This window comes from Dasypus novemcinctus, chromosome 31 (genome assembly GCF_030445035.2).
Source record: "Dasypus novemcinctus isolate mDasNov1 chromosome 31, mDasNov1.1.hap2, whole genome shotgun sequence".
Taxonomy (NCBI): domain Eukaryota; kingdom Metazoa; phylum Chordata; class Mammalia; order Cingulata; family Dasypodidae; genus Dasypus; species Dasypus novemcinctus.
The window spans coordinates 31568618-31856975 of NC_080703.1; the positions used below are offsets into that span (position 1 = coordinate 31568618).

At 39.8% G+C, this 288358-nt stretch overlaps 1 pseudogene; it reads left to right on the forward strand.

Annotated features, from left to right (window-relative positions):
• The first annotated feature begins 62330 nt into the window (after positions 1-62330).
• Positions 62331-64115, forward strand: LOC101439976 (E3 ubiquitin-protein ligase makorin-1-like; annotated as a pseudogene).
• Positions 64116-288358: the final 224243 nt, after the last annotated feature.

A 288358-nucleotide genomic window follows, 5' to 3' on the forward strand; every position in this document is an offset into this window, starting at 1 on the left:
CTCAGGGTGCTTTGCAGCTCAGTGGGCAGTGGCTCTTTTAAGGTGGACAGGGTGAATGTGCCATGAGAGAGTATGCGCTTCCTTTCTGTTCAAGGGCACAGAGTGAGTCGCAGCCCTTCAAGGTGAGCAGGGCAAATCTGCCCACACTGCCCACGAGGGTGTGAGCCTCCCCTCCTTCCAGTGGGCATTGGGGCCCAGTGTGAATCTGCCTGCTCTGCCCTGAGAAAACGTTCAAACTGGACCCAATCTCCATTACTGCTGGGTGTGGGCCTAATCAGTGGCTTTCCAAACTGGGTGCCCTGGATCTGATCCCTATCACCCCAAGGGACCAGTGTGTTTATCAGTCACCCCTGCTTCCACTCCTGCCAGGGGTGGAGATGGTACAAATGTTGAAACTCAGCTGTGCTCACAATTGGAATCCAGGTAGTAAAATTTGCCAATCGACAGCTGAGGTTGGTGCCAAGCCATTTCCCCTGCCCTGCTTTTGGGAAAGAGAGCTTCTACTTCCATCTGGGGAGTAGGTCCTGAAGCAGCCCATTCTCCCAGTAGGGACTGGACAATGGCCTCTGCACCATGGAGGAATCTTCACCACAGATGGTCTGTCTCCTCTGCATGTCCTTCCCTGGGTGGTGCACTGTGCTCTTCTGGTCTCCAAAGTCCCCCAAAGAGTTGATCTGGGCAGATCCTGACTGAGTATTTGTTGCCTTGTGGGACAAGCTGATGTTCGAGCATCCTACTCTGCCGCCATCTTGGGTCTTCTCCTTGCCAGGTGGTATTAAAATCCCATGTACTACTGATGACTATGAATTATCTAGTTTTACTAGTCTGCCCTATCCTGTGACCTCCTCCAGCAGCCCTTAGTGGCTCAGAAGACAGGGCACTGGAGAATTCTTTCCTGAGGTGAGGCATTTGCAGACTAATGGTACAAAAAGGCAGAGAGCAAGGGATTTTAATATGGTGGAAAGGACACTGTTGAAATGATTGGCCATGCTGCCCAAGCTGGATAGTTGTGCCCTTTATCCCTCTCAGCCTATGGTCGAGTTTAAAATTCAAAGAGCCATCTGAAGAAAGACCCCCTTAACTGCTTTCACCAGGTTTCGATGGGTTGAATAAATTAATAAATGAAGTCCTATTTTTACCTCTGCTGGGAGTCAACTCTAATCACTAAGCTTAGGTCCCTATTTGGATCTCACCTCACTCTTTCAGGTGCCTTGGGGTAACCCTGAGACATCTGTGTATGTTGGGCCATACAAGGCAATCCAGCACATACCAGTAAGACTCTGAAGACTCTCTCATGCATCTCAAGTCTGCAGTTAGACATTAATAAAGTGTGTGTCAGTCACTTTACATGAATTACCTCATCACCATTTTACAGATGGAACAATTGAATCTCAGAAAGATTAAGTAACCTGTCCAAGGATACATGTGTAGTAAATATCAGATCAAGAGTGATATCCATTCTGCCAAGGAGTATGCATCCCGCCTCCCTAACTGAATGTTTCCAAATACGCTCAGACTCAAATGGACAAGCTCGTTATGTTTCTACTCTCCTGCCACAATGTTTTCATTTCTCATGCTAAGTGAAGTCTTTCTTCTGTATACCAAAGAACACTAATAAAATGATGAACATTTAGTACAGAGCTGCTCCCAGTGTAGTAAAAAGATGACATTTGAATCATCTGGATTTAAGCTGACAATATCAGGTAGAGGCTTCCTGCCCCTACTACCACCCCTGTAGAAATTCAGGTTCAGTATGTGGAAGTAGAGTCTGTTCTTTGCAATTTTAATAAGACGATAGTTTTCTTCTGCACGTTGATGTTAAGCTTTCTTTTACACACTGAAGTTTGCAAAACATTGACCCCAACAAATCTTGCTGAACTGACTTGAAAGAGAATTGCATTTGGGTACGTCTATTAGTAAAGATTAATTTTCTTATTTTTCAAACCACAGGTCTGAGGTCATAAAACACAGACTGATTAAATTGGCTGCCTAAAGGAGTCCAGAGATTAGGAATCGAGGAGGATGCTAACGTATTTGTATATGTGGGATGGCAGAGCAAAACAAGTTTGCCTCTTAGTGACTTTATCTTCTCCTACCCCTGCCCTCACCAGTCATTTCTCTGAGAAGGCAAGATTTAACCACCTGCATACACTGGAAAACTGCTTCTGCAACTTGATGGAAAACCCCCTTAGAAGGTGGAGGTTGGAAATGGCCTCTGCAAATTATTATGATTGCTGTGATTTCATTCTGAGGCCAGATGCCAAGAATCGTGACCAAGAGAGCAACATTCTTAGCCACAGGGGATTCCTCCCACCAGTGCTCTTGTATATTTTCCAAAATGCATCATTATGTCTCCAGTGTAGCCACAAATGCTGAGCCCCGAGGCAGATTCTGCTACAGGGAAAGCTTCTCCCTGGCTGTCACTCACTTTCCTCTCCTGCCCTGACCTTTGCTCCCATCAGGCTACAAAGGTTACTTGGAATTTCTCCATTTACCCAGTCATTTTAAAGCCTCTAGGACAGTCTTTGAAAATGGTTTAAAAATGGTGTGAGGGTATAAAAGGACATGTGGACTCTTGGTACTTGCTACGAAGGGCTAGTGAAGCCCGAAGGTGCAAGAGGAGATACAAATTAAAGCAATCTGGCAAGGCCAGATCTTGTTTTTACAGAGCCCGGGACGGTGTTTGTGCAAACCTGAGCTTGACTAGAATGCCTTGACAAGCTTTTGCGTTTGCATTATCACCCAACAGTTTTGAAGCGGTAGCCCAAAGGGTTGGACCCCCAAATGGGGAGTGATTTAGGCTTGAGCTCTAGATGTAACCTGAGGACTTATCTTGCTCCCTCTTCTTCCCATATGAACTGAAACTCCTAAAGATTGGGAGGACACAGAGAGCTCAAGAGAAGCACTGATCCATATGGATCCTGTCATTCCCAGGCATGACAGGCCTGTGGCCCCAGGGACCTTTAGGTGAAGAGGTGGACAGAGAGCAGCTTTAAGCACACTCCGGCCAGCAGTGCTGCCACTTCTGTTTATGTGCTTCTGTAGCATATTAATTGTGAAAGACCCCAACTTCCACCTGCCTCACAGGGGAAGGTGTCATTCTTGTGGTATGTGGAAGGGTCCTTTGTTATTTGTGTCTTTGCACTTTAAAAGAGTTCATTACCCTGAAGAGCCCAAGTACTGACACCAGGACTCCCCTGCGAGTGTCTTAAAACCAATTCAATTCAATGGATTGTTTAGAATGGCCCAGATACTGGAGATTCTCTGATTCTTAACATATTGGGTGCCTCAGTAAGCCTGGAAGGTTTGTTAAAATACAGCTCGCTGGGCTGTGCTCTCAGAGTTTCTGATTCAGTAGATGTTGAGTGGGACTGGAGAAATGGCATTTCTAACTGGTTTTCAGGGGAGGCTGATGCTACTGGTCTAGACTACTGCCACAGATGGCTAAAATATAGTCAGTAACACAGCCTTGATGATGATGGTGGTGGTGGTGGTGGTGGTGACTGTCATTCCTTTCACCCTACCTTCCACCTCACCTCCTCTCTCAAACAGATCACCTGCATCTAGGTTCTTGTCTCAGAAAACTAGACTAAGATGTGACCTTCACAGTCAACACAAAACATGTCTTAGCTATGATTTCCTTGAATGCGTGTCTGAGATGTCAGGTTGACTTTCAAGAGCAATGGCCTTTGGCTGCAGTGGACTTGCAAAGAGCAGAAGGTGGGTTAACCAGGTCCCCATGAGGCTAACATGTTTACAGCACCGATGGCAAAACAGATTGCTTTCAATGTGAGTGACAAATTTACCTCCATGAAATCGACTTTTGATTTTTATGAATTTTCTGAGAGCTAAACTGATAACCCTCGATGATATCCAAAGTAAGGTTTATGATATAGAAAGTGAGACATAAAAAGAGCTGCATTGTACTTGAGTTGCCAAACTTCTTACCCTTTGCAACAAGGACACTTCTCCATCCATCAAGAAACTCCAGGTCAGGAAGTCAAACTTGTCCTCAGCAGGAGGGTTGATAGCGACAAAAGAGGGTCACAGGAAAGTCCCTCATAGGTGCATCTAGGAGCCGCTCCAAACATCTGATTCAAATTGGAAACCTGAATTTGTGAATTCTATTTGGGCTTCTTCACAAAAGCACATGCATATAACAGCAAGCAAATTTCATAACTCTCTTTCAAGAGAATGATAGCAGAGGCTTTTGAGTGGAGGGAAAATGAATGGCCACCAGCATGAATATTTCATCATTCACTCCCCAGGTGCCAGGAGATCAGGATATACAAATTATATGGGTTTGATGCCAAGAGGAGGCTGCCCAGAACTTTCAAGGTAGGAGGGCCCGGAAAAGCACTTGAAATTCCAACCACCGCAGGATATGATTTGAAGACAGCTGGAAAGCTTGATAAGCACTTGAGGGCTTTAAAAAGCACTCTGAATTTCAGGTGTCTTTGCTTTTTTACCAAAATCACAAAAGATACTGATTGGGGACCACTTTACACACTCTCAAAACTACATTTTGATCAGAATGAATGATCTCAGTGAGGGCTTAAATTCCTCTCTTGTTTTATTAATAGTGGGGGGAAAAAAACATAACCTATTGGTTGGTAGGAACAAATGGTAAGAAATCATAAGGTGAGGGAATACAAATTAGAGATGGATGGAAAAGAAGGTGAGAAGGGACGGTCACAAAACACCTTCCCTTATCCTAAATAAAGAGCTTGATTCTTTCAGTATAAATAATTCACATACCAAGTCGCTCTCAACTTGATATGTGCAGATAGCTTTATCTTTCATAATGGATATCAAACTAATTATTATGTTACATGTACATCACATCGTAATATATCACTTGATCTTTAAAAAACACCCACTAAAATTCGGCAGAAAGATATCTCCATTTCTATTTTGTGAGTAAGGGAACTGTTACAAATAGTTGAGTTGCTTGCTCAAAGCGATAGGGCTGGTTAACAAGCTGGGATCAAATTTCAGGCTTCCTTACTCCCAGTCTAGTGCTTTCTCTACTAAGCTGCCTCTCCCAAGCCAAACAGCAGATGGGCCTTCACTTGGATAGTTTCCCCATCAAGGTGTGCTGATTTATTGGTAGGAATAATGAGGTGCTTCTGAGTGGTTTCTGTAGTCTATTATATGTCTATCTCTCCTCTGAGGATAAGTTTTCAGGTCATACTGTCTGGGTTTGACTTCCAGGTCTCCCATTTACTGCTTGTATGTGTTTAGGAAAGTTACTCAATTTCTCTGAGTCATGCTTTTGCTATTTGTAAACAGGGATATATATAATCCTTTTCCTGAGATGGGAGAGTCAAGTAAAAAATGCAAATAAATCATCTTAACACAGAAGTTGACATTTCTTTGGTGCCCATAAAGTTAGCTGCTATGAAGATGATCACAATGACGATGCCGGTTGTTATTATGAAGGTCAACTGGGCCATCAGCCCAAGACAACATGTGAACTAAGCAAACTTTTCTCAGCACCCCATACCTCCCTTTCCTTATGATCTTTCTCTTCCATTAAGTTTTCACCCACCCCACCCCTATCACATTTTCTTGCCTTCATGATAAACTCCATAACCATGTCCATTTACTTCATCAATTTCTCCCATTGTATTATGGAAAGGTAAGCGTCAGTGGAATTTCAAATGGCATGGAAGTCTACAGTACAAAGAGGAAGGATCTGCTAATGTCAGCAACATTGCTCTGCCTGCATAATACTAGCGTGCCATTTTTCAGAAAATATTTAATAAGAACCTACTATATATGAGAAACTGAGATAGGAACTAAATCAACACTCATTCTGCCAAGTTGGTTTTATCTCAGATACCAAGGATCATTTAATATTAGGATATATAAGCATTATTCATTACTCACCACATTAGACATTAAAAGATGAAAATCAAGTGGTTATCAAAATAGATGAAGTAAAAGCATTTGGGGAAATGTTATAAGAATGCCTTCTAGAATCACTAAGAATGTCCTTTATCACCATTTCTGTCACTATTTTATCTGAAACCCTAGTCAGTAAATAAGAAAAGAGAAGGCATAAGAATTGTACAAGAAAAAATAAAAGTGGAGCTATTCATAGATACTATGACTATTTTTGCACAAAATAATTTAAAATTCTTGAGAATAAGTACTAGAAATAGAAAGGGAGTTTAGCCAAGCACTAGATATACAACAAATATATAAAAGTCAATTACATTTCTATTTGCAAACAGAAAACAATTTAAAACAATTTTAAAGCTTAAAAGGAGCAACAAACATTATAAAGAACCTTTGACTGGGAAGCAGTTGTGGCTCAATCAGTTGGATTCCCGTCTACCATATGGGAGGCCCTGGGTTCACGTCCCGGGACCTCCTTGTGAAGACAAGCTGACCCGCATGCCGCAGAGTGCTCTCTCTCTCGCAGAGAGCTGACTCAGCAAGGCGACACAACAAAAAGGGAGACAAGTAAAAACACAGAAGAGTGCACAGTGAATGAACACAGAGAGCGGACAAACAAACCACAAAGGGGGTGATAAATAAAAAATAAATAAATAAGAACCTATGACTCTGACTAACAAAAATATACACCATCTTTAGGCACAAAATGTTTAAACTTTACTGAAAGACACTAAGGGATATCCAAGTAAATAAATATCATGTTTGCATGTAAGATTTGATCTTCTAAAGGTTTCAGTTATCCCCAAATTCATAACAGACCAATTATGAATGATTAATTTCACCTCCCCAATTTTTTTCAAGAAACCTGAAAACTTCATTAAAAATACATATGGAAATAAAGGGTCAAGTGTAACCAAGATACTTCTAAGACAAAAAATAAATTGGGATGAATTGACCCATCAGATATTAAGGCTCATTATAAATCAGTAGTGTTTAAAGCACTGTGGTGCTGTGGCAAGTCTAGGCAAAATGACCAATAAAACACAGCAGAGAGCCCAGAAATGGACACATCCATACATGGAATTTTGAGGGTGAATATCAGATCCAAGGAAGAAAGAGAAACTAGTCAATAACTGAAGCTAGAAATGCTGATTATCCATTTGAAACAAAATTATATTGGATATTCACCAAAAACAATTCTTTAAAACTTACAGAAGAAAACATGGAAACATGTTTTTACTATGGTATAAGGAGGGATTCCTTAAACAAGACAAAAAAATGTGCTATCCATAAATGAAAAGATCAATACACTCACCTACATTAAAATGAGCAAGTTCAGCTCATTAAAAGACAACTAAAAAAGCAAAAAAAAAAAAAGCAAGCTAAAAAGTAGAAGGGATTTGTGACACATATAAATAACAAATGATTATGACACAGAATATATAAAGAATTTCTACAAATAGATAACCTAAGGAAAACAACACAATAATAAAAACAGGAGAAAGATATGACCAGGTATTTCCAGAAGAAAAAAATAAATGGCCAATAAGAACTAAGAAATTTCATTAGTAATTTCATTAGGAAAATGAAACTCTAGATCACATGGGACACTTCTGAAATCATCAACCGACAAAAATTAAGGAACTTGGCAATAAAAGTGATGGAGATCAAGTGAACAAATTGGATCTCTTACAAATTTCTTATTGGTATATTAATTGGTAAATCAACTTTGGGAAATTATGGCATTATCTTGTAAGGTAGAACATTTATGTGCAAACTGTATATGTCAAGGAGAAACAGCTAAATATATGCACAGGAAATCTATTAAAAAATGTTCAAAGCAGCATTCCAAAATCTAGAAACAATATAAATGCCCAGAAAATGTAGAATAAATAATTTGTGGTAGTATCATTCATTGGAATATTAAACAAAAGTGAAAATGAATGGAATTTGTCAGTAAAGTAGGTCAATGATATCTATTACTTAGAATCAGCTGATTTATTAAGCTTTATGCTTTACATATTTCATGCATATTTATATATTTACATATTATCTTTAAAATACATGTGTGTATTTTCTACTATCAAAGGAGTTACATATTTTATCCATGTTTTGGATGCCTCTTACCAAAATAAATTGACCTTGAGCCTTTATGTAATTCAAATTTTCTCATATTAATAGTTTCTAACATTTTTTTTTAAAAATCTGGGACCATAATGTTGACTGAAAAAAAAACCACAGTATTATGGGGAGCAGATGTGGCTTAAGTGGTTGAGCACCTACTTTCCACATGGGGGGCCCAGGTTTGGTTCTCAGTGCTTCCTAAAAAAAACACAAACAACAAGCAAAACAAAGGAAAAAACCAACTCAGGGGAGCTGACGTTGCTCAGTGGCTGAGAAGCAGCTTTCCACAAATGAGGTACTGGGATCAATCCCAGGCTCCTGTACCTAAAAAAAAAGTGCTAAAATACCACATATGATACGATCTCCTTTTATTTATTAAAAAATATTTATGGAGGCTACATACGTGACAAAATCATGTTGTTGTTTTTTTAATGATGATAAATATAAAATCAACGTAGTGGTTACCTACGGCATGGGAAGAAGAGAGATATTGTGGAGGAGGACCATATAAGTAGATTTTAGTTAGCAATGATTTAGTTTGGGGCTTCTGTGGGAGTTTTGTGACTCTATTATATTTGGAAGTAAATAAATACATAAATAAAATAGGGCTAGCCATCTCTAGTGTTATGAGAGGGAAAGGACTTTCACAGAGTTGAATGGGTCTAAACATTGCTAAAATTTTGCCCACTTAGTAAAAACAATGATAATAATTCTGAGATTCAAAACTCTCATTCCTAAAATTCCAGGGACACTGTGTCTACTCTGTAGTCATCCATGTTTTTAGTTCAGGTCTTCTTAAATTAAGACTTTATAATTTAGACACCCCCCACAGCAACTACAGAGTTAATATTTGTAAAGTGCTTAGACGAGCAACTGACAAATATTAATAGTAAATGCTGTATAAGTGTTTGTTAAATAAATTCTTTTGGAAATTATAACTGTCTTTCCAACAAACTGCTGCTATTCAGTTCTTCAAAAATCTATTATTTATATGCTCTCAGAATAATTTGTCAAGGGAAAATGAGGACAGCCGCAATCCTGCACATTAGTGAACAAGTTACAGCAATGTTCTTCATTAACTCCTGCATTTTCAAGTTCAGTGTGTCTTACCAATGGAAAAGGTTCAATCTTACAAAGTACTAGGCCGCCCAGCAAACTTGGACTCTTTCAGCCCTTGCATTCCAAAATGTTCTTGTTTGACAATTTAGCTGTTAACCATTTCAATGAATGTTTACCACATTTATATGTCATTATTTCACAAAATAACATACATATTTTGCTTTGGAGACAATGTTGGTTATTCCCCCCAGTAACCATTCCACCACCTCCTTGTTTTGTTAAAAGCCATGTGATTTGAAGTGGAATGGACCCAACCCAAGTTCCAGAATGTATCATAGTTGGTCTAATCAAATTATTAATAAAATAATCCCAATCTCTTGCCAGAATGATTGAGTGAGGTGAGGAACAATCAGAAAAAGAGTCAAGATTTTTATACAAATGATTGAAAGAAGTGATACTCTCCCCACCCCTGATATAAAGTTTGAAGCACGTATCTTGAACTGTTGCTAGCAGCCGTCTTGTGACCTTGAAGAAACCAACTTAGGGATGAACCCAATACACAGGGAGGTTAGAGCAAAGTGATTGCAGAGAACCCCAGTTTAACTATACCCAAAGGGTGCTCCACCCCTGGAATTTTCCATTAATGAACCAAAAATCTAATTGGTTTATTAATTTGAACTGAATGCCTTTCAGCATTTAGATTTTGACACCAGCAATGTGGAATTGGCTGAATTGAGGGAAAAAGAAAGACAATGAATGTTTCTATGCATAACTGGGAAATTGATAATATTTTAATTCAGATTCTTCTAATAGTCAATAAATCATAAGGTTTCAATGGATTAAGACATAAAGAGAAATATTGTTCTTATCTCTGGTGATTTCCTTCATCACATCATTAAATAATTCCGACTTACTCAAGTGATAAGGGATAAAATGGAACCTCTCCTCTGACTTCAGTAAAATCTTGCAAATATCTCTGTTTTCCTACTGAAAGGAAATACAAATTTCTTATTATCAGAAGGCTGGGCCTCATTAATTTATTGTGCTAGCTCATTATTTTTTAAAAATTTCACTCCAATACCAAGCTGGTATTCCCACATCATAGAGACCTGAATAGAGATGTTTTTGGCCCTTGCCTCAGTGCAATTATTTCACTGATAAGGACACACTGAAATCCAAAGAGGTGAGTAACTTGTATAAAGCCACCCTGATAGTGACAGAACAGTGATAAAAGATGAAAATTCTGTATTCCTTATCCAGTTGTCCCCTGAGTGCTTCATGCAAATAGATTAGAAAAATGTTGTATGTGTCATCTATTGCTGTATAACAAATCATCCAAAAATTCAGTGACTTAAAACTATTGCTTATCCTCATAAATCTGTAGGTTGGCAGGGGTGGCTCCACTTCAGGCTGCAGATCCATGGGGCTTCTCCACATGCCTCTCATCTTCCTTGAATCCTAGGCTTGTGAAAGCATTTTCTTCTCATGACAATTGCAGAGGTGCAAAAGAGATTTTATGTGTCAAGCCACTCTTGTGTTACTTGTTCTAATGTGTCAAGCCACTCTTGTGTTACTTGTTCTAACATCCCATTGACCAAGAGAAATCAGATGGCTAAGTCCAAAGTCAAGGGAAAGGAGAAGCAAAGTTATAAGCAACGGGCAAAATTTTGGACTCAATATTTCAATCTACTGCAAATGCAAAAGAGTGAGAAGAGTATCAGTTAAAAATAATTTCTTAAAGTAAAGTCAACAAAATATAAATGAGGCTTGTTATGAAGAGAAAAGCACCAAGGGGTTGTCTTATGCAATACCCTGGGTAATGAGTGCAAAGTGAGCCCCTCATCTAAACAAAATTCATTTATCTAGCTTGAGATAAGAATTAATGCCATAAGCACTGTGCCTAGGAGTTCCCTCCTGACAGCCTTCATGTTACTCAAATGTGGCCAGTCTCGAAGCCAAACTCAGCATGTAAATGCAATGCCTTCCCCCAAGCATGGGACATGACATCCAGGGATGAGCCTCCCTGGCACCGAGGGATCACTACCAAGTACCAACTGATGATGCAACTAGAAAATGACCTTGAATTAAAGGTTCAACGCGGACCGGTAGAATATCCCTGTCTACATATAATAACAGGAGTTAAAAATGCTGTTTGACCTAATGTAAGGGGGAAATGGAAAGGAGAAATGAGTTTATATGGCTTTGAGTCTCTAAAAAAGAGTCTGGAGGATGTCAGAAGGATTGCCCTTATGCACACCTGAGCAGAGTCTCAGAGACAGATAAAGTAGATACAACCCCAGGTATTGGTTCTTTTGAGGGCTACAGAGATCCACAGGTTCTATGGTCATGGCAGATGGGGTTCACTGCCATGTCAGTTGGCCCTTCTTTGGAGCTGGTGTTTCTGCATGATGTGGCTGGACACAGATGGGATCTCTTTTCACAAGGCTGTCATGCTACTGTACTGGAAGTGTAGTTGGTGCTGGGGTTTAAGATGTATCTAGGGGATTTGAATCTCTGGACTGACCATATGATAACCAGCCCCTGAGCCTCAACAGACTTCAACTCCTACACTCTGATTTATTGGACTTACCCCACTCAGCTAACATGGAGTTGAAAAATGTCAACCACCACACCATGGAGCCTAGAGTGCCTACAATTGAAAGCAGGAGGATTGCATCCAGTATCCATGTGGAATCTGAGCCTCCTCTTGACATAGATGTGCAATGGACACAACCAATCCAAGGTCCACAGAGAAAATGTGGCATTGGTGTGGGAAAAGTGGCCATGGTGGCTGCCGGGTGCAGGGAATGGGAGGGAGAGATGAGATGTTGAGGCGTTTTTGGGACTTGGAGTTGTCCTGGGTGGTGCTTCAGGGACAATTTCTGGACATTGTAAATCCTCCCAGGGCCCACTGGATGGAACGTGGGAGAGTATGGGCTATGATGTGGACCATTGACCATGAGGTGCAGAGATGCCCAGAGACGTACTTACCAAATGCAATGGATGTGTCATGATGATGGGAGAGAGTGTTGCTGTGGGGGGAGTGGTGGGGTGGGGGTGGTGGGGTTGAATGGGACCTCATATTTTTTTAATGTAATATTTTTACAAAACGAATAAAATTAAAATAAAATTAAAATAAAAAAATAAAAAATAAAAAAATAAAAAAAGAATTAATGCCATAAACTTCCCCTTAAATATTAAATTACAGTTCTCTCATCCAGGCAAATTAGTCTGGACTTTGCTGGGCTTCATTGGAAACTCCTTTCAGTCTTTAATTTGATAGGTGTAGGCTTGAATTCAAACTAATGCATAAATAATGGACTTTACCAAAGACAGACAAGTAAAACATCCCTTTCTCCCATCCTGAAAGCCTTTTCTTTCATTGGAATTGCAACGGGACTTTCAGACTTTGTCAGGGCCACTGTATTTACTTTTTGGACCGGAAATAAAATTGTACTGGTTCTGCCCACATTTTCAAAATGGCAGCCACTTCTGACATCCTTTCCTTGGCTAATGCTCCTGTGGCAAAGGGCTTATAAAATTGCTGTTCAAGGAAGTCGTGATCAAACCCCTAGCAGCTTTGGTAGAGCAAACAGAGTAGGTTTTCAGAAAGCAGGGATGGGATAGCAGCATATACTGAGGACATATGAAATGCTAAAGCCACATCCAACATAGCAATAGACAGAGCAGCAGTAGCAGAGTGGCTATTGGAGGCCAATCTGACTACAGCAGGCTATTCTGAAGATGGTACCTGTAGTCACATGGTAAAGGAAAACCATACCAGGAGTCTATGTAGAAAGAAACAATGAGCATTTATTAGTCTTTCCAGCACAGACAAGTAGACTAGAGTACAATTGTACAGTGAAATAGAATCTGTCATATTGATAAGTCTGATTCCCCACTACTTAACTAGCTGTGAGGATTTGGGCAAACCTCTTTAATTAACCTACAAAAGTTTCAGTCTCCTCATCTGTGAAATGGAGAAATTAATAATACTTCTCTTAAAGTTGTTGGGACAACTAAATTGACAAAATGTATGTTGTGCAATTAGCATAATCCTTTTCAAGTAGCAAAGGTTCATAAATAATAGCTAAAGTCATTTTTATGAGCTACTATATTGTAGGTTTATACCACAATCAGAGCAAGTAATAAATGCTTCTTGACAAATGGATGAAGTGTCTTTGCACATCCATTCTGCTCAGTATTCCAGGGAATTTTTCCAATATGTACCTATCCTTTGAATAATAAATAGCAATTTTATTAAAATACATCTAAGATCATATTCAATAAACAAAATGATTGCACTCCTCATTTGGCAGTCTCAGAATAGATCACTGAAAGTACAGATTCCCAAACATCTGATTTGGTCGCTTTGTGGAATCTGAATTTTTTTTTAACTTTTCTGGGTTGTTCTGAGATAGATGCTCTATAGTTTGAGAAAAAATAAAAATGGAAACCAAATATAAACTATGGTCACCTGAATGAAAGAAAAAGAAAAAATAATTTCCAATACTTTAGTACCTCCCACATATTTCATTTTCCAAAGAGATTAAGATAGGTTTTGTACGGCAGTGGACTTGGCCCAGTGGTTTAGGGCATCTGTCTACACATGGGAGGTCCGCAATTCAAACCCCGGGCCTCCTTGACCCGAGTGGAACTGGCACATGCACAGTGCTGATGCGCACGAGGAGTGCCATGCCACGCAGGGGTGTCCCCCGCATAGGGGAGCCCCACGCGCAAGGAGTGTGCCCCATAAGGAGAGACGCCCAGGGCAAAAGAAGTGCAGCCTGCCTAGGAATGGTGCTGCATACACAGAGAGCTGACACAACAAGATGATGCAACAAAAAGAAACACAGATTCCTGTGCTGCTGACAACAGAAGCAGACAAAGAAGAAGATGCAGCAAATAGACACAGCAAACAGACAAGCGGGGTGGGGGGAAGGGGAGAGAAATAAATAAATAAATAAATCTTAAAAAAAAAAAAGGTTTTCTAAATGAAAATGGATTTGTTTGGGATATACTATTTGTGAGAGAGGAAATTTCGCTTCCTACAGCCGGTACTTTAAGGAACGTGTCATTTTTCTATGTGTAACAGAATAAATGAAGATAATCTGGAGCCAGCAAAATACCTACAAATGAGTCTTCCTGGAAAATGATAACAAATAAGGGATTTCAGAATGTATTTACAGCCCTAGAAAACAACCTGATAGGAAGTGAAACTTTTGTAGCCCTGGGAGAGACCCAGTGATGTCTTCCAGTTCAATGTTCTCATGTTTACATTTGGTGGAACTAAAACTGCTCAGACAGGAAGTGACAGCATAGACTTCCCAGGTTATTATTAATGGGTTGGATCAGAACCACAGTTTTCAACTGGTTCCTTTTTTGTTCTTTCTGCTAAACCTGTGATTTCCAGCCCAGGATCTCCAATTTAGTGTATCAGGAAAATTCAGACTTATTGGTTATTTTCAGCATTTCTACTGATCCAATGGAAACTTACTCATAATAAGACTAGGAAAACAAATTTTAAAATCTACTTTCTTTGCTTTTACCTGGAATGATATAAACTCAGTATAGCAACACTGATGCTTTTATGTGCCCAGAAACTCCAAAAAGATTCCAAAGAAGATTCCCAAAATTATTGCATTATAACAAGCTACTTCACTGAAGAATTTTCTGGGACATGATTACTGGACCCTACTCTGATACAAGAGCTCTAAGACCAGAAGACACCCCTACCCAAACAGAACCTTTTCATTCACATAAAAATGCACAGTGATCTTAAAAAATGAGGTAACCCATAGCAATGAATGGTGTTTACTGCCTGCATATTTACTTAACTTCATTATAATGCATTGAAAGTTAGGCAGAGATTTATGCATATTCATAATATTATTATAAACTTGGATCATTGGTTTAAATCTAGATTCATGTTTAAATATAAAAACAGTAATAACCCAGATGGAACTAATTAAGTAGTATTTAATGAATGCAGTTTAGTAAAAAAAAAATCTTTCAAAACACAAATCCTTGGTAGCATTGAAAAAGAAAAAGTGTCCTTAAATTACTATACTATATCAAGTTAGTTCTTTATAGAAATTCACATTTTAAGTCCCTGAGCTACATTTTTAAGATTCACAAAGTGAGCAGGTCTCCAGGAAAGAAAAGCTACAAGTTAAGGGTCTGTCTGGGCAGAATTTATCTCAACATTCCGAATGAGTAGAAAGTTTTTTTCCCACTGGGCATCAAATTTTGAAGTTAAATATACCCAGCTAATTTTGTTGTATCAAACATGTAAATTCATAAGAGAGTCATTTATGGAAATTCCATATATTTATGGTCTCACATATTATGGTAAACTTAGTTAAGCCATTACATCCAGATTAAAGCATATCACTCCTACTTATTCTCTTAACAGTTTCTCATCTTTCATTCTCATGTTACAAAGCTTCATGAGTCTCCTCTGGGAAGACATTTGGCTTTATCTGATCTTGCTTCATTATAGGATTCATAAAGAAGCATTAGGTAAGAGACACTGTGCCATTAAAAAGAAAGATGTGGTAATTTTGTTAAATATGAACCACATAGGAATTCTGTTAGCTAAATAAATTCAAGGACCAAAGAAGAAATCAAATTGCCTATTTTATGTACTCTGAAACCAAGCATCCCATGGAAAATAGAAGTTTCTATCAGCATATTGAAAATCAGGAGTTATTATCCAGCATATTTGCTCAAGTCTCCCTTTTACCATCCCTGTCCTGTCTTCAGAAAACATATTTGTTTGGCTGCAATTGGACACAAGTTTTGTAGATTTTTTTTTAAATTTTTTTATTCATTTTTTAAAAATATTACATTCAAAAAATATGAGGTCCCATTCAACCCCACTGCCCCCACCCCACCACTCCCCCCACAGCAACACTCTCTCCCATCATCATGACACATCCACCGCATTTGGTAAGTATATCTCTGGGCATCGCTGCACCTCATGGTCAATGGTCCACATCATAGCCCATACTCTCCCATGTTCCATCCAGTGGGGGGATCTACAATGTCCGGTAATTGTCCCTGAAGCACCACCCAGGACAACTCCAAGTCCCAAAAATGCCTCCACATCTCATCTCTTCCTCCCATTCCCCGCACCCGGCAGCCACCATGGCCACTTTTCCCACACCAATGCCACATTTTCTCTGTGGACCTTGGATTGGTTGTGTCCATTGCACATCTATGTCAAGAAGGGGCTTAGATTCCACATGGATACTGGATGCAATCCTCCTGCTTTCAATTGTAGGCACTCTAGGCTCCATGGTGTTGTGGTTGACATTCTTCAACTCCATGTTAGCTGAGTGGGGTAAGTCCAATAAATCAGAGTGTAGGAGTTGAAGTCTGTTGAGGCTCAGGGCCTGGTTATCATATTGTCAGTCCAGAGATTCAAATCCCCTAGATATATCTTAAACCCCAGCACCAACTACAATTTCAGTAAAGTAGCATGAAAGTCTTGTGAAAAGAGATCCCATCTGTGTCCAGCTCCATTACACAGAAACACCAGCTCCAAAGAAGGGCCAACTGACATGGCAGTGAACCCCATCTGCCATGACCATAGAACCTGTGAGTCTCTTTAGCCTCAAAAGAACCAATACCTGGGGTTGTATCTACTTTATCTGTCTCTGAGACTCTACTCAGGTGTGCATAAGGGCAATCCTTCTGACAACCTCCAGACTCTTTTTTAGAGACTCAAAGCCATATAAACTCATTTCTCCTTTCCATTTCCCCCTTACATTAGGTCAAACAGCATTTTAAACTCCTGTTATTATATGTAGACAGGGATATTCTGCTGGTCCGTGTTGAACCTTTAATTCAAGGTCATTTTCTAGTTGCATCATCAGCTGGTACTTGGTAGTGATCCCTTGGTGCCAGGGAGGCTCATCCCCAGATGTCATGTCCCACGCTGGGGGGAATGCATTGCATTTACTTGCTGAGTTTGGCTTCGAGACTGGCTGCATTTGAGTAACATGAAGGCTGTCAGGAGGAAACTCCTAGGCACAATGCTGCTCTAGGCCTTGTTCTTATTTCAGGCATATAGGCTCACAAGCATAGTCATTAGTATCAGGGGCTCACTGTTGGACTCTCATTCCTTCCTGGTCCTTACCGTTGCACCTGGGGGACTGGCGCTGCTCCCCTAGGGACCACGACAGAGCACCCCCAGCCAGGAACCCAGTACCCCCCCAGCTGTTGTTTTTAATTGTTTCCACTATGAATATATCCAAACATTACCATGCACCCTGGACATATGCCCTGTATAAATCCCTGTCAACCATGTATCACCTGCCAATAACATCCTATACCAGTATTCCTCCACTGCCATTGTTGAACCACTCTGTGATCCAAAACTTCCTGAAAAGCGAAGCCCAATATAATGTCAGGATCCCTTACTAGTAAAATGGAATATAGAGATGGGTTTAAAGGTTAGATAGAGAATACATATTGATTTGGAAAAATTCTACATCCTATCTTTTTCTTTTCTTTTTTCCTAATTATTGAGCTTCTCTTCACAAGAGCCCTAGATCACAGTAATTCATATATACAATATACAGTACTCCCACACATCCACCATAAAACCTTTTCCCTTTCACAGCGATTTCTTATAACTTATTCATATCATATTTACTTAAACTGATGTACAGACTCTGAGACAATAGCTTTCAAACAAGGTGACATCTGTGCTTACATTGTGATCCATACTTTAGGATATACAGTTTTCTAAATTTTTAGTTATCCTATGTTTTACATTATGGTTTACATTATTAGTCTGTCGCCCCCTATATGTTTTTGGTGTAATATTACATGTTTTATATCCATCCTTGTGTACTCTCGCAAAACTCCTCTCTTACCCTACATTTACCTTGGTTCCATCCATTCAACATCCATTTTCCCCTCCCCTTGGGGCCCACAGCGACAGCCAATCTCCATTTCCCGAGGAGCCACGTCCAGAGATACTTGCAGCATTGTTCAGGGCCTGACTTGCTCAACTGCCCTAATGCCCTGGGAGCCATCCTTTCTCTCGAGAGATACAGTTCCCTCTTTTTTGATGGCATTAGTCCTCCCCAGGATGTGGGTCCACCCCCACTCTCACTACTTGGGTCTCTATCCAATGGTACAACCCACCCTGGCAAAATGAGCATTCAGACATTCCTCAGGAGTCCGTCCCGTATCAGACCATCCCCTCCGAGCATCCTAAACAGGTAACCCTCTTAATTATATTTTGATACGGTTTTCTCAGCATTTTACTCTCAACCAACACCTGACACTCTCCTATGTTGGTATGTTGCCCCTCCCTCCCCCCAATTTTTTGGGCACTATTACCCATCTGCCCATCCCCAGCCCCCCCTCAAACCCACAAAGCCCCACCCAAAGGCAATCCCTTGCCCCCATTTTATCTCTTCTTTGTGCTCATACTTACCGCCAGCTCATCATAGATTCCACCCCTGCAGACATCGGCTCACATCCTTCCTCCACCCCCCGATTTCCTGTAAGCCTATCTTCCAGTCTCTAGCTCTCTGAGGCAGCTTGCTTATTTCATATCATTGAGGTCATGTAGTATTTGTCCTTCAATGCCTGGGTTGCTTCACTCAGCATAAGGTTCTCAAGATTCATCCATGTTATCACGTGTGTTTGTAGTGTATTTGTTCTTACAGCCGAGTAGTATTCCATTGTGTGTATATACCACATTTTATTGATCCACTCATCTGATGATGGGCATTTGGGTTGATTCCAACTTTTGGCGATAGTGAACAATGCTGCTATGAACATTGGTGTGCATATATCGGTTTGTGTCCTTGTTTTCAGTTCTGCTGGATATATACCAAGCAGTGGTATTGCTGGGTCATATGGCAAATCTATGGTTAGTTTTTTGAGAAACCGCCAAACTGTCCTCCAGAATGGTTGTTGTAGATTTTCTTATGTTTCAAACATTTCAAATGTTTTATATTTTGTAGATTTTCTTATGTTTCAAAACATTTCAATGTTTTATATTTTCAGAATTTTCTGTCCATATTATCCCAATTTCTGATCATTAAAATTAGACCTCCTTCTATATCTGTAGACTTGTATTTAAAGTCCCAAATTCTAAGAATAACAAACAAGGATCCGAAAATTACTCCATCATATTTCCCTTAACATGACTCATTCCAGGGAAGCAGATGTTTCTCAAGCAATTGGGCTCCCATCTACCACATTGGAGGTTAAGCGTTCAGTGTCCAGGGCTACCTGGTGAAGGCAAGCTGGCCTGCATGGAGTGCTGGCCTGCACAGAGTACTGCCCCACACAGGAATGCTGCCCCGCGCAGGAGTCCTGGCACACGTGGAGAGCTGGCACACACAGAAAGCTGGCGCAGCAAGATGATGCAAAAAAAAAGAGACACAGAGAGGAGATAACGGGAGGCACAGCAAATCAGGGAGCTGAGGTGGTGCAAGAGAATGATCACCTCTCTCCACTCTGGAAGAGCCACCTAATGAGAGTACAAGCAGACACAGAAGAATATACAGCAGATGGACACAGAGAGCAGACAATGGGGGGGGGGGGATAAATAAAATAATAAATCTTTAAAAAAAATAACTCATTCCATAAGTATTTAAATACTGCAAAAGAGGAGAATTTACAGTTTAATAGGCACTACCATATTCCACTTTGGCATCTTAGCTAAAATATCTCAGTATATTTTACATGACATTACCGTACCCACTTTACAATAAGAGGGATTGAATAGCCCATCTAATGAAGAGTTAATAGATGGCAGTTGTTGAAACAACCTCCTCTATGAAAAGTGTCTCAGATTTGAATCAATTGCTGTCATTTAATTAGATGCAGAGTTGAACTCATTACTCATATCCAATGTATTAAAGCTATTAGCTTACAAGTTACAGAAACCCAACTTGAAGTAGTTGAAGCAAAATAGAATTCATTGACCCACATAAGCAAAGTCTAAGTGGAAAGAGGCAGGACTAGCTTTAGGAATAAATGATATCATGAACTTGAATAAAGTCAAGGCTCTCTATTTCCTTCTCTCTGCACTGGCACCTCCATATGGTGAAGGGCATGGTCCCAGGAACATTAGTCTCTAATCTTATAGTTTTGGGATATAAGACCCTCTTCCACAGGCTGCCATGAAGAATTCTTGAGGGCAGGTTTCTCAACAGCAATGTTGAACTTGGGACTGGATTTTTTGTGAGGATCTGTCTGGCAATGTAAGATGCTTAGCAGCACCCCTGGCTGCCAATCACTAAATGCCAAAGTCACCCTCCAGTCATGAAAATCACAAATGACTCCGGACATTGCCAAAAGTCTCCCGGGGGGAGGGGGACATGACAAAACCTCCTTTTGTTGAGAATCACTGCTTAAGGGAGAAATATGACTTACCTGGCGTGATTCAAGCATCCACCCTTCCACAAGTCATGCTGGCCAGTAAAGTGGAGTCATTTGAAAAGATGGCAATGCCAGTTCAGAGTGCATCACTGTAGAGTGCTGAGGAAAATTTCGAGAAGAGGGCAGAGCACAGACATGGTCGGTCATTAATCATTAGGAACTGAGGACTACCCTAATTTGCGTCAAATCTATCCAGATTATAGCAGGAAAGTCAAAGCAAATGAGCTGCTTTACCTGACACAAATAGAGCTCAGAGATCTTTTGTGACCAGATGCCCACATTTGCCATTAAATTCAATACAGCTTTCTACATTTCAGTTGCTCTTATGGAAAAGTTACATATGTTCTCTCTTTCCTTTTCCCCAACTGCCATACTCCAAGCTCATTTTAAAAAATGCTATGCAAGTTCACTATCTTCTGTTCAGGGCACAAGATAATCATGGCTAACATTGTTTTGAGTACCTTCTATGTTCCAGGCACTGATCTACACAACTTCAATTTATCTCCTTTAACCCTCACAACAGTCCTATGAAACGGGCACTATTGGCATCCCCATCTTACAGACAAATGAAATCTTAGGCAGCTTAATTGACTTTCCCAAGGTCATCTACTGGTATTTCAACAGATGTCTGTCTTATTCTAAACTTGATGATTTCACCCAAAAACAGACGCTACAAATAGCCTTTGTAGGACTCAAAATCAAAGAGCCAGAGAGGAAGCAGTAGAAATAAATGTGGTTCTTCATTTCCCATTTCTACACCCCAGTCTTCACCACATCACCACCACATCACCCTTTCAGGAGTAGAGGAAAAGCCACTGACACATCTTTCAAAAGTACATTGATACTAAGTCGAGACATTCAATTAATTAAAAAACTAAACCCTGCAAAGGGTAGTTGGAGGTGAATCAGCATTCATTCTTACGCAATTACAGACCAGTTCAGTTGATGCTTATGAAGCAGTAGGGCAAAGGGTAGGATGGATACCTGCTCTGAAATACATTGCCCAGGATGTCAGCACTGTGATAGGCAGAATTCTTTAACAAAGGTAAGAAAAAACTGATGCAAATCATAAGTATTTCAGGGTGTTATAAGGAAATTTCATGGACAGGCAGTTTTGAACCTCAGAATGTTACCGGAGGATTTTCCAGATTAGGGCAAAGGGAGTCCAGCTCATAGTCCAAGTTCTACCCCTAACTCATCTGGTTAATTTGAATTATTCATCTCAGTGTCCTCAACACTAAAATTAGCAGGTTATGCTGTTTAGTCTAAGCCAAATAGATGCTGAGCACTTCACGTGGCTACTCAAATTCAACCTGGTTTGGACAAACATTTTTTTTTGTCTTTATTTTTTTAATGTTACATTTAAAAAATATGAGGTCCCCATATACCCCCACTCCCTTCACTCCACTCCTCCCCCCACAACAACAACCTCCTCCATCATCTTGAGACATTCATTGCATTTGGTGAATACATCTCTGAGCACCGCTGCACCTCATGGTCAATGGTCCACATCATAGCCCACTCTCTCCCACGTTCCACCCAGTGGGCCATGGGAGGACATACAATGTCCGGTAACTGTCCCTGAAGCACCACCCAGGACAACTCCAAGTCCTGAAAATGCCCCCACATCACATCTCTTCCTCCCACTCCCTACCCCCAGCAGCCACCATGGCCACTTTCTCCACACCAATGCCACATTTTCTTCGATTACTAAACACAATAGTTCATGAATACTCAACAATCTATGTGCATAGAAGAGGTTCTGTATCAGCAGTGCCCCCTCTCTACCACTCATCATTCCCTGCTTTGATGTTTCATCCATTTTTCACAAGAACTGTGGTAGCATGACTCTCTCTTAAATCCCCATATTTAATTAGCTATCTTCTTATTCTTCACCCTAGACATGGAACTACTTAGTGAACATTACACCCATCACCATTTTATCAGTTTTGGCACCGTTATTTGTCCTACCTGTCAATCTCTGTCTCCTGTCTAATGGTCCCGACAGGGTCCCCCAAAGCTATTTTATAATAAAATCGTAATCCTCTCTCTTAACAACCTTTCCTGATACTAATTGCTTTGAGTTTGGTTAGCAGCAGTTTTGGAAGGAAGCTCAGCACAAGCATACCCCCAAGAGCACATCTCAGTGTACCCAACAGCAGAACACCTATCTGTTGCCCAACAAACTGGATATTCTCCAAGGCCCCTTCCAGTTCTAGCATTTTATGATGCCAGGGATGCTACAGCAGTGATCGTAAATACATAGCACTGAAAAAGGAATCCATTGTGCATAAGCAGCTGTTAAAGGACTATGACATGAGCCGACTTTCAACAACAGTCCTTTAGCAGGGGAAATAGTTTCAGTGATTCACCTATAAATCACTACATGATACCACTACCAGAAATCAAAAGATTGACAGCAGTATAAAGTGCTAGGCTCTCAGCATGTACAGAAGGACTCAGAGTTCTCACGTGGCATCGGAGTGAAGTTCAGAATGATGGGGACATGCCCAGGATACCAGAGCAGTTTTCTCTCTATTCCCTAAAAATGAGTGGAAGCCTGTATCTCCTTACCTGGTGATGAGTTAATCACCGTGACTAACACTTTACTAAACCTTCTCTTTTTCATCTTTACCACATCACGCTTCAGAAAGAATTCGAAACACCTTAGAAGGAGACTTTACAAATACAACAAGTAGCATAAATTAAAAGTGAAGCAAAAGGATTAAAAGGAAAGTGCATCAGGGAAATAAAAGAGAAAACTGGAATGAGGTGTACAAGGCACATCATGGTGTGAACTTGTGGCCCACATTGTGGCTGGCAGCCAATGGGAAAAGGAAAAGCAGGTCAGCCACAAAATTCACAATATCTGTAAGAAAGGAAGCAAATGAACCTCTCAGGAAGAATCGTCTAATGTACAGGGTTTCCGGTTTCCCACTAGCCCACAGGCAAAGCCAGTCAAGCTTAGCCTCCAAAAATAATTTTAAGCCAGTTCTATGCCCCAGGTGACTGGGTGAATGAGGACCCAAATTCTGCTCCATGAAGAATTACTATGACAGGCGAAGCTTGAAAAATGTTGACGCACATGTAACAAGACACCTGCCTTTATCAAAATAAAATTTCAGGAAAGCATGTCTAACGTTAGTAACACCAATTTCTCCAAGAAAAAAAATACTTTCAAAATGCTCCCTGCTGCTATTTGATTAGACCTCTGTTGCATGGGATTAGTATGTGATGATCAAAACTAAAGGAGTCTTTTATTTTAGAATAGTTGTATTGGGGTTCTCTAGAAAAACAAAACCTATGGGATGGATATACATGTATATGCATACATACATATAATTTAATGGATGGAGTTAAATATAGATTTACCATAGAAATTGGCTCACATGGCCATGGAGATTGGCAAGTCTGAATTCAGTAGGGAAAGCTGCAAGCTGGAATCTTCAAAAGAGGTTATTCTGAAATCTGGTGGACCCAAACTCTACAGGACAGATTGCAAGCTAGAAATTCTAGTGAAGGTGGAGTTGTATTCTCCAGTAGAATCTCACTGGCTGAAAAAAAAGGCAGAAATTGCTCTTTCTGACTTTTGAGATCCTCAGGTCTCACTATCTGACTGGTTGGATGAGGAGACTCTGCTGAGGGCAGTCTCTTTTGTAGATTGAAGATACAGTCAGCCGCTGATGCAATCAACTGACAAATGATGTAAATCCAACTTCAAATACCTTCAGGGTAACAATCAGGTCAGTTCTGGCCTGACCAATCAACAAGGACACAACCTACACAAATTGATACATGAAATTAACCATGAAAATAACTGGTCTGCCTCCTCTTTTAGAAATATGTTTGCCTATTTGATTTTTTTTCAGGATATAATATCTTACCATATTTCTCTGTAGGTATCAGTTATAATCACGTGTCCAAAGAGGTTTTACATAGATTATCTTTGTGTTAATAATGTGTACAGTGTTTGTAATAATACAAAACAACAAAGTACCTAAACATTTTAAAATAAATTAGTGGTTAGATAAGGTGTAGAATATCCTATAATACTTAGGTTGACAGTATAGATTAATTTAAGGATACCTACATCCTTACAATGCTGATTTTTCTCATATGTGGACGGTATTTCTTTTTCTGTATGTATTTTCTCTATACAATGTTACAATTCTATTCACACAGGACTTAGAAACATTTTATTATTTATTCCTAGGTAGTTTATACTTTGGTTGCTATTGTGAATGGAATCTCCTTTCCATTAAAACTTCTCACAAATTCCTGATGGTATATTAGGAAAGCTATTGATTTTGATATATTCATTTTGTAACTGACCACTTTGCTCAGTGCTTTTATATTTTCTAATGGTTTTTCAATTGATTCTACTAGGCTTGCCAGGGAAATGATCTTAGGACAAAGTGCAATGTGTGTACCAGAATTTTGATTTCACTACTGTTTATAATGAAGAAAATAGAAACTAATATGAATCTCCATCAATGAGAAAATAAGAAATAAATTAAATAAGTTATGATGCATCCAGATGATGGACAACTATAAAACATTTGGAAATAAACATCTGTGAAAACTAATCCACATATGAAAGGGGAAAAAAGAAGGATACAAGAACAAACAGTGTAATCCATCTTCTTAATTCTTACAAAAAAATTCTTTGGGTATGCATTTGTGTGAGCATCCAAAAAGAAAAGAAAAAGCTTAAACAGTTACAGAATCAAACATTAAAAACAGTTGTCTCCAAATGGGGTGCTTTTTGTTTTACTTTGTTTTCTAAAAGGTCTGCAATGACAATGTATTACTTTTGTAATAAGAAGGAAATTAGAAAGGTTATTTTCCCATGCATCTTCCTAGTTGCTATCCACAACCACCATTTTCTGAGGCATGCTATGGCCTCCATGTGACTGGCCTCTATCGGCCAGGTTTGGCCAAGCCTTGTGGGGAGATGAGTGAATAAACTAGCTGAGCGATGTTCTTCCATTGGAGCAGGGAACATGAGAGAGAACAGTCATGGAAGATTCTCAGAGACTATCATAAAAGAGAGAAAATGGGCAGAAAGCAGGCCAAGGAGTTAGTCTATGGAGCCTCACCAAGAAGTCACAGCCAGTGTGGCATAGGTCCAGCCTACTGATTAAACAGAGGGCACCCCAAACACTTAAATTGGTCAATCTAACACATGCCAGGTAAGTTTCATAGAAATTATTTGGGCCGTGTCCACACAGCCTGGTATAAGTCTTAAAATTACACATTCATAACAGAAAATAACTAAAGGGTAAGGCTAAGATAGTAGGATCCACAGAAGTTCTTTGCTCTTAGAAACAACCCTTATCACATGGGTAGACATATGCAAAGAAGTACTATTTATACTCTGGTTATTAATATTCATCCTTTGCAAAAATTTTACTAAATAAATAGGGGAAGATCTTAGACAGTTAAACACATGCTTTTATTACTGTTGAGCTAAAAAGATCACAGAAATACAGAATTTCATGATTTACTGGTAATTGAGTGTAGTCAAAAGAAGGTGAGGTAGCATCTTGTCTACAATATCCTCACATTTGCTCAGTTAGAAAAAAATCAAAACTTCTTCTATGGAAGAAAATTAATTTTTCATGATCTGAGGAACATCAACAAGCATGCTGTAGGAAAAAGGAAACATTTGTTGAATGCACTGTTTTAGAGGCTTTTATACGCAACATTTCATTGCATGTTTAGAATAAACCTCTAAGGCATTTATCATTTTCTCTACCTGCAGTAGGAAAAGAAAAATTGACAAGGAAGGATAGAGCCTGGGGAATTTTAAAAATTTGCCCTATTATTTACTCTTTTTGCTGCATCCAGCTGCTATATAGGAGACTAAGATTCCTAAATTCTGCAAAATATGGTTCTAACTTCATTTATTCTTTCACAGCCTACACGTGCGTTTTGAACAAAGAACAGAGCATTTAATTCTTTATCAGTTAGGGTGATGTGGGCTGCAAATAACAAGATCTGACTCAAAATTTCTTAAACAATAAGAAAATATTAATTTATATAACATGAAGGCAGCCTTTGTTTTGGGTTTGATTGCCATATGGACCGCATCTCATCAAGGACCAAAGCTCTTTGCTTCTCTACCAGAGACCATCTCTGCTGCCTCATCTTTTCCCTCATCCTGGCTGTTCTCTTGGTCCAGGATGATTGCAGCTGAGCCAGGCATTACATTCAATTTTGACAACATCTCTTTTTGAAGAAATGAAGGAAGTCTTCCAGAAGTCCCCAGAATACTTCTCACTGACCATAATTGGGTCACATACCCATCTCTCAATCAATTACCAGCAAGAGATATTTGATCTTCTCAATTAGTTTGAGCTAATCAAGATCCAGTCTCCAGATCTACGATTGGGGCAGCTTCTCCTGAAGGCAAGAGATGTGAGCAAATTTGCAGGTATGTTACAAATAAGAGAGATGGTTGAGAGGAAATGGTGCGTAAGCAAAGAACAACTAAATATACAATATAAAGAACCAAGTCCAAAGATCGCTTCTACTAGACCATCCTAATCATGGTTCCCAGAACTTGTCTTCAAGATTTTCATTTCTGTGTCCTGTTGTTATTCAATGCTTTATCTGGAATTCCCCATTTGCCACTTCTCTAGAATCTGAATTCCACCCAACATTTTAGTTTCATTTCAATCTTACCTCCTCTTAAAAGCCATCCTTAGTTACTCTAGTTTATAGTCCCCCACCCCCACCCCCAGAGACACTCCTGTAAGGCTAACCTGTCACCCAAATAAAGATCTTATATCAGACATAAATACCATTGGCTTGCTGACTCCTCCAGGAGCTGACCAGTCATTTGCTCTGGCAATGTGGACCCTCTCTCTTGGTTAGTACCATGCACTTAGGCCAAGTAACCACATGCTGGAATTTCTGGCTTGCTCACTACTCTAGACTTGAATGAAGCATCACATTGCAGATGATTAGGTCTGGCATCCAAGGAAGCCACCAAACAAGCCAAAGGATGCAAGCTAGAAGTATAGGGGAATCAACTTTCCATGAGATGAAATTGAACCAGTGAGAAACAGGGGGTGGGTGGGTGCGGCGAGGATACATTTCCTCTCATTTATCATTCTGGTGGATGTTTTTTACTCACAATTTCTCCAGGATGTCTGTCTGGAGATGTACTATAGACTCAGTGGATGTACTAGCTGAGCAATCTAGAATGTCTCCTCATAGCTCTTTGTCAAGCGACAGCCAGCATGGTAACACAGCACTTCAAATTGCTTCACATCTTCCTTGCCTTTCTCTTTCCCTCACTCTCATGCCCTGGATTGCACCTCTAAAATTATGCATTAGGACTTCCATCCTTGCCTCAGCCTTCGTTTTCTAGGAAACCCGGACTATGATTATGGGATACATGCCTCTCTGAACTACCAAACGTTGCCCAAAATGGAATGTGGAACATGAGTGCCTAAGTTACCCACTGGGAATAGGTAATAATTTCAAGCATTTTGGGGGAGAGGTTCATGTTGTGTGGGGAGTAATAACAGCACAATTTTTTCAACTGGACATAGATGTGTACTTAGAAAAATATAAAGCTATTCTCTAATATGTAAAATCTATAAAGCATATAACATTACTTCATAGTAGAAGAAATGCCCGCACTGCTGGAATGCACATCACTGGCTGACCGATTGACATTTAAACAAATCACAGGGCATGTTAATTCCAATCGTCAGATTTCAGAAGTGGCTTCAATGTCCAGAGTTATTTTTATATCATCCATCAGAACTCAATGACGAAATTTTGGTATCAGATTATGTAGAATTTTATAAGGAACAGGAATCAACTAAAAAAGTAAAATTGGCCATGGATAATGACTAATAATAAAATAATCATAAAAATGACCATAGTCAGCAAGGGTGGAAAATTTAAATCATGTTAGATGAAAATAATTTTTAATTGGCTGGCTTTAGCAGAATGCATTTTATTTCTTTCATTTTTAATGGGCTGGTTTTAGCAGAATACGTTTGCCTGAGGATTTATGCACCTAGATCCAATGCCTTCCCTTTCTTCTGAAGCCCCATTGCCCTGTGACCTGTGCTATTTACTGCCATAAATTGTTGCCATACTTTTTTTCAGGATTTCCCATCTGCCTAGAACACCTTTCCTTCTCAAGTGATCTGAAGCCTACTCACACAGCATAAGAAAACTAGTTCAAGTTCTCTCAACACAAACCAATCCATGTATGGTCCTCAACACTCACCTTGCAGATTTTCATTTGTGTATTCTGTTGTTACTCATTGCTCTATGTGGAATGCCCATTTGCTACTTCAGTTCCAAAGAACTGAAGTTCCTGAATTACCCCCTTCATGGGTCTTTGTGTACCACAAGGCTGGGTTGGCAAAGCCCATAGGCCAAGTCTGGCCCCAGTTTTTTTGGTATATCCATGAGTCAAGAATGGCTTCTAAAGATGAACATGTGCAACTTATTTTCTTATGGAGAACACTAAAGTTGAATCTCAATTAAGCAAAATGTTACCCTCCCTCCCCAAAAAAACAATGGTATTCTCCTCATTAGAAGATTTGTATTGCAAAAAAATGATATTCCGTTATTATTATATTTTGAATTTCCTCAGTAAAAATCTAGAGGCTTTTATTTTCTTTCTTGTTATATGAGGATCTACATACTACCCTCAATTTTGTTTCTTGGCCCTCTAAGGCTAAAATGTTTATTATCTGGCCCTTTCCAGAGAGAATCTACCAACACCTGCACTAGAATCTCGGAGCCCAGAGCATCCAGAAAAAACTTCTCTTCAGCATCCTGATTACACAGATGAGGACACTGATACCCGGAGAAGGAGAGGGTCCTCCATTATCAGCCTCCCATACCATGCATCTCCCCAAGGAGCTCAGCAGATGTTTAAGTGACTGGAAAGAAACAGAATTTCTCAGAGAACATGGAAATCAGACAGCATGCCCCATCTCCATTAAATATACGTTCCCCTCTTGCTTTTTCACTCCTGCTTTAATTTAATGGAAATCCAATGCTTGGATGAGATTCAAACCTCCCTTTCTCATCTTGAGCAAGTGCTTTGAGTATGCTATGTGAGAAGTAGCTGTGAAGCGAGAGTGAAATCGGTTAGATGTGAGCAGAGTTGAAAGCCTGAAAAGAATTACAGCCTAGTGGATTATTTAAAAACCCCTGGCAAGGCTGTACTTGATTGACTGTTGGCTCACACTTCTTGACTTCCTTCCAAAACAGTTCAGTGAAGCCTGCCTGTGTCTGGAGACCCCATCTTCTGCATGTGGAACTTTTTTACCGGGGCTGCAATGTTTACATTGGACCTTGACTCATTATTATGTTTACAAAAAGGTCAGACAGACCCAACAGCCTGCTTGGAGATTTTATTTAAATTTACTGCAGTTGTTGTTTTTTAAGAGGACTTTTTTATAAAAGTATTCAACCTGTGCTTGTAATGAAGCAGCCATTCGATGTTTGTGATTTGTGTTTTAAAGGTCATCAGCTATATGGAACGTGGTCAGGGAGACTGGGATGGAAGGATTTGAGAGCTGACGAATCCTGCAGCAGTTTTCTGTCTGTATTCATGAAGTTTATGCAAAAGCATGTATCTATTATAAATACTTTCAGTGTATCTTCTCCAGCAGTTGTACCTTGGGGGAAATTGGAATTCCAACTCAGGTATATTAATGAAGCAAGTCAAGTCTATGGAAATAAGAAGGAAGGAAGGAAGGAGGGAAGGAAGGAAGGAAGGAAAGAAGGAAGGAAGGGAAGGAGGGAAGGAAGGAAGGGAAGGAGGGAGGGAGAGGCATGCATACATAGGTAGACATAGATAGATAGAGAGATAGATAGATGTAGACAGAGGAGTAGGTAGATAGATTCACTGATACAGTATCGTTATAGGTGAAAAACATGATTCTCCAAGTAATTGCTTAGTGATGCAGATCATGTATTACTCTAAGGCTCAGAGGGACGATATGCAGCCAGGCAGGCTGTGCTTAATTTGTAGGGGAATCTTCAGAAAGAATGTTCGCATTATAGTGGTGATTGAAGGTAGGCATTTTCCCTATATATTCCCAACTGCATTAACATCCCCTGCAGATTATGAATTGTCTACCACAGCAGGATGCTTGTGAGAACCAAGACATTGTGGCCAAGACTGCTAGGCAATTTCTTGAAACAACTTCTTTCTTTCTGCACAAATAAATAAAGCTCTCAAGAGACCAAAAAATATTATTAATGTTCATTTGAAAAATAAAAATAAAAGATCCATGAGTGTTTTGACAGGTTAACAATAAAGGCATCCTAACGTATTGAAAGAAGCTTAAGCTTCAGGAATGCATCAGAAGGGAGAATGAAAACCCTGTATAATTGACATGAGTCTGAAGAGGGGGTGGTAGAGAAGGCTAAAAAGGAGAAATATCTTTTACATTTGCCATTTTCCTACCTTTTTCAGGATACATTTCTTTACATAGTTTAGGCATTAGCACTATCTTGTTTTCAGAATAATATAGTGGGAGGCAGAAAAAATGAGTCAACAGTGAGAACTTTGCCATGAGAAAATACAGACTTGAATCCCAGTTCTGCTACTAAGCAGTTATCTAATGTATCTGAACCTCAGTTTCCTCAAGTATAAAATAATTTATAAAAATAAGGCCTTGTTCCTTTGTTCATTATGAATATTAAATGAGCTTATCTGAGCAAACAGTTCACCAAGTGCCTGGCTGTGATAGAAGCTGTACACATAGTAGCAAGATAGATTGAGCAAAGTGCAAGTTCACCAAGGTCCACTGAGAGCCATCTCTGGGCACTGTCAAGTACTTCCCTATGTGGTACTTAATCTCCACTTAGAATCATGAGGCTGAATGTTAGGAGGGGACTTGGAGGTCTTTTAATCCAGTGGTTCTCAAATTTGGCTGCACATCTGAAACATCTGAGGAATATTCTATTTAAAAGTCTAGATTCTTGGGACCTTCCCCACATCTATTGAATTAGAATCTCTGGGGATGGGTCCCTAACATTAGAAAAAGTAGTTCCCAGGTGATTGTGGCAAACAAGTGTGAGATATTCTGATTAATCACCTTCCATTAAATGAATGAACCCCTTTTTCAATGTCTTTGCTTCAGACTATTCAAGGCACTTCAGTTATAGTATATTAATACTATTTTAGTTGTTAGCATTGCTTGTTTCTTGTACTATGGAATGCCAAAATCTTATTTCTACATACCTATATTAGTTCTTAGTATAGAACAACCCTTTATGTAATAAACTTTCCTGCATTTCAGGCCTGCATCACATCTTTTTCTTTTACCCTGTATGTTTCTTCAAATATCTCTTCTAGGACATGGTTCTCTAGACCAACTCAACATTAGCCTCATCCTCATCTTGATGCTAACTCAATTAAAATATTCTTCCTTAAATGTTCATACTAGAACTCAACAATTCTCCCTGTGTAGCCTAATTAGCACACACAAAAAAGTCACTTTCATGATCTCCTATTAAACAATGTTTTATTAATCTCTGTGTTTCCTCATCTATCTGACATTGTTCAGGTTGCTATCCATCACAACCTAGATAGTCTTCAGAAAATACTGCCAAACCAACTCTTCCTTATTTTGTACACCCATGCTTAACTGTTTTGGAAGCAAATTTAGGATCACATATTCACCAGTCTTAAATTTACTTTTGGAGACCTCAGCAGTTTGAAATTATTTTACGAATCCGCAAAAGTGGAAGGGTATATTTCTGAACTAGTACATTCCTGTAGGTGTGAGACCCTTTCAACTGGAATATGTCAGTGAGGTGTGACTCAGGTTGAGTTTCTGACCTTTTACTGGGTCTGATAAAAAACAGAGACACACACAGGGAGGCACACAGGAAAAGGCAGCCACCATATTTGATCCTGTAATGTGAAAGGAAAGGATTCCAGGTTTGCCCACAGCTGAGGTGCAAGGAAAGCAGCCCCCAAGAAGCTAAAAGAACCGAGGCCCAGGGAAAGATGAGTCAGCACCCGGATAGCTTGCAGCTGAACTCAGAAGTCTGAGCAGCCAAGACTAATAGAGGAGGCCCAAAGAGACAAGCCCTATGCCTGGGTGCTCACAGCTGAGCCCCAACAGCTGGGCTCCAAGAGAGGTGAACCTGGAGAGGAAGGCAGGGGCCTCAGCAGAGATCCGTGGCCATCTTGCTTCACCACCTGATGGGACAACAGGATCAATGGTAGCTGACTTCGGTGAGAAAGCTCCTTTGATGGTGCCTTGATTTGTATATTTCATGGCCTGGCAACTGCAAGCTTTTAACTCCCAAAAATCCCTTTTATAAAAGCCTACCTGTTTCTGCTACTTTGCATCAGCAGCCTTATCTCTCTAAAACAGAGACTTTGGCTCATCATTCTGATTTGTGGAAATGATACATAGAATTTTAATTGTATAAGTGTTGGAGAAAATACGGTGCTTACTGGGACACGGAGACTGATTGACCATAAGCAAAAAATTTATTGAGCTTTCCCAACAGAGGGGGTCTGAAGAACAGACTTCAGCCTCCCCCTTGGAAGGGCGGAACTTGAATTTATACAAAACTTTCCTAGGCAGGCGAATGATAGTCGGTGGGAGGGGGTTGAAGATCTGAGTGAAGTACAGGGGCCAATAGGAAGCCCTAGAGGTGAAAACTTTCCCTGATAGTGACTAGAAGATAGTGGGTTAGGGAGTTACGGTTTCTTGGAATGCTGCAGAAGCAGATGTATCTTTGTTCTGTAGAAATTTTATCTCCCTCTGATATGTAGGTAGGGAAGGTTTCCATTTCCCTTTACTCCATCTCTGTGTGGTTTTTTTATTTAACCTGTGGGGAAGTGTCTTGCCCTTAGGTACGTAGGCTTATGGGGGATGGAGTTAGCCCTTCCCCAATGCATATCAGGTTAAACTGAGCTACAGCATGTTAATTATTTCAAACCTCTAACAATTTGCATTATTCTCCTTGCTTTCAGCCATCTCATTTAGTCATTGGTTAAATACACACACATATACACTATACAGTTTAGGACCAAGGATTGAGCCTTGTAGAACTCTACCAGAGACCTCCATCTGGGTTTACATAGATCCAAACGATCATCTACAAGTCTGATGCCACTGAATACTTTACTGACCTCAAGGATTCTAATTGTAGATTTCCTTGGGTCTACCAACCTCCTAAAGCTATCTGTAAAGGAACTGAGGTTGCCTTCCTCTTAAGGAACACATAATAGTAGTTGTGGATCCTCGCCTTTTCCAAAAGGACACAAACAATTGAATAATCTATTTCAGAATTTTCCAAGGTTGTAAATGTCAAGCTGACCAGTTTATATCAACCAGAAGCTAGCCTTGGTGAGAAAAAGGGAATTAGGTGACTGTCCTCATTTCTCTGGCACTTCACAGGTCCTCAGATATTACTGACAGGGACTCTGAGACTCAGAAATCTTGTCTATGTGTTGTTAACCTTTCAGAGGCATGATTCATTTTAGCCCCAGATATTTGAATTCATTTCATTCTCTAGATCTTCTTTTACTGTTTCTTCATATATCTTAGGCCACAATACCTCCTCATTTTGTTTTCAGTTTTCTTTTCAGTCAGAAAGTCCTTTTCCTTTCTGGACACTGGAAACAAAAATAAGAATCCCTTCTTTCCATCATATTAACACACAAAGCTCTTTCACATGCTGGTTTGATGCATCCTCTAGTAGTAGGTAACTCTGAGTTCTACCTCTTTCTCCAAACAGAGATGAAACCACCTTCTGAGCCTCTATAATTCTGGGAATTTCCTTCCCAGATTGTATCTTACAGCACTGTGCCCTCCTTTCAAATTCAGTCTTGATCATTTACTACTTTACAAACTGTGAATTTATAGACCTGACTCCTGGTTTCTCGACCATGGTACTACTGAAATTTGGAGTCAGATACTTTTGGTTGTGGGAGGCTGTCCCGTGTATGTTGGATGTTTAGCAGCATACCTCGGCTCTGCCTACTAGATGCCAGTAGCATCCTCTTCCTAGTTGTGACAATCAAAAAGGTCTCCCAACATTACCAAGTGCCCCAACATGGAAAAATTGTCCCTGATTGAGACCCTTGTTTTCAGAATTTTTCACAATCATGTATCAGTTTTTGAGATTAAGATGTAGCCTTTCTTGGCCTGTGCTCCTTGATGCCTCTAGCAGGGTTCATACTTACCTTTGCTTTTAATATCTCCATGCACTGGATTGTATCCTCCAGGCACGCAGCCTCCCACATCTATGTGCCTTAGAAATTGTCTCTTGAATCTGATGGTTCCTTTATTTCATTTGCAAATCTGTCTTTTTCATTCCACCAAAGAAAAAGTCCAGTGTACCCCTAGAATTTCTCAGATTGCAAAATTCAGATGAAAGTAGTGAAATCATGAGAAAACACTGTGAGGTTCCCAATGCTTCCAATTCCAATACCCATGTGGATTCTGGGAATGGAAGAAACTAAGCAGTTTGCCTTGGGCTGTTCCTTACATGCCTTTTTTCCAAGAAATGCTGACTGATGCCAGAGGTAACCATTCTCCCATCAACAAAAAATTTTCCCTCTTGGTTTATTCCTAGCTAAAAAATAACCTTTTTTGTAACAAAGTTATTTTTTTCCCTTCTACTAGCACGTCACCAGATGTACTTTTAGTGATGTGTCCTTGTAATAAAGTCAACTGAGCAAAACCCCAGAGGGGAGGATTCTTTCAAATGTCTTTTAGGAAGAAAGAAAACAATCCACAAAAAGAATGGCAACAATGTTCTTTTAGAAATAGCCTGCTGTGGCAGAGAGAAATGCATAGAAAAGGACAATTTTGTGATTCAAAGGAAATGCAAAAGTCAGAAATCCTGCCAACACAGGATGGAGGTGCAAACGCTGGGAGCCTGAGGTTGCCAGGCTCTTGTCCAAGCACAAAGAGCTGCTTGTCTTCTTGCTCAGGGAAGACAAGCTGGGAACGTTTTTGCAGGTCTTTACCACCAAAGTTCAGAGAATCTTCCTTCTCTTCATAGTACCATAATCCCAACTTTGTAAAAGTGACCAATATAAATTCTTTCCCAGAAATGTTCGGGAAGCTACCTGGGCCAACCCCAAAGTATGTTTTACACCTGCCAGGAGCCACTTGGTCAATGGTTTGCAAACTTGAGAGTGCTTGAGAATCATCAGGAAAGCTTATTTAAAATGTAGAATCCTAGGACCTGTCCTCCAGAGAATTTTCATGTGTGGGGTGGGACTCAAGAAATTGCACTTTTAACATGTACAATAGGTAATTCTGATGCAAGCTTGAGAAGCACCATGCCATGTGTTCCAGGAGGAAACTGGGAACATTTTGATTCTTGGTCACAAAATTCATTTAACATGTTGTTCTGCCCCTTTCTGAGGGCAGAACTGGCAGATAAGCAATATAAAATAGTGTTGCTGGAGCTTGTATGCAAACCTTTCAAAAAAGCAAAGAAAGGTATGTAAAATGACCTGGCACTCACCAGAAAATGTATATTTAGCTGTTAGAATATTGGGTCTTAGTTTCTGTATGTTCTAAGATTTCTTTAATTTAAAGAAAGGGACAGGGCTTATTGTGACTCTAGCAATGGAGGAAATTACATCATTGATGTGGAGACAGTGGGCACTGGAGGTGCTGAAGGCAGGGAGAGGGACAAAGAGGTGTCATATGGGGGCAATTTCAGGACTCCGAATTGTCCTGAGTGACATTGCAATGGCAGATATGGGTCATTATATTTATGGCCAAAACCTGCAGAACTGAGTGGGAGAGAGTGTAAACTACAATGTAAACTATACTCCATGATCAGTGGCAATGTTCCAAAATGTGTTCATCAATTGCAATGAATGTACCACACTAACGAAAGAAGTTGTTGAAGTGGGGAAGAGTGGGAGGTGTAGCGAATGGGGCTTGTGGGAATCCCTTATATTTTTTTACATAACATAATCTAAGTATCTTTTAAAAATAAAAAAAAGAAATTTAAAAAAGAGAAAGGGGCAGGCCACAATCATATATTTTGTCTCTCCCAATAAGCCGTAAGATTTGACTGAGTGGATATGTAAATGTCTTGCCAACAGTCTCAAAAAGCCGCTCCCCATCTGTGACTGGTGTGAGACAACCCTCCCCTTGCAGACTTAAGCAGGGAGCTGGGCTGCCTGATCCAACTGTTGGCAGTGTTCACAGCAGAAAGGAAAGAAGAGTCATCTACCTCTTCTGCTTAGCAGTTCTGTGTTGTCTACACAAGAGGAGTTCTAGGTTGCCCCCTCCAGGAGGCAGATGACTTTCACTTTCCTACAAACCTTGTTTCTAAGTCTGCAGACAACCCCACAGGAGCAAGATTTCTCTTTCCCAGGGTCTGTGGGGCACTCGGCACCCAGAGGAGGTTGGGAATAACGTTATTTCCATTCGGAGCCCAAGCTGTTTTGCTTTTATTGTGTTCTACACATCCAAATAAGAGGATTTAAAAAAATTTTTTTTTTTTTAGATTTGATGGATGAATAACATACATAAAGGGCACAGATTTTAAATACAGAGCTGGGTGAATTTTCATGAAGTTGGACACACCTCTCTGAGCAAACTCCAGATCAAGAAACAAAATAGCACCGATATCCCAGAGACTAACTCCTGCATCTTTCAGTCCCAGCACCCCCTGCGGCAAGGGGAGAGGCAATGTTCAGCCAGTTTTTGAACCTCACATAAATGCAATAATGTTGTATGTACTATGTTGTGTCTGGCACCTTTCAAAACATGTAATTTTAATATATAAATGCCCATTTGGTGCCTTCTGCTCTCCCAGGACACTGGGCAGCAAAAAAACATCTGTAAGGACTTCTAAAAAATGTTCAATAGAGCAAACAAGTGATCTACCTTCTGAGAAAAGCCTCTACAGCTTAGCAGCTGCCTAGAGCATGAAATTGGTGTGTCTTCACTACAAAAAGCATTGCTGTCACTCCTCCAGTCAAGAAGTTCACATGAAATGCCTGCTGTGTGCCGAACCCCACAGACTCTCAGCTCTGGATTGGTCATGAGGGATAGAAAAGTCATGGCCATCCCCAGGAACCGCTGGCAAAGTGTGTGGGGAGGTCAGTATGCAAAAGAAGGCAAGCTCAAGACAAGCGTGTCTGTATTTACAATCCTACACCATGTGGACTAGACAAAGAGAGAAAGAACACAATAAGGCATTACTTGAATTACGGACAATAATTGCAAAGTGAGTTACCCAGGAAGGAGCCTGGTGCACATTTGTTGCCAAGGCAAGGCTTCCCAGGAGAGATGGCCATTGGGTCCTGCCTGATGCAGACATCACTGCAAAAAAAAATTGTGTTATTCATTCATGGCCCTGGTGTAGGAGCAGGCAGCTGTGTAGGGAGATCAAGACGAGGAAAATTGGTGATGGGACATAAAAGTAGGTCCCCATTGACAAAAGCAGAGAGAGAGAGAGATGTCGTCAGTAGAGGATGAGGACAGTTGGCCTCGGAGGTGCGTTTTTCCTCAGGGCAACTCAGAACCTCCTTATGGAGTCACTGTACACCTCATCCAAAGACAGAGGTTCCATAACTTTGAACCAAGTGTCTTGATAATAGCACTCAGCTTGCCAGACAAGAGTTGTTACATAGTATCCAAGAGTTCCTTTGTAGTTGGCAGAAGTAGAAGAATAAAACAATAATAAAACAAAATTGACTGGGTGGCAGGAACTCTTCCAAGCACTGTTATGCTCTATTCCTCAGCATTTCCTAAAAGGCAAATACATGAGAACTAAGACTTGGAGAGCTCTCATAACTTTCCCCAGATTGAACCTCAGCAGAGTTGCAACACCTACTCTCCAGTTCGTTGGACTTACCCAGGTCAGCTAACAGGGAGGTGAGGATGGACAACTACCACATCAGGGACTGAGAGAGTCTACAGCTGCAACCAGGAGAATCACAACCCCCTCTCGATTTAGAGGTGGAGTGGACATCCCATCCCAGGGTTCTCAGGATGGAGGAATAAAATATGAATTAGAGTGTACTTATTGTTATTCTATTAAAGAATTATTATGAATCTAGCAATGGAAGAAACTGTATCACTGATGTGGAGACAGTGGCCGTGGGAGTTGCCGAAGGCAGGGAGAGGGAAGAAGAAGTGTGATATGGGGGTAATTTGGGGACTTGGAGTTGTCCTGAATGACATTGCAGGGACAGATGCAGGACATTATATATCTTACTATATCCCCCTGAATGGACTGGGAGAGAGTGTCAACTACAATGTAAACTATAATCCATGCTGTGTAGCAGTGCTCCAAAATTTACTCATCAAATGCAATGAATGCGCCACACTGATGAAAGAGGTTATTTGCGGTCACCCCTCGGGCTGAAGTGTGGTTTGCTGGCCTGGCGGGGGAGCAGCCGCGGCAGGCCAAGCCGCTGCCCCCATAATAGGGTGGCTGGTCGGACTCACCGCCACCCCTGAAGGGAGCTCGGCATGGGCGCAGAGTGCCCTCGGGTATCCCCTTCTTGGCAGCCATGCTTCCGCGGCCGCCCCTCCTCCCGGATGGCGCCCCATGATGCCTGTGGGGCGGCACCCTTCTTCTTCTTTCTCCCTGCGCAGGCGCAGGGCAGAAAAATCCAGTCTGCCCTTTTCCCTCCCCCCCGACAGCAGCAACAGCCAGGCGTGGGCGGGAAACTCAAGTCTGCCCTCTACCCCAGCAACAGCAGCCACCAATCACTAAACCCTGCCCCTTCCCCCAGCAACAGCGACAGCCAATCCCTAATCACCACCCCTCCCCCATCCAGTACCTCCCACCGACCTTTCTCCGGCAACCAATCAGAACAGGGCGTGGCTCCGACCAATCAGCCTTCCCCAGCCCCTATAAAACTGTTGCCTCTCCCTCAATAAAGTTGGACTTGCGTGTTTACCTCGTCTCCGCAGTAGTTCTTCTGCCATGCACCCTCCAGTCCTGAGAGCCCCCGACAAGGGCCTGGCCTCCCTTGTCCCCAGTTCGTCGCCTGCTTCTCCGGGCGACCCCTTCGTCGCCAGCTTTGCTGGGCGACCCCGTCAGCCGAACCGCGCAACCCCTGTGAGACTGACCCCTCGTCTGCTGCCGGACCGACCCCTCGTCCCAAGCGGGACTGATCCCTTGTCCCAAGCGGGACCAACCCCTCGTCCTGAGCTGGACCTACCCCTCGTCCGCAGCCAGACCCCACCTCTACCGACCGAGCAAACCGTCGCAGTTATTGATGTGGGAAAAGTGAGAGATGTGAGGAGTGGGGCATATGGGAACCTGTTATATTTTTTAATGTAACATTTTGTGTGATCTATGTATCTTTAAAAATAAAAGATTAAATAGTTTGTAAAGGGAAGAGCCAGGATTTGCTCCTACCCTCTGGTTTGTTGGACTTACCCTGGCCAGTTGACAGGGAGGTGAAGAGGGTCAACCACCACAACCGGGAGCCAAGAGTGCCTACATCTGCAAGCAGGAGAATTGCATCCATCATCCATGTGGAATCTAAGCCCCCTCTTGATGTGGAGGGGGACTGGACATAACCATCCCAGGGTCACAGGATGGAGGAATAGAGTATGGATTAGAGTGGATTTACTAGTGTTAGGCTGGGGAACTATTGTGATTATAAGGAAAGAAATTGTAGTAATGGTGTGGAGAGCGTGGCCATGGTGGCTACTGATGGTAGGGAGACAGAAGAAGAGACATGGTGTGGGGACATTTTCAGGATTTGGAGTTGTCCTGGGTGGTGCTGCAAGGATGGATGCTGGTTGTTGTGTGTCCTGTCGTGGCCCACTGGGTGGACTGGGGGAGAGTGTGGACTACAATGTGGACCACTTTCCATGTGGTGGAGCAGTGCTCCAGAATGTATTCACCAGGTGCAGTGACTGTGCCACGATAATGGAAGAGGTTGTTAATATGGGAGGGGTGGGGTGGGGGTTATATGGGGACCTCATATTTTTTAATGTAACATTTAAAAGAAAATAAGAAGAAGACAAAATAAAACACACACAAACAAAACCCAAAAACCCTTTTAGATGGGTGCACTGACATTGATCACAATGGTCCAGTATAATCAATAATTAAATGGCATATTCTAGCCTAGAAAGAATTTGTTTTGTATTGCTTTTAACAGTCCCCAAAATAGGTCTATCGCCTTTTGACCCACACAATGACCAGGTTAAGTAAGCAAAACAAGTGTTCCCACATTACAGAGGTCAACCAGCCTGTTTAAGAGGGAGGCCACAGCTGAAGGCCAGGTCTTAGGATGTCACTGGCCAGTACTAGGATAGAAAAGTACTGCTCACCTACTTCTACATCAGCATGGACAATAACTAAAACAAAGTTTCTGAGTCGCAGTCACCCAAGAGTAACTCCTCAGGGAAGTAAAAATCCAGGATGCATTCTCTGATGAAACATCTTTATAATACACTGTTGTAAAACGCCCTTCTTAAAAGAGTACTAAGGGGGTAAGACTCAAGTAGCCTTAACAATTATTTATTTCATCTAAATCCCAATCTGTTTTAGTAGCGTGGACATTTCTACAGAAATGGCATTGTCTGCATCTGTTTGAGAATAAGAGAAGCAGAGGAACGTTAAACATGCAAATGATGCTGCAAAATTCATTGGATGAGTCTGAATCTCCAGCCTACTGCTTTAGGGGGCACCTGGCTACCCAGGATGGAGGAAAGAAAGCATGAAAAGCTGGCAGGTTGTCCCAGTAAATACACCACCCTTGGGTGCCCTGCCTAAAAGAATCAGGCAGCATAGCAAGACTATTTAAATGTGCATTAGCTAACCTCAGCCTTGAGGAACTTTCGGTTGGCAGTCCTCATCAAGAATCTGGGGCTTAGCAAGCAAACCAGGCATCCCATGTCAGGGATGAGCCAAAGAAAAAGTGCTTCTTCCAAGGACAGTTCTGGATGCTACAGCCACACCACTTCAGAGACTGATGAACAATCAGGATGAGTTGTTGTCAAAGTCAAATACATACATGAGGTCAAGAATTGCCATACACCTTCTCCCCAGCTGACTTATGGGTGTTTAAGAGCTCCTTGTTGTGTTTAGACACTCACAGTGCTCCACCCAGCCCCCCTGGGAATCTTTTTACCATGCATGCACATGCCCCTCCTCCTTTTGTTATGCTTTAGATTCCCAAAATGGGCATCTTTTTTCTACTGCCCTCAATCTACTGGGAGAGTCTGAATCACTTGAAAATTCACATGCCCCCTTGCCTAGCCCTTAATCAATAACTCACTGGTGTCAGAGTATGAAAGACCCACCCTCTGTGCCTGCAGCCCCAAACAAGTCTGCTCATGCCTAGAAACCCACCAAGATTTTCTTTAAACAGTTCTTTCAGCCTTCTTCCCTCAGTTTTCTAAACATGGGGTGGAGGGGAAAAAATGTCATCATGCCATACCTACTTCCCTTTGAGAAGTCTCCCTTCAATAAAATCCATCCCACCCACCTTCTTCAGTTACACAAACCAAAAGTCTCCATGCACATCAATGTATGCAAAGATGCTGGGAGGATTCAGGAGATATGATCTATACTTGCAAAATCTAAGACCCAGATTGGCTAGTCAAGTAGCCCTGCTATAGAATAAATGTATGGACAGAGGTGAGATTTAAGGCTGCAGTGACCATCAGTGTTTGAGCATAAAAAGAGGATTGGCAAGCAGATCTCTACCAGGAAGAAGGCCTGAGCAGCTGAAGACAAAAAGAAAAGTGTGACTGAGGCATGAAAGTAGGGTGCAGGGTGGAGGGAGACAGGCCTGTGTCTCCAACAGCAGTGGTTCTTAAAGTGGGGTCCCTGGTCCAACATCATCAGCATCACCTGGGAGCTTGTTAGAAATGCAAATCCTCTGTCTCCATTTGGACCTACCAAATTAGAAATGCTGGGGGTACGGTCAAAAATCTAGTCTAACAAGTCCTCCAGGCAGTTCTGACAGGTACTCTCTAAAATTTGAGAGCCATTCGTCTACAGCAAACTCTACCTATGTCACAACTTTACTGGCAGGATCCAGAGATATATCTTGTAGCAGTTTGATATGGTTATGAATTCCAAAAATAGATACTGGATTATGTTTGTAATCTAATCTGTACCTGGGCCTGACTGAGTTATGATTAGGGCTTTGACTGGGCCACATCATTAGGGCATTAAGTCCCCACCCCTTGGTAAGTGGGGACTCACAGGTAAAAGGCATGGCAAAGGACAGAGTTGAGGGTTCTTCATGTTGGAGTTTTGATGTTGAAGTTTGATGCTGAAGACTTAAGCTGGAGCCCTAGGAAGTGAGCTCCACAGAGGAAAGAGAAGCCGGCCCTAGGAAGAGAGGATGTGCACCAGGAGAAGAAAACAGAGGAATAGAGATGGCTCCTTAGACACAGCAGAAATCCCAGGGAGAGAGACAGAGCCATTCACCTGATAGTCTACAGGTGACCTTGTGGAGAGAGGCAAAGTCTAGAGAGCCTCATAGTCTACAGCTGACCTTGTGGAGAAAACAGAGGAGGTGAGCCCGGAGGAACCCAGGAAGCCTGAACCCTCATAGACAGCAGCAGCCATCTTGCTCCAACATACAAAAATAGACTTTGGTGAGGAAAGTAACTTATGCTTTATGGCCTGGTATCTGTAAGCTCCTCCCCTAAATAAATACCCTTTATAAAAAACAACCAATTTCTGTTTTTTTTGCTTCAGCACCCCTTTGGCTGACTACTAGACACTCAGTTCCAGGAAAATGAAAATTTTAAAATTAAAATAAAAATGGAATAGAGAACTTCTCATGAAAACCCTACCACCATGAAGTATCTGTTGCCATTTCCTAGAAATGAGGTCTCATGGGGGTTGAGCGGTTAAGACTTTGCAAAACTGGTACACCACCTTGTTAAAGCTTCATTTTCACTGTAGCTTTAAGGCCTTAAAGAAAAGAAGTGAAGATACCTACCTCCTAGTGAGTGGGTGAGGGCATGGGGGCCCCAGTCTTGACTCGCCCCCACCCACCCCTCAATATACACACTTTGTTCCACCATCTGGAAAAGTCTTCTAAAGCTCAAATGTTCCTGTTTGGAGGAGAGGATTTTTTAAGCAGCTCCAGCTGCTGTCCTTGTTTGCTGACCTGCTTCTCAGCACTTGTCAAGGGGAAATGGGATCGGGGTGAGGGGGGATGATAGTGGAAGACATATAGTCACGGGCAGTAGCCAGATTCTGCTTCCTGCATTTCTGCTTTTGAGGCTTCCCTCACCCCTGAGTTTCTATACTTTCCGGCCACGTGGTGGGGTTTTTTGTTTGTTTCTTTTGCGTCATTTCCCATAAGTTAGAATATCATGGGACACATCAGACTGATGATTGCAGAAATCAGAAGCCTTTGTTTCACCTTATCCCACCTTTCAGTATCTAGCCCCAGCTTACATTATTGCCCCAAGTTTCATAATTTTACAATCTTTCACTTTTACTTGTTTGCTCTTTTGGTAGAAAAGACCCCTTCCCCCACCCCTCGCTGCTGTCTTCTCCACCTTCTCAGAAACACACAGTTCAGAACGGAGGAAATTGTTAGTCTCCTCTCTCCTCTGCATCATCTGGGATAGTTTTCTCCAGCTGCTTGCATTTCCTATCTTTGCTGTTTTTAACTTAACTTCTTTTTCAGACTCAGTAAATTACAGATCGAAGGGGTGGCAGAGAGGCAAATCAGAGTTGCTCTAGGGTTTGAACTTGAGCAAGGAAATTACAGTGTTGCTGCACCCATCAGCAGTAAAGTGGCCCTTCCTGTTTTTTCCTAACACATATAAAATGTAAACCCCGAATCCTTCAAATTACATCTCTGCTGGGCACTTGCAATAAATCTATCCCTTCCCAAGCCTTCTAGCACACATGTTCCAGTTCAATTTAGGCAGAAAATCATGTCAAGATTAATAATCCTTTAGAAGAGGAATAAATGAACTAAATGGATCTCTCTCAGTGGGAATTTTGACTCTTGTAACTAAATCATGGTCTCAGGAATCTCAGGGCTGGAAAGAAACTTCAAAGGTATCCTAGGTCATCTTCAATCTGGAAAGATTGAACCCAGTTCAATTAAAGAGAACAATCTGATCTCTACTTAAAACAGTCAAGAAAGATTCATTAATCTTTCCAGGTAATGCAAGGCTTATTTTCAGTAGATTAATATATGAAAATTTATATTTTTAAGAGGGAAAGACTAAAAGAAAGACAATACTGACTACCAGATTTTTAATATAACCTAAGCCCTAAAGTAAATATGTACATTAATCCATTGAAACTCTTTTAGAGAACCAGGGACTTAATACCTTAAAAAGGAAAAGCCAAAAGGAAGTATGGCCTCTCTAAAACAGGGACAGGCAGAGGATCCAGAGCACCTAATTCACACTGCCAGAAATAAACGATCATAGCACTGCACATTAACAAAGAAAATTTTAAAATTAATTTATATATTGAGTTACTTGGGAATCTTATTAGCAAGCAGCATACTCCAGCTGATTTAATCAGAAAAGGAATGAATTGAAATTATTATATCAGCTGCTTGCAGAATCACTAGGAACATTGGCACATGTGCAGGAACAAGGGAAAATGGACAATACCCAGAACCAGAGCTGGAATTATGCTGTGGAGTCAACCACAGGACGTATCCAGCAGGCGCCCTGCTGCTGATATCTGAAAACCAGGCCCGACAGTGTGCAAAAACCCCAGCTATTACTACAGTTCCTGCCACCTCTGCTCTTCCTGGAAATGCATGCTTCTACCACTTCTGCAGCCCTCAAATAAATAAGAATGAAATAGCCACTGTTCCGACATCTTTGAATTACTAGCTTCCAGTTTAGGTGGGTTTACTGATGGGTCAACTTAAATCAAGTGTCTGTAAGGAAAGTTGTGAAGGCAACTATCTGGTCTATTATATTTCTATAACATGAAAGAGGTTTTGCCTCACATTAAGACTCAGAGGATAGGTGTAATAGTCAGGATAGGCCAGATTATGCAGCAGTAACAAAGAATTCCAAAATCTTAGTGGCTTAACACAAGGGGTTTTGTTTATGGTTTTGTTTATGCTCTTTGTTCTTCTCAGTCATACTACATATCTATAACAAGTTAGCTGGGGCCTCTGCTCTGTGTCATCTACTCATTCTCATTTGAGGACACAGGCTGACGGAACAGTCTGTATGGAATGCTGCAAGTCATCATGGCAAAAGAGTATGGTGAATCATGCTCCAGTACTTGAAGCTTCTAGTTGAAAGGGACATGTCACTTTTGCTCATACTTTAGTGGCCAAAGCAAGTCACATAACTATACCAAAATTCAAAGGGAAGGGAAGTCAGGGAAGTACAAACCTACCACATATTCAGAAAAAGAACCAAAATATTTAGTGGTCAGCACTAACAAATAGCACATTGGTGAATCCTTAAATATAAAAAAGAGATTCACATTCTAGGCAGTGAAAAATTAACGAAGGTCTGCTACACATTAATGATAGTTAACATTTATTGAGTGATTACCATGTCTTGGCACTGTCATTATTGAATTGCTTTACATGCCTCATCTCATTGAATTGACCCTGCAACCCAGGTTTTGCTGTTAATTTCATTTACTGATGAGGAAACTGAGGCTTAAAGAGGTTACGTGTCTTGCCCAAGCCACAGCAAGTTCAAGCAGGAATGTCTGAAAATGCATGCGAAAGAGACTATATCCACTTCTACTTCTACCTCTCAATTCCCCTTCCTTCTCTTTTTCCTTTTTTTTTTTTTTTTTTTCACTAATTCAATGTGCCTAGCCTGTGTCTCCTTCATGCAGGCTTCGGACATGAATTGATTAGGGAAAGAAGTCTGAACTAAGAGCCAGAAGACCTTATATAAGGTTCTGGGCTATAAGAAAGACCCAGCCACTCAGGAATCAGTCTTCTCAACTGTAAAACGGGAATAAAAATACCTGCTTCACCAAGTTATAGGATTATGGTAGGAAAAAAAAAAGTGAGGTAAGGTATAAGAAAGCACTTTAAAAATAGACCACATTTATGCACATGGAAAGTACTTTTAGTGGAAAGATGATCTGATAAAAAATGTGTACAAAGATAAGGCACATTTGAAAAATGGAAACAGGCTTTACAATCTAAAAGGAGGCACAGCTAAAGAAATGTGAGTGGGGGGGGATTATCTTTTTCAAATCTCTTCTGAAATAACACCAGAAAGACAAAAGTCCACTTGCAAGGATTGTCTTGCTTTCACAGTATCCCCTAGTAAATGAGAGCTTACCAAACTATCTCTTTACCATATTCCTTTCTAAATAAGGCTATTTCCTTAAGCCTCTCCTTGAAGACTGCAATGCATTTCAAAAGCTTTAGGGGACTGGTGGCACCATAAATTCCATTAGTCCTTATTAATTTAGTTGATAATGAACAATAGTCACACACACCTTTTAAACAATGCATTTATGGCATTCTTAAGATGATTCTGTTAATTTTGGGGATGTCACAGTGAAGCTAGGCTTTCTAAATTATTTTATTTTTTATTGGCCTAAATGGGTGGGAGAGGTCAGTGTGTAAATAAAAGTAGAGTGCAGCTGACTAGAGGGACAAGTGATGGCTAATAATTGGAGAAAACATCAGTGCCAACCCAAAGTTTCAATTAAAACATCTCCCATTTCCATTTGTCTTGTGATTGCTGTGACCTTGCATGCCTGGTCATTCCTTCGAGGCTTTTCCATTAATTAAGATATTTTCCCGTGTGTCAATTTGTGTAGAACCAAATGCCTTCCAGCATTCACATCCACAACACGTCTAAATTAGTGGTGTGATACTGTTTTCTCAAACTCTGCTTTGTTCAGGGCCACCCCAGCAGCAAGCAGATGGACATTTTCTGGTGAGGAGATTGCTGTGTATTTATTGTAGAAAAGGGATTCTGTTGCTGGAGAAATTCTGCTGTACTTTATGTTTCCTTTACAAAAAAATAATCATACTCTGCTATGTATTTGAAAATTATCCTAGCTGGCATCAATAATCGAGAATTAGAAAAGGAAAGGCCAACATAGGAAAAGTCTATAGTTTTCAATTATTGTTGGGTAAATTAACCACTTTTGGTTTTCTAGCAGCAATTTTTTAAAGCATCATTAGTTTTCTGAGAGACTGAATATCTTTCTGGATCATGTCATATCTCTTGCAGATTTTACTCATCTCTTAAGCAAAGCACACTGAAGAAGATAAAATTATTGTATCTTGAAAATCAAATGTAAATGATTATTTAGTCCTGGTATTAGGTTGTATTATATTTCTCTACTCCCCAGACATGCATCCTTATTAAATGGTAAAAACTTACTCCTTTGTGAGTTCAACCAGAAATTCTAGTATTCAAAGAGCAGTAATTTTCATTTTGTTCTGCAGAAATTTGGGATCTATTTTACCCTCAATTGATTATAAAAGCTTCTGTCAACGTGTTGATCATAAACTGAAAGCAATTATTTGCTTCTTCTCATTGATAAATTCTGTTGGCAAGAAACTGATGGAATTAATTTCTCCAGACTTCACATAAATATTTGTAAAGGGCACGAAATTATACACAGAGTTGCAAAAACACAACCCAATTTCAGAAGTAAATATTAGCAATAACATGAAAATACTCCAAATTGGACTGTTACTCCAAAGATTGTCTATTAGCATGGGTCCCAGTGGTTGTGCTTCTAGATATGTGTATGCAGTCTGCCTTTTCTGGATATTTCTATAGGGAAAAAAATAGAGAAAATCAATAGAAGGGGTTCTTGGGTTCTTTTGAAATGCTCTCCACTGTCACTTCCTCTTAGTGTCAGGTTTCCTCCCCTAGCTCCTCCTCTACAACTTCTTCCAGTTAGCCAATCAAGCTTTTGCCTGGGAACAATATATTTCTTACTTAGGTATTTAGTTTTCTTACATATTTTCTTTTAAATTTTTCTTACTGTATTAGCCAAAGGGGTGCTGATGCAAAACACCAGAAGTCTGCTGGGCATTATAAAGGGTATTTATTTGGGCTAGGAGCTTACAGTTACCAGGCCATAAAGTGTAAGTTACTTCCCTCGCCAAAGTCTATTTTCACATGCTGGAGCAAGATGGCTGCCAATGTCTGCCAGGGCTCAGTCTTCCTGGGTTCCTCTGGGCTCAGCTCCTCTATTTCCTTCACAAGGTCAGTTGTAGACTCATAGTCTTAGCCTCTCTCCACAAGGTCAGTTGTAGACTACCAGGCGAATGGCTCTGTCTCATTCCCTGGGGCTCCAGCTTAAGACTTCAGCATCAAACTTCAACATCAAGACTCCAATATCAGAAACCCGCAGCTACTCTGTCCTTTGCCATGCCTTTTATCTGTGAGTCCCCACCCACCAAGGGGCAGGGGCTCAATGCCATAATGGCATGGCCCAATGAAAGCCCTAATCATAACTCAGTCAGGCCCAGGTACAGATCAGATTACAAACATAATCCAATATCTACTTTTGGAATTCATAACCATATCAAACTGCTACGCTTACATATTTATGTTTCTAGGTCTTAATTTTGAAATTTAAGATTTCTCTTTTTCCATAAAAAGAAAAAAAGTGTTGCTTTCTTTTACTTCAGATTATTTATTTGAAGGAAGGTAGAAAGGGAGGGAGGGAAGTAAAAAGAAAGAAAGGAGGAAAAAGGAAAGAAAAGGAGAAAGGAAGGGAGGGATGGAGAAAGGAACCTCCCCTTGCTGAAAAGGCTCCCCAGGAGGGAATGCAATCAGCCAATTTAGTGCCTTGAGGGAGAAAATGATCTCAGCAATATCAAACAACCCTTGCTGGGAGAATCTGGGAATTATAAAGATTCGGTTAATTCTAAAGTTAAGAGTTTGCATTTTACTGAATCTATAGAGCTAAGACTTTTTTCTTTCCACATTTTGAATATATGCACATACCTTGAATATTTACAATTCAAAGTTTCGTGTAAAGCTTCTTGTAAACATCGCTAACTCTAAACCCTAATGCAATTTCCCCTTGTGAAGACTGTACAAATGTGTAACTCAGGTTTAAAAGTATCTTTGCTTTGGAGGACAGAAAATAATGAAAATAACTCAACTTCTTACTAAAATGATATGTCTTTTGCATTACAAATAACTTTTAATTATAAGCATCAACTCCAGGCATGACTCATCATTCCCATGAGTTGTAAGACAAGAAAGGAAGGAAGCTGAGGAAGCTGAGGAGAGAAAAGAGCTTTATAACCAGTATTGGGCAATAGTGGATTGGGTCATCCTGCCAGAATCATATAAACCTCTGAAGCTTTCCCAGCATCTCTTTATGCAAGATAATATATTGTCTTTTTTGTCAATATGGGATTCCTGTTACTTGCAGCCAATAGCACCCCAATATATAATACAGTGTTCTGAATTATAGGCAAATGAATCCACTCTGAATTACCTAACCAAAAGGAAATGTATTAGGCTGATATCTGAGGGATCATAGGACTGATTGGAGTCTGGAAGATCAGATATAGAAACTAGCAGCAACCTAGGAAGAAGGTCATGATTTAGAAATCCACAAGACTGTTGCTAGTATTATGGTCTCAATTAAATGATTCCATCCTCATTTTTGGCTCCTTCACTTACAATTCCATATCTGGTTGCCTCTACTTAGGTCACCCTACCATCAAGGTGTTCAGGAAGCTGCAAAGCACAGAAAGATCTGCTTCCTTTGTTTTCAGGCTGGGAAATGAGCAACCTCCCTCCAAAAGGATGTAAAACAGATAACTCGTGACTGAATTGGAATGTTAAGAGAAATGGGCATGGATGCTGGGTAAGTTAAAATAACAAATTATCTAGCAAAAGAGTTTGGGTTTTGAAGTTAGACAGATTCATATTGGAGTCATATCGCTCCATTTATTAGGTATATGATCCTGAGCAAATTACTTCCCCTCTCCAAATTTCAGCTTTTAAATATATAAAATGATGATTATGATGATGAAAATCATATCTGCTTTGTGGAATTCTCCCTAAGATCAAATAAACTGATGTATTAAAAAATTGTTAGCACAGAGACCACACCAAAAAAGGGTATGAATCATCAGTACCACCATCATCAGTAGCATTCTCAATACTTCCAGAAGAGATCAGAGATAGCTGCTTGAGCAACCACTTCCCTAAATGCTCTTTTTTTTTTTCAGGCTTCAAATGTTTTATTGGAAGGCCATACATTGCCTTCATTTATTGTATTTCAAATCACTGTACATTTACATTTGTGAAAACACTGCCTGCATTTTCTAGTACAAAAAAAAAAACCCTAAAAATTGTTTCAAAAATGTAGAGAAATATCCAACTTAAATAGCAAAAAAGTGCACCATAATTACTGCTGCACTGCAGTCATGTCTGCTTCTCCCATGTTTCTTAAACTTAGATTATACAAATGTCACATAAAAAATATAGGAGATTCCCATATGACCCACACCCCACAACTCACACATTCTCCCACATTAACAACAACCTTCATTAGTGTGGTACACCCATTGCAACTGGTGAACACATTGTGGAGCATTACCACTAAATGTGGATTAAAGTTTACATTGTGGTTTACTCTCTCTCCCATACAATTCTGTGGGTTATGACAAGTTTTATAAAAGCCTGTATCTGTCATTGCAATGTCATTAAGGATAATTCCCAAGTTCCAAAAATGCCCCTGTATTAAATCTGTTTTTCCCTCTCTCTGCCCTCAGAACCTCCAGTTGACCACTGCCTTCACATCATTGTTATAATTTCTTCCACTGCTGGAATCACCATAAGTCTATAGCAGAATACCGGTAAGTCTAATTTTAGTCCATAATTTATTACCCTATCCTGGGGATTCTGGGATGGTGCTAATTGAGAGAGGGCTATGATTCTACAGGACTGATGGATGGGACTCTCTTGCTTGCAGTTATAGACTGTCTCAGTCCCTTGGTATGGTGGTTGTCCATCATCATCTCCATGTTAGTTGTCCTGGGTGAATCCAATGAACTGGAGAGAAAGTGCTCAACTCCAGTGAGATTCAGGGCCCAGCTGACATATGGACAGCCCAAAGATTTAAGTTTCTTGGACATACACCTACCAACTCTAGTACTAATTATAGGTTGAAATAGAAGGACAGAAGAACCATGTGTAGGGAAAACACAACTGGGTGCAACTCTGTCACTCTGGGGAGTATAACTTCCATAGTAGGGTCCACTGGCAAGGCACCAAACTCCTGAGCTATCTGCTCTGACTATAGTATCTGGATATCTCCAGAGCCCTCAGGAGCTCCCTGCTGTTTGGAGTAGTATCTACTTTGGCAGTCAAAGAGATCCTGCTGAGACATGCACAAATGTAATCTCTGGAATGACCTCCCAACTCACTTTGATGTCTCTTAGCCATATAAACTTGTCTTTACATTTTCCCCTTTTGGTCAAGGTCTTTTTCCAGTTGCATTGCTAGTTGATGCTTGGTAGTAAAACCTCGGTGCCAGGGAGGCTCATCCCCAGGAGTCATGTCCCATGCTGGGGGTGGGGGTGCCGGAAAGTAATGTTTTTATATGCTAAGTTTGACTCAGAGAGAGGTCACATTTGAGCAACAAGGAGGCTCCCAGAAGACAACTCTTAGGCACCCTATAATACTAGGCTAAGTTTCAATTTCAAGAGTAAAGGTTCATACACACAGTCATCAATATTAAGGGCAAGTCAGTGGACCATCCTCCTTCACTAGTCATTGCCCCTGTACTCAGGGGATTCTTGCTGATCTATTAGAGAATGTGGCAGAGCTCCCCATGATGGGAATTTGATATTCCTTTGGTTATTGTATGAATTTCCACCCACTGTGCCTAATTGCTCTTTAAAAACCCATCACTTTAATAGCATTGTTTTAGAGGATGCTCTGAGCAAATACATCACCAGGACCCTCTGCAAGTCTTAATTCCAGCATCAGGTCGAAGAAGGAAAAACCTCCTTATGCTTTAGAGTCAAGTATCGAACATCCTCTGGGTATCTCCCTACCTAGGTGAAGGCAACGTTACCATAACCTGTTAGCTTTCAGGAAAGGTCAAAATGCTACAAATGAGGCTTGCCAGTGGCTCAGATTCAATAATCATCTCAGTGTATTGCTCCCCTCAAGAGTGGCTCCTAGATTCCTTGGCATGGGTTCTGGGGGTCGTCATAACTGTGAGGATTCTGCTTCCAAGAAAGCAGCTTTCTCAGCTCCTACACCCACGTGGGGCTGCAGTGCAGAGATTCTGGGTTTCCACAGTCACTACAGGATGCTCACTAGTTTGGGGACAGTGTGGCACTCAGAAGGCACTGGGACCAACACTGGAGTTTCTAATGGAAAACATGATATCCTAAGACATTAAAGGTACTGCCTGAGAGTTGCTTTGAGGAATGCCAAGAACTGTTCATAAGCTGCAGGGAAACTCCTAGTGCTTTAGCCTCAAGATCTCATAGTAGTGTAAAGCATAGATTTCAGAGTCAGAAAGACTTGAATGCTGATTTTGTTTCATCCCTCTAGGTGTGACAGACATTGCTAACTTTCCAGCAAAAATCAGTGTCTTAAGTATAAAGCCATCCCTGTGAAGTGGCTCTTGAGTGAATGACCCAAGAAGGAGGAGGGAGTCATGTAATTAAGGCTACAATGCTAGCAGCCCTCTTAAACTTTCTAAACCATGGCCCTCTTAACATCCTAGATTTTTACTGATCTTCAATCAATCTCATACTCCCTCAGACACCTGTCCAATACATTTCCTTTTGGCCAAGGGACCCACCCACCTGGCTTCTAGGTGAGAGGGATCATTTGACTTGTTCTGACCAATGAAATGTGAGAAGCGATGGCCATTATTTCCAGGCCAAGACCTTTCATAGGCAAGTAGCTTTTCTTATTTGCTTCTTCACATCAGCATTGGCTACAGAGCAATCTGGGGCCCTTGTGGTGGCAGTATCTCAAGATGAAAGGAGTTTTGATCACCATCTGGAAAAATGCTTCCTCCAATCAGGAAAAAACCCATGTTGAGCTGTGATGTTTGAGCCGCTGTACCCCTTGAGGCTTGTCACCATTACCTGCTTTACCATAACTAATACACAGACACTCTGTAAACAATTGTGGGATCAATTAACATATTTTTCTCAGTTTGTTTTTTTTCTCTGCATTGTTCTTTTGTTTTGTTTTTTTGAGGGTGTTAATGAAAGTTTTATAAAGTATGCTCATACTACACATAGTTTTCCATACTTTTTAATATGTATATAGCACTTTTTCAATGTTTATATATTCTTGTGAACATAATTCAGGGATTATAAAACCTTATGAGTAGATGTTCCATAATATCATAACCATTTATTTATTGGTGAAAATGTTATACCATTGCTGATCTTTCCCCATTTTAAGTTAGTTATGTAATAAGTAACTATAACCAAAAAGTATCTGAATGTTATATGTCATATAACAATGTTTCAGTGAACCTTCTTCCTTTAACACACAGCCTTATTTTGTTCAATGTCTATGAAAAGAATTTAATATAATCTTCTAAATGTTGAAATAAGCTTAGATTTCATTCCAGACCAAGAACCATTAGATTAAGCCTGGTTTGCTCCTCATACTTTCCCTTCTCTCTAGTGAAGGATACAGCAGCAGCATTCACTCTGCTAAGGATGACTGGTGTGATTATGTTTAAAGTCAGGGATTGCTTTTTATTGTTTTCAGAAGACAGATAGCAGCTGCTCCTGGTCTAGATTCCAACAGTAACCCAATCATCAGTCTTAGGGTATTGTTCCTGACATTAACTGATTTCACAGCAGAGTTTATCTTTTATATCTCAAATTGAAAATAAATAAACTAAAATAGTTCCAGGATGATTGATTTTTGAAAACCACAATAACAATAACAACAACAAAAACCTGTTAAAAGGATTCATTGTGTTATAAGGACCATGTTACATTAGTGGAAAGTACTGATAAACTAAGGCCTTTAAGTAACATTTTAGAAATGTGTTCTCTCTGCCTCTGACCCTTAAATTTGGGATGTATTGAACAAAAGGAAAACAATTAAAATGATTCTGCAAAATCTGGATTTTTGCAAATGGTCCTTGAGGCAATCTTCCAAGCTTCACCGTAAATCTCTCTTATAATTTCTCATAACTTAGTAAAATTGGAAAATTCAGTGGAAAATAAAAACAGATTCTAAAAAATGGAATTACAAAGGTGGTTTTAAGAGTGATGGCTTTACATTTGCAATTCCTAGCTTACTTTGGATGGAAGATAAATATATCTCTTCTGTCTTTTATCACTTCCTTCCAAGCTGAGAGCCCACCAATATGATTATCTCAAAATTTCTTGTAATTTTTACTTATGAATAATACATATTAACTAAAGCATAGCAGGTAGTAGACTTATTTTCACTTTTCTGTATGTGCCACTGGCAATAATCTTGCTCTTTCTTGTTAAACTTATTGTCTGAAGAATTTCTTTTACCTGGTCTGAGAGGCAGTAACCAGTTGATTGGGAAACTGAAAAAAGAAAAGAGCTAATTGAAGATCAGCCATCTGGGAAGGTCTCAGGGAGGTGGTAACTTAGGAGCTGATACCTACATGGTAAGAAGGAGCGAGCTACGTGTCTGGAATATTCAACTGTTTCAAAGCCCATGCGCATGGAATGTTCAAGGTACAGAAGGAAGACATCTGGCTGGAGCATGGTAAGCAAGAGGCAGGCGACAGGGAATTGCAGAAGTGCAGAGACCTGAGGTGGGAACTCGGTTTTATTCTGTTGCAATTGGCAACTCGTTTGGAGCATTTTAAGCAGGAGAGTGGCATAATCTATTTAACATTTTTTAAAAAATCACTGCTGCATGGGGAACTGATAATGGGGAGATGAGAATGGTCCTAGGGAAACCAGTCGGGCAGTAGTGTAGTGATCAATTGAGGTGAGAGCTAATGTGGTTGGTACTGGGGTGGTAACTGGAGAAATGAAGAGAAGTGGGTGGATTTCAGACAGGCTTTGGAGATAGAGCCAAGAAGAACTGTTTTTGATTGGCTGTGGGTGTGAGAGAAAGTGAGAAACAAGGAATAACTCCTAAGCTTTGGCTTTAGCACACTTAGATAGATGGTGGTACTCCACACCAAGACAGGGGACCAGAGGAGTGGGAGGAGCAAAGAAACTCAGCCAAGACTTCCAATTTAGTCATGCTAAAATTTGGGTTCCTACTGATAAATAAAAGTATCCAAAAGACAGTTGATATATAAACCTGAAACTTAAAGAGAAAGGTTAGACCAGATATATATATATATTTATATTTATATTTATATTTATATTTATATTTATATTTATATTTATATTTATATTTATATTTATATTTATATTTATATAGTTAGGAGACTAGATAGGGTAAGAAGAGATAAAGAAGAGTGGAATAGAAAGCCTATAACTGCTGTGGAGCAGTCCAAAAGAGAATGAGGAGAAGGACACAAAAAAGGAAATTAAATATAGAGGCCAGTGGTGTAGAAAAATAATCAAGGGTATGATATCACAAAAGACAAGAGAACCAAGTGCTTCTGGAAGGGCAGACAGAGTGAACTGTATTCAGCAGCACCACTGAAAGGCTGAGAAAGATGAGGATAGCAAATAACCACTGCATTTGGTTATAAGATGAGGATAGCAAATAACCACTGCATTTGGTTATAGAGGGAATCCATGACCTTCCCAAGAGAAACTTCAGAAAAGTGGTAGGAAAAGATGCTCAGTCAAAGTCAGTTAATGAGGCTGTCATGGGAGGAAAAGGAAACAAGGGTGATATTAACCTCTTTCAATGAGTTCTTCCTTGGAAGAGGGCACAAAGAGGGGTGGCAGATAGGGGAAGCACCATGATGCACCGGTGTTGCTTTTGCTGCTCTCATTTGGAGACGGGAGAACAGGTTTGTATACCTCTAGGAAGAATTCAATAGAGAAGGAATCTTGATATGAAGGGGAGAGAAGGGTATTACTACAGGAGTGACCCTTTGAGAAAGTGAGAGGGATGCAAACCAGAGTACAGTGGAGGAGTTGTCCTTCAGGAGGAGCTGGGGCCCTTCATCTTTATCTTTCCAGAGCCCCAAAGAAGTAATCAGCATGTAGCCTGGAGTGACTCAACCCATGGGGTATGAATACCCTGGGATGTTGTTGTCGGGGCTCAGAGAATTTTATTGCTGGGATTCAGAGGTTCAACTCAGTTTCAAGCAAGACTTGTTTCATCATGACTCATTTCTGATTACTCTAGTCCTTTTTCCTCAAAGATTCCATTTTCTTTCTGCTCTTCCAATTTCTCACCACACTTAGAGTATAAATCAGTATTCCTTTCTCTAAGAAGCCATCTCTACCTGGTTTGGCCAATATGAATTTCTCCTCTGGACTGTGAAGTTCTAGGCGATCTGTATTTACCACCTTATTATGCACTATTTTTGTCTCTAAATGTTTCTTACCTTTGGTCTTGTTTGCACAATGAGAACAGAGTTCCATGAGGCCAGTGAGTACAATTGTTAATATCTGGTCCTTGTGTGTCCTAAATACAGGTGAGGATGCTGTCAGGCCTCAGGAGCTACCTGATTGTTCATGAATTGCAGCAAAATCAAACAGAGATCAGGAGGAGGATTGCGGGATAGCCATCCTACCCAAACCCTGTTTAACTCAGGGTGAACTAAACTCAGTAGAAGTATGTGGCGTAAACAACAGAGTTCCATAGCCATTTCCACTGCTAACTCTTTGAATACATCTGGTGAAAACTAATTTTTAACAGAACACCCCAAAGATGGCAACATTCATTCTCAAATCATCAGTCATTCTGATTGCATTGGGGTCCATCAGCATTATTCAAACTATGTAACAGAGGATAAACTAGCACTGATCTGTTCACATCTGATAGTTACCATATATCCAAGTAAAGGTTTGTGCGAGAAATTGAAACAACTGATTAGATATCATTATCATTTCCATTGAAGAAAATTGAATTTATTTCCCCAGGAACCCCAGCTCTACTGCTGTTAAATTATGAATGTTCTCTTAAATAATTTGCATCCTGATGAGGTTATACTGAATGAACTGAAACTACATTCAGTCTTCTCTGATCTCTACATTACCTTCTATCATTCTTCATGGATATTTTCCAGTTGCATATAAAGCATGTGAATTTCACCTGGATCTGTGATTATGCTGAGGATAATTTGCTAAGTGAAGTCAGGTTATATAGCAATTTGGTGATAGCTTCAGATATCCTTGGCTGGTGGGCATCTCAGTAAGGACAGAATGCTCCAGAAGTCTAGAAGGGGCTAGATTCTCAATAGCCAGCTCCAAATCTATTATCAAACAAACAAAAAAACCTCTCTCACTGGGCCACCAACCAATACATACTACATGTTTCTGGCCCTTCCACAGGATGGGTTGGGACAAGAAAATGGTAGGAAGGGCTGGCATGGGGTACAGAGTGATATGGTAGTCATTTAGAAGTCATTAACTCCAGTATAGAAAAGGCAAAGTTTATCACACGGAACATTCTGCAGACCATTAAGGTGAAAGGGGAAATGCTATTGTTCCTTGTAGTAACTTGTGTTTTACTAAATGATTTCCATCTCGGAGGAGTGTTACTTCATATGAAAGAAATACAATGTTCTTTTAAGCCCTGCTGAGTAAGAGTTATTTAGTGCCCTTGAAATTATCTTAGATGAAAAAGTCTTCTTGGTTTTTGCAAATTCTCACCTCTCCCTTACCTTTCTTCCTACACCCTAACCACATTTCCACATAACCCATCTTGAATCAACTAGGGCAGAAAAATCAGAACTTTCCTTTTCAATGAAATCTACTAAAATTTTCTATCATTTGGAATTTATAACTAATTCATTCTCTGCAAACAGACCAAACGGTCTAAAAAATTTACCTAGGAAATATAATTTCCCTTTCTTTGAATTTCTTTTTGGATGTGAAAATGAGAAAGTTTGCCTTTATTGCAATTTTGGAAGCAGTCATCTCACCAAAGTTGCAGGAGTGCATTTCTAAATTGTCTTAGGATCCTCACAGCTCACCTCTGCTGCAATTCCTTAAAAGCTTCTATTTCCAATTAACATGAGAAAACTTGATAAATAGAAAAGGAACACTTTCCAATGCTGTTCCTTGGCCTGATATGACATTTCTACCATGATCCTTCTTGTTGGGTAGGCTTTACTTGGTCTATCCTGACAGGATCAGGTTTCCTGGGAAACTTCTATGAAGAAATCTCTCCAGACCCACTCATAGAGACCTTTCTTTGGATACACACCTGAATAAGGTGCCCTTACCACCTGTAGTTCCATTATTAACTTGAAGGGACTACCCCACCATTCTATGAACACCTTGGACAGGAATTGTCATTTATCTCTTATCATCGAATCATTGCACATAGCAAGTGTTTAATAAATGTCTGATGAACAAATTATTCTCCACTCCATTATTTACTAGCTATGTGGTGTTGGAAGAGTAAAAGTGGTCTCCGTATGCCTCAGTTTCCTCACCTGTGGCTAATAATACACATTCTACTGGGTTGTGGACAGGATTGAATTAAAAGAGGTTATACAGGGAAATGGACTTGGCTCAACAAATGGAGCATCTGCCTACCACATGGGAGGTCTGTGGTTCAAACCCAGGGGATCTTTGACCCACGTGGAGCTGGCCCACACACAGTGTTGATGTGCACAAGGAGTGCTGTGCCACACAGGGGTGTCTCCTGCGGAGGGGAGTCCCACGCGCAAGGAGTGCACCTTGTAAGGAGAGCCGCCCAGTGCGAAATAAAGTTCAGCCTGCCCAGGAGTGGCGCCGCACACACGGAGAGCTGACGCAGCAAGATGATGCAACAAAAAAGAGACACAGATTCCTGGTGCCACTGACAAGAATAGAAGCGGACACAGAAGAATACACAGGGAATGGACACAGAGAGCAGACAACTAGGGTGGGGGGGGGGGGGAAGGGAAGGGGAGAGAAATAAATAAAAGTAAATCTTTAAAAAAAAAGAGAGAGATTATACAAAATGTTTATCTGCATGCCTGTCTCCTAGAAGGAGCTTGTGGAAGACATTGTTAATTACCTACCCTAAACCCATTGCTCTTGCTAACAGATGGTAAATGTTTACTGGTAGGAGGCAACTGAGTGTTTAGTAAAACCCAGGCTTCACTCCCAGTATCTTACCAATGACTGGTTTAGGGGTGATCATAAGGCTCAGTTCTGGTTAATGAAACTTGAGGGAATTCTGGAGGGGGGTTCTTGGGTTTTCCTCTTGGATGAAAGAAAGACTCAGGAGGAAAAAGACTATTCCCTTTTGCCTCCATCTTGCTACATTGAGAAAAAAGCTAAGAGAGTTATAGATGAACCACCTCAATGAACTTGACATCTTTGAGTAGCTATATTTTAACCAACCCTAAAATCACCTCCCTGTAGATATTTTAGCATGTGAGAAAATTAAATGTCCTGGGAAACAGACTTGGCCCAGTGGTTAGGGCATCCGTTTACCACGTGGGAGGTCCGCAGTTAAAATCCCCGGCCTCCTTGACCCGTGTGGAGCTCGCCCACACGCAGTGCTGATGCATGCAAGGAGTGCTGTGCCACGCAGGGGTGTCCCTGCGTAGGGGAGCCCCATACACAAGGAGTGCGCCCCGTAAGGAGAGCCACCCAGCATGAAAGAAAGCACAGCCTGCTTAAGAATGGCACCACCCACATGGAAAGCTGACACAAGATGAGGCAACAAAAAGAGACACAGATTCCCGTGCCACTGACAACAACAGAAGCGGACAAAGAAACAAGATGCAGCAAACAGACACAGAGAACAGACAACCTGGGGGGGAGGGGAAGGGAGAGAAATAAATCTTTAAAAAAAAAAAAAGAAATTAAATGTCCTTAGTGTTAGGTCACCTTAATTTTCTTATTCTGTTACTTGAAAGAAAAAACAAAAATTCTAAATAATAGAATGCTCAAAGAATGCCAGCTATTTATTATTGTTAATGGTTCCAGCCAAATCTAATGCTCTCTGACAAATCTCTGCTACCATAAGGAAGTTAAGTCTTGCCTGAAATTGCCTAATACTTTGCTGGGTGCTATTCCCAAAAGAATCCCATAAGTCAAGACTTCTAGGCTGTTTAAAAAGTAGGAAAAGAAGATACCAGGTACTCACTGGCCCCACCCACTGCCTTACTGTATCTCTAAAACCCCAAGCAAACATAGTGCAAAAAGATCAATTTGTCTTGCAAAATATTTTAATTCTTAATTGATTTTATGGGACCTAGTACAAAACTGAATCAGGCTGTGCCCTGAATCAATCCCAATGCATAAAATTTGACTTTTATTGAGTCATCGCATTCAATAAACTCTCCTCCAGTCCCTTGTTTGAGTTCCTCACCTCTACCTATCCTGCACCTCATCAACTAAAATCTCATAGTAAACAATTAGTCATTAGCAATAGAAGCAGTAAGTGTGGATTGATGTCTGCCTTTTAGGAGACTATGTTCAATTTCTCATATTTTTCTTCAGATTCATTGACGTTTCCTTTTCTATAACCTTCCAAATAGGTTGTCAAAGTTTAAAAGTTTTTCAAATATTCTCAAATTTTTAGGTATACTATGTTATACTACGTATACTCATCTTTCTTTAATATCTTCAATAGTACATCAAAGGCATCCAACATGAATAACTATATATATATTATTATTATACACATTGGCTGTCTTTATCATGATGCTTAAAAAAAAATGAAGGTATATGGATGGACATGGATATTCTCTTTCCTAAAACTTTTGTGTATAAGGGAATAGTATCTGCCACCACATTTATACCCCATGGATCAATCAGATCCCAAGACAAAACAAAGGGCACACTCAAAATATTATATAAAATGTGATAATATGGGATGGGCTTATAAGAGGCTTGTCGAGGTGAAAAGTAGGGTAATACCAAGGGATAATGTAGTAATGGGAGTAGTAGTAACAGAGTCATTACTACCCTTAGGGTAGAAGGAAGAAGGTAATGGGGAAGAGTTGAATAGCGTAGAGAACACAGCCCTTGGAGGGATGTGGACCTTTAGTGGAAGAACACGGTCAGCCCAAGGCACTATTTCATGGAAGAATCTAATACCTTGACTTCACTCTCCTTCCTTTTTCTGACCTTGGCCAAACCTAATCAGAATCCAAAGAACATGGGAAGCCTATGGATGAAGTCAATCCATATCAGGGAAAGAAAGGTAGAGGATAGATCTGAAGAGGCATACACCAAGTCCAAAACAGAGCTAGTTTGAGAAGAAAAGTATTGGGTCAGAGAAAAGTTCTGGATAGCATCTTCCTTTGTACATATCCTCGTGAGGACTAATGAGGAAGAAGAAAGAAGAGAAAAGAAGAATCAAAGCACATTTACCTTCAACATCAGCCACAACATCAGGAGCAGGAGAGGAGTGGTGGTGATGGGAGAGCCCCATCTCCCCCACTGTGGGGGCAGAGGAGGGGGAGGCAGCAGCAATGGCAGTAGCAGTTGCTGGACCAAACAGGTCACCAGCAGGTATTTTATGCATGGGTTTGTAAGGAAGGAAATAACTGTCGCTACTTGCTGGACCACTCTGACAGTCCATATGGTGTAGTGTGCAAGTATTTTCCATAAGAGAACTGTATTTACAGAGACTGCTGCAGTTATCAACTTAGCAGACCTTTGAAACAGGAAGAAGCAGCTGCTGCAGATCTAACTGCAAAATCAACCCTTGCTGCTTCCTCAAGTCTCTCATCAGTAGTTGGGCATCTTGTTGAAATGAGTGTGGGTGAAGATGAGTCAAGAAATTCAAACTTTGTGACTGTAGAAGCAGGCATAGAAGCCTGGGAGAATGCCATTGAGTTTGTTCCAGGGCAACTCTAGTATGGCCATATCTTGCATTGAAGCACATGAGGACATGGAGCTCTCATTTGCTGTCCAGCACAGGAAGGGCATGGTTTGTGGGTTCTGCATGGAGGTGGTCTGTAATAGTCAGCCAAAGGGGTGCTGATGCAAAATACCCAGAAATCTGTTGGGTTTTATAAAGGGTATTTATTTGGGGTAGAAGCATACAGATAAGTTACTTCCCTCACCAAAGTCTATTTTCACATGTTGTAGCAAGATGGCTGTCGATGTCTGGGAGGGTTCAGGCTTCCTGGGCTCCTCTGGGCTCAGTTCCTCTGTTTTCTCCACAAGGTAAGCTGTAGACTATCAGGCGAATGGCTCTGACTCTCTCCCTGGGCTCCAGCTTCAGCATCAAACTACAACATTAAAAGCCCTCAACTCTGTCCTTTGCCATGCCTTTAATCTGTGAATCCCCACCTACCAAGGAGTGGGGACTCAACTCCCTACTGATGTGGTCCAGTCAAAGTCCTAATCATAACTTAATCATGCCTAGGTACAGACCAGATTACAAACATAATCTAATATTTATTTTTGGAATTCATAACCATATCAAACTGCTACATGGTCTATGAGAAAGCCAACCCCAGTGAAAGCCACTTTGAAATGCTTTCCAACTGCAACTATACCTACTGGGTCAAGTGTATTTGCAAGTGGAGGAGTGCTAAGCAATTTGTTTTTTTGTTTTTTTTTCTTTCTAGAAAAGTTTAATAGTGGTACTCAACAAAATAATTATCCAACATGGCTCTTCCTTGCCTTATTAAGCGACCTCAGAAAGCTTGTCCATACACTCTTCTCAGCCCACACATATATACCTCCTGGATTAAGTAAAACAAAGTTACATATTCAATGGCTAGTAAGTGCTAAGCAATTTGAAAGCAAGATCATAAAGTCCTGCCTAGAATGCCAGAGCACATCTAACTTTGTGATTCCAAGTGAGTACTGGATGGAGGAGAAAGAAGAGAAGCAGAAACTCATTCAGAAATACAAGGAAGTGGTAGTTGCTGAGGGCAGGGAGAGGGAAGAAGAGATGTGATATGAGGGCATTTTGGGGACTTGGAGTTGTCCTCAATGATATTGCAGGGACAGATGCTAGACATCATATATCCTGCCATAACCCATTGAATGGACTGAGGGAGAGTGTAAAATACAATGTAAACTATAATCCATGCGGTGCAGCAGTGCTCCAAAATGTATTCACCAAATGCAATGAATGTGCCACAATGATGAAAGAGGTTGTTGATGTGGGAGGAGTGGGGGGTGTGGTATGTGGGAACCTCTTATGTTTTTTAATGTAATATTTTTCATGATCTATGTATCTTCAAAAAAATACAATAAAAATGCTATTTTTTTTAATAAGAAAAAAATACAAGAAAGAAATAAGCACCAAGTCATGCAGGTATTTTGATGGAGGTTGTGGGAGCTGTCCATTTGGAGAGAACTGTTTTTACAAATAGTTTTTATCCTGATAGTTGTAGAGAGAAGCCACAGAGACAGAAAGTGGGAATCCAACAGATACTGGACACAATGAAGGAACCACTTGTGGAAGCTCAAGGAGGAAAGAGAGAACAGCAGTCTCGTCAAGAACAGTGAAGAAGAGGTTGTCACCTTTGAGCTAGGCAAGATGTTGCTTATGCTTTTGGCTACAGGTGGGCACAATGACCTGACAGGCTCTGAAGATAAGTGGGACTTATTTCAGGAAGAGTTGGAAGAATTTTATGGCTTGGATATACAGCAGCTTCCAGTGGAGCAGGAATTGGTCTGCTGAGTCTCAGACAACAGCTCTAACCCATGGTGATCTGGCAGTGCCCATGTTTCTCTCCTAGTAAGGCCTATCAATTCCAGGTGCTGTTGGAATCATTTTTACCCAGGTCTGTAATCTCAATCTTTCACCCATGCCCATGGAGAGTGTTGCTTTCTCTGTTGAAAAACTTACAAAAAATATATCTTAAGGTTAGTTTTTTGTAATATGAATTTAACTGTCAGAGAGTGTAGGTTTCTTGCATCATCTGTTTTCAACCATATTCACATAGTTCTAAGGTTAGTATTAATGGACTTTCCACACTCATTTTGAGGATCCCAGGTGCAAAGTAAAAGAACTGGACATGCTTTGGGGTCTGAGAATAGGGGTGAAGGCATCTGAACTGGCAAGTAGCCTTTGGTTACAGACTGCAGAGGTACATACTTAAGGCTCCTGGTGAAATCAGCACATTCATGTTTTTATATCTGTTCTCTACCCTATAATCCTCACTTACATGCACTTGTTCTGTGATTTGGGGCTCTTGTTTAATTGCACACAAATAATATACTGGGTAACCAGAACTAGATGTGAATGTGTTGAGATTTTTCCCTCACCCCCTCCTCCCCCCATAACAACAATCTCTTCCATCATCATGAGACATTCATTGCATTTGGTGAATACATCTCTGAGCACTGCTGCACCTAGGCTGGTGGGTTTGTTTCGTTTTATTTGAAGTGAGCTTTTGTCCCTGTGAAGTACAGTTCAGCCAAATAACAGTACCCAGTTTTTGGTCAAGTAAACACTGAGTTAATTGTATAACAAAGTCATTTCACAGACTTTAATCATCAGTGAGTTGATTGCATAAATGGCTGATTATGTCTACAATCAACAAAGAAGATTGCCATCAGCAATGAATGACATCTTATCCAGTCAGTCAAAAGTCTTAAAGGGGGAAAATGATTTCAGCACTCAGAGAGAGAATCTCCTTCTCTACTTCAGACAGATAGCATCTCCTGGGAATTCACCAAGGATCTTCATCAGAACCCCTAGTTTGCAGCCTAGCCTGCAGAATTTGGACTTGTGCATTCTTACAGTCATGTGAGAGAATTTTATAAAATCTCATATTATTTACAGATATCTCTTTTCAATTCTGTTTCCCTAGAGAACATTGATGAATACAGCTCAGTACTGGGAATACCAAGTGGGAGTTGTTCTTGAGAAAAAGAATCTTAAAAATGGAATTTCTGAGTTGGTTCTGGGATTTTTGCAAATTGGCTCTCTACTCTGATTAGATTCAAGGGCATGACTCTCTTTCCAATAATCAAGAGGCCACTGATAATCTATGACATGAGTTGGCAATAGAGATACACAGAATATCATCAGTGGATATGCCTTCCAAGCTTATAAGAGCAAGGATCTGGGTGAGAGTGTTTTTTTAGCACCTTAACAGAGTTTTATGGAGTTAAAGAGTACAACGATGTTGGCTGACTAGATACTGGTACAAAATAAAGGGATGAGCAAAAGGCTTCAAATTTGCAAACTCAGTGCCACATGAATGATGTGAAAGTTTCTCTATGTGCTCTGAAAGAAAATCTTGTTTTGTGTAGCTGAAGAATTGAGATGTCTGAAAATCAGACTCAGAGTCTCATTGTATGAGTAGCAGAGTTACAACTGAAACTAAAATTTCAACATTGCAAGGTGTCTGCTGTTAAAGTGAAGGCATTGATTGGAAAAGAGTAGAACCCTGAGGATTGGGATGGAGACATATGAGTCAATGATGATATCAGTAGGGACTTTGAAATCCTAAATTCTCCTGAGACTTTGCCAGATAAACCTGTAATGGTCTGCCCTGTGGAGACTACACAATGTCAATCTTGTATCACCTGGCCTCCAGCCTGCCTCAGGGAGTCCTGATGTCCTCTCAGCCCTGAGGCAATAACCAGCCAAACTAAAGTCTGCAATTCCCAGCCTCTAGCCTGCCCACAGTGAGTCCAGACTTCCTCCCTGAACTGAGGTGGGTAACAGCCAAACTCAAGCCTGCACTGCTCAATCTCAAGATTACCCCAAGAAGTCTTCACCTACTCCCTGCTCTGAAATAACCATCACTCAGTTTCTATCCTGTCCTAAGGAGGCTGCATTTCAACTTTCACCTGAAAAGACTAATCCTGTCTCAGCAGATGAAAATGCAAAGGAATGCCCTGAGGTCAGTAACTTGCAAAACATTTCTGATCCTTCCCCTTACTCACTCCCACGATCCATCTTCTATTTGAGATATATTGCTAGACTAAAACCACAAGTCCCCAAAGGCAAAATACAAAGTGTGACACATGAGGAAGTACATCATCCTCTAAAAGAACTGTGAGTTTTCCAATTTATATTATATATAGACAGAATATATATAATATAATATATATATTATATATAGACAGAAATCATGGGAATATGTGTGGGAATAGATATAAAGGGTACAGGATTATAGTGCAAGAATATAAAGTTGGATCAGCTGAATTTATTGATATGGGTCTACTAAGCAGAGATTCTGGATTCAACACTATAGATTGAAAGTTAGAAAGGGCTCTGAAAGTTTGGGTGGCCGACTGAAACATGGACCAAAAGATAGCCTAGAATGTCTGAGGTTGAAATGTCCAATTTACCCTGGTGTACTGTAGATGAGAGAAATCCAAAAGCTTAGAAATATTGGAATGCTAGAATGGATTCACCATTTAAGACCTGCCCAACCACTCCAGGAATGTCCAGTAGACAGACCTTTAACCAGGAGTATGAGGAATAAATTTGTAAGACTAACTCCATCTTCCCTGAAGAGTTTTGTGACTGCTCTTCTCTGTAGGCCAGATATTACTGTGGGAATGGCTGTCATGGAACTAGAGTCCTTAAACACTATGTGGATGATTATATCTTGGGCTGGCAGACGTTAAGTAGTAGCACTTCATCACCAAAGACAAGGCATATGAAAAGCAGACTCAAATCAACAATCAAAAGAGTTTGAGTCACATAGAGCTAGTGTTGGCTAATAGATCATTGGGTACCTAGTAGTAAAATAGATGGGCAGTCTACTAAATTTCTACTTGATCTGCATAAGCAGAAGAGTTCTCGGTCAAGTTAACAAAACCTTAACACGAATTATAGAAACAGAGAATCACAGTCCCTTAATCAATTCCCAGGCTTGAGACAATTTACAGACCCAGAGTCCTTTGACTGAAGGGAAGTCCACATACTCTAGCTGTCACACTTCCAAAAATTTATATTGTTAATCTTCCCCCCAGCTTTCCCCAAAGAAACCTACAGCTTTTTACCAGGGTAACTGTTCTTGGGGAAAAGGAAATGATCAGACATTTCGGGGATTATTAGACACTAGCTCAGAAGTGACATTAATTCCAGGAGACACAAAATGTCACTGTGGTCTACCAGTCAGAGAAGGGGCTTATGGATATCAGGTGATCAATGGAGTTTTAGCTCATGTCCCTCTCACAGTGGGTGTATTGGTTCTCTGGACCCATTCTGTGGTTATTTCCCCAGTTCCAGATGTCTAATTGGAATAGACATATGCAGTAACTTACAGAATCCCCACATTGGATCCTTGACTTGTTGAGTGAGGACAATTATGATAGGAAAGGCCAAGTGGAAGCCATTAGAACTGCTCTTACCTAGCAATTTAGTAAATCAAAAGAAATACCAGATTCTTGGAGGGATTATAGAGATCAGTGCCACCATCAAGGATTTGAAGGATGCAGGGGTAATGATTCCCACCACATCCCTGTTCAACTCTATTTGGCCTGTGCAGAAAACAGGTGGATCTAGGAGGTTGGCAGTAGATTATCATAAACTTAATCAGGTGATGACTCCAATTGCAGCTACTGTACCAAATGTGGTATCATCACTTAAATAAATCAACATATCTCCTGGTACCTGGTATGCAGCTATTGATCTGGCAAATGCTTTTTTCTCAGTTGCTATTAGTAAGGACCACCAAAAACAGTTTGCTTTCAGTTGGCAAGGCCAGCAATAAACCCTCACTGTCCTGCCTCAGGGGTATATCAACTCTCTAGCCCACAGGGACCTTCATCATCTCTCCATTCCACAAAACATCATACTGGTCCATTATATTGATGATTGTACTGATTGGACCTAGTGAACAAGAAATAGCAATTACTCTAGACTTATTGGTAAGTCATTGTGTGAGAGAGGATGGAGATAGATCCAACAAAAATACAGGGGTCTTCTACCTCAATGAAATTTCTGTATGTCTAGTGATGTGGGACATGTAGAGATACCCCTTCTAAGGTGAAGGATAGGCTGTTGCATCTGGCCCCTCCTATGACCAGAGAAGAGTTATAATGCTTAGTTGGTCTCTTTGGATTTTGTAGATAATACATTCCTCATTTGGGTGTGCTACTCTGGCCCATGTACCTAGTGGCCAGAAAAGCTGCTAGTTTTGAGTGAGGGCTAGAATAAGAGGAGGCTCTGTAACAGGTCCAGGCTGCTGTTCAAATTGCACTACCACTTGGGCCATATGATCCAGCAGATCAAATGGTTCTGGAAGTGTCAGTGGCAAATAGAGATGCCGTCTGGAGCCTTTGGCAGGCCCCATCAGAGAATCACAATGCAGACCCTTAGGATTTTGGGGCAAAGCTCTGCCATCCTCTGCAGATAACTACTCTTTTTTTGAGAAACAGCTTTTGGCCTGCTACTGGTCTTAGTAGAGACTGAACACTTAATACAGGCCACCAAGCTACCATAAGACCTGAGTTGCCTATCATGAGTTGAGTATTGTCTGACCCACCAAACCATAAAGCTGAGATGCTTTCTGGGGGTAAAGGTAACATAGAACAGGTAGTGAAAGAAGGTAATGATAAATATGAACTTTGACCATGTGACCAGTTACAGAAATGAAGACTGTAATGGTCATGAATGTTCTTCTTTGTTTTGTTATGAGTATATATGGACATAAAATGAATATCATTGTTTCTTCCCTAACCTTTTCCCTTATCATTTGACATAATTGTATTCGTTTCATATTGTAGTATTTAAGGATGTCAAGTTTAAGAGTGAATATTACCCAAGATTTGCACCCTATTCTGGAAGGAATAAGTGCATTGTTTCCAGTTGTACACAGGACAGCTGAAATATATATATATATGTATGTATATGTATGTACATATATATATATTTATGTATATGTACGTATCTGTTACTGTTTTTATGTAGAGACTACCTATAGTTTAAGGTGATGTGTATGGCTGCCAAGTTAACAAGGAATAGACTGTGATGGTTAGGCTAATGTGCCAACTTGGCCAGGTAATAGTGCCCAATTGTTTGGTCAAGGAAGCACTGTGTTAATTGTAATAAAAGGGCATTTCATGGACTTTACTCATCAGCGAGTTGATTGCATAGATGACTGATTACATCTACAATCAACTAAGGAGACTGCTGTCACCAATGAGTGACATCTCATCCAATCAGTTGAAGGCCTTAAAAGGGGAAGTAATTTCAGCATTCAGAGAGAGAATTCCCATCTCTACTTCAGACAGACAGCATCTCCTAGGAACTCATCAAGGACCTTGGAATTTGAACTTGTGCATCCCTGTGGTCACATGAGAAATTTTTACAAAATCTCATTCTATCTGCTGGTTTCTCCTGTTGATTATGTTTCCCTAGACAACCCTAACTAATACAGTACCTGAGTTGTTTAAATATATTTTGTAAATTCTTAATTAACTTTTACTTAGTGAAGTAATAACAGGTTTACTTGCTTTTTTAAAAAAAATTTAGACATGACATATAAGGCTAAAGTCTCTCCATGAACAACTCCAAACCTGTTTCCCTCACCAAACACCTGAATTTGAGGTACAGCTCCTTCCAGATTTTTTTGTTCATGCCTTTGAATATATTATATAGAGACATGCTCCATGGAAATTATGTAGTATTAGATAGTGTTATACTATACATATAATTCTGTAACTTCTTTTTCCCAGTACTATGTATTAGAGATATATTGATATTTCATATAGTTGTAATGCATTCCTTTAATGATTGGCATGAATATACCACAGTTTATTTACTCATCCCCTATTGACAGGTATTTAATTTTATTTGGGAATATAAACAATACAAATACAAAACAAATATTTTTCTACATGTTTTCTAGAGCACATGTGCATTAATATTTTAGGGCAATTAGAAAGACATGGAAATGCTCATCTATAAGTGTGATAAATAGTCTTTGAAGTTGGACACCACCCATCCCTTCCCTCTCTGTAAATTCATGCTGCTTTGTACATCAATAGGTAAACTCTAATTCCCACCCCCTTTGAAATATGCTGGCCTTAGTGACTTGTTTGGCAAAAGAATTTAGTAGAAGTGATGTTCTTGGACTTCTGAAACCAGGTTATAAGTAGCCTTACAGTTTCCATGTGGCCCCTTAGACTACTTGCTCTGTAGAAATCCAGCCGCTGTGCACAACCACTTGAGACCCACATGCTGCGAGGAAGCCCAGTCTATCCACCTAGACAGGGCATGAGGGTAAAGAGAGAGAAACCAGGCAGCATCTGTTCCAGTTATCCCAGCAGAAGCCATTCTATGAATGAAAAAGTCATCTTGGATGTCCAGCTGACTAGTCCTTGGAAAACTTAATCCCTACCTTTCATCTGAGAGACGGTAACCCCAATGGGAACCACCTGGCTGAGACACGTCAATCCATAGAGCCATGAGAAATGACAGTCAATGTTCTTAATTACTTAATTCTGAGATGGTGTGCTATGTAGCAATCAGTAACTGTAAAAATAGGGTATTACAATTTTCACTTTTAATAAGTGCTCAATTGTCTTCCACAATGGCTATACCACTTACTCTCCTACCACCAGTATATGAAGATCCCCATGTCCCTACAACCTACCTTTTTTACACTGAAAAAACTCCTAGGGCCTGTTGTTAGCTGACCTTTTTGTTTTGGTTCTAAAGCCAAAGAAAGTGTTTTTAATTTCCATTTGTTATGAGGAGGTTGTTGTTTCTCTTGTGCTCAACATTCAGACAGACAGGGTCAGACAGACTTTTTTTCCTAGTTAGAAAACTTCCCTTCTATACTCAAAAAAAAAAGTAGACATTTCAGGGTAATTGTATTGTCTGGTTATCTGGGGCCCCAATTGTGCAGACCATGATATACAAAAGCAAGGCTTGAAAAATGACTCCAGATCATTTTCCGGCAGTCAGAAGCTGACCCCAGGGCCACGCATACCAGAAGGGAGCTCATCTCAAGATGAACATGGTTCTAAATTTATAATTCCTCTCCTTTCTTCTCTCCTATCCTATTAAACACTAGCAAATCCAAGCACTATCATCAAATGGCTATGGACAGTTGGGTCAATGATGTCACCCTGTGAGAATTTCTTACAGGCCAGTCAGAGGAACAGTCCAATTATTTGCGGTGATTTGGATGGTGACATAAAGCCTATCCTTCAATGCTATCATTTAACTGCTTGCAGTAGACAGTCCCAGTGCTAAGCCCAGTAGAGTACAGTGTGTTCCCAGGGCAGAGCGAGTGTGCCTCAGTCAGCGATCTGGCCAGGAAAACCTATCCTTTCCATGCTGTCCTTCTTTATGAACCCAGAGAAAGCCATCACTCAATATCTCCAATCCTTTCTATAAAATAACAACCCCAAAAATGATACTATTTTATTTTACATATAATGTATGTTTGTTTTATAAAGGCAAACAATGCACAATTATGCATTCTTAAATTGGTAATTCCTCATAATCTGTACTCTATGCTCCCCCTTTCACAAATGTAAGGCTTCTGAGAGTAGGGGGATTTTATTTTCTTCCAGACATCCTCCTTTGCATTGTTCCATTGCTTTTCCTATGTGTTACTGGATGGTCACATGCAATGCTTTCCTATGAATTGTTATTTCTATGAATTGTTGATCTGGTTGTTGCTTTAAAGACATGAGATCATGCTATTGGTTTCCACTTAACCATTTATCATGGACTCTTGCCATAGATACAAGAGTTTCTACCTCATTTGTCCTTTCATAACAACTGTGGAGAATTACACTGTCTTATAACTTTCTGATGCGAGTTATGGGACATTACTGGAGAAAAGTGAGCTCTTACTCTTTTATTCCAGTGTCTCATTCCAGGATGGGATCAATAAGTGCTGCAAAGCAGAGTGAACCAACAAATCATTTGAAAGTGGTACAAAGAAGCAATGGGAAAACAATCGGGGGATGGAATCCCTAGAATCTTGACAGGTCCCTGAGAATCCTGAAATAGAATTAATGACACTGTCAGAATGTTCTTAATATGCTTAATATGTTTTAGCTAGAGATTAAGAACACTGATATGAACACTTTTATTTTAAGACCATGGCAGGATTGTTATTTAAATGAACGTGGTGGAATCCCATTAAAACACAGGGATTATTATATGTTCTCTTGTATTGAGACACAGTGTTGAATCATGTTTGCCAAAATGGAACTGAATACAACTAAATCATTGCTATTATAAGACCGACCAGTAAGACAGCTGTTAAGCTTTATTGACATCACTGTTACTCAAAATACTAATAATAGTTAAGTCCACCTCTCAACATTATAAAGTCATCAAAAAGGTATTTATTCACCCTCTGAAAGATATTTAGTACAACTGGTATTAAGAAGAACAACAATAAAATATCCCCTTGATTTGGACTGAGAGTTATAGGGCTGAGGATTAAAGACAGATTTCTTATGCTTGTATTTTTTTAGATACCATGAGAAAAGCAATTACAACCACTGATTATTGAAGGTTCCTGTTAGTGAATTGAGACCTACCTAGGAAACAGTAAACCAAAAATAATTTAGTGATGCTGAAAAAAAAAATCTGCCTCTTCAAGTCAAATTAATTAATCCCAATCAAAGGGATGCAGAGGGATGAGGGCTGCAATGTCCTCAGATATATATTTTCTACAAAAACAAAAATAGTGAAAGCTGACTTAATCCCTCGAGTTCTCATCTAGCAACCTCAAATGTCCAAAAGAGAGAGATAGGAACCAGAAAGCAAATGAAAAAACTCTGAGCACCCAAAAGAGTTGTCACAAAATCATTAAATATTGTGCAATTTATTCAGAGGCGTACCCATGCCTTCAAGCAGAAGTACATAGTTTGGAGCCAATTTTTTAAAGCTTGCTTATCTGGTTTCTCAATTCATAACACATTAGAAATGACAATTTAGGAGTGGTAGAAAAGACTCACTGCTAGTAATAGACAAATTTGATACTAAAAAGAATAACAAGACAGAAACAAAGAAACTATAAAGGAAGGTATACTAATTCTAAAATTTAGCAGCTTGGGGCAATTTAGTGCAGGTCTCTTGAAGGTCTCACAGCATGGAGATAAATTTGTTCATTCATTTCTCCTCACTATACTGTGTGTAAAAAGGCAGACAAATGTGGAATACATTTTTGAAACACTTTCATTTAATTTTTTAAACTAAAATATGAAAATGTGTTTGGTGCTCAAGTTCTCATGCAATTTTATTAAGGTGGATCTCTGTACAACATCTCACCAAGTGCTCACTCTCCATATCTGGGCTTATTTGGGGAAGGAAAGATGGATCTCTTTATATACATATTGGGAGGTAACCTAGAGCTTTCTTCTCTTCTCCAGATCATTCTATTTATTAGCTTGATGTATAGAATGTTTGCCCAGGAGCCACAGCATCAACCTGTGTCAACTAAAATAAGGGCATAGCCGACCCACAATTCAAAATGTGTATTGAGGGCTGAGTGGACCTATCGAAGACTCCAGATCAAGGCCTTTCTCGCCAAAGTTAATTGACACAACAAAAAGCTCAGGTAAACTGAAGTGTGTGCTGAATTTCATAGAAGGATAGATCTTGGGAAATGGATTGGATGAGGGTGCAATAGAGATAGCATCCAGTTCGTGAGTTTCCATATTATATACCAAGAAGCCCTTGATTCAGAAAAGGTGCTCTAGGGCACTTTAGGGACTAAGGTGAAAACCAAGCAAATTAGCCAGACTCTAGACCCCCATCCACCCACCTCACCCAAAGCAGCTTTGCTGGTACCTGATTGTCATGTCTGATGGTCTATACAGTTTCACTTAAGGATTCTTCAGCTAAAAGCAAAAGTTTTTAAAATCACTAAATAGAACTAAGTATAATATGGGTCCATCTCAAACGAACAGTGTTGAATGTCTAATAGAGGAAACTAAATGAGATTGATACATAACACCACTATGTACCTGTCACAGTTTGATATAGTTATGAATTCCAAAAATAGATATTATGTTTGTAAACTAGTCCATATCTAGGCATGATTAGATTATGATTAGGGCTTTGATTGAGCCATGTCAGTAGGGTGTTGAGTCCCTGCCCCTTGGTGGGTGGGGACTCACAGATAAAAGGCATGGCAAAGGACAGAGTTGGAGTTCTGGTGCTGAGTTTTTGAGCTGGAGCCCAGGAAGTGAACACATAGGAGAAAAACAGGAATAGAGACAGCTCCTTAGACATGACAGAAGTCCCTGGGAGAAAGTCAGAGCTGTTTGCCTGATAGCCTACTGCTGGCCTTGTGGAGGGAGGCAAAACCTAGAGAGACTCATAGTCTACAGCTGACCGTGTGGGGAAAAGAGAGGAGCTGAGCCCAGAGGAACCCAGGAAGCCTGAACGCTGACAGACATTGGCAGCCACCTTGCTCCAACACGTGGCAAAAACCTTGGTGAGGGAAGTAACTTACGCTTTATGGTCTGATAACTGTAAGCTTCTACCCCAAATAAATACCCTCTGAAAAAGAACAACCAATTTCTGGTATTTTGCATTAGCACCCCTTTGGCTGACTAATATAGTACCTTAAAACATATACTCACAAAATCTACATATTTTATAAGAACAAATGCAAATTTAAGAAAATTGATTAAACACATTAAGGTGCATAACTATTTGAGGGAATACAAAGGAGATGAGGATTGGGGGAAAAGAAAAAATGAAAAGAAATAAGATAAAATTAGAAAAAAAAAGCAGACTATTGAACGGATGTTGATATCTACATGCTGTGAATTGAGGAGTATAATCTCTGAACCTAATATCCAAAGGAAAATAGAATAAAACTACTGATCTAGTTCCAACATCCACACTGTAATGCATCCTTTAAGCAAGTCCAGTTGCCTGATGGTCACACGACCTCTCCCTGAGCATTTTCACCACGGACAGGCTTACCTCCAGGAGTTCTTCTTTTTTTTTTTTTAAAGATTTATTTATTTATTTAATTTCCCCCCCTCCCCTGGTTGTCTGTTCTTGGTGTCTATTTGCTGCGTCTTGTTTCTTTGTCCGCTTCTGTTGTCGTCAGCGGCACGGGAAGTGTGGGCGGCGCCATTACTGGGCAGGCTGCTCTTTCTTTTCACGCTGGGCGGCAGGAGTTCTTCTTTATTGCAATTCCTGGCTCTTGTGCTCATTGGTAAGGATATTGAATTCTGAAGGAATATTTCTAAAAACCTTGTTGCCATAAAGATGTTATTTTAGGCTGAAAACAAAGATCAGTGGCCCCAAATAACCAGCAAGTTCTTAGCAAAATGTTGTGCCTCAGCTTAAAAAAGAAACCAGCTGCATAAACTGATGTGGTACGCCATCGCCGTGCCCATAGTCCACTAATAGTCACTCAGTGACGATACATGTGACTTATGTTAGACAGGCAAAGGCAGGGGTAACCTGTGTGTCAGAAACACTTGAACTATGAAGGCAAGGAAAACTGAGGCTCAAAGGATGTGAAAACTATAAAAGGTATACAGAAGTTTCCAGAAACTTCATAAACACCATGGGATATTCTAGACTTGTTATGTTTGGAGAGAGCAAACATGGAAATGCAGAAAATTATATCAGCCAAATTTTTCCCTAAGCCTAAGTAATCTAGAGCCATCCTTTAAAATATACATATACATACATATAATGTTTATTTATAGTAATATTTATATTATTTATTATATATTATTAAGTGCTGCCTTTGTGCTTTCAGAAACCGTTCTCTAAATTATCAACTGTGTTGTTTAGCTTCCAAGTAAATTACATCAGAAAGAAATAATAATCCTACCTTTAAAAGCCTGTCTTCCTCTGTTTAAAACATTCATTCAGAATTTCAGATATAATGCATTGAAAGGAAATACATTCATTAATTGTTTTGATTCTCATATCTTTTCTCTAGATGATCTTGAATAGAGAGTCTGAGGAATAAACATAATAAAAGTCATCTCATTATGCACAAGAAAATTTTTCATTAAGTCCCAAGGAATTCGTAAATAAATCATCATTGTTGCTTATTTTCTTTCTTCTTTTATTAACAGCATAGTTTTTTTCCTCTTGCCTAATTTCTTGGACCTGAGTTTACTATTAGATTAGCCAAGGGAAACATATTGATCATTTATATCCCTTGTTGAATTTTTGCCTAATCCCTTCCCTTCTGAGATTCCTGCTTTCTCTATGAATTATTTGTTGCAAATGAAAGTATAAAATCTCTCTAACCATGCTCCAACATTTTCTGCCCATGTTCTTGGAGATTTTGATACCATCCCAGGGAGACCTCAATATTTATTCCTTCATTAAGATATTTCCTGTAAGTTTAAATTTAATGTCACCAAAACCTCGGTGACATTTCACAATATAAAATAGAATCTAATAGTAACCATCAAAGACGGGATTTCCATTTTTCTTTGTGAGAGGATTTTTTCAGAGCTGAGACACCCACCCAAATTGAATTCATTCCAATATTTTGGGGACTAGAAATAAAAGCTATCACATTTGCTTTGCTTTTGCTACTTAGTGCATGAACTCTTCAAAGCTGTGATCTAGTTTCCTTTAGTTTTGTATTTTTGCACAATCTGGGTTTACTTTTGTTTGGTAAATCTTATCAAACACATGAAAATTAAAATATAAGAAGATATCATATGTGTTTTTCATTAACATACTGTAACCCTTACTATAGATAGCCAGAGTTGACTTTGAGAGTTTATCTGTGAAATCTGGCTCCACTGCCTCTGCAATTCCTTAAATAATTCCATGGATTACACTGAATAGGCCAGGTAGAGTAGAACTAAATTTCATAAATAATCCATTGAACTGTGCTTATTCCTTGAAGTTCCAGGTTATCATTTATTTGTGAAACAAGTTTATTGAGAAGCAGTTTTGAGAAAGGGGTAGAATGACAGCAGATCATAAGCAGACCAATGGAGAAAATATGGATATCTAGGGTATGTTTAAATGGACACATATGTAAAGCAAAAATGTTGTGAACTCTTAAATTGAAGGTAGAGAGCATAGCTAACTTAGTTTGCACTGTATTCCCCAACCTAGTACAGTGACTGGCACATAATAGGTGTTCAAAATGTTGCATACATCTATGGGCTATGCATACCTATAAAGAGCTTCATCTACATACACCTTCCTTTATAACACTAAATGATTATTAATTAGGTAGAAAATTAGTGGCAAAACGGGATAAATCAAGGGATCAGGAAAAACCATACCAATGGGATAGAGTGCACTTTTTGGAGGAGGAGAACGCTTGCAATGTCTTTCTAGCTCTTTGAAAGAGGGGTGGATGGAGATGGAAAAGCACAGAATGAATGATGAGTAAGGAGGGTGAGGAGGCTAGGACATCAGCCTGGAGAGATATCATAAAAGGTCATGCTGGAGGGTGCTGGAAGCCCGTATTGGAAAGGAAGGCTAGGGCTCTTGCTACAATGTGCAAATTCATGGAGAAAGAAAGCAGATGAGAGAATTCCAGGGGATAGACATGGGGGATGATGAGTTAATGCCTAAGGGGTTTCTGTTTGGAGTGACGGGGAAGTTCTGCTAGTGGATGACGATGTGGGTAACACAACATTGTGAATGTGATCAATACCACTGACTTATATGCTTGGGAGTGGTTGAGATGGGAAAGTTAATCTGTATCTGTGTTTCCACAATTAAAAAATGAGAGAGACAGAATGAAAAAATGGTGACAATTAATACAATATATGATCCTGCACTGGATCTATTAATAATAATGGAAGAGAAAATGTCCAAAAGGACATTATTGAAAAACATGAAAAAATGGAATATACACTGTATGCTTTATATTCATGCTAAATTTCTTGAATTTGATAACTGTATTTAAGATGCTTGTATAAATGACTTTCCTTGGTCATAGTAAACATGCATGGAAGTATTAACTATTCAAGGAATATAACGTTTAGAAAATGAGAGACAGATAGATAGAAAGATGACAGATGTATACAAAGATACGTAGATACGTAGATGTGTGGATCATAGAATGATATGGCAAATATGGCAAATGCTAAAAGTTGGTGGTTCTGGGTCCCTGGATGGGGAGTGTGTTGGAATTCTCTGAATGGGTTTTGCATTACTTTTTCCATTGTTTTGTAAGTTTGAGTGTATTTGAAAATAAAATGTAAAGTAGGATGAGAGATCTTCTGTCAAGAGTTGTTTAAGGAGATTCTATCAAGATTTTAACAAAAAGAACATTGGAGATAATGATTATAAAACTGTGACAGAATTAGAGGGATTTCTTACCACAAACCACAATGGATACAAGATTATCAGGCGGCAGTAGGGGCTTAGCAAGTGTTAGGGAGCATGAAATGTACAATTAGCCACCATTTTCAGCTGCCATTACTTTACTTTTTTAAATTTTTTTATTCTTTTAAGGTACTAGGGATTGAACCCAGGACCTCATACATGGGAAGCAGGTGCTCAACCACTGAGCTACAACTGCTCCCCTAGCTATTATTTTACCATACATCTGGGGAACAGTAAGGAGAAAGGAGATCCTGGAGATGACTTAGGCTTAGAACAACAAAATTTGATAAGCAAGTGCATCAGCTACTCCTTAGAGCAAGAAAATCTGGGTGATCAGAAACAAGCTTTGATGGAACCCACTTTAGATTCCAGGAATAGCTAGGAGCTAGGTAGAGACAGAAAAAAAGCTGAATGACTAGATGATTCAATGAAGAAGTTGAATTTGGCAGAAATTATTACCAAAAACAATTTCCTTTTTCAAGTGGCTACTCAGCCAGGTCCATTTCCTAATCCAACTTGTAGCTATGTGTACCCAGTGACTGAGTTCTGGAAAATGGAATTAAAACAGGTTATATATATATATTTATATATCTAAATATATATATATAATATGTATATATTTTAAAGAAGGTTTAGATTACATAAATACTACATTGAAAATATAGGGGCTTCCCATATACCTTACTTCTCCCCCTCTCACACTTTTCCCCATTAATGTCATCTTTCATTAGTGTGGTACATTTGTTATAATTAATGAACACAAATTGAAGCATTGCTAGTAGTCATGGTCTATAGTTTACATTATGGTTTACACTTGACAACACACAATTTTATAGGTTTTGACAAAATGTATTATGACCTGTTTCTGTCATTACAATGTCATGCAGAACAATTCCAACGTCCCAAAAATGCCCTATGTTACACCTATTCTTTCCTTTCCCTCCCCTCAGAACCTCTGCTGGCCACTGCCTTTATACCAGTGCTACAAGTTCTTCTATTACTAGAATAATAATAAGTCTACTTTAGTCCATTTTTGCATTCCCCCTGATTTTCGTTCATTCCTCTCTCTTAAGGATTTGGGAAGGGTGATAACCACTCAGCTTTTGATTGAGAGGGGGCTTAGAGCCCATGTGACAGGTGAGTTGACCTGTCTTGCTTGTAGCTGTACACACTCTCTGTTTTGTGGGATGGGCATTGTCCATCATCATCCTTTTCTTTGCTTTCTGGGGTGAGTCTGGTGAACTGGAGTGTAGGTGCTGACTGCAACTCTGCCGAGAGTCAGGGAGATCAGGTTTTACATGCCACTTCTGGACTGCGATTGTTCAGATAAGAATGTGCCTCCCCCGTGGTCTCCTTGCCTGTGCATCAAATAAAAAGAAAGGACTCTAGGGATCTAGAGAAGATGGAGCCACAGGATGGAAGAACTCTGGGTCCCAGAATGATCACGCAAAATGTACCAACCAGAAATATATGTGAATAGGTTATGACATGTGTGAAAAGTGAGCTGCTACTGTTATAAGTCACTGAGATTTGGGGCATATGTATTATAGCAGCTAGCATTGCCTTAACCAATATATATTGAGCCACTGGCAATCCATCTGACTACTGGGAGAATCAGCAAATTAGAAATAGAGGTAGAGGAAGGGGGAGCCAGGCTTGAACTGCTGGAGGTAGAGGGATGCCAAGTGTTAACAATGACGAGCAAAAGGGTGAAGAGTTACTGGTGAGAGATCTATTGGCAATTTTCCAGAAGGAACTGTCATATCATACTACTGGACTTTAGAGCCAGAAAAGGGTATGGCATGATGTTGGGTGTCTTACAAAGTAGGAAATCAAGAGTTGAATTTGAGAAACAACAGAACCAAACAAAAGCCTTGTCCAGTGAGGGATCCTGGAGCCATAAGGAGAACTTCTAGCTATACGAAACTGGAGTTTTCTGTATGACTTGCAAGAGAGGTCACAGAATATTTAAGAGCATGTAGTGGGAGCTAAAGATGCTGCTAAACATCCTACAGTGCACAAAGCAGCCCTCCACAGCAAAGAATTACCCTGCTGAGAATGTCAACGGTAACACGATTGAGGAACTTTATTTTAGGATGTTATGTGAGTATAATAAGATTAGCCTTACAATTAGTTTTCATAAAATTGAAAGCCAAATGTCTAAACTAATTTAACTTTGACATTAGCTCGCTATTTTAGTATATTTATTTTTTCAAAATCCTTTTTGTCTAACATGCAATCATATGGAGAAAGACAAGCTTCCTGATAAAATATGTTAATTGAAGAAGGGCCCGGAGAGTTTGGCTTACACTTAAAAAAAAAGTGCACACTATTGAAAATTGAGATTTACCAAGGACAAAAGTCACTGCACAAATCAATAATCTCCTGGGGTAAAAAATGCTCAGCTCTGCATGGATATTCTGTTTTTACCTTAAGATTCATAATCACTTGTCATATTGTTGACCCCTACCGAGAAAGAAAGAACTGGAAAAAAAATCAGTTATGTCAAAAGCAGTTACAGAGTTTTCTGGCTGACTTGAACAATACTAGGACTAAAGGGCTTTCAGAAGTCTATTTTGCAGATGGAAATGGAAGAAGAAGGAAGATTACAAAGGATATGTCATCAGCAATCAAAGACTTAGCTTGGTTAGATTCCATGCTGCTTTCTTGAAAACATCTCCCTGTTCTTAATGCTCCATTATTAATCTCAGCTTGCCAGGGAGGATTTCTTTTCTCTCTTTTCACTTTGTCCTCATTTTTACTTGCAGGTTAAGTCATTGTTTGCTATATTAATTTTGATAGGAGTACATACTTAAATACCACATTGGGGTCTACTTACTATTACATTCATACCATGTATACATGCATATATATATTTATATATATAGGGATGAATATTCTGCCGTATGTTATTAGAAACATATCATTCTTCTCTGTTAACTTCAGAAGAGGGTCTAATATCTATTAAATACTCATGCTCTGATCTGTACTCTATAGATACTTCTTTAAGAACTTAATTATGATTTAATTGCAACCTGCTGAATGCTTGCTTAAGGTAGACATTTTGTTCCTCTAGGTTCCTGCAAAAATGTCACTGCAGTAACATTTAATGGTATAACGTATGTTTTTATAATGTCATTAGAATAACAAATTGTTTGAACAATATTTATGCATCTTTAAAAAATTTATGTCAGGATACTGTCCACTGCATTGCTCAATGTCCTTTACATCAGTATCCATATGATAAACCCATCATTATATTAAGTGTCAAGGTTCATTTATGGATGAATATAATGCATCATTTTGCCCAGGTTATGAATTGTTAACTTTCTTGTTTTCAGTTTCAATAGTGTGTGATTGTGAAACACATATGTAAATAGGTTTTTTTAGGAAAAGAAAAGTAAAAAGAAGAAAACAAAAGGAAAAAAGAAGGCTTTAAAGGATGATTTAGGAGAAAATAGTGTGTTATAAACTATCTCTAATTGCTTGAACCTTAACACAACTCTGAAATTCGGTGAATATTCTAAATAAAGAAATTGTATGGGGAAAACCTAGAAAAATGGTAATTTAGAGAGAACTGTAAATAAATCACAAAAATGTGAGATGAAAAAATATAGATCTCTAGACTACAACTTGATAAGGATCCAGAGAAAGCATTAGCCCAATTTCTATAAAACAATTTTAACTGGGTTAAGACACTCGGTGGAAACTTTTATAATCTAGGCATAAAAATGGGCAGGGGATCTCATTAACGAAGTTGCAAGAGACATCTTACTTGAGTGCATTTTGGAGAAAAAAATTAATGTAAATAAACCAAGAAACAATTTTAGATGTTTAATGTATTTTATTCTCATCTTTTATAGTCAGTCTATTATGTATTAATCATTATATGAAGTTGCATTCTGAAATTATAAATATGTTATTAGGTTTTGTACATAAATGGTCAATATCTTATCATGTCTTCGAATTATTTAAAAAAATAGATTCAATGAAATGATCCAAGCACACATGTAGCAGTTACAACTCAGTATCTTGCCACCATGGTCACTTACTAGTGATCTTAGCTGGATTTTAATAATCAGGTCATGTAAGTTTCTTAAGCTATGAATGACCCATATTTGGGTTTTTTATTTTTTAATCAAAACTTTAAGTCAGAGCTCAAAATATGGATAATGATATGACCCTAAATGGAAGACGACTCTTTTTGTTTTTCTTTACTGACTAGGAAATTTATAGTCAACCTCCATGCCTAATTGAGATAACCATCTCACCCCACGTACTTCTGTTCTTTTTAGTTTTGCTGGGTTTTACTTTTAATTGTCTTATACTTATCTGCACAAGCTGCTTCTTGTACTAAATAAATAAAATATATACTATGCTTGATTTTTCAAGGAAGCAACTGTACTCCGATTAACAACCATAAATGATGAATAATTCAGAAATGATTAGTATTCCCATTCATATTAATGCAAAATTACCCATGCAGATTAATAAGTCCCACAGGCTCAAGATCCAAAATAAATTAGGTTGGACCTAAAATAAATTATACCCTGCGAGTATAGGAATACCGGTAATAATTGAAATCATGACCCAAAGCAATATATTGTAATTCTCTGGGCTCCTTCACTTCCACAGGATACATAACTGGGATATTGATAAATGTGGGGTGACTGGTAAAAAAAAATCATGGACAGGTTAAATTTTCTTTGCGAGACAATGAATTCTAAAATTTATTTGCAAGTTTGTAAATGTTTACACGTAAAAAGAGCTCACAAATTCAAATATATGGTAATAGAAGACGGTATTTCAATTAGCAAAAACATATAAATTGTAAAGATTTTTACATGAATGCCCCCAAATATATATAGTAACTACACCTAGAATAGCAGCAAGCTGTCTTTTAAGAGCCCCCCAGGAGACCTATTTTAATGACTAGGAGAAAAAGCTTTTCAATTAGCATATTCATTATTGGTATGCAAATCAATGATTCTAACAGCTGCTTAAGGGTGTTAAAAAACAATTTGTTCTATTAAGTAGTTTAAATAGTGTCCTTAAAATCTTGTTTACCTGTGTAATTTGCTGAGCAATGCCTCTCCTCAAACTGAGGACTAGGGAAAGGATTCAGGTGGCCTGTGCCTGCTGTCTATGCACTGATGGGATAGGAGGAGTCTACAGTTCAATGTCAATATTTTGGGGTATTTTTAGATTCTTGAATTAAGTGCTGCAGCATTTTTGAGGAGGCAGGGAGGTATTTTACTACAGTAAAGATTCTGCACAGCAACATATCTTTTCTACTTATGGATCCTCTAGTGATGCTCAGGGTAAAAAAAAAAGGTGGACAATAGAAAAGAAAGTAGATTTATTCTCATAAATGATTGACTACGACCTTCACTCTGACACCTGATCAGATTGAGTCTTAAAATGGAGGACCGTGGAAGCACCGAAGGGTTTGCTGTCTGACACACCATTCTTGGTTTCCATTATAAGAGCTTTCTGTTTTATTCTTAAGTAAACAGAAGTCAGAGCCCTGCACGGAAAGGCAAGCTGTAGGGCCCCGGGATTGGCTCCAGTATTTCTCATTCGCTCTCATGCCAGTCTCCCTGCTGGACAACCAGGGCAGACTATTCACTTCAACCAGCAACTCTCAGCCCAGAAAAGCTAGTTTCTGGTCTGGCTTTAGGACACTGATTTCATCCTGTCGCCTCTACCTCATGCCCTCTCTCAGTCCTTTGATCCAGGCTAGAGCTTTTCCTACTTCCTCAGCTCTTGAACCACCTGGGGTTCTTGTTAAAATGCAGATTCTGAGTCAGGAGGCTTGGTGGTGGAGCCTGAGAGTCTCCCAGGAGACGGTGCTGGTTGATGGACCACACTTGAGAAGCAAAGGGGTAGACTCATTCTTAACCTCATGCCCCTAATTTGACCCCTGGTACAGTAATAATAACAATAATAAAAGTAGCAGCTAAACTTATTTTATTCACAGTGTGTGCATGTGTGTGTGTATATATAGCAGTGACCTTATCACTTTTCCCACAGCAGTCTCATTTACCAACCGCAGTAGGGTAGAAATGAATGTTTCTTGGCAACCTCTGCAACTATGCCTTACAAATCTCTACTAATCAGGAGTCCACAATCACAATTTTCTTGGGAAAATTCCCCACCCTAAACTCTATTACAATGTTTGAAGGCCTGAGGACTTGCCCAGGTGCTTTGAATAATGCACTTCTCCGTGAACTTGGCAGAGGAATATACCCTGAATCATCTAGGGCACTTCCTGGTAGCTTTAATGCACTGAATCCCTGATGCCTTTGGGAGTAGAGGAAATGCTATAAATAACTATTTGGGATCTCAGCTAGGCCTCAAATTACATGTGGAAAGAGTGACCAACAGTGAAATCTACTGAAAAATTCAAGAAAATTTATAAATCACCAATATGGGTTATCAGTCTATGAGGATGCTTTTTATAGAAAAATCACATTATTCTAGAAAACAGTCTTACATTATTTTTGTCTTATTAGATGCTGCATACCCAGAAATAGGCCACACAAGAAACATTGACAGAAAACAAGGGTTTCTAGCTAGAAACAGATCCACTCCCCAAATCTTTTTGACTCTGAATCCCTCTGGCAGTTTGAAGTTCTTTTGTGAATCCCAAAAAGAAAAAGATTATGTTTTTGAAGTAATCCATTCCTATGGGTGTGAGACACTTTTGATTGGACTATGTCATGAGGCATGACTGGTTGAATCTCTGCCCTCTTGCTGGGTCTGAAATAAATGGAGACACAGCATTGAAAGGGAGTTCGACCAGTTTTGATCCTGACATGTGAGAGAAGACTCCAGTTTCACCTACAGTTGCAGAAAGACAGGGAGGCCCCAAGAAGCTCAAGGAGCCAAGGCCCAGGGAGAGATGACTGCTTGGCCACAGCTAAGTTCAAGGAGAAAGTACAGCGAGACTCGCCATTTTGCCTGATCACCACATGGCAGCACAGCCAGGATGCCCAGCAGCTGACTTTGGTGAGAAGCATCTCTGATGGTGCTTTGGTCTGGACATTTCACAGCCTCAGAACTGGAAGCTTTTATCCTAACTAAATTTCCCATTTAAAAGCCAGCCCATTTCTGCCACTTTGCTTTGGTAGCCTTTTGGCAGAACTGATATCCTCATTCTGAGCCTTTACACTGAACTGTTCAGTCAGATCTGACAAAATAAGAAATTTGGACTTCATTCCATAGGTATGAGTGAATGAATTTAAAGTAAAGGATAAAATAAGTAATTTTAGTCAATTGTGTAATTTTAGAACTGGGAAGACTTACAGGGGGTAGTGAGAGGGAATGGACACAAGATATGGGACTACTGCAGAGCTGGCTAGTTTGTTTTCAGTCCAAGTCTTTTTCTACCTAGTCCGCTGAAAACTCTTTTTCTTGATTTCAACCTACTTCTAACTAGTTTAAGATGAGGTTGTCAAAGTTTTCTTAGTTGCTAAGGGTATAGGTCTTTTCTGTTTCTCCATTTGCTTTGCCCTGGGGCAAAGAGAAACTGTATGTTTATCAGATGATCCAGTTACCACTGCTACTTAACAAACTACTCCAAAATGTAGTGATTGCAAACAACCAGTTTATTTTAGCTCATGATTCTGTGGGTAAGGGACATGGGCAGGCTTAGCTCAGCTGCTCTTCTGCTCCTCGTGGTGTTGAGTGAGGTCACTCAGTGATACTTGGGTGCCAAATGGGTTGGTCTGGAGAGAAAACATCCTTTCCCTTGTATGTCTGGTCCCTTAGCAGGGATGGCTAGAAGGTTGGGCTCAGCTAGGATTGTTGACGTAAGCATCTGAGATGGCCTTTCCAGCATGGCAGCCCCATGGTAGTCAGACTTGTAGCAGGGTAGTAGCTTCCCCTAGATAATATGTTCCAGGTAGAAGATGCATGACCTTTTGGCCATTTCTGATTTAGAATGAGAAATCATGCTATGTTACTTCTGCCATATTCTGTTGGTTACAAGTGGGTCACAAGGCCAGCTTAGAGTCAAAAGGGTGGGAATTAGAGTGGCATGGTCATATTTTTCAGCATTTAAAATGGGAGTTAGTGTTTGATCATCTTTGGAAAATAACGCTCTATCAAGAGAGGAAAGAGTTGACATCAAATGGACGTGAGTGCAAATGTTGCCTCTTTCCCTTACCAGTTGTGCAATCTTCAGAAAGTTATATAATCTCACAGATTTTTGTCTTATCCTAGTGAAGTGGGTTAAGAAATACTACCTCTCATGGTTGGATGATAAGATTAAATGAGACGATATACCCAAAGCAATTTGCCTCTAGTAAATGCTCAAGATGGTAAATTATTCTCTCTTTCCCCTCTCTGGAACCTGTAGTATTACAAAGCACAGTTGAAAATGCCCTTGATATTGATGATTATGCTTATGAGCCTGCGTGCTTGAAATTTCAACTAGACCTTGAGCTGCAGGGTACCTAAGAGTTACCTCCTGGGAGCCTCCATGTTGCTCAAATGTGGCCACTCTCTAAGCCAAACTCAACATATAAATGCATTACCTTCCCCCCAGCATGGGACATGACTCCCAGAGATGAGCCTCCCTGGTGCCAAGGGATTACTACCAAACATCAGGTGATGATGCAACTAGAAAAAGACCTTGAATAAAAAGGGGAAATGGTAAAGACAAATAAATTTATATGGCTAAGAGACTTCAAAATGAATCAGGAGGTCATCAGAGTGATTGTGCTTATGCACATCTCAGCATGATCTCAGAGAAAGCCAGAGTAGATACAACCCCAGGTAGTGGTGCTCCTGAGGGCTGCAGAGACACAGAGGTCCTATGGTCATGGCGGATGGCTCTGGAGTTCAGTGCCTTGCCAGGGGGTCCTACTTTGGAATTTGTGCTCCTGAGTGTGATGGAGTTGGACTCAGAAGTGACCTTTCTACACATGACTCTTCTGTCACTTTTACTGAACCTGTGGTTGGTGCTGGGGTTGGTGTATGCTCAGAAGACTTGAATCTCTGGACTATCCATGTGCCAGCTGGGTCCTGAGCCTCGGCAGAGTTGCAACACCTACTCTTCATTTTGTTGGACTTACCCATGTCAGCTAACAGGGAGGTGGGGATGGTCAACCACCACACCAGGGAACCAAAACAGTCTACAAACACAAGCAGGAGAATCCCCTCCATCAGCCATGTGGGATCTAAGTCTCCTCTCAATTTGAGGTGGAGTGGGCATTGCCATCCCAGGGTTCTCAGGATTGAGGAATAAAATATGGATTAGAATGGACTTACTGGTATTCTACTATAGAATTATTGTGACTCTAGCAATGGAAGAAATTATTTCATTAATGTGGAGGCAGTGGCCATGGGAATTGCTAAAGGCAGGGAGAGGGAAAAAGAGGTGTGATATGGGGGCACTTTTAGGACTTGGAGTTGCCCTGAATGATATTGCAGGGACAGATGCAGGGCATTACATATCCTTATATAACCCACTGAATAGACTGTAAACTACAATGTTAACTATAATCTATGCTGTATAGCAGTGCTCCAAAATGTATTCATCAAATGCAGTGAATGTACCACGTTAATGAAAGAAGTTGTTGATATGAGAGGAGTGTGGGGTGTGGGAAGTAGGGTATATGGGGGCCTCTTATGTATTTATGTATTTATTTATTTATTTATTACCCCTCCCTGCCCCGGTTGTCTGTTCTCTGTGTCTATTTGCTGCGTCTTCTTTGTCTGTTTCTGTTGTTGTCAGCCAGCAGCACGGGAATTTGTGTTTCTTTTTGTTGTGTCATCTTGTTGTGTCAGCTCTCCATGTGTGTGGCACCATTCCTAGGCAGGCTGCACTTTCTTTCGCACTGGGTGGCTGTCCTTATGAGGCGCACTCCTTGTGTGTGGGGCTCCCCTATGCAGGGGACACCCCTGTGTGATACAGCACTCCTTGCACTCATCAGCACTGAGCATGGGCCAGCTCCACACAGGTCAAGGAGGCCCGAGGTTTGAACCGCGGACCTCCCATGTGATAGACGGATACCCTAACCACTGGGCTAAGTCTCCGCCCATCTTATATTTTTTAATGTAACATTTTGTGTGATCTATGCATCTTTAAAAAAATTAAAAAAACATTTAGAAAACTGAAAAAAAGAAAATGATCCTTACATGACAGAGGTCTCCACTGTTTTCTAATGTCTACTGCTTCCAAATAACAGAATCATTTCTACTCTCCCTTTACTTCTTTGATTTCTCCTTTTTTTCTTCATATCTTTTTCAGTACCCTGTCATCCAGGATACTAATGGATCAATCAGTATGAATCAGCACACACAAACACTTCCATTTCCTCAGAATGGTGCCAGTAATCTTGGGTCTATGGAGAAAATAATATTCAAGGGCATATATACAGAATAGGGAATCTCTTTATCCCTTGGCAGAGAGGTACACTCTAGATTAATCTAAGCCTAACTCTTCACTAATTCTAAACCTGTAGATATATTTCAAAAGCATAGATCGTTATGCTTGTCTTCCAGTATTGGTAAAAGAACAAATTTCCACTTCCAATCCATTTTAAAATTTGCAGACTAAGTTTTTGTATGACATTTCAAATCTATGCCTTAAAAAGCATAGGTAGTAAATTTGTTAGGGTAGGTTTATAAATCTTTAAAGATAGTAGCACCATACTCATTTATTTACTTATTTTGATTGTACATTGACGTAGTCTTTTATCCTTCCTTTCTTTCCCTTCCTTCCTTCTCGTTCTTTCTTGTGATAAGTTGCCTTATTTTGAAAGCTACATTTATTATTCACTCATTCTCTGTAACACATAAAATTGTGATGAAATACGAAATCTGGGCCAGCCCATCATGGAGCCACCCTGGGCTAGTTTTTCTTTTATTTGGTATATAAAGCAAAGAACAGTGGTGGAAGTAAGTTTCCCATACCTTGGCTCTCTAAATATTCTGCAACGTGGTGGCAAGCCTGAGTGCAATGATACAGATCAATAACGCTGTCCTAGGAGAGTGTTGTGATTCTTTCTCTCTGTTACCCATAAAACAAGCTTCTGTTCATTGATGATTCTTTTTGCTGGAGGCACAAAGCTGCACTCAGTTACTTTGAAAAGACTAGAGAAAACTCAAGAGGACAATGGTCCTATATAACTTAGAACCTTATTTTTCACAAAACAGCATGGGCTCTTCCCAGCAATCGGATCCAGAAATGACTTGTCTACTGTGGGTCTCAAGGTCCAAAATGCTTCATACCATCAAGAACATCACTTAACAGTGCCCTCTGGGGTACCTGCCATATTGTGTAAACATATACATTTTCTACTATCTTTGTGTTTTTATTCTAGGAAAGGCAAAGATAACCAGATCCTTCTCAGTGGCTCTTCTGCATCTTGTCCCATTAATGAGAGCTGGCAGTTCTGTTTGATCAGACATGCTGCAGCCTCAGACAGAACAAAAATAATTAGTAGTTAATTTACCATGGAAACCTTAATGATATTTGAAATCACAGATGAGTGCTTTGGGAAGATAAGAGGAGGACTATTCAGAGCAGGCAGAAAGGCACATCACCAGTGACAATCATATTTTTTCTTCATGAGCTGCAACTAGTCCCCAGTAACTCTCCCAATCAAAGTTCCTACGCCCAACTTCTTTCAAAATGGCTGACCCTGGTTTTTAGGTAAGGTCATCTTAATTGTACATACATATGGAAAAGGAATTATGTAACATTCAGCAATAGGCACTGTCTTATTCTCTCTCCCTCTAGTTTACCAAGCTTGGTTGTCAGTCATTTTTGACCCAGAAGTAGGTTCAAATGGCTCTCCTTTCTGCTTTTAAATTCATAGACCCATAGACTTAGAAAGTCCCCAAGAGCTGATCTGATTCAGATAAGAGCTTCTTGAGGCTTAGATATTTTTCTTATCCTGGCATAACAGCACAGCACTGAGGCAGGTCTTGAATTGATCAAGGTCATATTGGTGAGTAGCAGAATGGAAACTAATTCCAAAGCCTCCTCCTTCTTTCCATTCCATGTGGACTTTCCATCATAATGACTCCGCATTAAATCCATTCATTTACAAACCCAGAACCATCTTCAATTGTCTTTTTACCTTGCTTAAGTACATCACAGCATTGGAAAAAGGAAAAATAAAGCCAACATGTGCTGCCTCATCTCACAAATTCTTTTCAGCAGCCTTTCTACAACACTTCCCTCTTCTTTATACTTTCCTTACTTCATGAAAAATTGAATTGGAATCAAGGCTCTCCTCCTTTTAATTCCAGCCCCTCCTTCTTGGATCTGACAGAAGAGGTCTAGATGAATTCCTGAGAGATTTTATGCTGTGTGTGTTCTATTTTTTAAGTAGAAACTACGATGTTCTGAACATACTGTTGATATAGTGGAGACAGTTTGCTCACAATAGCAGTATCACCAAGTATCTCCAAGCTGGAGCTCTGACTTTGGATTGTTAGTAACTGGCAGGTTATGTTGTCTCTCTTGCCTCCGTTTTCTCTCTATAAAATAGGGATAATAACATTGTCTTGTGAGGTTGCTGAGAACATTGAATGAGAATGCTTGTCAAATCTTGTCATAGCGCATGCTACATGATATGTGATCAATAGCTTTTTCATCATGAAGTGGGTGCACGGTGCATTTTATGGGGTGTGACTAATACATGAGTATGATACAAAGGATGTAAAATAGAAAAAAAAATATTCCACAGTTACTAAATACCAAGGAAAGGTATGCTGGGATTGAAAGATCAAGGTTGGAGCTGGCAAGGATGGGGGAAAAAGTGAAATTTCACTTCAAATGATCTTGGTCAGATGTGTCATGGGCCTATTGTCACAAATTACCATTCAGTCAGCGCCCCACGTGTCTCCAGGAAAAGATATGTGACCCAAGGGCACATGGAGACACCACCCCAGAAATGGACAGAAAGCTTCGGCAGGCCAGAATTAAATCCCATAAGGTGCAGATGACCACAAGAAAAGTCCTATCCAATCACGGACTTTCAACAGAGAGAGTAATGCAACTCCTAGTTCCTTTTCCCATCCACAGTAAAGAGAGGGTCTTGCAACCATCAATGGCTACCTGGAAAGGTGGTGAGATTCCACATTTTACTTACTTCCATCCATGTAGCTGCTTTTCCAAATGTGATGTTTGGGGTCATCTGGAGGAGAGAAGGGGGCAAGGTGTTTCTCCCAAATGTATCTAATGGGAGAAAAAAGGAATAAATTTTGCTTTTACATTAAAAATAAAACACACTTATCAAAGACTATCAGGGAAAATTGCTCTGTGTGGTACAATGTTGTGCAATCATATTTAACTTTCTTTGCTACTTCAACTGAATCATAACAAAGAAAGGAAGAAAATAAAAGTAACCCTTAACTTAGCTACCTTGTCTAAGCAACGGATGGGCACAGAAACTCCACATAGAAGTTGCCTTAGCTTTTGCCCATCTATAAACATGTCATTTCATTTCTATTTCTATTCATACACATACATATATACACTTAAAATAAAAATATATTTGCATTCATTTTCCTTCGTATATAGACCAAGACTACCTCATTAAGTCACTCCTACTGGAATACAAGTGCTTAGATGTTTCTAAACGTTAATGCCAGCTATTAACCAGGAAAGAACTAAAAGCAAATCCTTTATTGTGCTCTGTTTACATTTTATTTTCTAAAGCTAACTGTACAAACCTACCAAGCTACCTTTATGAAAGACCTTTTGAATTTGAAAAACTATTGTCTAGTGTTACACCAGAGTTCTGCAAGCCAAGATGATCTCAATTATTTGTAAGTTATAATAATGGCAGACTTCCTAATAATGGTAGACTACACCAAAAATGGCTAATAGAGAACCACACTAAAAATTAAAAATTGTGTTTTTGTTTTCCTGCTGTGGATAGTAATGGTATTTCTTTAGTCATACACAACAATGAGAAAATCGCTAATTTTATTATTCCTTCAACAGAGAGGGAGTGCCAATTATTGGAAGACTCTTGAGCTAAGAATCTTTTGCTTATTTAACTGATGATTGAAAATGGATACTATTTTCTTGATTGCTGATGCTGAGAGTTCTTCTAAAGACCAACCTCTTTCTGCCCTTTAACACCCTTAATGATCTATTGTTTGCTTACCTTTCTAGTCTCAAAGCTTCCCTTTCTGGCCCTGGCATTCATTGCTTTGGACATCGTTGCCTTTTTTTTGGGTTCCGTGGACAAGTCATGCCTCCACCCTACGTGAAACATTGCTCAAAGATCTTATTTGGATGTGGCCATACTGAATCAGGATGGGCCTTAAACTGTACGGCTGAAGGTCTTTTGTTTTTAGATTTATTTATCAATCCCCCCCATCTTGTTATTTTCTGCTCACTGTCTGCTCTCTGTGTCCATTCGCTGTGAGTTCTTCTGTGTTACCTTGTCTTCTCTCTAGGTGACACCAGGAAGCTATCCAGACACCTTCCAGAGTGGGAGAGAGGTATTCAATCTCTTGAGCCATCTTAGCTTCCTGGTCTGCTGCGTCTCTTTTTTTGTTGTTGCATCTTTATGCTGCACCAGCTTTCTGCATGGGCCAGCACGCCATGTGAGTCAGCACTCCACATGGGCCAGCTCTCCGCTCAGGCAAGCTCACCACTCGGGCTAGCTTTCCTTCACCAGGATGCCCCAGGAATCGAACCCCAGACCTCCCATATAGTAGACAGGAGCCCAATCTCTCTTGAGCCACATACGCTTCCCTGAAGATCTTTTAAAGAGGAGAACTTCAGAAGCAGTCAGAGCAGCCAGAAGTCAGTGGAAACCAGAAGAGCAGAGGCAAGGAGAGACGGGGACCACCATGTCACAGAGGACCACCATCACCAGAGCTCTACCAACTCCAGAAGAAAGCATGGCCTTGCTGACTTCTTGATTTTGGATGTCTAGCCTCCAAACTATCAGCCAATAATTTCTTGATTAAACTAACACACTGTGGGGTATTTGTCATCACGTGTCTAGCAAACTAAGACAGATGGAGAGAGAAGAATCAATTTACATATTCCCTGATTCTACGGATTCTGAGAAGTCATAGTGCAAAAGCTAGCAGAGGGTCGCTAGGAGAAGAGTAGCTATTCAGCCTGCAATGATTATCTCTCCAACCCTGTGGCTCCCAAATCCTCTTTGACAACTAGTGAAAGTTTTCAACCTATGATCTATTACTTTTAGTGAACCCACCTCCTCATGAAATAGTAAAATGCATAAAAGCCCTTCATTAACCTCACCCCCCCTATAGACACACACCAATTTTTTTCAAACTGCTTTCAAATAACTGGCAAACTCCTTTGTAGATCTTTTCTCCTACCACAAAATGGAATTAATACACACTAAACTTAAAGGAGCATTACTAAAGTACAATGAATTCAAAGAGTTGAGAAACTGCATATATATATAATTATGGAAACGTCTAAAATGATGAAGGAATTCATTTCAACTTCACAAATCTTTCCAGCTTTCCAACATCATGGAAAAGTTAGCAAAAATAAAACACTTCATGACATTTCTCAGAAAATAAAAGAGAAGAATATAAATGTCTAAGAAAATAAGAAAATGTCACCAAGAAAAATTTGGAGCAAAAAATTTAAAATAGAACTCCTGGAACTGACAAACAAACCTTTTGTATGCCTCACTAACAGTAACAATGATATTCAAAATGATTAATAATAGAGTCAGTTCTCAAAGAATGTGACTACTAAGCATGAAATTCATGGATAATATCATGAATTAGTGGAGCCACAACTGAATCTTTAGTAGAATGCGTCTCTTTTTTAAGAATAAAGCTATATAGGGGAACCAATTTTATGTCTTTCAAGACAATTGTCCTTTCCTCTTTTTTATTCTGAGCTTCATTTTTTGGTAAACAATGAAAAACTGAAGAAGCACACTATTAAATTATGTTTTCATTTTTCATTGTGAAATTTGTTGTCACCTCCTGGTTCAGACCTTCTTATAGACATAATTTTCAAAGTATTCCTTTCCAAATCATAGTTTTGGTTCCTTGGGTGTCTGAATCAAAATTTGGCAACATTCTTAGGAGACTTACTCATGTGTTTGAGATTCTTACCTACCAAAAAATGGGGCCAGCAAACCATGGACTGCCTTCTCACATCTTCCTAATGGAGCAGAATCAGCATCAGTGACTCCTGTCATAGAGACTTCTTCATTTCCTTGAAAAAAGTCATACAACCAAGATCGTTTCCATTTTCTTGTAACAAGATTCACATTGAAATCATCACTCCCAAACCTGAGATATACTTGTCAGTCAGCCTTCTTTGATATGCTTCTTACCTTGTATTTACATTAAGCTTTCTCCCATCTGGTCATAATTAAGTTTTTCCTAAACACTGTGAGATACCTTGGTTTTCACAGTAAAAGCTGGCTTTTCTTCCTGGCTAGATCTTTCTCCACTTGCTGAGAGATTCTTGAGTTTACTCCTCTGTTTGGAGCTCTTGGGAAAAGAGAAGAAAGACCTTAAAAAGATAAGAGAGGAAGTCCTTTAGCCTGAAAAATGATACCAGATGTCAAAATGAAGAGCGTTTTGAAAGGCTAAATATGTAAGTTAATATAAAAGACTCTGTCAACATAATTTTTCACACTTCTTCCCTTAAGTCTTTTAAAAGATATGATTATATAAAGCCATACTTACAAGACTGTGTTGTTAGATTGACAACATATATAGATATGAATATGTGATAATAATAGCACAAAGGAAGGAGAGAGACTAGAGCTACATTGGACAGAAGTCTCTATATTTTACCAAAATTAACTCAGCATTAATCTGCAGGAGCTCATGATAAATCAAGATGAGTTTTATAATTCCTAGAGGCACCACTAAGAAAATAACTAAAAAATTAGGCCATGAGAGGGGTCACACTTACACACGTCTTGGCAGGATCCCAGAGACAGTCAAAGTAGATACCAGGTAGAGGTGCTCCTGATGGCTACAGAAACACCCAGGTCCTATAATCATGGCAGATGGCTCTGGAGTTCAGTGACTTGCCAGTGGGCACTACTTTGAAATTTGTGCTTCTGAGTGTGATGGAATTGGACTCAGATGTGAGCTCTCTATATATGCCTCTTCTGTCATTTTTACTGAACCTGTGGTTGGTGCTGGGGTTGGCGTATGCTCAGGAGACTTGAATCTCTGGACTGTCCATGTGACAGCTGGACTCTGAGCTTCAGCAGAGTTGCAACTCCTACTCTCCATTCGTTGGACTTACCCAGGTCAGTTAACAAGGAGGTGAGGATGGTCAACCACCACCAAGGAACCAAGAGAGTCTACAGCTGCAAGCAGGAGAATCTCATTCATCAGTCATGTGGGATCTAAGCCCCCTCTTGATTTAGAGGTGGAGTAGACATTGCCATCCCAGGGTCCTCAGGATGGAGGAATAAAATATGGATTAGAGTGGACTTACTGGTATTCTACTATAGAACTATTGTGACTCTAGCAATGGAAGAAACTGTATCATTGATGTGGAGACAGTGGCCACAAGGGCTGCTGAGGGCAGAGAGAAGGAAGAAAAGGTGTGATATGGGGGCATTTTCGGGACTTGGAGTTGTCCGGAATGAAATTGCAGGGATAGATGCAGGACATTATATATCCTGCCATAACCCACTGAATGGACTGGGGGAGAGTGTAAATTACAATGTAAACTATAATCCATGCTGTGTAGCAGTGCTCCAAAATGTATTCCTTAAATGCAATGAATGCATCACACCGATGAAAGAGGTTGTTGATATGGGAGGAGTGAAGGAGGTGGGGACTGGGGTTATATGGGAACCTCGTATTTATTAATGTAATATTTTGTGTGATCTAAATATCTTTAAAAGAAAAAAAACAATAAAATATTTTTTAAATAATAAAAAAATTAGTTTAAAAAATTAACAAAGGAATTGAAAGGTAAAATAATGATATTTTAATGTAAAAGAAGGTGGTAAAAAAAAAAGCAGAGGAACAGAAAAATCAACAATTCAGCAGGGAAAGTTAAAGATTTAAATCCCCAAGATTCCATAATTGATAAAATAACAAGATAAAAAATAAGCAAGAATATAGAAGACTTTAACACTACCTTAGTTTGCCAGTTTACTATAACAAATACCACACAATGGGATAACTTAACAACAGGAATTTATTGGCCCATGGTTTAGAAGGCCACGAACCCAAAATCAAGGTGTCAGCAAGGCAATCCTTTCTTCCTGAAGTCTATTGTTTTCTGGCACTAGCACCCTTGGGGTGTCTTGGCTTGCCTCGCTGCCTCCCATCATATGCTATCATCTCTCCCCTGTATCTGCTCTTCTGGTTTCCTTAGACTTCCAGTTCTTCTTGGGATCTTGTCTGACTCATGGCTTCTGTTTTCTTTTCTTTAGAAAGCTCTCAGTAATAAGGATTAAGACTCACTGATTCAGTTGTCCAGAACTTAAATAAAAAGAACTCCAAAAGGTGTCCTATTTATAAATGGGTTCATACCATAGGAATGTGGATTAAGATTAAGAATGTCCTTTGAGAGGGTACATAATTCAAGCTACCACAAACACTATCAACCAACCCAAATTAACTGATTTATATAGAACACTCCATTCAACACATGCAGAAAAATCTTTTCAAGCACACATGGAAAACTACTTAAGATAGACGATATGTTGGGGCATAAAACAAGTGTCAATACATTTAAAAGGATTTAAACCATATAAAAAGTGTTCTTAAACCACAATGAAATTAAATTAGAAATCAACAGCCTAAAGAAATCTGGGAGCTCTTCCAATATTTGGAAATTAAATAACATACTTCTAAATTATTAAAAAACAACAACAATAAAACAAAAAGTTAGTACTATGAAAAGATAAACAAAATTGACAAATCCTTAACTAGACTAGCCAATTAAAAATAGAGCTGATACAAATTATCAAATTCAGATAAAAAATGAAATCACAAGGTAAATTAGAAAACATTTTTAAATGAATGAAAATAAAAACACTGCTTGCCAACATGTTTGTGCTTAGGGACATATTTATAGTTTTAAATGCCTTTTTCAGAAAACAAGAAATCTCAAGTCAATTACCTATGCTTCTACCTTAACAGTAAAAAAAGAAGAGCAAACTAAACTAAAAAAAAAAAAAAAAAAAACAAAACCAAAGAAAGGAAATAAAAGATTGGAGCTGAAGTCAAGAGACTACAAAACAAAAAAACAGTAGGAAAAAAATCAATGAAACTGAAAGTTTATTCTTTCACTTTTTTAAAAAGATTTATTTATTTATTTCTCTCCCCTTCCCCCCCTCATCCACCCCAGTTGTCTGTTCTCTGTGTCTATTTGCTGCATCTTCTTTGTCCGCTTCTGTTGTCAGCAGCAGCACAGGAATCTGTTTCTTTTTGTTGCATCATCTTGTGTCAGCTCTCCGTGTGTGTGGCACCATTCCTGGGCAGGCTGCACTTTCTTTCGTGCTGGGCAGCTCTCCTTATAGGGTGCACTCCTTGCGTGTGGGGCTCTCTTACGCAGGGACACCCCTGCATGGCACCGCATTCCTTGTGCACATCAGCACTGTAGGTGGGTCAGCTCCACACAGATCAAGGAGGCCCGGGGTTTGAACCGAAGACCTCCCATGTGGTAGACGGATGCCCTAATCACTGGGCCAAGTCTGCCGCCTATTCTTTCAAAAGTAAACAAAGTTCACAAATCTTTAGACTAATGTCAAGAGACAAATGAGAAAATACAAGTTACCAAAGTATGCCTCCAGGAATAAAAATGGAGACATTACTACCAATGCTAAAAGAAATCTAAAAGCTTATAAGGTAATTTATAAATAACTTTATGCCAAAAGAGTATACCACTTAGATAGAATGAAAAAAATTCCTACAAACAATGGGAAAAAGATTTTAATGCACAGAAAGTAGATAAATGAATGGTCAAAACACACATGAAAGTATGCTCAGCGTCATTAGTCATTAGGGAAATACAAATGAGATACTATTACATACATACTAGAATGGCTATAATCGAAAGGAATGAGGATTCCTCATTCCTGTTGGAGAAGATGTAGAGAACTAGAATTCTCACTTATTGCTGACAGAAAGTAAAATGCAAATAGTTTGACACCTTCTTATGAGGTTAAACATAATATTACCATATGTCTCAACAATTTTATCTATAGAAAACAATCCATGAGAACTGAAAACATGCTCACACAAAGATTTATAAATGAAAGTTTAGAGCAGTATAATTCCACAATAGCCTGAAATTAGAAACCATCCAAATCTCCCTCAACAGGTGACTGGATAAAATAAAATGTTGTGTAGCCACACACAGGGATACTATTCATAATAAAAAGGATTGACATACAGATACATACTGCAATATGGGTGAACCTTAAAAACATTATACTTTGGTGTGAAAATATCTGTTCAAGTCCCTGTTTTCAGTTCTGCTGGGCGTATACAAAGAAGTGGGATTACTGAGTTACATGGTAATTCTACATTTAAATTTCTGTGGAATTGCCAAACTGTTTTCTCCAATAGCTGCACCAGTTTTCATTCCTAACAACAACGAAAAATGTTCCTATTTTCCACATTCTCTCCAACACTTACTATTTTCTGTTTTTAAAATAGTAGTCATTTTAGTGGGAATGAAATGATATCTCATTTGGTTTTGATCTGGATTTTTCTGATGGCTGATAATATTGAGCATCTTTTCATGTGTTTTTTGGTTATGTGTATATTTTCTTTGGAGAAATGTCTATTCAAGTCTTTGACCCATATTCAGTTGGGTTGTGTGTCTTTTTGTTATCAAATTGTGGGAGTTTGTTAAATAATCTGGATATTAAACCCATATTTTATATATGGGTTACTTCTGCCATTCTGTAAATTGTCTTTTTACTTTGATAAGGTAAGTCCATTGATGTACAAAATTTTTAAATTTTAATGTATCATTCATCAGGTTTTTAAAATTTTGTTGCTTATGCTTTTCGTAAAGTCTAAGAACCCACTGCCTAACCCAAGGCCCTGAAAATATTTGCCTATGTAGTTTTCTAGGATTTATATTTTCCTTAAAAAATGATTTTAAAAATGCTCAAGGAGATGAAGGAAAACACAGAGAAAGATGTAAAGGATATCAGGAAAAGAATGAATGAGCAACACAAGAGTCTATGTATGGAGACATAAATTTTATAAAGGAACCAAGCAAAAATACTCAAGTCAAAGACTGCAATAGCTGAAATGAAAAATGCTCAGAAGAGTTTCATGAATAAAATGTTATTGGCAGAAGAAATAATCATTGGACTTTAAACCTAGACACTTGAGATCAGTCAGGCAGAGAAACACAAAGAGAAAAGAAATATTAAAAGTGAAAATAACCTAAAACACCTTTGGCATGCCATCAAGCACACAAGATGTGCATTTTGGGAGTCCAAGGAGGGGAAGAAAGAAAGAAAGGGGCAGTAGGAATATTCAAAGAAATATGAGAGAGAATTTCCTAAAATTAGTGAAAGATGTGAATATGCACATTTTAGAAGCACAGAGAACACCAAACAGAATGAACATGAAGAAAAATACACCACATCATGTTGATCACATTATTGAATGCAAGCAACAAGGAGAGAATTCCGAAAGCTGCAAGAGAAAAGCAATGTGTTACATACAAGAAAGTCCTAATTAGCCTGAGTGCTGATTTCTCATCAGAAACTATGGAGGTAAGAAGGCAGTGGCTTGAAATACTTAAAATGCTGAAAGAACTTTTAGCCAAGAATTTTATATCTGGTGAGATTCTTTCAAAAGTGATGGAGAGATTGAAACATTCTCACATAAACAAAAGCTGAGGGAGTGGGTCACCTCTAGATCTCTCCTACAAGCAATGCTAAAGGGAGTTTTTCAGATTGAATGGAAAGGACATTAGATTGTGGTCCAAAGCAGCACAAATAAATGAAGACCTGTATTGAAGTTAACCATTTGGGTAATTATAAATGCCAGCATTATTGCATTGTATTGTTTAGTATGTAAATCTAGCTTTCGCTTCCTACAGGTGCTAAAATGCAAATACATAAAAAGTAATGATAAATCTATGTATTGGAACATAAAATATGCAACAATAAAAGTGGCAGAAAGCACAAAAACTGGTGGGGGAATGGAGGGAAATAGGCAAAGTATATGTGTGTGCTATTAAAGGTAAGCTGTATCAAACCATTCATGATTGTTACATATTTAGGATGCTAAATTTTAACACCATGGTATCCACAAGGAAAATACATAAAAAATATATCCTGATAGAAATGAAAAGACACTTAATATGGTACAATACAAAAAAGTAAGCATTAACAGAAGTGAAGAACAAAGAAGGTATAAGAATTACAAAGGCTGAATAGCAAAATGGCAGAAGAAAGTACTGTATTATCAGTAGGGACTTTAAATGTAAATGGATTGAACTCTCCAGGAAAAGGAGAGATCGGCAGAATGTATAAAAAAGCGTGACCCAACTATATGCTGTCTGCAAGAGACTCACCTTTAACTTTAACACACCACTAAATAATGGATAGAATAGTTAACCAGAAGATTAATAAGGAAGTACAGGACTTGAATGATGCACTACATAACTAGACCTAACAGAATATATAGAACACTGCACCCAACAACAACAAAAAAGAGCACACATTCTTCTTGAGTGCACATGAATAATTCTCCAGGATAGACCATATATTGGGTCACAAAATAAGTCTCAGTTAATTGAAAAATATTGAAATCATACAATGTATACAATGTACATTCTCTGACCACAATGGAATGAAGCTAGAAATAAATAGAGGGAGAAGTGGAAAATTCACAAATATGTGGAAATTAAACAACACACTCTTAGCCAATGTGTTAAAGAGAAAATCACAAGCAAAATTAGAAAATATCTTGAGGCAAATGAAAATGAAAATATAGCATACCAAAATCGAAGACTTCAAGACAGAGACCAAACCTCAAGACTGGAAGAACTAGAAAAAGAAGAGCAAACAAAGTCCAAAGCAAGCAGAAGAAAGGAAACAACAAAGATTACCATGAAGATGAATGAAATAGGAAAAAGAAAAACAATAGAGAGAATCACAAAACCAAAAGTTGGTTCTTCAGAAAGATCAATACAATCAATTGACAAACCTTTAGGTAGACTGACAAAGAAGAAGAGAGAGAGGATACAAATAATAAAAATCAGAAATGAAAAAGGAAACATTAATACTGACCCTGCTGAAATAAAAAGATACATAAGTGGATGCTTTGAACAAACTGTATGCCAAAAAAAAATTAGACAAACTATATGAAATGGACAAATTCTTAGAAACATACTAACTTCTTGACTCAAGAAGAAATAGAAGATCTCAACAAATCAATTACTAGGAAAGAGGTTGAATCAGTAATAAACTCCCCACCCCCCCCAAAAAAAACAATTCCAGATGGACTCACAGGGTAATTCTACCAATCACTCCAAGATTTATCTCCAGTTCTGCTCAAACTCTTCCAAAAAGTTGAAAAGGAGGGAAAACTTCCTAACTCATTCTACAAAGCCAATATTACCTTATGCCAAAACCAGGTAAACATATCACAAGAAAGGAAAACTCTAGACCAAGATCTCTTATGAATATAGATGCAAAAATTTTCAACAAAATACTAGCAAACCAAATCTAACAGCATATTAAAAGAATTATACACCATGGTCAAGTATGATATCCCAAGTACACAACATAAGAAAATCAACATAAGAAAATCAATCAATGTAATACACTACATTAGCAGAACAAAAAGGAAAAAATACATAATCGTCTCAATTGTTGCAGAAAAGGCATTTGCCAAAATCTATCACCCATTCTTGACATTTGAAAAATCAAACAAATACTAGAACTCTAGGAATAGAAGGAAACATCCTCAATATGATAAAGGGCATATATGAAAAGCCCACAGTTAGTAGCCTATTTAATTGTGAAAGAATGAAAGCTTTTGATCTAAGATCAGTAACAAGACAAGATGCCCACTGTCACCACATTATACAACATTGGGCTGGAAGCTCTTGCAAGAGCAGTTAGGCAAGAAAAAATAAATAAAAGGCATGAAAATTGGAAAGGAAGAAGTAAAATGTTCACTATTTGCAGATGACATGATCCTATACATAGAGAATCCTGAAAATCAATAACAAAGTTTCTAGAGCTAATCAATGAATTCAGCAAAGTGGCACAGTCCAAGCTCAAAACAAGAAAATCAGTGGAGGTTTTATACACGATTAATGTATAATATGAAGTGGATATTTTTTAAAATCCATTTATAATAGCAACTGAAAAATCAAATATCTAGGGATAAATTTAACCAAAGAGGTAAAGGAATTGTACACATAAAACTATAAAGCATTGCAGGAGAAATAAAAAAAAGATCTAAATAAATGGAAGGAAATTTCATGCTCATGGATTGGAAGACTAAATATCAAGGTGTCAAATCTACCTAAAGCAATGTACAGAGTCAATGCAATTCCAATAAAAATTTCAATAGACTTCCTCACAGAAATGGAAAATGTAGTCATCAAATTCATGTGGAAGGGTCTGCAGCCCAAATCGTCAAAACTATCTTGTAAAAGAACAAAGTTGGAGGACCGTGGTACTTAGGCTAATACATCAACTCAGCTAGGTAAATGTGTCCAGTTGTTTGGTCAAGCAAACACTGGGCTATTTATAATCCAAGGACATTTATGGACTCTAATCATCAGTGAGTTGATTGCATAGGTGGCTGATTACATCTACAATCAACCAAAGAGATTGCCATCAGCAGTAAGTGATATTTTATTCAATCAGTTGAAGACCTTAAAAGGGGAGGTGATTTCAGCATTCAGAGAGAATCTCCATCTCATCTTCAAACAGCCAGTGTCTCCTGGGAATTCATCAAGGACCTTCATTGGAGCCCTTGGTTTTCAGTCTGCCCTGTGGAATTTGGACTTGTGCATCTCCACAGTCATGTGAGAGAACTTTATAAAATCTCATGCTATTTACAGATATCTCCTGTCAGTTCTGTTTCCCTAGAGAACCCTGACTACTACAAGGACTCTCACTTCCTGATTTTAAAACTTATTACAAAGCTAGAGTAATCAAAACATCATGGTACAGAAACAAGGACAGATATATAGACCAATGTATTTGAATTGAGACTTTAGAAATACATCCTCACATATTTGGCCAAGTAATCTTTGACATGGTGCTAGTCCAGTCAGTGGGGGAAGAAGAGTCTTTCAAATAAATGGCACTGGGCAAAATGGATAGTCATATGGAAAAGAATTAAGGTAGACCCCTACCTCACAACACACTAAAAAATTAACTCAGAATGGATCAAAAACTTAAATATAAGAAATTAAACTATATAAATGCTAGAAAACAACATATGCAAATATCTTCAGGACCTTGTGTTAGGCAGTGGGTTCATAGATGTTACAAAATGCATAAGCAACAAAAGAAAAAAAAACCTGATAAATGATACACCAAAATTTTAAAAAGTTTTACAATGTAAAGCCAGTTAGTAAGATAGGAAATCAATAAATGGATCTGGAACTTGGCAAGAAGCCCATGTGGATATTAATAACCCCAAGGTGGCTGCTGGAAGACTCCCCACACACAAGATTCTGCCATACAGAACAGGATTTCCCCTAGAAGCCAGGAGAAGCCCTGGATATTCCCCAAGGACTTTACCATTGGGCCCCCATGGGGGATTGATGGGTGGGGTAATCAATCCAAAAAGCAAAGAGCTGGAACTCCTACCCTGCCATTAGCAAAGGGGTGAAAAAATTAACAGTTCAAAAAGCAGGTACAACACCTGAATTCACTCACTCTCACCTTTGTACCCCTGTTCCTGCCTTCTGTGCCCTGCTCTCACCATTTTTTCTCTGCCATGATGGCCACACAAGTAAAACCTGGGCATTTATAATCTATAATGGAAAATTGAAGTCTGTAAATCAGCCCTTGAAGTCTGTAAACCAGCCTTCTTTATCACTTTTCAGCCCCTTCCTCTTCACTTGGGACCCATGGTCTGTTATTTTCTCCCATTTCTCTTCCCTCTTTACCTGAGTAAAGTACTGGCCTAACTCACCCAACATACTCTTGAAATTCACTTCCACAGCATAGTCAAGAATCTAGACAAAATCCAGTAACATATTTGGTGAGCCAGCCAGGAGCTTATTGGTGCGTGAAACTGTGGCCTATTGCTAGCTTAATGCTTTCCTTTGGTTCTCCATTTTAAATGGGTTCACCTATGAGCCCCCACAACATGTAATCCTGAGAGGGAAGAGGCTGGGACTCTCTGCATCTGTGCCATGTGCCCAAGCTTGTTAGATTGACCCCAATCAGGAGGACTGGGGCACAGGACAGGAGCTCACTGCACTGCTCTTTCAAGCCCTTTTAGCAGCCTTTGGTTCTGCCCTTGGAGCTGGCAGCCATTACCTTCTCCCACCCTCTTCCTTAGGGGTGCATGGCAGCAATGGAAAGCCAGAGAGCTGGGGGCTTCACAGGTTCATGCCTCTGCAGACCCACCCTTCTATCCACCACACCAGTGGTGGGAAGGTGGTGGACAGAACCAAAATGGATGCCATGGGTGTTCCCATCCCCAGGGGTGTCACAGGTCAGGATACTCTTGCATAATTAACCTTTACTCATGTTTTTACCTTCCTACTTCTTGCTACTGAATCTCTCGTTACAGGTTTGTGCTAAAATGCTTTTCAAATGTCTTGGAAACTCTAAAATGGAAAATGCATTTGCTAACCAGGAAGTAATTGCCTCAGGGCTCCAAGGCCTGTTAGCCAGAACAATTGATCTCTAATCACTTGATGACCTTTAGATGCTGGTCTAGCTGGGAAACTCCTAGACAGTAAAGTCATAAAACCAGGACTGTTTCTAAGACTTCTGGAAGGATAGGAGGAAGAAGCTTTCTGCCCCTTCTCCAAAGAGGGAGCAGTATTTGGCTTGAAGGGCATCTGATTTATTTGATCTGTCTTCCAAGTCCAGAACAGTTCCAGAAACACACAGCAGCAGGGTCTTTGTGATTCCTGGGGTAATGGGAATCAGAGAAGCAACTCTGAATGTCCCCCAAGACTTGAAGGCTTGGGCACTTCAATTCAAAGAGCAGCCAAATATTCTCTGAGATTTAACTCAGGAACTTCTGTTTGGCTAACTGTGAAGCCTGTCTCAGATCCTGAAATGTAAGGGATGCCAAGAACCAGAGCAGTAAACTCTGAATGGCCCCCATTCCTTGGGCCCTTCCATTCGGAGGGCAGCCAATTTTCTCCTGAGACTTATCTCAGGCACTTTGAGTTGAGGTAACTGCTTAAAATGTCTCCCACCAACTCAGCTTGGGCACATTGATCTGATCTCCAGAATTATCAGATATCCCCCAAGACCTAGGTCACCCAAAAGGACATCTGTAGGACAAGCAGGCTCTAAAAATTGAAATTCTCAGGACACTGGGAACAGAGGATCAGCTCCAAATTATGTGGAGTGGTGAACATTTTAGTCAGACTAGGACTCTGGGATGCCAGATCAATCAACTAAAGAGTGCTTCTTCATTCTTCCTAGAACAATGGACACAGCCTCTAGCATACCAGTAATTTCTCCAAAGGAGTCTCTTCTCAGGAATCAGGAAATTCTGCCTACTGCTGGTGCACATGGCCACAGTATAGCCAAGAGCTTCCTCTGGATGAAATCCTGAATTCCAATTAAACCAGTGTAAGAAAAGAGGGCAGATAGATCTGAGGCCCAGAAACCTCATGTCATGTCTCCTTAAAGAAATGAGGAAATAAACTTCAAACTTTGAATAACTCTCTTTTAGAAACAGCCTTCTTAGTTTAAATTCAGTTATGCTTATAAAAGATGTGAATAGAAATCAAGATCCAGAACTGTTACTAAACCTCTCCTGGAAAATAAGAAAAATCATATGCCATCAATAAAGATCAAAGAGTTCCTAGAAATGCAAAAGTTATACAATTTTTCTGTTTTAATCTGTGCTTAACTTTGTGTTCAACTTTGAAATCTGTGTTTAATTTGTCAGTTTGCTTGTGCCTAAGAAATCAGATTTGATGTTCACTTGTTACAAATTGGATAATAGTGAAACACACCCTAAAAATGAGTCTTTAAATGCCAAAACTGTCTTGAGAGTGGATTTTTTTTTCTTTTTTAGAATTTGATGGAATTTTCATGAAAAGAAAGCATTATACTTTGTAACTGAGTTCTTTTTTTTCCTGTTTTTTTTACACTTTTTAAATTAAAGTTAATAGATCACAAAGAACATTACATTAAAAAATATAAGAGGTTCCCATATAACCCACTCCCCACCCCCCCACCATCATCATTTTTGTAAATTGTATTTTTTAAGATATATATATCTCAAAAAAAAGTTATATTAAATTAAAAACCTAAGAGGTTCCTATATACCACCCACCCCCCTCACCACACTCCTCCCACACTGACAACCACCCCTATCATTGTAGCACACTCATCACACTCACTGAACACATTATGGAGCACTGCTGCACCACATGGATATTATTTACCTGTAGTTTACACTCTCCCCCAATACATTCAGTGGGTTATGGCAGAATATATAAAGTTGAGCACCTGACCCTGCAATATCACTTAGGACAACTCAAAGTCCAAAAAATGCCCACATCGCATCTCTTCTTCCCTCTCCCTGCCCTCAGCAGCTACTGTGACCACTTTCTCCACCTCAATGCTACAATTTTTTCTATTACTAGTAACAATATTTTTATAGTAGAATATCAGTAAGTCCACTCTAATCCATATTTTATTCCTCCATTCTGTGGACCCTGGGATGGTGATGTCCACTCCACCTCTAGATCAAGAGGGGGCTTAGATTCCACATGGATGATGGATGCAATTCTTCTGCTTCCAGTTGTAGGTATTCTTGTTTCCCTGGTGTGGTGGTTGACCATCCTCAACTCCTTGTTAGCTGACCTGGGTAAGTCTAACAAACCACAGAATAGGAGTTACAACTCTGCTGAGGCTAAGGACCCAGCTGGCACATGGGCAGTCCAGAGATTCAAGTCCCCTGAATATACACCATTCTCAGTGCCAACCACAGGTTCAGTAAAAGTGACAGAAGAGGCATGTGAAGAAAGGTCATATCTGAGTCCAGCTCTATCACACATAGAAGCTCAAATTCCAAAATAGGGCCCTCTGATATGGCACAGACCTCCAAACCCATCTGCCATGACCATATACCCTATGGGTCTCTGTAGCCTTCAGGAGAACCAGTACCTAGGGTTGTATCTACTTTGACTTTTTGGGGGGCCCTGCAGAGGCTTGTGTAAGCACAACCCCTATGATGACCTACTGACTCTTTTTTGAAGACTCTTAGCCGTATAAACTCATTTATCTTTGACATATCCCCCTTTTATTCAAGGTCAAAAAGCAGTTTTTAACCCATGACCCTATATGTAGGCTGAGATATTTGCTGGTCTGAGTTTACCCTTTTATTCAAGGTCTCTTTCTAGTTGCATTACCAGCTGGTGATTGGTAGTAATCCCTCATTGCCAGTGAGGCTCATCCCTGGGAGTCATGTCCTATGCTGGGGGGAAGGTAATGCATTTACATGCTGCATTTGACTTAGAAAGCGGCCACATTTGAGCACCACTTAGATTCTCAGGAGATAGGGAGTGGATTTAATGTATGAATCACAAATAGAGTTAATTCAATGGCTAGAAAGGCAGAGAAATTTCACGTAGTTGTTCAGAAAGTAACATCATAGCAATGAAACCTTTCTGGAAGCCACCTCAATGTGCATATTCAAGTGGTGGTAATGAAAAGTTACCTTGATTCCATTGGGGATCTTCAGTTTACATTTTTTAAAAATAAGTAGTTTTTCCTCTACTACTAAATTAAAATACCTGCTAATTAATATCTTCATGGCAAAAGTGTAAAAGTAAGAAGCATGGTACTAAAAAGTTCATTTAGTATGTTACACATTGCATTGGAAGTGTTTAAAAAGTGTATAAAAATCAAGAGATAGACTTCAGCATTGTCAAACTCTTGAGCATTCAAATCAGGCCTTCAATATACTGCAAGTTGTCTCTCCATTTGAGTTATTGGCTGGGTTGATCACTGACCCCTAAAACAGTAACGGTATCTACTACATCTCTGGTTGTGCTCCTGAAGTCAGTGGAGACTATATTGCAGTTTCAAACTCCTTGCAGCAGCCAGTGATGGCTCGATATAGCCTAAGGTACAAAGGATATTGCCTCCAGACTGGCACTGTTTCATAGTGCCAGAGAGTGCTATGCACCAGGCCAGTGGAATAGTGGAACCTACCTTCTTAGCTTCTCTCTAGGGTCAATGGTGCTGAGGCTTGCTTAGTGTGTGAAGAGTGGAGCAATGATCACCAAAATAATGTGAGTAGAACTTATTGAGTAGTGCATTAATTAGTATTAAGTAATTAGTATTAAGTAAGTTCCTATTCTAGATACATACCTGTTGATTGTGGTGATATCTTTTCTATTCTAAACCATATGCAAAAAAAAAAATTGAACATGTTAGAAGTCTTGGTAAAACTCATTTTTTAAGTAGTTAATGAACATGCTTAGCCCAGGTCTCCCTCCTTAGCCCTTATTCCAGAACCTGTCCCACTCACACCCTTGGGAGGACTGGCAGATCCACATATAATCCTACCAGGGCTAAGCATTTATTACCAGATGGGAAACAGCAAATGAGGTGGCTAAAATCCACTTCAACTTAGGCCCTTTGAGATGGTCTATAAACAACCTTTCCTTACCCAGGACCTGCAAACCAGGTTCTGATCAAAACTTGACAAGAAAACAAGCCTCATTCTCAATTACAGCCAAAATGTAAGGATATTTACTCTATATTTCTGATCACTCCCATAGTTATTAAAGTTAAACACATTTCTAGCTTGGTGCATTAATCCTGAGTGAAGCCAGCTGCCCAAGAAAGTGCCAGGTCACCAGAAGCACCTGGCAAGATGTATGAATGCCAGTCATTGGATGGCCTCAAATACCTCTTCAAGAGAAAAAGTTAAGTAGTGTCTATATCAAAGCCAGCTGTTCCCTTTAACTCTAGCCCAAATGCCTATTTCTAGGGGGATGGCAAAACAGACACCCCTTTAAAAAAATCTTGTCTGTTTTTGTTTCCTGTAACTTAACTAAAAAGACTGATGCCTCTTCCCATTCCTCTCCTCTACCATAGGAACTGGGATTGGTCATTTATACCTAAACTCATTGCCTATTGCAATCTCTCCCTATTATTAACCAACAGCATAAAATAAAGAAAAAAGACTGTTTCCCACCAACTTCAGGAAAATGCAGCCTTGCAGGCACATGGCCTTTTTAACTTTTGTGGTTCAATATCCTCTTAGTGGAACTATATATTCTCAAAATTCTAATCAAGTTTATTTCTTTCAGAATCAACATCTTGTTAGCCATATGGAGACTTCTTCCAGCTTCACACAGGATGCCAGACCCATCTTCCTCCAACCAAGATAGAATAGCAGGAGGGTTTTACACCTTGGCAGGTAGGGCCTACTGCCCCTAACTAGCAGGAAGTTAACTACAGAAGAATGACCATCTCCCTTCAGCACCCCTTTAAGAATAAAGGTGTAAACTCTCTGAGGGGGCAATGGAGCTGGCTAGTAAGAGAGAGAATCAATAGATGGACCTGGAACCTGGCAAGAAGTCCACGTGGGCATCAACAACCTCAAGGTGGCTGCTGGAAGACCCTCCCCAAGATTCTGCCTTTCAGAACAAGACTTCCTCCTGAAGCCAGGAGAAGCCGTGGATATTCCCCAAGCACTTCACTGGGCCCTCAAGGGGGCCAGCAAACAGCTGGAACTCCTCCCCTGCCATTAGCAAAGGGGTGAAATAGTTAACAGTTCAAAAAGCAGGTGCAAGGCCTGAATTCGCTCACTTTCACCTTTGGACCCATTCCTGCCCTCTGCGCTCTGCTCTTGCCATTTTTCCTCTGCCATGATGGCCACACAAGTAAAACCTGGGCATTTATAATCTATAATGGTGAAGTGTAGTCTGTAAATCAGCCCTCTCTATCACTTTTCAGTTCCTTCCTCTTCACCTGGGACCCATGGTCTGTTATTTTCTCCCATTTCTCTTCCCTCCCTACCTGAATAAATTACTGGCCTAACTCACCCAACATGCTCTTGAAATTCATTCCTGCAGCATAGTCAAGAACCTAGACAAAATCCAGTAACAAATGGGCTTACCTTATCAAGAAAGTAAAAAGACAACTTACAGAATGGCAGAAAATATTTGGCAGAAAACCATATATTTGATAACAGTTTAATATCCAGATTATTTAACAAACTCCTACAATTTGAGAACAAAAAGACACACAACCCAATTGAAAATGGGTCAAAAACTTGAACAGACATTTCTCCAAAGAAGATAAACACATGGCCAAGAAATAAATGGAAAGATGCTCAATATTTTCAACCATCAGAAAAATCCAAATCAAAACCAAAATGAGGAAAGATTTCACTCCCACTAAAAAGACTACTATTTTAAAAATGGAAAATAATAAGTGTTGGAGAGAATGTGGAAAACAGAAACACTCATTTGTTGTTGTTAGGAATGTAAAATGATACAGCTGTTGAGGAAAACAGTTTGGCAATTCCTCAGAAAATTAAGTGTAGTTACCATATGATTCAGAAATTCCACTTCTTGGTATATACCCAAAAGAATTTAATGCAGGCATTTGAACAGATAATTTCACAGCAATGTTCATAGTGGCATTATTCACAATTGCCAAAAGATGGAAGCAACCCAAGTGTCCATCAACCAACAAATGAAGAAACCAAATGTATACACAGAGAATCATATGTTATTTGGCCATAAAAAGGAATGAGGTTCTGATACACGTTTCATGGATCAGCCTTGAAATCATCATGTTGCGTGAAATAAGCCAGGCACAAAAGGACAAATATTGTACAAGCTAACTTACAAGAAATAAGCAGAATATGCAATTTTGCGAAGTCAGAAACCAGAATAGAGGTTACCAGAGGCCCAGTGGTTGAAGGGAATGGGGAAATAATGTTTAATTGGTATGGAGTTTCTGTTTGGAGTGATGGAAAAGTTTTGACAATAGATGATGATAGTGGAGTCACAAGTTGGTAAATGTAATTAGTATCATTGAACTATATATTTGAAAGGGGTAAAAAGGGAAATTTTAGGTTGTATATAAGTTACTACATACATACAAAAACCCATAGAACTATACAACACAAAGAGTGAACCCTAATGTAAATAGTAGGCTAACGTTGAGAACATAATTATAATAATATTGTTTAATCAATTATAACAAAATTACCACACTAATGCAGAATGTTAATAATAATGAAAACTGAGTGTGTATGTGTGTTGCATGATTTTTCTGTAAACCTATAACTGCTCTGAAAATAAATAAATAATCCATGAATTCAAAATATTATTTGAGAAAAATGGAAATTTAGAGAGCAATTACTTTAAAATATAAAAATGTGTCTTTGACACCAACTTTTAGAGGAGGGTTAATTTGTTCTTGCTCTAATTGAATTAATGGTAATTCATCATACCTGGGAACAAAGGATTTTGCTTCAATCTAAAGTTGACTTAAGTTCCTTTTCCAACCCCATTACACAGGAAAAATTTTGAGGTCTCTTAAATCTTTTTTATGGGTCATTCTTTCTGGTCCAAGATTTTTCACTTTGGTGTCAGTGTTGTTACTTGTGTAAACCTTAATCACCTTTTTATGTCTCCTTGAAACCTGAGTTGTTGGTTTGTTGTTTGGTTGTTTTTTTTTGTTTGTTTGTTTGTTTTTTGAGTAGGTTAACCATACATCTAAATTCACAATGCCAATAAGCAGAAGAATGCCAAAAAAAAATTAAAATATTAAGAAATCTCACAAGGTAGAAAGAAGAAAAATTAAGTTTGCCATCACTCCAAAGGGCATTTTCTACCACAAAATGTCCCCATCATTTCCTTGGAGTCCACTGTAGACTCCAAGCCACAAATGTAGACAATAGTCCTCTTTGTTTTTCTTTTTAAATACAGCCAAATGCATGTGGGACTCTTTCACTCAACATTAGCATTCTATTAACTCTGTTTAGGATTAAAGATGCAAAGACAAATAAGTGGCATCTCAACTGTCAAGGATCTCAGAGTCCAATAGGGAAGGAAGCCAAACAATTATGAGGAAGTATTATTCGGGCTGTAACAGAAGTGTGTATGAGACAGAGAGCACTTCAAAGAAGAGGATAGTTAACTCTGGAAGGGGGGAGGTTGACTTGACACAAGTGGTAATATGTGAATAAGGTTTTAAAAGATGAGCAGTAATTTGTTAGGTGTTCAATGCAGAAAAGTAGTCCTAGCAAGAAGTAAGGAGCTGTGAATCAGTTATGGCATATTATTGCAAATACCAAGTAATAAATACTGGTGGAAAATTACATAAGGGGCAAGTGCTGCAAAGGCAGGGATGGGAGAGGTGGATTAACTGCTATCATCCTAGTTTCCTCTCACTTACCTATAAAGCTGTGTTACAAATACAGGAGAATTTTATGGGACATGGGGGAAATTCAGATATCTTATTTATAGGTAGCTTGTAGAATGTAAATAAATATACAAACATTCCTTGCAGCATTGTTTGCAGTGGCAAAAGGCTGGAGACAACCTAGATTTTCTTTCATTTGTGGACTGATTAAATAAATCATGATACCTCCACAAAAGGCAATAAAATGCAGTTGTTAAAAAAACTGCACATGTACTAAAATAGACCCTGCTCCAGGATATAACATTTGATGGGGAAGAAAGGACATTGACCATGTGTGAACTGACTTTAATGTGGGAATTTTTTACATAATGTGTACATACACCTAGGTTATGGTCTATTAAGCACACAATGATACCATTATTAAAAACAAAAACAAAACCAGCCAGCTAGAGTACATCTGAAGAACTCAATGATTTTCTTAATTCCCTTTCCTCCATCTGTGAAAATAACCAAGATAAAATTAGTTGACAGTGGAAGGATGTGAGATAAATCAGTTAAGAATAAGAATTCGGAGTGGTGGAAGACCAGTCCTGGCACCCAGAGCAAGTTAAGCCTGGCCCAGGCTGTGTTATTAAGTGAGAGTCAGTTGAAGAAGGTTCAGTGCTCAGTTTACATGGAGATGAAAAGGGAAATTCCAGGAAGATGGTGTCTGAGTAGGCAGGCAGGGCTCAACTCTCTCACAAACACAATGGAGAAAGGGCCAAAAGCTGTCTGAAGGACCTGCTTTGGGGTTCAGCAGACCAGGACAGGGCTGCACAACCTCCAGGAGGGCTAGGAAAAGAGAGACAAAGAACCCGAAATAAGAAACATGAGTTAATACACCCCTGTGACAGCCAGGAAGGGCACCCATCCCCACTCTAAAGACGTTAAACCTGGATAAAACCCCTGGCTCACTGCAGCCAATTGAGAGGGGAGCAAACATCTTCCTGGGATGAGGGAGGGTGCAGTGGAGGGTGGAAAGTGACTTCTCTTCAGTGAATTCATCCAGCAGAGGCTGCTTTGAATTTCCACTCTGGCCAGATCAGAAACAACAGAAAGCAGAGGTTGAACAAAATACGGTGGAAAGGTTGGCTGATGAGCACCACCTGCTGGCTAGTGTGGAAACTACAGGAAGAAAAACTACTTTTAGTTGTCTCTTTAACGCCAACCCCTGAAAGAACATCTACAAACCATTAGTGAATCCCTGGTCCAATTCTGATAACTTAAACTGGGCAATATTAAAGACTCAGAACAAACTGAAACAAAATCAAAGAAGAGTTGTGAAAGAAAAAATAAGACTAGGCAAGAGAGAGAAACTGACCATCAGAGTAAATTCACCAACATATTCAGATGCCTGGACATCAGCAAAAATTTGCAAGCCCTACTAGGAAAAAGGAAGAGATGGCCCAGCCAAAGGAACAAACCAAATATCCTGACAAGATATAGATTTAAGACAACTAACCAATGATAATCACATAAATATCCTAAATCAATTCAAAGAATAGAAGGAATATATGACTAAAGAGACACTGGGTAAATACAAAGAACAATCTGAAAGCCTGTAAAAAAAAGCAACAGTGCTTATGGGAATGAAAGACACAATGGAGGAATTTAAAAATACATTGCAGGCACATAACAGCAGATTTGAATTACATAAAGACAGAATTAGTGGTTTCAAGAACAGAAAATCTGAACTGGAAAAGACAGGAGAAAAGCATGGAAAAAATGCAACAGGGTCTTAAGGAATTGAATGATAATAGGAAATACACAAACATATGTATTATTCGTTTCCTAGAAATAAAAGAGAATGGAAAGTGGGAAGAAAGAATATTTGAAGAAATAATGACCAAAAACTTCTGAACACTTACGAAAGACATAATTATCAATATCCAAGAAGGACAATGTACCCCAAACAGAATAAATCCAAATAAACATACTCTGAGACACCTACTAGTCAGAATAACAAATATTGGAGATAATGAGAGAATTCTGAAAGAAGCAAAAGTAAAGCAAAGCGTGACACAGAAAGGAACCTCAAAAAGACTAAGTGCCAACCTCTCACCAAAAACCATGGAGATGAGAAGTAAGTGGTATGATGTACTAAAAATACTGAATGAGAAAAACTGCCAGCCAAGAATTCTGTGTCCAGCATAACTGTCCTTCAAAACTGAGGGTGAGTTTAAAGTCTTTAAAGACAGGGGAGCAGATGTGGCTCAAGCAGTTGGGTGCCTGCCTCCCACATGGGAGGGCCCGTGTTCAGTTCCCAGTGCCTCCTAAAGAAGATGAGCAGATAAAATGAGCTGACTCAATGAACTGACACAATAAGCAGACACAATAAATAGGGAGCAGATGGGACTCAAGCAATTGGGCACCCATGTCTCACATGGGCGTTCTCAGGTTCAGTTCCTGGTGCCTCCTAAAGAAGACAAGCAGATAATGAGTGGACACAATGAGCAAAAACAATAAACAGAGAAAATGAACAGACAGACGAGGGAGCCATCTCAGGAGTGAGTCTTCATATACAAACAAAAACTGAAAATGTACGTTACCTAAAGACTACAATTACGAGAGACACTAAAGGGAGTGCTACAGTCTGAAATGAAAAAAACAAGGGCAAGAGACTTGGACAAGAGTGCAGAAATGAAGATTATTAGAAAAGGTGAAAAAAACAACAACAACAATAGTAAGATAAGACAAAGAAAAGCCAAAGGATAAAATGGATGAACAAAGTAATGTCTTTACAGTAATAAGACTGAATGTTAATGGCTTGAACTCTCTAATCAAAAGACACCGACTGATAGAATGAATAAAAATATATATGAGACATCTATATGTTGTCTACAAGAGAATCACCTTAGATGTAAGGACATGACCAGGATGAAAGTAAAAGATTAGAAAAAGATATTGCACAGAAAAACAGTAACCAAAAAAGAGGGAATAGCAAAACTAATATCGAACAAAACAGATTTTAAATGCAAAACTGTTATAAGGGAAGAAGGTCATTACGTACTAATAAATGTGACAATTCACCAGGAAAAAATAACTATAATAAATACTTAAGCACCTAACTTGGGTGTCCCAAGGTATATGAGGCACACACTGGCAAATCTGAGGGAGAAATAGATGTTACTACAATATTAGCTGAAGAATTCACTACACCACTCTCAATACTGGGTAGAATATCTGGATGGAGGATAAAGAAACAGAAACCTTGAATAATATGATAAATGAACTAGACCTAACAGACATTTATAGAGCATTATACCCCCAAACAGCAGTTTATAAATTATTTTCAAGTGCTCATGGATCCTTCTCCAGGGTAAATCATATGCTGGGTCACAAGACAAGTCTCAATAAATTTAAAAATAGTTATGCAAAACACTCTGATCACAACAGAGTGAAGCTGGAAGTTAATAATGAACAGAAAACAGGAAAATTCATAAATAGATGGAGATTAAACAACACATCTTAAAATAATCATTGGGTCAAAAAGAAATTGCAAGAGAATTCAGTAAATATCTTCAGACAAATGAAAACTGAAACAAAACATATCAAAATATACGGGACACCACAAAGACAGTGCTGAATGGAAAATTTATAACCTTCAATGTTTACATTAAAAAATAACAAAGAGCTAAAATTAAAGATCTAATTGCACACCTGGAGGAACTAGACAGAGAAGAGCAAACTAATTCCAAACCAAGACAAAGGAAAGAAATAGTAAAGATTAGAGCAGAAATAAATGAAATTGAGAGCAAAATATATATATAGAGAGAGAGACAGAGAATCAACAAAACCAAAGGTTGTTTCTTTGAGAATATCAACAAAATTGACAAATCCATAGCTAGACTGACAAACAAAAAGAGAGAGAAGACACAAATAAATAAATCAGAAATGAGAGGGAGGGAAATTACCATTGACCCCACAGAAATAATAGAGATCATAAGAGGATACTATGAATAACTATACACCAAAATCTAGCCGATGTAGAAGAGATGGACAAATTACTAGAAATACACAAAAACCTACATTGACCTTAGAAGAAAAAGACCTCAACAAACCAATCACAAGTAAAGAGATTGAAACAGTCATCAAAAACCTCCCACCAAATGAAAAGCCCAGGACCAGTAGCTTCACAGGTGAATTCTACCAATCATTCAAAGACTAACATCAAACTTGCTCAAGCTCTTCCAAAAAATTGAACAGGTCACTACCAAACCCATTCTATCAAGCCAATATCACCCTAATACCAAATCCAGGCACAGACACTTAAAAAAACAAAAAGAAAATTACAGACCAATATCTCTAATGAACATATGCAAAAATCTTCAGCAAAATACTTGCAAACTGAATCCAAAAGCACACTAAAAGAATTATACACCAAAAACAAGTGGTCCCACTTATGCATGCATCATCCAACCCAAGAAAATCAATTAGTGTAAGAGCACACATAAATAAATTGAAGAAGAATCACATGATCCTCTTGATTGATGCAGAGAAGGCATTTGACAAACTACAGCATCCTTTCTTGATAAAAACACTCCAAAAACATAGTAATAAAAGGAAGATTTCTCAATATGGTAAAGTGCATATATGAAAAACCTACAGCTAGCATTGTACTTAAAGGTAAAATACTGAAAGTTTTCCCATTTAGATCAGAAACAAGGAAGCCTACTGTCACCTCTGTTATTCAATATTGTGTTAGAAGTTCTACCTAGAACAATTAGGCTAGATAAAGAAATAAAAGACAACCAAATAAGAAAGGAAGGAGTAAACCTTCTACTATTCACTGGTGATATAATTATATATCTAGAAAATCCTGAAAAATTCACAATGTGATTAGAACTAATAGAAAGTTTAGAAAAGTGGCAGGATACAAGATTAATACCAAAAATCAGTAGCATTTCTATATACTACTAATGAGCAACCTAAGGAGGAAATCAGAAAAAAAAGTTCTATTTATAATAGTGACTAAAAGAATCACATATTTAGGAATAAATTTAACTAAGAACATAAAGCACCTGTATTCAGAAACTACAAAATATTGTTAAAACATACTGAAGAAGATTTAAATAAATGGAAGGACATTCCATGTTCATGGACTGGAAGATTAGATATCTTAAGACGTAATTCTATCCAAACTGATTTACAGATTCAACACAATCCTAATAAAAATCCCAACAGATTTTTGCAGAAATGGAAAAGTCAAATATCAAATTTTTGGAAGGTTAAGGGGACCCAAATAGACAAATGTTTAAAAAAGAAGACCGAATTTGGAGGACTCTCACTTCCTGACTTTAAAACATTTTGCTTAGCTATATTGGTAAAATCAGCATGATCCTGGCATAAAGACTGACAGATTGACCAATGGAACCAAGTCATATACTTAGAAATAGATCCTCACATCCATATGTTGTGGTAGGTGATAGTTTCTTAAACCTGTACCCAAAGCATAAGCAATGAAAGAAAAAAATAGATAAATGGGACCTCCTCAAAATTAAACACTTTGTTCTTCAAAAGACTTTGTCAAGAAAGTAAAAATACAGCCTACTCAATGGGAGAAAGCATTTGGAAACAACATAATCGATAAGGGTTTAATATCCATGTTACATAGAGAGACCATACAACTCAATGTTAAAAAGACAAGCAACCCAATTTAAAAATGGGCAAAAGAGCTGAATAGGCATTTCTCCAAAAAGGAAATGCGAATGGCCAAAAATCTCGTGAAAAATTGCTCAACATCATCAGCTCTTAGGAAATGTTCCAAATTACAATGTGATACCATTTTACACCTTATAGAATGGCCATTATTAAAAATAACCCAAACTACATGTTCTGGAAAGGTTGTGGAGAAACAGGAACATTTCTTCACTGTTGTTGGGAATGTAGAATAGTGAAGCCTCTGTGGTACGTAGTTTGGTAGTACCTCAAGAAACTGAACACAGACCTGCCATATGATCCAGCAATCCCATTACTAGGTATATACCCAAAGTACCTGAGAGCAGTGACATGAACAGACATCTACACACTGATGTTCAGAGTGGCATTATTCACGATTGTAAAAAGATGGAAATAACCCAGGTGTCCATCAACAAATGAAGTGACAAACAAATTGTGGTGTATACACACAATGGAATATTATGCAGTGGTAAGAAGAAATGAAGTCATGAAGCATATGACAGCATAGATGAAACTGGAGAACAGTTGTCGAATGAAGCAAGCTAGACACAAAAAGACAAATACTGTGTGATGTGCTATTATGAACTAAATATATTGTGTAATCTCATGGAGTGAATAATTAGAATATTAGTCACCAGAAAATAGAATGCGGGTAGAATGGAAAGCTGAGGATTAATCTGTACAGAATTGATAAAAAAATTGTATGTCTTTGGAAATGAATGGAAATGGTGAAAGCACATCATAGTGCTTGTAAATAGCAAAGCTATTATATGAGTACAGCAGTGGTTGAAAGGGAAAGTCTAAAGACATGTATATTATCAAAAGGAAAGGTGAAAACATGACATGAGACAGTATAACATAGTGAAGCATCATGTGAAATATGAATATGGGCAATACTGCCTATATAAGATTGTTTTTGCAAAATATAAACATAAATAAACTAGAAGACAGTAACAGAATAGCAGCTATGTATGGCAGAGGAAGCATAGAGAGACTGAGAGTTTATGAGAATTTTAGTTGGTTGTCTGGTTTTCTATTATTATTGGAAAAATGAAAATGCTGTAATAATGACTGAAGTGATGAATGCACAACTATGTGATTATATCACATACCATTGATAGTACCCTTTGGGTGAATTTATGCTTTATCAATATGTATCAATAAGATTGATTTGTTTAAAAAAATTTAAGGAGTAAGTTACCTTCGAGAAAGTAGAAGAAATAATCCACAGATTAGAGCAAACTATTTTTCTATTCTTAAAAAGTAGCTAAAATTTTTGATGCTAGCTTACCATCTCAAAAAATGTTAGAGGAAGTGGATGTGGCTCAAGCGATTGGGCTCCCACCTGCCATATGGGAGGTCCAGGGTTCAATTCCTGGGGCCTCCTGGTGAAAGCGAGCTGACCCACATGGCATGCTGGCCCATGTGGAGTGCTGGCCCACACAGAGATCTGGCACAGCAAGTTGACACAAAAAAAGAGATACAGAGAACAGACAATAAGAGACACAGCAGACCAGGGAGCTGAGGCGACTCAAGAGATTGAGCACCTGTCTCTCACTCCAGAAGGTTCCAGGATCAGTTCCCAGTGCCAGCTGAAGAGAAGACAAGTAGGCACAGCAAAACACACAGAAGACAAGCGAACACAGAAAGAACACACAGCGAACAGACACAGAGAGCAGGCAACAAGGTGGGGTTAGGAATAAATAAGTAAATCTTTAAAAAAAACTGCCAAATAATAAAATTTCTTAGTCTCAAAAAAAAAAAATAGGATGGCAATGTAAACACAGGACAAACTACTTTTGTAGGTACCCTAAATGCTTCACCTGGAGGTATTTAAATCCATTTTCTGGAGAAAGTGTATATGAAAGAAAGCTGCACAAACATCTTGCACTACTCTGCATGATATCGTTATTAACTGTTTGAGTTAAGGCTTGTCCTTTTATAACTCAGCTTTGAAGACCTTCATCAGACAGCATTTGGGTTGGTGCATCCAGAGTCCTAAGCAAGTAGGTTATTAATAAATTTGCCACAGTACCAGTGTCTAGAAAAAGAGGTTAATTTCTATCCTACTCCAAAACACAATGATCGGACACTGTCATTTTTTCTGAAAGAAATTGTATTCAAAAACAAAAAGATAAGAATTTTGTATTTAATTCATCTTCGTTGTCATTTCTATGACAAAGTCACATGAACTGTTTTCAGTGGAGGTTGAGGGAAATTGCTGAGTAGAAGAAAAAAGTTACATACGATGTCTTATTTTGAGTAAAGGTACTAGCTATAAGCCTATAAACGACTCTAGCGCTTAAATCACAAGACTTTGCAAATAATAGGCATTACTTAATTATTCATTTGTTTTGAATAGGCTTATTCATTTGTAATGTTCATATGAAGTTTGTAAGCTTTATTTTATTATAGTTTTGATGAAATTTAAAATGGCCTGTATCCATTATTGCAAGATCATGCAGAACAATTCCAGTGCCCTAAAAAATGCCCTATGTTCCATCTATTCTATTCTTCCCTCCCCCTCCCCTCGGAACCTATAGTAACCAGTAAGCTTCAATTTTTGAAGAAAAAGATTCATAGTTACTTGCAATAATATTGAGGTCTTCACATATTGGTTGTTTTCTTTTATCAGGCCCTGCCTATGTTCCCGGGAGACTCTTGTCCCTCTATCTGAGAACACAGCAAGACTCCCCAGGATGGGAGTTTAACATTTTCTTGGTTATTGTGTGGGTCTCCACACACTAAGATAACACTATGACAAGATGAATACTTTCAGATTCCACAGAAGCCTGCCCCAGGTGCACCCTGTCCCATATACACCCCCCACATCGACACCCTACACCAGTAAACCTCCCCTGCCATATCTGCCAAAAGAACATTCTCGACATTGTAGTTTTAACCACAGACCTGCAAATCCTCCTAATTCACCTGCTCCTTCTCCCGGTAGACTCTCTCCCCAGTTTCATGGATAGTCCGACCCCCCCACTCCTAATTCCCCTCACAAACCAACACCACAGAACCCAATCACATCCCTGCACCACTGTCACTTCCATCCACCGCACAACTTCATCCCTCCACCTAATTGTACATTTTTCCCACATTGGCATTGGCTCACCACCCTCTGCTCCCTTTAAGCTTTACTGAACTCTTCGTTAGAAGCGGAATACACCATTATGAAAACAGTATTTAATAACATATTTGCATATTTTAAAATAAAGGTATGTTTATTAGTAGTTCTTATAGAAAAAAAAAGAATAAAAATTCGTAGTCAAGTATAGATTTCCCCACAAAATTACTGTCCACAAAAGCATTGCTTCTAATCCTTCAGGAAGAGTTTCACCATCACACTGTGCTTCTGATCAACTAATAAAATCTCTCCATTCCTTCTTCTGGGATACACCGAGTTACTGCAATGTTTGCCTGACGCTGAGCTGACAAGTCAGGAGATGTGGTGGACAGTCAGGTGGACCTGCAGCTGGTAAGAAGTAAGGGGCACAGGCAGGGGCCCTGTTGAGCTGGAAGTCTGTTTCCCAGAATGTGTCTATTCTGCCTTCTAAATATAAGAGCTGACATCAGGGCAGCAAATAGATTTATTTAACAAGAGCCTGGTGCTAAAGGAAGGCAAAATGAATGGTGTGGATATTTTTATGGACACTGCAAGACACTGGTATACGGTAGATGAGATTGTGTTATGGTTATTTCTGTCTTGGGTGATGTCATATTATATTTTGTGCTAGCACAACCTTTCACTATTTGATATCTGTCATGCCAAAAAGATTGCATACCACCATTTCAAATCATCATCCTACTAACCAACAGTTTCACTTGCAGGCATTTGACCTATCCTAAACGAATCCTGACTGTATCTATGCTTGTCCAAGGAAATAAACAAAGGTGAACCTAAGGGCAGGGGTGAATGTTAGGGCAGAGAGCACGACCCGCTCACTTAATACCCAGGATTAATTTGCAAGTGTAATTCACCAAGGTCAAAATCCATAACACTTTATTCTACTCTGAAAGAACCAAGAAAAGAAATATCCTGAGTCCATCCCACTATACCCCATTTCACAAAACACCTGTTATAAGTGCTATGAAGAGCTAAGGGCCAAATAACCTGGTTGATTTCACCTATGTGCCTCTGGATATGGAGAATCCGGCTCTGTAGACATGGAGAGGAGGTAGAGAGATTGAGTACACTGCCCAGTCTTGGCCCAAGAGCGAACTTCTTAGGTCTAGTTGTCAGGATGCCAGGTGTGTCTGCTTAGTCTTCAGTAGCTGTGGACGAAGTTCATCAGCCTATAGAAATCTTAGGGGCTAATGACTTTGTGATCTTTTGTTAGTCTCCATCATCCATCCCCAGGTTTCAGGGAACACACAAGATGTTTCCTGCTTTGATGCCTTTAAATATCAGTCCTGCCCCAGGGGACACCAGCATCCAGTACACCACCCATTTTTACATTTGTTCTCCCTCCTTCTAATGGATTCCTCATTAGCCACCTTGGTCCACGCTCTAGACTCATTTCTGCTCAACCCCTTAGCTTGAAGTACCAACTGGCTGTCTCTCCTGTTCTCATCTATTCTGAGGTTAGATGTCACTTACCTTAGTTTGTGTGTCTCTACTGCTTTGTGCACTTGAGTTTTGATCATGTAAACAATCCTTTTTGACACAGTTCAGCATTAGAGGCCATATAAGGACATGAAAGACGCTTATGCCCCAAGTTGCTTTGCTCTTTAATCTAGTTTGATCCATTCTCCCTTCACAATTCTGGGCTTCTCATAAATCAACCTGCAAATGTAAAAAGGGGTACTAGGTGATTTTCTCGGTTTAGTTCCCTGGAAAGTAGCATCTAAGACTAAGATTGGCATTCAGGATGTTTATTAGGGAATGCTTTTGGAATCAAACCTATGGAAAGGAAAGGAAGGAAGCAGGATTGGAGGGAGAGAGATTGGGTTGTAATCCAGTTCCAAGGAAGGGCTCAGCCAACTCTGGTGTGCTCTGGAGCTGGGAGAGCCCTTCAGAGTTGTCCTAAATTGGAGCAAGAGTGCTGGGCCTATACCCTTGTGTTGAACAGTCATTAAACGAAGGCTGTCCATCCCCAAAGAGGGTTGACAGCTACAGGACATCTATCAACAGCGCTATCAAAAGCTGGGAGAATAGGGTCTTTTTCCTAAAGTGGGCGCTAAGACTAGTGGTCACTTGGGGTCCTCTGTGTCATCTCCATACCCTCTCCTTTCTATTTCACTTGTTTCTTGAAGCAGATGCTTTTTCTCTCTGGCTACAGACTTCCATATCTTCCTCTGCCCTATTTGCAGTTGACCACTCTATGTCTCTCCCCATCACCACCACCAAGCACACACCCATTGGCTTCTTAGACCTCAGCACCTTGGCACACTTTTAGCTTTTCTCGCCATTTCAATGTCTCCATCCCCTGGCCCTTTTCCTTTCCTGGGACTTCAGAACACCTGCATGCCAGGAGGGAAGTCAGGAAATGCATTGTACAGATCCAAAATGTCAAACCCTTGAAGGTAAAATACTTTCTCCATTGAGGATATAATTCTTTCAGACATCAAAAATGGCCTGCGTCTTTTGCTACACTCAGGAGCTAGATAGAATAAAGACAGCAAATAAAATTCACCTGTGGATACAAAGCTCACACCAAGAGATTATACAATTTTGTGACCCTGAATCGTTAAAGACTCCAAGAGTGAATCAGACATTAGGGACAATCCTGAAAACCTGAAAGATGGATGATTAAAGAGTGGGATGATTAAAGAAGGAGAGAAAATTCACTGAAAGTTCAGGCAAAGCAAATTTCCAAAGATGTATCCCTCCTTTTGAAAGGTTGCCTGATACTCTCTGCTGCAATTTACTGTCAAATTTACCAAGATAGGTTTCAGTGTTTCTGCAAGTGCAATCATTTGGAAAAACCATGGGGCCACCGCTTTAAAGCCAACATGTTACTTGGAAGGGATATAAGCACAATCCTCATGGGTTAAACAGAGCATTAGACTAGAAGTCATAGGTTCACTGCCATTATCAAGCCATACAGTAGAGCCAGGAGATAGAGCTGTTTCTATTAAAACATGATAGATTGGAGGCATGATAGATTATATAAAATCAAACACTTCAAAAGCAACAAGAGTAAATGCAAACACTGAAGATCATGGTGATAATTTTAAATCATCGAAAAAAATTCCACTATTTTCTTTTTTTTCTTTAAAGATTTATTTTTTTTATTTATTTCTCTCTCCTTCCCCCCCACCCAGTTGTCCATTTGCTGTGTGCTCTTCTGTGTCCACTTGCATTTTTGTCAGCAGCACTGGGAATCTTTGTCTCTTTTTGTTGCATCATCTTGCTACATCAGTTCTTCATGTGTGCAGTGCCAATCCTGGGCAGGCTGTGTTTTTTTTCCATGTGGGATGGCTCCTTGCAGGGCACACTCCTTGCACATGGGGCTCCCCTACGCAGGGGACACCCCTGTGTGGCACAGCACTCCTTGAGTGCATCAGCACTACGCATGGGCCAGCTCACCACGCAGGTCGGGAGGTCCTGGGTTTGAACCCTGGACCTCCCAGGTGGTAGGCGGATGTTCTATCAATTGAGCCAAATCCACTTCCCCCACTATTTTCAGTTGTGCTTTTAAACGGAGAATATTTTAACTGAGAGTATTCTTAAAAGATTCCTATTTGGAGGGGTTAAAATAAAATAAAATTTAAAACAAGCTAAGACTCTTAAAGGACAATTAGAAAGTCAAATTACAGAATGAGGCTAGGAAAGAAAGTATTCCTGAGTGTGAGCTGAAATGTGTATGACTTGTTAGGTAGACAGAGGCCCAGTGTCCCCAAAGGAGATTCAGTTGGAAGCCAGAAAGGTCATGGAGCCCAGTCCTACAGCAAGTAAGAGGAAGAGAGCCTACAGGTGACTTCCCAGCCCAGAAATGCTCTGTGCATCACCACCCAGCAGCATCGGCATCTCTCTCAGACTTCGAGCTGGACCACGTGCTGACAAAGGAGAGAAGAACCTGAAGGTTGCTTGCATGGACTGAAGTCAACAGCTGCATTTGGAGCATAAACAAGCACCTTGAGCTATCTGGAATTTGAGTAGAAAAGGGATTAGATGCATCCCCCTACCAACAAACCTATCTTCATGCTTAAATTTGCTTTACTCTCAGATGCTCTTCCCATGCCTTTTGAGTCATTGCTCTACTCCGGGGAAATCTGGAACAAGGAGAATGGCCCTGATGAGTTAGAATTACGTGACTCTGCAAAAGAACTATTTGAAGTTGCTCTAATCTGCACTTCAAATACTAAGAAATAACCTCTCTAGAAGGCATGTCTACACAGGAGGTGACTGGGGGCTGCAAAAGTAGGGAAAGCATTCTCTGCCTACTGCCAGGTCTACCTCCCCCCACTCATCTTGAGTATTTATATTGATTGTCTTCCCACTGCTGCAGCCTCTACTCAGGCTGCCACCATCTATTGCTAGAATTAATGTTCTGCCTCCTAAGTGGTTTCCTGCAAAATTTCTCTAAGATTTCCCCCAGTAAAGAATTCAAAATAAAATACAAACTCATTTACAGGATATGAGAAGCTTTCCTTTGGGTCTGTGTTGTAATTTTTCATTTACTTGTTCATTTTCTTATTTACCTGTGAATTTCTTGGGAACAAAATCTATGCCTTTTTTCTTTCTGTCTTAATGTTTTAGCTCCAGATACACTGAATAGTATAAGAAGAGCCTAAATTAACAGCCATGGAATGAGCATAAAAGCTCTAACTCGAATCCACAGTGAATCTTAGGGCAAGGCACTGACCCTTAGAATTCAATTTGGTAAGTACATTTTAGAATTCAGAGAGATCTGAGAAAGCTGCTTAATGTCACTGGGTTTCAGTTTCCCCATGTGTAAAATGTCAAGGATTTTATCTACCTCGTAGAATTCCTGTGAGAATTTAATGAGATAATGTGCGTAAAAAGACCAGGGTGTCACCTGGCAGCTGGCATTTATTCTGTCAACTTATAATCCATTTGCTTTCCTTTTCTTGGCCTTAGTTTTATCATCTGTAAGTTTAAATAATTAAACTAGATGATTTCTAAGCTCCCTTCCAACTCACGAGAGATTTTAGTATACCATTATTGACAGAAGAAAACAAACAAAAAAATCAGTAAAAATGTGGAGACAGAATTAACAAACGTGACCTGAGGGCACCCAACATGTGCAGAATATACATTCTTTACAAGTGCGTGTGGAAACTCGACTGTGGTTGTTTGGAGCAGTGTGCTACAGAAAAACATGTTCTTAAACTTAATCCATTCCTGTGGGCATGAACTTTTATAAGTAGGACCTTTTGATGAGGCGACTTCAATTAAGAGGTGGCCCATCTGGATCGGGATGGGTCTTTATCCTATTGTTGAGGGCCTTATAGGGAAGGTCACAGAGAGAAAGAGAGTCAGAGGGAGCAGCCAAGAAGTTGAGCATCAATAGAACCCACCCGAGAAGGAGGAAGCCAGTAGAGGTTGTCACATGCACTGTCATGTGACAGAAAAGCCAAGGACCAAGGATGACCAGCGGTCAGCCCCAGAATGCCATAGCCTTCTTGGAGAAAGCACTGCCTTAATGGTGCCTTGAATTGAGAGTTCTAGCCTCAAAACCATAAGACAACAAATTCCCACTGTTTAAGCCAACGCATTGCATGCCACTTGCTCTTGCAGTCAAGAAACTAAAACACGTACCAAAATAGATACTACATTGTTCTGTAAATTGGTATTATATACAGCAACAGAAAATGAATGAACTATGGCCACGCAGAACGATAGAAATGAATTCCATGGACACAAAGTTGAAGGAAAAAAAGCCAGACATTTAAAAGGAGTTAAAAACGGACAGACTTTATTTATGGTACTTGGAATGAGGATAGCAGTTACTCTGGGGGAAGGAAGCATGAAGGATGTTTCCAGGGTTCCATTTTTTAATCTGGGTAGTGGTTAAGTGGGTATGATCACTTTCTGTTAATTCATCAAGATGTACAGCGATAGTGCTTCAATAAAAGGTTTATTAATAACAACAACCAAAAAACGTGGACCAATATGTCCAGCTAGAAAGTGGTGGAATTGGGGTTTGAATGAGATCTGCAGAAACTCAGGGTATTTACCACGACCTCTTCATCTTGGTGGGCAATGGGCTCCCATATTTGTACCTAAGCCCTGTAAAATTTCTGAAAGCTCTTCTCAGCATCTTTGGCTTTCCACAACTGCCTTGGGATTGCCACACCTCTCAAGGGGAAAAGGAAGACATCAGTTTATCTCTCATGTCCCTATGTCTCCTTCAGTTCAAGATTTTGTCTCTATGACTTCTTTAAGGAAAGGCTGACCTGGTCACTGTCTGTACTTTAACTCCCGACAGATTATTTTTTTCAGTACTTTTGTCCAACTAGTTACTCCCAGTTGAAAGTTATGTCTGCAACAAGTCATTCTACAATCACAAGTGGGGATAAAAACGTAATTTACCCTTTTTATCCAGAGTAATCTTGTTGTTTTCTTTTCCAAATTATTCTGCGGTCACCCCTCGGGCTGAAGTGTGGTTTGCTGGCCTGGCGGGGGAGCAGCCGCGGCAGGCCTAATTCCGCTGCCCCCATAATAGGGTGGCTGGTCGGACTCACCGTCACCCCTGAAGGGAGCTCGGCATGGGTGCAGAGTGCCCTCGGGTCTCCCCTTCTCGGCAGCCATGCTTCCGTGGCCGCCCCTCCTCCCGAATGGCGCCACACGATGCCTGTGGGGCGGCACCCTTCTTCTTCTTTCTCCCTGCGCAGGCGCAGGGCAGAAAATTCCAGTCTGCCCTTTTCCCCTCCCCCGACAGCAGCAACAGCCAGGCGTGGGCGGGAAACTCAAGTCTGCCCTCTACCCCAGCAACAGCAGCCACCAATCCCTAAACCCTGCCCCTTCCCCCAGCAACAGCGACAGCCAATCCCTAACCACCACCCCTCCCCCGTCCAGTACCACCCACTGACCTTTCTCTGGCAACCAATCAGAACAGGGTGTGGCTTCGACCAATCAGCCTTCCCCAGCCCCTTTAAAACTGTTGCCTCTCCCTCAATAAAGTGGACTTGCGTGTTTACTTTGTCTCCGCAGTAGTTCTTCTGCAGTGCGCCCTCCAGTCCTGAGAGCCCCCGACAAGGGCCTGGCCTCCCTTGTCCCCAGTTCGTTGCCTGCTTCTCCGGGCGACCCCTTCGTCGCCGGCTTTGCCGGGCGACCCCGTCAGCCAAACCGCGCAACCCCTGTGAGACCGACCCCTCGTCTGCTGCCGGACCGACCGCTCGTCCCAAGTGGGACCGACCCCTCATCCCAAGTGGGACCGACCCCTCGTCCTAAGCTGGACCGACCCCTCATCCGCAGCCAGACCCCACCTCTACCGACCGAGCAAGCCGCTGCATTATTCTACAAATATTAATTGGACAGTTTCTACTTTACAGGCACTATGCTAGGAGAGATTCAGTGGTGAATAAGACCCAAACCTACTGCTCAAATGGTGTTTCCATCTATAAAATGAAAATAATAATTACATCTCCTTCATAGAGAATGTATCAGGCAGCATTCTCCAGAGAAATAGAACTAACAGGATATATATATATGTATGTGTGTATATATAAAATATTAATTATAAGGAATTGGCTAACATGATTGCAGGAGTTGGTAAGTCCAGATTCTGCAGGACAGAGGCAGGAAGTTTCAGTAAGAGTGATGTTGAAACCTTGAATCAAAATTCCTTAGGCTAGAAACTCAAGAAAGAATGAAGGACATAGTCTTGAGGCAGAATTCCTTCTGATCTCTGAAACTCTCATTTCTCCTTCTTAAAACATTCAACTGATGGGATGAGGCCCACCCATGTTATTGAGGGTGATCTCTTTTATTTCAAGTCAGCTGATTGTAGATGCTAACACCATCTACAAAATATCATCTCCACAGCAACAACAAGGGCAGCATTTGACAAAAATGACTGGACACCATAACCTAGCCAAGTTGGCATGTAAAATTAACCATCACAGACATTAAATTAGATAATGAACATAGTACACACAACATAATTCCTGGTACATAGTAAAGGTGAAATGTATTTTAGTCATTATTTGTGCATTCCATAACTTAAATGCAGTAATTAGTATTTCCAGTTCAAGAAGAGAAAATTGGACCCAGTTTTAATATTTTTCCATATACTAGCAAAAAATGAAACTAAAAATAGGGAAGGTACTTTTAATCTGGCAGGATTTGGAATTCATAAATGATCAGTGCACTAAGACACATCACAACTCTACTTCTGACAAATGATCTTCCTAAAAGTCTTTGTTGACCCTTTCCTTACCATCCACAAACCCTGCAGACATTTGCAGAAGGCTGAACTGTGTCTCTGGTTTCATTGGGTGCAGGGCTATTTAATGACTACAAATTAAGAAAACCAGCAGGGTCATTGCTTTGGCCACCTCCAGTAGTGGATTTTAAAGGCACTGCTCTAAAGGAGTAGTGGTCTGGCTAGCCTATATTAGATCACAGCTTTCACTCCTTTATCACCTCAATACTATTTGTACCTTTTTAGCAGGCAGCCTGGATGCAGGGCATCTATGACTTTAGTTAAAAAAGAGATAAAGAACCCAAAACAACAAACCTGATTTATTAAACCCTTGAGGTGGCCAGGAATGGACCCCACCCCCACCCTGCAAACATAAAGCCTGGATAAAAACCCTGACTCACTATAGGAAGATGAAAGGGGGATAGACTTCTTCCTCCAGATCAGCTGCCACAAGAGAAGAGGGAGGGTGCATTGGAGGGCAGAGAGTGGTTTCTTTTTAGTTAATTCAGTCTGCAGAGCCCACTATGAGTCTTGGTTCTGGCCAGACTAGAAACATGGGAAAGCTGAGGATGAAAAAAAAATCTACATAAAAAGGTATGCCCGCGAGTTCCATCTGCTGGCCAGTCAGAAAACTGCAAGGAGAAAAACTGCTTTTAGTTCTCTCTTTAGCCCAACCACTGAGAGTAAATCTGCATGCCATTAATGAGTCCCTGGCCCAATTTTGATAACTTCAGCAACTTTAAAGACTCAAAAGTTGAACCAAAAATCAAAGAAGACCTGTGAAAAAAATAAACTAGGCAAGAGAGAGAAATTGACCATCAGAGTAAATTCACCAACCTATTTCAGTTACCTAGGCAGCTGCAAAAAATGGCAAGTCATACTAGGAAACAGAAAGATGGCCCAACCAAAGGAACAAACCAAATATCCTGACAAGATACAGGATTTAAGACAACTAATCAATCTCTTAAATCAATTCAAAGAATTGAAGGAAAATACGTCTAAAGAGATAAAGGACAGTAAAAAGACACTGGATGAGCATAAAGAACAATTTGAAAGCTTGCAAAGAAAAGTAACAGAGCTTATGGGAATGAAAGACTCAATGGATGAGATTCTTAAATAACATTAGAGTCATATAACAGCATATTTGAATTGCTTTTAGGCAGAATTACTGATTTTGAGGACAGAAGATCTCAACTGGACAAGACAGAAGAACAGAAAGAAAAGAATAGAAAAAAAATGGAAGAGGACCTCAGGGAATTGAATGACAATGTGAAATGCACAAACATATGTCATCAATGTACCAGAAGGAGAAGAGAATGGAAAGTGGGCAAAAAGAACATTTGAGGAAATAATGACCAAACCCTTCCCAATCCTTATAAAGAACATAATCATCAATATCCAAGAAAGACAAGGCACCCTAAACAGAATAAATCCAAATGGACCTACTCTGAAACACCTACTATTCAGAATGACAATATCAGAGATAAAGAGAGTATTCTGAAAGCAGCAAGAGTAAAGCAAAGATCACATATAAGGGAACCTCAGTAAGAGTAAATGCTGACTTCTCATCAGAAACCATGGAGGTGAGAAGAAAGTAGTACGATAGATTTAAGTTACTGAAAGAGAAAAACTGCCAACCAAGAATTCTATATCCAAGAAAACTGTCCTCCAAAACTAAGGGTGAGTTTAAAGTCTTCACAGACAAGGAGGATGGTCTATTGACAGGCCTTTAATATTGATATTGATGACTGTACTTATGCACCTTTACTCTTGAAATGGAAACTTAGCCTAGTGTTGTAGGGTGCCTAAGAGTTGCTTCCTGGGAGCCTCCTTGTTGCTCAAATGTGGCCTCTCTAAGACAAACTCAGCATATAAGCACATTATCTTCCCCCCAACATGGGACATGACTCCTGGGGACGAGCCTCTCTGGCACTGAGGGATTACTACCAGGCACAAACTAGCAATGCAACTAGAAAAAGCCGTTGGCCAAAAGGTTGAAAAGATAAAGACAAATGAGTTTATATGGGTAAGAGACATCAAAGTGAGTTGGAAGGTCATTCCAGAGGTTACACTTATGCATATCACAGGAAGATCTCTTTGACTGCCAAAGTTGATACTACCCCAAATCATGGGGCTTCTCAGGATACTGAAGACATTCAGACACTATAGTCATGGCAAATAGCTCAGGAGTTTGGTGCCTTGGCAATGGGCCCTACTTTGGAATTTATATTCCCCAGAATGGCAGGGTTGGACTCAGTTGTGGTTTCCTTGACCATGGTTCTTCTGTCCTTCTATTTGAACCTATAATTAGTACAAGAATAGGTAGGTTCACCTCCAAGAGACTTAAATCATTGGGCTGTCCATGTGCCAGCTGGGTCTGAATCTCATTGGAGTTGCAACACGTACTCTCCAGTTCATTGGTCTCACCTTGGACAATTAACATGGAGGTGATGATGGACAACTACCATAACAAGGAACTGAGAGAGCCTAAAACTGCAAGCAGGACAGTCCCATCCATTGGACCTATGGATTCACAGCCTCCTCTCAATTAGAGGTGGAGTGGATGTAACCATCCAGAATCCTTAGGATTGGGGGATGAACTATGGACTAAACTGGTATTCTACTATAGACTTATTGTGATTCTAGCAATGGAAGAAATAATATCATTGATGTGGAGGCAGTGGCCACTGAAGTTAATGAGGTCAGAAAGAGGGAAAACAGGAGTAGTTCAGGGACATTTTGGGGACTTGGGAATTGATCTGAATGACATTTTAATGACAGAAACAGGCCATTATAAATCTTGTCATAACCTAAAGAATTGTGTGGGAGAGTGTAAACTACAATGTAAACTTTAATCCATGCTTGTGGCAATGCTTCACAATGTGTTCATCAATGGCAGTGAATGTACCTCACTAATGAAGGATATTGTTTATGTGGGAAAATGTGGGAGGTGTGGGGAGTAGGGCATATGAGAATCCCATATGTATATAAATAAATCTTTAAATATATATATTTATAAATATATATATTTATAAATAAATCTTTTTATTTATCTCCCCCTTTTCCATTTGTACTTGCTGTCTGCCCTCTGTCCATTCACTGTGTGTTCCTCTGTGTCTGTTTATCTTCTTGTCTTCTCTTTAGGAGGCACTGGGAACCAATCCTGGACCTTCTGACATGGGAGAGAGGCACTCCATGCTTGAACCACCTCAGCTCCCTGGTTTGTTGTGTCTCTCATTGTCTTTTCTTCTGTGTCTCTTTTTTGTTGTGTCATCTTGCCACATGGGCCAGCTCTTTGCATGGGCCAATTCTCCACATGGACCAGCTCACCTTCACCAGGAGGACCCAGGAACCAAACTTGGGACCCCCCCCCCATATGTTAGATGGGAACTCAATTGCTTGAGCCACATCCACTTCCCTCCCCTATAGCTTTTTATGTGACATTTGTATAATCTAAATATTCTTTTTTTTTAATTAAATGAAAAGAAAATAAAGTCTCCACAGACAGAGGAAAACAGAGTATGTTACCAAAAGACCAGAATTACACGAGGTACTAAAGGGAGTGCTATAGCCTGAAAGGAAAAACAAGGGCAAGAGACTTGGAAAAGAGTGTAGAAATGAAGACTATTAGAAAGGGTAAATTTAAGGATTAAAAAAAAATGGACAAGAGTAAAATATGGCAAAGGAAAGCTAAAGGATAAAATGAATGAAGTATGTAATGCCTTTATAGTAATAGCATTAAATATTAATAACTTGAACTACCCAATCAAAACATATAGACTGATAGAATGGATTTTTAAAAATGCAAGGTATGTATATGCTTTCTACAAGAGAGTAACTTCGGTCATAAGGACACAACCAGGTTGAAAGTGAAAGGTTGGAAAAAGATACTCCACTACAAATAGTAACAAAAAAGATCTGAAGTAACATATTAATATCAGACAAAATAGACTTTATATGTAAAACTGTTATAATAGAAGAAGAATAAAACGGGTAATTCATCAAGAAGTAACTTTAATAAATATTTATGCACCTCACCTAGGTGCCCCAATAGAAAAATATTCAACATCATTATGATTAGAGAAATGAAAATCAAAACTACAAGATATCATTTCACACCTTCTAGAATGGACACTATTAAAAAGTTGGAAAACTACATGTGTTAGAGAGGATGCAGATAAACAGGAATACTTATTTACTCTTCATGGAAATTAGAACAATACAATTACTGTGGAAGTCAGTTCCTAAGGAAGATGAATATAGACTTGCCATGTAACAGAGCAATACCAATACTAGTTATATAAACTGAAGAAATGAGAGCAATGACATAGACATCTGCACACTGATGTTCATAGTGGCATTATTCATGGTTGCCAAAAGATGGAAACAACTCAGCTGTCCATCAACCAATGAATGGATAAACAAATTGTGGTGAATTCACATGATGGAATATTATTCAGCTCTAAGTAGGAAAGAAGTGACTTCTGGAAAGTTGGCATTACAGTAGATAGGCAGTGCTCAACTCTGACAAAAATAGTGGAGGAAAGGCAAAAATGCTATCCAAGGGCACTGCTTTGGGGATATGCAGATCAGAAGAGTGCTGCATATCATCCAGGAGGGAGAGGGACAGAGAGACAAAGAGGCCAAATGAAACCATTAGTTACCCCTGTGGCTGGGAATGGCCCATATAGCCCATCCTCAAGACAAATAGCCTAGGTAAAACCCCTGGCTCACTGCAGCCAACTGAGGGGGAAAGAATGTTTCCTAGGGTGAAGAGGGGTCTGGAGGAGGGTGGAGAGTGGTTTCTCTTCAGTGAGTTTGGCCAGCTGAGCCCCCTTTGAATCTAAAAAAACTCCCAGCCTGCACTAGAGCAGCCCCAGGGAAAGGGGAGGAGGGATCTGGTCAAGCGGACTGTCACACCAACTGCCTTGGGAGAGAGAGAACTAGGTCAGGGAGAGGGTAGGTGGACACAGGCATTTAATTAGCCAGGGAAAGAAAGAAGCCAGGAGAGATAGCCAGCAAACAGAATCCTAACTCACCTTAGGGAAACTGGGGGGGAGGGGGGGTGAATCAGATAAGATTTCAGAAGCCTACTTAACCTGTGAAATGAGTGTAGCTCTGTAGCTGACATATATAAGGTCCCTGGTTCAATTCCTGGTACCTCCCAAGAGAAGGGATCCAAAGAGTGATCCACAGGTTGTCTGGTACCTTATGGCAGGGAACATAATGAATGATGTTTTTTTATTTTAGGTTTTACAAATTATTTTTTTAATCTTTTAAAATTATATTCTTTATTTTATTTGTTTAAATTGGGTGCTTCACTTGTGGAAAGCAGGCTGCAGGATGATTGATTGATGAGCACTGGCAGCCTGAGACAGTTCCTAGTAGCCTACAAGGGAAACCTGTTTTTCCTGGCTTGAGTTTTTGGTGTTTGTTTACTATATTTTCTTTTTCTTTGTTTCTTTTTTCTTTTCCTTATCTTTTCAATTTAGTTTCTTTATTTCTTTTCTTTCATTTTCCTTCTTTCATTCCACCTTTTCTTGTTTGGTCTTCAATTTTCTTTTCCTCTTTACTTTTTTTCCTTCTCATTTTTCTGGGTTTTTTAAAATTTTTTCTTGTTTCATTTTTATTCCACTTTTTTTATTCTTATTCCTTTATATTTTTACAATTTTTTTACTCTCATTATTTATTTATTATCCTGGCTCTTTTATGGTTCCTTTTCCATTTTTTAAATTGGGTTTACAATTATTATTTTCTCCTTTCTCTTTCTTTTTCTATGTTCTTAATATTTTTTCAAGGAAATACAGACAACTACAAGATATAAAATAAGATGAATCAAGTGTCAAAAGGAACCTTACCACACACAAAACAAAACAATACAAAATAAAATCCTAGAGTAGAAAAAGAAGCTAACCATCCTAATAAACCCACCAAGAAAAACACATGCCTAAACACCAACAAAAAAATTACAAGCCATACTAAGAAACAGGAAGACATGGCCCAGTTTAATGAAAAACTAAAAAACAAGAGGGAACGCAGAATGTGGGACAATTAATCAAGGATGTTCAAACAAATATCATGAATCAACTTAATGAAGTGAGCAAAGAAATACAGGATATTGAGAGGACACTGGGAGAACATACTGAAGAAATCATAAACGTATGTAACAAGATAAGAGATCCAATGGTGATTAATGACAAAATGAGAGAAAGTACACTGGAAACACATAGCAGTAGACAGGAATAGGCAGAGGAAAGAATTAGTGACATAGAGGATAATTATATAAAAAATCAGACAGATAGTAGAACAGATAGCTAAAAAGATAGAAAAAATCCAGCAGGAATCCAGGGAATTGAATGACAACACAAACACACAAATATATGCATACTAGGCATCCAAGAGGTAGAAGACAAGGGGAAGGGAGCAAAAAGAGTGCTGTAGGAAATAATGGCTAAAAACTTTCCAGCTCTTTTAAGGGACATGAACATACATGTCCAGGAAGTGCAGCACACCCCAAACAATATAAATCCTAACAGGCCTACCCCAAGAACATATACTTATCAAATTGTCCAATGCACAAGACAAAGAAAGGATATTGAAAGCAACTTAAGACTAGAGATCCATTACCTACAAGGGAAGCTCAATAAGATTAATCACTGATATCTTATCTGAAACCCTGGAGGTGAGAAAGCAGTGGTATGAATAGTTATGGTGCTAAAAGGAAAAAACTGCCAGCCAAGAATTCTGTATCTAGCAAAGCTGTCATTCAAAAATGAGGAAAAGTTCAAAATATGCACAGATAAACAGAAATTACGAGCGTTTGTCAACAAAAAAACCTGCTCTTCAAGAAATATTAAAGAGAGTTCTGCCAGTTGAAAGGAAAAAGGAAAAAAAAAACAGGGGAGAGATGGTTGGTGGAGAGTGTAGGAAGGAAAATTATTGGTAAGAATAACTAAAAAGCTAAAAGAGAAATAAAACCAAATATGGCATATATGAACCTAAAAAATATGGCTAATGTAAGTAATGTCTTGACAGTAATAACCTTGAATGTTAATGGATTAAATTGTCTAATCAAGAGACATGAATTAGCATAATCAGAATGGATGAGGAAATATGACCCATCTATTGCTGTTTACAAGAAACTAACTTTAGGCTCAGGGATGCAATGAGGTTCTAAATGAATGGTTGAAAAATTATTTTATATGTAAAAAATAACCAAAAAAGAATGGGAGTAACTATACTAATATAGGACAAAATAAACTTTAAATGCAAAACTATTGTAAGAGGCAAAGAATGACACTATATAATAAAAGGAGTAATCTATCAAGAAGAAAGAATGATCATAAACATTTATACACCTAACCAGGGTGCCCCAAAACACATGAGGCAAACATTGGAAAAACTAAGTGGAGAAACAGATGCCTCTACAATTATAGTGGGGACTTTAATACACCATTATCACCATTAGACAGAACATCTCAACAGAGGGTCAATAAAGAAACAGAGACCTTGAATAATATGTTAGAAAATCTAGACCTAATAGTCATATACAGAACATTACACCCAAATACAACAGGATATACATTCTTCTCAGGCACACATGGATCATTCTCCAGGATAAACCACATGCTAGGTCACAGGAAAACTCTCCATGAATTCAGAAAGATTAAAAGTATACAAAGTAATTTCTCTGATCACCATGGAATGAAGCTGGAAATCAATAAGGAGCAGAGAACCAGAATAGGCCCAAAGATATGGAATTTAAGCAACACATTACGAAAAAATTGATAGGTCAAGGAGGAAACTGCAAAAGAAATCAATAACTACCTTGAAACATATGAAAATGAGACCACAATGTATCAAAATCTATGGGATACAGCAAAAGCAGCGCTAAGATGGAAAATTTTAACTATAAATGTCTGTATTAAAAAAGAAAAAAGAGTTAAAAATTAAAAACTTAACTGCACACCTGGAGGAATTAGAAAAAGAACAGCAAACTAATCTCAAAGCAAGCAGAAAGAAGGAAATAACAAAGATTAGAGCAGAAATAAATGAAATTGAGAAAAAGAAAACATAAGAAAAATTAACAAAACCAAAAGTTCATTCTTTGAGAAGTTTAATAAAATTGACAAGCCCTTAGCTAGACTAACAGAAAAAAAGAAAGAAAAAGCAAATACATAAAATAAAAAATGAAGAAGGGGATATCACCACTGATCCCACAGAAATAAAAAGAATCATAAGAGAATACTTTGAAAATTTGTATGCCAAGAAGATGAATAATTTAGCTAAAGTGGACAAATGTCTAGAAACACACAAACATCCTACATTGATAAAGAAATTGTGAGTTCAATAGTCCAATCACAAATAATGAGATTGAATTAGTTATCAAAAACCTCCCAAATAAGAAGAGTACAGGGCCACATGCCTTCACAGGTGAATTCTACAAATCATTCTGGAAAGAACACCAATCCTTCTTAAATTCTTCCAAAAAATAGAAATAATGGGAACATTGCCCAACTCGTTCTATGATGCCAACATCACCCTAATACCAAAGTTACATAAAGACACCATAAGAAAGGAAAACTACAGACCAGTCTCTCTAATGAACCTGAATGCTAAAATCCTCAACAAAGTACTTGCTAATTATATCCAACAGCATATTACATGAACCATACACCATGACCAGTGGGTTTCATCCCTGATAGGCAAGGAAGGTTCAATATAAGAAAATCAACCAAATTTCACTATTTGAAGATGACATGATCCAATACATAGAAAGACCTGAGAAATCTACAACAAAGCTTCTAGAGCTAATTAACGAGTTCAGTAAAGTGGTAGGATATAAGATCAACATACAAAAATCAGTAGCATTTCTGTACACCAATAATGAGCAATTTGAGGAAGAAAAAAAGAAAAAACTCCCTTTAGTTGATATTTCAGCTAAAAGAATCAGATACCTAGGAATAAACTTAACTAAAGGTGTAAAGGACTTGAACACAGAAACTACACAACATTATTAAAGGAAATCAAAGAAGACCTAAATAAATGGAAGAATATTCCCTGTTCATGGATTGAAATACTCAACATTAAGATGTCTGTCCTACCCAAATTGATGTACAGATTTAACACAATCTCAATAAAAATTACAATAGCATTTTTTTTACTGGATTGGAAAAGCTAATTATGACATTTATTTGGAAGAGCAAGGAATGCTGAATGAACAAAGTCATATCAAAAAAGAAAAACAAAATTGGAGGAATCACACTACCTAACTTTAAAGCATACTGCAAAGTTACAGCGGTCAAAACTGCACAGTATTGGCACAAGGATAGACATACTGACCAAAGAAACAGAATTGAGAATTCTGATATAAATCCTAACTTACACAGTCAACTGATACTCAACAAAGCCACCAAGCCCATTTAACTGGGAGACAATGGCTTCTTCAACAAATGGTGCTTCCATATCCAAAAGAATGAGAGAGGATCACCATCTCACAACCTATACAAAAATTAACTCAAGATGGACCAAAGATCTAAATATGAGCCAAGACCCTAAAGCACCTAGAAGATAATGTAGGGAAGTATTTATGAGATCTTGTAGTAGGAAATGGTTTCATAAATTTTATACCCAAAGTGCAAGCATTGAAAGGAAAAAATAGATAAATGGGACCTCCTCAAAATTAAGAACTCTCAAAGAAGTTTGTCAAGAAAGTGAATAGGCAGTCCATTCAATGGGAGAAAATATTTGGTCGCCAACTATCCAATAGGGGCCTAATATCCAGCATGTATAAAGAAATCTTACGTCTCAAAAATAAAAGACAAAAAAACCCATTTAAAAAATAGGGCAAGAGATTTGAATAGACATTTCTCCAAGGAAGAAATACAGATGGCTAAAAAGCACATGAAAAGATACTCAACATTCCTAGCTATTTGGGAATTGCAAGTCAAAACTACAATGAGATATCATCTTACACCTATTAGACAGGAGGCTATTAAAAAAACAGAACTACAAGTGTTGGAGAGGACGTGGAGGAATGGGAACCCTCATCCACTGCTGATGGGAATATAGAATGATGCAGCCTTTGTAGAGGACAGTTTGGTGGTTCCTCAGGAAGCTAACTATAAAACTGCATATGATTCAGCAATCTCATTTCTGGGTATATATATATCCAGAAGAATTAAAAACAGGAGCACAAACAGATACAGGCACACCAATGTTCATAGTGGCATTATTCACTATTCCAAAATTTGGAAGCAACCCAAGTGTCCATCAACAGATGACAAGATAAGCAAATTGTGGTACATGTATACAATGGAATATTACTCAGCTGTAATAAGGAATGCAGTATCAATACATAGGATAACCTGGATGAATCTTGAGGATCTTATGTTGAGTGAAGTAAGTCAGCCACTGAAGGACAAATATTACAGGACCTCACTGATATGACTTAAGCAAACTGAGCAGACCCACAGAGCTAGAGTCTGGAAGACAGGTTAACAGGAGACAGAAAAGGAGTAGAGGGGGCCAATGCTCAATATAGGCAAAATCTATGAAAAGGTGGAAGGGTATGATTGGGCAGTGGATAGGGGTGATGGTGGTGCAGTGATGTGATTGGATTCAATGGTGCAGGAATGTAAGGATGCAGGGGATTGGGTTGGACTATCCATGGAACTAGGAGAAGTGTTGGAGGAAGAAGTAGGTGACCTCTGGGGATTTGCAGGTCTGTGGTCAAAACTATAATGGTGGAAATATTCTTTTGGCAAATATGGCAGGGGAGGGTTACTGGTGTAGGGTGTCGGAGGTGGGGGAATATATAGGATAGCGTGCACCTGGGGCATGCCTATATGGAATATGAAAGTGTTCTCGTCATAGTGTATTATATCAATGGATATAGACCCACATAATAAATGAGAAAATATTAAACTCCCATCCTGGGAAGTCCTGCTATGTTCTTAATTAGAGGGGCAAGAATCTCTCAAGAACATCGACAATGCCTAATAAAGCAGACTAGTATGCCAAGCCCTCAATATTATTGCATGCAACTATGAACCTTATTCTTCAAAAATTGAAACTCAGTGGTTACCATAGGTTCTGAGGGGAAGCGGAGGGAAGAATAGATTAGATGGAACATAGGCCATTGGAATTGTTCTGCATGATCTTGCAATAATGAATACAGGCCATCTTAAATTTTGTCAAAACCTGTGGAAGTGTATGGTGTAAAATGAAAACCATAATGTAAACCAGTGGCCATGGTTAGTAGCAATGCTGCAATATTTACACATCCATTGTAACAAATATATCATACATATATAAAATATTATTAACAGGGGAGAGTGGAAAAGGGCAGGGTGTTGGGTATATGGGAATCCCCTATATTTTCTGTGACTTTTCTGTAATCTAAAGTTTCTTTGAAGATAAAGTGAAAAAATGAGACACTGGGAGAACATATGGGAGAAATTGTCACCATACATAAAAGACAACAGATCTTACCTTACAGTGATGAAAGACATGATGAATAAAAGTTTTTCTTTTTGTATTTATTATTATTATTAATTTTATTTGGTTATTTTTTTGGCTTTGTTTTTGGGGAAGTTTTGGATTGCAGAAGGGTCACAGCTGTAGTAGGTGAGGATCACTGCTGTGGGATGTCATTGATGGAGTGATGTGTGGGGCAAGGTACACCTGGGATAAGCCTCTAAGGCATAGATATATATATCTTTGAGTGCATAGATATATATATATCTTTGAGTGTTAATGTGGCATTGTCTCCATGAGTGGAGACCCAGACACTAATGGAAAGAACATTGAATTCCCATCCTGGGAAGTCTTGCTACATTTTCTAATAGAGTGGCAAGAATCCCTAGAGTACATGGGCAGTGCCTAGTGCAGGAAGACAGACCATTACACCAGGCCCTGGATATTGATGTTTGTACTTATGAACCCTGTTCTTATGAAATTGAAACTTAGCCTAGTATTATATATTGCCTAAGAGTTACCTCCTGAAAGCCTCCTTGTTTCTCAAATGTGGCTCTCTCTAAGCTAAACACAGCATATGAGCATACTACCTTCTCCCCAGTGTGAGACATGACTCTTGGGGATGACCCTCCCTGGCATCAAGAGATTATTACCAAGCACCAACTAGCAATGTATCTGGAAAAAGTCCTTGACCAAAAGGGGAAATATTAAATATAAATGAGTTTTTATGGCTAAGAGATTTCAAAGGGAACCAGGAGGTCATTCCAAAGGTTATACATATGCATGTCCCAGCAGGATCTCATTAACTGCCACAGTAAACAGTACCTCAAACTGTGGGGCTCCTTTAGGCTTTGGAGACATCTAGACACTATAGGCAGGACACATAATTTTAGGAATTCTCCACCTTGTCAGTGGGCCTTACTTTGGAATATATTTTCCCCAATGTAAAAGAGTTAGACTCATTTATAATTTCCCTACACATGGTTCTTCTGCCCCTTTTATTTGAACCTATAATCAGTACTATACTCATTAAATATATGTCCCAGAGACTTAAATCTTCAGACTGTTCATATGCCAGTTGAGCCCTGAATTCCAGCAGAGTTGCAACACCTACTCTCCAGTTCATTGGTCTCACATAGAACAACTAACAAAAGGATGATGATGGACAATGCCCATCCCAAAAAACAGACAGTTATCTACAACTGTAAGCAAGACAATTCCACCCATCTGCCCAATAGGATCTAAGACCCCTCTCAATCAGAATCAGAATGGGCATCACTATCTCAAAATCCTCAAGATGAGGGAATGAACAATGGACTAAATAGCCTTATTATTATTTCATTATCATTCTATTATGGGCTCATTATTATTCTACAGGGTTAGGGCTAGGGTATTATTAATACATATCAATAAAATTCATTTGTTAAAAAAGGATAAGCAACTCAATTAAAAAATGGGCAAAAGAATGGAAATTTTTCCAAGAAGAAATACAATGGCCAAAGAGCACATGAAAGCATGCTCGATATCACTAACTATCAGGGAAATGCAAACCAAAACTACAACGAGATATTTCATGCCTTACAGAATGACCATTATTAAAAAGGTGGCAAACTAAAAGTTCTGGAGAGGATGTGGAAAAATGGGAACACTATTTCACTATTAAGTGGGAATGTACAATGGTTCAAGCCTCTGTGGAAGACAGTTCATCAGTTCCTCAGGAACTACTGTCTGATCTGGCAATCCTGCTACTAGGATAATATTCAGAAGAACTGAAAGCATGGGCACAAACAGGCATTTGCACACCAATGTTCATAGCAGCATTTTTCACAATTGCCAAAAGATAAAAACAACCCAGGTGTCTATCAGCTGATGAATGGATAAACAAATTGTGGTATATGCATATGATAGAATACTGTACTGCTATAAAAAGAAATGAAATTGGGACACATATCACACCTTGGATGAACCTTGAGGACATTATGTTGAGTGAAATAAGCCAGATACAAAAGGACAAATATTGTATGGTCTTACTAACATTGACTAAATATGATGAGAAAACTCATGTAAACTCTAGAGTACAGGTTTCTAAGAGATAGAATTTGGGTTGATATGGGGGAGCTGATGATGAATGTGTGTAGAATGTTTACTGAGGGGGATTGTAAATGTGGGGAAATGGTTACAGTTCACAGTAACTCATTATAGTGAGTATAATCAAAGCTGCTGATTTATAAACATGATTGTGGTTGAAAGGGATAGTCTACAGAAGTTAATTCAATTGAAAGAATGCTAGAAGATAAGCTAGGGAATATATAACAGTGACTTTGGTGGTGGATGATGATTGTGGTTAATAGGACAAATACAAGAATGTTCCTCTATTACAAGGTGTTAGCAATATGGAGATACATGGTGAAAATATAACTAATGTAACATATAGACTACAGTTAACAGGAATATTGTAAAATTTTACAGCAATGGCAAAGAAGGTACTATATCAAATGCTAAGGGTTGATAATAGGGGGCTATAAAGGGATAAAGGACTTTTTCTTTTGGAGTAATGAAAATGTACTGAAATGTATTGAGCTAATGACAGCACAACTCTGTGATGAAACTTAGAGCCACAGAGTGTACACTTTGGGGATCATATAACTCAGTGAACCCCATGGTAATGATGGACTGTGGTTACCAGTACAAATAGGAGAATGTTCTCTCATGAATTTTAACAAATATACAATACTAATGTGTGGTGTTAATAATAGGATGGTTTGGGGTGAAAATACACCAAATATAAGCTATGGACTATAGATGTTCTTTCATCATTTGTAACAAATGAGTCATAAGAATGTAAGATGGTGGTGGGGTCACATATGGGAATTCTTACAGTACGCATGATTGCTATGTTAACTTACAAGTTCTCAAGTTCAAAAATATGAAAAAAAGAGAAAGAACCAGCAAAAAAAAAAAGATGATATATATAACTAACACAGTTATTATCTAATTATACATGAATAAAGCCCTTGGCAAAAAAAATAATGCATAGATGCTGGGAACATTCATGAAATATGTATTAATAAATAGAGCCATTACCCGAAAACAATGTTATTTAAAGGGAAAACTCTGCATATGCAGTGGGATATAAGGGAAGGCTGCTCTTTTTGCAAGACCCTTCTGTCAAACTATAACTTCTCAAATAAAAACTAATTTAAAAAATTATGTACTGTGAAATAAGCAAGGCTTATGCGATGGACAAATACTGTATTGTTTCATTTTTTGAAATTCCTATAGATAGCAAATTCATATAGACATATCAGAGATTACAAGAGGCTGAGGAGAGTGGAGAAGTGGGAGGTTGGTAGGTAGGAGTGTTTATAAACTTGTTAATTTTATAATAAAATTAATTTAATAATTGAAAAAACAAATGTCCAAGCTGGGGTCTGTGGCCATATGGACTCCAAGATCATAAAAGCTAGAATTCAAAAGGGCTGCCGTCGCCCTCCTGTTTGGCATGCTGTCATGTGATAAGAAGGGCTTCCCTTCTATCTGCAACCATGGCGTGTCCCTCTGAGGACATGTGTCAGAGCAGAGGTTCTGCAGGCTAAAAATATACGACCAGGTTTTCAAAACAGCAGCCACAAAGCGTTCCACAGCAACCTTCCTTGTCCATCTGATTCTCCTAGGAAGAAATAATAAACTCCTTAATAAATTCTTTTCCCTGCCCCCTTTTCACATGCCAAAATCCTGTTCTCACGGTCAAATTTCTGAGATCTAAAATATACTACTAGCATAATGATGCTGAAAGGACGCCTTGAGAGGTTACCCAGCTGATTAGCAAGCAGTTTTCCAACTTATATACTACAAATACTCCAAACGGAACACTAATTCACTTCTCCTACATTTGCAGATGGTCTCTTTTCCACTGGCATCCAAAACTCAACACATCATGTATCCCACAAGACAGGATTGTGGTCTGCTGATTTCCCAGAGAAAGTCAACCAACCAACCAGATCAAAAAAAAAAAAGACGAAAAGAAATGATGAACAAGTCTAAGTACCTTCAGCCTGTGCAAAATGTGTACTTGAGAAAACACTCCACTGCCATGACAAGTGACATTTTTGCTATGCTAAAATGATCTGTTTTGGGTGACAAATGTTGCGAGTCATGATCCAATTGATGAGGCAACAGAATGGACCGTGTGTAGAGTGCCAGGGCTAGACAGGGTCCCAGGGTGGATCTGTGGTCCATCAAGTTGACTGAAGTGAGCAGGTGGTGAATACACAGGCACAAAGAGAAGTGGGATCAAGCAGACCCCGAAGTTCCCTTTCAGTAAGGACGGTGCCCTGACCATCACTGCCTCCCAGATGTTAGCACCAGGCTTGGCCCAGGAGGCCCCTAAGGTGTGAATGCTGAATGGAGACACGAGCAGGGGTGACTACTACTAGTCCAAGTAGTAGTACTTGGGAGGTAGACGGATTTTAACATGGGTAGCAGTTTGATATATTTGATGAATTCCAAAAAGAAATATTGGATTATGCTTGTAATCTGATCTGTACCTGGGCCTGATTGAGTTATGATTAGGGCATTGCATCCCCACCCCTTGATGGGTGGGGACTCACAGATAAAAGACATGGCGAAGAACAGAGCTGGAGATTTCTGATGTTAGAGTTTGATGCTGAAGACCCGGGAATTCAGTAGCCAGAGGAAAGAGAAGCCAGCCCCAGGAAGGAAGCAACCTTGAAGCCAGAGAGAAAAGCAAGTCCCAGGAATGCAGGAACCCAGGAAGCCTGAACCCTCACAGATGTCATCAGCCATCTTGCTCCAAATAGACTTTGGTGAGGGAAGGAAATTATGCTTTATGGCCTGGTATCTGCAAGCTCCTACCCCAAATAAATACCCTTTATAAAAACCAACCAGTTTCTGGTATTTTGCATCAGGACCCCTTTGGCTGACTAATACAGCATCCATGACAGGGTTTTACAACCTCAGCAGTATTATCAGTTTGTGCCCAACATCTCTTTCTTTTGGACAGCATCCCTGTCCTTTTTGAGATGTTCAGCAGTTTCCCTGGTTTGTACCCAGTTCTCCCTGTTGTGATGACGAGGAACGTCTCTAGACATTTCCACAGTTGAGAGCCATCGATCTAAACCAGACAGTAAGTGGAGATTCAGGGAAACCCTCAGAATCAAAGAGAACTATTTGTGATTAGTAATCAAAGAAAATGTGGCATTGGTGTGGAGAAAGTGGCCATGGTGGCTGCTGGAGATGGGGAGTGGGAGGAAGTGATGAGATGTAGGGGCATTTTTGGGACTTGGAGTTGTCCTGGGTGGTGCTGCAGGGACAGTTACCAGACATTGTATGTCCTCCCATGGCCCACTGGGTGGACTGTGAGGGAGTGTGGGCTATGATGCGGACCATTGACCATGAGGTGCAGCGGTGCTCAGAGAGGTATTCACCAAATGCAATGACTGTCTCATGATGATGGAGGAGATTGTTGTTATGATGGGAGGAGTGGGGTGAGGGGTGTGGGGGGTATACGGGGACCTCATATTTTTTTAATGTAATATTAAAAAAATAAATAAAGACCAAAAAAAATAAAAGAAGGAGGAGGAGGAATTTCCAACTAAAAAAACAAAGAGATCTGAGCGTAGGATCCCAGGCAGGGCAGCTGAGGTTTAGGCACCAACTCTGGAACCAGCAAAGACTTGCAAAATCTATCAATCAAGAGTCTATTACTTGACAGTGACTAACTCCGAGTGGCTTGAGCGATGAAAGATAATCTGTCAGAAGAGCACTGAAAAGCCCAGAGAGGAGCTAGCATCAGTACGGCAGGATCCAGGAGCTCAGACAATGCCGTTAGGACTTGATTTCCCCTGTCTCAGGATTCTGCTTTCAGCATGATGCCTGCACCTCATGGAGGTGCAGTGTCCATCAGCAACAACTTGTCTATATCCAACTCAGAAACCAACCCTAACAGGAAGCCACATTTTCTTTTTCAATTTTTCCAGGCAAAGAAGTCTCACAATTGAGTCTCTTTGGACGGCCTTGGGTCACACACCCGTCACTGACTAATCAGTTAAGAAACTAATCCATGGTGGAATACACTGACTGGTCAAACTGAGTCATGTGCCCACTGCTGGATATGGGAGCAAGGAATAAAGCATGCCTGCCCCACCCAAAGCACCTGGGCTAATTCTGAGGGATAGAATGGCTTCCCCAAAGGAATGCAGGGTGCAAGTACCAGAATGGGTGGTGGTAGATGCTAGCAGGTTAAACAGCATAAGTGAAGAGCCCAAGCCTAGAAATATCAAACAGGGAACCAAAGCAAGAGTTGTTCCCGAACCAGTATAAATAGATCCAGTAGATGGCCTCAGTTTGGAGAAGCTCCCATGGGAGGCTATTTATAACTGGTTTTTCTGAAACTTTCTTTCCCATTTCAGTGAGTACTTATTAAACATGAAGCGATTTATGCATTCAAATAGCAACATTTAATCTTTCCCCCTGCCTGGTTTATTTGCATACCTTTGCTTTCATTCTGCCCTTTCAGAAGATCCTCTCAGGTAAATTCAGCCTTGGAACAGGTCCTCCCAGCTCAATTACAGATGCTTTCGATTTTTTTGCTACTCAAAGACAGTGACCCAGGGGTCACAGTGTGGGATCTGCTAACTGCTAAGCCAGGTTGAGGGCAGGAAAGGGAAACTTGCAGTATTTTTTCCTGGCAGTGGGAGGAAGAGATTTCTTCCTGATTTGGGCTCAACAGTTCATGTTCGGGAACAGAAGGATTCCCCCTAATAATACTTGTAAATCGTGGTCTCCTTGATGTGACTGTAGGTGCTATTTTCACTGATTTAAATGTTAACCCCTTTTAACTGCCTTACTAAGCTTATCTCTGCAGACTCTGTCTGGTCACATCAGTCTCAAATGACATCTTCTCTGGGATATGAAAGGACTAACCGCATGGCCATCATGAACTTGGAGCTTTTTAATCTTGTTGTGTGACAAACCTGCAGGAGTTTACATGCAAATGCAATGAGTCTGATCTGGACTCATAAGTCTGATGCTGGTACTCATAGAGTAGAAGTTCCCTGAGGACAGACTTTTATCTGAGGTCACTGCAGCCTGAAACAGCAGTTCTTAGTCGGAGTCTGAAGATAGAAAGGCTTTGCCTACTATGGAGATCAGAATCTTGGATCAATGATATTGATAAAGATCTATATCTATGATAATACCTGAAAGAGCTTCTTTAAATTTTGCATTCTTTTTTTTTAAGATTTATTTTTTATTTATTTCTCTCCCCCTTGCCCCATTGTCTGCTCTCTGTGTCCATTTGCTGTTCTTCTGTGTCTGCTTGCACTCTTGCCAGCGGCACCGGGAATCTGTGTCTCTTTTTGTTGCATCATCTTGCTGCGTCAGCTCTCTGTGTGTGTGGCGCCACTCCTGGGCAGGTTGAGTTTTTTTCACGCTGGGCGGCTCTCCTTATGGGTCCTTGTGCGTGGGGCTCCCCTACACAGGGGACACCCCTGCACAGCACGGCACTCCTTGCGCGCATCACCACTGCACGTGGCCCAGCTCACCACATGGGTCAGGAGGCCCTGGGTTTGAACCCCGGACCCTCCAAATGGTAGGCAGATGCTCTATCAGTTGAGCCAAATCTGCTTCCCTGTATGTATTCTTAAATGACAAAAAAATAGTTATTCATTCATGCTATAAGGATATTCAGTGGGTTCTACCACCGGTCCAGATTGTTCCTTATTGGGGATCTGGTAATAACTGTGACCATGTATCTTGGTAATTTTCCAGTCTAGGTTCTCCCCTTCCATTTTCCAAGCCTACTGTCCCTCTTTGACTTATCAAATAAAGCCATGTCCTCTTCTGTTCTAGACTAAGCCATTCCATGACAGTATAATGAAAGATTTTAGATGTGTGGAATCATGCAAACCTATTAATGGATGTGAGTCTTTGTTCTTCCTCTTACAAGTCTGTGACCTTGAACCCATTTCACATCTGTTTCCTCATTTCTGAAATACAGCCACTCCTCGGTGATGGCATCAGACTCAGGTTTACTGAGGAGGCCTAGCAACATGACTATTGTATTGTTTCAGGGTCTTGACTCACTGTCTGAAAACAAACCTTGGTTTCTGCATCTGCAACCACATGACGTTCTTTTTTAGTGTGATCTTTACAGAGGCTTTGCCTCTCCGATGCTCACCGCAAAATGCTGGCCACCTGCTTTAGGGGTTGACCCTGAGAAGACTGGCATCCTTCTGCTTGGTCCTGTAGCCTCTTCTATGTGGCTTCCTGAATTGAGCAACCAGTCTAGCTCCCTGGGTAATGCTACAGAGCATCTCCTAAGATTTTATGCCCAATATGATGTTGCCTGTGTAATTGCTTAATGGAATGATAATGAATGTGTGTGTGTATGTGTCAAGAGGTAGAACAGAACCTTTTCTAAGAAAGGGCAATCTCCCCTAGGAATTGGGCTCTATTTTAAACAAAGCATCCCTCACTACTAAATAAAACATGTATGTGGAGAACTCTTCACCTGCTTCCTTTTATTTTCTTCTTTGTTACTTTCTAGCTCACTTGTTAAGAGAATACCACCATTTTACAGACTGAAATAAATAAGATCAACTTATAAACACAAACTCAGTAAAAGGAACCTAGACAAAGCTATGATCCCTTGGGGACTATTTTTATGCATACACAGAATTTTTTGAATCTGAGTGTGTGGCTTGTTTTCACGGGTGACCAAGATCATCTTTCATGTGTGTAGTCATCTCTAACTTCTGCCTCCAGATTTTATCCTCTGTCATATACTTCATCTTAGCAGATTTCTAAATAATCCATTTATTTATCAAACCTGCATTTAACACTTCCTATGGGTAAAACTCTGTATCAAGAACAGAGGACACATATATAAATAAACCATTGCTAGAACACATCGCAAAATACAATCGCTGCCATAAGAAATGCAGGAGCTATAAGCCATGGATGCATTAAAAATAGCACATCTAATCAGAAACTAAACCCTGCAGTCCCCTCTTCTCTATGCTGAAGCTCCCATTGCCACAGCTGAATAAATGCAGGGGCCGTGATCTCAGATACTGTGCTCCAGACAGAGGCGACCTTACAGGCAAAGGGTTCAACTCCTGGCCAGAGAGCTGGCTAAGGAGATGGGGGAGCAGGTTAACAGGGATTCAGCTACTAAATGAATCTGAAATGACCATCACACAGGGGTCAAAGAGGTGATTACGTATGTCTTCACTCAGCTAAATATTAGTTTCAAGGTTGTCACAAATGATTCTTCATGTGTGAAAGGGATTTATAACCATTGCATACGTGATCACTACTGGATAATTCTCTGACAGGCCCAGGCGAGAAAGGCTGTTGTGAAAATAACCTCACTTTGCCCCTTACCAATCATTCCTTTCCCACCCTTTGATGTCACCACAACTGCCTTTGATATTGTGGCAGTTATTTTTCATTTTGTTGTTGCCTTTTTCTTAAGGACTATGAATTTGTTTCCTTCTTTCTTGTACCAAAACAATAATTCCTTGCAGTATATTTAATGAGTTAAATTAAATTAATGGAGGAATTGGGGGCAAGGTGAAATTTTCAGAAATTACATGCTTAGAAATCCATAGGTGAGCTAAGACTATAAGAAACCCTGAGGCTAGTTCACAGAAAGGCATGATGCCTCAATGGTCCATGGTTGAATCTCTACCAGGGTTGTTTTTATAAACAATATAAATCTCAGATAATGTATTTAAGAGCTAAAAAGCCATTTGTCAATGTGCTTGATGGAGGTTTGCAACCTTCGGGTCCTAATCAGAGCTTGAGAATCCGAGACCAGCAGAATTTATAGAAAGTAACACACCCTCCTGTGTCCCAACGGGGTCCCTCTCTTTTATAACCAGTGTAGCATAGGAATAAATGTAGCATCATTTTGCCTCTATTCAACTCCAGGACACTTTATATGCTTCCTGCCCACCCCAAAGTGTTACTCTGTCAACTCAAGTCCAAAAGGAAAGTTTTAAACATGTCAGTCTGCCATGAAATCTTCGGTGACTCATTGCCTTTGTTTGGGCTCCTCCAGAAACAGACTCTAAGACAAGCATTGAAGTGTGTGAAGTTTCCTCAGGAGCCCAGGGAACTTCAGCAGGAGATGTGAGGCCACCACATGTGGAAAGGAAGAGGGTCAATAGGAATGTGCTAATGAGCCAGCTATGACATTGGGCAATGGGTGCTTAATCCTGTGGAGAAACCCTGGGAAATGGCACAAAACTCATACCTCGGAAATTTCCCACCCTAAGTGAGGGAGCTGGGTTCTTCACATACCATCTTTCTACAGTCTTTGTTGGAGGGCTGCTCCCAGGAGAAGAGTGTTAAGTCCCTGGTACTTCTTGCCTGTCAACCACAGGCAGAGTAGCCTTTCAAGTTTACAAAAAGTCCTCAGGCACACTGATGCAGACACTGGCACTGGAAGTCAGCTGAGGTCACTGAAATGGTCCCAGGGATCTGGGAAGGGCACTGACCCCCTGTTCCACTCCCTCATTGTATGTGAGAGAAATTCTAACTTTCTAGCCTGAAATTCTAGACCTTCCACAACTGGGTCTAAGCCTACATTGCCAAATATATTACCCCATATCCCTCTATTCCATCCCTCTGTACAAACTAACTTTTAAAAACTTCTGTTCACATAGTGATTTATTTCCTATCTTGTTACTTTGGTGTGGTCTATTTTTTTTTTTTTTTCTTTTTTAAGGTCCCCTTCATCCTCCTTTGTTTGTATCCAAATTCTGCCCACACTCTGTTGCCCAAATTAAATGAACTTCTTCAATTAAAGGCTTAAAAGTCTAAACAAATTCCCTCCTCTGAATATTTAAGGTTTCCATACTGGCTACATCCCATACTAGATAATTCTACTGACTGGCATTGTCCATGGTCTTTATAATGTGCATTTTCTCTTCCCAACAACATCGTAAGCTAATCTTGAATGCAGGAATATGTTCTTTGCCTTTACCTCCAGAATGTGCCTTTGCTCAGAGCAGTCACTCAATGGAAAATTGTTCATTGATAACTAATTCTTATGAAAGCACTCTGCGAGTAATAAGGAGTTATTTATTGATTGGATAAACATCATCTATGAAAAGCCATCCCATGTATATACATGATGCCTAGGGCTGAATCACTTCATATTGTAAATGGTAATTCTTTGTTCACCAAACACTTCCTTGAACTTTATAAGGTACTTTTCAGACACTGGGAATACAGCAGTAAACAGAACAGAGGAAGACCTTATTCTCATGGGTCTTATAACCTAGGGGTCACTTGTTTTCAAATGAATGGAAGAGAACTGCTGAGAAGGTCATAAAAATTTCTGCTGCCCACTTTGCTTTAGTATACACCTCTGGCAAAGACTCCAAGCCACTATAGGATTGGTCACAGTTGCCTCTGATACTTAACTTCCAAATATGACTGCCAATAATTTCTTTTCTCTGCACACACACACCACCCTCACATCCTTTCCCCTTGAATCTGGGCCTAAGACCTATTCAAATAACCTCCCAAAGATGTCCTACCCCAACCTCCATACCCTGTGAATATAACTTTGTGATTATTTTTGGCTCCATTGACCTTAAAATGGGGGGGATTATCTGGTGGTCCTGATTTAATCACATGAACCCTTAAAAGCAGAGAACTTTCTCCAGCTGGTAGCAGAAAAAGAAGGCAAGGAGGTCTGAAGCATGAGAAGGACTTGATGTACTCTTGCTGCTTTGAAGATGGAGGCTAGTTGAGAAGGAATGTGAGTAGCAGGGAGTGGCCCCTGGCCGATAGTCAGCGAGGAACAGGGAACTGGATTCTGCCAAAAACCCACATGGGTTTAGACATGGATTCAAGGACAGCCTAGCCAACAACTTGATTTCAGCCTTGTAAGTCCTTAAGGAGAACCCAGGTGAGCTCTACCTACACTTCTTACCTGTAGAACTGTAGGATTAAAAATGGGTGTTGTTTAAGCTACTAAGTATGTCGTTATTGGTTATGCAGAAATTGAAAACTGGTAGACCTGGCTTGACCAAGAGAATGAGGGAGAAATGATCCTATGATAGTTAAGGCCCGAAGACAAAACCAGATGCCGGGCTGCAAGAAAAGGAAAATAAAATGAGGCTTCCGTCTGCTAAAGGACTGATGAGGAGTCATGTGGAGGGGGGTCCTGGAGGAGGAGAGGCCCTTCTAGATGCTGCAAGCTCAGTCATACTCCCAGCTGAAAGTAGCCACATGAGCCACCTCACTCTCTACCATGCAGGACCACTGTCCAGTTGGGTTTAGTCAACCCATAGAATCTGAAAAATAAGAAATCTTTTTTGTTTTAAGCTACTAAGTTTTGGGGTGGTGTATAATGCGCCATCAATATCTGAAGAAAGGACATATGTTTAGAGTTGAAATGCTTAACCAGAGTATCTCATTGTATCCATTATCTCCGATCCCATAACAATCTTGAAAAGTGGGCCCTCTAAAATGATCCCCATTCTACAGCTTTAAAAAAACAAACTGAAGACCAAACCTCTCAGAGGGTCTGTTAATCATCAAAGTCCCTGGTCTTTTTACTCAAACTTCTGCTTTTCACAAGGTCATTGGCAATTTGTGCCATGTAAAGACACTGTGGTGTGGCCACTGACATGGGCTGGGCTTCTTGCCTGCTTTGGAAGAAAAGTGTCATTGGTGCAAGATGTACATAGGCATGTGCCCCCCAAAACATACTGACATTGCCAGGAAAGCAGCGAGGAGCAGATGACCTATGGAGAAGAAAGGGTCCACCTACTACTCACCATATGTCATCATTTGTCTAAAAGGTAAGTGTTCCTACAGTTCTCACCTGGGAGCATATGGCCATTGGGATAGAAGAAAATGCCCCACTAGCATGTCAGGTGTTAATGACCAGTTGCCAAAAAAATATGTATTGTTTATGACAGCTTTTAATTTCTGGAGGAACATGGGGAGGCATTTGTTTTTCCATAGGCAACTTTGTGAACTACTCAGTTAAACTCAATAAGCTGCAACAATTATATTCAGGCAAAATGTCTGACTCTGCAGTAGCAAGATTGTTCCGTGCTCTTCAAAATGTGGGCCCAAAGTATAATCAAAGCTATTAAATATTATCATCCAAACAGAAATAGAGCAAACTGTTTGAACAGGCCCTTTGCAAAAGAGGTTATTCAAGTGGCCGATAAACAAACGAAAAGGTGCTCAACTCCATTAGACATTAGAGAAATGCAAATTGAAACTCCACCAAATTGGCTAACACAAGAAAGACCTACTATATCAATTGTTGTCAAGGATGGGGACTAACTGGAAATCGCAAAAGCTGCTGATTGGAGGAGAGTAAATTCAAATAATCACTTTAGAAAACTGTTTGGCTGTATTTACCAATGCTGAAAATACTCTTACTTTATTACCCAACAATTCCACTCCCAGATATACCCAATAGGAATGTGCACAGATGCCCACCAAAAAGCAAGTTTGTAAAAGAATGTTCATATACACATGGGTAATAATGTGGTCCCTGAACATCAAAACTCCACATGTGAGACTCAGTCAGCAGTTTCCAGCTTCCTATCTTGTTCTAACACATTCTCTGTGTTCCCCAAGAGCTCCAGATATGAGTCAGGTGCATATGGCCTTGAACCAAGTCACTTAAGTTTCAGTTTTTCTGTCCCTAAAATGGAGGTAGGTCATGGCAGTGCCTATTTCATAGGATTGTAAAGAAAGCTTGTTAAGTTAATGCAAGTACCACAGTTAGAAGAACACCTAGCACATAGTAAATGCTTCATAAAAGTGGATACTGGGAAGCAGATATAGCTCAAGTGGTTGAGTACCTGCTTCCCATGCACGAGGTCCTGGGTTTGATTCCTGGTACCTCCTGAGAACAAAAACAAAACAAACAAAGGAAAAAACCATTTTTCATTGGGGAGTGGAGGTGGCTCAGTGACTGAATCTGCTTCCCATATATTGGTTCAATCTCTGGTACCTGCTAAAAAACATATATATATAAGTACCTATCAAGCCATATCTCTCTTCATATTTATATATCCATATGCTCAGATATGTTTCAGGTATACTTAGGTAGGTTTGTCTAGGGAGGATTTCATCAATGGACAGATGAGCATCCAATGATGTGAAAATCAAATCTGTGAATTGATCAATGTTGGCACGAGGAGTAACTTATTAGGATGCATACATTTCTCAACCTATATCTTTTAAAAATTTTTAAATTAAGCTTGCAATGTTGATAATGTGCTTCATAAAAAGTGTGCTATTTTCAACTGAAAATAATATAAAAACATTTTTATTAATTGGGTGCATTTCTGAAGATAATTTAATCAAAGTTTTCATTTATCTTCAGCTATCCTAATTTAATGAAAGGTTTAAAAATTTGAAGGAATGTAATAAATTGTGCATGATAACTTTGAGGTCCTAAAAGAGAGATCAAAATAGATCACAGGGAATGATATAAAAGTCAATGGCCCTGAAGAATGGTAGACAACCCTGACAAAATAGAAGAAAATCCAAGAGATGTACTAAATGTACATGGCTAAGAAGCTATACTGATAAGGAGAAGCATAATGTGGGATTTTTGTTTCAACCATGAGTCCTATGCATTTAGTCTCATTCTTTCTTCTAAAACAATCCTTTAAAGTTCACTTTCTATTCTTTAGCCTTTCCTGTGACCATCAAAAGTGACAGGGACAGATTTTTCACACAAAACATTCTTCGCTTCCAAAGAAGCATTAATATTTTGCTCTCAGTAATAACAGCACTGGTCACAGGACATCCCAAGCACAGTTGTGCAACAACCTAGGGGACAACAAGCCCTGCCTTGTTCTAGGGACGCAGTGCTCAGGAAGGACTTGCTGGAGAAAAACAGAGTTGATACGGTTGCATAATGCCCTGAGTTGAGTAGGGAAGAGCTTTACAGCTCAGTCAGTGACTTGAGTGAAGCAAGGGAGGGGGCAGATTTGGTGACAGTTAAAGAATAAATTAAGCAAGATGAAGCAAGGTGAAGATGTTATTATAACTCTAGATGAAAATATGGGAGAGGTACAAGAAAGGAAATGCAATCATATTGCATTACTTAGATCAGTTGGAGGTAATATGTACATAGACGTGATGATGCAAACACAATATTGATACAACTACCCTATAATGGGAGATTTGGGGTGGGGAAGGAAAGAATGTAAGAGGTGAGAGGAGAGAGAGAATATATGCATATTTAGTCTGGGGTAGAAAAAGTGAGTAAGAAAACTAAATTCTTACTTTCCTTAATAAAAATTCCAAAATCAGCAATATGATTATATCACATGTAGAAATATGAAAGGTAAATACTCAAAGAAAACCTAAAAGAGCTGGTAGCTCCAAGGTGAAAATGGGAAGAGTTGAGGGTATGTGTTTTTCATTATTAGATTACCCGATGATAGTTACCAATATTATTTAATTTTAAAACTATGTACATATATTACTCAGATTTTTAAAATTAATTAAAAAGGGTTTAACCCTTGGACTCATTGAGTCTTGGTTCTGAAAAAGACAAGATGGCTGATAACATGTACAATAAAATATAGCAATACATAAAGCTGTTAATATTTTCTTAATAACCACTTCACTTCACTGGATGGCTTATATTATACTCATTAGAGCATGGTCACCAGACAGACCCCAATTAGTTGAAGCAAAAAGACAGGTACAACTTGCTTGTAAAGTCGTCATTTTAATTTAAGGGGAAATGGCATATTCAAATTTTAAGAATATAATTGGCACTGAAAATTTGACAGGAATTTGAATAATGTCTGTTTACTCAATGGCCATTCTTACTGACAACTTGACTCCACCATAATATCCCATGAAAGGGGCAAACCCCCAGCTCTCTCTCTCCCTACAAACCAAGGACATATAGATCACAATTTCATTTATTGTGGCCCATTGGCACAACTGCTGCCAAGTCCCTGACCAGAAGAGACAGAACCAAGTCCATGAGGACCTGCAGGCTGCTGGGACCACGTATCACACCTCCACCTGCTCCCCACTATTTCTAGGGAGCGTGAGAAAGAACATGACAACTTGCTTTGCTTTTCTCATACCTTGTATTCTCTTTGCTTAGAAGAAAAAGAACCTACTTTCATTTAAAACCAGACTATATTGGCAGTAGTTAGGTCACAGTTTGATTTGAATGAATGAATTCTAGCCAGGATGTTCACCATACTGCCATGCTCCAAATGGCAAGTGATTTAATGAATTAAAATGAAAGAGAAGTTTGATAAGGTACACTACAGCAAAAACATTTTTTTCAGGAAAAAATACTTAAGGGTGTAGGGAAAATATACAAAAGGGAAAGTAAAGTAATTTTGTGCCTAGAGTGTAAACTGTGGTTAGCTCTCCAACCCCAGCTACAGATCAGGATCTGATGGGACAAATCAATCGTGGAAATCGCAGCTTCTTTGTCACAGGTGTTTTTCTGGATAAGCCACTAAGTTATTTTATTATCTTCAGTGAATGATTTGCTGTGGGGTATTCCGTTCTGCAATCTTGCTAAGCAATTATGGAAAATTACATTTCTTGGCAGCCACCTTGTGACCACGAGGGACCATGAAGTCAACCTCAGAAAATAAAGTGAGAGAATCACAAAGAAAGAAAGTAGAACCCTGAATAAACCATGACTGAAACCTGGCTCACTTCTGGACATCTTGGTAATTATAAGCCAAGAAACCGCCTTTATTGTTGAAGCCATTTGACTTTTGCTTTCTTTAACCTGTGACCAATAGCATCCAACTGACAAATTACCTGAGTCGACTTAATGGGTGAAAAAGCCCAAAGGTAATGGAGTTTTGGGCACCAGAACAAAGGCATGAGTGAACCTGAAAACAATTGCATTCTCAGTCCAGAAGACAATTAAAGAAAAAACTCAGCGCTGGAAACTGGAAGATAATTGCCTCATTACGGTTTGGTTAGATGACTTGTAAGGGCGCTTTCACCCCAATGGGAATGCATGAAGAAAGTTATTCATTGTTCCAAGTTCATAAAAGCTGAAATCCCTCTCTTGAGGGTTTTTGTTCTCTGTGATGATTCCATAGTATTCTGTTAACTTGCTTATTTAAAGAAAAAAAGGCATGTTATTCCTAGGAACATTAGAGGAAATGAATAAGGACAACAAGGAGATGAACAGTTGGCATTTAAACTTAAAGTATATATTTTCATACACATTGGGCTATGCCAGAATCTTGTATTTGCAACAACCATTTCAAATGTCAAGGCTTGAACTTCTAGAAAATTCAAAACAACAAAAATTACTGCAGAAATTATCACTCAGTCTTTTTTATTTCCATCTAAATAGAGGTTGAGCCAATCCATGAATTGGGCCTTTAAACTTTTTCCTCCCTCAACCAGATCTCCCCCTCACTTAGCACTGTTAGGATTTCATTTCCTTGCACAGATTAAATTATTCTGAACTAAAAAGACTCTTGATTTGTTTATTGAAATTATACCTACAAGGGTTGCTCTTAATTTTCAATTCAATATTAAATTATCTTATTTCTAATTAGGATTCCTGGGTCAATGACTATATAAAGTATGTAGCTCATGTTCAGAACACATTGACAAGTAAGAATTTACAAAAAAAACAGAGACCAGAGTCTAGAGAGAATAGATGTGATAGTTAATTGTGGTCCTTGGAAGATAAGGAATTTAAGTAATGACTACATTTCATTGAATCTAAGGTGCATCTTTTGTTTCTCATTTCAGATCTCAGAAACCAGGAAGCATCTTACAATTGGCCAGGCTGCAGTTATTATGCAGTTCTGAATGCCAGCCCAGGAGCCAGCTTCATTATAGAGGTTCGTTTGTCCACATTTCAGCAAGTTATGTGATTTGTTGAGCCTTCATGTGTTGAGTTTAAATGCTGTTTGAAAGGTCCTCCTGGTTGCTATCTGAAAGCATTCAGTGGATGTCTTCTGGTAAGATCATGAAACACTATCATCAAAAATTGCAGAATGGGATCTGTGACTAGGGAAAAAATCCAAAACAGTATCAAAGCAATCTTTTAAGAATTACTGCTTCCTCATCACCTTTGATGACAGAAGAGAGGGCAATTGTTTGTGAAAAGTTTTAAGATAACAAAGCATTAGATTGTACTTTGTCAGTTTTTCTTTCTTAATGACCCATAAAATAATGGGGTATCTTACAATCAGTGGCATTTCTGCAGGTTATTTACCTATCTTCTCAGTGTCAAGTCCACCTTTGTGTACTCTGTGATGTTAGAAGTAGGATGAGGAACCCGCAGATCCCAAATTGCCTTCCCCTCATATTCATGTTAGACACTGCAATCGGGGCCCGACAGGGAGACTGGGAGGTGGGAAGAGAGGAAAAAGGTCTTCTTTACTGCTTCTAGAGCATTGTTCCGGTCATTGCATTGCTCCAACAAAAGAGGACAGTTGCAGCCACAGTCTCCAGACTCCTTTGGCAGTCCAGAGCCATCCAGGCGACACGTCCTGCGAGAGATGAGTGCCAACCAGCCTTGCTTCTTTTTTATGTTAAGCATCAGCCACATCGTAGCCCCTTTATAGGTTGGAGAACCAGCCATGCAGGATCGAACTCCAAGGTCTGGCGAACCTACCTTTTTTTTTTTTATTCCCTGTAATAGTAGCCACTTCCTGCAGTTTCCATATCTAGGTAAACGCAGTATACACTTTATTCACTTAAGACTTCCAATACCTGGATATCCAGTTCTTTTATGCCTCTGTTGGAAATACCCAAAAGAATTTACATTTTCCTGCTTAGATCCTGACTAATACAGTGTCCTAGAGTTGGTGAACTTTAGTACCTTTATAATATTTAAGTTCATCTAAATTATCTTCAATTATAAAGTTTCTACAAACCACCTTATGGAGATATTTTGTCACAATTACCCCCTTCTTCATTCTGGAGCTTTAGATTTCTTTTCTGTGGACTATTTTTGGTCTTTACAGTTTCATAATGGCTGATTAATTGACTTTATGTTGGTCTGAGATATCTTCATGACTTCTAACACCAACATCCACTGGCTATTTTATATATAAAAAGTATGAATATATTCACAGGTTCACCTTACCTAAAATGCACCTATATTTTATAACTTTTCTTTGAATAGGAGACTTGGGAGTAGTGGAAGAGATCATCTTGAAAACAATGGGAACATATTCACATGTATAAATTGTCCGGGATAAATTCAAATGCCACCGCGGATGACAGAGCTTCCTCAACGTGATATTTTTCTGCCAGGAAGTTCTTAACCTGTGAACTCTGGCCTTTATTCACCAGAAATCTCCAGATTTTGTGTTTGTAACAAACAAACAGCATTGCCACTATGGACCTCTGTGAACAGTAAGCTGCTTCACTGATCTGGCGTCTGTTGTCTCATCTGAGAAAAACAAGGGGTTGGTCAAAGTCGATGACTCCAACTCACTTCAATATCAAAGTCTCATTTCCTCATTTCTGTCTCATAAATCCCATATTTTAAAAAATTTTATCCACCAAAAAGACCACTTTCAGGTTTGGATTGACCAATATTTATCAAGCATAGACAACTATAATTCACAACTGGATATTTTGAGCGAAAGGAGATTTTTCAATTTTCTTCAGCTTTTTCAAAATGTTGAACATAAGTCAATGGCCCCCATTTTGAGGTCATGAGCCTCCACAGGGGTTCCAGGTTTGGAATTGCTGGTCCCACAAAAGTGCATCTGGCTTTGTAGTCTATTCTGCTAGATGAATTCCACAGTTTATACCAGAAAAACAGCTCCTTAGTCTGAATATTTATCCAAACATATAGCATGGAAACTAAACTATAATGGAACCAAATGGGTTTGTTTCCTTCAAGATCACTTTATTGATCACTCTCATGGAAAGTGAGGCCATTAAGTGCCTGTTTTCGGTCCCACAAGATTCAGTCATGCTTGTAAGGGTAGTCGTAAGATTTCACATATATTCGTATAATCACAGAATTGAAAGTAGTCTCAGCTAATTAGGACAATTAGGTCCCTAAGATAAGATCTTCCTTTACAACAGCTCTGCCTAATGATGGTCCAGACGATGCTTGAAGAAATTAAACTGATGGAAGTGTTTATCCTGGTTTCATAATGCAATATCAAGTGCATTATCAACCTTTGCAGACACCTGTACCTGACATATTTTCCTTTGCCCCAGACTGAATATCTGTATCCTTTTTCATACTCCATTAGTGACACAGAAAAGGTCATCATTAAATAAAATATCTGAAGTTGAAAGCAAGAGCAGATTTACTCAAGGGGCACTGACTGGGTGGATGGTTTGCTTTAGCCCACCTACATAAGGAAACCATCACACCCTGTGTTTATCTGCACAGGCAGAGTAAAGGAGATAGTTAAAGCAATCATCTGGATAATTCAGGTCAATGGGAAATTGCAGTTATTGAAGTAAAAGGGAATTCAGGGCGATTTAAATCATCCAGATTTGCATTTGTTTGGGTTAAATTGAAATAACTGCTCACTTTCTACTTAATTTGTACATACAGCCTCTCCCCCATATGCCACGTCCATTAGAAAGAACATTTATGCTTTCTTTTGCAACTATATTTTTAGAAGGAATTTGTATCACCCATTATTCAAGTAATTATCAGTTTCTAGGAGACTTGTTGATTTTCTTAATTAAACTTAGCTAACAAATCATTAAAAAGAGAAAAGTTGCAACAATTTTTTTCTAGTCCAGTTAATTAACTATTTCTTATTTTATTCTGTTCACCCTAGACTACAAAGTAAATCGTGCATAAAACAACATTTCTAATTTTACTACTGATATCTTAGGCTCATGTTCCAAGTTACACAGAAAAAAATATCTCCAAATACTGTTATTTACTGAGAATAACATAGCCAGCTTGTATCCAAAGGCAGATGAGAAAAGGAAATCATAAAAGAGAAACAACTTTGGAAGTTTCATAAAAGAAAAATAGAGGCTTTCAGGGACATTTCAAATTATTTTCTGGAGGTGAAATTTGCTATAATGAATATAGGGCTTTTTTTAATCTCATCAGGCTGCCTCACTTATTTTGACTTGAAATTGAATACTGTTAAAACAGATCGTCTCTCTCTTCTCAAATATTTTTATATAACCAAAAGCTATTTCATTTCTCATTTTCTTAAACAAATAATTCTTCCTTTTGTAATATTTCCCAAAGAAAACCTACTTTCTTCAATTTCACAGATATCAATTCAACCCAGGCTCTTAATTCCCAACCCATGGATGATTACAATAATCTCCCAACTGGTCTCCCCACCTGCATTTGCCTCTCAGATTTAGTGTAGCAGTGCTGCGGGCCGTGGTTAAACGGGAGGGCCTGGGAGTCATTCTGCTGGGAACAAGTCTCGTCCCCAGCTCAGTGACATGGAGCCTGTTACTTGACCTTTCTGTACCTCAGTTTCCTCTGCTCTAAAATGAGAGTAGTAATAATGGGCACGCAATTGACACTGGGACTGCTTATACTCCACTCTGCTCTGTATCGCAGGGGTGTTTCCACATCAGCTGACTTCCAGCTCTAACTGGCCAATGGGTGGCCCTAAACGGGAAACTGGAGGGTGGAGGGAAAGACAAAGGCAGGGTACCTCTTCCCCTCCTGAGGCAGTTTCTCCTGCTGGGGCTGGGATTCAACTCCAGCTCTACCAGGACAGTCTCATATGGTTGGAACCTTGACCAAGGAAGTCCCTGCCTCTGTCTCCTTTTGTCCTTCCAACCTAGTGATGCCAGCAGCTTCCTGATGCTGCTAATCGAAGGTGCTTTCACAACCCTGATTAGCTTCTCATTGATTTCATCACCTGTGTTAATGATTCCTGCATCAAATCTGCTTTAAATGTTTAAGGTAGGTTTTCCCTGGTCAGACTTGGTTAGACCCAGTGTTATTGTTGGTTGAAATGAATGAATACTTAAAAACATTGAGGACATTAATATCTTGAGAGAGATTAATGTTTATTAAATGTATGGCTCAACTAAGCAACTAGAAATCCCCCCAGGTTTTACTCTTCTGTGGATACCATTGAGTTCACATTAACATGAATACTCAAATTCTACAAGCTTAGTTACTTCATAAGCAACCTGAAAAATATCCCACCCTATTTCTGAGGGTCCACAAAGGTGACTCACATATACTCATAAACAAGTTGACTCCCTTTCTTTGTAAAATTCATAATTTCCCTTAATACCTGACATCCATGATTTGCTTTAGATATCCATCTTACCTGTGTGATGCAAAATTGATTATCATAATAGCCCGAAGCAAATATTGTCAGCATTTGCTGAGGTGAGGTGAGGGAAGTTAAGGGACCTAACCAAAGTAGCATGGTTAGTATGCTGCAGAGACAGAACTTGAATTTAGGATTTCTGGACCCCAGTCCAGTTCCCCCTCAAATTATACCATTTAACCCTTGAACTCTGTGAGAACACTGACCTCAGGACCTTAGTGCTTAAGGAGGTTTAAGTTCCGGGAGTGTTCCTCCAAATCCTATTCTGAACTTCCAGGTTCAATCAAGATGTCTAAAAGGTTAATATATCCTTTACTCATTAATATTTCTGCATAACAAACAATGGCAAACCTCATTTGCAGACAACAGTAGGCATATATTGCTCATGCATCTAGGGCCAGCTGGGTGAGGCAAAGCAGTTATACTTGACTGGGATCACTTGCATTTCTGGGTTTGGCTGATCTAGGCTGGTCTTAGCTAACTCAGCTCACTCCACTTCTCTCCACATTCCTCATCATCCCCCTAGGACCAGTGACATGGCCTGAGTTTGTTTTCATGGTGATGGTAGATGTTCAACAGACACGGGAAGTCCCAGGGGAAAAGTCCATTTCCAGCCTCCCCTGCTTGTATTGACTGCTAACATTCCATTGGCCAAATCAGGTCTCATGACTGCCTCCGGCGTCAAGGAGCCGGGCAAGCCATCCTGCCCACGTTGGAAGGGGACTGCAAAATATGCCCAAAGTCCCGCACAGAGAGAAAAGTGAAGAAGTGGAAGCTTTATTGTAAATGTATGCCTTGACCTTAAGGGTTAACTGCTGAGGCCGTCCCTTCTCCAAGCTGGCTTTCTGTCCCCACGTCCAAGGGGGATTAGCACCAGGATCGCAGAGCACCTTCCAACACCCGAAGTTTATTACCTCTCCTCCTCACCCAATAAATGAGCTTCCTGCACTTCTTCAATAAATTTTTAAGCTTCTTATAACTCTGTGACTGACTTTCACAGAAGGCTTGAGCCTATTCAAAATGAAAGGGTCATAATTTTAGAAATATGGAAGCACTTGTAGAATGGAGAAACATATAAATTTTTTTTTTCTGCAGCAGACAGAATCATTTACATTGAATTGCATTTCTTTCTCTCTCCCCCAGTTCCAATATTCTTCATATTTCAGAAAAAGATTTAATTTTTCATTTTGACATTGTGAGTCTACCTCCTCTGCAATAGCCCATATATAAAGAAAGTGTATTTTAGAACTCTCAAAAGGGCTTTCTCTTTGTTCTTTAACAATACCAGACATTGACAGTGTTCCAGCAAGTACATTCATATGCTGGGCTTTTCTCTGAAAAAACCTTTATTCTAGGTTTCACTCCATTGTATTTAGATTCAAGTTTACTCGTATAAATTCTGGCTTATAGTAGAGTCTCATAAATTTTTGATGACTAAATAAATGAATGAATGAATGAATTTACATATACCTGACCACCCATTAATTCTCAACCTACAATTGCCTGTAGAGGAAAGGATATTGGTCAAGAAATTCTGAAACAAAAATATTTCTCCCTCAGTTGCTGCATCCAGAAGGAATGCATGGTTTAATGCTGTTAAACTGGACTTTTCATTTCATCTACTACTTGGCCCAATAAAAGAGTAAGTTTTCAGTTCTGCTCCCCATCAGGAAGTAGTACTCTCAATCAGAAGAAGCATAATGAATCTTTTCCATTATCACAGTATGGCAAAGAACATATACGTGGACTAGAACCACAACTAATAAGACCAGTAAGGTAAAACAAACAGTCATATTTTTAGAGTACACTGCAGAGTGCAAACTTTCTTATAATACCCATCCGATTAATTAATTAGTTAACAAATATTCTTGATATCTTAATATTTGCCAAGCATTGTGCTAAGTGTGAAATCTAAAAGAAAAAAATGTACAATACAGAGGAAAATACAGGAAAAAGGAAAAAGAGAAAAAAACAGTATTTCTCCTTAAGGAGTTTATCGTCTCGTGTAGGCTATTAAAGACATTAATCAAATAATCATAGAGATAAATAAATAATAAGTCTTTGATATATAGCTACATAGTGTTGTTAAAGTATATAGCAGAGCAGCTTGACCTAGTTAGAGAGTTCTGAAGGATGATTAGGCATTAATCAGGGAAATCAGAAGATGCAAAGGATGTTTTGTAGGAAGAAGCCAAGTGTGTTCTTTAAAAGAACGAAGAGGGGACTATGATAGATCCATTGCAATAAGGACCCTGTGCCAAACTCTTTGGTAGTACCCTCCCGCATGACTCTGGGCTTACTCGTGGTGGCTTGCTTGTTGTGGAAGATCCAATTCCAAGCTTAGACCTGAAGACACTTTGAAGACTACCTAATGTGCTCTCCTGGACCCCTGGGTCCACAATGAGAACAACCCTGATCTAATTTTCAAGGAAGATGAGAAGCTACATGGAGCTGAACTGAAGTCACTCAGCCAAGACTATTCTTGACCAGCCAGCTCCTGGCTTGCCTGACTAGAAATGCCGACTGAGCTGGCCAGGACCAGTGAAGCCAAGCTCAAAGATACAGAACCACCCTGCTGATTCATGGACTGAGGAGAAATAGCTCTTATTTTAAGGCTGAGTTTGGAGATGGTTTGTTATTCAGCAAGAGCTCCCTGATATGAGAACCAAGATGGCTGAATTGTAGAACACAAAGGAGAGTGTTAATAGATGAAGCAGGCTAAATAGGTAGAGAATAGACAATCTAGAGCCTTATATATACATATGATAGAGAACATTTGCCTCCCCAACACATATTCATCTTTTTAAAGCAAAAGTACCAGTTTTCTTTGGATATCTATGCTTCTCCTAGTTTTAGTCCATTTGGTTTGAGTGAAACAGTATTTAAGTAAAGTACATGACCCAGGCCCAAGCAAATCCGCATGTCCAATAGCTTTGGCCTCAGTAATTGGTTCAGGGAAGAAGATGGGACCAAAGCCAGTCCTATCAGAGTGAATCCCAAGGCTTTAGTGAGACTGCCAGGGCGAAGGTTTATCCCCATGGAACATAAAACAGGAGTTGCAGGAAGTTGTGTTATGGCCACAGAGAGAAATACCATCTGAGGGAAAAAAGTCAACTCAGAGGAAGCCAGCTGGTAGAAAAAGGAAGTAGATCTTTATTAAATCTTTAAACTCCTGTATCTATCTGAGTCTTGATTGTTGGATAGAATTACCCAGTAACATTTCCTTTTCTATTTAAGTCAGCTTGAATTAAGTTGCTTGTTACTTACAATCAAAAGGTCTGAACTGATGCACATTTGGTATTTTCGTCTTTATACTGGGAACACTAGGAAGGCCCTGAGGGTTTTCAGGCAGAGGATGGATTAGTAGATTTGTACTTTAAAAAGATCCTTGGGCTGCAGTGAAAGAAATGAATTGGAAAGGCTCCAAGGTGAATGCTGGAAACTAGTTAGGAGAGTTTTGCAAGAGCCCAAGTGAGAGTACATGGTGACTTCGACTAAAGTCAGGTAGAAATAAGTGATTGCTCAAACTTGGCTTTAACAGGAATAAAGAATGTATTAGAGAAAAGGGACTTTCCAGATTTATCCCTTCTGCCTGTGTAGAAACTAAGCCTGGATGCCCACACACAGGCCTAAGGGGCTGTGTCGTTGGCAACGCTTGTCCACACAATTGCATGGATTGTCCCCCTGGCCCTTGCCCCTGGACATCTGCTCACTCCTTGCCTGTTCTCTCCAGCCATCCAGGTTGAATAAAATTCTCTTCCCTAAATTGGGATCATTACCCAGACTTTCTTAATCAATTTTATTGATATATATTAATAACGCATAAATCCATCCAAAGTGTACAATCAATATAATCACATCATGCATTCATTCTTCACTTTTAGAGCATTTTCATTACTAAAAAAATAATACTGTAAAAGGAAAACCAAACAAAACTCATCACCTCTCAATCTCTCTATGCTTCCCCTGCTGTAAATAGATGCTACTCTGTTTTCTTCTCTCTAGTATATTTGTATTTATAGTTTGTAAAAGTAGTCTTATAATCTTGAATTAAAGGGGGAAATGGTAAAGACAAATGAGTTTATATGGCTAAGAGACTTCAAAAAGAGTTGGGATGTCAGCAGAGGGGTGGCGCTTACACACATCTCAGCAGGATCTCAGAGATAGCTAAAGAAGATACAATCCAAGGTAGGGGTGCTCCTGAGGGCTCAGAGACACCCAGGTCCAATGTCATGGCAGATGGCTCTGGAGGTCAGTGCCTTGTCAGTGGGCCCTACTTTGGAATTTGTGCTCCTGAGTGTGACAGAGTTGGATTCAGACGTGACTTCTTCACACGCACCTCTTCTGTCACTTTCACTGAACCTGTGGTTGGCCCTGGGATTGGTGTATGCTCAGGAGACTTGAGTCTCTGGTTAGTCCATGTGCCAGCTGGACCCTGAGCCTCAGCAGAGTTGCAATACCTACTCTCTAGTGCATTGGACTTACCCAGGTTGACTGTTGCCTGTATGGCTTGTGATTTTTTGCTGATGCCTAGACATCTGAGTATGTTGGTAAATTTACTCTGATGGCCAATTTCTCTCTCTTGCCTATATTTTCTTTAGAGCTCTTCTTTGATATTTGTTCAGCTTATTCTGTCTTTAAAATTGCCCAGCTTAAGTTATAAAAATTGGGCTAGGGATTCACTAATGGGACACTGCTTTTCTCCCAGGAGTTTGCGTACAGAAAAAACCAAAAGCAGTTTTTGTCCATGTAATTTTCAAACCAGTCAGCAGATGGTGTTCATCAGCACACCATTCCATGGAGAGGAAATCTGTTTCCCTGTGATTTGGTCTGGCCAGAGCTGAGATTCAAAGCAGGCTCTGCTAGTCAAATTCATTGAAGAGAAGTCCCTGACTGCCCCTCCCTTTTCCCTAATAACAGTGACAGGGAGGAAAATGTGTGTTCCCCCTCAGTTTGAGCCAGGGGTGTTATCCCTGCTTAATATCTTGAGAGTGGGAGAGGGGATCCCTTCCTGTCCACTGTGGGGGTTTGGTAACTCAAATGCGTTGTTTCGAGTTCTTTGTCTCTCTGTTCCTCACTCTCTTGAGCATTATGTAGCACTGTCCTGGTCTGCTGACCCCCAAAGGAGGTACTTTGGACAGTTTTGGCTCTTTCTTCGTTGTTTTTGTGAGAGAGTTGAGTCGTGACTGCCTAGTCCAATGCCATCTTCCCACAATTCCTTCCCAGACTCTCTTTATGCACTTAAATACCTTAGGCATTCTTGGCTCCATTTGCCTCCAAACCCCCTCTAAATTTTGATCCAAGGTCTTTACATCCCTTTACATATTATATACCAAATCTTTATGTCACCATGCTAAGAATGAACCCTAACAAGTAACAAATGTGACTAAAAGCCAGTGTGGCTTATCAGAGCATGACAATAATAGTGAAAACCCATCAGTTAGGAAATGGTTACATAAATAGGGTAATATGGATCCTTTAACAATCTTGATTTTTTAAATTATTTTTATATAAATTTATATAGCCAATATATTTAGATTTAGACAAAAATTTATTTAAAAACTACAAATGAATGTTCAAGAAAATGAAAGGTATATTTTAAGATGCTTGATAATGGTGTTATTTCTTTCACTGATTTAACTTTCTGTGCTGTTGTTTCAATGTTTGTCATTGAGAAGAGGAAAGCAAAGTGTAATCTAAACCTTCAGTTAATCCAATTAGTTAATAATCTATAAAACTTGATGTTTATAAAGATGTACTGAATTAATTTAGAAGTAATATTACTATAGCTTCGAATGTTGTGGTCACTTTATAAATTTGGGACGTAGCATGCAGGAAGAAAAACATGTTAGTAGAAATTTTACTCAGCTCCCCATATCTTTTCTGCAATTCTGAGATCCAAAATGCTATAACAGCCAAAAGCTTTTGTAACTTGTGTGGTGATAAAACTTGATCCAAACTGACGTGAGACTATTTTTACTACTTACTGTTTATCCATTTCACTGAAGAAAGATTAGCGTGTTTACTTACAGGGTATTATTTGAGTCCCTGTTATGATATGTGATATGTGAAATAGATACCATATTTCTTTGTAAAATCCAAAAGTTCTGCTCTACCTCTGGTCCCCATAAAAGATTGATGGGGTTTGTACTACTTCTTCATGAAGCACCTTTATATGATAATAATAATGCTCCTAAACACAATTTGACCATAGACTTCAGAGCCACTATTTCACAAGTTACTATGTGCCAGTTAATTTGTTCATTTATTGCTAGCTCCTCTTTATGTGTGTTATTTCATTTAATCCTCACAACAAGCTTTTATTATCTCAGCTTAATAGCTGAAGGAATTGATGGCTGGAGAGAAGTAATCTGTCCTAGGTCACAGCAGCCAGTGGCGGAGTCAGCATTCATGAGATTTCCCTGGGCTCTGTGATTTGCTTGCCTCTCCATTAATTTTGCTTCTATGATTAACTGCACGTTCATTCTCATGATTCCTTGTTTAGGCAAATACCATTTATATATTTCCTCTCTTTCTCTTAGTCCTAATTTAAGTCAGGCAAGGGACTCTCATAAATTGGTCACTCTTTAGTATTCTAGTCCATTCTGCCTTTTCTGAAAAGAGAGGTATAGTTGAGAAAGCAGCGTCAACATGTCAGATACGCTTTCCATACAGCATCTGCTTCAATCTGCCCCGAGGATCAGGGTAGGTTTGCAAGTTCAGGTTTTAGGTGACCATGCTACAGCTCACAATGAGGGGATCTCAGAGCTGTTCGAAATAACCTCCTCAGTGGGTTGGGGGGTTGGGGGTATACGGGAACCTCTTATATTTTTTAATGTAACATTTTTTGTGTGATGTACATATCTTCAAAAAAATAAAATTTATAAAAATGATGAAGTGGGCGGTGGGAAGTGGGATGTATGGGAACCTCTTGTGCTTTTTATGTTTTTTAATATTTTTTCATGTAACATTCTTTGTGACCTATTAACTTTAATTTTAAAAGTGTAAAAAAATACAAATATTAAGTGGGGAGTGAACAAACAAACAAAAATAACCTCCTGTTTATTGCACAACACCATAGTATGGGGCAGTGTTTATCCAGGTGCAGTTCACTGATGAAGGACATCAGAATCTCGGAGAAACCTAGCCACTACCCAGACCAACCAATTCAACTAATTAAAGCATTTAAGAAAGCTTGCCCTGGAGGATTCTCACACTGCAACGTAAAAACACACACTGGTACAGCAGGATAGGCGTGGACTTTGAAACCAAAAAGCCTAACTTTTAAATCCAGGCCCCATCTCTGAGGAGCTGTGCGGACTGGGCTGAGTGAGTTCCACTCTCTAAGCCCGTTTCCTTATACAGAATGTGAGGTGGTCTCGTGAGTTGTTGTGGAGAGGAAATGAGATACTGCATGTGATTTTTTTTTTTTTAGTATATGGCAAGACAGACTTTCAATAAAGGGGTGTCAAAAATTGAATGGAATCAACAACTAAAATAATGAATTAAAAAAAAAATAATATACCTGACTTGTCTCTGTTTCCTTTAGCCAGCTATGCTACTCTGCCTGGGCCTTTCTATTTTCTAAAATGTTCCCCAATGGCTGTTTATTGACTTAACTTGGAGGCAGCATCCTAGGAGACTAAATATCTCTCCTGTACACTTAATTATCCTTTATTTGAGCTTGGATCTTAGTTCATACAAAAGCATCATCACGCAGGATAAAAGACGATGTTTGCAGGTGCTGATGGTACGAGCTGGCATTTCTACACTTTGCTCCCAGTGATAAAAACACTCTTGAGAAAATCCCAAAGCTAGACCAACTCCATTCTCACCTGTTAATAACATCACTTGGTGTCTAGAAAGGGCATTTGGGCACAAGTGGAATTTTCATAGCACAAGAGGATACTTACGCTGAAGTAGTCCCCATGTTTTATCAGGTTCACGGTCATAAAATGCCAGATAGTGGGTCCCAAGAAAATGTGTTCCCATGCCTTACTTGGAGAGTTTTTTTAAAAGCTTTCTTTGACTCTTTTTAGAATCAAACAACCTATGCTGAAATAACCTACATTCAATTCGTGTAGTAGAGAAATATCATGTCCCGTTCTTTCACCTTTGTCATATACAATGAGTTGGCATTACGATTCTCCTTCTTAGATGGGAGAAGTGAGGTGACATCCTCAGGCCAAGCCCTCCTTGACTCTGAAGGCCTCCTATCCTAAGTTCTGAACTATCTTCACATACATATATGAGTTCGTTTTCCAATCTCAATGCCATTAGTGTCGTTGTTTCTTCCTTTATGTTGTTTTTAACAAAAATCGACAACTTTTTATTTACTTAGAGATTTAGCATACTCATTTTTCAGCCTACAGAACCTGTCAGGAGAAAATTCCATTCATTTTATTATTGAAATGGCAGGTGCCTTTACTTGTTTATTCAGAGGTTGAGGCTAAAAATCCCCTGGACAGACTTGATTCCATGCACAATCCATGACCAGTGAGTCTCAGAAGTTCAGGTCAAAACCATAACAAGAACCTGGTATTTCAGGGAAACGGACTTGGCCCAGTGGTTAGGGCATCCGTCTACCACATGGGAGGTCCACGGTTCAAACCCCGGGCCTCCTTGACCCGTGTGGAGCTGGCCCATGTGCAGTGCTGATGCTCAAGGAGTTCCCTTGCCCTGCCACGCAGGGGTGTCCCCCGCGTAGGGGAGCCCCACGCACAAGGAGTGCGCCCCGTAAGGAGAGCCGCCCAGCACAAAAGAAAGTGCAGCCTGCCCAGGAATGGCGCCGCCCACTCTTCCCCTGCCGCTGACAACAACAGAAGCGGACAAAGAAACAAGACACGGGGGGGGGTTTAAATAAATAAATAAATCTTTAAAAAAAAAAGAGAAATTGGAATTTCAGACCCTCTATCTATGGCATGGCTTTTAGCTCACAGCTCTGAGACCCTACTTCTGTGAGTCTTCTTTTGGACTTGATTGATGCATTATAGATAACAAATATACTAGAATAAAACATGAAAAGCATTTTTAAAAATGGAAGAACCATTTCAGTTATTTTACTTCGAAGACTGTGAAATGTTTAAAATCAACAACAATGAGCTGTGGAGTCCAGGACGCCTGGCTTTGAACACCAGCCCCTCTACTTTTCGTAATAACAGCCTGACATTGAACAGCCTCTGCTCACCCCTCTGTGAAACAAGTATAATCGGTTGACTTCAAAGACTTGCTGGGAATGGAAGAAAGTATATCATTGTTGTGGAGACAGTGGTCACAAGAGCTGCTGAGGGCAGGGAGAGTGTGATATAGGGGCATTTTCAGGGCTTGGAGTTGCACTGAATGATATTGCAGAGGCAGATGCAGGACATTATATATCCTGCCACAACCCACTGAATGGACTGGGAGAGAAGGTAAACTACAACATAAACTACAATCCATGCTGTGTAGCAGTGCTCCAAAATGTGCTCATCAAATGCAATGAATGTGCCACGATGATTAAAGAGGTTGTTGATGTGGGAGGAGTTGGGAGTGGGGGCATATGGGAACCTCTTATATTTTTTAATGTAACATTTTGTGTGATCTATGTATCTTTAAAAAAGATAATAAACTTGTTACTTATAAAAAATAAAATGAAAAACAAGGACGTACTGGGGCAAATAAGTCAAGGCATATGTTGGCACATGATACACACTAAATGCAGTAATTTCATTTCCGAGTCCCTTTTCCTCCTCGGTTGGGAAGCTGATCCTCCTAGCCTATTTACAACTGTGGAATGAATGTACTGGCTGAGAGCCTGGGTTCTGGCCTCAAGTGACTTGAGTTTGCATCCATCTCTGCCATTTCCTTGCTGTGTAACCTTGCCTGTGTTAACTCACCACTCTGTGCTTCAGTTCCCTCACCTGTAAAATGGAAGTAAGAGCAGATACCTGCAAAGGAAGCAGCATGGTACCAGGCACAGAGTAAGTGCTTAGTAAGTATTAGCGCTCATCATCATCAGCATCATCATCATCACCATCACTCTCTTATACTGAACTTTTACACTTTTGGAAATGGTTTATAATTCAATAGGCCACTTTGGCGATACATTATTGCCTCAGTATGCCTTTGCTCCAAAAGTTTTCCCCCAAAACGTCCTAAATGAATTGCAGATTACCTACTAGAAGAAACTTAACTCAACATTTATGAACTCCAAAGCAACCCAGAACATTCTCCACGAATCTGTCCCTCATCCAAATCTCTTATGCCAAAGTATGGACTGTATTTAAAACCACACAAACCCCAAATGAAGGTATTCCCATGGTGGACGTGACCGCTTCGTGGCCTGAAAAGGAAAATATGAAAACGTTCTGTTTGGTTAAGGCCTTCAAGATCAAAGACAATCTGCAGCTTTCTGAATGTTCCTCCCCTAATCTCAAGGCTAATAAAATCACTTTTCTCTGAGGGGATTATGCCTTGAGTGAGGATTTAAAAGGAGCTGGGGCTTTGCTGACTTCGGTCTTGCCAGGTTCACCCTAAGCCCTGCCTTTTAATACCCTCCATTTCAGTTTTGTTAAGCAGGAAAAGGGCTGCAAAGTTCATGTTTTCAAAAGGCCAAACCGGCATCTGAGCCCGAAGCGGTGTCCCCCAGGTGATCCAGTCTGGGGTCTCAGTAGTTCTCTTCCCATCGCCCAATATGTAGGATGCTGTGCATGTGAAAGGAGGGGCAGTGAGCCGGGCTGACCTGTGGGGCGTCCCTTTGATGGCGGGGTCCCAGGGCTGTTATTCAGGGGCTCTTGTCACCGAGGGTCCTGCCCTCTGTTCCTTCTTCCTTAACCCAAAGTCCTGGCACTTTCTTAAATCCCGTGAATGCCCCAAACTGTTTCCAGTCTATTCCTTTTTTTTAAATTTAAGTTAACCAATGTCTATTTCTGTTGCTGGCAACTAATGTCATCTTAGCAAACATATTTATTAAGCACTTATTAGGCATCCCACTATGTGTCATGTGCTTTTACCTCATCTAATCCTCACGGCATAATATTAGTATCATCCCTACTTTGCAGATAAGAAAAACAAGGCAGAGAAAGGTTATGCTACTTTTCTCAAGTCACACAGCCAGGTAGTAGAAAAGCTGAGATTAGAACCAAGCAGGCTAGCTCCATTGTATGTGCAATTAGCCCCCACTCTGAGTCCCCTTTAGGAGTTCCTCTAGGCCAAAGGACGTTATTCCTTTTATTATTCCCAGAGAGAAAGGTAAATTAAAAAAAAAAAAAAAAGAAGGTAGAGCAATATGCCATTTCCTACTAGACAAGACCACAAAGATATTACTCCATTGATCAAAATAACTGGGGTTGGGGGCCCTTGCATTGTAGGCCACAGAAACCAGTTCTGGCAAACTGAGGCAGAAAAAGGGAATCTGTTGACAGGATATGGGTAGCTCCATGCATTGACAGTGGACTGCTCTTAAAATAGGACAAGAACCAAGAAAACAGCGAACGTCAGAAACTACCCAAACATGTATTAGGTTAAACAGGTTCTACCATATTTACCAGGTCTTGCTCAAGATTCACATCCGAGGAGAGTGCTAGCTAGGCTAGAAAGGACAGGTACGAGCTTTACGTCCCACCAACTCAGACCACGTGGAGGAGAGAGAATCCCCCCAAAGGAAACCAAGAGCTGTTTGGAAGGAGGATACGCCAAAGCGAAATCTAGATCCTTGGTATTCCTACATGGCAGAAATAGGATTCAAACCCAAGTCCTCCGCCCCGACAGTAAAGCCAAAGCCCTTTGATGTCTGGGGAAATGGGCAGGAAGGAGTGTCAGGATAGCTAACAAAAGTTTTTAGGGACTCGTCATCTTTAGCTGAAGTGATGAGGAGCAGAGCTGTGCTGGACACAGAGAAGGAGTTTCATAATAACTCATCACATGAATAAGTCAGAAAGCCAGAAAACTGACTTTTTTCTGATTCCCGTCCCTCCTATCTCCCACCCCTGGGGGAGCAGGCATCTGTTTGTCATCCTCACAGCTCATCTGCCTGAACCATACTTTTCTTGAAGGTCTGACAAGAATTAAAACTCCATGTTCTCCTTTACTTTATGAAACCAAGACATTGTCGGCCCCTATGGAACTGGACAACAAGTGGCCTATCCGATCGACGTGGGCCCAGGTAGACAGACACAGAAAAATTCTCCTTTGTGGGGTGAACCAAGGTAAACCACCGCCACACATATTGCCTCGTTGCTTTCAGACGCAAACTGGAAGATTCTTAGAGGAAAGTATTGTGAACCTGGCATCCTCTGTTATCTTCCAAATTTGGAAGCTCAGAGCCTGCGTAAAGAAACAGAAGTAAAGAACATGTTGTTTTGGTGAAAGGAAGAAACAAAATGGATCATCTAAGTGGAGGTTTGAAGGAGAGTGCCATTTTGAAGACAACAGATTTTTCCACTGGAGTTTCCTTGTTTTTAAGACTCAGGGGGGATATTTTCATCTTGAAAGCATTGTGCGGGCTTAATGCAAAAAATAAACACTGTCAACCTCATTGATCCTGTGACCAATGGCAGGCACAGAGTCATACATTATTGGAGTTGGAGCAGTTGGGTTCCAAATGAGACCTCGGTCATGAGATTAAGAGGCTGGGGAAACTGCTAAATTCATTCCTGTCATTTGCAAGGTCAAGCTCTAACAGTGATGTCTCAAACTAGTTCATTGCTGAAACAATGAGGAAAATGCTAGGAAGAAGAGGAGTGAGGGAGACTACCAGAAATCCCCAACCCCTGTCAAAGAAGCTGGATGTTTCCCTCATCGAGAATGGAATTTTAACAAGGACCAACCATGTGCTCCTAAGAAACTCAAAACACAGCTCATAAGAAATACTTTATTTTTATGGTTATTGTTCAGAGCCTAATATATTTTCCTTTGTTTTGTGGTCCTTAGCACAGATCTTTGGAGAAACAATCTGGACTTCCTCTCTCTGGTGAATCCACTGGAAGAAATTATATCACTGATGTGGAGACAGTGGCCATGGCAGTTGCTCAAAGCAGAGAGAAGGAAAAAGAGGTGTGATATTCGGGTATTTTCGGGACTTGGAGTTGTCCTGAATGATTGCAGGGACAGACACAGGACCTTATATATCCTGCCATAACCCACTGAATGGACTAGGAGAGAGTGCAAACTACAACATAAACTCTAATCCATGCTGTGAAGCAGTGCTCCAAAATGTACTCATCAAATGCAGTGAATGTACCACACTAATGAAAGAAGTTGTCAATATGGGAGGAGTGGGGAGTGGGGAATATGGGAGCCTCTTATATAATTTTTTAGAGATTTATTTATTTATTTATTTCTCTCCCCTTCCCCCAACCCCACCCCTGTTGTCTGTTCTCTGTGTCCATTTGCTGCGTGTTCTTCTTTGTCCACTTCTGTTGTTGTCAGCGGCATGGGAATCTGTGTTTCTTTTTGCTGTGTCATCTTGTTGCGTCAGCTCTCCATGTGGGCGGCACCACTCTTGGGCAGGCTGCACTTTCTTTTGCACCGGGCGGTTCTTCTTACAGGGCGCACTCCTTGCACATGGGGCTCCCTTATACGGGGGACACCCCTGCGTGGCAGGGCACTCCTGGTGCGCATCAGCACTGTGCGTGGGCCAGCTCCACATGGGTCAAGGAGGCCCGGGGTTTGAACAGCAGACCTCCCACATGCTAGACGGACGCCCTAACCACCGGGCCAAGTCCGCTGCCTCTTATATTTTTTTAATGTAACATTTTATGTCATCTATGTATCCTTGAAAAAAAAGATAATGAAAAGAAAAATAAAAGAAAAGGAAGTATACAATGACTCCTCACTGAAGTATAGAGATTCATGGTATTCAGCAACCTGGACTTAAGTTCCCTTCAGAGACATCACAAATTCAACAGTTTTTTTTTTTTTTTTTCAAATAATGAGACCTATAGGTAGAGAGGATCTCTAACTTGGATAACCCCAAGATCATTATAACTTTTTTAAAAACCTTTTATTTTTTTAAAGATACTTAGATTACACAAGTGTTATATGAAAAATATACGGGATTCCCACATGCCCCACTCCCCATATCTCCCACACTTTCCCACATTAACAACATCCCTCATTAGTGTGGTATATTCATTGCAATTGATAAGCACATTGTGGAGCATTGCCAGTAAGTGAGGATTATAGTTTACATTGTAGTCTACACTCTCTCCTACCCAATTCTGTAGTTTACGGCAAGATACATAATGACCCGCATCTGTCATTGCAATGTCATTCAGGACAATTTCCAAGTCTCGAAAATGCTCCCATATTATACCTGTTTTCCCTCTCCCTGCCCCCAGAACCTCCAGTAGGCACTGCCTCCACATCAGTGATATAAATTCTTCCATTGCTGGAATCACAGTAAGAATACCAGCAAGTCTATAGTCTATAGTTCATAGTTCATTCCCCAATCCTGAGGACTCTCGGAAGGTGATGTCCACTCCAAACCAACATCACAGCACAAAGGATACGTCTGATATACCAAATGCGATAGACATAATGTTTAAACACCATTATGAATATTCAGTTAGGAACAACAGTGACTCATTTAATAATTTAGGTGACTAATGAAAAAAAATCTAGCTACACAAGATTCATTCATCCTTTTATCCAATAAGCACTGGGTATACACATATTTTGAGCCAGGCCTTCCTCTACCAGGCACTAAGGATATAGTAATTGACAAGATGAACAGTCTCTGCCTTCACGGGCTTGCACTGGGTAGAGGAAGACAGAAAATGGACATGTAACCAACCAATTAATACCATCTTTAATGTCTTGACAAGAGTGCTGATGAAAATAAAATGGATTTATGGGTGAAAGAATAATACCTTTCATTCAGCTTATATTCTTTGATGAAGTAAACCTTGGTTTTTATTTTTCATATTTTTAAAACTGGTTTGCTGCCATATATTTTCTATTCTACTGCTATTTCCCTTTCTTGTCAATTTAGCCATTCATTTTGTTTCTCTGGGCCGAATAAATGTCAACAATGTCTGCATTTCTTCTGGGATAGACTGTTGGAGTTTAAGGTGATCTCAAAGTCCTTCAGTACTTATTATTCTGGAGCTTATGTCTGAGTAAGCTAAGACAAGAGTTTTAGAGTCCATAATTCTATTGGGGGAAGCTTGATTACAAGCTTTACTTTTAGGAATAACCAACACAACTAAAACATCCAATTTCTTTTTTTTAATATAATTTTTGTATATGAGGTCCCCATATACCCCCCCACCCCCCTCACCCCACTCCTCCTACCATAACAACCTCCTCCATTATCATGAGACATTCATCGCATTTGGTGAATACATCTCTGAGCACCGCTGCACCTCATGGTCAACGGTCCACACCATAGCTCACACTCTCCCACAGTCCACCCAGTGGGCCATGGGAGGACATAGAATGTCTGCTAACTGTCCCTGCAGCACCACCCAGGACAACTCCAAGTCCTGAAAACACCCCCACATCTCATCTCTTCCTCCCACTCCTTACCCCCAGCAGCCACCATGGCCACTTTCTCCACACCAATGCCACATTTTCTTTGATTACTAATCACAATAGTTCATGAATAGAATATCAGTAAGTCCACTCTAATCCATACTCTATTCCTCCATCCTGTGGACCTTGGAATGGTTGTGTCCACTCCACATCTATATCAAGAGGGGCTTAGATTCCACATGAATGCTGGATGCAATCCTCCTGCTTTCAGTTGTAGGCACTCTTGGCTCCCTGGTGTGGTGGTTGACCTTCTTCACCTCCTTGTTAGTTGAGTGGAGTAAGTCCAATAAACCAGAGTATAGAGGTTGCAAGTCTGTTGAGGTTTAGGGCCTGGCTATCACATGGTCAGTCCAGAGATTCAGGTCCCCTGGGTATATATTAAACCCCAGCACCAACTACAGTTCCAGTAAAAGTAACAGGAGAGACTTGTGGACAAAGATCACATCTGAGTCCAGCTCCATCACACAGAAACACAAACTCCAAAGTAGGGCCAACTGAGATGGCACTGAACTCCATCTGCCATGACCATACAACCTGTGGGTCTCTGTAGCCCTCTGTACCTGGGATTGTTTCTACTTTATCTGTCTCTGGGGCTCTGCTCAGATGTGCATAAGGGCAACCCCTCTGATAACCTCCCATCTCTTGGAGACTCATAACCATATAAACTCATTTGTCCTTTCCATTTCCCCCTTTTATTCAGGTCAAAAAGCATTTTAACTCCTGGTATTATATGTAGACTGAGATATTCTGCTGGTCCGAGTTGACCCTTTTATTCAAGAAAACATTCATTTGCACTAGGTTACCCAAGAAGATATAAGTATGTTTTTTAATAGTCTGAATATATTTTAGATATAGTTCTTAAAGCACTTGGTAGAAAATGAAAGTGCTAAACAATGGCAGAGAAATTAATTACAATCCTAAATAAAAAATTGATTTAGCTTTGGGCATCTCAAAAGGGAAGGGTGTCTCTGAAGCATAACAGATTTCATTTCTTTCCTGTTTATGACAGTATCAATCTACATTGACAGTTCTTATAATAAACATCTCTTAAACCAGGGGTTTTTAAAAAGGGGTTCGTGAGCTAGAATTGAAATTCAAAAAAAAAAAAAAAAAAAAACATTCTTCTTGTGGGGACATGTTGGTGAGGGTGTGATATATTTATTAAATAATACAGAGCATAGTGTGGACTTAGTAAGGGGTCTGTGGTTTTCACCTGACTGGCAAAGGGGTCCGTGGAGCAAAAAATGTTCATGTCTTATACTGACATAAACACTTTAGATTCCTTAACACAATTTATTTATTAGGGAGTAACTCTTGGTTGTTCTCACCAATGGGAGCAAGGAGATTCTGGGAAAGCGAAGTCCAGATATAATCCACACACTTAAATATACCCTGAGCTTCAATCTCTACCAACTCTGACCAGAGCTGTTAAAGGAAGAAGGAAAGCATTTCCTTTGATATTTACTGTTATGAAAATACTTCAGTTAGTGAAATGGCCTGAAGGCAGACAGATGAGAATAAGAGAAGCAAAGTCTGTGCGAAATCCACTGGCTGAATAAACTAATCTGCAGATTAGAGCTAGTTATATTGTCACAGCATCCAGGACTATTGCTTTGTGAAAAACACTAGAAGGCTCAAAAAAGTGGCCAGCATGTGCTGACAAAAAGAAAACATAACTCCATCATCCTAAAATTCCCATCTCTAAATTAAACCATTTCTGTTATTCCCATAGCATCAGATGATGGCGGGGAGGGGAAGAAGAAGATCAAAGCTAAGAAAAAGCTTCAAAACGCAAAAGGAAAGGTCAAGAAAATGGCTCCTAAAGCCAAGTAGCACTCAGATTCTTCAATTCAACAGAAAGTGATATTCTCCACTAAGATACAAAAAGCTTAAAGAGTTGGAGAAACTGATTATGGAATGTGTATTGAGTGACAGTGGGGAATTACTCCTAATTCTCTTAGGTGTTACCATGGTATAATGGTTATGAGAGATTTTGTCCTTATTTTTGATAGCAGTGTGTTGAAGTAATTAGGAGTGTCATGATTTCTGACACTTAATGTGGCAGTTCGATATTATTTATGAATTTCAAAAAAGATGTAGATTATATTTGTAAACTGGTCTGTTCCTCTGGGTGTGTAACCCTTTGATTGTAATAGATTTGAGTTGAGATATCTGATTAAATTGTGTTAAGATTAGGGCTTTGATTCAACCATGTCATTAGAGTTTTACTCAGCCTTGAGTCCCCGCCCCCTTGGTGGGCTGATAAAACAGATTCTCACATGGAAGTAGAAACACAGAGAAGAACAGAGAGGAAAGAAACAGCTCATTAGACATGGCAGAGGTCCCAGGAAAAGAGATGAGCTTGATAGTCTATAGGGAACAGAGCTGCTAAGCCCGGAAAGAAATGAGCCCTGGGGAGAGAGACAAGCCTTATGCCCGCCTATGGCTGAGATCCTGAGATTGGAAGAAGCTGGTACCACAGAGCCTTAAGAGGAAGAGGAAGGCTGAACCCTCATAGACATCATCTGCCATCTTGCTTCAAAGCATGGCAACAGACTTTGGGTGAAAAATACCTCTTATGGTACCTTGAGTTGGTCTCTTTAGGGCCTTGTGACTGTAAGCTTCTACCCCAAATAAATATCCTTTATAAAAGCCAACAGAATTCTGGTACTTTGCATCAGCACCCCTTTGGCTGACTAATACACTTACCTTTAAGCGGTACAGCAAAAAATACATATACTCACATAAAGCAAATGCGACATGACAACGACTGTGGGAGAAAAATCACGGGCATATGAGTTGCATTCTTTGCTCTCTTCCTTCAACTCTTTTATACATTTGAAAATTCTCATACTAAAAAGTTGGAAAAACACAATCAGGGGAAAGAAAAGAAACAGGGTCTCCAATAGAGTGAGAAGTACAAATATACAGCTAATGGATTGATATCTTGTTTAATGCAAGATAGAAGGGAATGAGTGCCAAAATATAACTTAGTCTCAGTTATCAGAGCCAAAGAAGATGACTAATTCTGACTCAAGGAAAGCAGGAAGACTTCCCAAAGGAAATAGTATTTAAATCCTTGGAAATTGAAAAGATTTAAACAGGCAGAGAAGGTCAAGGTGTGCCCTTGGGGAAGAAGCAACAGGAAAGGCATGATGACATTCAAGTATGTGATACGCTCCAGCCACGAAGCACGTGTCAACAAAAATCTAGCTCGAGTGGAGTTTAGACAATGTGGAAAAGAGGAGATGGAGGTTCATTGAAAAGGTGGGAAGAGGCCAGACTGAATGCCGGTCTCATGGCCCCAGACTCTATATTCCGAATAAAGGGGAAAACTGTTAACAGGTTGTTATCAGCAGAAGAGCGAGACAATCATTTATAATGCTTTCCTCTCACTTTACTTCTTTCATACAGGTTTTTTGGGTTTTTTTTGCATTTTTCCTACAGAAGTTATTGGTTTACAGAAAAATCATGCAGAAAATAGAGTCCCCACATTACCCATATCACCCCACCCCCACTATTAACACATTGCATTAGTATGGTGCATTTGTACAATTATAGACGTATAACTGTACTATTTTCATAGGCATGGTTTACATTAGAGTTCCCTATTTGTGTTGTACTGTCCTATGGTGGTTGTCAGTTTTTGTTTGAACTTTTATTCTAGTAACAGACATACAACCTAAAATATCCCCTTTTAACCACATAGTTAACAATGCTGTTAATTATGTTCACAATGTTGTGTTACCATCGCCACCATCCATTATCAAAATGTTGTGCTACCACCACCACCATCCATCATCAAAATGTTTCCACCACTCCAATAGAAAATCTGCTTTGAAATAGCGATGACATAATAGAGATGTTTCTAGGATAACAGTTATCACCTCCTATGTATGTGAACTCTGTGCAGGGCATTGCTTTAAATGTGATGTCTGTATTACTTCATTCAGTTTTTGCTACTTCACAAGGAGGTACTGTTAGCACAATTCCCATTTTATGGAAGAGGAAACTAAAACACAGGGAGGTCAAGCAACTTGCTTAAAATCACAGAGCAAATAAGTGTCAGAGTGAGGATTAGAACCTGGCCAGACTAGCTCCAAAACTTTAACCATTTAGCCTCTCTTTTTGAGGGAGAAAGTAATTTATCCAGAAATTTCTGTTACTAATAAATACCCTGAGAAACTCATCCAAGAAATGTTATTAAGGCTAATATATATATAAAAATTATATTTAGAGAGAAAGAAACAGCATAGCATACACACACACAACCCTACACTGAGAAACACTTATCTAAGAAATATTATTGAAACTAAACAAAACAATTGTATACATTACATGTGCATGTACACATAATGCATGTGTTTGTATGCATGGAGAGAGGGAGGGATTTTTAAAATAATAGCTTATCTTTGCTATGGAAGCAAAATAAGACTACAGTTTTAATCCATAAAGCGGAGTGGGCAAAAGGGAGCTGAGCCTAAAGGAATAGAATTTGAATCCAACTAGCTGTGAAAACTTAAATAAAATAAGCTGAAATTATCCCCCTGCCCAGCCTTCGCCTCTCCAGTTCAGTCCAGGTAATTGAAAAGGCCAACTCGCTTCTCTGTAATGACACAGCAAGCATCAAAACTCTCTGCAGATGTGAATCTCTACTTCCAAACATTCCCTTCATCCTCAGGAAGACATGGCTCTGGTGGATCAGAGCCAAAAAGTTTCCTGCTGTTACAAAGAACAACGATTTTGTATCATCTATGGGTTGATTATGGGGAAGCCTCTGCTAATAGAGTGATTGTCAGATCCCTCTTTAAAATGATTTATTAACTAAAAATCAATGTTTAATTTTCGTTGTCCCCTTTCCCTTTCCCAAGTCATGCAGGCAGAGGAACGCAAAAGTTGGAAAGCAGAGGTTGTGCAATACACTTCCCAAAGCCCATTGACCAGATTATTCCAGGAGCAACAAGAGAGAAGGAGGAAAGTCACGAAGACTGAGAGGAGCCAGGGAGGCTCTCCAGAGCAGTTAGGTCCAAAGCTCTGTTTCCACAGGTCCCAGAGGATCCTATTTATTTTATTCTCAAAGCTGTAGTCTGTGCCTAGGAAAGCCACAACCCAAGCCCTTAGGTTCCCAAATTGTCAACAATTCCTTTGTCCCCAAAATGTTATGGCAGCAGAACCCCTGGTCCTCAGCGGACCACGAACACAGGAATAAAGCGTCTGAGATGAGGAACAGTGACCTGAGGAGCCTCCCCAGGCTTGGCACCACCTAAGACCTTGGAGCCTTAGAGCCCACAGGGAGGAGAAGTCATTCTCAAGAATGTCTGGGGCTGAATTTTCCACCAACCAGGAGGTGGGGGCTCACAAGCCAAACTGGGTTGACAGATGGTGTAGCAGTCAGCCAAAGGGGTGCTGATGCAAAATACCAGAAATCTGCTGGCTTTTACAAAGGTTATTTATTTGAGGTAGGAGTTTACAATTATAAAGCCATAAAGCCTAAGTTACTTCCTTTCACCAAAGTCTTTAACCACATGTTTGGAGCAAGATGGCTGCCGACGTCTGTGAGAGTTCAGGCTTCCTGGGTTCCTCTGGGCTCAGTGCCTCCATTTTCTCCACAAGGCTACCTGTAGACTATCAGATGAATGACTTTGTCTCTGTCCTCAGGGTTTCTGCCATGTCTAAGGACTCGTCTCTACTCCTCTGTGTTCTTCTCCAGGCTCAGGGTTCCTGTCTTCCTGGGGCTGGCTTCTCTTTCCTCTGTGTGCTTACTTCCCAGGGCTCCAGCTTAAGACTTCAGCGTCAAACTCCTCCAAATTAACACTTCAACATCAAAAACGCTCTAACTCTGTGCTTTGCCATGCCTTTTATCTGTGAGTTCCCACCCACCAAGGGGTGGAGACTCAACGCCCTAATGGCATGGCCCAATCAAGGCCCTAATCATAACTTAATCATGCCCTGGTATAGGCCAGATTACAAACATAATCCAATATCTATTTTTGGAGTTCATAACTATATTAAACTGCTTTAGACAGAAAGGAGAAAATATGATATTTCTTGCCTACTTGAATTTGTGGGCTAAAAATCTTTTTGAATGCAAAACTTTCCAGTCTCGTAAGAGTTTACAAGAAAAGCAGTACTAGGAAACTTTACTATCTTTTATTTTCACACCCCAAAATTCATGGTCAAAAGAGAGAGAGAATAAAAGAAGAAAGAACTGGAAAGACAAATGTTATAGTCAAAGCCGATTTTGTAGCTGTTGCCTAAAGATTGTGATTTGAAGAGGAGCAAGTAGAATCTACAAAGCACGCCCCTATTAGTGCCTAAAATGATTAACAAGTACGCCAGGTCCTTATGCATTACCCCCTCTTTGTGCACTTCTTTTAGTGAGTAAGTACTATTTAAAACTGTCAGGAATCAAAGAATTCTCTTTTCTCTGTGATAGGAGGGTTGAACTTGAATGAAATGAGACACTTGACATTTAGGATTTCGGAAACAGATAAACATGGAGCAGGAAAAGGGACAGAACCAGATAGCTTCAAGACCAAAGGAAAACTGACTACTTTGGGATTCTGCTTAAATCATAGCCTGACTTTATCAGACCACAGGGGCTTCCCCTGGCTTGACTGCCAACTGCTCCCATTGCGGCTGGGGCACCCTGAGAGTGAACAGGGAGGCAGCTGGTTCTCCTCTAGACATAAGCCTGAGATTGATATACACATCTGTATTTTTTGATGTTTAACATTCTCATGTTTATTGCTTTTTTCTTTTTTTTTTAATGTTTCAGATTGATACATATTTTTGAAATCATTTTAAATATCTTACACACTCAGACATGTAAACCCTCACACTTTCTTAGGGGAAGGCTGCAACTTTTATAACCATTGAGGTCCCTGCCAACATGGAAATTACTTTGATTTCAGTTAAGTGGCTTTTGGAATGCTTGATTGCTATTAAGTTGAAGAGGATATTAGGATCCCAAAAACAATGTTGATGGCAGAGTAATCTATCTAAAGGGGTAGTAGTAACTTTTTTTTTTACTTCAGGGAAGTAATTGAAATATTTTTTAAAGGTATCTCCATGGTGGTTCTTTCACTTAGTCAATTCTAATAAAAAACTGGAATAAAGATATATCGAGCAGGCTTGCTTACGGCACAAAGCAGAATGAAATGATCATCTATAGTAATCCAAGCAGAGCATCAATCTGTTTGCTCAAGGCTTTCCCTCTCCCAAAAGTGGTTGGTCCTGCGCATACCCAATCCGGCTATAGCTTGTCTTCATCATGGAAACGTCTCTAATTGCTCCTGCGTCTAATAATTATTTATGCCCGGCAATTGCCCAGGGCTCTGAGGCAATCGTGTAAGCCCATGGCTGAACTTTGCTTGTCCACTGACTAATACATGTGGTCTGCTGCAGCTGGCACTCAGCCCTGCACTAAGTCTTCACTCTACATCTCTGCTGAGGAAGTATGGCTCTTTGGCTCACATAAACCCATGTCAAATTTTAGGAGATGTTCGCACTTGGTTTGGACCTTGCTTGATGTAGCTCCTCAACTGCTGTCTGATCTGTGCATGAACCTCAGTGGAGCTGGATGTGGATTCTGAAAATAAACAGATGAGGCTTTGGAGTTTTTGATAAAAGGGTGAGGATGGGGAAGGGATGTGAATTGTGCCCAGAGAGTGAATTGGGGCAAACTGTAGGCTGCAAACATAGCTGCCTCAATGTTTGGATCCCACATGTTTTCCCATTACCTTGCCACTCCCCAGTGAAGAGGTAAAATCCACCCCCCTCCCCTTGAAACCAGGTGGGCCTTTGTAGCTGCCTTAATAAATGAATACTGTGCACTTGATACTGCGAAATCTACTTACGAAGGTAGTTTTGAAAAGGCAACACAGTTTGCCCCTGTCTCTATCTTGGGACACTCACCCTTGGGACCCAACCAACATGGAGAGGGAATTTGTGTAAGTTTCAGCCAGCTGCCAGCACCACGCTTTCAGATGATTCTAGCCACCACCTGCGACCCAACCCCCGTCCTTGAATCTTCCAGCGCAAGTCCTTGGTATCATGGAGCAGAGAAAACCAGCCCTTTTGTTCCTTGTCTGAATTCCTGACCTACAGAATCAATGAGAATAATAAATGGTTGTCTATACCACTAAATTTTGGGGCAATTGGTTACAGAGCGTCCATAAAGGATGTAAGAGTCCAGTGTCACTTTTAGTCATAACCTTCCCTATTATTCCAACATATATTCTCAAACAAATTTATAATGAATATCAAGAGCAACCTTGAAGGGTGAAAGGTACATCAAATGAGCATCCAGTTGGCATGGGCACATTTCTCAGAGCCACTTCGTAGCCTCTGCCTTCTGTAACATGATATCAGAAGAGGAACCTGTTTCACCCCTTTCCCAAAGATGGGAAAGGCAATTCCAAGACCGCTTCTCACTGTCCAACCTGAGAAATAGCTCTACACTGACACATGTATGGGCTGGAAACTCTGCTCCCCAAAATTCATCCAGAACGTCTTTTCTCACCCGCAACCTTAGGCACCAAGAGATCTTTACAAGCATCCCCAATATATAAGACAAATTATAAACGGCACTGTTAGCCTGTTGAAAATCTGAGTTTGCTTCCTTGGCGTCTATTCCTCCTCTTGATATAACACTCCATTTTACCTTAGGCAAGGACCTTGTGGTAGCATAAATAATTGACCACAATTCTCTACTCCGCCTTGTATCCTTACCCTTTGGCATGTGACTTAGCTATTCATCCTGCTAGAGGCAAGAAATATTTCCCAAACCCAGGGATCCTGGGCTTTGCTATGTAGCTTGCTCTGACAAATTAATGTAGGTGGAAGTAACAGTGTGCCAACTTAGGTCTACCCTAACTGCAACTTTATTTTGAATGGTGTAGCTAATAAGAGAATGTTGGACCTGATTCACCCTGGCAGGGATAGTCTAAAAAGAAAGTTTGTTAGTCCTCTTTCTTGACTCCCAAAAGATACCTGGTTTGTTTTTAATGACTGATTATTCTGCCTCTCATTTCTATTGTGCTCTCTGTAACCTTTCAGTAAATTCCTTTTTGCTAAAGTTACCTAGAATTGATGTCTATTGCTGGCAACCAATGTACCGTAGCTTTTACAATGAAAGGAACATGACCAGGGATGTTTGGAACAAATTTATTGAAAGATATCTATGTCTAATCCTCTTTAAATAAAATAGTCCGGTTCAGAAAGAGGCAGTTGAGGGAAAAAGAAAAGAGAAAACTGTTAAAAATTCAACCTTGTGTTCTCTGGGAGAAACAAAAGGAACAAAATTTTGACCTTAACTAAAAGACACATTGTGCTTAATGTTTATGCAAAAGCCCCTCCAGTCACAAAATGGGATTTGTACCATGGATGGTCAATGAAGAAAAAGAAATTTTCTGTAAATCAGTTGTAGGATTTAGTTTTCTGCTTGCCAACCAAAATAACTGAATGTCTGATCAGCATGCATGTAGGCACATGTGTGTGTATGCACAGATACACACACACAAGACTGCCTAGGAAATGCAGCCCAGAGATCAAATTAATTGGAAATACCTGAGCTGTTTCACACGCCATGACCTGGGTTCAACACAGTGATTATTTCTGGGGGGCTGGTACAGGATATGTTATTTTTACACTAGTTACAACAAGCCTTACTGTTTCCCAAGGAAAATCAATCACGTTTCTTTATTTTCAGGTTTCTTTCTGCTGTTACTGTGGGCATTGGGGCAACAGTGTAGAATTTCATAGCCCAAGTAAACACAGTGAACTGCATGGCATTTCCATCCACTTCTCAATCTTGGCAGGCTTTGGAAAATGAGGTTCAGGGGCTGTAATTCGATCATTCATCCTGTCAGAAAACCACTTTTCCAATGTTGCATTTTTTTTCCTTACTACATAAATCGTCACTTTTATTTTTCTGTACTTTTTAAGACATGAGATTTTACTGAATTTTAATGTTAATACAAAGCACTCAAGTTTGACCTTATACTCTCATTTTTCATTTCATGAAAAATAGAGTAAAAGAAGCAGAAAATGATTTCTTTTTAGGTTCACCTCAAAATACCTCCAGTTCTGGAATCCAGGATTCTAAAACGTGTTGAATATCCAAAGCTATCAGGAAGCAAAAATCCCAACCTTAAAAAATACTTTTTAAGATAGTTATTTAGGACACTGTCCTTAAACCCTTTTCTTCCCCACCAGAAAGTATATTACGAAAGGCAGAACAATCCATTCCTATAATAATAAAGCTGAAAAGGGAAATTTCAAAACTTCATTTCTCTGTATATGGATCCAGGATCCAGGTGAACTAGAAAAAATCACGGAACTAGAAACAATGGGTGTTAAGCATTTCGCTTCTAGCAGAATTCCTACTCAGGAATAAAAGGTGAGGGAGAATTCCCAGGACTAAGGGTGCATCAAAAGGCTTGAGGTAGAGGCGAGGATTGGGGAAGTTTGTATCTATTTTCCTTTATAATGTTGCCAGTCCAGCCATTATTGACTCCTATTTCTTAGGAGTGTACATAGTAGGGCTACCACTGGGTAGTCAATATTTAAATGTATCTACTAAAACATGTCTACTGTGTATAAAGCATTGTTTCAATTTGTAGACGACATTGAGCTTTACAGAGCTGAGCATGATCCAGTCTGTTTTCAAGGAGGCTGTGAGGTCAGAGGGGAAAAGAAATCAATACAGGAATCACCCACATGAAGAGCAGGTCATTGCCACGTAACAAGATAGTGAAGGTAGAAGGAATGACGGGGAGTCAAGAAGCGCCCACCTATGACTGAATTCTGAGCTGCTAATGGAAACCTGCTGGCTAAGCGGAAGTCATACATGGGCTTTGCTCAGGTCACACAGTATTTTAAAAATGTTTTCTCTGAATTTGTTGCCAATGCTTGAACTTTTGCAAATCACTGGTAAAAATTAAATTCTGAAATCATTTGCAGAAACAAGATTTGAACGTTCGGGGTCCATATTCCAGTCTGGCAATAATTACCTAGAATTGAATGGTCATTATCCCTTCAAGCCAGACTCAGCCTCTCCATTTGGATACAGTGTCCACCACTCTCTGTTACACCCCAGCATGTGGCCAACTTCTAGCCCCTTCTGTGGTCTGGCCTGCTCCTGTAGGCATGTGAGTCTGCTTTGGAGGACAGATAGGATGTCAACACTTGGAGTTGGAAAGGGAAGACCAGAGTCGCTGGAGTAGGAAGTGAGCTGAGATAATATAGCATCATGAAAAATATAGGAGGAAAATTTTTCAGAAAGGGAAAGTGGTCCTTATTATGAAATGCTGGGTATAAAATAATATCCCCTTTGCAAAGACCCAATTAATTATTGAATTCAATTTATTTATTCATTTAGTTTAATATGAAAAAACAAAAGATAAACAAATATAAAGTAAGATGTTTTCAGCTTGTGCTACCACGTTCCCATACCTCTTCTATAATCACTTACTACAATGTCTAGTTAATAGCGTTCCATCTGTTCCTAGGTCTTCCTTGCCTTCCCCTTTGCCCCAGGACAAGCTTCCATTCCTATGTTATGGGTGGCGTGCAAAAGGATGTTTTCAACCACTGCCTTGCCCCTAACATGAGCAGAGGCAAATGGGACAGTGCACGGTGCATGATCTCTCGAGAGCCTCCTCACTGCCTTCTTTGATGGTGTTTTGAACTTCCCAGAGAAGCCAGGTTTTTTTGTGGGTATCACTTGCCTCTTCCCAGGCAGCTAAAAAAAAAAAGCAAGTAGTGAGGGTGCAAAGATGCCACAATGCACAAGAAACCTCAATGGGTGAAAAGACACAGAGAAGTCAGGATATACTGCAGAGTGTCCTGACCTCCCTCTCAACACCGTAAATCTGGAATCAAATTCACTTCATGTTTCTCACGATGGCAGAAGCCACCCTTAATCCTAAACTACCCAACTTGTATTCTGGGTGGCAACACGCAGGGTTAGTGATTTGGGTTTAAAAATTAATAAATAAATGATCTCTCTTCTTCATTGAAAAGATGAAATTGCGAATAGATACAGGGAACAATTTCTCAATTCTAGGAACACGTGTCACCCAGATTCTCATTAGGGAAATGGCATTGCCTGGCTATAAATTGCTTTACCTCTTCATGACAGGAGAGCCATGTGGCAACAGAACTTGATCCGGTTGACTTCCGAGCCCCATAGGAGGCTCTGAATAGCCGAATGGGGGGAGTACAGCCTGGACCCCCTTCCGCCTGGGGCAAAAAACGAGCAGGTGAGTGACTCCTGCCAAGGCTGCTTCTGCATTGCATTCCTACCTGTTCTCTCACTCAACCTTTTCCTGCCTCATGGAGTGGGCGGACATTGGTGTGTGGTCATCAGATGTGATGTACATCTTATGATGCTCCTAATTAATATGATAAAAAATAAGACCTGATGTTTATGAAGGATTCACTTCTTATAAATAAGTAGGAGCAGTATGAGGTCATTCGGACATCTTTTCCCTCTGTCTTTTGCTTTCTGACAACCTTCCTTTGGTGAAAAAGATGGAAATGGAGTGAGAACCAGTCCTGCAAGAATTATACGTTGTCTCGAGTAAGAGCCAAAGAAGTGGGGTTGTGAGAATTGTCCTCCGTGGATGTGGGGGCCAAGGGGGAGCAAGAAGTATATGAGAGCTTCCTTTCTATAAATGATCCACCATGATGCCACATGCCTTATCCATTTCCAGCCCACTCTTCCCACTCTTCTTTATTTCCCTTCCCTTTCCTTCATGGGGGGTTTGAGGGAGGGAAGAGGAGGATGGACTTTCTTCCATGCCATTGGCAATGAGTGAAGGAACTACTAGGTCCTACAAGGTAGGCAAACAACCAAAGAATCCATATGCCTGTGGCTTTTTGAGATTCTCAGCCCAAAGGAAATGTTCCACTGGAGAGAAAACCCATGCTCTGTCATCCATGGGTATTTCATGTGTGCGTTAATGAATTATATTTCCACCCTAAGGGAAGGGGAAAAGGTAGGAAAAGGGGAAATGGCACCTTCCTATTACAATAGAGCAGAATTACTCTATTTGCTGTTCAAACCCAACTGCTCTCCCTACCTGGCTGTTTCAGGAGAGAACAGGAAAAGGACTCTAGAATAAAAGCAGCCCTACCTCAACAATAAGACTCATCCTTGTCCATATTCCAGGAATACTACTTATCACCGAAGTCCAGGAGCCAGCTCCCTTACCCACGTTTCCAAGGCAGTACAAAAACGAAAAGTGGTGAGTGCCTTCACCCTTTGCGTAGATCCAGGCCTTTAAAACATCATTCTCACAGCAGCTTCATTGGTTCCAGGCAAGGCTGGGCTGGGGATGTGCAAGTAAGGGTCAGTTATCCAAGAGGAAACATTCACAGAGGGTCTCAATTTCAGATTTTTGACATTTTCTTCAAGGGAGATGTGTTAATCGGCCAAGGGGTGCTGATGCAAAATACAAGAACTCTGTTGGCTTTTTTTTTTTTAAGATTTTATTTATTTATTTATTTCTCTCCCCTTCCCCCCCACCCCGGTTGTCTGTTCTCTGTGTCTATTTGCTGCATCTTCTTTGTCCGCGTCATCTTGTGTCATTTCTCCGTGTGGGCTGCGCCATTCCTGGGCAGGCTGTACTTTCTTTCGCACTGGGTGGCTCTCCTTATGGGGCGCACTCCTTGCGCGTGGGGCTCCCCTACGCAGGGGACACCCCTGCGTGGCAGGGTACTCCTTGTGCGCATCAGCACTGCGCATGGGCCAGCTCCACATGGGTCAAGGGGGCCCGGGGTTTGAACTGCGGACCTCCCATGTGGTAGGCAGATGCCCTAACCACTGGGCCAAGTCCGCTGCCTGTTGGCTTTTATAAAGGGTATTTTTGGGGGGTAGAAGCTTCTAGTTACCAGACCATAAAGCCTCAATTATTCATCTGTCAAATCAGGAAAATAATTAATACTTTAAGTGAGGATTAAAACATGTAATCTCTGAAAAGGTGACCTCTGGTGTGTATATTAGTCAGCCAAAGGCGTGCTAATGCAAAGTACCAGAAGTCTGTTGACTTTTATAAAGGGTATTCATTTGGGGTAGAAGCTTACAGTCACAAGGCCCTAAAGAGTCCAACCCAAGGTACCAAAAGAGATCCTTTCTCACCCAAAGTCTGTTGCCACGTGTTGATGCAGGATGGCAGGTGATGTCCGCGAGGGTTCAGACTTCCTCTTCCTCTTAAGGTGCTGTGGTCCCATCTTCTTCCAATCTCAGTTTAAGGCTCGTCACTCTCCCCAGGACTCATTTCTTTCTCGGCTCAGCTGCTCAGGTCTCTCCAGTAGGTCAGCTGTAGACTATCAGGCTCACCTCTCTTCCCAGGGCTGTGTCTATAGAGCTCTCTCTCTTCAGGCATCTCTGCTTCTGTGTATCTACTTCCGTGTGAGAGTCTGTTTTATCCCCAAGGGGGCTGGGACTCGACGCTGAGTCGCACTCTAATGATGTGGTTGGATCTGAGCCCTAATCTTAACCTAATTTAATCAGACATCTCAGCTGAATCTAATACAATCAAAGGGTTCTCACACCAGAGGAACCGACCAGTTGGCCAACTATAATCTATATTTCTTTTGAGAATTCTTAAATAATATCAAACTGCTACAGGTTTCACATTCAGTGCCAGAATGCACTGCCAGAAATGAAAGACAGTGACATGGTGGCATACTAAGGTGGGCAGGGGGTGGAGGAGAAAGAACCCCCCAGGTGGATAAGCATGTGCGTTGACTGTAAAGAAATGGAAAGCAAGAATAAAACTGACTCAATCTGGCCTGCCTTCTCTTATCACCATGTGCTGGCAGTTCTAACATCAGTGATAAAATACTCCTCCCATGGACTGCTTCACCATACACCCCCTACCTCTTGGTACACCACTGAGAAGACATTCATCTTCCAACTTTAACTCACTCTTCTATGACTGGACCACACAGTACAAAGTGCATTTATTTTTTATATCAATCCCCTGGAAAGAGCAATTTCTTGGTTCTTTTGTTAAAATGTTCATTTGATAAATGCAAGCATTTAAAATACACCGCAATTTCAAAGCCCGTTTGGCATTTCTCTTTCCCCTTTCTCCTCCTCTTCCTCTTCCTTCTTTCTCTTCTTATTTTCTAATATATGAGGTGTCTCAATAAATATCAATGGTACAGGTTTTTCTAGAGCTCAAAATGACCCAGTTTCAGGGATTTATCCGGGCTTACCCTTCCCTTTATTAATATTTGCTCCTCTTCTTTCCCTGACTCCATGCCCCAGCTTCCAATATCCTCTTCTGAAAGACTCCCCTATTTTCCCCACCCGTTCTTGGTCTCATCTCCTGCTGTCTGGGCTCGTGCCTTCCCGTTCTTCTTAGTTCCTGATATGCACTTCATTTAAGTGCTCCCTGTGGCTTTGATTACACGATATCCCACCACCCCCATCTTAGCACTGGTCGACCTCCCAGGTCCCATCGCCCTTCATCACCCCTCAAGGGAAGAAGATTAAGGGCAAAGCTATCTGCTGTCTTTCCACCCCATACAGAGAAGTTCCAGAGTAAATGTGGATGTTGGAGGCCAAGGTCACACCCATGAGAAAAGAAACCTCTCAGTCTACACCTAGAGTAGGAAGTCCCCGCGGTAGATAAGGAGCACCTTTGCTCTAGAGCAAATAATGTCTCTGATTAAAAAAGCTCCGACTCAACCACAAAAGTTGAAAGGGATATCAGGTGGCAGGGCCCACCAGGAAATGTGGATTTCTAAAGTGGAGGCTACGGTGCAACTGCTTCCATTCTAAAGGGGCACCCAGGGCCACAGCAGGCTTGTCCTCCTGGTCTCTCCTAAGCTTCCTCGCCTTTGCACATTGAGTCAGGCTCTCTGACCCTCTCGGCCCCACCAGACTGCTGAAGAGTCCTCCCCTTTCTTTGCCAGGTCAGCAGAATATAATCCTGCACTGCATGGTGGAAATCCTATCTGCTTTACAAGGCTTTCCTATCTTTGGGGCCAATATGCATCACCTTTCTCCTCTGAATCTCGAGTGTTTTTAGACTGCAGTTGTCATCATAGTTCTTAATCTCTCATGCATTGTCTTAGCTGGCCTCCCAAACAGATGGTAAACTCCTTGAGGGCATGAACTCTCCTTGCATGTCTTCATAAGCTCCACAGACCAGCACTGAACCATAACCCACTGTCCTAATAACTACCCACTGAACAGAGGTGATTACACAGAGATATTTGGCAATGGCTAGAGGTGGAGGAAAGTTCAAAGAATTTTCCTGTTTATTTAAAGGAAATATGTGATTACCTCCGGAGTACTTTGCCAATTAAATTTATGCTGCTAATTCTCATGTAACAAGACACACCATTTGAGGACAAAATATTTCCTGTGCCTTCTACTGAATCCAAGAATCTCTTAACATGGAAATGTTTCCCTTTTCCTCTCATCGCTAAAATTACAATAATTTCAACCAGATGCTATTCATCATGACAGATCATCTTTCATTCTAAGTAACCCCGAGATTCACATTCATTCATTCATTCATTCACTTGATCACTATTTAATTCAATGGTGCCTGGCACTGTTCTAGATTCTGAGAGTTCCATGGAGAATCAGATGAAAACCCTGCCCTTATAGAGCTGACATTCTAATGGGAGAAATAGATAAATATGTATGAGTAAGTAATATATTTCATGTAGTGATGAGTGCTGTGGAGAAAAATAAATTAGAACAAGTAGCTAAGAGTGATGAGAGGACAGGGAGATGGACTGATCAGGGGAGCCCAGTCTGAAGAGGTGACATTTGAATGAGAACTTGAATAAAGTGAGAAAGCAATGGTTCCAGAACAAAGCATCTGAATAAAGAACATCCAGGCAAAGGGTAGAGCAGGTGCAAATGTCCTGGGGCAAATCTAGTTTGGAATGTTCAGGAACTAATTAGAAAGCCAATGTGTCTGGAGGAGAATGAGCAAGAGTGAGAGAAGTATGAGATGAGCTTGGCAAGAATGGCAGGGACCAGATTTCTATAACAACAATAAAGCCAAAACAAGGGAACAAATGACTCCCTAAAGTAGCAAGCTATGCCAAGAATGATTCTTTTGGGATTGGCCTCAATAAAATTCAACTCCAAGGGTGTGTTTTTATAGTTTTATTCTGAATGTTGTGTTGGCCTCCCCATAACAGAGAAAGCCTGAAGAGCACTGAAACTTCTGTAATTTAGACTCTTCCCCAAGAGTCAACATAGAAGAATGGATAGCCAACCAGATGTGTCAGGAGCCACAAAAGGAAATCTCGAAGCCTGAAGTTAGCCTTAGTGATTATCAACACCTTTTGACAAAATGATTTCCTGTTTTCTCCTTCTCTTTCTGCTGTGCCATCATAGTTTACTGGAAGCTGCTGAAAGCAACATTCCAGAAATGGGCTGGCTTGTACAATGGGGGTTTATTGGCTTGCAAGCTTACAGTTCCAAGGCTGAGAAAAGTGGCCAAATCAAGGCATCATCAGGGGACGTGCTCTCCCCAAAGACGGCTGCGGGAGAACCTGGACTGCTCCGTACACGGCAGGGTCTACCAGGCTCAGAAGTTATAGGAGTGTGTTCTTTCAGAGGAAACATCAGCAAGAATATATACCTTTCGGAAATATGTTTTGATCTATGTTCACCACGTTTGTTCCTCTGCCTAGGACACTCAAGTCATGTCAATCCTAAGAAGGGAAAATGGGCCAAAATTCTTACGTGAATACGTACGTACAGTTCCTTAGATTGTGGTTTGTATGGGGAGCCCCATCTTTTCGCAATACAAACACAGACAAAAGTCAATCCTAGGGAAGCGGCTGTGGCTCAATCAGTTGGACTCCCGTCTACCATATGGGAGGCCCTGGGTTCACGTCCTGGGGCCTCCTTGTGAAGGCAGGCTGGCCTGTGCCCACGGAGAGCTGATGGCCCATTCGCCATAGAGAACTGGCGCAGCAAGATGACACAACAATGGTAGACAAGCAGGTACAGAAAAAAACATGCAGCGAATGGACACAGAGAAGAGAGAGCAAAGAAAGAAACAAGCCACAAAGGGGGATTAAATAAATAAACTTTTTTTAAAAAAGTCAGTCTTAACTAAGTATCATCATTATATGTTACCAAAATATTTTCTCCACCTGAAACCCAATGGCCTTGTTAGAGATGAGAGATTTAGCAAAAAAAGAGAAATAAATATGTACGTCTTCTTCCCCAAATAAAGATACTAGCTGAGTTTCTCAAGTGGGCTAAAATAAGGCTTCTGAAGCTGAAGTTTACATTGCATAGTTTTACAGATTTTGTGGGGAAAATGTGTTTGTTGTTGAGATTTTCGTTTTGCTATCTTGTTCCACAGTAAGAAAAGTCACACCGCTTGCAAAACTGAGAAACTTATTAGAGTCCTGCTGCGTTGGACTTCTTCAATTTTCACACAGTGGAGCCAACGTGAAATGAAGGGTAGTGCTGCGCACAGGAAATGTGAAACTCTTGCAAAAATTCACAGCTGGAGATGGCACCACCCAGGCAGTGAGGAGAGAGTCTCCCAAACTTAGCATCTTCTCAAAGGTAGTTTCATGTTCATTAATTTCTGGGGGGGGGAGGGAGGGGGAACGTGTCCAGAGGTGAAGTCTTATGGATTGAAACTGCGCAATACGGTTAAGAAACGACACGACAAAGAGAATTTTATATTCATGTAAATTAATCCAGCTTTCTTCAAAGGGGCTTTGAATCATCAGGTGGTTTAAAATGACAGAAAAACTGCTGGGCAATTGGGCTAAAGTGAGAAAAGGCCAAATTAAGAACTAAGTCAATAGATATGTTTGTTTTCTATCCAATTCTTTGTGAAGTGCCTTTACCAATATTCCTAGAAGCATGCTAGGAGAGCCTAGTGCAAAAATCACATCAAAACTAAATTAGGAAATAAGCTTTAGGAATGTAAATTGGAGCCTATGAAAACATCAAAAATTCTCAGAAATATTGGACAAAACTCAGATTCAAGCAAAAGAGAGAAGCCAATGGATAAACAATAAACACAACTGATAATTAAAGGAAACTTATTTACAAAATATCACATTTCCATTTTTGTTTAAAACATGAAAAATTTTCTAGCAAGAGTCTGTCCAAGTGTCTCAGCTAGGACCCCGGCCAGAGGGAATGTCACAATGAACATTCTAATTATTCTAATGAAACCTTATCTGGTCCATTAGGCTACCAATCCTCCACAAGAGGAACATATACCTATGAACAACAAATCCATATTATTTGGCAGAGGAAATCTGTCTTTTCTCCCTCTTTCTCTGATTGGCTATTTCAATGTAAAAATGTAAGACTGGTATAGCTTTCAAAACATCAGCCTGATTCATGTCAGGGGATCTCTGACTTGGCCAACATCTGTCTTAAATAATAGACCCTAATGCCCACATGGCAAATGTGCTTAAAAGCAAAGCTTTGACAAAGCTCATAAGTTCTCACACTCTTTTTTAAATAACAGTAATATTTTAATTCATTCTCTTTGTTAAAATATTAAAATATTATGTAATGGCTGAAGTGTTGTTTGACCATCAGTCCTAACCCTGGCTTTTCCCACGCCCCACCAGTTTCCAGTGGGTTCTCCATACCCTTGTCTCTATAATCTATGCCTCAGAACACATACATTTCGTGATGTTTGTGTTTCATAAATTAGATCATATCATGCACATCTTCTGGAAAATTGGAAATTGAACTCTTCCATGTTGGTACACATAGACCTGAATCATTCTTTCTGATCAGTTGCACAGATTCCTAAGGAATTTTATTATGTATTTTACCATTCTCCATAAATGGAAATTTAGCTTGTTTTTTCAAAATCTTTTCATATTTACAAATACCTCTTCAATGAGCAACTTTTTGCATGCTTCTTTGGGTATTCCTCAAAGTGTTTGTTCAGAGTACAAAGAGACAAGAAAAATGTTTTTAAACTTTTTAAGTCTTGTGCTAAAATAGTAAGGAATAAAGAATGATCTATAACATACCTGTCAGAAAAAAGCAAATAAAGTTAGAGTTTTCCCCAAAAGAACCAGGCGGATCCTTGAAGGTCATAGATTCCTGTGTTCAAATCCCACTCCCAGTTCCAAATTGAAAACAATAAAAGTGTCCATCAATAACAAATGGCAAAATACGTAAGATACCTAGGAATACTCTGGAGCTGATGGAAAAAAAAGAAGGCAGATCTAAATTTTCTAACATAGGAAAGTATAGTTTCACCAAACTTTAAACACATTTACTTAATGTCACCAAGCCTTAGTATAATTATTCATCAAAATATGGAAATAATGATTTTAACATGTACATACAGCATGGTTTGTTGTACAGATTAAATGATAGAACAGTTTAAAGCAGTTAGTCCACCCTTTAACAATAAATAGTAGCATCCATTATAATTTTTTTGCCTGCAAATTCCAAAATATTTATTCTCTAGCTCCTTATAGAAAAAATTTGTCAATCCATGCACAAGAATATAATTCTCAGAGGAAAAGGATTTTAACCTGTTTTGTTTACCATTGTGTACCAAGTGCCTAAATTGGGCATAGATTAGAAGCTCAATAAAAATGTGAATATATTATTTACTTTAGAATTCCTTTAGAATTAGTATCATAGATACATTAGCACAAATCTTTAAGAATTTTCTGAGCAGGGTAAATAAGAATATAGATAAGGAAAGAGTTCTGGAGGTTCTTAAGACTTTCTGGAAATCTGCAAGAATTTATACCAGACTATTAACTGTAGTTACGATCTCAGTTAACAATATGGTTGTCACTGTGACCTTGATTATGGGGATATAATAAATATAAGGCCATGATACCTGGCCTCAAGAAGCTTCCAATAAAATCTGAGGCATATACATCAAAGAAAACTATATGGCCATGAGTTAGTCAATTTGTGTTCTAGGCCTCAATTTATGTATCTGTAAGTGGAGGGAAATAAATGTAATGGTCTTTAAGAGCTCTTCAGCTCTATGCCATTCATTGTAATTACAGAAGATTGCAAAAAAAATTGGGTGGTGCATATTAAGTGCAAAAACAGAAATAAGCATGATGAACCCCAAAGGGATTTTCAAAGTTAAGGCTAACGGGAACAGAAGATGCATGATGAGGAATTGTTGGAAATAAATTTGGTATGTTGAGACAGGATAGTAGAGGATGTTAATGGTTAAGCAAAGGAAGCTAGAGTTGTTTAGATATCAGAATTATTTTAAATTTCTGGGTATAGCAATAATATCAGGAAAGGATTACTTTTATTAATAAAAGGTACTTAATGGCATCCAGAAAGCTTAGAGAAGGAGAAACAAGAGTCAGGTAGACCATCCAGAAGGTTGGAGCAACATTCAGGTACCTGGAATTGTACTGAGTTAATTTTTTCCTTTTTTTTTTTCTTTCATTATTTGAAAGGCTGAATATTTTACAGTGAAGTCTCCAACTTTCATATGGCTTCCAGATCTTCCAGGTAATGAGATAAATAGTGAGGATCTGCAGTAGGATCTTTCAAAGGCTCTTTGTAGGCACAAAAATGACACACGTGCTTCATTCTGGTGAACAGAAGTTAACAATTTAAAAAAAAATAACTTTCAAGATAACATATTAAAAAATATACTTTTTTAATTTTAATTTTTAAAAGATACTTAGATTATATAAATGTTACATAAAAAATATAGGGGACTCCTATATGCCCTGCTCCTTACCCCTCCCACATTTTCCCACATTAACAACATCCTTCAAGAGTGCAGTACATTTGTCACAATAGATGAACATATTTTGGAGCATTGCCACTAAGCATGGATTATAGTTTACATTGTAGTTTACACTATCTCGTGCACAATTTTGTAAGTTATGGCACGATATATAATGACCTGCAAATGTCATTGCAATGTCATTCAGGACAATTCCAATGTCCTGAAAATGCCCCCATATTACACCTACTTTTCTCCTCCCCCCTCCCACACTTCCAGTGTCCACTGTTTGCATATCAATGATATAAGTTCTTCCATTGCTAGAATCACAATAAATCTATAGTAGAATAACAGTAAGTCTACTCAAGCCCGTTATTCATTCGCCAAACCTGCGGATTCTGGGATGGTGATGCCACTCTGCCTCTAATTGAGAGAGGGCTTAAATCTCATGGGACAGATGGATAGGACTATCTTGCTTGCAGTTGCAGACTTGCTCTGTTCCTTGGGATGGTTGTTGCCCATCATCATCTCCTTGTTAGTTGTCCTAGGTGAATCCAATGAACTAGGGTGTTGGTGTTGCAACTCTGTCAAGATTCAGGGCCCAGGTGGCACATGGAAAGACCAAACATTTAAATATCTTGGACAAAATCTATCAACTCTAGTACTAACTATAGGTTCAAATAGAAGGGATAGAAGAACCATGTGTAGGGAAATCACAACTGAATCCAACTCTGCCATACTGGGAAGCATAAATTATAAAGTAGGATGCACTGGCAGAGCACCAAACTCCTGAGCTGTCTGTCTTGCCTAGTATCTGGATGTCTCCAGGGCCTGCAGGAGCCCTGCTATTTGAGGTAATATTTGCTTTGACAGTCAATGAGATCCTGCTGAGATGTGTATAAGTGTAACCTCTGGAATGAACTCCCAACTCACTTTGAAGTCTCTTATGCATATAAACTCATTTGTCTTTACCTTTTCCCCCTCTTGGTCTAGGTCTTTTTCCAGTTGTGTTGCTAGTTGGTGCTTGGTAGTAATCCCTCAGTGCCAGGGAGGCTCATCCCTGGAAGTCATGCCCCACACTGGGGGGAAGGTAATGCATTTATATGCTGAATTTGGTTTAGAGATAGGTCACATTTGAGCAACAAGGAGACTCCCAGGAGGCAACTCTTAGGTACCCTATAATACTAGGCTAAGTTTCAATTTCAGAAGAAAAGTTTCCTAAGCACAGTCATCAGTATCAAAGGGCTATTGACTTTGACCTAAAAAGGAGCATGAGAAAATTCTCTCAAATTTTTCTCTAAAAGTTTTATCGTAATGTTTTGGGCAATCTCTTCAACTGCAGCTATTAACAGAAAGAGAAGGTCCTGGAAGCAAACTAGAAAAAATTCTCCACACTTAGGGAAAACCACAATTCCTCCTCATTTGGAAGACAATGCACAGTATGCTTCTTATGGAAGACATGACACAGCTAAAAGGACAGAGTCTGAGAAAAAATTTTTGGTTCTTTCCATTTTAAAAACTTTATAAAAGACCTAGCAGTACATACTGCAAAATTATATGGTATTTTTGCCTAGGAGAAAAAATACATTTGTTCGCCACATATCATTTTACCTGGGGAGTCATTGTTAACTCTTAAGGCATGAGAAAAGAGAAGATAAGGGGTTACTCGTAACTATGGCTGGCTACTCTACCTACAGAATACTTAAACTTAAGATGAATCAAATTTACAGATATACGTATCTACAAAACATTTTGAGAAACTATGGAGCCATTATTAGAAAAACTACAATGTCGGCAGCATACCCCTAAATAACCTGTTGAGCTTGATATCACAGAGGACCAACAAAGCCAGGCCAAAACATTTTCCTTGGTGACACTACCTGAAAGTGAAAATGGATGAACCACGGGTCTGACTCAGCATGGCAATTCTTATGTTCTTACTGCTAATGATAACGTATTGACTGTAGTTCATGTATGAACATTATTTATTACACCAGGATGAAGATTTTTTTTTTTTTGTCCAAATCACATTTGCTGAGCAAAGAAATCATAACGTTCAGATTTTTTTCCACATGAATAGAGTGCTATATACATGCACCAACAGATCTTGTTTGGACTTTATTACCTGAATCAAATGGAAATTTTTCTGACAGGCCTTCAGACCTTGTTCAAAATTTTTACATTCTTTCTCTGTCCAAACAGATAATTCCTTCCTAGCTGCTTTTACATTAAATCTTAATTTTCTCAATGCTTACTTTGTATCAAAATTGCATTTAACCCAGAAGCGGACTTGGCCCAATGGATAGGGCGTCTGCCTACCACATGGGAGGTCTGCGGTTCAAACCCCAGGCCTCCTTGACCCGTGTGGAGCTGGCCCATGCACAGTGCTGATGTGCGCAAGGAGTGCCTTGCCACACAGGGGTGTCCCCCGCGTAGGGGAGCCCCATGCGCAAGGAGTGTGCCCCATAAGGAGAGTCGCCCAGCGCAAAAGAAAGTGCAGCCTGCCCAGGAATGGTGCCACACACACGGAGAGCTGACACAACAAGATGATGCAACAAAAAGAAAGCAGATTTCCTGTACTGCTGATAAGGATAGAAGCGGTCACAGAAGAATACATAGCGAATGGACAAAGAGAGCAGACAACTGGGGGGAGGGGGAGAGAAATAAATGAAAAAATAAATCTTAAAAAAAATTGCATTTAACCAATATAAATTGCAATAAAGCTTGCTCATTGTCTTTTTTGTCAGGAGGTACCAGGGAATGAAGTCAGGACCTCCTATGTGCAAAGCAGTCGCTCAACCATTGAGCTACCCCTGCTACACTGTTCATTGTCTCTTATGTGAGGTCCTTCAGGAATTGCTTCTACACCTTTCTCATCACCTGTTCTTCTAGATACATCTTTTGGAAATGCAATCACTTTATCTTCTAATAAATACTCAGAGTCCCACAAGAGCTGATCATCACTTTCACCCAGTGCAAAGTTAGATAGTTAGTGGAATGCTACAGAACCAATATCTCAACTCTCAATACTTTTATCAATCAGGATCTTGACAGGAATCCCTCAGCATATTCAAATTAGGACAAATTTTTAAAAGTTATTTATGCTGGTATGGGTGAAGTGTAAGGAAACCATAAGGAATGTACAGTATCCCAGTGCTTGTAACAGCAAGGGAACTTACCACTTTTAGGACTGAAAGGGTGTTTTAGTCTCATAGGCTACTGAAAGCAAATACCATAAGAAATGATTCAGTGGGAATTTATTTACTCACAGTTAGAGTCTAGGGAAATGTCCAAATCAAGTCATCATCCAGATGATGTTTCCCCAAAGACCAGCTACTAGCGATCCTTGACTCCTCTGCACTTGGCAAGGTACATGGTGGCATCTGCTCATCTTTCTCTTTTGGGTTCCATTGCTCTCAACTTCTGGCTTCCATGGCTTTCTCTCTTTGTCTTGCTTCCATTTATAAAGGACTCCAGTAACAGGATTAAGATCCATCCTCAAAGAGGTGGCTCACACCTTAATCAAAGTAGCTTCATGAAAAGGTCCTACATACAATGGATTCACACCCACAGGAATGGATCAATTTTAAGAACATGTTTGTCTAGGGTACATACAGCTTCAAACCACCACAAGGGGCAAGGAGAGGAGGAAGCCATGTAGGAAAGGGAACCTTAAAAAAAGTGCAGTGATCTTTTTGTTCAGGGGACACAGCCACCCTGAGGCAACTTCACAGAGAAGAATCTAGAGGACAAAAATCCCTGATTTCACTCTCTGCATTCCCTCTGCTTTTCTGTCAGAACTTCCCTTTGGGCAAACCCAGTTGGAAACCAGAAGTCAAAGGAGCCCATGGGTGCAATCTGTACCAGCAGCCTCCCCAGAAAGAGGGTTGAAGTGAGAAGGAGAATGGAGGTGAGTTTGGCAGGGCACATGGAAGATATCTGACACAATACACAACCAAGAATGACCTGCAGTTCCTGAGATTCACAACCAATTCCAGGAATTCATCTCCCTCTTTGTCCTCCAGCCACTTGCTTCTCAAAAAGAGATCAAAATACCCTATCTAACCAGCAGTCAAAAATATGAGGTATATCTATTCACTAGTCTTCTCCCAATGACTATCCTTCCCTTCTTTCTCAGTAATAGAACTCCCATGTTTTATTGGAGGATGTGGCCACCCCAGCAAAAGAGAAAATTGACCAGTCTCATCTGCAGTTAGATTTGCAATGTAACTAAGTTCTGGCCAATGGCACATAAGTATAAACGGCATGCCTAACTTCAGGGAAATATTCTTAAAGTCCCTTCTTCCAGCTGACTATGAATTCAGACAAAATAGCTGAAGATCCCAGGAGCTGTCCTGAATCATGTGATGACCTTGAGACAGGAAGCCACATACTTAGAGCACTGAGCAGGAAGGAGACAGAGCCTCTTGACACAGAACGTTATACCAGACCCAGACTGGGGATCTCTAGACTACTTAAATGGGGGGTGGTATACTTTTATATTCTTAAGCCAAGTTTTTTTGAAGGTTTCTATTACTACTAGTTGAACTTAATTATAATTAATATGATCTGTATGCATTAACATGGAAAGATCAGTATATAGGTATCTTAAGTCTTCCGTAACAAATTACCACACACTTGGTGACTTAAAACAACAGAAATGTATTTTCTCATAGTCCTGGATGCTAAAAGTCCAAAATCAAACTGGACCATGCTCTCTCCAGTTGTTTCAGGGAAGAATCCTTCCTTGCCTCTTCCTTGCTTTTGGTAGTGGCCATAAGTCCTTGGTATTCCACTGCTTGCCACTGCACATCTCCAGTCTCTGCCTCTGTCTTTACTTGGCCTTTTCTACTGGGTGCCTCTGTTTTTGTGTCTTTTTTCCTCTTCTTACCAGTCATTTCGGAGTAAGTATTCACCCTACTCCAGTATGACTTCATGTTAACTAATTACAGCTGCAATGATCCTGTTTCCAAATTAGGTCACATTTTGAGGTGCAGGGGATTAGGAGTTGGATCTATCTTATTTGGGGGGTGGGGTACATTTCAACCCATCTCGATCAGCAAAAGCATGTTATTGAATGAAAGAAAAAAGAAAATGTATAGACAAAGGTATGGAAATAATGCACCAAAATAGAATAATGACCATAGTTATAACTGGGGAGATGATATGATGACTAGGGTTGGGGAATTTCATCTTATAGGAAAAAAAATATATTCAAGATTCAACGTGAATTAATATTTTTAAAAATCTATTCACTTCATCTTTGGTTTTGGCAGACCCTTGGGTCAACTGATCTCTTAAATTTGAAACCTGCTTTCACCTATGTTGGAGACAACCAGTGAAAAGAGGGTCTCAGAGTTGGGCAATACAATCAGCTTTTGCTCTGTTTTCTGTAAATGAACTTTGGTAGCCCAGGCTGCCCCCAATTGTGGTAGGGACTAGTGCTTTGACTACACGATCTGCAAAGGTATAAGAGAGCCACCCAGGACTGAGGTTAACAGGGCTGTAAGGTCACAGTCATGTGGATTACATGCTGAATCACCTGGGTTTAAACCCAGAAAGATAGAGAAGCGGCTAGAGATTTGGTAAGACAAAGTACAAACTCGTTAAGAGACCAATAATTTGGCATTGCGCTGTAATTTGATGTTTATTAGATGAGGAACAAAAAGAAGTCTACTGGGAATTTCAGCAGTGATTTTGAATAACAGATCTTGGATTACTCAAGGAGGGACATGTTTGACAAATGCACATAGAAATATTTTGGTCTAGACAGGGAAGTATAAAACAGGCCTCCTTGGAGTGGGTGTATCCCCACATCCATGTTCCCACTGAGGAGAAATTAGAGTGGTCCCTGTGGAAGAAATATCCAGGACTTAGCCCATGGACAACTACCCTGGGCATTGGTGCCTATTACAATAATAACCTAGAGTTATAATTAAAGGAGCCAGTGAATCACAAAGGACCACTGCAGCATGGCAACTCTTGGAACAATGGGATGAAGAAATAGGTCACAGCTCTATCAGGCAGTGGGACAATGTTATTTCTGAATGCAGCACCTGTGCCCAGTTAAATAATTACTCTGGAAAGATGGGATTCAAGGTTCAATGTTTACTGTGGGGAGTTTTAATAATAAGGGATATGATTTTTTACAGCAATTATTAAAGCAATAAAGTAGTACATAGAAAAAAATTAAACAAGAAACATATGGGAAAATCATGAATGGGGATCCTTTATAAAAATAAAAATTTAGGAGGACACTGGTGAAAGATGAGTGGATATGGTGAGGGTGAAATATTGATCAGAAATGAAATCTAGGACAGGGCATATGTCTTGATAAAAGTAATAGGTTTCAGATTACTAAATTACTGAATTTAGGAGAAATTGTTTAAGTGAGCCAGTCCTATTGATGGAAGAGAAACAAAATGGGAAGGAAATGGACATCACTTTAACCTCAAGAGAATAATCAGAGCTAAAGGACTCCGTGTATATTCCATTTCTAGTTGCCATGACAATAGGATTCTCACCTTATGGAAATGGAATTATAATGGAAAAACATGCAAATAAAGAGATTGTTTTACAGGCAGTGTTACCCAGTTAGCTTCCCCTGGGAACAAAGCAGGGGTTTGTGCTCAAAACAAAGAATGATGACAAAATAGAAAATAGCCTGACCTGAGCATAAAAAGGTAAGATTCCTTTGCTCAGGGAACTGGGAAGAGTTTCCAGGTTCTGCATACCTCTTGCTTCTACTGACAAGTTGGAATTAGAATCAAATAATAAATCATATAGGGATGTACTCACATTGTACCACTCGTTCTATACCAGCCTTAAGTTTAGAAAGAAATAGTCAAAATGAAGAGCAAGGTCTAGAAAAGGCAGGTCTCATTCAGTTGGTACCTAAGCCAAGGCTTGAATTATATTCCTGCATTTCCATCACCCTGGAAATCTAGTTCCTCGCAGAGTGGGAGTAGAATGTTGGGTCAATAATGTTTGCACACACTTCTTCAGAGGCTGATCCTACCCAAAATTCCTCCTAGAATCAAGGGTGTTTTTGAGGCAAATCCTCCTCTATCATAATCCACCAATTACCCTGTTCAAGTTTCTTTCATCTTAAACAAGCAAAATATAATCCTTTCTAAACAGGAAACACACATTTAGTTATACATCCTTATTCCAGAGAGGACCACATCCCAAATACTGGAGGTGGCTAGAATACTGTTCTGTAGGCAGTCCAAGGCATAGTATAAGGAATATGGAGACCAAGTTGTAGAGATTATATCCAAGTGGGGCATTCTCATCCTGCTTGGGCAGTAGTACATCATCCAGAAGGAAGTGGGACAGAGAGATGAAGAGATAAAACAAAGCAGTGAGTTTCTCACCTCAGCAGTATAAAATGATGCCTATCCCCCATGCTCAAGGTGAAAAGCCTTGGTAAAACCTGTGGCTGATTGTTGCCTACTGAGAGTGAAGTAGATGTTTTTTTCCCTAGGAAGAGGGAAAGTGTGGTGGAAATCTGAGTATGATTTCTCATCAGCAAGTTTTAAACAGCAAGACCCAGCTTTGAATCCTGGCTCTAACAGCAGGAAGACATAAGCTGGAGGAATTTGTAAGAGATATCTCCATGGAAATGTTCTCCACAGAGCATCATCTGCTGGGAGCCCAGGAAAGTGAAGTAAAAAGAACAAAAAAAAAGTATTTTTGGAGTCTCTTCTTTCCCTATCCTCAGGCCTGATTGGATCTGGTCTGCATCCCATTAGCAGTCCCTGGCTCTGTTTTGATAGCTTAAATAGGGCAATGTTAAAGATTTAGAGTAAGTTGAACCAAAAATCAAAGAAGAGTCATGAAACAAAATCACCCAACAGTAAAATCCTAGGTCACAGAAAGAAATTAGCCATCAGAGTAAACTCACCAACATAATCAGATGCCTAGACATCAGCAAAACTTTACAAGCTATACTAATAAACAATAATATATGGCCCAACCAAAGGAGCAAATTAAAAATTCTGACAAGACATAGGATTTAAACCAACTAATCAACAATGTTCACATAATTCTCCTAAATCAATTCAAGGAGTTGAAATAAAGTAAGGCTAAAGAGATAAAGGATATTAAGAAGACACTAGGTGAACATAAAAAGGAATTTGAAAGCCTGCAAAGAAAATGAACAGATATGGGAATGAAAGACACAATGAATGAAATTTAATATACATTAGAGACGCACAACAGCAGATTGGAAATGGCAGAAGAATAGATAAGCAAATTAGAAGACAGAGCATCTGAACTTAAAAAGACAGAAAAACAAAGAAAAGATTGGAAAAAGTTGAACAGGATCTCGGGGAATTGAAGACAGTGTGAAACACACAAACATATGCATAATGGGTGTCTGGAAAGGAGAAGAGAATGGAAATGGGGCAGAAAGGATATTTGAAGAAATACCAGCCAAAAATTTCCCAACCCTTATGAAAGACATAAATGTTAAGATCCAAGAAGGACAGCATACTTCAAACAAAATAATTCTGAATGGACTTACTTTGAGATACATACCATTCAGAATGTCAAAAGGCAGCAATAAAGAGAGAATTCTGAAAGCAGCAAGAGAAAAACAATTCATCACATACAAGAATGCTCAATAAGACTGGGTGTTGATTTCTCATTAGAAACCATGGAGATAAGAAGGCTGTGGTATGAATACTTTATCTAGAAAACTGTCCTTCAAATGTGAACGCTAGTTTAAAGTCTTCAGTGAGTTTAAAGTTTTCAGCAATATACAGAACCTGAGAGAGTTTGTCACCAAGACAGCTTTATGAGATATGTTAAAGGAAGAGCCACAGCATGAAAGGAAAAGACAGGAGAGAGGGGCTTAGAGAGGTGTGTAGAAATAACTTTATTAGTAAGGGTAACTAAAAGGATAAAAAGACAGAAAATAGTAAGATATGACATAGGAAAACCAAAGGATAATATGGTCAAAGTAAGTAATACCTTGATGGTAATAATATTGAATGTTAATGAATTGAACTCTACAATCAAAAAATGAGAAGGGGCAGAATGGATAAAAAATATAATGAGCCATTTATATGCTGTCAACAAGAGATTCACCTTAGATGCAAGGATATAAATAGTCTGAAAGTGAAAGATTGGAAATATATTCTAAGCAAACAGTAACCAAAAAAGAGCTGGAGTAGCTACACTGATGGAGGACAAAATAAATTTTAAATACAAAACTGTTATAAGAGATGAAGAAGAACATTATATATTAATAAAAGAGGAAATTTAACAAGAAGAAATAACCAAACTAAATATTTATGCACCTAACCAGGTTGGCCTGAAATACACTAGGCAAATATTGGCAAAACTGATGAGAGAAATAGACATCTTCATAATAAGAGTTGGAGACTTCAATACACCATTCTCAGCACTGGATAGAACATCCAAACAGAGTATCAATAAGGAAACAGAGAGGTTGAATAATATAATAAACAAACTAGACCTAACATATTTAGAACAGTGCACCCCAAGTAAATAGGATATACATTATTCTCAAGCGGTCAAGGATTTTTCTTCAGGATAGACCATATGATGGGTCACAAAACAGGTCTCAATAAATCATACAAGACTGAAATTATATAAAGCACTTTCTCTGATCATAAAATGAAGCTGGAAATCAATATCAGTGGAGAATGGGAAATTTCAAAAATGTATGGAGGTTAAACAACACACTCTTAAACAATCAATGGGTCAAAGGGAAAATTACAATAGAAATCAGTAAATATCTCAAGATGAATGAAAACAAGAACACAACATATCAAAACCAAAGGGATGCAGTGAAGTTTGTGCTCAGAGGGAAATCTATAGCCCTAAATGTTTACAATAGACAAGGAGAACTAAAATCAAAGCTCTAACTGCATGCTTGGAGGAACTAGTAAAATAATACCAAACTAATGCCAAAGCAAGCAAAAGGAGAGGAATAACAAAGATCAGAGTCGAATAGGAACTCAAAAAAGCAATCACAAGGAAGTAGATCGAATCACTCATTTAAAAAAATACCAAAAATGAAGCACAAGACCAGATGGCTTCACAGGTGAATTCTAAAAATCATTTCAAGAATTAATACCAATCCTGCTCAAACTCTTCCAAAAACCTGAAGAGGGTGGAAAACTACCCAACTCATTCTACAAAGCTGACATCACCTGGATTCCAAGCTAAATAAAGGAAACTTATGGAGCAATCTCTCTAATGAATATAGATGCAAAAATCCACAAGAAAATATTTGCAAATTGAATCCAACAGCATATTAAAATAATTACACACCATGATCAAGTGGTTTTTATCCCAAGTATGCAATGGTGGCTAAACACAAGAAAATCAATTAATTTATTACCCCACATTAACAAGTCAAAGAAGAAAAATCATATGAGCATCTCTATTGATGCAGAAAAGGCATTTGACGAAATTCAGAAACTTTTCTTCATAAAAACACTTGAAAGATAGGAATAGTAGGAAACTTCCTCACCATGATATAGGGCATATGTGAAAAACCTTCAGTCAACATCATTCTCAATGATGGAAGGCTGAAAGCTTTCACTGTAAGATCAGGAACTAGATAAAGATGCCCTTTATCACCACTGTTATTCAATTCTGACTAAAAGTTCTAGCTAGAACAATTAGGCAAGAAAAAGAAATAATTGGGAACCAAATCAGAGAGGAAGAAGCTAAACTTGCATTATTTGAAAATTACATGGTCCTATATTTAGAGAAATCCCAAAAATTGACAATGAAACTAACAGCTAATAAACTCAGCAGAGTGGTGGGAAATAAGATCAATGTGCAAAACTCAGTAGTGTTTCTATACATTAGAATTGAACTATCCAATAGCAACTAAAAGAATCAAATATATAGGAATAAATTTAACCAGGAATGTGAAAATTCTATACTCAGAACACTTTGAAACTTTGCTATAAGAAGTTGAAGAAGACCTGAAAAATAAGACATTCCATTGTCAAGGACTGGAAGACTAAATATCATTAAATTGACACTTATACCCAAATTGATTTAAGATTCAACACAAGCCAAATAAAAATTCCAGTACCCTAATTTGCAGAAGTGGAAGTCAATTACCAAATTTATTTGGAAGGGAAAGGGACTCTAAAGAGTCAAAAAATATCTTTAAAAAGATAGTCAATGGGCTCACACTACCTGACTCTAAAGTTTATTACAAAGCTACAGTCAAAAAAGCATGGTATTGGCATAAGATAGAAATAGATCAATGGAATCTAATTGAGAGTTCATAGATAGACCCCCACCTCTATGGCCAATTGATTTTTTCTCTTTTTTAAAAATATTTTTTATTAGAGAAGTTGTGAGCTTACCCAAAAAATCATGCATATTGTGCAGAATTCCCATATATCACCCCTCCACCAACACCTTATATTGTTGCAGAACATTTGTTACAGATTATGAAAGAATATGATCAATTGCCATTAACTATGGCCCATAGCATACACTTGGTATATTTTTCCATGCAGCCCCAATTATTAACACAATATATTAATATTGTATATTTGTTATAGTTCATGAGAGAAACTCTCATATTTGTACTATTAACTACAGTCCATCTTCCACCAAATGGTTCGCTGTGTTATACAGTCCTATGCCTTGTATATTCTATCCAAAGTGTACACTCAGTGGCTCTCAATTTCATCACAGAATTTTGCAGTTATTTTTTTTTTAAGATTTATTTATTTCTTTATTTCTCTTCCTTCCCCCCTGGTTTTCTGTTCTGTGTCTATTTGCTGCGTTTTCTTTGTCCGCTTCTGTTGTTGTCAGTGGCATGGGAATCTGTGTCTTTTTTGTTGAGTCATCTTGTGTCAGCTCTCCGTGTGGGCGGCACCATTCTTAGGCAGGCTGCACTTTCTTTCATGCTGGGCAGCTCTCCTTACAGGGCACACTCCTTGCACATGGGGCTCCCCTACACGGGGGACATCCCTGCGTGGCACAGCACTCCTTGTGTGCTTCAGCACTGCACATGGGTCAGCTCCACACAGATCAAGGAGGCCCCAGGGTTTGAACTGTGGACCTCCCATGTGGTAGATGGATGCCCTAACCACTGGGCCAAGTCCGCGTCCCAATTTTGCAGTTATTGACCCAGTAAACCGCTGAACATTTTCCTTAGTCCAAAAGAAAAAATCCCATACATCCCTAGTATTAAAACCTAGCATTGATATAGTACCTACTTTGACATTGATGCAGGAATAATATAACATTGCTGTTAACTATAGTCCATATGTTACATTAATTGTGTTTTTCCCATGTATCATCTTATGCTTACCACCTTGTAATAGTGACATACATTTGTTCTAGTTTATAGAAAGACATTATTGTATTTGTACTATTAACGTCAATCCTCAACCACATCTAGGCTCACTATTTTACTCAGTATGTAGATTATTCTGTAGCTTTCTTTCAATTGGCATTTACATTCCCTAGACTACCCCTTTCAGCACAATCACATTTATAAATTAGACATATCAGTTATACTCATTATAATGTGTTACCATCAACTCTATCCATTTCTACACTTTTACAGTCAAGCTAGTTGAAAATTCTACATACATTAAGCACCAGAACCCCTTCTCAATCCTCACCCTATTTCCTACTAACATATAGTCTAGGTTGTAATCCAATGTGTTTATCCTTCATAGTTAGTTCATATTTGTAAGTTAAAACAATATTTGTCCTTTTGTGTCCTTAGCATAATGTTCTCAAGATTCATCCATGTTATCATATGTGTCCTAATTTAATTTCTTCTTACAGCACCATAGTATTCCATCATATGTATTAACCATTTGTCCATTCATTGGTTGATGGCCACTTAGGTTGTTTCAATCTTTTGGCAATTTTGAATAATGCCCCTATGATCATTAGTGTGCAAATGTCTGTTTGTGTCACTGTTTTCAGTTCTTCTGGGTATATTCCTAGTACAGGGATTGCTGGGTCATACAGAAGTTCTATAATTAGCTTCCTGAAGAACCACCAAACTATCTTCTACTGAAGCTGCAGCATTCTACATTCCCACCAACAGTGGAAGGTGTTCCTAATTCTCCACATCCTCTCTATAGCACTTGTTTCCTATGGGTTTTTTTCAGTAATGGCCATTCTATGAGGAGTAATATATCTCTTTGTGGTTTTAATTTGCATTTCCCTAATAGCTAGTAATAGTGAACATTTTACATATGATGCTTTTCCATTTGTACTTGCTCTTAGGAGAAATGTCTATTTTAAATATTTTGACCATTTTCTAATTGGATTGCTTGCTCTATTATTGTTGAGTTGTATGATCTCTTTATATAGCATGGAAATCAAACCCTTATTGGATATGTGATTTCTAAACATTTTCTCCCTTTGAGTGGGTTGTCTTTTTACCTTCTTGAAAAAGTCCTTTAAAACACAAAAGTGAGGAGGTCCCATTTATCCATTTTTTCTTTCATTCCTCATACTCAGTGTAAGGTTTAAGAACCCCAACTACCACCAGGTCTTCAACATGTTTCCCTACATTTTCTTCTAGGAGTTTTATTGTTCATGCATTTATATTTAGGTCTTTGATCCATTTTGAGTTAATTTTTGTATAAGGTGTGAGGTAGGGGTCCTCTTTCTTTCTTTTGACTAAGGATATCCAGCTCTCCCAGCACTATTTGCTGAATAGACTGTTCTGCCTGAGCTGGATGAGCTTGACAGCCTTGTCAAAAATCACTTGACCGTAGATGTAAGTGTTTGCCACTGAACCATCAATTTGGCCTCATTGGTTTATGTGTCTATCTTTATACAGCTACTATGCTGTTTTTTACCACTGTAGCTAGGTAATATGCCTTAAAGTCTGGAAGTGAGAGTCTTCCAACTTCACTTTTCCTTTTTAAGATGTTTCTGGCTATTCAGGACCCCTTACTTTTCCAAATAAATTTGATAATTGTGTTTTCCATTTGTTCAAAAAATGCTTATGGAATTTTTATCAGGATTGCATTGAATCTATGTATCAATTTGGGTAGAATTGACATCTTAATGATATTTAGTCTTCCAACCCATGAGCATGGAATGGTCTTCCAATTATTTTAGGCCTTTAAATTTCTTTTAACAATGTATTATAGTTTTTTGAATACAAGTGCTTTACATCCTTGGTTAAGTTTATTCCTAAATATTTGATTAAATGTCAATATTGTAAATGGAATTTGTTTCCCTGACTTCTTCCTGAGCTTGCACATTACTAGTGTCTTTTGAAGTCTGTTTCATCTGATATAAGTATAGTCTGGCTTTTTTTCTTAATTTTTAGGTTACTGCAGGTGTGGAATATCTTCTTCCAGATTTTCACTTTCAATCTATTCATATCCTTGGCTCTAAGGTGAATCTCTTGTAGACAGCATATTGATGGCTTATATTTTCTTCTTCATTCCATCAGTCTGTATCTTTTGATAGAGAAATTTTATCCATTAACATTCAATGTTACTGTAAAGGCAGTTCTTATTTCATCCATTTTGACCTTTGAGTTTTATCTGTCATATTTTATTTTCAGCACCCTCCTGACATTTTTAGTTACTTTTACTGATATAAACTTCATTTCTAGACTCTCTTCCAAGTCTCTCTCTCCTGTCTTTTCCTTTCAGACTGGTAGCACACTCTTTAGTATTTCCTGCAAAACTGGTCTCTTTGCTAAAAACTCTCTCAGATTCTGTTTATCTGTGAATATTCTAAACTCACCATCATTTTTTAAAGACAGTCTTGCTGGATATAAGGTTCTTGGCTAGAAGTTTTTCTCTTGCCTTATCTTAAATATATCATACCACTGCTTTCTTGCCTCCATGGTTTCTGATGAGAAACTGGCAATTAATCTTATTGGGTACCTCTTATATATTATGCATTTCTTTTCTCTTGATGCTCTCAGAATTCTTTCTTTGTCTTTGGCATTTAACATTCTGATTAATACGTGTCTTGAAGTTGATCTATTCAGATTTATTTGGATGGGAGTATGTTGTGCTTCCTGGACCCAGAGATCTATGTCCTTTAATAACGTTGGGTAATTTTTCACCATTTATTTCCTCAAATACTCCTTCTGCCCCTTTTCCCTTCTCTTCTACTTCTGGGACACCCATGACTTGTATGTCATGGTGTCATGTTTGCACATCTCCTCCTGTCGTTTAGTTCCCTGAGAGCTTGTTCAATTTTTCCCATTCTTTCCTTCAACTGTTCTTTTATATGTCTCCATTCAGAGACAATGTCTTCAAGCTCACCAATCTTTTCTTCTGCCTCCTCAGATCTGCTGTTACATGACTCCAGTGTATTTTTCATTTCATTTATTGTGACTTTCCTTCTCAAAAGACCTGCTATTTTTCTATGTATGCTTTCAAATTCTTCTTTGTGCCTACCCAATGTCTTCCTGATATCCTTAATCTCTTCAGCCTTTTCTTCAGTTTATTAGGGAGATTTGTTTGAACATCTATGATTGATTGGCTCAATTCCTTTATGTCATCTGAAAGCTTACCTTGTTATCAGTTCCTTAAACTGGGCCATATCTTCCTGTTTTGTGATATGAATTGTAATTTTTTCTTGATGTCTTGGCATCTGGCATACTAGATGTATTTATTTTGGATACAGTTTCTCTCTTTAGTTTAGGGCTTTCTTGCCCTTTCTCCCTTGCTCATTGTATAGTAGGAGCCAAGGATGTAGTTGGTGCTATAAACTGAGGAGGCTGAATCTGCCTGTGTTGCACAGACTGAATAAGTTTCTGTAAGGACCGAACTACAGCCACATGTAATTATCCAAGTCATGCAGGCCAAGATCATCTGTAGTTGCCCAGAGAGACTGATGAAGATTCACATCCCTGCTCTCCTGCCTGGGGCAGGAATGGAGCTGCAGGTGTGGGCAACAATATGCTGTGCAGGTCCAAAATGATGACAGTTGCCCAGGTAGACTGACATAGCACCACCATCCCCTCCCTGACATAAGTGGACATGGACCCTCTGGACTGCACACCAATCTAATGTGTGTGGCCCAAATGGACTTACTCTGCCCTGAGAAGCTGAGGGAGTACTATACTTTCTACCATTTAGGGGTAGGAATGGAACCACAGGTACCCAACAGTTCAGTCCATGTAGGCTGAGAGCATCTGCTGTTTTCTGGAGAGGCTGAGGATACACGAACCCCTCCAAACCTATTGAGTGTTGGGGCTGGGTCCACAGTCCAAGTCGTGTAGGCCAAAAGTACCTGACATTGCCCAGAAAGGCTGAGGAAACACAGCTCCCCTTCTACCTTACTTAGGGGCATGGATGGAGCTAAAGGTGTCTGACTCTTACTCTTCAGTCTGTGTGAACCAAAAGAACCTGCAGTTACCCAGAAAGGCTGAAGAAACACAGCTTCCCTCAACCTACTGGAGGTCTGGGATGGAGCTACAGATACCCGAGTATCCAGTCTATGTGGGCTGAAAGCACCTGCAGTTTCCCAGAAAGGCTGAAGTTACCTCAGCCCCTCCTATCCTATGGGACTGGAGGGGTGGAGATGGAATTGAAGGCACTCAACAAATCAGTTTGTGTGGGCTAAAAGTGCCTGCAGTTGCCCAGGAGGCTGAGGAAACAGTTCCTCCCCTATCCTCTTGGGGTGTGGGGATGGAGTCCCAGGTAGACACCTATTCAGTCTGTGCCAGCCAAATGTACCCAGAGAGGCTGGTGCATGTGCTGTCAGCTTTCTCCCTGCAAGAAGTGGGCCTGGAGCCTAGGCTAGGGCTGCAATCTGATCTGGATGGAAAGAAGCCAGTCCTACAGTCACTGTGATTTCCAGTCAACCCCACTTCCCCTCATGCTGGGGGCAGAGTCAAAATGGTGGCTACCAGCTTCTTTCTGACTTGAACAGGTTCAAATTTTAGCTTTTTAGCTATTCTTAGGGTTATACTGTAGCCAGATGAATTCACTAATCAGTAGCTGAAATCGGTGGCAAACCGTCTCCTCCTCCCCTGTTTTTGGGAAATGGAGCTTCCAATTCCAGCCACAGAATAGCTTCTGGGGGGGCTTATGCTGCCAAAATAGGATGATCACCAGCCTCCATGGCTTTGCCAGTAATTTCCTAGAGAGGCTGGTGCAGCTCCCCCCAGCTTCCTCCCTGCCAGAGGAGGGACTGGGGACAAGGCTAGACCTGCAATCTGACCTTGATGGAAAGAAGTTGGTCCCCACCAGCCTGCCCAATTTACTCATCAGTAGCTGAAACTGGTGCCCAGCCATCTCTTCCTCCCCTGTTTTTGGGAAGTGGAACTTCCAATTCCAGCCACAGAACAGCTCCCGAGGTGGCTTGTGCTTCCACTGTAGGATGGGCACCAGCCTCCAGGGTGTGGAGCCTCTACTCATGAGTCTTCTGTGCAGATGGGCAGTCTCCTCCTTCTGTTCCTTCAAGGATGTGGCAGGATGCTCTTCTAGTCTCCTGGAGCCCCCAAACAGATGCTTCAGAGAGCTCTGGGTGATTACTAACTGCCCTATAGCATAAGCTACAGGAGGTCCTTACTCTGCCACCATCTTGCTGGTTCTGGATTGTCTTTTTTAATTGTTCTAAAATTTACAGTTATTCAAGTGTGAATTTTGTAAATTTTCTGATTTGTTGATTCTCAAAACTTTTAACTTCCAAACACGGAAGCAGAAGTTGTTTTCAAAGATGTTCCTCATGATCTGAGCTGAAGAGTTCCTTATGTGGCAGTTTCTTATTTGTCTCTACCATTGTCTAAGGGATTCCCCACTGTCTGACTATTTTATAAGTAAGTAATTCAGCTGGAGTTTCCCTTCCACCCAAGTAACAGGATTAGGGTTCTACATCCACAGTGCCCAAGGCTTCCTGTTCCACTGTCCACCTCTTTCAGGCATTGTCCAGCTTCCTTATTACCTGCCTCAAGTAGGTATAGACTTATCTGGTCTCCATTTCACAGATGGAGCATCTTGAGAAACAGAGACCCCCAGCTTTACTCAAGTACCCTTAATTCTAATCCCTCACTTTGCTATGGGTCTTATCAAAACTTCATTGAGACCGTGGCATTTTTAAAGCATTCCTTTATCATTGTTTACATCAAAAAGAAAGATGATTTTCCATTTTTGATGATTGGCAGTATTAGAAAAGGGAAAATTTAATTGAAATGTTTTTTAATGGAGGAAATATTAATGTAGAAAACACAAATTTTGGCTTCACATTTTTCATGGGGAAACTATTTCTTGGAGTGTCCAGAGAAAATAGGGAGGTGAGCTAAAAAGCTGCTCAAAGTAAGAGGTAGGGAGAGCTGATGGACTATTAAGCCAAAAGCTCCAAAATTTAGGTTTTAGGTGATTATGAGGTTTTTCAAAATTCTAGGCTTCCCTGGGTTTCACCTTTCTATGTGTCAAATCAGAAAGTAGAGAGGAATTTTTAAAAGGCATCCAGTTTCAGAGACTTCTGTGAAGAAAGGTAAAACTCTATTTTTAAAAAATGCCTAAATTTAACACCGCAAGCTTTCTTTAGTCATACTTCTTAGAGTTAGAAGAAACAATTTTTAGATAAAAAGACCATAAAATAAAGCCTTAGAAACAAAGCTGCTTTAGGTTCAGTTTGACCCTAAGTGTGTGTCTTAAAGTGCTCCTTTTCAGCTGAAAACAGTTTGAAGCAGGACATCATTTTCCAGCCTTTTGGGCTGGAGTAATCTATAAATTAAGGCCTTTCAAATGGATATTACTATAAAGGTTTTTTAAAGCTGTAGTCCTGCTTGCTCTGGTCATAAAGTAAAAAATTGGTCTAAATTAGTTCTCTTTAGTCAACCGTAAAGGATCAACTTTGCATATACTTCCCCTTCTTGATGTAAGACCAGCTCTTTCATAGCACAGGTATAGTTTTCATATTTCAGAAGATATTTCTTACTTGGAAGAAACAAATGTATATCCATTTGTTTTCTGAGCAAAAACACAATCAGTTTACAGACATCAGAGAAACATCAACATCCCAGGAATGCATGAAAGGCTAAAATTTAAGACATGTGTGTCTTCTGTTGAAAAACAACTAGGTCTCTTCTAAAACCCATGAGCTAAGTTATACTGAGGTCTTTCATTCTGCCTTCCTTTCTTTCTTTCAATTCAATAACCATGGAATTAGTCAACAAGACTATGCCTTCTAGGGTGAGATGTGTCATTCCTAACCATTCTGCCCTATTTCCAGGGTATTCACAAGACATTTGAAGATGACTTAAAGAGAATAAGATGTAGGAGGAAAAGCAGATTAGGGCTTCCCACAAGTCCATTGACTAAAGACACTCACTGAAACCTAATATATAGAGAGCATTTTTCTTCCTAATGTGTGGTCATCTTAAATTGGCTTTTCTGGCAAAGTTCTGATCCAACAGAATGGGCCTAGCACTAAAGCTAATTCTCTTTTCCAGGGTGTGGGAGGAGTGAAGAGATTCTGTGTGCAGACAAGGGAAATCGATATTTTAATACTGAACTATACATTCAGCAGGGATGGACATGTAATTTGAAATGAACAACTTGGACAGTCTTTAAATATTTTGACAATTACCCCAGTTGTCTGCTAGATTTTCAGATCCAGATGTTGTTACATGACGGTACCATCTGCCTCAAGTATAAGTGCCTTTTAAATTTCTTTGGCCAGGCCAATTTTCCAGATGTTTCCTCCTCCATAAAAGCTAGCAGAGAAAAAAATTAATGCAGTCAGGCGCAAAGAAGAATGCTGGCCCAGCAGCAGCTGCAGCAGCACTCTGTCCTTCTAGAACAAGGATACTTTTCTCTCTTTCCTGGCCAATAAAGAAGGGGGAATCATGTCACTCAGTGAAAAAAATACAGTGCTGAATCTCATAGATGCCCGGAAGGCTCATACATGAGTCCCATAGATGCATGGGAGAAAGACAAACAATAATCAGATAATCTAATAAATCATGTCAGATAGTAATACATGCTATGAAGAAAATAATTCAGGTAAAGAGACACTGAGGAACAGAGGTGATTGGCTATATTAGATAGAGTGACCAAGAAAATCCTCTTATCGGAGGTGATATTTGAGATGAAATCTGAAAGTAGGAGCCAAAGTACTTTTAACCCTGTAGAATATTTTATAAGCTCTCTTAAATGGGTTTATATACTTACAGTTTTTACTCAATCTATCAGGAAAACATTTCTATTCTTTAGATACTTTCAGCAGCAGAATTGTAACATTGTATTTGAAAAAAATAAACACACCAAGTTTAAAAAAAAAACCCATCACTTAAAAACATAATCCCCTTGCTTAAAAATGAAGGTAACAAAGTTCAAGTTCTTCCTGCTTCTGACCCTCATGGCTGTCCCATCGGAATCACTAGTAACAATGTGGCTGCTGACAGACATACTGTAACACACTCCATACAAAAATTCATATATTTAATTCAAGTATGATGAATAATTTACAAAACCTTAGGAACCCTTGTACTGTTCTTTTGCTGGACAACATATGACTGTGTTTTGTGGAAAAAATACCATTAGGCCTGATGGCTGCAAACCACCAGCAGCTCTTTTTTCAACTGCATAAGTTGAGTTGCAAGTACCACATAGATGATCCTTGAAACACAGGAATGGTGACAAACAATCCACCATGATCATTCCCAAGATCTACCCAGCACCCAGCTAAAGACTTTGTAGACTTTGTAGATGTTACCTTTTTAAATCCTCACAACAACCCTACTCTATAACGTCAATGTCCTCAATGTAGTAGAAGTGAGACTCAGAGATCAAAGAAGTTGTCCTACGTTATATAGTAAAATGGGAAGCAAAGGTTTATACACAAATCTAACCGGCTCAACCAGCTTACCTGACCAGGTAACCCAAACCAGCTTACCACCTGGTAATTTACAGCCATGAGCTAAGAATGGCTTTTACATTTTTATACAGTAGGGGAAAAAAAAGAATAGTCTATTTGATACATAAAACTTACAGGAATTTCAATTCTAAGTATCCAGAAATAAATTTAAATGGAACACAGCCACATTCATTCAGTACATCTGAATGCTTTCTCACTACAATGGCAGAACTGAGTAGTTGAATAGTTGCAACTGAGACCAAGAGGCTTGCAAGGGCTAAAATTTTTAGTAGCTGGCCATTTAGGAAAAAGTTTGCCACTCTTGATAACCAAGTCCCACCCAGGCAGTAAATAAGTGAGAGATGGCCTCATTCTTGGTTCCATAAGCAAAACAGAGCTACTGAAATATTATCGTAACAGAGGATTTATTATGGGAATCAGGGCTTACAGGAATGTGGAAGGTTCTGGAAGAGTGACCATCTGGAGACTGCCATCACAAGATTAGAGAAACAGTCATTAATGACTTCAACTTGAAGCCCTGGAGTAGGTGGAAAAAGCAAAGGTTATGGCAAACCACAGAAAGCCACTGCATCTGGCTGCACAGCCTCAAAAGGCAGTTCCATTGCTGCAATCTAAGTCCTTCAAACCAAGCTCCCACAGTCCGTGCTTCATCTAGATTTTACTAATCCCCCTTGATCACAGTGAATTTTTAAACTCTGACTTCTTCCAGAGTCCTTCCAGGGTGGGGATCAGATATACCATCCTTCCGTTTCTTCTTTTGGAACCCTGGATGGCATACCATTGATCAACCCATCTGGCACACTAGGAGTTCTCAACATGCAGCATAGTTTAGGGGTTCCTCCCGATCTATCCTAACAAGCAGTCTCCTCTCATAACATAGTACAGGGTAAGTTAGTGTGTGCTCTGGCACGAGATTGCCTGTGTTTTAACTGAGACGCTACCACTTACTTGCTATGTGTGACCTAACATTCTTGATGCCTCCGTTTTCTTACCTAAAAAGTAGAGATCATTGTGTATGCCTCCTTGGGTTGTAATGAGAAGTAAATAATTTAAGATATATAAAAAACTCGCAGCAATGTAAGGCACTCAATAAAGGCATGACTGCTGGCTCTTAACGTTATCATCTTTATAAATCAAAGCCATCAAGAAATACTTGTTTTTCAGCATGTAAATGCAATGCCTTCCCCCCAGCGTGGGACATGACACCCGGGGATGAGCCTCCCTGGCAACGAGGGACCACTATCAACTACCAACTGATGATGCAACTGGAAAATGACCTTATACGGAAGGTTCAATGCGGATCAGCAGAATATCCATGTCTACATAAAATACCATGACTTTAAAATGCTGTTTGACCTAAAGTAAGGGGGAAATGGAAAGGAGAAATGAGTTTATATGGCTACGAGTTTCTAAAAAAGAGTCTGGAGGCTGGCAGAAGGTTTGCCCTCATGCACAACTGAGCAGAGTCAGAGAGACAGATAAAGCAGATACAACCCCCAGATATTGGTTCCTTTGAGGGCTAAAGAGACCCATGGGAGTTATGGTCATGGCCGATGGCGTTAATTACCAGGGCAGATGGCCCCTCTTTGGAAATGGTGTTTATGTGGGATGAATCTGGACTCAGATGGGATCTCCCTTCATAAGACTTTCATGCTAATGTGCTGGAGGTGCAGTTAATGTTGGGGTTTAAGATATATTTAGGGGATTTGAATCTCTGGACTGACAATGTAATAGCCAGATCCTGAGCCTCAACAGACTCCAGCACCTACAATCTGATTTATTGGACTTACCACACTCAGCTAAGATGGAGGTGAAGAAGGACAACCACCACACCATGGAGCCTAGAGTGATTACAACTGAAAATGGGAGGATTGCATCCAGCATCCAGGTGGAATCTGAGCCTCCTCTTGACATAAAGGTGCAATGGACACAACCAATCCAGTGTCCACATAGAAGAGGTGGCATTGGATTGGGAAAAGTGGACATAATGGACAAAGGGTATGGGGAAAGGCAGGAAGAGATGAGAGGTGGAGGCGTCTTCGGGACATGGAGCTGCCCTGGATGGTGCTTCAGAGGTAATCACCGGACATTGTAAATCCTCACAGGGCCTACATGATGGAATAGAGGAGAGTATGGGCCATGATGTGAACCAATGTATATGAGGTGCAGAGGTGCCCAAAGATGTACTTACCAAATCCAATGGATGTGTCATGATGATGGGAACGAGTGTTGTTGGGGGGGGGGGAGAGGGGGGTGGGGGGGTGGGGTTGAATGGGACCTCACATATATATTTTTAATGTAATATTATTACAAAGTCAATAAAAAATAAAAAAATTAAAAAAAAAAAAAGAAAGAAATACTTGTTTTAAAAAATGCTGTACAGTACACCTTCTACCCAACCTGGCCAATTTGAACAATTATTTCTGGTATAATGAAACTGTTTCTCAGTATCATGATGGATAAAAATAATTAACAGTAGTTAGCCAGGATGGCGCCTTGTGGTTTTGAAATAGCTTTCTCATTAATCATGAGCATGCACAATCATTTCTGTTCATGAACTAAATCTCCAGTTAATGGATTCTGAACCGGGGCTGTGTCAGAGCAGCCTGAAATTGTGTGGATTTGTGCAGAAGCAGAGAAGGGCTTGGAAAGCTGGTGTTCAATTGCTAATGCGTGCAGGACCCTGAGTGGCTGATCTGCATACTAATTGCCTTGCCAGGTCCAGATTCTGCAGGGCGGACACACAGGCTCCTCTCGCTCCTCCTCTCCCCTCTCTTTCTGTTTTTTGTTCTTTCTCTCTCCATCCCCTAATCTCTCTCTCACCAAAATAGAGACTCTCTCTACCCCATCCCCAGAACGAAGCAAGAAATAAGGAAATAGTGAGTCTCTTATGGACTCTCCATAGCTAGAAAGCAATTGTAAAAATCATGTTTGGGATCCAGGCACACTAGATGGCTTCGAGCATGACAGCGACAGGGTCAGATTTGCATTTTAGAAAGATCAATCTGGTAAGGTGGAAAAACGGCTTGAAGCATGAAAACAAGAAGTACCTGTAACAATAATCCAGGGCAATATGATGATAGCTGGAACAAGGTGGTGTGAAATGGAGAGAAATGGATAGAGTTAAAAGAAATTTAATAATTGGAACTACAGCCTGATTGCTATTGGGGCTGGGGGGAGAAGAGGAGTCAAGGATGACCCTTAGTTCCAGGCATAGGCAACTGTGTCCTCTGGGTCTAGAGATAATTAGACATTCAGCTTAGCACTTGATTAAATGACTTCACACTCCCAATTCATTAACAAATAGGTCAATATATTCACAGACGTTCCAACAAAAGAGAATCATTGGCAGAGGGGACTTAAGAAGCAACCTATGGTAGGCAGGCACCAGGGAAGATAATGAGATGAATAAGACATGTCACAACATTGGCAAGCAAAATTGATACGTATTTTAATAAGATAAAATTAGATTCTATATGGAAATGTACGGGAAGAAGAGATTAATTCAACATGAAAGAATAAAGAGTCACTTCAGAAAGAATATGGAGCTTAAAGAATGAGAAGATGTGAGCAAATCCATCACAGCTTGAAGCAATGGTTTGAACAAACCTCACAGGTGTGTGACTGTGCTTGCCGTATCCCAGGAATGCAGAACAGAACGTTTCCTCCTCTCCAATCTTTGGCATAAGAGGCACTATCATCATAGTCGGAGCTGAAAAGTGTTGCGTAAAGAAATGCATTACTACGTATTGATCAGTTTTGGAAAGCACCTCGTTTTGAGTAAAGTAAAATTAGAAAGTGCATTTTAGAATCAAGGAAAGTGAAGTGAGACATAGGAAGCATCTTGTGCAGGGGAAGTTAAACTGTGGATAAGCCTGGGAGCAGGAGATTATACTTTTATCTTGGAGACAAAGGTGGATCCTTCAAAGGTTTTTGAGGAAAAAAGCACATCCTATTCAGAAACAATGCTGAGTAGCAGGTTATCCCTAGGCCTTCTGAATCTCCAACCAGGGCCTGGGCATCTGCATACTTGAGAAGCTCCCCAAGGGAATCCGACGTTTTCCAGATCTACTCAGTCATTACACAGAGTGCTTTACCATTATAATGGCCCGCAAAAAAAAAAAATAAGTGTTGTTTAGGTGATATCTGAACACAGAAGTAGACGCTTTTTTAAAAGGAGGAATGTATCTTTATTTGCAAAATGCCATTGGGAGAAGCAGGTGAAACCTAAGGGCATGGATATTTGCAGGGTAGAGGGTGGTTGAACTGCTGTTTTGTATGATACAAAAAAAATTGGTTTTGCTCCTGCACGGTTGGTGCAGTGAAGGAGGAAAGGAAAGGAAGGAGAGAAATGATCACATAATGTTCAACTTGAAGTTGTTTGCGTTGCAATTCTGAATCCCAAAGACCATTCCCACTCCCAACTCTTCAGTTAAATCAACTCAGCACATGAACGGCCTAATGGCAAGGAGCTTTTGTGAACATGAAGCGAAGTACAGAGTTTCATGTCTCTGTCAACGTGGTAGAGGACGGAGCACTGGTGGAACCATGCACTTGATCGCAGAGGGTTGGTGGCTTTCGAAACCAGGATTGTTAGAAGAAAGACAGACTCTGGAAATTTCAGGAATCTTTGGGACTGCCCTAGGATGAGATATTTAGAGTCTGAATCAATCTTTGCCAAATCTGAAGGGGAGAAGGCTCCAGTTGATACCTGACAGCTACACACACGCCTAAAGACCCTAGCAGGTAGGAACCAAGGAACCCGTGGAGAAATGCCTCCGCTTGCAGGGATATATTTTGAAGTTGGATTTTGCTGGTTTAAATGAATGATTTTAGATTCCGCCTGCAGGTATATATTTTGAAGTTGGATTTTACTGGTTTAAATGAATGATTTTCAGCCACCTGAAGGACAAGCTACAAAAACATCCATAATAAGCATGCTGGCTACTCTGAAGCGCAAAAATCTCCTGTCTGACTTCTGACTGAATGTCATAAAGTGGGGAAAAGGCAGCAGCCAGGCATCAATTTATAGAGTAGGATTCTAAAAATAAGCACTGGGGTGAAGACTGACAGAGTAACAGAAGAAAGGGGTGGGGAAATAGCCTTTACTATGCCTATGAGTTGAGCCCTTCATTTCCCCAGGACGTTTGACTTTCCTCTTCCTTTTTCTGTCTGTCCTTTGGGCAGCCCTTAGCTAGAGCTATTTTAAACTGACATACATCATTATAGGCTGAGAGCATCACTCCCGATGCGGGCATATCCCTGGTGCCGTTTCTTACTACACTACACCACCTCCAAGCAGTCAGTACGGCAGCTTGACACAAAGGGAGCATGCAGCACAGGGTTTGCGTTAGAGATTTCATATCTTAAACGCGGTGGAATGATGGTTAGGAAAGCAGGCATGCTGATCTATCTTCTTTAATCCATCTGTTTGAAGCTCCCCCAATGTTTAATTATGTGAAAACTTTGCACATGGATCCATATTCCTTCTGTTACTATTCTGAAGTTGGAAAAGAGCCAGGGTAAATCGGTATTAAAAATGGACCAAAAAAAAATCATAAGTGCCTGAAGAGATATGTGCGAACACTGCCCCACCCCCTTCCAGGCCTATGTGAAATCACCGTGTCCTTAAAGTGTCCTATAATCCTCGGGGCAGCACTCGCCATAAATTCCCTTCCCAGGAAACCTCTAGAAACAACAAAAGGACAAAAGACCTTATCACAGGCCTTTAGAAAAGATAAAAATTGCAGCATTGTTTTTCACCGCAAAATCGGAGGTCTTTGCTCAAGGTCAAGCCTTTCTTTCTGCGCTCGAGGAGTTTGCAGTAATTGCAGCTGGCGCCACAAAAGCGGGTTGCCCTCCCAGCCCTGGTGTTTTTCAGCAGGGAGAAGAAAAGAGGCTGAGCCTTCAGGGTTGTGTAAGAGGCCTCTGATTTTAAAACACCTGTAGTTTGTCAAAAAGAGGAACAGATGCAAAAAATACATTTTTTGCCCCCCAAATATTAGCACCACCTGATTCATCATGCCTTGACCAGCTAAAGTGGTTCCACGCACGATACAATGGAACTCAAATGGCATATCTGATATCTGGTTCTCTGACAAGCCAGGGAATAGGAAAATTACACCAAAAATGACCCCCTTCCCTGGATCCTACATCACCACCTTAACTGATTTGAATAAACCATCCTGGCGAGAAACATGGATTACGAAAGAGCACTCTGTCATGCCATGTATTACCAGCTTCCATGTACCATTTGGTAGGCGAAAATTCTTGAGCAGAGGATTTATTAATATCCCTTCATCTCTCAATCTTCCAATTCTACTCCCTGCAATCCCTATTGTAAGAAAGAAATCTTCTTCTGGAAGAAAATAAGGCTCACCCGATTGTGGAGAAGAAAAGAATTTATTCTCGATCTTGCAAGAAGGGGTGCACAACCAGAAAACGTGGCTGGCGCCCCGAACAAAGAAAAATGACACCGTTTATACCCCTAAGCCTAGCACGCAAGCCCTTCCTCTGTTTCTCCATGGATTGGATACTTCAGAGGTTACAGCCTATCCAAGAAGATCTAACCTTCCCGCGCAAAAGTTTGTGATTAACCGCTTCCCCCATCACATTCCAACCATTTTAGTTTTTTACCTGCTCCCTTTTGCCAAATAAGGAATGGAATTTAGTGCTGAATTGGTATTGATTTAGCTCTTTCTTGGGCATCTTTTTCACTGCCTGTAGGACTGGCTTAAGCTGGTTTCCTTTGTTCCTGCTTAACTTGGGAGTGGGAGACTGAGGCAGTAGGCTGCCAGGTTACATTAATTAATATTTTCTTCTTTTATGTGAAAACTGAACTAATCTTCATTTCGTATATGTATGACCTGATTCACCAACTTGGGGTACAATTAGGATATTATTCATTTGCTCAAATAATCACTGAACAAATTACCCTCACCCTCCTTATTATCAGCATATAGATTCCCTTCATGGGGCCTCCATCACCAACCCAAATTACCTAAGACCCCCAAAGGGAATGTTCCCCTTTATAATACCATATACAGAAAAATATAGAAATTGTAATCAATCTATAACCTCTGATACCATGTGTTGTCTCCACATCCTTGCCAGCATTTATTGTTGTCCATCTTCTTAATGATAGCCATCCTAGTGAGTGTGGAGAACAATTATCTCATTGGAGTTTTGATTTGCATTTCCCTAATGACAAATGACATTGAGCATCATTTGTGCATTTATATATTACATATTTTCATGTGCTTATTGGCCATTTGTATTCTTATTTGGGAAAATGTTTAATGAAATCCTTTGTCCAATTTTTAATTGGGTTGTTTGTGTTTTAATTGTTGAGTCATAAGGTTCTTTCTATATTCTGGATACTGGTCCCTTCTAGATACATAATTTGCAAATTTTTTCCCATTTCGTGATTTGTGATTTCATTTTTTTTTTAAAGCGGTGACTTAAAGCAAATGGGCATTTATGGTTTATGATATATTAACAAGAATTTCAGAGGTAATGTCATCAGGGACTCAGGTTCCTTGCATTCCTCTCCTATCAACCTACACATATTGACTTGTATCCTTAGCTTTTCTCTTTCTTGATATGTCCTTTGACGCACAAAAGTATTTAATTTTAATGAAGTCGAATTGAGATATTTTTTCTTTTGTTGTCTATGATTTTGATTTAAGAAAGCATCGCAAAGATCTACACCTATGTTTTCTTCTATAAATTTTATAATTAACTCCTACATTTAAGTCTTTGGTCCATTTTGAGTTTATCTTTGTATATGGTGGTAGATAGAGGTCCAACTTCATTAATTTGCATGTTAAAATTCAGTTGTCATAGGACTATTTATGGAAAAGACTATTGTTTTCCCCCATTTGAATTATCTCTACACAATGGTCAAAAATCAATTGACCATAAATGTAACAGTTTATTTTTGTATTCTCAATTTTATTCAATTGAACTATATATCCTCCTTATGCCGGTACCAACAATCTTCCTTATTACAGGGTTATAATAAATTTTGAAATCAGGAAATATGACTCTTTCAACTTTATTATTTTTCAAGGAGTGTTTCTAGGTTCCTTGCATTTCCATAAGAACTTTCAAATCAGCTTGTCAGTATCTGGGGAAAAAAGGTAGTTTGGATTTTGAAAGGATCTCACTGAGTCCACAGATCAATTTGAAGAACATTTCAATCCTAACAGTATTAAGTCTTCCAGTCCATGAACACAGGATGCCTTTCCTTTTATTTAGATCTTCTTTAATGTCTTAGTGATGTTGTATAGTTTTCAGTATACACCTCTTCCACTTATTTTGTTAAATTTTATTCCTAATCTATAATTAGCTTTGACTTTTCCTTCCTGCAATTCTGTCACTTTTAGCTTTATGTGTATTGGGACTCTGTTGTTAGATTTATATAATTGCTTCATCTTCTTAATAGATTGACCCGTTTACCTTTGTAAACTGTCCTTTGTCTCTAGTAGCAATTTTTATGATAAAGCTTATTTTGTCTGATTAGTATAGCCACTCAAGCTTTCCTTTGAATACTGTTTGTATGGTATATCTTTTCCCACCCTTTCATTTTCAATCTGGTTGTCTCTTTGTATCCAAAGTGTGTCTCTCATAGACAACATATAGTTGGATCATGTTTTTTTTAATCCATTCTGCCAAACTCTTCCCTTTGATTGGATATTTTTTATTTATATTTAATGTAATTACCGATCAGGTAGAATTTATGTTTATCATTTTGTTATTTGTTTTTTATATGTCTTGTGTCACTTTGGGTTATCTCTTCTTCCATTACTGATTTCTGTTGCGTTAAATAGATATTTGCAGGTGTGACCTGTTAACTTACTTGCCATTTCTTTTAATATATATTTTGGTTATTTTCTTACTCATTGCAATCTAGGGGTTGTAATTAATACCTTAACTTACAACAATCTAGTTTGAATTAATAATTTAATTTCAATAATTTATAAAAACTTTGTTCCTTAATAGCTCCATTTACTTTCTCCTCCTTTGTGTTATTTTAGTTATCCAAGTACATTTAATACATTATATGATCATCAACACAGATGATTATTATTGCCTTATGCAGTTGTCTTTTAAATCATATAGGAAGGGGAAAAGGAATTACAAACAAAATATACATTTTTCTGTCCTTTAAATTTAAACTATGTAGTTACCTTTACTGGTGCTCTTTATTTATTCATGTGGATTAGAGTTACTAGCTAGTGTTCTTTCACCTCAGTCTGAAGAATTCCCTTTAGTATTTCTCATAGGGCATGTTTACTAGCAACAGATTCTTTCAATTAGTTTTTATCTGGGAATATCTTAATATCTCCTTTATTTTTGAAGAATAGTTGTGCCAGACATAGAATTCTTGGTTGAGATTCTTTCTTTCAACACATGGAATATATTATCCCACTGCCTTCTGGCCTTCACAGTTTCTGATGAAAAATCAGCTGTTAGAGCCATTTTTCTCTTCCTGACTTCAAGATTCTCTCTTAGTTTTTGTCTCATGACAGTTTGAATATGATATGTCCAGGGGTGAATATCTTTAAAAGTATCCTATTTGTAGCTTGTAGAGCTTCTTGAGTGTTTATACTAAATGTTTATCATTACATATTAGGTAATATGATATCTACATAGAAGATCATGCCATGTATGAAAATATATAGTGTTATTTCTTCCTTTCCAAGTTGAATGGCTTTATTTCTTTTACTTGCTTATTCCCCTAGCTCAAACTATTATATCTTCAAATATTCTTTCTGCTCCTTTCTCTCTCCTATCTCCTTCTGGAATCCCCAGTAGGCAAATGTTAATACATTTGATGATGTCTCACAGGAAGTGTAAGATTCTGTCCATTTTTATTCGATCTTTATTCTTTCTTTTACTCAGACTATACAATCTCAAATAACCTATTTTCAAATTTCTTTATTCTTTATTCTACCAGCCTGAATCTTCTATTTGACATTTTCACTTTGGTTATTGTAATTTTCAACTCCAGAATTTGATTGTTTACAGAAATTCTATCTATTAATATTTTCCGGTTTGTGAGACATCTTTCTTTCTCACACTTCCACTTAATTCTTCAGTTTCCTGTCCTAAATTTTATTCCTAAATATCTTCTTTTATTATATTTAAAACAGCTGGTTTAAAGCCTTTGCTAATATGTTCAATGCCTGAGATTCCTCAAGGGCAGTTAGTTTCTCTTGACTGCTTTTTCCCATGTCTAGATCCTAATATCTTGCTTCTTTGCATGTTTTATAGTTTTTTATCAAATTTGGACATTTTAAATAATATAATGTGGGAACTCAGGAAATCAGATCCTGCGCTCCCAGGATTTGTTTGTTGTTGCTGCTGCTGCTGCTATTAGTTTATTTAGTGATGTTCCTTAACTGATGTTGTAAATTAGTCTTATTCTTTTTGTATTCTCTGATGTGTGTGGAGCTCTCTGCCTGATTTGCTTAACTGTCTTCTCATTGCTGGTCAGAGATTTCCTTAAATGCCTGGAACCAATAAGTCTCTCAGTTTTACTTGTGTGTGTGCTGGGCACGCAGCCAGTCAGAGTAAAGCTCTGTCTTAGTCTTTACTTCCTACTGGCACAGAGTTTCAAGGCCGGCTGTAACTAAGACCTGACACACGTCTCAGGTCTTTCCTGGGCATGTGCACAATCCTACAAATGAGTGTGGCTTTCTATCTCCCTGGGCTAGGTTGGAGTCCTTCAAAGCCCCCTAGGCACATCTTTTTCCCTAGATTTTCCTTTAAAGTTTTCAGCCAGCTTGTTATTTGCCCCAATTGTCATCACAACTTCAGGTAGCTGAGATGTTTAACAATTACCACTGACAAATTTTTTCACAGGAAAGGCTGTTTACATGAGGCAGGTTTGGGGTAGGTATGGGGCAGGTCAAATAAAGATGAGCCTTGATTTTTCAAGAACTGCTCAACTAGTCAAATAATGACAGTTACCTGGGAATTGGACTTTGGAGTTGCTCCAGCCCCATCTTACCCCCTTCAGAGGCTGATGCTGCTAGATTTCACTACTGAGTGTGAGACTACTAGCTTTCAAGATCATCCCAGGATTGGGAAGAGGAGTATAGGAGTAGGGCAAGTTAAAAATGCCTAAAACCTTGCTCTTCTTACCAAGATTCAGACCCTTTTTTCTGAATAAACACTCCCCAGATTATTGAAATACTCTGGTTAATTTCCAGAGTTTTTAAAAAGTTTCTTTCAACAATTTTTGCCAGTGTCCTTGCTGCTTTTATGAAGGAGAGGTTTTTGAAATTTCCTTAATTCATCATTCCTACTGATGTCACTTCCTCCCATAAGTTTTAAGTATCATTTACAGTGAATTTGATATCTGCCTAAATACATACCTGGTTACACACAATTTCTTGTCCTATGACAACTAAAAGTCTATCCAATAAAACTGGAAAGAATAAAAGGCTACATGTGGATCAATACTGGTCATCTCTCTCTACCTTGTATAGACCATGGTAGCTTATCATGCTTTGCTATTAGAGTCACACAGAAGATGACTTCTTCCAGGCCAGGACATCTGGCAAATCCATCAACTCTCTCTTAACTACGTGTTTCGCTTTTAAATATATTTCAATTATCATCAAATTAAAACATGCACAAGGTTAAAACATTAATTATCCATTAAAGGCTAATGATGGAACATATAAGAAGCAACTAGTCTGATGTTCCCACTCCTCATATCGAACCACTTTTAACAATTTGTGCTTTGGGTTTTAAAATTTAAACCCAAAAATTATCTCTTTATACCACTAATTCTTCATTAATCAAATATAGATATTATTTATTTCCTTTCTGTTAATGGTAGATGAAACTTATTTTACTTTTGACCCCAAACCTCAAAAAATGTTGATATTTGTATCATTATTTTATCTATTGATTATCTTTTAAATTTAGATCATTAATACAGTATAGTTCTTTTTACACTAATAGATATGCAAGTTCTTGTCTCCCTACCTTTATAAGATGAAGATCTCAGCAACAGTTTCTGCCACCGTATTTCCTCCCTCTTTCCTATTATTAACTTCAACCAGGAGTACTTTTACTTTTCCATTCCATTGTCAAGGTGAATAATATTTACACTTTGCTCTGGAGAATTTATATCTTTGGCACTTAGTCTATTAGTTAACTGAAGATATTAAAACCAACAGGGGAGCTTATGGGGCTCAGTGGTTGAGCACCGACTTCCCACATAGGAGGTCCAGGGTTCAATCACTGACCCTGTACCTCAAAAAAAACAAAAAAAACAACAGATAATATTTCCATTTTTATTACTCTATTGTTTACAGCATAGGTAGGCAGCAAAACAAACTATGACAAAATTTCCTTCCCTGAGTTATTAGTCAGCCACTGAGGTGCTGATGCAAAACACCAGAAATCAGTTGGTTTTTATAAAAGGTATTTATTTGGGGTAGGCCATACCAGGCCATAAGGCATAAGTTACTTCCCTCACCAAAGTCTATTGCCACCTGTTGGAGCAAGATGGCTGCTGACGTCTGCCAGGGTTCAGGCTTTCTGGGTTCCTCTCTTCCAAGGGCTTGCTTCTTTCTGGGCTCAGCTGCTCTATTATTTCCACGAGGCCAGCTGTGTACTCTTAGAGGAACAGCTGGTTTCTCTTCTCCAGGCCTTCTCTCTTTCCTTACGACCAATCTCCTCTGTGTGCTTACTTCCCAGGGCTCTACCTCAAGACTCCAGCATCAAAACTCCAACATCCCTTCTCTGTGGTGCAGTTTTCCTGTGAGTCCCCACCCACCAAGGGGGCAGGGATGCGACAGCCACTGACGTGACCCAATCAAGGCCTTAATCATTATTTAACCAAGTAAAAGTAAAACCTCTGAATCCAATACACTCTAATGTGCCCAGAGGAAAAGATCAGTTTGCAGACATATCCAATATTTCTTTTTGGAATTCATCAATAATACCAAACTGCTATGCTGAGGTTACAATGTAATTATCACTGTGCCACTCAAAGAGCAGTGTTCCTAAGGATAAGGTCAAGTGAGTTTTCTGTTCTTACTCCTCCCCTCCTCCCACTAGTTGCTCAAATATATTTCAGTTGGCTACTTACAGTGACCATAATTTCTTGTACCTTTTAAAAATCAAGTTTGCCTTTTTTCAAGTTTCTGTTTGCCGTACTTGAGCCAAAAGCCCCATAGTAACTTCGTAAATATTTATTGAAATTAAATTACTTTGAATTGCCAACCTATCCCCACTAATAAATTAAATGTTAAAATATGGCCATTTCCCAAGTATTTTGCAAGTGATTGCTGGTAAAAGAAAGGAAAAATCGTTCAATATGTCCCTTTTGGGTAAATTCCAATCTAATCTTTAATAGTGCTAAGTTTGTTCAAGACATTTGTAGGTTGTGTTGGTCTTATCCCACCCAGCAGGACTGTCAGAACTCACAGTGACTTGGCTGTCCTCAGTGCTAGCTAGCCGGGAGGGAAATAAATATTTTTCCACAATTTTTCTAAAGTTGTTCTACCTATCAAGTTTTAAATTAAAAGTGCCTGGCTCAATTTAAAGAGTTTACCTAAGGTGTTGAGTTCCTGAAGAGTGTGCACATGATGAATAATTACAATAATCAAATCCAGAAAAGGGAAGAAGCGCCCCTGAGCAAAATATTGACAATGATGAAAAGAAACGCCATTGAGAGAAATAGCTGCCCTAATTGTCAAGAGACTGAATGATTACCAGCCTCCTAAGTTAAACTTTATAAAGCCACCCACAGCCTTTCCCATTCAAATATGTACATCTGGAGCTTGAGTCTAATTTGCATCCTCAGACCTGTATTAATTACCTTCAGCACGTTAGTGAAATCCTTATATGGATATTAAGAGGTTTATGTTTGTAATGTTCCTAGTAGAGGGTTTATAGATTTAATTAGATTTGTAAAGTTTTCAAGACCCCAAACAAGGAAGCGGATTTGGCTCAATGGATAGAGTGTCCGCCTACCATATGGGAGGTCCAGGGTTCAAACCCAGGGCCTCCTGACCCATGTGCTGAGCTGGCCCACATGCAGTGCTGCCACACGCAAGGAGTGCCGTGCCACACAGGGATGCCCCCTGCATAGGGGAGCCCCACATGCAAGGAGTGCACCCCTCAAGGAGAGCCACTCCACTTGAAAAAATGTGCAGCCCGCCCACGAGTGGCACCGCACACAAGGAGAGCTGATGCAGCAAGATGACACAACAAAAAGGGACACAGATTCCCGGTGCCACTGACAAGAACACAAGCAGACAGAGAAGAACACACAGCGAATGGACATAGAGAGCAGACAATGGGGGGAGGGGGAAGGGGGGAAGGGGAGAGAAATAAATAAAAAATAAATCTTTATTTAAAAAAAGAAAAGACCCCAAACAAGTTAAGATCATTACCACAGATTAAATAGGCTACTTGGACACTGAGTGTGAACAGGGCAACCTATAGGCAAACACCCATGAGGCTGCTTATTTAGAAGAGCTACCAATTTTGTCACAGCAGCACATGATATGCCTCTCTCTTCTTACTTAGTCGAGCTGCCATACTAGATGTTTCCTTGTCAGTTTTCTGATTTCATGCCTATTAGCGATCACACATAACCTAAAGAAAATTAAAATTGGAGCTGTATCTCCTAAACAATATTTTCATAACTCTTAAGACCATTTGGTAATAGCAAAACATCGGCCAAAAATTTCACTGAAATAACAGACAACGCATGCCAAACCTCTGGTCCACTCTGTTGGGGTCTGGAGGGTGGGAAGACTTTTTTAGACAGAAATATGCATGCTAAATTGTGGATATTAAATTTCATGAAAAAACAGGAACCTGCCCCTCCAGGGAAGTTTTTGAGATCTAGTTGTCTGGAACATATTGGAATATCCCCTCCAAGTGACAGAAACTTGCTGCACTTTGAGCCTCTTACCATTAAGAGGGAGCTGCAAAGAGGGAGTTGCAAGAGGGAGCAGGACATTTTGGTGTACTGTTCCAACCCATTTCTTGTTTATTCCAATGGCTATCCACTTAACTGAGGCCAAGGACAAGTGGAAATTCTCCAGCTGGTCCAGGCTGCAGTACGAGTGGTCCAAATATTTGACACTTACGATAAAACAGATCTGATGGTGCTTTGTGCACCTATGGCAGATAGTGATGCCACTCTACAAAGACTTTGGTAAAATTTGAAGAGCAACCTCTTGGTTTGCAGGACAATCATGCCTTTCTTAGCTAATGTCCTTCCACAAAATATCTCTTGGATTAATATCAGACCAGGGAATACATGATACCTCACGATGGGACACCAGTTGATCATGCATCTCACCCATGTAACTTCATGTATTAAGAGCTATCAAATCAGTGACACCACCATAAACTCAGGCACGTCCAACAAAGCTATTATCAAATGATTTACATATACATTGATGTGTGTATAGATAGATATAGCAAATGATAGGTGAGAGAAAGAGCATGTGTGTATGTGTAGGTGTGTGCAAGAGAGAGAAGCGAGAGAAGGAGGGGATAAGTGGATAGATGACGAGATAGACACATAGATAGATAGATAGATAGATAGATAGATAGATAGATAGATAGATAGATGATAGATAGATAGATAGATAGATAGATGATTGATAGATAGATAGATAGATAGATAGATAGATAGATAGATAGATAGATAGAAAGATAGGTATCCTGGAGCAGATCTAAAACGGTACACGTAATTTGCATTGCTAAGTGGATTACAGTCCCTGAGTACTCACTTTTGTTTCCTTCCACCCCTCCTCCAACCCTCACTTTTGGCCTCCTGGGTAGTTTCCTGCCACCAGAGATCTTTGGAAGGAAGAACAGGAGCTTGGTTTACCTTCAGTTCTTCACAACAGTGCTGGCGCCAACCAGAGGTGACCTTATAACCATAATTTTAACTGGCCAAAAAAGAGAGTAAAGAGAAGAAGTTCTCCCCAGGGGTAAAAGCTTGAACAGGGTATTAATCAGCTTTCACTCAGGAAGCTGTAGCAACAACCCCCAAAACACGAGTGGCTTACAGTAAAGGAATAGTTCTTGCTTGCTCTATGTGTTGGCTCATGATCAGCTGTAACTTTTCTCACATGTTTTGTCAACCTTGGATCCAGGATGAAAGAGCAGCCCCTATCTAGGGCATGCTATTCTGATTGCAGAAGAAAAAGATACAAGTCAAATCTTGTTATGGCCCTCCGTGGTTCTATTTCGACAGACCAGGGGTTATGCCTTGCCACATTCCCCTGGTCAAAGCGTGTCAAAGCCTAATCAGTGGTGTCAGGAGGAGGGACTATTAGTCATACGATAACTAGAGGAAGGGATATGAAGAGTTATGGGAAATAGTAAAATCTACCAGAAGCAGTACATATCCTTGTTCACATTTACCGCAAAGAGAAATTGTTCAAGATATGATTCAAGACAATTCATAGGGATTGGCTGATAGTTTAGCTGGATAAATATTGGAGGACTGGTACAAGCAGGTGTGAAGAAGTGTGTGTATAGACCCTCAGAGCAGATCCAAGGGGTGAGGATGTTGATTAACCAAATGAATCACCAGAGGATCACCAGAGGATCTCCCTGTGGAGGAGACTCTTAATAATCAGATAATCCATCCAGTGGGCATCAGTCAGCCTCTGTATGAAGCAAATTAATTCATGAACTATGGAAACAGGGACAGAGGGATCTCCCCAAAACAGTCAGCTAGTCACTGTCACCAGTGAGTGTTCAAATTGTCAGCAGCAGCAACCAACCCTAAGCCTTGATAAGAAACCCTTTCCTTTGGGTGGGGGCAGGGCTACCAGCCAGCTACCTCAACCCAGGTTGATTACATCGGATCCCTTCTATCAGGCTGAGTACATCAATTTGTCCTCACTGTAATAATCATTTCTAGATTTGGATTTGCAGCATCATAGAGTGATGTGTTATCCTTTACAAACTCTTTCAGCAGGCTTCATTTTGAAGTCTGGTTCTCCCATCTTCCCACAGATTCTACAGACTATACATATCCTTCCAAAAATCCCACTTCCATGCAGAGTCAGTTTCTGCAACATACAACCAAGAATCCAGACTGGAAAATGAAATCTTCGTGATTTCTATTGTCAACTTCCTTATAAAATTAAAGCCCTAAATGCCCCATTTTTCTATAAATGAAGAACGAAGCTTCCTTTTCCTTAGAATCTGGACCTAGCACCCTTGCTATAATTGGATCAATCCAAGAGGAATTTCTTAGACATTCAAGTTTATATTGCCTAAGCAAAACTAGGGCCAAGTAGCACAATCATTTGCTGAATTGTTCAGTGTAGGCAATAAATCTGTGTCACTCACTTTATTGAAAGCTACTTTTTCTCAAAACTATATACATTTTCCTGGATATTCTATCTCCCTTTCCACATACTTCCTAAGTCAAATTAGTCATCTGTATTTAAAATCTAGCAGCTATTTTCCCACAGGCCTCCTTACTGAGAAGATGTACACCTCGATGCTTCTTGGAAACCAAAATAAGAAAGAATTCAGTCAATTTCAAAGTGACGTGTTGGCACCTGAGTTTCCTGAATAGTTTGGGTTTTTTTTTTCCAAATCTGCATGCTGCATACTCCTGCCTGTGCCAAACTTCCACTAGCCTTGGTTCAATACATTTGCCAAGATAGACTCTACTCTGAACCCTGACTTAACATAACTAAGCTTCCTGGCATTGATTTTTCACTCACCTGATGTTTGATATCAGGAAGTTCTTCTCCATCGGGATCCATTGCCCTCACGTCCTCAATCTAACTGCAAGGGAGGCTGGGAAATGTAAAGGGAACATGTGCAATATTTTATGAGCATTAACTCTCTGCGACAGGTGAAAAAACAACCAGGTAGTATTTTAGAGCTTAGAAAGTATTATTTTCTTTAATAGCTAGTATATGCTGGGCACTATATCTGCACTGGCACTATAAACTTGAGCCAAACATAGGGCTTTCATCAAGGAGATTACAATTCAGGATATGAGAGGAAAGGGAGAATGGACAAACAAAACAAGCAATTAACAACATATAATAATAATCACAGTACAAGGATGTGTTAAAGCACAGAGAAGGGGTAACCAGGATAAGTTTTTTCAAGGAAGTTTTTTTTAGGACTTGAGTTTTTTAAGGATCTGGCTCACTGATGGAGGGGAAAAGAACATTCTAGGCAGAGACATAAAAATTGGAAACATTTGGAAAACAGTATTTGGAAAACAGTAACAGCAGGATGATTTTAAAGACTGACAAGCTGGATTAGATGATATAAGAGGGGAAGTCACTAGAGTTGAGTTGAGAGGAGTACTCCACAAAGGGTATTCATCAGAATTATGAGTCCTCTAAAACGTTCCATGACAAAAAGATTCAATGGTTAAGCATGCCTGGGAAACTTAGTAGATTATATTCGTATTTAGCATACTGAATAGCTTAAGAAACCAGCTTGGCCATGTTGGCTAGCATTTACCAAACTCAAAATGAAACCTATTAAACAGCTTATGGAATTGATATTCTAGGAACAGAAATGGGAAATACCTGGGACTAGATATCGAGGTAGGTGTGGGATCCAAAAGAGCCTAATTTAGAATGGTAGCCATGGTGGCTGCTGGGTGTGGGGAACGGGAGGAAGAGATGAGATGTGGAGGCGTTTTCGGGACGTGGAGTTGTCCTGAATAGTGCTTCACGGACAATTACGGGACATTATAGATCCCCCCAGGGCCCACTGGATGGAACGTGAGAGAGTCTGGGCTGTGATGTGGACCATTGACTATGGGGTGCAGTGATGCTCAGAGATGTACTTACCAGGTGCAATGGATGTGTCATGATGATGGGAGAGAGTGTTGCTGTGGGGGGAGTGGGGGGCAGGGGCGGTGGGGTTGAATGGGACCTCATATTTTTCATAATGTAATTTAAAAAAATAAATAAATAAATAATTAAAAAAAAAAAAAAAGAAAACAGGAGAACAATCACAAGACTTAAATAATGCAGTTCTGTAGATTGAAATATTTTGAAGCCAGGAGTGGATGGGGATAAAAAAATAAAAAAAAATAAAAAATAAAAAAACCAAACAAAAGAGCCTAATTTAAAGAGCTTGAATTTTGTCCTGAATTTTATGGGGACTGTGAAGGATTCCAGAGTGAAAACTGGAAGATGCTACTATAGTATGTGTCTTGGATTTTTAAGGCCGCTGTAAAAAAAAAGTACCACAGACTACTTGGCCAAACGATAGAAATCTATTGCCTCACAGCTCTGGAGGATAGAAGTCTGAAATCAAGTTGTCAGCTGGGCCAGACTTCCTCTGAAGTCTACAGGGTTCTGGCGGTAGCCTGCCAGCAGTCCGTGGGACGTTCCTTGGCTTGTGGCATTAACTCAATCTCTGCCTCCGTCACATGCCCCTCTCCCTCTGTCCCTCCTCCCCGTGTGAGGACACAAGTCATATCAGATTAGGTTCTACCCTAATGCCGTTTGACCTCAACTAATAACATCTTCAAAGATCTTATTTTCAAATAGGGTCCCATTTGCAGGACGGGGGGTTAGGGCTAACATAACTTAATGGGGGGGCACAATGCCGTCCGTAACAGTATGCTAGTTTAGGCATGAAGTTATTAGGGCCAAAATGGATGTTTTCTGAATATGTCCCTGAATCAGCTAGACTGTTTATTTGCTCAAAGCCAGGCTTCGCAGTTTCTTCGTCTCTCTATGCCCACACTCCTATTCCATCTTTTATTCATGAATGACGCAAGACCTGCATAGCTGACAGTACGACTAGCCCCAATTTTTCATCTCTTCAGTACCCCTTTTCCTCCATGAGCTTGAAGTATCTCACAGTAAAGAAATGTAAGACATTTTCCTAACCCCTTCACATTGAGTTTGACCAAGTAACTTGCTTGTACTTACAGAATAAGGCAGATGTGCCTGACTGCTAGTTATAAACCAAGGCTTCAAGAGGCCTTGAGTGTTTTCACTCAGATTATCTTGCAATTCTGCCACTGTCAGGAAAAGAACATGCCTAATTTAGTCTGCTCGTCCCTGTGGGGTGAGACACATGTGGAGCTGAGTCACAAGGTCAAGACCAGCCTGGGTCATCTGACCCAGAAAATCCACAGAATCATAAATTACAGAGTTATTTTTTGATGGGTGCTGTTGAGACTTTGTGATTGTTTGTTATACAGCGTTATTGTGCCCAAAGTTAACTGATACAAGCTGTGTTCAGGAAAGGGGCTACGAAACTATTCCTGCTAAAATACTGGTCTTATTTTTTTAAAAACCTGAATCTAGAAGTTAGACCAAATAAAGCAAGAAAAATGTATAGCTACAGTTTCAGAAAATATCAAATAATATGGCCAATTTTCTAAACACAGAAATTCTGATATCTTTTCATTAGTGCCTTGCTAACATACTCAACAAGTAATGGGAAAGAAAACAGATTCCAGTTGTCACTCACCTTAATGAGTTATAGACACAAATGAAGCTATTTAAACGAAAATCCCCTTCTTCACCTAAATGAAATTTTTACTTTTACTAGGGTTTTTGTTGATTTGGTTGATATGCAATCAATAGGGAAAATGTTTTACTTAGGCCTTCTTTTCCCATTATCATGGTTCATAAATTTGATGTTTGGAGAAACTCGTTAGCTCTTTGGGACCATAATTATCTGGAGGCTATGAAAGTGTACAGTGACTCTGATTCCAAAAGCTAAGTAACTTTTACATTAAGTTTGTGAACATGGAGAGGAGTAAAAGTCAGTTGAAGGGAAATTTAGTCCATGAATGTTTCACATATAATGCAAGAAAATTCAACCTTTGGTGGATTGAGTTTTATTGGAAACAAAGACTTCTATCTGAGCTTGCTTGTCTTTAAGTTATTTGAGAGAAATTACTATAGTTGTGGTGTTCCTGTTTTTCTTTCAAAATCTTTATACCACTGCCTTCTTACAAGGATTGGAGGATTTCTTATTGCTCTGCTCAAATTGCAAATCTCCTTCCAAAGACAGTTAAACCATCCTAAAATATTTTATACAGCAAACCAGAGCTATATCATGATGAGCAATACATTTTTTCAGCTTTCTGTAGCACTAATAGTAGAATGTTTTGAAATTCACAATGTTGGGGAAAATGTTTACCACTCAAATCACATGTCAAATTAAACCAGTTTTAACAATGATGTGGAAATACTGCTCCCTTGAAATGCTACTCTGGGCTCTAATTGCTATAATTATCCCTCTGCAGGGGGGTGGTATTGATTTCCCAGCTGCACCAGCTGCATGGCATGCTGGGACTAAGAGGAGGGACAAATTGTGGGGCTCATGGGCTTTCTGGAATAAACAAAAATGCAGCTTCGAGGAAGGAGATGATCCAAAAAGGACCAAGTTTGAACAGAGGCACAACAAAACTAATCTAGATTTACCACTGAGGTTAATTAGGAATGGGATAGGCCGTTTGGGAGTGCAGACTGAAAATCTTGTCAATGCTAGTTGCCAAGTTGGGTCTTTCCAAGAGTTCTAATAAAACAAGACAGATAACAAGAGTGGGTACCAGATTCCCAGTGTGATAGGATATTATGTATAATTAACTCCTGTGTTATACTCTGCACTCCCTTTAGGTGTGATCTTCCCACCTGCTTCAGACCCCCAAGCATGAAGGATTCTCAAATGAGGCCAGATAACAAACACACCCAGTCCGTTGCCTTCAAATGTTTAAAAGCCAAGGAAAGATGGTATAACAGTTATTTCATCTTCTATAAATGACAGAAATCTGACTAATACTAACTTAGAGGCTTTCTCATTCTCATATATCAAGACGTCTGGAGGGGGGCAATTCTTGGGGTGATGCAGTACCTTGAAGATGTCATCAAAGACCCAAGCCCCTTCTGTCCTCCTGCTCCACCACTGTCCTACTTTTCCAGGCTGCTACGGCACATATCACACAATGGGTTGCCTCAAACAACAGGTATTTATTGGCTCATAGTTTTGAAGCTAGAGAAATCCAAAACAGAGATGTCCGGAAGGCGAGCTTCTCCCCGAAGACTAACATTGCGATGCCGGCTGCCAGTGATCTTTGGAGTTCCTTGGCTTGTATCCCTGCTTCACATCACATGGCAATGTCCTCCCCATGCTCTTCATGGTTCTGTTGACATCCAACTTCCCACTTTGGCTCTTCTCATAGCTTTGTTGGACTGTGTCGAATTGCTTCTGTTTACAAAGGACTCCATTAATCCAGATGAATACCCATCATGGTTCAATTCACCACACCTTACCTAAAAATAACATCTTCACAAGGTCCTATTTATCCTGAGTTCACACCCACAGGTACTGTGGACTAAGATTAAGAACCTGTCTAAATTGGGGAACACCATTCAACCTGCCATCCTTGGTCTGTAGTTCTCACCCTCGTGAGCACAAAAACGTTGCAGCACCTCCAAGTATGAGACCTGCATTCAAGGAAGGAAGGAGGAAGGAGGCCAAAGGATGAAACGACAGATGTTTTCTCCTGGTGAGAGGTTTGTTTGGTTTTGTACAGTCATCATCATCATAGTGTTTTTTCTAAGATTCTCCTACTAAAAGCTGATGAAACAATTTAACCAATTTTCATTTTTCTTATAATTTTTGACAGCTTTATTGAGCATAACTAATAACCATAAAATTCACCCTGGTAGAGGGACAAGTCAATAACTTGTACAAGTTTGCAGAATAGTGCAGCCATCACCACAATCCAATTTTAGACCATCCCCATACCCCCAAAATACTTCTCCTGCTTATGTGCAGACACTCTCCTTTCCCACCTCCAATCCCAGACAACCGCTAAGAGATTTTCTGCTTCTATATATTTGCCTTTTCTGGAAATTTCCTATGAATGAGATTGTGGTCTTTTGCATCTGACTTCTTTCGCTTGACACGTTTCAAGGTTGATCCATGCTGTAGTATTGTCCAATGCAAGTGACAAGACCAGCCCATGAAATAGGTTCTCATTAGTGAGAAGTATTGCAGTGACATGGCAAAGTTGTGGGTACAGGGAGGGGAGAAGAACTGGGGCCATAAAAGCAGCCAATCTGGGAAGTGGACTTGGCTCAGTGGATAAGGCCACTGTGTACCCCGTAAGGAGAGCCAACCAGCACAAAAGAAAGTTCAGCCTGCCCAGGAATGGTGCTGCACACACAGAGAGCTGACACAACAAGATGATGCAACAAAAAGAAACACAGATTCCTTTGCCGCTGACAACAACAGCAGCGGACAAAGAAGAACACACAGCAAATGGACACAGAGAGCAGACAACGGGGGGCTGAGGGGGGAAGAGGAGAGAGATAAATAAAAATAAATAAATCTGGGGAAAAAAAGCAGTCAATCTAACACGGAGAACTTTCACTCTGTTGAGCTGGGGAGTCTGTGTCAAGGAATGGCAGTCTAAAGATAAAAACGCTAATGAGACTCATATCACAGTAAGCCAGGTGAGAAGCTGATGTCCTGGACTGAAGTGGAGCTTGCAAAAATGGAGAAAACAGGTCAACTTCAGGCACATTTAGGAGACAGTGACGAGAACTTGGGAATTGATTAAATCATAGGAAAAGATGAGGAGAAGGAGGGGACAAGAAGCAGGAGTAGTCAAATATTTAGTGTAATATTTTCTCTTTCCACTTTTCAGTGAAGTTCTAAATCATCAGGTATTTTTTGTTATCAAAGAGAAGGACAACAGGGAGAAAATAACACTGTCATATAAGGAACAGTGTGACATGTATTTGAATTTACTTATTTCCAAAACAGATCCATTTTTATTTAAGCTTCAGTTTGATTTTATACAACACTCCTGGGAGTGTTGCAAGATGGAATATCTTGTGACACGTGTCCATCACTGAGATCTAGTGTAATGAAGCATTTTATTCTAAATGGTATACCGTGGGCGAGGTGAGAAGAGAAATGTTTTCCCAGAGCCATACGGATATGGCTTTTGGTTGAGTAGGCCTGAAAATTGTCCAAAATAAATTAGTACTTAACAAAAGCAAGAAAGCCAGATGCTGGATTTAATGGAGAGTTACAAAGTAGTATGACAGAGGTGACACAAAAGAGCTGACAGAGTCTGGAAATCAAATGTTGCATATGCTGACAAGGATTTTGTGCATTGGCAGGGCTGCAGATAACTGCTTTTCTGAGACAAAAAATGTGTAAGGATTATAATCATGGAATATGTTATTCCCTGGGATTCATGCAGCTTTCAACTGCAGAAGTTCTTCTACCTTGAAAAGCAAAGCTGGAAGCAGATATTTTGCTGGGTCTTGATGATTGCATTCTCCAGTAGAACTTACAAATTAAGCCCCCTCTCGGTATAGAGTGGAATGGACATCACCATCCCAGGGTCCACAGGATGGAGGAATAGAGTATGGATTAGAATGGACTTACTGGTATTCTACCATAGAACTTTGTGGCTAGTAATGGAAGAAACTTAGCATTGATCTGGAGAAAGTGGCCACGGTAGTTGTTGAGAGCAGAGAGAGGGAAGAAGAGATGTGATGTGGGGGCATTTTCAGGACTTGGAGTTGCCCTAAATGATATTGCAGGGACAGATGCTGGACATTATACATCCTGCCATAACCCACTGAAAATACTGGGGGAGAGTATAAACTACAATGTAAACTATAATTCATGTGGTGCAGCCGTGCTGGAAAATGTATTCACCAAATGCAATCAATGTGCAACAAGGATGAAAGAAGTTGTTGATGTGGGAGGGGTGGGGTTTGTGGGAACCTCTTATATTTTTTAATGTAGCATTTTTTGTGATCTATGTATCTTCAAAAAAAAAAGCAATAAAATAAAATTTTAAATAATAATAATAAATAAATATATATTATAAGAAAAGAATTCCAGTTTCCCATGCCCCTAGCTAACACTTGTTTTAAAGATTAATTTTTATTTATTTATCCTTCCCCCCACCCCTCCCCCGCAGCTTGTTTTGCTGTCTGCCCTCTGTGTCTATTCACTGCACGTTCTTCTGTGTCTGCTTGTCTCCCTTTGTTGCATCATCTTGCTGTGCCTGCTCTCCACGGGCATGGGCCATCAGCTCTCCGCAGGCGCAGGCCAGCTTGCCTTCACAAGAAGGCCCCAGGACGCGAACCCAGGGCCTCCCATATGGTAGACGGGAGCCCAGTGGATTGAGCTACAGCCGCTGCCAATACCCTTTTGATTTCAACAACAGTTTAGTAAGAGATGATAGCACAACCTAGGTCCTCTCTGGGTGGAGGGTCATCAGCACACTGGAGCAACGTGCTGTTCTGGGGAGCCTAAAAGGGTCTTGGGGAGGGGGCAAGGACCCAATTCCCTCTCCAGGGAAACCCACACTCTTCATCATGTGTCCCCAGAAAATAAAGAAGTAGAAGCAGGAGTTTGAATACGATACCAATGACCAAGCCCTACATCCAGGTTACTAGTAGACACTGCCATTTGCTGGCTCATTCACTCTTTCATGCAATAAATTGATATCAAATATTTAACTGTGACGAATGACATTATGGATGGCAGATTCTGCGGAGTGGTATGCGGTAACAAGGGGTAATAAAATGGGGACTCTGTGCTAAGTTAAGGTAAGGATGATAGCAGTCTTCATTGAGTGCTGGCTACATAGCAGGCATTTTGCATATTGGTCTTTTTTACTCCTCTCAACAAGTCCAAAATATAGGGATTATTGCTGTTATTTAATAGAAACTGAGGTGTGGAATAGGTAAGCAATGTATTGCTGCTCATGTCATCTGGAGCAGTTGTCCATTCAGGATTTGGTCTCCTTCTATCCTGACCCCCAAACCCTTGTTCTTAGCTATGCTAACTTAGAGTCCAAAAGGAGAGAGAAAACATGGATAAAAGCAAGTATAAGCAGGGTAGCCATAATTTTATAATGCTTCCTGTGTGTCACCAGCATTGTTCTCAACACTTTTTTAACCCATTTAATCTCAAGGCAATACCATGAGGTAGGGACTTTAAAGATAGGGAAGCTGAGGCATGGAGAGATTATGATTACCTAAAATCATACAGCCAATAGTGACAGAGCTCAAATTTGAACCCAGAGAGGCAGACTGTAGGAGCCCATGCTGTCCACAGCACGCCACGTTGCCTCTCTCAAAGGAAAAGCTCAGATACCAACCAGAGGAGGGAGGGACCCCCTAAGGCTGTGAAGCAGAAAAGTGCAAGAAGATGAGTCAAGTATTGGGGAGAAGAAGAAGCATTTGAATGGGGTTTTGAAGAAGTAAAAGGTAGACATAGAGAGGAAGGGTGAAGTTCAGCTGAAAAAAATTCTGAGTAGATTTCTCTCCACCCCCTTCCTTTATTCTCGATTCTTGTTATTGATATATTCCTAGTTCGTAGTTTGCGATACATACTTCCTATGGATCTCCTTACTTCCTTACAAAAGACCATGAGGTCAGGAATTGAATGTTTCTTCATCTCTGTATGCCCAGGTCATGTCTCATAAAACAATGAGGAAGGTGAGGGAAAGAAATTAGCAATGTTAGGAAATGGAGAAACGACTAAGTTCTGCAGGAATTCAGGAAATATGGCCAAGATTAGTCAAGGAAAGCTTCAAGGAGTAAATGGAATTTGAGCAAGCAACCGTTTTTTAAAACTATCATATCATATTCTAAGACTTTCGTAATTTTACATTTTAACATCTCTGTAACTGAACCCACCTTTTAGTCAATGGGAGCCATTTAATTGGCATCTATTTTTTCTTTCTTGGGTAATATATTAAAATAACAATCCATTTTACAATTTGAAGGTGTCTTAGTTTCAATGAAACAAAACACTGATGCAGAAATGCCTTGTCCAGCTCCTATAAATGAATGCCTGTTAGGAAATGAGGGACTGGACAGAAGCAGGCTGCAGAGCATGTCAGAAGCCAGGCATATTGTAAGACTTGATACGAGAAGCAGAAGGGAGCCATAGTGACTTCTTAAGCATTGAAGTGGTGCTTAAGAAAGATGACTGGAAAATCACTGGAGATGGAGGAGAATGATATCTGCAAGGGCTGTCTCCAGGCAAGGGGGTAGAAAGAATCATGCCCTGGAAATCAAGAGAGGGAATCCCACTCACTCAATGTCACTAATGCTGTGACCTGAAACACGTCAGTTGACCCCTCTGGGTCTTGATTTCTTCATTCATGAAACAATAGGGCCAGAACAGAGAAGCTCACAGGACCCTCTGATTCCAAAACTCAGTGGTTACTTGATATTCCAGGTACAAAGCAACAGGGCCCTGCTGTGGGCTGAAGACAGGGGCATGGAGCATGAAAAATAGGCACAAGAAGTATTTTGAAGGAGGAGCCGTGTGTGCAGGAGTGTGAGGTTGGAGGAAGGATGGAACTGAAACCGAACGCGAGTGGGACAGAGTGTGCAGAAGAGCAGAAGCGCACAGTTTCAGCAGGGCCATAGCGGATACAGGGAAAAGTTTGGACTTTATTCAAGGAACAGTGGGAGCCATTGAAGACTTCATTAAAAATGGGACTGTCATAATCAAATACACATTTAAACAAGGCAGTCATTCCAACCACATTGCAGAGACAAGAGGGAGAAGGGGCATGCCGAGAGTAAGCTGGACAGAAAACACTGCAGGGGTCCATCTGAAAGGAAAATGATAGAGGCTTAAATTAAAGTGGTGACCATAGGGACAGAGAGGACTGGACAGTTCTCAGGATACTCAGAAGGCAGAATTAGCCAAGTGAGGGAGAGAAATAATAGTAACAACAATAACAGCAGTTAACACAGAGTACCCACTATGTGCCAGACACTATTCTTTCTAAGGACTTTGCATCCATGAATTCATTTAATCCTCAGTACAATCCTGTGAGGTAGTTATCACCCCATTCTTCAGATGAGGAAATTGAAGTTCAGGACTGTGTAATTTATCTAAGGTCATGCTGCTTAGCAAAGAGGGGAGCTGGGGTCTAAATCTAGACAATCGTGTCCAGAGCCTGTGCACTTGGCCACTATAATTTCCTATTCAGGGGTCCATCTTGAGCAGTCAGGGGATGGTGATGCTGTTCACAGAGAGAAACCCTGCAGGAGGGGCAGGTGCTGAGGAGAAGTAGGTGACTTCATTTTCAGACTCCATGACTTTATTCCATCCTGCTGTCATTTTCACTTCCTCACATGTAGTTTAGGTATTATCGGTTATGTTGTCGCCATTGTCTCCTTTGTACTGTTCTGAACTAGTATCATTTCTTCCCCCAATTCCCATTTTCTCTACCCCCATGTATCCACCTGCTGCCCTCCCACTAATCTCCTGGGGCTATTAAACCACCACCCTTAGAGTGGACACCAACTCACCCCTCAGTGGGCCCCATTCCCAGCTGTCCAGACTTTCATTACATCTGTTGTTTCCCTTTGCCCTCATTTGAGCTCACCCTCCCTGATCAGCCCAAACAAAGAAATTGTTGTCATGCTACCAGCGCTGTAGCATATAGAGTCCTGCCCTCCACACTCTTCCCCTCGGTATATGCCAACAACCTCCTGCTGAAAATGCCTGGGACTCTGCCTGAGGTGCTGTCCGCGAGTGCCAGGGAATTAATGCCTTGCCAAGTTGGGTTCTCCAGGAAGCAGACTGTCATAAATTTTGTGTGCATGGCGTTTATTAAAGAGCTCTCTCGAGATCAAAATCTGTCCAAAAGAGGGGAAAGAAATAGGATGGGGTAGAGAGAGAAGTCAAGCCATGTTTCAGGCCCAGTAGCATCTTTGGCCAACCTTATGAGGAGTTCTGGAGCTAAATTGAAATTGTTTCAAGTTGGATGGAAAAGGCCAGGTCTTTATACCGCCATCCCAATCAGTTGTTGGATGTGGCTATCAGGGAAGGGTTTGATCTCAGGCAATGAGGCTCTCTGCAGCCGAGGCAATTGCTGGAGGCTGCCCACTCACAGCCCTCCCAAGGAGCAACAAATCCTTCCTTGAAGGGTAGCCTGAGTGGCATATTGGGATGTCCACCACAATGCCCCAGGGAGAAGCTTCCAGCAAACAACTGAAAAGACTTGGAGAATCAATACCTCCACCCAACTTTGTCACCTTGAGATTGAGGGTGGAGATGGGGGAGACATCTTTAAGGTGTGTTTGACACCCAGAATTCCCCCCTGAACTGAGCCCCAGCTGTCTTCCTTCCCTTCCCTTCCCTTCCCTTCCTCACCTCTCCACTCCCTATTTGTGCTTCCCAAATAAACTGTGTGCATTCAAATCCTTATCTCAGGGTCTGCTTCTGGGAGAACTCAACCAAACACCCCCCAAGAGCATCTTCACTCATCTGTTCTACCTGAAAAAAATAAACATTTTCTTAAAGGAATGACCTGCATGTCTAGGTTAAATCACCTCACTTTCATTGCAATTTGCCTGGCTTTTTTTCACACTGAGCCAGTTATTTGAAATAGTTGTGAAATGACCTTGGAACATGCTAATACCTCTAAATTATACACTTTTCATAGAAAGGGCTGGTTCCTACACTATGGTGTTTATTGTTTACCAGAAAATCCCATCCATTCAGCAAGAAAACATCCTTAGCATTTTTCTTTGACTTAATCAAAAAGCAGCTCAGTGACGCATGTTCCCCAATCATAAACCCAGCTGACAATAGAATCAATCTTCCCTGAATGGTTAAGCCTGGCACCTGCTTTCAGCAGCTTGTTGGCTGCTTGAGTGCCCACATCTGTACTCAGCAACAGCTGCCCAGGGACACTGTCTTTATATACCTTAGGAATACCTGCTGTTGGCCTATTTGCATGGATGGATATAACCTGAGAATAGCTCCTCATGGCAATGTATGACAGATGGGCTAAAAACCCCAGCATGTTTGGCTGCAATGCCAGGAGTGGCAATACTGTGTGTAAGGTGATGACAGCAACCTCTTAACCAAGCACTGTCCTTCTTGATCTGGGATACATTCCCAGTTGACAGACACATATAGTGGCATGAACGTTTGTTTTGGTCTTTCTCACTTCCTTTCAACCTGTAGCTTTTACCCATTTGGATTTTCCATTTTTCTTCTCTTTCTTGACATCTGTATTGTCAAGAAAGTAAAGAGAAGAAAAATGGAAAATCCTTGGCTTTTATTGCCTAAAACTAAAACAGTCTAGCTATCCCAGGAAGGCTTCAAAGAATGCATGCCAAGAGAAGTTTTCCCATTCCTGGAAGAGATTTTTTGTCCCTGAGACACAGACTTGGGTATAAACAGTTTATTTGGGACAAGCACAAGTGGGGAAGTTAGACAGGGGGGAGGAAAGCCAAAAACTTGTGCTAACAAGCTGGTTACCAGTGTGTAATTGGGGTTAAATCTTACTGGGGACCCTCTGAAGAACAGTAAAACATCCTTCAGCATCCTTCCACTGGAGGGCAAGCAGCTGTACTCCAAATCTCATCACCTGCTGGCCAACAGTTGCCCACAGAGGTGTCAATATGCCTGTAATTCTGGGTTGTGCCACACAGCTGGGCATGCTCCCATGATGGCAGAAAAAGTCCTCAAGCAGAGGAAGAGAAGAGACAACCATGGGTATTTAGGTGGGGAACTGGTAGAGGCTGAAAGGAGAAACAAAAGGGCAGAATATCCACAGTGTTGGCTACAATGCATTTGAGGGTTGAAGGAAAGGTAAAAAGAGGCAGAGGCAGAAGAGAAGTAAGGCCATGAGATGATCGTGTGGCTCCTTGCAAGGAGGTCCTATCTTCTCCTTCCCACCTAAAATCCAGTGTGAGGAGGAATGATGATTAAACTCCCCCAGATCAGTTTTGAGGCCAAAGGGCAGAAAAAGATCTGTGTTTCAAGTCTCTGGCAGAACCCTTGAAAGCAAGCAGGTTCTTTGATTTCTTCTGCATCTCACTAGCTTGGCATCTTAACGCAGGTAGAACAAAAATGATGTCAGCAAAGGTGATCTCAGGAAATACCTAAAAATTCCCAAGATCACTAGAGAGCTGCATGAGAAAAGGCTCAAGGTCATGACGAGAAGGATTAAAGAGTTCAAGAATGGTAGCCAGAGGTCAATGGGAATGCAGACCTTTCAGCAGAAGCCAGGGTGGAAGGGGAGTGATGGTTGAAAGCAACGTGGACCACTGCAGCAGATGTCAGCAAAAACCAGAAGCCCAAAATTTCCAAATTTCTTCCTGTAAAACATGACACTCCGTAAGCTCCCTGAAATCTTAGCTGTTTCTCTAGGGAGTAGGGGAGAAAAGAAATGCCTGGATTGGCTGAGGTTAAATGTAAAATGACGATGCATCTTTGGGTTTCTCAAAAAGGAGAGCCTGAAATAGGATTTGTGTGCAGGTAGTTTATTGGGGAGGTGATCCTAGAGAGCAGAATCGAGGGACTGGGGAGAGTGATGGCCAAAGAGGACGAGACAATATGAGGTGTGTCATTGAGGTAGCCACTGTGGACAAAGGGAGCTCAATTCCATTGGGATTTCTTGAGTCCACCTGAAGGCTGAGAGACTGCAGTATTTACCCACTGGCTCACGGGCTCAGCAGAACCCTCCAATCAAAAATCAAAGGCTCAGTTCATAGACCTAAGAATAGAGGATGACAGTGGGAAATAATCAAGGCCCATGTGGAATTGTGCACACAGCTAAGGCTTAAATCAGAAATGAGGCAAAGATGATGGACTTGGGGCATAAGAACATTTTCCACATAAAGTTTTTCAGAATTTATTAAGATTGTTGTAGTTCTGCCATCAGATGAAAGAGGAATTCAAAGTAGAAAGTAGGTTGAGTTAAAGAAAAATTTTAAAGCTACATTTTTTGCACACCTGGTTTCTGTGGTCTGGGATATCCATGCCCAGTTCACACATAAAAATATCTTAACAAGCTAGACCCACTTAATCAAAACTTGGCCATCCATGGGTTGCTGCTCAATCACGTCATATCTAATGTGCCTGTAAATTATTTTTCCACGTTAATTTTTCCATTTAACATTTATTGAGTGTATAAACCATTATGCCAGTTGGGAGCACAAAAGGCTGATAAGATGAATTTTCTGCTCTCTAACAGGTTCCCCATGATTTGCCTTCAAAGACAGAAAAAAAAAAAAAAGATTGATTTTTATGAACAATGGCAGCTCTCTGTGATGATGACTTCAGGCGTCATTTGGGTTCACTGTTTCTGGGTGGAGATTGAAAGGAAAAAGAAATACTGACCCAAAAGGTAAAGGCCCCCAAGGTTTACATTAGTTCCATGTTGATACCATTCAAAGGTAAAGTATCTGATCCCAAACTTATAGGCATGCCAACATGTAATTTTTTGAAGAGAAAAATATTTCTTACCATGGCCATTTTGTTCTCTTCATTCTTTGACAATAAAGGAGTCAAACCAAAAATTATTTTTTTTTATTATTTTATGCCCACAAGTAAATAGAGACCATTTCTAAAATGGTCCTCCTGCATGTCCTTCAACCTCATTGACTTTTACCAACCTCTTCTTTTTGCTTTTCCCATTCTTTTCCAAAAGTTAAGAGTGTGGGAAGGGAAAGCAAAAAAATAGGGTCAGTTTTAAGAAAACCATTTCACTTCCTTTTTCCCCCATTTCAAACCCTGAACAAAAGTGGACTCTGACATGGACCCCAATTTATTCCCTTGAACCAAGGGCACTTAGGGTGTGGGCTATGGACTAAGAGAGCCACAAGATTGTCCTGAGAGATCAACAAATGGTCTAAAACTGCAAGTTCTTTGGTCCCTCTAGTGAGTGATACACCTAAAATAAAGTCCATTGCCTTTATCATTTCATCATATTTGTACAATCTGTTAATAAGATATAATAATAACTAGCATTTGTTGAGTGTTTATTATTTTTCAGGCTTTCTAATAAATACTGTACATATATTGGCTTATTTATTCCTCACACCAAACCTAAGAGATAGGTAATTTATCATCCTTATTTACAGATGGGAAAATAAAGACACAAAAAGTCTCAATACATTATTCAAGATCACCTAGTGAATAAGCAGTGGAGATAAAATCTGAACCTGGGGCATTGTGTTTACAGAGCTCTGTGCTATACAGCCTGTACATGAGCTATGGAACAGAATTGAAATTTGGCATTTATAAACTAAAATTAACACTTACTAAAGTTTACTAAGGACTATCATTCATTATTCTAATAAGCTAGCTGTCTGCCATACAGCATCTCAAAACTCCTGCAAGGCCTAATCGTGAGCAGGTATTTGAGATTCCAAAATTGTGAAATCCAATGATCAAGTCTCAATTATACTTTATTTTGATCAACACACTTTCTCTTCTTGGCTTCTAGAATACCAGTCTTTCTTGGAAGGAACATCACTGGCCATTGCTTCTTGGTTGCCTTGGTAATTCTCCTCTTCTGTTAACCTAGTAATACTAGAGAGCCCATGTCACAGATTCTAGTCCTCCTTTCTTACCTAAAATCACATGCACTTTCTTGGTGAGATCATCCATTCTCACAATTTTAAATACCATCTACTTATATGCTGACAACTTCAAATCCTTAACTTTAGCCCCAACTTCTCTCTTCTGAACTCCAAAATCTTACACCAACTGTCTATTTAGAATGTGCATGCAGATATCTAATAGATACCTCAAAACTTAACCAAAAAAGACCTCCTGCTCTTTCCCCAAAATCCATTCCCCACTCAGCCTTCTCCATTCTCAGTTGATGATGGTAACTCCATCCTTCTACACTGGCTGTCCCCTCTCCCTGGAAATCTCTTCTCCAAGATATCCACTTGGGAAATGTGCCTCTTTGAAGTCTTTTCTGAAATGTCACCTTCTCAATGAGCCTGCCCTGATCTCCCTATAATTAAAACTATAAGCCATCTCCTACCAGTATTTCCAAGCACACTTTCTTGGCTCTGAAATTCCTTCTACATAGCAAGTATCCCTTGCTAGCATGCAATATAATTAGTTATTTTAATTATTCTGTATTATCTGAATCTTCCACTCAAATGTAAGTTCTAAAAGAGCAGGAATCTTTGTCATTTTTATTCATAAATATATTCCAAGAACTTATTCTAGGAAAATTGACGCACAGTCATCGCTGAAGCAGATAAGTACAAAATCCCCACAATTTTGCTTTTGTGGTGGGAGATATTTTATGGGTAGGTGATAGGCTGCCTATGAATTTGGATTATCTAATTAGAACATTATTAAGGTAAATGTGACTAAATAACTAAGCTATATTCTATATTTATAGGATACTGTCATATAACATAAAATTATATGTATAGATTAAATTCCTTTCTTATAAATTAAATGTTACTATAATAGAAGCAAGCCAATTCTACTTTTTTATTTTCCTTTTTCTCCAATTCTTTGTTATCAAGGCCTTTCACAATAGGAAAGTGGGTCTAATGGTTAGACCCCTACAGTTTATACCCGGTCTATATAAGCCACAGTAAAAACTGTATGAGATGCACAGATTTTGGAATCACTCAATGCATATTTGGAGGGTATATGACAAGGTAATTAAGAATGTAGGCTCAGAATCAGACATGCTTATATATGAATTCCCAAACCACCAACTACTAGTTACATGAACTTTGGCAAGTGAATTAATCTCTCAGGACCTCAATTTTCTTATCTGGAAAATGGGGATAACATTAACACGTACCTCATTGCTTTTGAGAGAATTAATTGTGATAATGCATGAATTGTACTTATTACAGAACCTACTATAGAATTTTTGTTTAACAAATATTAGCTAGTATTAAAGTATTATTACTTATAACAAGAAATACACAATAGAACCATAGCTCTGACAATGAATTATGTCACCCAAGAGATTTTGGGAATTTGTACAGCTAAGTACCCAGGTTATGCATGAAGGGGAAAACATACACCAAATACTGGTTCCTATAATTTCACATGAAAGGATAAAAAATATTAATACATTCATTTCAACTCCTCCCCACCAAAGAGAAATGTAATTTTCCTTTGGGCTTTACAAATCCCTCCTTTAATTGTCTAAATGTCTGTCATTGAAAGGAGTGAACAGGATATGTAAGTTTACTTCCTCAGCTGACAAAAATAATCGAAGGCACCAAAATTATTTGCTTGTGCATAATATAAAGACCTAATAAATATTCAAAGACATTTCATGCAAACACTCACCAGCCATGAGACATTAAGATATAAATTAATTTCATAAACTGATGGAAAGAAAATTAAATTTCATCTATTCTACTTTTTATAACTTTTTTAGCTTCTGAAGTTAGAATTTTAAATAGCCTACAACAATCAATGGCCAATGTACATTTAATATAGACACATTTCAAATTTAGTATTGCTTAATTTCATGAGTACATGATTTTTTAAGAAATAATTTTAAGTTAACACATTCCATTTATTCTACTACAACCAAATGATGCTACTGAGAACAACTTTAAGCTGAGGAGGCGTTCGCAAATGCTGTAGGAAAAAGAAGGCCACACTTTCTTTGACATTCTTCCATCAAGAGATGGAGCCTATATCCTCTCCTCTTGAAAATGGGTGGGCTCTTTGACTGTTTTCACTGATAGAATATGGCAGAAGTAACACTTCCAACGCTGAGCCTAGGTAATTAGAAACTGACAGCTTCCAACTCTTTCCTCTAGGAAAACTCTCCTCGGCAGAGGGCAAGCACCATATAAGGAGTCCAGCACCTCTAAGACCACCATGAGTTGAGGAAATTCAAGCTGACCACAAGAATAGGCCACAAGGAGAGAGAGAAAGATGTGCAAACACCCTGAATCTCCTTTAACCATCTGAGGGTTCCAGGTGCCAGACATGTGAATGAAGATGACTTCAAATGACTCCATCCTCAGTGACCATCTGACTACAGTCAACTCCACCTGCCAACCCCCAGATATCTGAGGGTTTATATTAAATAATTGATAACTTTAATAGCATGGCATTTCACTTAGTGAGAGAAGTAGTTAACTGAGAACCAAGATAAACTTTCTTTCTGGTCTTGCCTTAAAAGTTATATGTAGAATTAGACCTAGAATGGGGATTCCAATTCTGCAAGCTTTGTTTAAGAGTCTCAATCCAATGTTTTCTAAGTATAAATAATATGTATTGTTTTGAAAATAATTATCACAATTATCTACTCCACTATCCCCTAAGTCTTTTCTATGTAGAAATATTTAAATTTTCCTGTTAGTCCATAAAAATCTGTTTTTACCACCAAAAGATGAAAATCCCAGGACAAGATGGATACACAGGTGAATTTTACCAATCATTCAAAGAGATACTAATACCAGTCTTTCTCAAGGTCTTCCAAAAAATTGAAAACAGGAAAGAACACTACCAAATTCATTCAATAAAGCCAACATCATCTTAATACCAAAACCAGATAAAGGTACTCCAAAAAAAGAAAAGTACAGACCAGTCTTTCTAATAAGTATAGGTGCAAAAATCCTCAACAAAATACTTGCAAACAGAATCCAAAAGCACATTAAAGAATTATATATCACATTCAAGTGGATTTTATTCCAGGTATGCAAGGATGGTTCAACACAAGAAAATCAATTAGTGTAATAAGCCACATTGATAAATTGAAGAAAAAAAATCACATGATCCTCTCAATTGATGCAGAAAAGGCATTTGACAAAATACAGGACCCTTTCTTGGTGAAAACACTCCAAAAGATAGGAATAGAAGGAAGCTTTCTCAATATGGTAAAGTGTATATATGAAAAACCTACAATGAGCATTGTACTCAATGGTGAAAAACTGAACACTTTCCCACTGAGATTAGGATCAAGACAAGGATGCTCACTGTCACTACTGTTATTCAATGTTGTGCTAGAGATTCTAGCTAGAGCAATTTGGCTATATAAAGAAATAAAAGGCACCCAGATGGGAAAAGAAGAAGTAAAATTTCACTATTTGCTAATGATATGATCCTACATCTAGAATCTCCTGAAAAAAACACAACAAAGCTACTAGAACTAAGAGACAAGTTCAGCAAAGTGGCAGAATACAAGATTAATACACAAAAATCATTAGTATTTCTATACACTTACAGATGTGCAATCTCAGGAGGAAATCAGAAAAACATTCCACTTATAATAACAAATAAACCATCAAATATTTAGGAATAAACTTAACCAAGGACATAAAGGACCTGTATTCAGAAAACTACAAAACATTGCTAAAAGAAGCTGAAGAATAATTAAATGGAAGGACATTCTGTGTTCATGGATTGGAAGACTAAATATCATTAAGATGTCAATTCTACCCAAACTGATTTACAGATTCAATGTAATCCCAATAAAAATCCCAAGAGCCCTTTTAGCAGAAGTGATAATTTATTTGGAAGGGTAAGAGACCCTGAATAACCAAAAAGCTCTTATAAAAGAAGAACAAACTTGGAGGACTCTCACTGCCAGACTTTAAAGTGTATTACTTAGCTACAGTGGTAAAACAGCATGGTACTGGCATAAAGGCAAACACATTGACCAATGGAACTGTATTGAGAACTCAGAAATAGTTTTGAGTTATTCAGCAAATGGTCCTGGGAGAAGTGGATATCTATATCCAAAGGAAAGAAAGAAGACCCCTATCTCACATCATATACAAAAATTAACTCAAAATGGATCAAGGCCTAAATATAAAAGTGACCGGAAGCGGACTTGGCCCAGTGGTTAGGGCGTCCGTCTACCACATGGGAGGTCCATGGTTCAAACCCCAGGCCTCCTTGACCCGTGTGGAGCTGGCCCATGCGCAGTGCTGATGCAAGGAGTGCCATGCCACACAGGGGTGTCCCCCGCACAAGGAGTGTGCCCTATAAGGAAAGACGCCCAGCGCGAAAGAAAGTGTAGCCTGCCCAAGAATGGTGCCGCCCACACAGAGAGCTGACACAACACGATGATGCAACAAAAAGAAACACAGATTCCTGTGCCGCTGACAACAACAGAAGCGGACAAAGAAGACACAGCAAACAGACACAGAGAACAGACAACCAGGGTGGGGGCGAGGGGAGAGAAATAAATAAATAAATAAATCTTTAAATACATAAATATAAAAGTTACAGCCATAAAACTCCTAAAAGAAAACATTAAAAAAACATTTTCAAGATCTTGTGGTTAGCAGTAGTTTCTTAAACCTTATACCCAAAGCATGAGCAACAAAATTAAAAATAGATACATAGGATCTCCTCAAAATTAAACACTTTTGCACCTCAAAGGACTTTGTCAAAAGGGTGAAAAGGCAACCGGCTAAATGGGAAAAATATCGGCAATCACATATCCGATAAGGACTTAATATCCATGATATACAAAGAGATCATACAACTCAACAATAAAAAGACAAACGACCCAAGTAAAAAATGGGCAAAAGACTTGAAAAGACATTTGTCCAAAGAAGAAACACAAATGGCAAAGAAACACATGAAAAAATGCTCAACATCACTAATGATTAGGGAAATGCAAATAAAAACTACTGTGAGATATCATTTCACACCTATTAAACTGGCCACTTTTAAAAACTCCAAAACTAAATATTGGAGAGGATGTGGAGAGGTAGGACTGCTTACTCACTGTTGGTGGGAATGTAGAATGGTACAGCCCCTGTGGAGGACTGTTTGGCAGTTCCTAAGGTAGTTGAATATAGACTTGCCATGTGACTTGGCAATACTATTACTAGGTTTATATCTTAAAGAACTGAGAGCAGAGACACAGACAGACATCTGCACACCGATGTTCATAGTGGCATTATTCATGATTGGCAGAAGTTCTAAACAACCCAGGTATCCATCAACTGATGAATAAATAAAACAAAATGTGGTGTATGCACATATGGAATAATATGCAGCAGTAAGAAGACATGAAATTATGAAGCATATAACATGGATAAACCTGGAGGACATTATGTTGAGTAAAGCAAGCCAGGCACAAAAGAACAAATACTGTTTGATTGCACTATTATGAACTAAATATATTGTGTAAATTTATAGAGTTATTAATTAGAATATAGGACACCAGAAAATAGAATGGGGTTAGAGAACAGAAAGCTGAGGTTTAATCTGTGGAGAATTGGTAAAAAGGTTATTTGTAGATCTTTGGAAATGAATAGAAATGGTGAAAGTATAACATGGTATTGTAACCAGCAGTGCTATTGTATGGGTATGACAGTAGTTGAAAGGGAAAGTCTAAGGTCATGTATATTACTAGAAGGAAAGCTAAAGTCTGTAACACGGTACTATATATAAGAGTAGAACCTCATGTAAAACATGAATATGGATGATCTTGCATATATAAGACAGTTTTTACAAAATATAAATACAAATATACTACAGAGAAGGAAAAAGAATAGCAGCTATGTACAGCAGGGGAAGCATAGAGAGACTGAGAGGTGATGAGTTTTGTTTGTGTTTATTATTATTATTGTTGTTGTTGGAATAACGAAAGTGCTCTAAGAATGATTGAAATGATGAATGCACAAATATGTGATTACACCAAAAACCATGGATTGTACACTTTGGATGGATTTCTGCTTTGTTAATATGTACCAATAAAATGTATTTGCTTTTTAAAAATCTGATTTTAATATGCTCTAATGTTCCTTTTAAAGAGTAACTGGAACACACCAAGCATTTTCTAAATTACAGACCCTTTTAGTTTCCTAGGCTTCTCCAGCAAATACCATGCAATGGGTCAGCTTAAACCATGTGATTTTATTTGCTCATGGTTTTGAGGCTAAGAGAAAGTCCATAATCAAAGCAATGCTATATCCCTGAAGTTTGTCCCATTCTGGGGCCAGCTGTGGAGCCCTTAGTCCTTAGCCTTTCACATGGCAAGGCACATGGTGGCGTCTCCTGGCCTCTCCCTTCTCTTCTGATTACCACTGATGTTCAGCTTCTGTTTGCTCCCTCTGTGACTTTCTCTCTATCTGAGTTTCATTCTACTCATATTGGCCACCCATAATAGGATTACAAACCATTCTGGGCCACACCTTCACAGAAGTAACCTCATCAAAATGTCCTACTTAAAATGGGTTCAGGCCAACAGGAAAGACTGAGTTTAAGAACATATTTTTCTACAATATGTACATCTCCAAGCCACCACACAGACTTTTGCCTCTGTATTTTCATATGCAAAACGGGGGGGGGGGCGGGGCCTGGAGCATAAATGATTATCCTCTAGAACAGTGAGTTTACAATACACTGGAATGAAGGTTGGGTGTATTTGTCAACCAAAGGGGTGCTGATGCAAAATACCAGAAATCTGTTGTCTTTTTTAAAAGTGTATTTATTTGGAGTAGAAGTTTACAGTTTCCAGGCCATAAAGTTCAAGTTACTTCCCTTACCAAAGTCTGTTGTCACGTGTTAGAACAAGATCACTGCCATAATCTGCAAGAGTTTAGTCTCCTTCTTCCTTTTAAGGTTCCATGGTCCCAACTTCTGCCAATATCAGCTGTAGGCTGAGATAAGTCTTATCTCTCTCTCAGGGCATGATTCTCTCTTGACTCAAGTGCCCTGTTCTCTCCACAAGGTCAGCTGTAGAATATCAGGCTCTCTCTTCCTGGGACCTCTGCCGTGTCTATGGGGCCATCTCTATTCCTCTGTGTTCTTCTCCTGTGTGTTTACTTTCCAGGGCTCCAGCATCCAAACAACTCCAGCTAACTCCTCTGCCATGTAGCTTTCTCTGTAAGTCCCCACCCAACACTGACGTGGTCCAATCAAAACCTTAATCATTATTTGATCAAGTAAAAGAGAAACCTCTGAATTTAACACAATCTAATAACACCCAGAGGAACAGACCAGCTTACAAACATAATCCAATATCTATTTTTGGAATTCATAAATAATACCAAATTGCTACATTGGGCATCAACAATAAGCTGATTTCTTTAAGAAAACATGAAGTTTTACATTTTAATAAGCATCCTAGCTCAATTCAGTCATGACTAATGAAGAAGATACACATTTTTAATGGCTTTAAACTAGCTCATAATTAAAGCCTGGAAGGACAGCATGTACAATCTATCTTTATTATTTTTATATTTTAAGTGGAAAGTTTCAAATGGATTTTGTTCATTTTTCTCATCCATTACATAAATTAGTAACTTAATGCTTTTTTCAAGCAGTAAGTCATTGATTCATTTGTTCATTCACTCATTCAACAAATTGGATACCAACTATTAATCAGGTACCATGTTAGGTTCTAGTGATACCAAGATAAACAAGACAGACTTGGCTACTACCAATGGAGTTATTTTCTAGCAAAAATAAAAGCAGACATTAAGCCAATAATTATAAAGGGGGAAGTAAACCACGGAGTTATGCAAGCATGTAGGTAGCCACCTAACCCAGTGTCGAAAGTCCAAGAAGGTCCATTGTACCATATGACTTGACCACAGTAAGTAGCATCATTATGTCTCAGCTTCCAAACAATTTGAGAACTAAAATAATGAAATGGCAGAGGGAAACCAAAATTTCATCTTTTATTGATAGAGACTTGGAGGACATGGTAGGTAGCATGAGAGTCAAATAGGCTTACTATTTGGAGCCCAGAAATGGGCAAATGTACCCACCAAGATAAGGTGATGCTAGACTAGTTAAAGCAAGAAGAGTAGAGTGGATCTAGGTGTTTCTCAATTATTTCCAATTTAACCAATCCAGTAAATCACTAGTGAGTAAAAACGTAGAGAGGCGTCAGAAGTGTCCTGTCAGTAGAGTTTCCTCCACTTGGAAGGAGATATCATGAGTGGGAAAGAAGCCATTCCTCTCCTAAAAGGGTGGTCTTCTCAGTCACAAGGTCTTTCTCTACACAAGAGAAAGCCATTACCTCCTGCTCTAACTGATTCATTCTTACCCTGCTGTTCTCTTTATCACTAAAAGGAGAACCATTATGAACCCATCTCCAACGTCCTTATGATCTCTATTAAAAGCAAACACCCATTGCACAAACAGTTAATATTTAAGAAATAACTTTGATATATAAAGTGCTGCTCTTGCTGACTCATCAATAAGAGTGAAAACGCAGTTTGATGAGATCGGACACTTAAAATGCTTTCTCCTATTATTACCATATGCTTTCCTAAGTGCAAAGCTGAAGATCTGTCATACTGTTTAAAATATAGTAATTTCGTGTAATAAATGCTCCCTGAAAAGCTGCCAGCAAAAGTTTCATGCTAATTTTTCTCTACTCTATCATCGGAAGAATGTAAGATTATTAATTATTTTGGAAATCTCAAATGTGTTTTAAATGAAAATTTTGAGAATTTCCAGATGTCTCACATTTTTACTTCCTGCCCGTCACTGAATTCAACCTTTTATTTTGTCTGTCTTCTAGATAAGTACTTTTTCAGGGCCAAAAAAGATGCCAGGGACTCGGCTGAACACAGTATTTTATAGAATGTATGTGAAATAATGTATGTGAAAATGTTTTCTAAACTACAAAACAGTAAATAATGTAAAAGAACTTGTAAGGGTTGCCACTGTGCAAGGGTTATAAGATCCTTTCAGCAAGTTGATGGACAGATTCATATTTCAAAGCATTTCACAAAATAAAGAATGGGGATGATTTTAGTATTGTGAGTTTCCACTATCTTTCTGGATGTCAGCAGAATTATTTTAAAATGGCAAGACAATACTGGGCTGAATAAAGAGGAGGTCCCAAATTTCCTTATGCTCCCCAAAATACTTCCCTTTCCAGCCTCTGCCCTCTATCAGCATGAGCTTGTGTTGTCAGCAGGGACTTTACACTACCTATAGCATCATCACCCCAATACTCACAGCTCACCACCCTTATCTACCTTGGAGACCATCAGAACCAACCCAGTGGGCCCAAATCAGGAAGGCCCAAATCCCAGCTTGTCCCTCATCCATATGGTTCCACACAATCCCTAATCTGACTTACTCACCCCTCCCCAAGCACCAAACCTCTCCCTGTGGGCTCTGGAGCTTATGGTACGCCATCAGCAAAATCCCCATTTCCAAATGCTTCCTCTGGGTGGCATAGTACGGTGCTTATGGACACTAAGATTCTGAGTTCAAATCCCAACTGTGCCACTTACTAACTTGTGTGATCCTGAGCAAAGATGCTCTCAAGAGGCATGAAAATAGTATCTTTCTCAGAGAGCTTGTTTTGAGGACTAAATGGAAACATATAGAAAGTCATCAAGCCTTCCCTAGCACATAGTAAATAAATATCTTTATTTTTCTCTCCTCTTACCTTCAAGCTCTCAGTGAGGCCTGGCTCTCCCCTGATAAGGCTGCTTTCACCACAGCCCTTCAGTTGGTGTCAGTTTCCTCCCTCACACCCCTCACACTAATGAGGCTGAAGGATGGATGGAATCTGGCTCCTCATGTCACCTCTAGCCCATTACCTTTCCTCTTCCTAATTGCTCCCCACCTAACATTGAAGTTCATGCATCAAACTAACACTACCAATTTCCCCTCCTTGTTGCACTCATCCACAGAGCACTAGATCACCCTACCTCATTCCTTGATCATTTTAAATCCTTTCTGCTGTAGTCAGAATTTGGGGAATTTCAATATCCATGTGGAGGATCTCTTCAATTCAATGCCTTCACTTTCCTGACCACTTTATCTTCAATTACTGTCTCCTTCACTCTAACTTAAAACCTCCATCTCTTGCTTATACCCTAGATAGTCCTTGCCATTACCAACAAATTAATCTCCCCCACCACATAAATCATTCTCTGATCACCATCTCGTATCTTTCTCTGCTCACTCCTTCTGCTGCTCCTGACTCTAATAATTCTTTGCCTTCCCAATTCCCTTAGTACATTGATCCTATAACCTGTTCATTCATTCCCTCCCTGTCCAGACTTCCCTGCAAAACTAAATTATAGTGCATTGTTTCTCATTACAGGGTCTTCCTTTTACACATCATCTACTGCCCTGTGCCATCATCTCTCATTATACTCACCTGGAAAAAAACCAAAAACTTTACCACTTTTCACCATCTCCATGCAACAGCTCTGATCTAAACCAACATCATCTCTTGCCTAATTACTGTGTTAGCCTACTAACTTGGGGTTAATCAGTTGAGAATTTCTCCTATACCCAGTATAATACAGCATACTCCCATTTCCCCTTGCTCAGCTTTATTTTGCCTTCTATCACTTATCACCACCTGACAATCTGTATTTACAAATTTGTTTGTTTTCTATCACCTCTAACAAGCGGGTAAATTCTAAAAGAGTAAGGATCTTTGTTTTTGTTTACAGCTGCTTTCCAGTCCCTGGAACAGTGTGTAGCACACAGTGGTCATTCAATAAATATTTGAATGAGTGGTTGGGTAAGTACATAAATAAGCTAAAGTGATTTCACAATGATTTCATGATCAGAATTCTTATGAGTCTTGTACTCTGTGATCTGCCTTAAATCTTCGTAAAATAGGCTTCTTCACATCTTAAGAATGAGTGCAAGCTTGGAAAACTAGTTCTGGGAAGAAAGAACAGAATGTTTTTTAGAGAAAGAAAAGGAAGTATGTTCCAGTTTTGGGTGAGCAGTATTTTAGAGCGGAGACTAATGCAAAAGGTGAGTCTGTGATAGGCCTCCAGATAATAGGTTTGTTTTGGAAGCAGTGAAAGGTAAATTTGGACACGTGAGACTGAGTACCAAAGGGTATTTATCAAGCATTCATTTATTAAATGCCTACTGCATGCACGATATTGTGGTGGGGTCTAAGACTGAGAAAGATTTAACATGGATAAGACAGGCTTCTGTCTCCAGAGATTCATAACCTAAAGTAGCAAATTAAATATATGTTTAATAACTCTAATATAAAGTAAAATTTGAGGTGTCAGAAAGGTAGAGAAAGTAAGAAGAGGCTACAATGGGGCATAGTGACTGTGAAGCAGGTGAAGCCAAATAACTGCTAAAACTAAAGTTCCAGAATAGTTACAATGACAAATAGAAATGAGGAAAATCAGTTTGACAAAGTTATAGGACCAGTTCAAAATTTGAGGAGACCATTGGATGAATCACACTATCCAGGGTCTCCCAAGACTGGCTGTGCTCAGGACAGAATTGCCAGAGGAACTTCCCAAAAATGCTGACTCCTCAAACCCCAACCCACACTACTCTATCAGGATCTATAGGAGCAGTGCATATTGGGATTGTGCATTTTATGTACATATGTATGTGAATGTCTATATGATACAAACACATTTTGTGTGTAGGTACATATGCAGGTTTCTTTGTGGTTCTAATACAGCAGGCCATGGACTGTTATTTAGGAACCACTGTTATTTACAGCTGAAAATATAGGACAGATGAGAATATGAAGGGTCATTGTTGGAGAATGTAGCAGTTTGAGATAGTTATGAATTCCAAAACTAGATATTGGGTTATGTTTGTAAACTAGTCTGTCTGAAGTTTCACATTTACTTAATTAAATTATGATTAGGGCTTTGATTGGGCCCAAGGGGTGGGGACTCACAGATAAAAGACATGACAAAAGAAGAGAGTTGAAGTTTTGATGCTGGAGTCTTGAGCTGGAGCCCCAGAAAGTAAGCACACAGAGGAGCTTGGTTGTGAGGAAAGAGAAGCAAGTCCCAGGAAGAGAGGAACTCTGAGCCCAGAAAGAAGCAAGTCCTGGGAAGAGAAGAACCCTGAGCTTGGAACAAAGCAAGTCCCAGGAAAAGAAGAACCCAAGAAATCTGAACTCTTGGCAGGTGTCGGCAGCCATCTTGCCCCAACATGTGGCAATAGACTTTGTTGAGGGATGTAACTTATGCTTTTTGGCCTCTTAACTGTAAGCTTCTACCCCAAATAAATACCCTTTATAAAAGCTAGCAGGTTTCTGGTCTTTTGCATCAGCACCTCTTTGGCTGACTAATACAGAGAAGTTATAATTCTTTCAAACAATGATGACCTAATCCACATACTGAGGATCGTTGCTTCTGAGAAAGGAAGAAAATATGGATGATTTATAGCTTCACAAGAGTAGAATCAGATTGACAGTCACGGGACAAAAGGAAGGCACAAATAGACATTCTGAAAACAAATTAAAAATAGTTGTTAAAAGAAAAAACAATAAACTACATCAATTCAATAAGAAAGAACATATTTTCTATGCACAATAAAATATGTAGTCATTATCAAGTACAGCCATACCCCATATGCAAATTCCAATTTTTTTTTTACTTTGAAACTTAGCAATGTGGTGTAACAAAATAATTACTCATTTCCTTCTCCAAATATTTTTGAAAAAGAGAATAGCTGTCTTAAAATAATGACTACTGAGCTGAATGTTGCAGAACAGATGCAGTGCCCAAAAAGACAGGTCTTGCTAATTAACTCAGTATTCATTAAAGATGAACAGCTCATGAAGCCAAAACATAATTGTGCTCTGGCTTAAAAAATATAATTAATATGAAAGAGAATGTATTATTAACCATCAAATAAATTGCTAATGCAATAGTTAGACTGTGTCCTACTTGGGAAAAGTATCTATTGTCTTAACTTCTACCATTGATGGTCCTAGTTTTTGTTTGTTTGTTTGCTGGTTTGGGGTTTTTTGTTGTTGTTGTTGTTCTTTGTTTTCTGCTTTTAGGAAATACCAATGATTGAACTTGGGATGTCTACATGTAAGGCAGGCGCTCAGCCTGCTTCTTAACCTAGTTTTTAATTCAAGTGTTTTAGCAATACTTACATAACACTTACTATGTGCCAGGCATTCTTCTGAACACATTACAAATCTTAACTCATTTAATGCTCTTAAACTTTGCAGGAGACTCTGTCATTATCCCCATTTTGCAGATAAATAACTGAGGCACAGTGAGGATAAGAAACGTGTCCAAGGACCACAAAGAGAAAGCAATGGAGTCAGGATAAAAGTTCAGGCTGCCCATCTCCAGAGTCCATGTTAAGGTACAGGAGGTGCCACAATGGCATGAATGCTTTTCTTAATTTTGACTAAATTTAATGTTTATCTGAAAATGGGTAACAGAACTTAGTTTGTTGTATTCCATGGGGGCATCAAATAACCATATTAAAATAAACATATTTGGAGGATGCATTGGACAAAAGTAAGAGTTATCCAAAAATCTGATGCATTTGTGTATATGTGTCTCTTATCTTTGGGTGGGTTCCCCCAAAAGAAGTTGGGTGACCCAGACAGTTTATTTGGAAGGTGGTCCCAGGAACCTCAGAAGGAGAGTTGGTATATGAGACTTTGAGAAAGAAGCCAATAAAGTCCATTACTGAGCAGGGGGGCTGCTGTGGACAGCAGTGGATCAATCCTACTGTGGAATTCTGGGAGGCAAAGTAGAGCATGCATCTCCGTGGTGTGATGCAGCAGGGGTGTTTATCTACCAACTCCTGTTAGTCTTTGGTTGAGATTTGCTTCCAGGGACTGCTGATAACTGACATTTCTCCTGCAGCTGGAGAAGGCCCTCAGGCAAAGAGTAGCAGGTGTTTCAGTTGGAAACTGTGGGGTCAGGAGCCACACCAGTGCTCAGGGGATGTGGACAGGGTCCCAGCAGTATCTCTAACCCATTCCAATATAGTTCTCACTTCAGAAATAAACGGCGAAGATGGCTGTAATTATAAAAAATCGAAATGCTGTAAAGTTAAGATTTTCCTATTTGTTTAAATTATACAACCACAGACATAAAAAAGCTATTTTGAAAAAGTATTTGCATATTAAACCACAAGTTCTTCCAAACGTCGCATTGCGTTTGTAAAATTTTACGAAGGTTATGGTAAAGATGGGGGTAAAGTAAATGTCCCTAAAATATTTCGGTACCCAAATAGTTTTACACGAAGATAAAAGGGAGAGTAACTTTCTAAACCCAGTGCTATTGAGCTATGTGATCTAGGGCAAGTGATTTAACCTCTTGCCACCGGCTTTATGTGGAGAATAGAAATGATACTATTTGCCTCATGGAACTGGCGATGATATATAGTCTTCGTCTTTGAAGTGTTTCTTTCTTTGAAGTCCTCCTTCATTCCCTAAAGTCCCGGGGTGCTGTCCACAATGATGTCTAGTCACACCCCAAGAAAGGGTAGGTGGGGTCAACCAGAATTTTTCCTGGGATTAAAATAAAGACTCTGCAAGAAAGAATGCTTTTCCATTAGTTTGCAAAGGTAACAGAATGAGGGTACGACAGACCAGCAGCCTCTCACCAGGGGAAAGTCCATCTGCAGGGAAAAAAAACAAGTGAAAGGGAAAGAACCAGAGCTCCATCATCCCTGAATCTTCTGGGCATGACTGGAGCGCGTTTTGTACCCTACAATGCCCATTCAATTCCGTTTTCCTTAAGCTTCTCTGAGTTCAGTCTCATCTCTTGATGCTGAAAGAGTCTTGCCCCAGGCTTTTATAAGCATTCAACACAATAATACATAAAAACCTTGTAGCAAAGTAACAGGTACTTGGTGGACACTAGCTCTTCCCTATGCCAGCACAGACAGTGGTTTCCCAATTCCTGTCTCTGACCTGAGATTTTAGAAAGCCCCCCAAATTTAACCTGCTCTTTTTCCTTTGACCTGGGTCAGGCAGTGGACTGCTGCAGGACCATGATTCACTGATAGATCCCATAGCCCAAAATACCATATGTTTGCCTCAAAATGCCTTTTTGCTTAATATTAAGGGGTACAGTTATTTGTTTGTCTGGGTGGTTTTGTTTATTATCACTGCTAGTATTGGAATAATGAAAAGACTCTAATAGTGATTGAATTGATGAATGCACAACTATGGGATTATACCAAATACCAGTGATTGTACATGTTGGATAGATTGTATGCTTTATTAATATGTATCAATAAAACTGATGAAAATTTAAAAAATACTTTATCACTGACACTGACTTCGAAGTTAAGATAGATATTTCTCCTGCAATGCCTAGCAAATTGGTCTGGGGTAGAGGTAGGGGCTTAGGGGGAGTAAAAACTTTCTCCCTAATAATACCTAGTGAAACAACAGGATAAATGTTAATTAATTAATGAGCATTAATTAATTAATAAAAATAAGAAGCAATAAAAGTAATCACCAAGAATGACCAAATAAGGAAAGAGATACAACCTAAGGCAATGAATTTCAGATATGACCAAATAATCCATTAAAATAGAATACACTGGAACAGAACACATCTCAGCTTTTGACATCACCCTTAACATCCTCAAAGCCTGATTGCTTGGTCAACAATCTTGAAAATTTTCTTGAATATTCCAACTGGGAGAGAAGCAGCAAACAGAATCAATAGCCTTGGCTTTTTCCCCTTCTGAACAAGTAGAAGTAGAAACTGCTCTTGGAGAAAACAGAGAAATAGAACAAATGAACAAAGTAAAGGTTCTAGGTCTTCCCTGAGCTGAAGAAATAACCCAACTCACAAAGAAAGATGTATACCCCCAAATAGGTGGACTAAATCCTGCATTTAATAAACACCCCTTATTAGAATTTAAGGTTTGAATTCTGACGAAGAATCAATATGCCCATATTCTAATTGCTTGCAAAATGATTAAATTAATTTAAAATAAAGGGTATATATATGTAGTAGAGGAAGGAGGGGGGGAGGGACCAATCCTCATCTTTCAATTAAATTTGGACACTGCCTAAATAAATATATATACTATTACATTAATATTATATACTATTATACTAATATTATATAGAGAGAGACTGAAAGTGGTTGTCTTTGGAGAAAGGGAAATAGGGAAGAGGGGTCATTAAAAAAAACATCTTAAGCTGCTAAACTAAAGGAGAAATATGGAAAGAATATTGCTGCATACCAGGCTAGAGGAAAGCCTGATGGGGCGAAAAAGGGAGATGTCATGGATGAACAAAACGAGAAAAAGAAGGAAGAGGAGGATGGTGAAAATGATGACGATGAATAAAGTGGTTCTATCGCTGTTTTTTTTCCTTGCCTATAAAGTATTTAATCCCCCTGTTGTACTCAGCTCACCCCTTTTAAAGAAAAAAATGTAAATGTAAGGCTGTGTAAGATTTGTTTTAAACTGTACAGTATCTTTTTTTAATAGTTAACACACCATTGAATATGTCTTTTAAAAAACTGTCTTAATATTGTATAACCAGCTGACTCTCTAATTTATGTGCATATATAACTGATAAAAATAAAAATATATAATATTAAAATAGAATTTAAAAGGTTACCAGTAAACTCACTTTCGAGCTATTTTAATAGTTTGGTATTTAAGTCACGTTCACTACCTAGGAAACATACTTTCACTCCCTTTCCTACTCACCAATAGCGTCATTCCAATGCATGTGTGTACTTGGTATAAGTAGTTGTGGAAGCAGGCATTGTTTCTACACTAAACTTCATTGAGCTATGAATCCCCATTACTGGTCTGTGAGCAACGAAAAGGATCACAAAAGAGATCAACAGCCCACAAAATGACTAAAATTCACTTACCGGAAAACATATTTTCTCTTATGTAGTTTTTTCTCTAACATGTGTTATAACTAAACATTATCATAGTATTGTAGATAGCTGGTATCTGAACATCACTTTGTTAAATGGTGTCATAATAGGAAAGATTACAATGAACATTTGACTCATAAATGTTGGAATCAATAATAAAGCAAGAGCCTGAATCACTGAGTCAACATACAAGTCCAAACTGCAATCATGCTGAGTAATATCCATCTAAAATTACGTCTTTTTAAATGGCAGCGTAGATGCTGCAAGGACAGTGAGGTGGTACAATACACATTCACCTCTATTCATGGCAAACAGATCTTAGTAGAATTCAACAAACAGGTACATACCAAGTGTCTCTGGTGTGCAAAACACAGGCTGCACACTATTTCTGATTCACTACCATCCTATCAGTCCGTTTGGAGGGAGAAGTTGAGCCATTAAATATATCTTCAGTACAAAGCTCTGTTGAGGCTATTGTCCTCCCAATCAAGATATTGATGGATAATTCCCTTATATGCTTAAAAATTTTAAGAAATGTCATTTAAAAAATAACAAAGGCCTCACCAGTCTTGATGACATGATAGAGTTAAGCTGTCTTTTTAATAGGCAAATTATTAAGGCAAAATTCCCCATCAACCTAATTACCAGAATAAGTCCCTTCAAAGTGTCCACAGCCATTGCTGAGAATTTTCCTGCTGGTTAGATATGTGCACACCACAACTTCACCATGGGTTTGCTCCACTATGGCCTCCCCATCTTGTCGCCACAGCTGACGGAGCATGGCTGATACTGGTGTTCTGGATGAGACCACTGCCCTGCAGGGCACCTCTGACTCCACTGATGACCAGTGTTGAAAGTCCCATTTGGGAAGCGGACTTGGCCCAATGGATAGGGCGTCCGCCTACCACATGGGAGGTCCAAGGTTCAAACCCGGGGCCTCCCTGACCCATGTGCAGCTGGTCCATGCACAGTGCTGACACACGCAAGGAGTGCCCTGCCACACAGGGGTGTCCCCCACATAGGGGAGCCCCATGTGCAAGGAGTGTGCCCCGTAAGGAGAGCCACCCAGCGCAAAAAAGTACAGCCTGCCCAGGAGTGGCACCGCACACACGGAGAGCTGACACAGCAAGATGACGCAACAAAAAGAGATACAGATTCCAGGTGCCGCTGATAAGGATAGTAGTGGTCACAGAACACACAGTGAATAGACACAGAGAGCAGACAACTGGTGGGGGTGGGGGAGAGAGAAATAAATAAAAAATAAATCTTAAAAAAAAAAAAGAAAGTCCCATTTGGCCCTTGGGGAAAGAGGTTTTGCTCTTCTCTCAGCAAATCTTTCCTTCCAGATATTCCCAAGAGGGGCTTCTCTTGGAGCTCGTGGGCCGGAAGCTCATCTGCAAGCCCTTCCCCACCCCGCTGGCAGCATCCATGTAACTGAGGTCAACGCCCTGCCCCTTTTTAACCTGCCACTCTCTCGCATACGCTGCCATGGGCCTCAGAATCCTCCATGCATTGGAGAACTGAACTGCCTTTCTGGCGGCAGAGAGAGAGCAAGTCCACACCCATGCCCCACACACACACTCCTACGATAGGGAGAAAGCTGCCTTTTAGCTCCATGATAAAATGACTCACCACGGTGGTACAGGCTGCCCCATGGCAAACCCCAGTCTCTACCCTAGAATTTCTTGGGTATTTTCCATGACCATTTCTCTATATTAAAAATGAACACAATTTTTAAAAATAATAATAACTTTAAGGTTTCATCTCTGCCAGTCATCTGCTTCAGTTTAAGAAGGTGTATGTAATAAAAGTACTCATAATAACATAGCAAGAAAGTGATGACAGCTGAATCGGGTACCAATGCCCTCTGGTTTCTAGAGAGGACAAGCCAACGGGAGACAGAAAGAGGGAATCAGAGGGTGGGAGAAGAATGAAGGTGGAGCATTCAGTTTTTGGCTCATTCCCTGGCTGTGGGTTGGCAGTGGAGCATTTCTCTACCGGAAACCACAGCTCCTATCTCGCAGCCTTTTCCTACAGGCACTGCCCTCCCCAGAGTTGGGTAATTATTGCCCCTTTAGGCAAGGGGTGGGAAATGAACTGAAAAAGTTAATGAAGCTTCAGGTTCAAGGTCCTTCACTGGTAAAGGCTCCCTCCAAGTACCCGGGAGAGGGCCCCGCCATATGTTCATATGGTCAAGCATCATTTTGTGTCCATAATTTTTAAAATTCCTCTTCCAAAAGAGAGCCTCCAAATTACGTAAGCTTCAGGCTCTGGTTGTCAGCCCTGCTCCAGCCACTGCTATCGTCAGTCCTGGGGTGTTTATGTCCCGCGCCCTTGCTGTCCCCCTTTACCCTGATGTTGTAAAGGATCCTTTCAACAAACTGTCCTCAGTTTTCCCTTGGTAGGGTGATACGTACCTCCTGCAGGATCCCCAATGATGTCGCCGAGCAATCTCTGACCTGTCTCTTTTTATTTGCATTCCTTCTATCCAAAACTTGCCATTTCTCCACCTGGACAGAGAAGCCAGAAAGTATTAGATATTTGGGAAGCACTATTTCCCTGAATGTTGGCTAACCTACAGGAAAAAGAGAAGCATGATCTTAAGTTTTCATAGGCTTGCCTCACAAATAACCTGTAAAGATGTAAAGCATCACAGAGGCAGCACAGCTTAGTAGGAAAAGCACTAGATTGGAAGGCAGGAGACTTGGCTCCTACTGCTAATTCTGTCACTGAGAATCTTGGTGATTTCAGATAAGTCTCTTGAATACTCTGGTACTCATTTAGCTGGTATATTAAAAGGGAATATGCATAAATGGATTAAATAAGTTCTTAAGCTCCCTTCAAGCCAGAACAGTGCAAAATTATTTTAAATTTTTTCCCCTATTTCAGTGAAAGAATCTTGCTCTCAGATAACAAAAATATAAAAAAAACACTTACGTGTTCTAATAATAACACTAATATTAACAGCTTGTCACAACAGCTCTGCAAAGGAGATCTGGCTTCTAGAAGAGAGAAGGGTTTCTCTCTTCCAGTCCACCATCCGTTTCCATCCCACCTCTTCTCAAAGGGTCAGAATCAAGTGAAAAATGGCATCACAAGAAAAAGGAGTGTCAGCCTTAATCTGCTGAAGCATTGATTGTTAGACTTTCTAGATGGTTCAAATGAGAATACAAGTTGCAACATGGCTCATGATCTCTCTGCTCTCCTCTTCTGCTTCTTAGTCTTCCATTCAAACAGCTAAAGCAGTCAGCAAACTGGGGTTTCCTTAGATTCAGCGCTGCCATTTCTTCTTTCATTGGACCTTCTCTCAAACAAGTGCTGGGGATTGTGGCTTAGTAAACTCAACTCAAGGTTTGGGAGGCAAATTGCTCTCTCCTGCCAACCATCTCTCTGATCTCATGTTCCCTGCTATTGGCATTATGGTATTTTGGCCTATAGGAGCAGTAAATACTGATATTTGGGGTCGGGTTAAGAGAGAATGGGGCTACTGACGTTTCAGGATACAAGCTAGCAGAAGACAGGTCTTGGATTTAAATTCATGCCTTCTTGACTACAGAGTTCTGTGGTTCCCATTATACTCCACTCCCACCCAAGAGTACTAAGGGAATATGTTTAATCCAGATGGTTATACGATTACACAAAGTTAGTACTGAACGTGGATTAGTCATTGGACTAGGTGGATACACCTGTCTGTATCTAACATAGCATTAACAAGGAATTTCATAATAAATGCGGTGTCTTAGTTGGAAACCACAGCAATAACCTTTCAATATTTCACTGAAGTAAAAGTAAGTTTGGTTTTAACACATTTAATAATGACTCCAAATGGTAAAATTATGTTTAAAAAGCATGAAAAATAGATGTGCTATTGCTTGAATGACTAATATTTTTGAGTGAATAATATTTTTATGAGAATAAAGGAGTTTTTTTTTTTTGGTTTAGAATGAGGGGGATTTTTTTTGGCTAATTTACTTCTAAATAGTGCATAGAAATAAAATATGATAAAGACATTTCTATACACACAGTGTAATATTTTATACAGAACCGCTGCTGCAGAAATAGGTGTTGACATGAATAATTCATATGAATAAATTGCATATTACTTCCTAAACATTCATCTACAATTGCTGTCACCCTCACTCAGGTGCTAAAACTCCTCAAAATGAGTGCAGGATGACAATATGGCGGCAGCAGCACGGCCAGTGATACAGGTATCAAAGAATATGTGTTTTGTTCTAAGAAATTCAAAATGATTTTAGGGAGCCAAGACTTTGTTAAAATTATTCACGACTGTCTCAGCTGCATTCAAGTAACTATCATTTAAATGGATGGCGATCACTTTGATCATAGTCCAATCCACCTACCAAATAGCAGCAGTGCGTATTCAACCACAGAAAAATCTTCCTGTCAAGTTAAAAACAAAGCTTGAGAAATTCACTGATTTTAGCTGCCGTTAGCATACTCAAGGTGCATGAAGAGGATTGGACAATAACTAATTGAGATGTTGGATTCTCACTTTTTACCTCATCAAACTCAAGATTTGTAGCAACCATGATGAGATCTTTAATATATCTTTTAAATTAAAAATAAAAAGAGAAACCTGTAACTAATTTAAGACATGTTATTACCATAATAATAAACACCCAACAAGCCATTCCTCCAATGAAAAAGTAGGAAGAGTTTAATAGGATTAATGCTGATTAATTCAAACATCTCCAGAGCAGTGACATATGTGAGTACATTTTTTTTTTTTTTTGAAGTCAAGTCCTTAAAGAACATCATGATTGCAAAACTTGACTTTACATGAGCAATTAAAGAGCATACTGTGCTGGAGCCAGGAGAGTCAAATCTGAGGGCAAAGGAATTGCTTAGAGCTTCTTTTCAGTATGTTCACAGGTGGGTCTTCGGGATCATAAGTTGGCAACACAAACCAAGTTGAATGCCTTGACTTTGTACAGCATTGATTCCATGATTAATTATTACTTGCTGACAGTGTATTTGTAAACAATGGGCACTCTTTAATTTTTAGGTTATAAGACATGAGAGAACTCTTCCTGCCTCCTGAAATTATAGTACCCTGAGATTGCCAAAGTTTCGCCATACCGTTGGTGCAAATGTGGTCACAGTAACGATAATAAAATTAATTTCACTGGGTCTTTCCTCTACAGCAAATTTCACAATGCAAAACCACAATCACTTTTGCACTGGCCTTAACAAATACATACAAGGGAATATTACTCAGCTGTATGAAGGAATGAAGTATTGACACACACGACAACATGGATGACTCTTGAAGACCTTGTGTCAGTGAAGTAAGCCAGTAACTAAAGGACAAATATTGCATGACCTCAATGATATGACCTAAGCATATTGAGAGTCTACAAGACAGGGTATCTGGGGCAGAAAGGGAGAAGAGTGGGGTGAGCCAATGCTCAACCTGGGCAGGACCTCTGAGAAGGTGGAAGGGGGTACTTGGCAGTGGATGAGAGTGATGGTGGTGCAGGGATGTGAGTGGAGTCAACAGACCAGGAATGTGAGGTGAGCAGGGGGGGAGAGGGAGTTGAATCTATGGAACTGGCAGGAGGGCTGGAGGAAGGAATAGGTGAACTCTGGGGAGGTGGAGGTCTGTGGTTGAAAATACAATTGTGGGAATGTTCTTTTGGCAAATATGGCAGGGGAGGGCCATTAGTGAACCCTGTTGGTGGCAGGGGTGGTATGCGTGGGAAAGGATGCACCTGGGGCATGCTTCTGTGGAATATGAATGTGTTCATCTTGTCACGGGATGTTATCTCAGTAGGTGGAGACCCACACAATAAACCACAAAATATTAAACTCCCATCCTGGGGAGTCCTACTGTATTCTCAAATAGAAGAGCAAGAATCTCCTGGCAGTGGAGTTGGCCCAGTGGTTAGGGCATCTGTCTACCACATGGGAGGTCTGCAGTTCAAACCCCGGGCCTCCTTGACCTGTGTGGAGCTGGCTCATGCGCAGTGCTGATGCACGTAAGGAGTGCCATGCCATGCAGAGGTGTCCCCCACGTAGGGGAGCCCCATGCACAAGGAGTGTGCCCCGTAAGGAGAACCGCCCAGCACGAAAGAAAGTGCAGCCTGCCCAGGAATGGCGCCGCACACACCAGAGAGCTGACACAAGATGACGCAACAAAAAGAAACACAGATTCCCAGTGCCGCTGACAACAGAAGTGGACAAAAGAAGACACAGCAAATAGACACAGAGAACAGACAACTGGGGTCGGGGGAGGAGGAAAGGGAGAGAAATAAATAAATAAATAAATCTTCATTAAAAAAAAAAGAATCTCTTGAGTACATAGTGCCTGATAAAAGAAAACAGACCAACATGTCAAGTGATCGGTACTAATGCATGTAACCATGAACCTTAGTCTTGTAAAATTGAAACTTAGTGGTTATCATAAGTTCTGAGGAAAGGGGAAGGGAAGGATAGCTGAAACATAGGGTATTTTTAGGGCATTGGTATGGTTCTGCATGATTTTGCAATGACAGATATAGGGCGTTATACATTTTTGTCAAAACCTATTATATTGTATGGTGTGAAGTATAAACCATAATGTAAAACAAAGGCCATGGTTAGTACCAATGCTTCAATTTGTTCATCAATTGTAACAAATGTACCATACTCGTGTGGGATGCTATTGGTAGGGGGAAATGTGAGCGGGGAGGGGTGGGGTATATGGTAGTCCCCTATGTTTTCAATGTAACTTTTCTGTAGATTAAAACTTCTTTAAGGGAAGTGGTTGTGACTCAATGATAGAGCATCCACCTACCATATCGGAGGTCCAGGATTCGGTACCCAGGGCATCCTGACCCATGTGGTGAGCAGGCCCATGTGCAGTGCTGATGCGCGCAAGGAGTGCTGTGCCACGCAGGGGTGTCCCCTGCACAGGGGAGTCCCACATGCAAGGAGTGTGCCCCACAAGGAGAGCTGCCCTGCACAATAAAGCACAGCCCGCCCAGGAGTGGTGCTGCACACACAGAGTGCTGATGCAGCAAGATGACGCAACAAAAAACGTGACAGTTTCCCAGTGCCGCATGACAAGAATGCCAGTGGACACAGAAGAACACACAGCAAATGGACACAGAGAGCAGACAATGGGGGGATAGGGAAAGAAAGAAATAAAATAAATCTATAAAAAATAAATAAATAAAACATCTTTAAAAATAAAGCTAAAAAACGGGTAAAAAAAAAAAAAAAGAATACACTCCAAATTCATACAGAAGAATAGAGCTCCCAAGAACATGCAAAAGGGGCAGGAGGGCATTAGCATGGACATGCCAAGGAGAGGGAAATGGGACAAGGTAGCACATGGATCCTAAGAAATGGCCTTTTCATGTAATCAGCTATTTAAGGAGAAGGAGCTTCCCATTTACCCCTAGGATTTTTGTATTTGCATGAAGTAATCATCTCATTGAACACAGGTCTGACTAAACTCTTAGTTTGGCTCAGGGAGAAAGCAGACAACTTGGGTGGTTAGAGTAAAATCCTAAATAAAATTAATGTATGAGAAAGTAATTATAATGAGCAAAGGCTAACATTTAAAAATTGTATTTTATAGCAACAGAATGAACAACATTTGCCTTTAAATCAAGTCAAACATCTACTAAGTATAAGGCATATAAAGCTTAATCTAAGGATACATTTGTAGAATGTCTCAGGCAGTGGCCTTCAAAGGGGGTTTTATATCAGATTCACCCATGACACTTCCTTAAAACACAGATGCCTGAGCCCAATACCCAGACATTTTGATCTGGCATCTTCAGGGGTTGATCCAAAGTACTTGTAATTTTAATATCTACAGGCAATCCTAACATGTACCTTGGATCTTGAACCACTGGGTAGAGAACAGAATGAACTAAGAGTCATAAGTTCTTATGTAATCTGACTGTGGAAGATGGCTAGAAAGAGGGGAAGAGGATGGTAGGGCCACTAGAAGAGAACTCTTTCCAGTAAATAAAACATTATAGCAGAAGAAAGAACAGAACATGGCAACTTCAAGTGAAAAGAAGTCTCCCGCCCCACTCCCATGATGCTAGACAGAGTTTGACTACCTACCAACCTAGATCAGCAGGCAAGTTAAAAATGCCATGTAGAATCCAAGGAAGTGGGGCACCCTGAAGCATGAGCATTAACAAAGCAGATCACAGAATTAAGAAAAACTTAGAGGAAGAAATTCCCACTGAGAAAAATAAACGTAACTGGACATCAGCAACTTGGTAGCACACAAATTGAAGAAGAGGTATTTATCAGCTTCGTGTCCCAGGCATTGATTGATGGTTCAATATTAAAAGCTTTGTTGATTAAATTTATTAATATAATTCTGTACCAGTAGTACTCATAAGAAATTTGTTTAGGGAAAGAGCAGCACTTGATTTAGAGATTTCCAGTTACAAAGCATGCTCAACAAATATGATTTATAAAAATCTTAATTCTTCAGGCCAATAACAGACTGTGTATTGGCAACATCTATATGCTCCAGGAATATGTATGGTAGATACATGGAAAGGGCAACCCAGATACTTTCTGCTCCCCCTGAAAAACATCAGAATCACAAAAATGTACCTTGTAATGAAGCCTAAACGATTTTAGTCTGATTGAGTACAGGTCCATTAGTCTGCCAAAGAGATGCTGACGCAAAGTGTTGGAAACCAGCTGGCTTTTTTAAAGGGTATTTATTTGGGGCAGAAGCTTACAGTCCCAAGGCCATGGAAAGTCCAGTTCAAGGTGCCATTAGAGGTGCTCTCTCCCTAAAGTCAGCTGACACGTGTTGAAGCAAGATGGCGGGCGATCTCTGCCTGGTCCCTCAGGGCTTCCTGTATCCGTCTCTGGCATAGGGCTCGTTTCTTTCCAGGCCTTCTCAGCTACTCAGCTGCTCTGATCTCTTCAGCTGCAAAGTGTCCGGTAGATGGCTCAGCTTTCTCCTCAGGACCACAGGATCAGACATGACAGAGCTCTCTCTCTCTCTCTCTCTGACATGACTTTTTGAGTGTGTGTCCATTTACATCAGCCACCAAGGGGGTGGGGACTCAACCTGAGTCATGCCCTCCTGATGAGGTCAAATCAAAAACCCTGAATTGATTTTATCAAGTAAACTTCAAACTTTTGAATTTTATACAGTCAAAGAGTATCACACCCAGAGGAATAGATTAGTTTACAAACATGATCTTTCTCTTTTGGGGATTCATCAATAACCTCAAACTGCCACAACAGGTTCTGAGGCATTAAACGATCAACAGGACTAAAAGGGATAGTGAGGCTATCTTTAGGATTCTCATTCTCTGAAAGTTTGCAAGTCGTTCATAGGTCTCTCCTAGACGTGTGAATAAAAAATATTAAAAAATAAAAAAGGGTGTCCTTTTCTGCATCTGAAACTATTTACAGAGCCTGTCTGTGGTGGTTTAGAGTTAAGCATCCCAAAAAAACATGTTCTTAAAGTTAATCCATTCTTGTGGGTGTGAACTCTTTTAAATAAGACCTTTAGATGAGACTACTTCAGTAAATGTGTGCCCCAGCTGAATCAGAATGGATCTTAAACTTATTACTGAAGGCCTTATAAAAGGGGTTCTTAACCAAGGGTCCATGGACCCCTAAGGGTCCATGGAAAGATTTCAGGGGGTCCATGAGCTTGAATTGAAAAAAAATCAAATTATTGTCTTTTTTTTTCTCTGACCTCAAACTGAAATCTAGTCTTTCCTTCACTTATGAATGTAGACACTAAATAAATTACAGTAGTATTCATTTCCCTGACTGGCAAAGGGGTCCATGGAACTAAAAAGGTTAAGAACCCCTGCCTTATAGAGAAGGTCACAGAAAGAGAAAGAGCCAAAGAGAGCTGCCAGAAGCTGAACATTGACAGAACCCAAGGATTGCTGGACGGCCCCAGAACACCGCCATCTTCTGGGAGAAAGCATTGCCATGATGACGCCTTGACTTTGGACTTTCAGCCTCAAAACCATGAGCTGATAAATTCCCATTGTTGGAGCCAACCCGTTGCATGGTGTTTGATTTAGCAGCTGGGAAATGAATACACTGTCCTAAGTGTCACCATAGCCCTAGCTGTTTGGGTCAAGCAAAACACTTGACCCTTGTCCTCAGTGATTTCATATTATAATCAAGAAGATGAGTGTAACACATGTGAAAGAATAGCAATAAAGGAAAAACAATATGTATCGCATTTCTGCCATTCTAAGAAATTGCTTAACACACGTCATGTCAATCTCCTAGTGAAACAAATTTTTAAGGAAAGAAAAGAAGCCTATTAAATATCCACAACAATTTTGAGATGTCACAATTCCAGTGTAAAGAGAAATCAAAATGAGAAATCCAAATCAAAATTACCCTTCAAAATCTGTTTCTCATTTAGTATTGTCCACCTCATAGACTGAGTGTTCCCTGGGTAATATTCAATATGAATAAAATAAATTTCCTATTAGTATTTAGCAAACTTTGCTTTAAATGAGACTCGCTTCAGGAGATCTTTAAAGCCTCAATACCCAGGCCACATTCCAATGGAATCAGAATTTCTAGGGTAGGACCCAAGCTTCAGTAGTTTTTAAAGCTTCCTGAGCAATTCCCAGTGTGAAGATGAGGTTGGGAAACAGTGTTTCATATTCCTTCCTACCACCGATCACTAACAGCACATTTCTCCAATAAGTGGGTATTTTTTGTATTTTTGAAGGATTCTGGGTGGAGTTTTAATCATCCTTTCTCTCACCCTTTTGGAGTTCCTGACTGAGAAAACTGCATACACAAAGGACAATAACCAAATGGAAAATAAACTACCTTTTCCCAACTAGCAAAGCAATGCAACCTTTCATAAAAGGCTCAGATACAAAAGCTGGATTGGAAATTTCAGCTTAGGCCGAGAGGACCCTTTGGCTCTTGTTCTGATTTTCTATTGTTATTGTGGAGAATAAGCTACCACAACACTTAAAGGCTTAAAATAATTACAGTCCTTTATTTTGCTTACTAATATGCGATTTGGGCAGGGCCCAGCAGGGACAGCATGTCTCTGCTCCATGCAACATCAGGTTGGGACAGAAGATCCACTTCCAAGTTGTTTACTCACATGACTGGCAAGATGGGATTGGCTGTTGTCAGCTGAGGCTGTTGGACTGGGTGACTTAGTTCCTCTCCTTGCGTGGAAGCTGCTAAAGCTTCATTACAGCTTCGTAGCTAGAGCTCAGAGTGAGTATTTAAGAGATAAGTGGAAGCTGGCAATCTATTAAAGAATGTGTCCAGTGACTTGTTACTTCTGCCATAGTCTTTAAGTCAAGCAATTGGACTTGGAGCAATCAAACTAGACACCTTCCCTTATCTGGTAGGGAATTTCCTAAAAAGGGGTGGTAGAATGTGACCGACCAAGGAAAAGGGCAGCGATGTGCCTTTTCTATTCTCCCAGGAGTAACAAGAATAATAAGAACAGGGTAACGTCAAGAGAACTCAAAGATGTTTTAAATGGGCCATATTGAGAGATTGGAAGATGGGTTTAGGATGGGAGAAGAGAAAGGGCATGGAGACTGGCAGAATTGTGTCATTGGCGAGTCAATTCCCCACTAGGTATGTGTCGGAGGAATGTGATCGGCAGAAGAATGATAAGTAGAGGACGCCAGAAAAAGAGAAAGGAAGGGAGGGGAAAGGAAGGATGGGAAGGAAGTGGGGGAAGGAAGAAGGAAGAGTGGAGGGAAGGAAGGAGGGAGAGTGGAGGGAAGAAAGATATCGAGCTGTTACATAGACTACATCAGGTTCAGATATGGTACCTCTTGACTGAGAGATCCAGGAACTAAAAGGACAAGTTATCTGTCCTCCCCCACCCCCAACACGATGTGGTGGAAGAAGAGTGAGATAATCCAGTAAACACTCCAATTCAGAAAGAGGAAGATGGAGACACAGCGCAGACTCTGGTCCATTGCAATCCTGAAGTCCTGCTGGGACGATATTGGGAGGGACCCAGAACTGGGAGTGGGAAATATTCCTTCATTGAGCTCTGATTCTGCAAACGCAGAGGAGCAGCTCACCTGTCCATTGTTTCCCGTGGATCTTAGCGGCAGCCTCCGGAAGGGCCATCCTTTTCAATTAAACTACTTTGCTACATCTGAAGAGGACATTGAAACATATGCTTCAGCAGTTTGTAAAGATTCCTTGGGGCTGATGGTCTTTTTGGCAATAATAAAGTTTTAAGCTATTAAGATTTGGGAGTCATCCACTTTTGCAGAATAATTTATTCTAAGCTGACAAACACAGAGACCTAAAGCAATGGTAGTTTAAATACGACGGAAATGTACTTTCTCTCTCACTTAGCAGTCCAGAAGCAGGTGGTTCAAATATGCCAATTTTATTCCACAAGAGCAGACATAGGCTTAGGCTTCTATTAACCTGTCATTCCACATCCCTAGAGCATTGACCTCATCTTCATGTTCCCTGACTCAACACTACATCACGTTCCAAGCATGGGATGAAAGAAAGGAAGAAAAAGAAAAAGAAAAAAGGCAATAAACAGAAAACCCTTTATTTCTTTATTTAAAGACACTCTCAGAAGTGGAATGCCTCACTTCTGCTTGCATCCTATTGGCCAGAACTTGGTCATATGGCCACACCCATCTGCAAGGGAGTCTGGAGAGATGGATTTTATTCTGGGTCGCCACATGCCCAAGCAAAAACCAAGGGTTCTACTACTGCAGAAGAACGGGGATTTTCGGGACTTGGAGTTGTCCTAAATGATATTGCAGGGACAGATACTTGACATTATACATCCTGCCATAACCCGCTGAATGTACCGGGAGAGAGTGTAAACTGCAATGTAAACTATAATCCATGCATAGTAGCAGGGCTCCAAAATGTATTCACCAAATGTAATGAATAGGCAACAATGATGAAAGAGGTTGTTGATGTGGGAGGAGTGGGGGGGTGGGAAGTGGGGTACGTGGGAATGTGGGAACCTCATATTTTTTAATGTAACATTTTTTGTGATTTATGTATCTTTAAAAAAAAAAAGAACTTATTATTAAATAAATAAATAAATAAAAAGTTTCTTGGGACACCTAGCAATGTATGCCATAAAGCCACATTCCATTCTCTAAACTCAGATTCTCATATCAGAAACTGAACCTGTCACCAGCTCGTTGGTATCTAGTAGTGATTCAGCATGCCTTTATTTTTTTTTTAATTTTCTTTGTCTTTATTTGATTTTTTAATGTTACATTCAAAAAATATGAGGTCCCCATATACCCCCCATGCCCCTCACCCCACCCCTCCACCCGTAACAACAACCTCCTCCATCATCATGAAACATTCATTGCATTTGGTGAATACATCTCTGAGCACCGCTGCGCCTCATGGTCAATGATCCACACCACAGCCCACACTCATATGTCACAACTTGTGCCACGTGTGATAGGAATGGTCTGAGGCAGTTTCATCAAGCCAGTGGGACTTGCATTAGGCCTTCAGGGATAGGCGGAAAGGAAGAAAGAAAGCATCCCAGATTGGGAATCATGGGAGCTAAGGGCTAGAGGTTAATTGTAAGTTGGATTCCTTGGAAACCAGACTCTGAGGCAAAGGTTTAAATGCAGAAAGTTTCTTGGGACTTGCTCTTGGGATGAACCCCTGTGAAAGAATGAAGACAGAGGATGAAGAAGAGGGAGCAGAGGAACTTCAATTCTGTTGCCAGAAGGGATTTAGCCAGTCCTACAGGGAACTCTGGAGCTGCAATGACTCCAAAGATCCCACTTGAGCAATAAGATCAAACCCTCGTTCCCCAAAAGAGCCAGTAGTTAAAAGTAGGCTGCTTGGGCCAGGGAGCTCTTCTCAGCTGAGGGCAAGTCCTGCAGAGTGCCTACCAGGAGTCATGAGCAGACAACACTTTCGGTGGTTGGAGAAGATTCCTTAGGGGCGATCTCGGTGGTGCACCACAATATCCTCGACAAAGTAGACAAATACACAGCTTAGTCAAGCATTTTGGAGGAGATGAAGTTGGCCAGAGTGAAAAGTTCGTGCAGAGTAATGAAAGCAAATCATTTAGTGCATCCCCCATTGTCTGCAAAATAAAGTCTGAACTCAGCCTGATCACCAAGGCGCCTCAGAGCTCAGCACCAACCTTATTTTCCAGTCTTATTTCCCTTGACTCCTTTTCACATATTTGCACAGACGAATCAAAATAAATCACCTGATAAATTTGAGTGGTGTGTATATTTCTTACCGTGAACTTAATAGCAAAATTAACAATAGAGTATTTAGGGCAGGGATTCTTTTTTTTTTGCTTGGCAAGGTATTTATTTGCTGTTGCTTTGCATCTTAACCAACAATTGATATTATAAGTGATGTAAACATTAGACAGTTTTGTAAGTGGTGACAATGTCTCAATGGATTTGTTTGCATTTCTCTGATGCCTGGATATGTACAGCACACTTTCCTTTGTTTATTAGCCTCATGTACATCCTCTTTTGTGAATTATGTGTTCAAGCTTTTGGATAATTTTATTTTGGTCACCTATCATGTTCTCATTTTTTGGTAGGAGATTTTATACATTCTTCCACATTCTGGATTGCCACTTTCCACCTTACTGATGTCTTATGAAGCAAAGGAATTCATAATTTTGATATAGTCCCATTTATTAAATTTTTTTAAATTGCTTTTTTTATTTTCATGATTTTTAATATGTTTTTTTAAAAGATTTATTTATTTACCCCCCCCCCCAGTTGTCTGTTCTCTGTGTCTATTTGTTTTTTGGGTTTTTTTTACTTCATTTTTTAAAAAATATTACATTCAAAAAATATGAAGTCCCATTCAACCCCACTGCCCCCACCCCCCACTCCCCCCACAGCAACACTCTCTCCCATCATCATGACACATCCATTGCATTTGGTAAGTACATCTCTGGGCATCGCTGTACCTCATAGTTAATGGTCCACATCATAGCCCACACTCTCCCACGTTCCATCCAGTGGGCCCTGGAGGGATCTACAATGTCCCATAATTGTCCATGAAGCACCACCCAGGACAACTCCAAGTCCCAAAAATGCCTCCACATCTCATCTCTTCCTGCCATTCCCTGCACCCAGCAGCCACCATGGCCACCCTTCCCACACCAATGCCACATTTTCTCTGTGGACCTTGGATTGGTTGTGTCCATTGCACATTTATGTCAAGAGGGGACTTAGATTCCACATGGATACTGGATGCAATCCTCCTGCTTTCAGTTGTAGGCACTCTAGGCTCCCTGGTGTGGTGGTTGACCTTCTTCAACTCCATGTTAGCTGAGTGGGGTAAGTCCAATAAATCAGAGTGTAGGAGTTGAAGTCTGTTGAGGTTCAGGGCCTGGCTATCATATTGTCAGTCCAGAGATTCAAATCCCCTAAATTTATCTTACACCCCAACACCAACTACAATTCCAGTAAAGTAGCCTGAAAGTCTTGTGAAAAGAGATCCCATCTGAGTCCAGCTCCATCACACAGAAACACCAGCTCCAAAGAAGGGCCAACTGACATGGCAGTGAGCCCCATCGGGCAGGGATTCTTAAACTTCTTTGTTCCTCGGCCCCTTTGCCAGTCAGGTGCAAACCATGGACCCCCTACTAAGCCCACACTATCCTGTGTATCATTTAATAAACACATCCCCACAAGAAGAATGTTTTTTTGAATTTCAATTCCAGCTCACGAACGCCTGTTTAAGAACCCCTGCTTTAGAGCATTTCTTCATATAGATGTTCTTACGAGCCTAAAGGAGAAGTCTGGGAGGTTTTCTGCCCCAGATTCAGCAGGGTGAAGTTTCACGTTTAGAGTCTTTGAGGAGAGACAAACTCCAAAGCTCTACAGCAGTGGTTCTTAATAGAGAGGAATTTGTCCCAGGCTTCATTAGCTAATGTCTGATGACGTTTTTGGTTGTCACAACTGGGATTGGGGCTTGCCAGGGAGGTTGCTAAACATCCTACAATGCAAAG